General features: G+C 37.3%; 3 long non-coding RNA genes and 1 pseudogene across 11 annotated transcripts, besides 3 other annotated features; 2 read left to right on the forward strand and 2 right to left on the reverse strand.

Annotated features, from left to right (window-relative positions):
- Nucleotides 54,099–54,393: a silencer, noted in NCBI's record as "tiled region #11515; HepG2 Repressive DNase matched - State 13:Ctcf". NCBI's record gives its function as "represses a minimal TATA promoter and a strong SV40 promoter by Sharpr-MPRA in HepG2 cells {active_cell/tissue: HepG2}" and the evidence as "EXISTENCE:reporter gene assay evidence [ECO:0000049][PMID:27701403]".
- LOC105374016 (uncharacterized) lies at nt 85,607–223,159 on the reverse strand. 7 transcript variants are annotated; one of them, XR_001740824.2, is made up of 14 exons: nt 223,114–223,159; nt 218,863–218,891; nt 205,388–205,552; nt 204,067–204,589; nt 192,540–192,702; nt 191,328–191,560; nt 186,419–186,836; nt 185,204–185,376; nt 184,756–184,849; nt 119,601–119,708; nt 96,493–96,579; nt 93,432–93,486; nt 91,517–91,640; nt 85,607–85,762 (listed from the first exon to the last, which is right to left on the reverse strand). It is a non-coding gene; the product is annotated as an uncharacterized LOC105374016 (long non-coding RNA). The 7 variants fall into 7 exon arrangements; XR_924286.4 differs by lacking the exons at nt 85,607–85,762; nt 91,517–91,640; nt 93,432–93,486; nt 96,493–96,579; nt 119,601–119,708 and adding exons at nt 178,453–178,542; nt 180,873–180,997; nt 182,109–183,186; XR_001740822.2 differs by lacking the exons at nt 85,607–85,762; nt 91,517–91,640; nt 93,432–93,486; nt 96,493–96,579; nt 119,601–119,708 and adding exons at nt 179,273–180,997; nt 182,109–182,252; nt 182,741–183,186.
- On the forward strand, nt 178,497–184,764 carry LOC107986106 (uncharacterized). The gene is made up of 3 exons (XR_001740827.2): nt 178,497–178,580; nt 184,174–184,376; nt 184,513–184,764. It is a non-coding gene; the product is annotated as an uncharacterized LOC107986106 (long non-coding RNA).
- Nucleotides 184,892–187,112: an enhancer, noted in NCBI's record as "VISTA enhancer hs1469". NCBI's record gives its function as "enhancer in: somite[3/5]" and the evidence as "EXISTENCE:transgenic organism evidence [ECO:0001131][PMID:17130149]".
- Nucleotides 205,238–205,758: an enhancer, noted in NCBI's record as "OCT4-NANOG hESC enhancer chr3:102406508-102407028 (GRCh37/hg19 assembly coordinates)". NCBI's record gives its function as "activates a minimal SCP1, AML or CMV promoter by ChIP-STARR-seq in naive and primed H9 embryonic stem cells {active_cell/tissue: H9 hESC(naive and primed)}" and the evidence as "EXISTENCE:reporter gene assay evidence [ECO:0000049][PMID:30033119]".
- Nucleotides 223,160–228,418: 5,259 nt separating the features above from the next.
- Nucleotides 228,419–245,194, forward strand: LOC105374017 (uncharacterized). 3 transcript variants are annotated; one of them, XR_924293.3, is made up of 3 exons: nt 228,419–228,452; nt 243,356–243,631; nt 244,968–245,194. It is a non-coding gene; the product is annotated as an uncharacterized LOC105374017 (long non-coding RNA). The 3 variants fall into 3 exon arrangements; XR_924295.2 differs by lacking the exon at nt 228,419–228,452 and adding an exon at nt 229,730–230,192; XR_924294.2 differs by lacking the exon at nt 228,419–228,452 and adding an exon at nt 230,202–230,418.
- RNU6-461P (RNA, U6 small nuclear 461, pseudogene) lies at nt 272,638–272,744 on the reverse strand (annotated as a pseudogene).

Below are 288,358 nucleotides of genomic sequence, written 5' to 3' on the forward strand. Positions count from 1 at the left end.
GAAGTCCATTTTGTCCTCCTCTCTACTCTAATTCTTTTAACTATGTGACCAGAGGAATCACTGTCAGTAAGTTGCATGCTTTCTTTCCATCCATTTAAAAAATAATTACTACATGTGGATATTTTTCAAACAACAGAGTTTTAATGTTATCATATTTTATACTTCCTTATCACACTATATGTTTTCTTTTGCATGCTGATTTTTGAAGTCAACAGCATGTTACTGAAATCTCTTTATTTGGAGACAGATCAGTTTCATGACATCTTTACATTCCTGCCTTAATAACTTCTGGCTTGAATTATGCTCCAATAATTATTACTTTGTCTATCTTATAAGAAAGTCCTTTTCTCTTCCTCTCTCCTCTTTGGCCTTCAAAATTGCCTTGGATCTTTTTGCATCTTACTTTTATTCAAAGCTGATATCATGAGAAAAATTATGTTAAATACTTTGGTTGGATTTCATTGAAGTTGTAGATTAATGGGGAAAAATTGCCACATTTTTGATACCGAGGGATTTTTCCATCATCAATCTTGTTTTATTGATCCATTTATTCAAGTCTTCCTGTAATACCTTCAATTGAGTCTAGTACTTTCTCTATAAAAGTTCATAATATACAACTTTTGTTAAAGTTATGTGCAGGTATCATAGGTTTTGGCAGCTATGGTAAATGAAATCTTTTCTAGAAACTAAACTTTCTAATGACATATTGCTGTTGAATACAAATGTTAGTGATTTTTGTTTTTATATTTTATTTACCACTATTGACAGAGTGTCAGGTTTGTATTATAACCCTTTGGCTGTGGATCCCCTCAGATCAGTTCAGGGCACCCAAAAGTCACAACGAGGCCCTGGAGCCAAACGCTTTCATTCAAAGTACGCTTTATTTTTCTCAGCAACATCCTTGGAATTTTTTTTTTTTTTAACAGATTCTTGCTCTGTCACCCAGGCTGGAATGCAGTGGCATGATCTCAGCTCACTGCAACCTACACCTCCCGGGTTCAAGTGATTCTCATGCCTCAGCCTCCTGAATAGGTAGGATTACAGGCATGTGCCACCATGCCCAGCTAACTTTTTATTTTTAGTAGAGATGGGGTTTCACCACGTTGGTTAGGCTGGTCCCGAACTCCTGACTCAGGCAATCCACCCATCTCGGCCTCCCAAAGTGCTGGGATTACAGGCCTGAGCCACTGCACCCAGCCCGAATTTTTTATTTAATCACATTTTATTATTTTTATCTCTTACATGAAGGTTTCTCCAAAGGGCTTTTTGGAGTGCTACTAAATAGTATTAGTCACTCAGGAAAGTATTTTGTGTCATGGGGAACTTCTGGAAGTGTTATTAGCCCAGGGCTAGTTCTGAAAGTCAAACTCTGCCTGGCAGAAGTAGGTGAATGACAGCGATCAGAGGACATTGATTTTTGCCAGCTCTTACATGAGTCATAAATGTGATGATATTTGTGGATGCATTTGGCAAATACATATATGTTGATTGTTATTATGTTTTTCATCAAACTTACCTTATGTTTTAAAATTTGCTTTCAGAGGTGGGTATTAATATACCATGAGCCAATGAGGATGAGTTACATGCTGCAAATGTTGTCCCTTAGCACCCATCCCAAGCCAAGTGATGTTGACAGGGATGAGGAGTTCCATAGGGAAACAGTCCATGCACTTGGGTCACTTAAGGTACTAAGATTAGCCATCTGTCTCTTCTAATGGGGAAAGCAATGTTGGAATAGAGGGCAAGCACATATGGCCAGGGTCGGACTTCTCAGCCCACATTTGCTGAGGGAACAGATGAAGCAACAAAGTTGGGAAGTAACAGACTGGGCCATTAGGTGCCCAGTAGTGATGCTGGTGAGTGCTTGACTCAGTGTGTAATGTTTTATTTGATGCCTACATAATGGTGACTCTTGTTCCCTCATTTTAATCTCTTCAGGTTGATAGGACATGGGCAAATACTAAAAGGCTGGTTGTCTTTATATACGTTTATCTAGAGGTAGTCACTTACAAATCACCCATTTTTTTCAGTTTGTAAGATAAATTTTACAAGTTGTTAAAACTGACATTGCCTTTCCCACAGATTGTCAAAGAACAGTTATGGTTACATTAAAGTTCCGAATTTCCTGACCTCCTTGAGAGATAAAGGAACTGTAAATAAATTACACCGAATTTCTCTTAAAAGCCTTATCTTAGGGGATTAGTAACAATATCACATTTTTCAGAAGCCTCAGGGCAATAAAATCTCCTTAGTGTAATTGAAATCTAAGTACTTATCTACTAGAGAATTATATATTTCAACAGCTTTTAAAAAATTATGTTCCACTCTTAAAAGAAATCTGAATTTTAAAATTTACATTAAATCTTTTTATTCTAAGGCAAAGACAAAAGGCAAAAACTACATACAGTTTAATTTGATCTCATAATTTTTTTGCAAATTAGATTTTTTAAGAAAAATTATGAATTATAATTGAATCATCTAGCTTTTCCTATTATATAAGTGATATTTTAATCTATATGTAATAGGGGAAAACTAAGAAGAAGGGAATACTTACCATAGGTAGATACTTTTTATATCTAGTACGTATTGTAATAACCTCACAAAGTAGATGATATTTTCCTAATTTACTTAGAAAAATTTGAGTCATATTTTATTTGAATATATTGGAGGTGTAATATGCCTTCCAAGTTTTATTAATTAGTTAGTTAACATTTTGGAGTCATCGTTCTTTTAATGTTTTAATTGTTTCCCTTGACTAAGTTCTCATTCACCACTTGGGACGTGAGAGAAATGGAGGGAATAAAGAACTCTAGTTTACAGAGTTGATCAAAGTTCCTTGTATATTAATAGGTGTGGGTTAGTGTGTGTGAGTGAGAGATAAAAGTTGAAGAGCTGAACATTGATTACAGGGAAATTCGTTAGCATTAATAGAGTTTTATAGATATTGTACCATTAATAGACAGCTGAGTAAACTAATAACAACTTGACTTAGCTGTTTAGTAAAATTTTAATTATTATAGATAACATTAATTTGTGTTAGATTACTTGATTGTTAGTTTCATGTCATTTTAAAGTACGCATTTTTGTATTGGTTAGAATTATAGTCCATTGCAAGTAAAAGAGATGCAAAGTAGCAATAACTTAAATAAAATAGAAGTTCCATGTAAATGTCTCAGGCAGACATGCATTTCTGCCCCATGAAGCCCTCAGTGACAAATGTTCCTTTAGGCTCATTGCTCTACCATCTCCGGCCTGTAGCCCTTGTGTTATGGTTCAAAATGTAGAAAGATCCACAGAGTCAAAGGGTATATACCATTAATAGTTCAAGGAAGGTTCCTGGAAGCTGCCACAGGACATTTTCATATTGCACTTAGTGATATAGTCACCTTACTGGCAAGGATGTTTGGGAAATGCAGTCTTTATTGTGAGTGTCCTTGTGCCCAGCTATCAACAGAGGCTCTGTTTTACACCTATGTTACTCACATAGTGTCATCATTTACTCATGGCTGTAAAATGTTATGCACATTGATTCAGGTACAAGGATGTTTATCGCTGTATGGTTTTTAATAACAAAGTATTAGATAACACATGTTCCCAAATACAGAATTCGTAGATAGATCAGGATTTTTTCTGTGATATAGTAATATGTAGACATTGAAAAATCAGTTATAAAAACTTTTAGCAAATAAGAAAATGTTTATGCTATAGTATGAAAAGAAAAAAGCAGGATAAACAACTTGATATGGGTTTGTTCTCTGTCCTCACATAAATCTCATCTTGAATTGTAATCCCCAGGTATTGAGGGAGGGACCTGGTGGGAGGTGATTGGATCATGGGGACAGTTTCCCCAGGCTGTTGTCATGATAGTGAGTGAGTTCTCATGAGAGCTGATGGCTTCGAAAGTATTTGGCAGTTGCCCCTTCTCTCTCTCTCTCTCTCTCTCTCCAGCCTCCTCGTGAAGAAGGTGTTTGATTCTCCTTCACCTTCCGGCATGATTGTAAGTTTCCTGAGGCCTCCCCAGCCATGCAGTGCTGTGAGTCAATTAAACCTCTTTTTTAAATAAATTACCCTAGCCTGGCTTATTCTGAAAGTGTCCAGTTATATGTGTTCACAAAGATGTGGTTTGAAATTGGAACTTATGTTTGAAAGGGAGGTAGATCATAAAGGTTTGGAAAATTTGCAGCCTGACTGTGGTAGAAAAAAAAACAATTTTTCGGAAAGAAATTCAAACTGACTGCATAAATTTGCATAAATAATCAGGAGTTGAATGTTAATAACCAAGACAATGGGGAAACTGTCTCCAGGGCATATCAGAGAACTTCGAGGCAGCCCCTCCCATCACAGGCCTGGAGGCCTAAGAGGGAAAAATGGCTTCTGGGCACTGACCAGGGCCCAGCTTCTCTGTGCAGTTTTGGGATTTGGTGCCCTGCATCCCAGGTGCTCCAGCGCCAGTCGTGGCTAAAATGGGACAAGGCATATCTTCGGACCTTGCCTCAGAGGGTGAAAGCCTCAAGCCTTTGTGGCTTCCATGTGGTGTCGGGCCTTTGGGAGTGCAGAAGACAAGAGTTGAGTTTTGGGGACCTCTACCTAGATTTCAGAGAATGTATGGAAACACCTGGATGTCCAAGCAGAAGACTGCTGCCATAGTGGAGCTGTGAGAGGAGGGCCACCATCCTCCAGACCTCATAATGGTAGCACTGTGCACCTCAGAATGGTAGCACCGTGCACCTCAGAATGGGAGCATCACCATCCTCCAGATCTCAGAATGGTAGCCACAGACACTCAATGCCAGCCTGTGAAAGCAGTTTTGGGGGCTGTACCCTGCAGAGATACAGGGGAAGAGATGTCCAAGGCCTTGGGAGCCCACCTCTTGCATTGGTGTGACCTGGATGTCAGACATGAAGTAAAAGGAGATTATTTTGGAGCTTTAAGATTTAATGACTGCCCTGCTGGGTTTTGGACTTGCATTGGTCCCGTGGTCCCTCTGTTTTGGCCAATTTCTCCCATTTGGAAGGGGAACACTTATCCAAAGCCTGTTCTCCCATTGTGTCTTGGAAGTAACTAACTTGCTTTTGATTTTACAGGTTCATAGGTGAAAGGATCTTACCTTGTCTCAGATGAGACTTTGGACTTGGATGTTTGGGTTAATACTAGAATAAGTTAAGACTTTGGAGGACTGTTGGGAAGGCATGATTGGTTTTGAAATGTGAGAAGGACATGAGATTTGGGAGGGGCCAGTGGCAGTATGTTATGGCTTGGCTTTGTATCCCCACCCGAATTTCATCTGGAATTGTAATCCCCAGGTATTGAGGGAGGGACCTGGTGGTGATTGGATCATGGGGACAGTTTCCCTATGCTGTTGTCATGATGGTGAGTGAGTTCTCATGAGAGCTGCTGGTTTTTAAAGTGTTTGGCAGTTCCCCTTTCTCTCTCTCTCTCTCTCCTGCCACCTTGTGAAGAAAGTGTTTGCTTCTCCTTCACCTTCCTCCATGATTGTAAGTTTCTTGAGGCATCCCCAGCCTTGTGGAACTGTGAGTCAATTAAACCCCTTTTGTTTCTTAAACAACTATATATATAATATGAGTACACACAGAAAAAAGACAGGAAGGAAGTTGATAAAAATATAGACTATGAACAGTAAGGAAAAAGAATTGGTTTTAATACTAGTCCTCTTATGATACTATCTATAATGCTATCTTTTTATGAGAAAATATTTAGGTAATTTAAATCAGAACAGTTTTAGTTGTCTGATAATTGATAAGCAGAATAAAGTGTTTTATCTATACTGTTGAGATAATTACATCAATTTTCAACTTCATTTAGTTTTGCCTACTGAAAAAAATTATTTTTACCTAATCTAATGAGCACATACAGCAAGAAAATAAATTTCCAAATCTCTTTTGAGATATAGTGAAAACACAATGGCTTTGTTTATTCCTAACCAGTTCTAACATTTTACTCAATGTGAAAATGTTCTGCAACAAGCTTCAGATTATACAATAGCAGCATATTAAGCAGATTTGGGGAGCTGTGGCTCCTACTGACAGCAATGAATGAGCTATCTGACTCATTGTTTTTCATTTGTGCATTTGTTTTTCCCACATCACTAGCATTTGTTATGGTCACACTGCCAAGCTCACACAGAAAATGAGTTTATGCTTTGGGAAATGGTTGAAAAGCAGCATCATCTTCATTATGTCAACAATGAAAATTATGTTTGTCCATGCTTTCTGGAGCTGATGGCTAGAATGTTTGAAAACAACATCCAGGCATTTTCTCACTCATCCAGAAAAAAAATCCATGCCAGTGTTATTGTTTTTTATTTTACAAATAATTTGTTTTCCCCTTGCCCTTTAGAGCTGAGAAAAGCTGCATGTAATGAATGCTATTTGTACATAAAGGCAATTTCCAGAATGAGTACAACACCACTGCCTGACGATTTTTGAGAGAAATGGCATGTGGAAAAGATACAGCAACTCTTCAGATTGTCCCCTTCAGTTGAACACTACCCATTTTTTGGAAGTAAATGACGAACTCTTTTTTATGCATTTCCACCTTACCCCATCTCCCCATGAGAACAGTGATAATTGCTTTGTCGACTCTCAGATGTTTCCTTCATTACCTATTAAATATCTTAGAATGGGTGGCCATGACTCCATTATGAAAATGTCTATAATATAACTGCATTGTAATATAACTGTAATTCCTGCATGTCGGGAGAAAGGCTACAGCAGCTTTCCTTCATTGACTCTATTCATGTCAGGGTTTTTCCTCAAAATGGCAACCAGTAAAAGTAATTTTATACATACCCAGGGGATTTAAAATAGTGCTTTGAAGACTGTGTGGTTTTCTGATGTCAACTCTACAGTTCAAAAGGGATCACATTTTTTTCTCAGCTTAAAATCAACATTGGCCGGGCGCGGTGGCTCACGCCTGTAATCCCAGCACTTTGGGAGGCCGAGGCGGGCGGATCACGAGGTCAGGAGATCGAGACCATCCCGGCTAAAACGGTGAAACCCCGTCTCTACTAAAAATACAAAAAATTAGCTGGGCGTAGTGGCGGGCGCCTGTAGTCCCAGCTACTTGGGAGGCTGAGGCAGGAGAATGGAGTGAACCCGGGAGGTGGAGCTTGCAGTGAGCCGAGATCCCGCCACTGCACTCCAGCCTGGGTGACAGAGCGAGACTCCGTCTCAAAAAAAAAAAAAAAAAAAAAAAAAAACAACATTATTTTTCTTCAGATGGGATTAACGAGTAACAGAGCCAAGGATAGCACATTAATGTGTTTATCCTTTGCTCTTTAATCAAAATCACTTCTCCCAATATGTAAACTCTGGGCTAACTCTAGATGGAAGGCAGGAAGCACAGGATAATGCGCTGTTTTAAATGTAAATGGAAGATAAGATGTTGAGACTAAATTTTAAAAGCCACACCAAGCTATATTCATTCTACCCTCACATTTAAATAATTCTCACATTAAATAATTGTTCCAAAGGAACTGTCAGAATGAAACAGTCAGTCATAGCTTTTCCTAGCTGAATGTTGACAACTCTAAACATCCAAGACTTGCTGTGAAGCTATGAAAACTATTTTTTAAAAATTTGCAAAACATGAGCAAAGTCTTATTTCTTTTTGATTATTGGCAGAAAAATCAACAAATTCTACAATATTGATTAGGTGAAGCTTTCTATATTATGTTTATTTTGCAGGGTTACCTCAAATAATCTAAAAATTATAGGACCTATGCACACACTGCATTTGTATGCATTATTATTTTTAACTTTTAGTTATCATCTATATCCATGCTTTTTAGCTTAGGGAAAATGTGGAACTCACTATGAAATGCATAAGCTCTGCAAATCAGTACTTCGTCTCCTAGAGGCCTTGTTATACTTGAAGTCAAGGAATTCAGCACTTCGCTCAAAGAACATATTGCTCATTCCTAAAAGCTAATATTGTGTCATGGTGAATATGGGTCTAGGGTAAAGAGGAATAAATTGGAAACTTGTAATAACTCTAGAACCATAGTCTTCAGAGCATTGTCCCCTGACCAGTACAAGAAGTATTACTTGGGAACTTGCTGGAAATGCACTTCCTCAGGACCAAGTTCAGACCTTCTCAATCAGAAACAGGGGGTAGAACCCCATATTTTCTGTTTAACAAGCCCTCCACTTGATCCTAAAGTTTGAGAACCACTGTTCTAGAATAAAGTTGAAGTCAATTCCAGAAAGCTAAAAAGAGATCATCATAGATATGTGGCAGCATTTGTATATCCTCAAATACAAAGAAGTATACACACCATGCAATGTCTACAACTGTGTTTTTTCCTCATAGCTCCTTGTTCATTCTTGGGAGGCATTAATATATATGTTCCATTAAAAGGGGTGAACTTTTCAAACTGAGAAAGACTGTTCTTTGGTGAAAAATACACTTACCTGAATTCCTCTGCATATTACTTCCACAGATTATTATATATAATGAAAAAAACATGATCTGGTGTGGAATTGGACCTGATATGAACCACAATTCTGTCATTTGTTAGTTGAATGACCTTGAGGAAGTCATTTAGCCTCTAAGCTTCAGCTTCCTTATCTATGAAGTAAGATTCTCATAACAATTTTTAGGGTTAACTTGAGAACTAGGGATAATCTATGTAAAGCAGCTAGCTGAAGGCCAGGCACATGGTAGATATTAGACCTCCCGACTTGCCGGGCTTCCCCTTGCTATTCCAACGGCTGCTCTTTGCCATCGCTGTGACTTCTGACTTTTAAATTTGATTCTACCTGGAGTAGTGGGAGCTAAGAGCATGGGCTGTGGTGTCAGCCTATCTGAGTGTATTCCAGCTCTAAAACACAACCTGTGGTTTCCTCATGTGTATAATGTAAAAAATACTACTACCCACTTTCATAAGTTCTTCTAAGGAATAAATTAGCATAAGATGCTTATCAAATGACTGACATATAGTAAGCATGTAATTAATGTTAACTGTGACTATCATCTTCATTCATCAAGTTGGTATGACTTCACATCTCTACCTTACTCTGCTTGTACCTTAAAACATAATACTTTAGTGGAAAAAAGACATCCATTACTTCATTCATTTAGCAAATAAATATTTTCAAGAATCTACCACGTGAGAGTGTGTCTGAAATTGGTGGGTTCTTGGTCTCACTGACTTCAAAAATGAAGCCGCAGACCCTCGTGGTGAGTGTTACAGTTCTTAAAGATCGTGTGTCCAGAGTTTGTTCTTTCTGAGGTTGGGACGTATTCGGAGTTTCTTCCTTCTGGTGGGTTCATGGTCTTGCTGGCTTCAGGAGTGAAGCTGCAGACCTTCGAGGTGAGTGTTACAGCTCATAAAAGCAGGTGATGCAGACCCAAAGAGTGAGCAACAGCAATATTTACTGCAAAGAGTGAAAGAACAAAGCTTCCACAACAGGGAAGGGGACCCCAGAGAGTTGCCACTGCTGGCTCCGGCAGCCTGCTTTTATTCCCTTATCTGACCCCACCCACATCCTGCTGATTGGTCCATTTTACAGAGAGCTGATTGGCCCATTTTACAGAGAGCCGATTGGTCCATTTTTGACAGAGTGCTGATTGGCGCGTTTACAATCCCTGAGCTAGACACAGAGTCCTGATTGGTGTATTTACAATCCTCTAGCTAGAAGTAAAAGTTCTCCAAGTCCCCACTAGATTAACTAGACACAGAGCACTGACTGGTGTGTTTACAAACCTTGAGCTAGACACCAGGTGCTGATTGGTGCGTTTACAAACCTTGAGCTAGAAACAGGGTGCTGATTGGTGTATTTACAATCCTTTAGCTAGACATAAAGGTTCTCCAAGTCCCCACCAGATTAGCTAGATACAGGGTGCTTATTGGTGCATCCACAAACCCCGAGCTAGACAGAGTGCTGATTGGTGCATATACAATCTTCTGGCTAGACATAAATGTTCTCCAAGTCCCCACCCAACTCAGGAGCCCAGCTGGCTTCACCTAGTGGATCCTGAGCCAGGGCCATGGGCGGAGCTGCCTGCCAGTTCCACGCTGGGTGCCTGCACTCCTCAGCCTTTGGGCGGTCGATGGGACTGGGTGCCATGGAGCAGGGGGCGGCATCTGTTGGGGAGGCTTGGGCAGCGCGGGAGCCCACCTCTGGGGGCTCAGGCATGGTGGGCTGCAAGAGGACTTGAGCACAGACAGACCCTTTACCTAGTACTATTGAAGCACAGATTTGCATTTATTACTTTGTACTTCTTCAAGTTAGTTTCCTAATCTGTAAAATGGGGATAATAATAATTATCTTGGTATCTATGTTAGATCATTGTGAATAAAATGAGGTAATGAATGTGACTCCAAAAACTGAAATAAAAAGCTCCAAGGCCATGTGCAGATAATTGAACCATCAACACCTCCCCAGATTATACAACATGAAGGCAGAGAAAGATAGCTAAAGCGGCTCATTTCAAATCAGATTCCTCAGTTTGCTATTTGCATTTTCTATTTTATTTTGTTGTTTTATTTCAGATTCATGGTATACATGTGAAGATTTGTTACATGGCTATATTTCCTAATGCTGGAGTTTGGGCTTCTAGTGAACCCATTACCAAAATAATAAACACTGTACCCAACAGGCAATTTTTCAACCCTCATTCCCATTCTAGCTTCCCTCCTTTTGAAGTCCTCAGTGTCTATAATTTCCATCTTTATGTCCATATGTACCCATTGTTTAACTCTCACTTATAAGTGAGAACATGCTGTATTTGAGTATCTGTTTTTGACTTACTTCTTTAGGGTAATTTCTTCCAGTTCCAACTATTTTGATGCACATGACACAGTTTTATTCTTTTTTACAGCTGCATAGTGTTCCATGGTGTATATGCACCACATTTTCTTTCTCCAGTGGACACATTGTTGACACCATGACTTTGCTATTGTAAATAGTGCTCCAATAAACATACTTATGAACAGCAAAATAAACAATCAATAACGTAAGCAGACAACTTATTTGCATTTTTTGGCAGCCTTGGTGGTCTTGGTAGAATGAGATGAGGGGGAAAAGCAAATGATTTACTGCTGTAAATATGTTCTATATTACTAAGTTTATTTTTTGGAACGAGCATTTATATGCCACCAAGATTTCCATGATCTGAATGTTTGTGTCTCCCTCCCTCAAGTTTATATGTTGAAACCTAATCTCCAAAGTGATAGTATTAAGAGGTAGGGCTTTTAGGAGGTGATGGGGTCATTAGGGCAAAGCCCTCATGAATGGGATTAGCGTCTTTATAAAAGAGGCTTAAGGGAGCTTTTTGCCCCTTCCACCAAGTGAAGAGACAGCCAGAAGGCATGGTCTATAAGGAAATGGGACCTCACCAGACACTGAATCTGCAGGTGCCTTGTTCTTGGACTTTCTAGCCTGCAGAACTGTGAAAATAAATTTCTGTTGTTTATAAGCCACCCAGTTTATGACATTTTTATTATAGACGTCTGAATGGACTAAAATAAAATAACATTCTTGTTCTGAAAATGAGAACTCAATTTTTGAGCATCAAGTGAGGGTCACTGGATGACATCTGAGCTTCTGTCTACTGGGGGAAGTGCTGATCAATGCCTACTCCAGGCCACTAACTGCAGATTACTGAAGATCCAATTTTGGAGCCAATGAAGACAAACCTGACTGTGTGTTAGAGACCCTTCTTCCATCAGGGTTGATGATAGGGTCTTAAGTTTGTCTTGTTGCCTCTAAGATCCATTGTCATTAGATCTCTGGACATCTGTATATCTATCAAGTAGCACCCTTTTCTGTTATTGTCACCTCTCAAGACTAGACTTAGCTCTAATATTTGACTTATTCACTTTTCAGATAAACTCCATAGCCCTTTTCCCTGCCTCTGTCAGTTGCTCCCCAACTGTATTTCCTGCTATATAGGGAGTCATGAGCTGCAGTGCTTCCTGACCAAAAGTATCACTAATGTTGCAGGATTTCTTTTTTGTGTCTCTTCCAGCACTTCCCCCTTTTGGAATTTTACACTAGCCCAAATCATGTCTAAATCTGTCTGAGGTCTGATTTTGAATTTTAGGTTGTTGGCCAATGCCAGAGGGTCCAGTGCCTGTGTCTTCTTATCCATGATTATTCTCAGCTTACTTCTCTTATGATATAGTCTGCTGAGCAGTCTCACCATCTCTTGCAGTCTGGATTGTGTGGGTTAAGACAGGGAACCTTTCAAAGAAAAGAAGTCATTTCAATCTTCCTTAGACAGCAACTTAAGATACCCTAGCCGTTCAAATCATAACATTTCTAAGAAGGCAAGCAAAAATATTGTTAATTAAATATTCAATCTGTATTATAGCTAGCATATTAATTTTAAGTAGTTTTAATTTATAGTATAGTATAATTTTATTTATGTGAAGCATGTATTCTTTATAGCATAGAGTGCCCTCTTGTATAATCAATGTGTATGGGATATTTATACTCATTTTATTGGGCTGTGAGCACAATTTTACTATTAAACGTATGGAAGAATTTTATGGTTTTTTTATGACATCGTTGGCCTAAGCTAGGCTTACTTTTATGCCAAATCTCCTGTCAAGAACAGAACTCTCAATTTTAACATTGTTTCTATGGGAAAATACATAAATATATTGTGTCTTTCATGAACATCTGCTTGTCTATAATTTCAATGAAGCTAATGGATGGAGAACCAGGTTTTCTTCTTGCTGTTAGAACTTTATTTCCTCCCTATGTTTCCCTTTTGAAATAATGATTTCACTTAAAATTACGTGGTTACTTTATATAGTGGTGGAGTCTTTTACTATGAGTTAAGCACACATTTCCTTGAGATACAAAATTCTCAGTAAACTAAACTAAAGTTCTTAAAATGTGCCTGTATGCGCCTGTAGTCCCAGCTACTCGGGAGGCTGAGGTGAGAGAATGGCGTGAACCCCGGAGGCAGAGCTTGCAGTGAGCCGAGATTGCGCCGCTGCACTCCAGCCTGGGCGACAGAGCGAGACTCCGTCGCAACCTACTCATCTGACAAAGGGCTAATATCCAGAATCTACAATGAACTCAAACAAATTTACAAGAAAAAAACAAACAACCCCATCAAAAAGTGGGCGAAGGACATGAACAGACACTTCTCAAAAGAAGACATTTATGCAGCCAAAAAACACATGAAAAAATGCTCATCATCACTGGCCATCAGAGAAATGCAAATCAAAACCACTATGAGATATCATCTCACACCAGTTAGAATGGCAATCATTAAAAAGTCAGGAAACAACAGGTGCTGGAGAGGATGTGGAGAAATAGGAACACTTTTACACTGTTGGTGGGACTGTAAACTAGTTCAACCATTGTGGAAGTCAGTGTGGCGATTCCTCAGGGTTCTAGAACTAGAAATACCATTTGACCCAGCCATCCCATTACTGGGTATATACCCAAAGGATTATAAATCATGCTGCTATAAAGACACATGCACATGTATGTTTATTGTGGCACTATCCACAATAACAAAGACTTGGAACCAACCCAAATGTCCAACAATGATAGACTGGATTAAGAAAAAGTGGCACCTATACACCATGGAATACTATGCAGCCATAAAAAAGGATGAGTTCATGTCCTTTGTAGGGACATGGATGAAACTGGAAATCATCATTCTCAGTAAACTATCACAAGAACAAAAAACCAAACACTGCATATTCTCACTCATAGGTGGGAATTGAACAATGAGATCACATGGACACAGGAAGGGGAATATCACACTCTGGGGACTGTGGTGGGGTGGGGGGAGGGGGGAGGGATAGCATTGGGAGATATACCTAATGCTAGATGACGAGTTAGTGGGTGCAGCGCACCAGCATGGCACATGTATACATATGTAACTAACCTGCACAATGTGCACATGTACCCTAAAACTTAAAGTATAATAAAAAAAAAATGTGCCTGTATGTGTGTTTGGGGGATGTATGAGAGAATTGTTTGTATAAATGTATTACAACCCCCCTCCCCAAATCCTTAATTAGAAAACAATTTTAATGAAGAATAAAGGTATTGAAACATAAAATAAAATTGACTTTACCTACATCTGTCTTTTATTGTTAGCACTTTAGCTAGCCATTCTTCTATCAGTGTATTTCAATTCCTAGCCCTATTCAGAGATGTAGGTTTTATGTGGCCAATAAGACCTGAAATCATTCTCCGTGGTCCTCTGATATAAGACGGAGTCTGAGAGATGTAGATGCAGTGGATCATATCCTCAAAAACACTGGATATCTGGTGTTTGGTGTGGTATTAAGAGTAGTTGTACCCAGGGCCTTATATAATGTGCAAAATAGTAAGAATTAGTGGTATACTAGAAAAGTGAGAGCTAAATAATGAGAACACATGAACACATAGAGGGGAGCAACACATCGTGGGGCCTATTGGACTGTGGAGGGTGGGAGGGTGGGAGGAGGGAGAGGATCAGGAAAAATAGCAAATGGGTACGAGGATTAATACCTGAGTAATGAAATAATCTGTACTACAAGACTCCATGACACAAGTTTACCTATGAAACAAACCTGCACATGTAACCCTAAAGTTAAAATAATTAAAAAAAAAAGTGTTGAGCAAAAACTTGGAAGAACTATTCATTTTGGCAAATCATAATCTCTCTAAACTTCCATTAGTCTTTATTGTTGTGTTTTATCAATTCCTGTAAGACGTAAAATTAGCTTTACCTTGACTTCATGTGTCAAACCACTTTAATATATTAACATTTTAATAAAAATAGTAAAGTTACATGTGGAAACATACTCATTGCAACTTTAAGTTTTCCACACTTGGGGAGAGAAAAACTGTTAGGCCTAACCGTGCAGCCTTGAGTTAAACCAGCAATAAATGTAATTTGATAATATAAAATTCTCATCTTCAGATTTATAAAGTATACGTGCTAAAATAATAAGATTTCATAACCAACAAATACTTAATCATCTTTCGTTTGTTATTGAAAGCTTTTAATTTACTGCCAATTGTTCTTTGTCATGATATATTGTAAAATAAAAATGCTCACAACTCTCTTTTTATACTAATGAAAAGTCATATAAATGTAAAAACTATTTCGTTTCATCCATGCAATGTTAATTTCCATCCAGAGTAAGCAAAATATTTCATATGCAAGCAGTGAATCTCGTATAGTCCCATTTTAAGGTTGTCAAATATTCTGATTTCAATCCTATTTGACCAATTTAAATTGCAATTTAAATGGTTAGATTCTACCATTAGATTTTAATTACCTTCAATTCTATCAGAGCAGGGTTCCACAGCTCTTTGTAGCAAATTCATTTCCTGCTTAACCAAAGAGACAATGCTCTTTAAATAGATTTTTCCCCTGCCAGTGCTTTCTCTGGAAAGAAATAGTTTTAATACAGCCTGTCGTTGTATTTTCTCCCGTACTTCAGGACAAATTTATGAATAAAATAAAGTAATGCACCATATAAGGGAAAGACAAGATAAGAAACATAATAATGGTTACTTTGTGAATAAATACTTATTATTTTAAAAAATATTTGTGACTAAATGGCCCTATCATTTGAACTAAGAACCCTACATTCTCATAATAGTGTGACTTTGCACCTTTAAACATTTCTTTCCACAGATCATTTCCAATACAACATCTCTGGAGAGTGAGTGTATAATTGTATAATTAAATGAAGTGCATAGAGGAAAAGAAATCTGTACTAGTTGTACTGTGATTTCAAGCACAGCATAGAAAGAAATCATAGAGAAACCATCAGATAGTGCACATTTACACTTACATGAAAATACATTGTAGAAGATGTAGCAATTGAGAGCCTCATCTGTATTCTTGATTTTAGCTATTACCACGCATTTCTGGACAACTCATTAATTGCTTCATGCCACCAAGGGCCCACTTAGCGCATTGAAGCAGTAACCTATTAAGTGATCCCAGGGGCCTGAAAGATTTAAGTTGGGCTCCAAAAGAAAACTACAATAGTTGATACAGGATTGCTAAAAGTGAGACATGTTGGAAATACATTTTGTGACTGCATAACAATAACTTTGAGAATGCAAATATTGTCATGTGTATGGGTGGTAAGAGGAAAATGAATTTTGTCACTTAAGCCTTGAGGATTTTTGATATAACAGTTTCTGAGAGTGAAGGTGACTCTATCATGATGCTGCAGCACCTTGGCAGAAAAGCTTCCCATTATTTGCACACCATCATGTTTAAAATCTAGTGTGGTAAGAGATTGCCAATTTCTTTAAGTGGGATCTGTTGCCATTATAATCAAATATGACAGGCTTCTGGATAATAATTTAAAATAAAGTACTGTCTATCTTGAATCAAATAATGAATAACTTAAAAAGTCAAATTAAAATTTTTTTGTAAGACCTATATTTCTTGCACAAAATCAGGAAGATATAAACAAAGAGATTGTTTCTATACCCATCACTAACCAGTATTACAGAAGGCACTAAATGTTAAAGTGGTTGAAAGTTTCAAATTCAAACAAATCTTGATTCTGTCACTTACCAGTAATATGATTTTGAACAGATTTCCTCATATTTTTTTAATGCCCAGTTTCCTCATCTCTAAGATGGGAGTGACTACATGCAGTTGTGAGAATTAAAGGCGATCATCTCAGAACGGGGCCTAACACTCAGAATGTCCTCAATATATTGTTGGTGGTGACGATGATAAGTAGCTCTCAGCTAAGACTGAAATCTTTTGATTGCTCTTGTATTGTCCACGTTTAAACAGCAGACAGATACTTCAATTCAGCCTCTACAATATCTCTCACATCTGTGCTTTCTTTTCAGTCCCACCCTTCTCCCCTAAATCAGGTACTATTCAAATGAGAAAACTTTGAATTTTGCTTTGTGTGAGCACTTTGTAAATTACAACACACCATAGAATTTTAAACATTTTATTGAAACTTACCAGAACGATAGTAACTAATTAACTGGTATTCTACCTACCAGTCATTACACATCCTAATCCATTCTTAATGGTGCTGGCAGAGGTACCCTTTAAAGCCTATATTTTCAGATTACAACTTTACTCAAAACACTTCTATGGCCACCGGGATCAGCACAGTGGATAATGTTCTATTGAACGTGGCCATTGTTTTTTGTTATTACCTCATCTTCTAATATTTTCCTCAAATCTCTCCAGCATCTTATTCTCCAGCGTGCAAAAAGATGCCATTCCTTGAATTTGTTCTAATTTTTCTTGACTTATATAACTAGTCAACTCTTTAGTTAATTGGACAAATATTAATTGAGGAGTTTTTCATATGTCCCCTCTCTCTACCAAAAGGTTTCTCTATTCCACTATTTCTATCCCCCAAATTCCACCTTTATTTCTATTTATTTATGTTTGAGACAGGGTCTTACTCTGTCACCTAGGCTGGAGTCCAGTGGCATGATCATGTCTCACTACAGCCTCGACTTCCTGGGCTACAGTTATTCTCCCACCTCAGCCTCCTGACTGGCAGGGACTACAGGTATGTGCCACCATGCTCAGCTTGTTTTATATATTATATTTGTAGAGATAAGGTTTTTCCATGTTGCCCAGGCTGGTCTCCAACTCCTGGGCTCAATTGATCCACCTGCCTCAGCCTCCCAAAATGCTAGAATCACAAATTCCACCTTTAAATTTTCTTTAATTTCGCTTTCTCAGATCTCTTTGGTGGGAATCAATCTCTCCCTCGCCTGTTTTCCATTTTTTAGAATATATTCACATTCATCCTTCTACCTTAGTTTTTCATTCACAACATAATCTGAGAGGCCTGGGCAAGAATCAGGTTGCCGTGTTCTCTACAATGCTGAGTAGAGCATCTTTCGCAAGATAGGTGCTAATTCATGAGAGGAAATATTGTCTTTTTCTCTATAGATGTATTTACTAATACTAAGCTGCAGTTAAAAAAATACAGGAATAAAAAATAGAGCAACAGCTGGATTTAAAAAAAAAATCCCCAAACCCATAGGGGATAGAGATTGGCTTTGATGCCTCCTTCTCTTTTTTTAAATGTATTTCTCTTAAGCTGTATATTCCTTTGATATTTATTTTAACCAGAATTCAGTAGGATAGAAGTGTTAGGTGAAGGTCATGGATAAAAGATGGAGGGAGAAACAAAGTTTCTCCCCAGGCCAAAAGCGTCACTGTGGACCAACATCTGAAATGTTTCACAAAGTCCCATAACAAATCCCCATTGTCATTCAGCAACTGCAACAAAGTGCATACATAACTCACTGACTTTTTTTTTCCCTCTTTTTGTCATTTGATGGCAACCTGTACTAACCTGACCTGGCCAGTTTAATATTCAGAGTAAGGAGAAAAGTCATCACAGAACAAAATAAAACTTTATCAATGAACATTCTTCTCATTTTCTGCATCCTAACTTTACCCCAATATTTTATGGTTCTCTCTAGACCTAACCTGCTTTTCCAGGTGAGATGTTGAAAATAGAAGGTCAGAGTTGTAAAATATTTTCTTGGCTTCCAACGCCAGAAATATGCAGGTTTATGAATGTCTACTATGTCTATCAAACAGGTAACATTTTGAGGACTACTTCAGGCTTTTCAAATGTTTTTTCATCCTTCATGTAAGTCACAGGACACTGCTGTGAACTGTGTCGATGATATAGTTGGGTGGGTCATTTAGGGGCCACAGTGTTGATGGCTGTGGACAAGAAACTGTTATAAACTTGCCATACCTTTGATAGAGTAATAATTTGGATAAATAGCACTGTCCTTTTAAAGATGTTTAAATCCAGCTAGAGGCACCTGTTTTTCTAAATGAATGAAATTGGTCAGCAGCTAAAGTTGAATCTCAACTGGACCTATGAACAATGAAAATTAGTCAGTTTTTACTGTGAGGAATGCATGATCTTAGTATCTCCTGTTTTGGATCCCAATTTAAACATAAGAATAGATGGACTGAAAAAAAGAAAGTATGTTCACTCTCAAATTCACAATTATGCTGAGGAAAACAAGTAAGTTTGTAAATGTTCTATTGCCTGACTGACAAACTAAATCAAAGTGGAGAAAGCACCGCCCTTTTTTCCATGGATCAAAATATTATTCTGGTCTCCTTGTTTCCTGAAATGGCCCTACAATTATGGCTTCATTCTCATGACATCATATGAGGCTTACTTTGCATCAGACCGGGAAGAGATTTGTATTAAGTGCTATTTCTGTGATTGACTCTTCTCCTTTAATTTAAAGGTGCATTAAACACGATTTACAAGGATATTCAAATCACGTAGGTTTTCCTTTAAAGTTTTCCACTTGATAGAACAGAGGATATCATAGCTACATTGCTGTTTCTACTGAATCCACTATTTCAGACAGATATTGCCTGAAAACCTGCTGCTAGCTATAAAATGAATAAAATATCAATGCTGAGCTACAACCTGCACACCAGATGTAACCATGCTTCTTTGGAAACTATGCCCACCAACAGGAGCTATGTGAGAAATTGGCCCTGAGCTCTTTCAGCCTCATAGACAGGACTCTAATTAGCACACTGATAAATACTTCAATGACTAACAGACAGAATAAGCATTCTGCAGTCTAATTTATACCATTCTCTGGTAGGGAATGATAAACTACACTGCTGATACCAGGGATTCATGAAAGTAATAATAACATTAACCAAATTCTATATACAAAATAATCTTATTACACCTCAACCTTGACTATCCCTGCAAATCATGAACAGAGATAATATGGACACATGCAGCTTGTAGATACTCACCTCATGTAAACTTTTAGGTTCAGATTCCTTGACTATTTATCCCTTTACTAAAACCTGAAATATAAAACAAAATAGGTTAACGTGTCTAGGCTTTACTGTAATTCCCTTCTGCCTACCCTTACTGAAACGCTTTTGCATATTCAGGAATAAGCCCATTTTGAACCAGAAAAAACAGGTTAATTTTACTGATACTTCCTTATATTAGGCTCTTTCAGTTGACAAAGAACAAAAAGGTAAACAAGTTTTTTTTTTTTTCTTCAGATAATGTTAGTTTTGATCAGGATTCACACAGAAGAACCAGGAAACATTGAAAAAGGCCTCAGCATGCACATAATCAGATCTCATGGAGAACTGGAACTCAATAAGAATTCAAGCTACTCTAGATGCCCAACAACAATTCTGGCAGTAAATTATTCCCCCAACTCAGTTTCAATCTCTCTCTATAATTCTTCTTCTACTTCTCTTTCTACTATTGACTGAGACTTGAGCTAACCGGCTTCTGTTTTAGCAGTTATTCCTGTATTATGGCTCTTGTTTACTGAAAACCTTTCATGACTTTTCTTCTGTGCGGCCATGTCGTCTGAGTCTCTCTATTCTTTGTATCCAAGTTCTTCAAGAAAAACCGTCTAGTCGGGCAAATAATTATAGTACAGCATAGAGTACCTACAATGAATGGATGTCTAAGTTTAGGACATACCTCAAAGGCTGTGTAGGTCATTGTAGAGTTGAGTGCCTTTGGTGTTGGTATAATGTGGTCTAAAGCTTAGTCACATAGGCATTAGAATCTAGCATCTTTGGTTATGTAAAAGTCACTTATTTCTTTTATGAGCATTGAATTGTGAGTAGACAATTCAAGCAAGTTAATGAGTGATATGAACGAAAGAAATGACTAAGAGAAGGAGGAAGAAGAAGAGCAGGAACAAGTGGCTTGGGAAAAGTTTATTAAAGTAATACTTGGCATGCTTTTTATGTTTTATTTGAAACTGACAATAATATAACTTTCTAGGAAGAATTATTTTTTAGCTCTTGAAGAAACCAAGGTATTAAAATTGTCAATCACATTGCCAACCAAAAATATAGCATATAATAATCAAAATTAGAAATGTGATAATAGGTAGGGGCAGGCGCAGTGGCTCCCGTCTGTAATCCTAGCACTTTGGGAGGCCGAGGCAGGCAGATCACCTGAGGTCAGGAGTTTGAGACCAGCCTGGCCAACATGAGAAACCCTGTGTCTACTAAAAACACAAAAATTAGCTGGGCATGGTGGCACGTGTCTTTAATCCCAGCTACCAGGGAGGCTGAGGCAGGAGAATTGCTGGAAATTGGGAGGCAGAGGCTGCAGTGAGCCGAGATGGCACCACTGCGTTCCAGCCTGGGCAATAGGCGAGACTCCATCTCAAAAAAAAAAAAAAAAGAAATGTAATAACAAATATCAGCTCATTTGCTTGCCCTTCCACTCCAGAGGAAGTCAGGTATAACTACCCTGGGATCTCATAATTGAATCATCATAAGAGTATATAAGATCTTTTTTCTCAAACCTCTTATTTTGCATTTGAAGATTAAGGCTAAGTAAATGGTCCAAGATCTCACAGCTAATTAGTGCTTAGGTGCTGCACCACATTATAAGGGACAAGTTTAATGGTCTTGGAAAACATTTCCCCACCACTAGATTCTATGTTTTGTCTAGGACACTGTGAGCAGCATTTCTGTGTGCATCTAGGGGAATCCTACCACTTTCAAGTGATTACTTCATTACTTAAAACCCTCAATCAACAGATCAAAGAAAGATTACAGAAGTCATTCAATTTCCTGACAAATGGCTGAGATAGCTATTTTCCTTTGGGTTTGAATGCTCAGATTCATTTATTCCTCCATGCTGTTTTTGTGATACTAAAGGAACTTTAAATTATGCCCTTTTATATTTTTTTCAGAGGATTTTGTATCAGTGTTAAACACAGCACCAGCATCAATACCACTCATAATTATTCTTTTTTTTCTTCTGTCAGTATACTTCAAACACCATATGTGAGGCTTTGCAAAGACACGGGCAGGGCCTTCGTCCAGGAATCAGCAGCACTGACTGAAGATGTCACATCTTCTGATTGCCCATTATTACAGAAATTGTAATTCATGTCCTCCCAATTACAATCTTGTAATTTTACCTTCCACAGAGATTATATCCAATATATCACAATAAGCCTGTCATTTAGAGCACAAGAAATTAAATCAGGCTGAGAAATCCTGGAGTGTAAATTATGTCCATTTAGGTATTTTACAGGTGCCCTGCTGAAGAGATAGATGTCTTAACTCTCTCCAGTTCATCCTTTTTTCATTCCTATGGCAGTGATTCCAGGCCCTTGAGAAAACAAAGCCAGTCATTCTACCTGATTTTTGGGCACAATCCTAGAGTAAAAATAATATTATTTTCCATATCATTTCCTGACACCTCAAGCTGGGCAGAAGAGTAGGGCTTCGAGAGTTGAAAAGAAGCAGTATTAGAACCTCATTGCCAGGGAAAAAAAAACAATCTAAACCTGTTAGAAAATAAAACAACAACAACGACAAAAAACCGTTTCACCCACCAACTGACCACTCCTGCAAGCAGCAGAGTTTAAAGTGCTTCAGAGAGCCATGCTAAGTTTGCAACAGTAAATTACTGGATTCAACTAAATTGTTGGTGTTCAGAGTCTCAGAGTAATCCCCTAGTCTCAGTCTTGCTTCACTTACTTTCATATTTTCGGTAAGTTATGGCCAACAATCACCTAATATGTTTTGACTGTCAAACTTTTATGCAATTGGTAATGATCCTTCCAAAATGGTTTCTGTGACCAGTGAAGCTTTCTCCCATAAACCATAGACTCAGAAAGGAAACTGGAGATGACCAAGGCATTTCGTGTTTGCATTTGTATTCATTTGTGTACAGACCCACAATTCCTAATGGTGCATCCTTTCATTCTCTAAATGTCACTCTTAAATGCTATAGTAATGCATTTGATTCTGAATAATACCAAGGCATTAAAAATAAAACTCTTTTCCTTGTCATAGCATGGAATATAATTATATCAACTGTAGTCAGTTAAGAATAAAGACATGGAGTTAGAAGGTCTAAAACCTAGGGACTAAGCCCATCTCTATCTCTATTCTACCCTTGTGGTAAGAAGACTGTAATATTGATATGGTTTCTCCATGCCCCCACCAAAATCTCATCTTGAATTGTAGTTCCCATAATCCTTATGTGTCATGGGAGGGACCCAGTCAGAGGTAATTGAATCATGGGAGCAGTTACCTCCATGCTGCTGTTTTTGTAATAGTGAGTGAGTTCTCATGAGATCTGATGGTTGACACATTTGCAGTCTGACAATGTAGTAGAAAAGAAATTTTTCAGGGGAGAAATTCAAGCTGGTTGCAGAAATTTGCATAAGTAACAAGGAGCCAAATGCTAATTGCCAAAACAATGGGGAAAATGTCTCCAGGGCGTGTCACAGACCTTTGAGGCAACCCCTCCCATGACAGGCCCAGAGGCCTAGGAGGGAAAAATGATTTCCTGGGCTGGGTCCAGGGTCCCCCTACTGTGTGCAGCCTCGGCCCCTGCATCTAGCTGCTCCAGCAGTGGCTACAAGGGGCCAAGGTACAGTTCAGACCATTGCTTCAGACAGTGCATGCCCCAAGCCTTGGAAGTTTCCATGTGGTTTTGGTCCTGTGGGTACATAGAAGAAAAGAATTGAGGTTTGGAGACCTCCACATAGATTTCAGAGGATGTAGGGAAATGCATGGATGTCCAGGTGGAGATGTGCTACTGGGTGGAGCCCTCATGGAGAACCTATGCTAGGGCAGTGCAGAAGGGAAATGTGTGGTTGGAGCCCCCACACAGAGTCCCCACTGGAACACTGCCTAGTGGAGCTGTGAGAAGAGGGCCACCATCCTCCAGACCCCAGAATGGTAGATCCACCAACAGCTTGCACCATGCACCTGGAAAATCCTCAGACAATGGCAACCCATGAAAGCAGCTGGGAGAGACACTGTACCCTACAAAGCCACAGGGGTGGAGCTGCCTGAGGCCATGGGAGCCCACCTCTTTCATCAGCGTGATGTGAATGTGAGACATAGAGTCAAAGGAGATCATTTTGGAATTTTAAGGTTTAATGACTTCCCTATTTGATTTCAGACTTTCATGGGGCCTATAACCCCTTTGTTTTGGCCAATTTCTCCTGTTTGGAACAGGTGCATTTATGAATGCTTTTACCCCCGTGGTATCTAGGAAATAACTAACTTGCTTTTGATTTTACATGCTCATAGACAGAAGGGACTTGCTTTGTCTGAAATGAGATCTTGGACTTGGACTTAGGGTTAATGCTAGAATGAGCTAAGACTTTGGAAGACTGTTGGGAAGACATGATTGTATTTTGAAATGTGAGAAGAACATGAGATTTGGAAAGGGCCAGGGGTGGAATGATATGATTTGTCTGTATTCCCACTCAAATCTCATCTTGAACTGTAGTCATGGGAGGGACCCAGTGAGAGGCAATTGAATCATGGGGGTAATTACCCTCATGCTGCTGTTTTCATGATAGTGAGTGAGTTCTCATGAGTCCTGATAGTTTTGTAATGAGCTTCTCCCCCTTTGCTCAGCACTTCTCTCTCCTGTCTCCATGTGAAGAAGGATGTGTTTGCTTCACATGATTGTAACTTTCCTGAGGCCTCCTCAGCTGTGCAGATTGTGAGCCAATTTAAACCTCTCTCCTTTATAAATTACAATTTATAGATTATTTCCCTATAGCAGTATGAGAATGGACTAATACAAATATTTAATAGGGGTAGCACTACTCATCAGTGAGTAGTCCAGTAAGGCAATGTTTTTCAGGGAAGCAATAATGGTCAGTGGAAACCAGTGATGGGGAATCTGAAAAGCAAGAAGGCAGGGATTCAGCCTTGATCACTTGGATCATCAGGCAAGAAGGTATTTCTCACAAGCCAAGGTTCATGGACAAAATTTTCCTCAGGAAGATGTGGACTTGGTGGCAGGATTGTTTGAAGTGAATTTGTGCCAAAGAATGGACTGTGATAGTAATTGTAATAATAATAATGCCAGCATCATTGAAAGCTGGCAGATTTAAAATTTCTACTAGATGCCAAGTGCTTTGCTAAACATTCTTTCATGAACTAGTTAATTTTCCCACCAATTCTGTGGCTATTGTTATTGATATTCCAAAAATAAGGAGATTAAGGTCTAGAGAAGAGACTTGATCAAATTCACACTACTCGTTTGCACTTTTTCCCACTGTTTCAAGTATCTTCTATTGGCTTTGTGGATACACTCTGCATCCTTCTCCACCTTACTCTTGCTGACAGGAGGAGATTAGAGGGGAGTTAGGAGAAGGAAGGAGGGGAATGAGATCAAAGTATATATTCAGCCACATCACTCCCTAAAGGTTCATTTCAGGCTGCCCAAGTCTCTTCTCTCGGAGTGTCTAATACTTCAGCACATGATGGGGATACAGTCTCCAGCTCATGTAAAATGCCTAGTTGTCATACTGTAGTAAGAGTAGAGATATAGCTAACTATAAGGAGGCTTGAGGAAGATATCCAGAATGCAGGGCAAAACCTTCTTGAATCTCGTTTGCCTATGATTACAGACCTGGTTGAGCTGAATCTGCATTGCAGATGAAGTCAACAGGCTTCATCTGTGAAGCCAGCAGAGCCTCGTGGACCCAGGTAAGACTCAATAGTCATTATTCCTCTTATTTTTTTGGCATTGTGAGAGTTTAATTCTTTTAGTAGGGAAAAAAAACAAATTTTCCTCTTCTTAATCATTCTTGTATCTAATTGTTGCGATATCATCATAATACAATGTGGTTTCTCCTAGGAACTTTGAAATGAGGAAAATCTATTTGTTCTGTTCGCTATGAGAGTCACATTTTTACATCAATAGAGCTACACAAAGGAGTCTAGCTTCCAGTCCTACAAGACTTGATATAATCCAATGAAATATATTAACAAAGACTATTTTTAAAATGAATGAATCTATCAAAAAAAAGTACTAAGAACCTCCAGAAAAAATAAAAAGGATTAGGGAGGTAAACAGGAAAGACCCATGCTGGCACAGTCTGGTGAGTGGAGAAGACCTTTGGCCAATGACTTTGACTATATCTGCTCTTTTATCAAAATTATCCTTTATAGGAGATGGTGGTTTTATTTGAATGTCCAATTTTCAATTGTATTTTCATCCAACAACATTTTATTATAATTGGATTTCCCATATATTTTGTTTTCAGGGATATAATGCATTGGATAGAAATGAGGAAATTGAATCAAATAGATTTTATACTAAAATTAATCAGTTGTCACTCATATTAGTCATCAGTTTTGCGTGTAGTTAATGTGAATCTGTGTCTGAGAGACGGATCACTTTATTTGTGCTGACAAATAAGGCTTCACATTCTTCAAGGGTAAGGGCCAGATTTTCTGTCTTAGAAAAATTATTAAGTTAATGTCATCCTGAAAAACATCTTGGGAGGAGAATATGCTGGCATGCCACAGAGGATGAAGAGGGAATACCTCCCCTCTACAATACTCTGGATTTTGGCATTTTATTTATTTTTTAAAAAATATTAAATATTTCAAATGTGTCAGGCACTTTGCTTTGTACCAGTGACATTAGTAACATAATGTTGATTAAGACACAGTCCTGGCCACCAAGGAGCTTAGAGTCTAGTGAGGTAACAAGCAAGAAAAGCTTCTTTTGTCCTAATTTCGACTCAACTGTGATTGCAAACACAAATTTAGATGCATGAGATGCTCTGAGACCTGTGTGGATAAGTTGCTTAGAGAAACACCTCTTGGTTCATAAAAAATGCTTGTTTGACAAGCTTCTTTTGTAACTAGTATCTAGTTTTGCAGAATATAAGATCCATCTCTACCTGCTTCCTTAGACTTGAATTTCCAGAACTTGCCAGGTTTCCTGGACACCTAACCTGGGACTGGGAATTAGTTCCCACCTCGTTCTTTCCACAGCTGAGCATTATCCTTGCCTTCTCCTATACTCAGGCCATAGCAGATCCACAGATATTCTCTTTTCCTTGAGAATAGGCCAGAATAATATTTTAACTTTCATCTTATTATTATTGTTATGTGAAAATAAAAAAAATTGTTTTTCTTAATGATTCCATTCATTAATCCATCCTTTTCATTAATCCATTCATTCATTCCATTAATTAATCCAATCTATGCTCTTTGATACCTGGTATGAGCAAGATTCATCAGTCCTTTCCCTTTACTGCTTTATTCTAGAAAAAAGAGATAAGCCACATATTATAATTGTATGCAAGGTATTTGTACAAAGTTCCGTGTGAGAATGTTGGGGCATTAAGGTGTTTGTGGAATAGGTAGCATTGAGACAGATCCTGAAGGGCAAAACATGCTTTAAAGGCAGAGACAGAAATAACTCAGTAAAAGGCAACTGTAGTTATAAGGAAGAGGAAAGAATGTTATTCTTGAAGCTCCTATTTCAGCTCTTCCAATTATCATCTATCTATATAACCTTAGAAAGGTCAATTTATGTCTTTAAAGTTGGCATTTTTCATCATGAGTAAAATGTGATTAAAAATTCACATCATCGTAAGAATTACATGTAACAACATATGTTAAAGTTTCACGGAAACTTTTGGTGCTGTGAGATTAAATTGTATACCATCGTTCATCATAAAATGAATGGAATGCTCAAGGGAGTAGTGGGATGTATCCTAGGAACTGCAGGTGTTTGGGCCATGAATTCTGTTTAGATATTTATACCCTTTCTCATTTGAGTGACCTTAGAAAAGTGACTTATCTATTTTTTTAATTTTCTGTAATTATTCAGCTGAAAAATGGGAATACTCTTTTTTCACTTCCTAGTATTATAGAGACACTGTAATTACTAAAATTAGATTATATTATAAAATGCAATGAGCTTTTGGAAGAGAAGAGGTCATGTAAATAAGCTCAACTAAGTACATGTTTCAGCAAAGAAATACCACTGTAAAAAGAAAAAAGGTTCATTTTAATGTGCTACTTTTTCTTCTACTTGGAAAATAGGAAATGCCTGACAAAGTTCTGGAAACGGCGGCAGGCTAAGAAAATGCATTAAAAATTTGATATCTAGTAGGTGACTGTCACTCTTTAAAAATTAATTGTCAGCTTGGTTTTTAAAAATTGCTGCATTCCAATACTTGATTCTGCTTAATTACCACCACAGCCATTTGGGGGTCTGGGCATAAATTTTATTTTAACAAAAAGCATCAGCCTTATTTGGGAATGACTTTTATTTCAAAACTGAATTCCTAATGCAAATGTCTGAAAGAAGCCTCTATAAAACCCAACGGCATGCACAGGAGTTATGTCTTCATAACGTAAACACAGCCTAAAATTGCAGTAAATATATAAACATAAGAATTTTAGAACAGTCATTTGTAAATGATCACATAATTTCTAATGCTTCATCCTTTTGTTTTCTAAAAGCTGAATTTAAATTCTGCTTAATCTGTTTTGGTGACGGTTGGGGGTGTTGTGTGACACCTACAGAAGAAGTATTTTCTTCAGTATTGCCATTATGAGTAACATCTTGGTATATAAAAAATGCCATGAGCAATGCTAATTTCAAAGGCTTCTGAGCCAACATCAACATTGCTGACACCATGGCATTATGTATACCAAACCTAATCACTCTAGTAATATGATGCCTCAGTAAATCTGTGAACATTAACATACAGTCCCATCAGCTTAGCACTGCCTCATGCTACAGTATATTCACACAGAAACACGCTGGTTCCGGAGCAGAACAGCTCATGCATAAATATGTACAATGTAGCTGTCTATTAGTCATAAACACTGCTAATATGATACTTTTTTCAATCTTACCTATCCCGAAGATTTTGTAAATGCCATTTCAAAAACAAAAGCATCCATTTTGAAAAAGATGATTTGCTTTCTTCACGACATGAGACATACACCCTGACTTTAGAAAATATTAGCAATTCAATTTTAAATGTATAAACAAATTAACAAAGTGGTAATTATTTCCTTTCTAGCATGATTACTTGCATGGAGGAGGAAATCCCTGTAAAACTCAAAGTTTCTTTGGAAACATGTATAAAATAAGATTTATTCATGAGTATTCAGAAACATGAAAACATTGGCACCAGGAGTCTTCCAACCGGTTTGGTAACAATAAAAGGCATGCAATATACACACCTAGAATTCTTGAAAATCTAAAATAATTCATCCTTGCTTTGTTCAAGTTGTCAATGGATGAGAAGACAGATATATACTAGCATAGAAATAGATAATCATAATAAAACAAAAAATGAATAAGCAACAATTGTGATGCTCACAAAGAATTTAACAGTGTTCTGATCTTTGGATCACAAGGCAACGCAAATAAAAATCAACTGAATACATGTTTTCCTCAAGGAGTCAACATTTCTTGTAGAATCTAACGGGATAGAGCCCACTAAATGTATTTTTTGGGACCAAGTCATCTTTGAAGGGATTTTCTGCTATGTTCTGAAGCTGATGTATTCCTGCTTTGACAAAGCTCTTTCTCATTCTGGACCTTTCAGTAGGGAAACTCTCCCCATTCTCAAATTCTAATTCCGCATTGCAACACAGGATGAGTTAAGAAATTTTTCCAACGCCAGACACAAGAAGTAGCAGCACTGAAGCAATTCTCCTGGCATAAAAGGCAAAGTGAATCTTTGATGCTTTTGGTAAAGTCCCTAGGTGATGGTATTTATAAAACATTTGAAGCATAAGAATTTCATGAATTTCTAGGGCACTTAATTGTGCTATAAACGGTGAAACTAGCATCAAATTATATTTAGGTTGCTGATTAGGCAACTTTGGTAATTAATTTCTGGAAAGAAAACACTTTACAATAAAGCAATCTATAACTAAGTAATGTTATATTTAGGCTAGTAATAGGAAACTTTCTTTTTCTTTCTTTCTTTTTTTTTTTTTTTTTTTTTTGAGACGGAGTCTGGCTCTGTTGCCGAGGCTGGAGTGCAATAATGGCACGATCTCGGCTCACTGCAAGCTCCGCCTCCTGGGTTGACGCCATTCTCCTGCCTCAGCCTCCCGAGTAGCTGGGACTACAGGAGCCCGCCACCAAGCCCGACTGATTTTTATATGTTTTTAGTAGAGACAGGGTTTCACCGTGTTAGCCAGGATGGTCTCGGTCTCCTGACCTGGTGATCCACCCGCCTCGGACTCCCAAAGTGCTGGGATTACAGGCTTGAGCCACCGCGCCTGGCCGTAATAGGGAACTTTCAAATGGGGAAGAAAGTGGGGAGGATTTTCTTATGTACCCAGGAAGTCCAATGCAGTCACAAACTGTGGCACAGTTCCAGTTTTACCAGCCAGAAGAACCCAGGAACAGATTAGAGAAGAAAGGAAGACATTTATAAAGATAGGCAACTGAAAGGATTGGCTCAAAGAACGCTTTAGCATGTTGATGTGGCAGTTTTTACAGTCATGGCAAATGATTAATTTCAGGTTCTGATAGTTTGTCATTTTAAAAACAAGCTCAGGGGCAGAATTTTCTTCAGAAAGACATGTATAATTTTCACTGACATTCTCTTGCAATAGGTTCCCTCTAGTTAGGAAATTTCTATGGAGTATAATCTAATTGTAGCGAGATAAAACTACCTTGTGATGTATCCATTAATATGCCAATGCATATTTGTGTTATTTGAAACTTAGAATTCAGTGACTCCTCAAGTTGAGTCCTTTTCTCTGAGGTCTTTACTGCCCTTCTTAGTGGTTGCATTAATGATGACTCATCCCCTTTAAGTGATTATGAGAATGGCAGAGAAAGCTAAGAGGCAAAATGTAAAGCTCTCTTGATTTCAACAGTATGCAAATAATTTCATATATAATGGACTCCCTATGTATTGTCCTTTGTTCCCTGTACTCCATGATTTGCTGCCCCATTTATTTTTTTTAAAGTAAAATAAAGTGAATAGTGAAAACTAAATGCAAGTAGGTCCTTACAAAATTAAGTTGCACAACGAAGAGAATAAAAATAAAAAAATTCCAGGCTTATGTTTACGTATTTGGTGAAATAATGTAACTAGAGCAGGGAATTCCTGCCCAATCAAGAAGATTTACGATTGTTTCATGAAACAGCTTTATAGATGGTTAGCATAGTTCAGACTAAAGCATTCACCTTTATCTTGCATGGACAATAAGTGCTAAATGATACAAGGTCCAAATTTGCTTTTTCACAATCCAAATTCACTGAAATATTTGATTACCAAAGCTCCACTTAATTGTGTGTTGGCGGGAAACAGAAGAGGAAGATGAAGCTTTTCAGAACAAAAATCCATCTGCCACCAATAATAGCCTTTGTGTTTAAAAAGCAGTCAGTGACAACATGACTTTTTCTCTATATACTAGGTTTGTATTTTTGCTTGTTGGGAAGAATGGCATTTAAAAAATTAACATATTATCAGAACATGATGCAACGAAATTAAATTATATGGACTTCATTAGGAGATAAGAGAAAAATATAATATGTTCAATGTAGGACCTCCCAACCTTGATCACATCCTATGTTTCAAATATAAATTAAAAGATTTTGGTGATATTTAGCTTTGTAGTAATAATGACTGGAAATGTTAACATCAATAACTTATTGCTGTATAAACCACATTTGAAAAAATATCTCTTTGAGACAATATTACTTTGGCTGTTAATTCAAATGAGCAGGAACAAATGAGGCATTTATGCAATAATTTTTTTCTTAAATCAAGCTAAATTTCATTAAGAAATGATTCCTCCAAAATGAGCTTTCTACAATTAAAAATAACTTAGACTAGAGATAATTTATTTGACAAAAATATATTCTATTTTCACTTATACATTATATGAAACAAAAATAAATTTGCTGTTAACGCTCCTTCACTCATAACAGAAGCAAATTACATCTAATTAATGGAAATATTTTTTTCTTCCAAGAAGTTTCAACCATCAAACAAGGGGGTAGAAAAGTGAAACCTAAATCTGTTTGATTAAAAGAAAAAAAAAGAATTTCCTCCCCATCTTATGATGCTCATCCCATATACATTTTTTTCCACTATAACTGCAATTTGGCTCTCAGTTGTTTTCAAGTCAATTAGAGAAACTTGACTACGTTACTTTAAATCAAATACAAGGACTGAGTGATTCAGTGGATTAAATCAAGGACAGGAAACTGGGTAATTGCAGTACTAATCTCAGCTTTGCCTAATTATCCATGACCTCTTGGCAGTGATATTGTCCCTTGTGGGTTTGTGAGGGGTGTTCCTCTACCTCCTATCTGTAGCTGTTGCTGCTTAGAAAACAATGAATATCCTTTTCCCAATTGGAATATCTGAATTTTATTAAATTATGTTGGCACCTTTGTTGTAATCACTTGATTTATATGTGTCAGCCTATTTTTAAACTCTGTATTCTTTTCCATTGGTCTGTATTCCTGCCTTTATGCTAATACCACAGTCTTCGTTATCATGTCTTTAAAATCCAATAAATCATCCAATTTTGTTCTTTCTCAAAATTATTTTGCCTATTCTAGGTTTTTATATTTCTAGATGAATTTTAGAATCAACTTGTCAATATCTGAAAAATAAAAAGCCTGTTGGGATTATGTTTGTGATTGTGTTGAATGTATAGATCAGTTTGGCGAGAATGGCCATCCTAATAATATTGAGCTGATTAATCCATGAACAAGTTGTATTTTATTTTATTTAGATCTTTACTTTCACCCTGCAATGTTGTGAAGTTTTTACAGTAGGGTTTACAAATATCTTTTATCAAATTGACCCCTAAATATTTTGTATTTTGGATGATGTTGTTTTTAAATTTCAAATTTCAGATATTTATTGCTGGTCTGTAGAATATAGTTGATTGTTTTATATTGGACTTTCATATTGTAAACTCTAAATTTATTTATTAACGTAGTACTTTTTCTGAGACGTTCAAAAAGGATTTTCCTCGTAGATAATCATACTGTCTGTGAATAGAAACTTTATTACTTCTTGGTTTTCAACATGCATACTTTATTTTTTCTTGCCTTGTTACATAGATAAGGCCTCCAATACAATGAAATGATGCTTTTGCCTTTGTTCCTAATCTGAAGAGAAAGGAGTTATTCTTCCACTATTAAGTTTTATGTTACTTGATGACCTTTTAGAAAATGTTCTTTATTAGATGAGAAAGTTTGTTTCTACTTTTTTTTTAATCAGCGGGTTTGGATTTAGTCTGATATGGTTGGGCTCTGTGGCCCCACCCAAATCTCACCTTAAATTGTGATTTTCATAATCCCCACGTGTCAAGGGTTGGACCAGGTGGAGGTAATTCAATCATGGGGGCAGTTCCCCCATGCTGTTCTCATGATGTGAGTGAGTTCTCACAAGATCTGATAAGGGCCTCTTTCCCCTTGGCTGGGCACTTCTCCCTATTGCCTTGGGAAGAAGATGCCTTGCTTCCCCTTTGCTTTCTGCCATGATTGTTAGTTTCGTGAGGCCTCCCCAGCCATGCTGAACCGTGAGTCAATTAAACCTCTTTACTTTATAAATTACCCAGTATCAGGCAGTACTTTAGAGCAGTGTGAAAATGGACTAATACAATTCAAATGCTTTTTCCGGATCTTTTGAAATTATCATATGATATATCCTCATTCTGTAAGTATGACAAATTATATTAATTAATTTTTAAGATGTAAAAACGAACTTTGCATTCTTTGTCATGGTGTATTATCCTTTATATTTATATTGCTGAAATTGATTTTCTACTACTTTTGAGAATTTTTGTGTCTTCGTTATGACACAAAAGTTTTCTTTTCTTATAATATCTCTTAAAGTTTTGGCATAAAGGTAATGCTGACTTCATAAAATGATGTGGGATTTTTCTCTGCCTGTCTTTTAAACAAAAATTTGGGTAAAATCAGTATTATTTTTTCCTTAAATTTCCTATTTAATCTAAGTTATCAAATGTACTATCATAAAATTGTTCATATTATCTTGTTATCCATTTAATATCTATAAGAGTGAAAGATATCTGTTTTTATTCTTGATGATTGATCATTTGTGGCTTTCTCCCTTAACACTGTGAGTTTATCAGTTTACTATTATTTGCCAAGAACAAACTTTTCACTTTTAAAATTTTCTATTATGTTTGCTTTTTGTTTATTTGAGTTCTATTCTTATCTTTGTTTCTTTCCTCTCATTTATGGATTTCATTTTTTTCTAGCATCTTAATATGAAATATTAGATCACTTTAAATCATTTTATCTAATAGAGGTATTTAAAACTATAATTTTTCTTCTAAATGCTGATATAGGTGCTATTTTTCATCATCCTTCAGTTTGAAGTTTTCTTTAATTTCCTTTGTAATTTCTGCTTTGGTTTATGGGTTATGTGAAGTGTATAATTTAAGTTCCAAGTAATTTGGAATCGTTTTCTATATATCTTATTGTTTTGATTAAGTATTTTATTTTAATGGTCAGGGAACATATTTGATGACTGAAGTCTCTTGAAATATATTCAGAAATATTTTACTGTCCAGCATATGAGTCTTCTTGGTGAGTGTGAGTAATTGCAGCTCTCCAAAATTCATATGCTGAAATGCTAACTCTTAGTGTGATGGTATTTGGAGGTGGGACCTTTGGGAGGTGATAATTAGGTCATGAGGACGGAGCCTCCACTAATGGAATTAGTGCCTTAAAAATAGTTCCCAGAGAGCGGGACGCGGTGGCTCACGCCTGTAATCCCAGCACTTTGGAAGGCAAAGGCGGGCGGATCACGAGGTCAGGAAATCGAGACCATCCTGGCTAACACGATGAAACCCCGTCTCTACTAAAAAAAATAGAAAAAATTTGCAGGGCGTGGTGGTGGGCGCCTGTAGTCCCAGCTACTCTGGAGACTGAGGCAGGAGAATGGCATGAACCCCGGAGGCGGAGCTTGCAGTGAGCCGAGATCGCGCCACTGTACTCCAGCCTGGGGGACAGATCGAGACTCCGTCTCAAAAAAAAAAAAAAAAGTTCCCAGAGAGCTCACTTGTCCCTTCTGCCATGTGAGGGGACAAAGAGAAGATGGTGCTCTATGAACTAACAAGTGGGCTGTTGCCAGACACAGAATTTGCTGGCACTTTGATCTTAGACTTCACAGCTTCCATTACTGCACGAAGTGAATTTCTGTTGCTCATAAGCCACAAAGTCTATGGTAATCTGCTATGGCAGTCCAAACAGACTAAGACAGTTGTATATTAAGGAATTTATGACAAAAAAGTAGTATTTTATATTTGCCTCTTTATCTACCATTTATAGTGCTATTCCTTTCTTCTTATTGATTTGCGTTTTTTCCTATCATTGTTTTCCTTCATTCTGGAGAATATACTTTTATATATATATTTTATATATATTATAATGTGAAATATATAAATATATTTTACGTGTATATTTTTATATAAAATATATTTTCCATAATATATTAATATTTTATTTTATATAATATAAAATATATTTTACATATAAATGTGAAATATATGGATATAAGTATATTTTATGTTTATATATTTATATTTATATTTATGTCACATATATATACTTTTTTTGTTTTTGTTTTTGAGACGGAGTTTTGCTCTTGTTACCCAGGCTGGAGTGCAATTGCACAATCTTGGCTCACTGCAACCTCTGCCTCCTGGATTCAAGCGATTCTCCTGCCTCAGCCTACTTACTGAGTACCTGGGATTACAGCCATGCGCTACCACGCCTGGCTAATTTTTTGTATTTAGTAGAGACGGCTTTCACCATGTTAGTCAGGCTGGTCTGGAACTCCTGACCTCAGGTGATCCACCTGCCTCGGCCTCCCAAAGTGCTGGGATTACAGGCATGAGCCACTACGCCCAGCCCTTTTATATTTCTTATTGTAAAGTCCTACTGATAATAGATTTAATTTATATTGAAATGTATTTATTCCATTATTGTTTCTGAAGGATATTTTCACTGGACACAGAATTTTGAATTGATAGTGTCTTTTTTCCTCTGAGTGTTTAAAAAATATCCTTCCATTATCTTCTGATTTTCATATTTCTTTTGAAAAATTATCTAAAATTTGTATCATTGTCAGCTGTCAAGTACATTGGTTTCTCTCTGCATGCATATAAAGTCTCTTTTCTCTGTTTTCAAGAGTTTGTATTAGCTTTTTAGTAGCTTATGATGTATGTGGGTACTTTCTTTGTATTTATTCTATTTTGCATTTGCTGAACTTATAGGTCTATAAGTCAATGTTTGTTTGTTTTTTCCATCAAAATTGGGAATAATTTGGCCATTATTTCCTCAGACACTTTTTCCTACATTCACAATCTACTGCTGAGATTCAAATTAAATATCTGCTAGACCATATGTATATATTATTCAAAGGTAAATATTGCTCTGTTCCGTTTTCTTCAATCTTTTTCTTACTGTTTTTGAGATTGGATAATTTCTATAGACCTATTATCAAATTTTCTAAGTTCCTCTTCAAGATCTCTCATCTGCTGATATTCAGGAATTTTTTAAAAGAGTTTCATTTACTTTTCAGTTTTAGAATTTCAATTTGTTCCTTTAATTTTTTGGTTTTAAATTTCCATTTTGTTGCAAAGGATCCCTTTCAGTATACTAATTAATGTTATATATTTCTGTAATTCTTTGAACATCTTGTCCTTGAATTCTTAGAAAGTATTTATAATAGCTCCTTTAGCATCTTTGTTAAAGTTGACATTATGCCTATTACAGGGCTGATTTCTATTAACTGCTTTATTGCATTAGTATCACATTTTCCTATTTCTTTGAATATCTCACAAATTATTACTGTGTACTACACATTTTGGATAATGGATTGTAAAGAATATAAATTATTCTGTCTTACTCTAAGTGTCCTGGTGTTCATTCTAGCAAAAAAGGTAATTATTTGTTAAATGGCTTGAATTTGTGTAAACATGGTTTTCACTTGGTTAGTGTAGATCTCACAACAGTGTAACATGTTTCCCAGGTCACTCCAACTTGCCAGAATTCAAATTCTTCCAAATTATGTATCTCCTGAAACTTTCGACATGGCTTAGATTTTGGTTTTATTGGGCAGGTATAGAGTAGTCTGTCTTAAACCTCACAGTGTCTCAGCTGAATTTCCAGGGTGCTTGAAGTGTTTGAGAGACTTTCTTGGCCAAACTCCGTCTTCTAGCAATATTCAGTCTCTTATTTCAAGCTCTGAAGCATGCAGCTAGCTGTTGTCTGTTAAGTTTGATGAGATCTCAGCTTGCACATGTGCAACTCATCCCTTAATGAAAGACTTGCCTGGAACCTCCGAACAGACTTTTGCCCATCCTCTGCTTCTTCCTCCTGATGCTCTGAAGATCCTACTAAGCTGAAGAGGTAAAAATCAGGGTGTTGGGTAGCTGAAGCAGTTGTCATATTCTCTCTGGACTCCAGCTCACTGTGCCATGGTCACGAAATTGTTAGTAGGCAGAAAACTGGGGTTATCATAGGACTTATCTCATGGGCTTTCCCTTTCCTCAAGGTTTGCAGTATTGCACTTCATGTTATCCAATCTAAAAACAGTGGCCTCATACATTTTGTCCAACTTTATAATTATTCATGTTAGAGGAATTGACTGGTATTAGTTATATCATCATATTTGGAAGCAAAATTCTTCTGCTTAATTATTAAAAAGAATGTAGTATTCAAGCCCAAATCTCTAAGGATATATTTAAAAATCTTGTTTTCCTTGTTCTATTAACTGTGGTTATCTCAGTTATAAGTTATTCTCTTCGTTAAATTTGTTTTCTTCTTTCATGGCATTGCTGTTTCTCAAATTGTGATTCTTGATTGGATGTGCATATCAATCAAAATCATAACAAGAAACCTATAGCATGGTCAAAATCAGAGGAAAGTTAATTTACAAAGATGTGGGAGTAGGGAAATGTCAGGATTATTTTGTTTAGTCTAAACAGAACAAGTCAGTCTCTATAATGATACCTGTAAGACATTAAACATGGGAATTGTTGCCTACATTTTCTGCCAGGCATAGCAAAGAAGAATTGGATCAGTATTTATAGACAAGAAGAGAAAGAAAGGGACAGACAGGCAGATAGACATGGAGAGAGACAGAGACGAAGAAAAAGATGAAAAAGATAGATACAGAGACAGAAAGATAGAAAAAAAACTCCTTGTTGTGTTTAACAATCTGGCTTTAATTGTTCTAGCATCCATGTATTTCTTGCTATTTGTTCGTTGAGTGCCATTGCTGGTGATAACCAACAAATTCTCCTCTTTTTCCTTCAGTTAGTTTAATCTGGTTTCTATCACTTGACAGAAAAAGAATCCTAATGAATACTGCCAAAAAATGATGAGGAAAATGAAAGCTGATTCAAGATAATTTGTTTAATGTAAATAGAGCAACCTACATTTTGCTGGTTAGATAAATTTTTTTAAAGGACTTACACCCCTGGTTCTTACCATTTTACTTAATGGTAAGAAGATAAGAATGTCTTTTACATTTTTAAATGTTTTCCTATACCCACCAAAAAGGAAATGATATCTGAGTGTTTGTATGATATAAGTCCCACCTTTCCGATTTTGTTTCCTTTGTATTTTTTAGATTTTAATCAACTAAATTGGAATGAAAGGTATTATTAGATATGCTAGTTTACCAACTAAACTTTCACTGGATATTTTACATCATGTGTACTATGGTCCAAGGCGTCGGTTGATTAAAGTCTTCAAATGCTTCACATGCTTTAGATACTTATTTTTAAAATGACTTCACTAATAATCTTAGGCAAAATGTCAATGTCTCAGTTATTTTAAAAAATATCATTTTATTACTACTTATGGAATAAAGGAGTTGAGGTGGTTAATGATTACCAAATCCATCACTACTAATGGAACAAAGGACTTGCTATTTTCTTTTCAGGAGTTGAAGGTGATTAATTATTACATTACTTATCTTCACACAAAATAATTGAAACTTGGGAGTAGAAGCTGCCACATCAGCCATTGAACAGCTTCCACTGAGTTTTAAAATTATGTTTGTTAACATAAGAAAGGCATAGCCTATTCACGTTTAACACTAACTAACTAATTAGTTATGGTCAAATAAAAACATACACAAGTTAAAGCCATAAATGTAATGCTCTGTTCTTTTTAAATTTTTATTTATATTGTTTATATTAACAGGATATGGCAATGAGATGAAAGGATGCATTCAACAAGACAGAGCCAAATTTTATAGCTTGGCTAGGGGAAGGAAAACACTAGAGTTTTTAAAATAAGACTTACAATGAATGTTTACGGAACTGGATTCAGGCAAGGCTGTTAAGTAACTGTACGCCTTTAACTCACCAAAGGCAAATAAATAATTTTATCCATCCTGGTGAAAAACTAGCTGATCCGAAAATATTTTCAAATCATTTATTACTCAGGAATTTAATCAGAAAATTAGTATATATTGGGGTTTCTGGTGGCTAATTGGTGTCTCAGATAGTTTGGGGGGGTAAGCAGGGAACTCGAGACTGTACGTTAGCAGGGAAACAAGTATGGTTTCAAAATGTTAAGGTTTGGGGATTATGTGAGATGTGCAACTGATACACCCATGTTTCCCAGCAGTATGTCCTCCTTCTCTAAAGCATTTTTATTTCTTCCTATTTTGTCACACATTATTGGCCACTGAGAACAAAAGCATCTCTCTGAAAGACATGTATTTAGGAAAAGTCTGCATAAAACAAGTTCATCCAAGCATATTTTGCTATTTGCTCCAAGACAATTTTTTCCACTTTGTTTTGATTATCTGGCTTCACTTGCTGTCAGCTTCAGTGCTAGATTTTTGGTTGCCTTGTACAAACCTTGTGTGTGTGTGTGAGTGTGTTTGTGTGTGTGTATGATGGGGTATGTAGAGGGTCGTGTCCAGATGAGAAAAGAATGATTACAGGATAATAAACTACATTTTATTGAGGAAGTATAAAGTGCCAAATCCTAGGGTAGTTTCACAGTTACTAACGCCTTCTCTCATCAAGTGATGACTAACCAAAGCCAGAAAATTTTCCACCTGAGCACAAGCTACCTCAAACTCAAGTAACCCTATGTCTTTCTACCATTCACCACAGTCATTTGTTACTGGACCCCATCAGTCCTTACCTTAGTGTGGTGGACAAAGGCTGCAAATCTGCCTTGCATAGTTGCCTTTCTTTTGGCGGACAACCTTTGAGAATAGGCTTCAGTTTAAACCTGGAAACTTCACAGTATGAATCAGTTATGAACAGGATCTTCATCTCCAGTCTTTCTGTGTTGTTAGAATTTGGCTACCTTAATTTTCTGATATAAGTCTCAGAGGCTTACCATGGGGTTTAGCAAGAACTTTGATAACTAGTGCTTTTTAAGGGCATTGGAACTACAACTTTTTTTCTTTTTTTTTGTTCTTATAAATGACCACTGGATGGGCTTCCACCCCTATTAGGAGTTAGAAGTAACAAATGAACCAGTCATTAAATGGTTCAATGAGCCATTTGGCTCTGAGCTCAAATGGCTTGACTATGATTTTTGCAGAAAAGAGTGAGTGAAAACCAGGTTCAGAACAATAGTTGAAACTTCAGAGGATAATGTCATGGCAAGGCTGGAAGGGAGCCTGAAATAGAGGAAAAGTCTCCGAGAGTTTAAACCACATTAGTTCCGAATCATATTATTGGTGCTATTCAGAAAAAGGCCTCTCTCGTCTTCATACTTTTCTATCACAAATTCATTATGGGACAGTCTTGCTTGTAAGACATAATTATGCCTTTTTCTTCTTTTGTTTTCCTTCCTTTCTGCATTCTAATGATCAAGGCATGGCCACTCTTCTTTGACTATGTTTATGTTATTTGTATGAGAGTTACCTTCGGGCATCCGGCCACACTTCAATTCTCTGTATAGCACAAGGCCACATAGAGGCATTTTCCCTGGGCACTGTTATCCTCTCCTCAAGGGGGTCTTGATTGCACCTCAGTTGACCAGCTTGTCTCTCCCAGAAGCATGTGTTATTTAGAATCATTCAATAGCATTTTTGATATTCTCCTGTGAGCCTGGCTCTATGCTATGACATGGGGTTATCTCAGTGGAGAATAAGCCAGGGCTTTTCACCCCTTTTCTTACCACTTAGACATAGCTGGTCTGCTCCCTCACCAAGTAAAACCAATCTGCCTAAGGTATGCAAAAAGGACTTTTTTTTTTTTTTGAGACGGAGTCTCGCTCTGTCGCCCAGGCTGGAGTGCAGTGGCGCGATCTCGGCTCACTGCAAGCTCCGCCTCCCGGGTTCACGCCATACTCCTGCCTCAGCCTCCAGAGTAGCTGGGACTACAGGCGCCCGCCACCACGCCCGACTAATTTTTTCTATTTTTTTGGTAGAGACGGGGTTTCACCGTGTTAGTCAGGATGGTCTCGATCTCCTGACCTCGTGATCCGCCCGCCTCGGCCTCCCAAAGTCCTGGGATTACAGGCATGAGCCACCGAGCCCGGCCAAAAAGGACTATTCTTTTCTTAATTCTGTCTGTACGCTTCTACAAGTTCTCATTTCCCTGACTTTCTAAAGCCCTGGTTCTTTACTTGGCTTTCAATATCTGTGACTGGCACCCTACTTTGCCAAAATTTGCCAACATCCTCTTTTTCTCTATCAACCTTGCTCTGCACGCTACCTTGATTGTGGTATTACTGGCAGTTTCTGGTTAAAATTATCCTCAAGAGTCTTCTCTGTAGGGGAGAGAAAATGAAGAGTGACTATGTGTAGCTCAGGAGAAAGAAGGAACCAATATTTGCAATCATTTTGTGTCAAACACAGTAATAGTTACCTCCACTCATTTCATTTCAGTTTGTAGCAGAAGTATACAAAATATACACTGTCAAGTGAAAGATGCTTTAATAAAAAGCATAAAGAGGTAACATAACAGAGAGTGGTTTACACTGTCTGGACAACAAGGTAGGATAGCTAGATATTCTGTATCCATGTGGTGAGTGTTAACCTTGTGACACATGAACATGTAGGTATAGGGTGCCCACTTGTCTTCTAATACCTCCAGTCCACCCTACACATGGAAGCCAGAGAGTATCAACCCTCAGTGACTTCCCACTAGACTTAGTCTCTCACATTTTTCTAATGGTGGACAGGGATATAGATTTGGCGTATCCTTCCAAAATTATTTCTGGCCACCTTTCATCCACTTACTTTACTCCAACCATATTGGCCTTCTGGATTCTCAAAACTACCAGGTGTTTTTCAGCCTGCAAGTCTTTACATATGCCTCTGTTCAGGGTGTCCTCCCCTCACCCTTCCTCAAAGAATAGATGCACTTGTGAAATAGTGCTTATGCATCAGACTCATGATCAGATTAGAGGCATTTTAAACAAGTTCTGTTCATCAAGTATAAGAAAATCTTACCTAACAACCTGGCTTAGTAAGCAGTTTCATTTCCTAGATGCTTATTTGTGAAATTGAGACCTTCTGTGTTTCTCAGAAACATTGGCAAGTGAAAAGGTTGAGTTTGCCTAGGGAGTAGGTTTGCTTATTGTTGTGGTATCCATGTTGGTCTTTAGCTCATCTTTGACTTATTGCACATGAAAAGGTTTCCTTGCTTACATTATAAACATTGGCTATGTAACTGGTTATGGACTTTGAGTTTCTGATCTCTGGCTACTATTGCCATATTTTGTGTAATTGCTAGCTGTTATCAAATAAACAAACAATAAGTTAATCACATTTACTGTTAATATAGGGCTACCACCTGTCTGCTTCCCCCTGGAGAATCTGAATTTTAGAGATCATTTTACTGCTGGAAAATTTTAAGCTCTCCAGGAGGACTTGCTTTAATTATAGCTGTTTCTCATTTTGTGTACTTTTTTCTCCATTCCAGTTTGAATAAGGGAGTGGCTATTATTTGCTAAATGCACATCTTGGGATGGAGGTTGGAAAAGTAAGAAGATAATTAACATAGCAAAAAGCAGTCTTCTCTGTCTCCCACCCTCTCCCCCATGATTTTGGTAGAATGGGAAGCTATCCATCAGACAAATCTGATGGGACAAAGTGAGTGGACACTTGATGACTCCTGTGGGAATTTGGGATTTGTCGAGACTGCTCTTCATGGCTTAAGGATGGGTGAAAGCATGTGGGCTGAACTGGATGATCAAACAGAAATGGAAAATCCTGTGGGGCAGGCTAGGTGGAGATCTTAAGCTGAGCCACAGTCAAAGCATCATAGAATCTCCAGCCTTTCAGTACAAACTCTCACCCCTCCATCCCTCTCATTAGTCCTAAAAAATATTAAAAGCAACCATAAACTCATAAAGGAATAAGAAGACTTTTAAGAATGTAGGGCTTTGTATGTGTGTGTATATTGGAAGAGAGGGTGTTATTCTTTTGCAAGACATCATAAAACAAAACTCTGTTATTGAAATAGCATACAATGACAAATTCTAATAAAATCAGGAAAGGTTATTATCTCATAATCAGGAAGTGAATATTTAGGTTCATTATGCAGCATTTTGAGAAAGGTTGCATTGTATTTGAAAGAGTCTGAGAACATCAGTCTTCACTGGGTGATACTTGAAAAGGAAAGTGGACTATTGGGAAATGCAAATGTTGTGGCATCTATTATGAAACAGACCAAGAAACCCACTGAAGGAGCACAAAAAAATCACTCTCATTAGGCCCAAAGTGAGCTTTAGTAGGAAGTAAATTACCAAAAGTGTTGTTGTCCAGTAAGACTATATCTGAGGAAAATAAAGTTATCTTACCCAAATTCATTTCTCATAATGTCCACCTCTGCCTTCATAATTCTTATTTTCTGATAAATCTCTTCTATATGGGTGCATCCAGTATTAAAAGAAAACCATTCAGAATCGACTTGCACAAATGTGCAGTTACTTAATAGAGACCAGCAGTACTGACCCATCGGATAGCTTGGAAGCATACAAATATAACGAGTAAGTAGGAGAGCTACTGTGTTTTGAATGGGTGCATTTGCTAGAAATCAACAGTCTGCATTTTCTATTTCCAGCTGAAACTATGGATGGCAAATCAAGATCGAGGCAGAAAATAGCTGAGAAAGGAATTACTATGAATATTTGATAAATAAAAATCAGATGAGCCCTTTGTTTTTTGGATGACTGCATCACAATAAAATGAACTATTGCCTATGTCATTGTTTACTATCCTGTGTGATACTAAAAATTACCAGGAAAGCGTGTTAAAAATACATACTCTTGGAATGAAACCAACTTTTGGATCAAATTTTCCATGAAAAATATTGAGTGTATAATCTTCATAGGAGCCACCATGTTGACTACATGAGAGATGAACATGTAGCTTAAAGAAAAAACATGGATGATTTGTATGGTTACAAAACAGGGTAGGAGGAACACTTCAATGTATATTTAGCAGAAAATGCCTATTATCATAAATTGAGTTTGAATTTTACCTCAACCATTTGCTACCTGGATTGACTTCTACTACTTACTTTACTCTTCACTAAAACACATTCATTTTTTATATAATTTTCCAAATAATGTTAATATTCACCAAATGTTATGTAGCTTCACACACATGTTAAATCTCATGCTCCTCTATCTGAATTCAACTTTTTTAAAAAGAGTTTTCTTGGTTACTCCAGCTTTGTACTATGAAATCACGGTTTTCAGAATCATACAAATATAAGATTATATGGGAATCTTAGAAATTATGAAGGCTAGTAGTTCTGAAATGTGGCTTGTTAAAAATCACAAATGCCAAACTTACTGTATTATACTCTGGGGATGAATCGATGCCATGTGTTTTTTTTTTTTTTTTTACAACTTCTCAAGGTGATTTTGATGCAAACAATGAAAATCATTGTTTATTCTACAGAAAGATACCTTTGTTCTAGAGAAATTCAGCAACTTAGCCAAGTTCACAGAGATGATTCGGACAAATGAGAACTAAAATAGAGAACTTCAGACTCTCATATCAATGAGCTTTCTTTCTGAAACATCAAGAAAGATAAGTTAAAATACAATTTTTCTTCATTGTGAATGTACTAAATGCCATTGAATTTAATACTTTAAAGTGGTGAGTTTACATTAGGCAAATTTTACCCAATTAAAAACTAATTTAAAAACATATAAAAACACCACTTTTATTTTACTATTATGTAGGCAAGTTAATTTTCTAAATAACACGTAGAATGGCAACCACATGTTATATCTGGCTAGTGCAACAGCCAACAGAGAAATCATTGATATAGATCATTCAAGCTACTAAATCAGCTCTCTGGTCTGTAAAATTAGGGAATGAGAATAATAATGCTTTGTTGTTGAATAAATGTGAATCTATGAAAGAGGATATATGTAGTCTGCCTGGTACACTGTGGTTGGTCACTGCTAGTTTGACTTGAGGATGAATACAGCTTATCATATGCTTTTTTCTCCTCTCACCTTGCTCACCACAGTGTCTTCCAGTAGTAGGTGGCAAGTAACTTATTTATCAACTTGTCTATTGACTAATAAGACCACGTAGATATCACCCTCTTATCAGGTGAAAAGAAATTTCCTTGAAATCTCACTTTATGAGATAGCTAAGTAAATTCCACTCACTCCATATGTGAATGTTCTGCTTTCCTGAATCTGATTAGGTTACAAGTTGTAAGGGCAGGACTCATTTTTTGGGTAATTATAGCTTTAAACGCACTCAGATGGCTATTACACACTAGCCATATCCAATAGATATAATAAATAATTAATTGAACAAATAAATAAATAAATAAATAAATAAATAAAAATTACAGCCCATAAAAGCTCCTCATTAACTTTCCCAGTACTAACCTACCTCTTGCAATTAATTTTACATTTTCTTGTTTCTCCTTTATTAAGTAAGCTGAAATGAAATAGAAATGATATAATTGTTTTTCTTTCTCATTTGGAGAAATACTCATGCAGTCTCAGTCCTCAGAGCATACAGAAAATGAGACTAGATGAGCTCCATTTGATACAGAAATAACAGAATTCTGAACAATAATGGAATCACATTTATTCCAGTGAATATATGTATACCCATTCCAATGCAGAAAATATTATAATTCTCATAAATTTAAAAAAATAAAAGATATTTATTTTGTCATTACAGAAGTATTCCAGAGGAAAAATTAGGATTTACTCCTCTTTTGTAATCACTATTATGTGAGGCTTCCTCAACAGTAAGCCCACCTCCTTTTAGTGAGGAAAAGTGCATATGAGCATCCCTGCTGTAGGTTCTTATCTTGAAGATAACTTTTCTCTTCCATACCCAAATTGCTAGTGTTATACAGTCCGAGGATGAGGTATGGGAACCCAAACATGAAGTTGTCAGTGTGTCTTACAGGAAAAGTACTAAGTGAATGATTCTGTCTATTCTGTGGAGGCCAAGTGATGTAATCTTTAGAAAAAATAGACATGATGTGATATTATTTGGGGGATTTTGTAAACCTTAAGGATATATGGTAGCGATAGTGGACAATGTTTCTCAGAGACATCTTTCCTCAGTACTAGTTTTGAGAGCTCTCCTACAGAAAGATGTGGGTCCACAGGCCAAGGATACACTCTACCCCAGTCCTAACTCTATTGTCAGATCATGAATTATCCATGCAGGAATATGTCTTTCAAGTACATTGTTTTGGATTCCTGAGAGCTTTAAATACAATTCAATCATTATTATTTTTCTAATCCAAAAATCAGTAGAGTGAATAATGGCCCACAAAATTCATCTAAAGGGATCTTGACTTGATTAAAATGACTCACTCAGGTTCATATAAATGTCTTGCACATAATTTCATTTTGAATTGGCAATGTGGCAATGTAGCACAAAGAGAACTGGACTAGAGGTTAGGAGAGCTGATTAAGGCTGGAATCTTCTTCAGTGAGGTGTGTGAACATAGCAAAATTAATACTTTCTGAACCCCAGCTTTCCTTATATTTATAGTGAAAGAATTATAAAAGACAAGGTCCATTATACCTCCAAGGTTCAGTCTAGCTCTTAAATTTATACTTTATATGACATTTCTGGGCTCTCTCAGAAAAGAGATTTTGTCTCACTATCCTTGGGATGAAAATAGGATACTTTCTTTTCTTTCATCTCTCCATTTGTCAGAGACAAAAAAAATCATCTCTCTCTTCTTAATGTTCTGTCTTAGTCTAGGCCACACTGTGGACAGAACAACATTGTCAGTTAGGGAACCGTGATTGGCTACACTCACCCTCTCTCTAAGCTGGTTTGCTAAAGGGAAGGCTTTGTCTCAAAATGGATGGCTATCAGTATGGTAGGTTTATCCAAAAAAAAAAAAAAAACCTCAGCAAGTTTATGTAAACACTGTGGTACTCAATGAAGGAAGTGCTGAGAGGGTAACAACATCTGACGAATGGGTAAATTTTCTGGAATCTCGCAAGGCTTTGAACATAGCTCTCCCTGGTGGAGACTGCCTGAGCCGACCTGATGTTGTTTTTCCTCATGGTTGGCAGTTATAGAGTGCAGTGGAACAATCAGTTCCTTGGTTATCCTCCAAGGTGAGCAAGGTCAGTTTTAAACAGCTTTGCTGTCAGGGAGCCTCATATTTTACTCTAGTCTCCTAACCTCACAAATCTTGAGGCTGGCACTGAAGTCAATGAGCCCTCTGCAGCCTGATTCCCCACAGCGACTTCTCTCTTCTTACAAACAATGCCTCATCTTGGTTCTGCACACCTGCACAGGTTTTTAGGGAGCAGGACTGCAATTAGTCAATGCAGCCATAATTCAACCGTTATAAAGTATTTGCTTTCACCAGGGTCCTTTTTGTACAGTCTCATATTAAGCATCCACCACAGGAAAATTGCCCTTGAATGTTTGGTCCTTCATCAGCATTAAACTACAGAGCTGACTTTGAATTTTGTCAAACGATTGTCATAGGACAGGGTGAGATTACATAGTCTTTTGCTTATTAGCATTTCATTTAGAACATTACCATATCAAATTGGCTTAATTCTCTTCAGGGTATAAATATTTAAATTTTACAAATTCCAATTATGTTCCTTGCCCCCATTTTGTTCTTCCCACAAGAAAAAAATAAATAAATAAACATGATTCAGAGTGTCTGTTAATCTCACTTAAGGCAAGGAGGAGCCTGAAGATGAACCGTTCATGAAATGACAGATGTCCTAAGAAAGAAAACATCTCCAAAATAAGACCATTTTACTCCCATTTCTTTCAGTGACATGGATGTTTCCAACTAAAATTATATTCAGCATTTTATTTCAATTAAGTAAGCTAGTGATATTGTTTGCAAATAGGTCCTGGTTAATATGGAGTTAAGTTCCTTGAAAATACAGCAGAACCCTTTTTGGGTGTGCCCTGATGATCCTCATCTGCTCCCTACGTGTCACTGACTTCTTTAGATTGTTATCAGGAAATTAGACACTCCATTGAAACAATCCTGGGAAAATAATTCAAGAATCTGGTTTTCATTTTCACTTCTGCTCCTAGAACATTGGACCAGCAGTGCTGGTCCTGTGAAGGACTTGTGTTTGTATGGATGGGACATTGCATAGACCAGCTTAGCAAGACTAATTGATGGTTCAAGTTCTCTGAAGTATAGTTAGTGGCCAGAGGTTGGACTAGAAGGAAGAGAATAAGCAATTTGTTTGTCCAGGTTTTGATTTGCCTGACCAGGTGTGTCCATTTTCTCATGGTTAATGCCTGCGTCAACAGCACTGAGAAGCAACTAAACATTAAAGATTTATGAAGAAAACATTTCATAACCTATGAAGAATTTTACAAACTCTTGGATAGATGAGTCATTGTGGCATTCCACATCTAATGCTATGAGTTGCTTTCCCTGTTCCCTCGTTTCCTTGTTGCATGTAGCCATATAATAAATAGAACTGAGCTGCGTGGTGACCCATGGGATAATTATAAATATAGTAATGATTGTCTTTGGTTTATCTGACAGACAAAATATGGAGAAATGTGATTATTGTACTGTGTTAAAATTGTTCTGTGCTAAGGGGCTGAAGGAGAAGTACAAACACCTTTGAGTACGGCCTTACCCGAAAGGCGTGATCATTCATCATTCTTTTTTTTCTTTTTTTTTTTTTTGAGATGGAGTCTCACTCTGTCACCCAGGCTGGAGTGCAATGGTGCAATCTTGGCTTACTGCGACCTCTGCCTCCCGGGTTCACACGATTCTCCTGCCTCAGCCTCCCGAATAGCTGGGACTACAGTGCACATCCCCACACCCGGCTAATTTTTTGTATTTTTAGTAGAGACAGGGTTTCACCGTGTTGGCCAGACTGGTCTCAAACTCCTGATCTCGTGATCTGCCTGCCTTGGCCTCCCAAAGTGTTGGGATTACAGGCGTGAGCCATCACGCCTGGCCAAGGTGGGATTATTCTTATTGTGAATCTACTGGAGAATCTACATTTGTTACAAAAAAGACAAAAATTCAGAGGGTCCACCCAAGGTGGGCTTAGAATTTGAATCTGTCTGCCTTTGTCTTGATTAAAAATGTATCATGATATTCAGGATAGAAAATTTATACTTTAGGTGGAGGCCTTGTCTCTCTCCAAACTTTTCTATAATGACTCTGAAGTATTTCTCAAAATGCAGTTCTTATGTCAATCATCTATGATGACTAGTTCCCAGTAGCCTTCTGGATAAAAATCTAAAGTATTAATCATGGCACCTCAGACCACAGACTAGCTCTTTAATGTCATCTCTTCTCTCTGGCCCTCTCATGCATTATTTTCTAGTTACATTGAACTGTCTATTATATCTTGGCTACTACATTTCTCATCTCCTTGTATTTGGATTTGTGATTCCTACACTCTGTAAACCTATTTTACAAATTAGGTTGGATAACTCTTATTCATTTTCTAGAATGCAATTACTCCTTCAAGGAAACTCGCTTAATTTTACACCAATGTCCCAACCCCAACTGAGATTTTCGTTCCTCCTGGATATTCTTTGTTCATTAAACTATCACCCACTACACTGTAAGTTCCTTTTTCCTAGAAATGTTGTCTTTTACTTACCAATCTATAATGCTTAGCTGTGTCTGATATACAGTAAGCTTCAGTCAGTGTTTGTTGAATGAATAAGTGGGGTAAGTCAAGAGTGAGGGACCTAGGAAAGGTGCCTTTGAAGTTGGCCAGTCCTTTGGAACTGGAGTAGATATCATTGGATATCTTAGTCATTGAATAATAGATCATTTTTGTCTTTTGCTATATTTGCTGCTTTTTCTTTACCTTGGTATTTAATAAGGTCTCTTTTAAAGTTCTAGCCTCCCTAAACTGTGCTAAGAGAAACATGGAAGAGATTTTGTTTGTTCTTTATGTAGAGCAAAGAAAGGGCACACCATCCCTCCTGAGGCTAGCGAGATGGTGGCAGCAATATCTGAAATGTGAGAATCTCAAGAGGAAAGCAAGGACTTCCAAGGAGAGTGGAAGAACTACTGGGCCAATTGTTTTTCCAGAAATAAGAAAAGCCTGGAGGGTTGAGGTTTTGTTTTAATAAAGAAAATCCCATTTTCTTCCAGTGCCTTTCCACTGTCTCCTTTTAGCCATATTCTCCTCACTTTGCCAGGCTGTCCAGGTCCTTTATGTTGTCCTCTGGACATAGAGTTGCTACAACCTTTTCTGGATTCTTATACCTGCTATGGCTGGGGGCCTTTCCCAGACAGCAGTCACCTAAACAGGACATTTACCCTTATAGGTGCTGAGTGTTTATGGCTGAATGGACCTTGCTTCATAGGAGTAGGTTTCACTCCAAAACTTGTGGCTTAATATAGCAATCATTTTGTTATCTCCCATGTTTCCATGGGTTTACTGTGTTCAGCTGGGTATTATTCTGTTGCTCTTGCTTGCGGTTTCTCATGTGGTTGCAGTCAGACGATGACTATTTCCTCATCTGCAGGCTGCTGTTATAATCTGGAGGCCTGTGTGAGATATTGGGAGGGCTGAACCTCCCTCCTTCTCCATGTAGTCTCAGGATTTCTCTATAATGACATCTTAATGACGTCTCTTTGTGATAGCCAGACCAGAGAAGAATACTTTTTTTCTTTTTTCTTTTTTTTCTTTCTGGGATGGCGTCTTGCTGTGTTGCCCACACTGGAGTGCAATGACATGATCTCGGCTCACTGCAACCTCCACCTCCAGGGCTCAAGTGATTCTCCTGCCTCAGCCTCCTGAGTAGCTGGAATTACAGGCATGCGCCACCATGCCTGGCTAATTTTTGTATTTTTAGTAGAGACAGGGTTTCACTATGTTGGCCAGGCTGGTCTCGAACTCCTGACCTCAGGTGATCCTCCCACCTCGGCCTCCCTAATTGTTGGGATTACAGGCGTGAGCCACTGCACCCAGCAGGAAGAAGACTTCTTATGTGGCCAGTTAGAGTTCCCAAAACCAAGCAAAGGGAGGCAGAGGCTGCCACCCCTCTTAAAATCTAGGTCCAGAAGTGTCACCATGTCACTCCTAACATGTACTATTGTTCATGGAAGTCACAGGGAAGCACAGATTTATTGTGGGAGGGGACTACACAAGATTATGAATGCCAGAAGGCATGGTTCATTGGGGACATCTTTTAAAACTCGCTAACTCGTTATCATAGGACACTTACATTTTAATAAACAATAAATAGGTTTTTTTCTTAAGTAATTTTAAGCACCAGGACTGTGTGTTCCTTCCTTTCTGCAAAACTTTCTTCCTTTTAGCTTTCTACTCAAATTCTCTATCACTTTCACTCACCACTCTCTCCATCACTTCCACTTCCTTGTCTCCACTTGTCTCTATCACTTTCCTTCGTTCTGGTTCCTTTGCTTTTCTCCCCCAAAACTGGCAAGACTCAACATCCAGGTCTTGTCACTCTCTCTTACTAAGCTTCCATTGTGTTTTCCCCATAGAGTTAAACTCATTACAGTTCGTTTATGAGTTCTCCTTGACCTTCTTCACTGAGTCCACCTCCCACCACTCTTTCTGTGTGTCCTAAGCTCTAGTCATTTTTGATCATTAATACTTTCTTGAGTAAGATGTGTTCCTTCATATCTTTATGCTGTTCCAGATACTATTTCTTCTGACAAGAAGGAAGAAACATGTTTCTAAACCACTTAGTGTTCTCTAGTCTGCTCTTGGAACAAGTTAGGAGAATGTTCCTCTCCTTCAGCTTTCTCTGCATGATTGATTTCTCTTTCTTCTTCCTTTTCTTAGCACTTTTGATATAGAATTGATTTTATTGCATTGTAAACACTTCAGAGTGTCTCTCTTTCCAGAGATGTCGTATTCATCTCTGTGTCTTCTCACTCTAGTGTTTCACAGTGTCTAAAATATAGATGTTACAATCATACTGAATTGGCTGGCTGAATTATTTTATTCTTATTTTCCTTCCTCAACAATTACCTCTATGTTGGTGCCCATATTTTTCTATAACCCTTTAGCTATGAAATCACATTTCATACTGCCTATTGGAATTTATACTTAGTCTCCTATGGTCACCTCAAAAATAGCATTTCTAGAGCCACATTTACTGTCTTTCCCTCCCAAATTTCATAGTCTCTTTCAGTGAAACCACCATTATCCCAGTTAACAAGAGTAACTTTTGTCCCCTTCATTCATCCAAATCAGTCAGTCTTAGATTTTAGGCATTATTTTCTTTTGACATTGCTCTCATATTTACTTTTGTGAATATATCCTTACTGCTGTCCTTTTAGCCCAGACCTTCTCATGCATGAATGATCACCTTGCTGTTTTGTCTTGTTTTCCTCTCTAATCCCTTCCTCTCTCATGGCTAGGCTGATATTTCTTCTTCTTCTTCTTCTTTTTTTTTTTTTGAGATGGAGTCTCACTCTGTCGCCCAGGCTGGAGTGCAGTGGCAGGATCTTGGCTCACTGCAACCTCCGCCCCACAGGTTCAAGCGATTCCCCTGCCTCAGCCTCCCAAGTAGCTGGAATTATAGGCACCTGCCACCATGCCCAACTAATTTTTTTGTATTTTTAGTAGAGACAGGGTTTTGCCATGTTGGCCAGGTTGGTCTCCAACTCCTGACCTCAGGTGATCCCCCTGCCTTGGCCTCCAAAAGTGCTGGGGTTACAGGTGTGAGCCACCGGGCCCAGCATAGGCTGATTTTTCTAAAACAACTCTTTCACAGTGTTGCTCTGGTGCTCCTCGAAATGGTGTTTGCTGTCAAATTAAATCTACTCTTCTGCTTGCTTCTCATGGCCTTCCACAATCCAAACCCCACTCCGCCAATCTTTCTCTGTTTCCCCCTTTTAAGTAGCATCCACCCACATTACCTTTCCTCATTGATTCTGGCTTAAATGAACACTTGTTCAATCCCAGTTGCAAGGTCAATCTGTCTGGAAGGTTCTCCTCTTGCACCTTTCCCCTTCTCACATGTCAATATCCTTCCCATCCTTCCAGGATGTGTTCAAGTTTGAATCATCTATTATTTTTCTTTCAACTTCCTCCTGCCTTCCCTACTCTCTCTGAGCTCTGAGTGCAGAAATATTATGTCAGAACTACTGTGTTTACTGTGCTTTACCAACATATGTGCTTCTTGAGGTGAGAGATTATGGTTTATCTTCCTCAGTAATTCTCACAGTGTCATAATGTCCAGCACAATGCTGTGTAGTAGATGACCATGTAACATTAGTGGGTAATTACATGAACTTGTAGTGGTAGCATTTTCTGGGTCATCATCTATAGGCCAGTGGGATGATATTTTCTCAAGATAATTTTAAAAGGCAAGAAAAAAGAAGGCTTCTTATTTCTAATTTCCAGATAAGATATCCCCTACCTTGTCCCTGGATGATAGAACTGGATATTGTAAAATAATAGTAATTAGTATTTGAATGCCATTTAACTCTTTATAAAGCACCTTAACTGATATTTGCTTATTCATAATTCTGTAAGTTCTTCCAAAATTACTATACACTTTGAGGCTGGTGGTGTGATGTGTGAAGATGAGATAGAGGAAGTAAGCGTGGAGGATTTGGATTTGCAAAAACATTTGATAATGTATTGCTTTTCATTGGTCTCAAGGAGGTCTATTTCTAGGAGTATTGAGAAAGATATATATGTGTATATGTTTACCCATTTACCAGAAAATGGGTTTACTTCTCTAACGTTTTAGCAATAAAAAGAATTCCAGATATGCAGCAAATAAATCTGACTGTTAGTCAGCCCTCAGGAGCTGCTGATAGCAAAAGACTGAAGATCCTATATTTCTATATTCAGATCATACTACTGAGGGATTTCAAGCTTCTCTTTCTCAAGCCAGCTTTTATGGTTTAATAGTTTTTCTGTTATGAAAATAAAGCAGATGACACAAAATTTCAGAGAAAGACAGCAAAAGTAAGAGCCAAAGAAAAGAAGGAGTGGAAGTGAAAAACGCTTCAGTGAAAAAACTGGAGAGCTGACACTTTGGCACCGAAATGTTAATGCTTATTTTTAAGATTATATCGCCACCTAGTAAATAAGCTCAGAAATACAACCACAGAAAATGACAGCTTGTCTGGTGCTGAGCTCTAATCCTCTGGTTAGCAATTCCTGGGAGCACCTTTCCTTCTAAACATCTGCACACACAAATGTGCTACCTGCGCACGCTTTTAGAGTTCTCGTTGTTCAGGCTCAGCCCACGTTCTCCTGTTCATTTAGAGCAATGTGATGGAAAAGTCAACAGCACACATTTTAGAAATGAAAACAAGCCAAGGATTTCTATCAAGGAACCTGTTATCTACTCTTGAAAAATGATTAGTTAAAACCATACATATTATCATTTGCCAGTTCTGAATAATTCTGGGATTTTCATTAATGAAAATATTTTGCATTTTCTACTTTCATTTCTGTATAGAACCGAAGTGGTCTGTTCATGGTCTTTCTTGGTTAGGAAGCATTGGAACTAGGGAATTAAAAACACTAAAGACTGCTTAAAATTTTTCTTGTCTTTAGTTTTTCTGTTATTGTGAACAATCTTTTATTTCTTCTGCAGTGTTTGTTTGTACTGAATGCTTTATGCTTGATCACCCACCCTGATTCTGTTTTTGTACAAAAAGCTTGTTAGCTTGATAAAGCACTGCATAGGGTTTTAGTTGGTTGCTCAATAGATGATTATCTGGGTGGCATCCTGGCTATAGCCCTTGCTAGTTCCAATTTTGTAATCTGTGAGCTAGGGATAACAATAGTGCATACATCACTGGGCATTTGGGAGAAATAAATTAAGCAGCAAGTACTCAAAAATGTTAACTATTATTATTAATAATAAAAATAGATCGATTAGAAATGGTAGAAACAAAGGATAGAGACTGATTTCATCTTGCTCAATAGATCAAAATGGCACAGGAGATAAAAAGGTTTTAACCAAACACATAGATACAGATAAAGAAGGCATATATTCTGAGACTAGAAAACCATTCATTCTTAAAAATTCAGGTGATTAAATTTTAAAAAATTATTAAATTTTAATCATATTTAAAAATGATTGAATTCAAGTACTTAGAAACCTTGAAAATATACCTCCATTATTTTTTTCTATGCTATCTTTTTTTGAACGAAATCTATCCTCACTTCAGCCTTCCAAATAATAACTCCATTTTATTTTGAGGGCTGTTTAGAATAAACATGATTAAAGAAATTAGCCAAGAGTTTAGGGTATGAAGTGGGAGAGGGGAGATTTTTGTTACGAGAGCCTTTTTCATGGGGGTTATCAGGCATAAAATTATCAATTTTGTTTAACCCAGACGTGGCAGATTCTGCTATTTATCCCAGAATAACCATTGTTTTTCTTTTTCTTTCAATAGAACTTTGTGCTGGTACATGATTATACAGCCAAATATGCCCTAGCTTCTTAAGTGTGGCATCAACTGTGTGATATGTGCTAACTTTGGTGCCATGCCTTCATGAAGAACATGCATTTTCTTCTCCCCTTGTCTTTTTCTACCTTTCTGCTGGCTGGAATGTGGATATGATGATGGGAATGGAACAGCCACTGAACCAAGAGAAGGAAGCTAAGTTTTAAAGAGAAATAGAGCAACAAGATAAAGGAAGCCTGGCTTCCCATCACTTCTGATGTGCCGTAACAGCCCTGGAATGCCTATGCAGACCTTACATGAGAAATAAGCCAATGCCTGTCTGACTTAAGCTTAAATATTTTTTTTTAGTTTCTTTATTACAGTAGCCTAAACTGTACTACAACTAATTCTAATGGTCTACAAAGAGTCACAAGCCCTAGAAATATGAATATAAAATTATAGATGTTAAGTTTGACGTCTGCACGCTGCAAGGCACTGCTTCCTAAAGAGTGGTCTTTCATTTGATATTGGACTTTTATCAAAGAAAAAAGACTTTTAATGTACACCAAAAAAGGTCCTCTTAATAGGTGGTAGGAGGATTCTATTGTGTGGGGCTATCAAAGCGGTATCCCGCTTTCTTAAAAAAAAATGGAGAGGCTACGAAGAAATTAACTCAGGATAGAAGGTGGCTTGTCTGGTTACCTGGCATCCAAGCTTCTTGTAGAACAAAAAAACAAGTGCAGATGAAAATGACAGGGAAAGAGGAGGGCTCTGGATCTGAGCACAGTGTGTTGGAGGAAGAATGGAAAAGGCCATAGGTTGTTGAACAGATCAAAGCAGCCTTTGGAGAGAAGATAAAAACATTAATTGGTATTTATTAAGATATTTGCTACCTACATTACAATGTCCTGTTTTCTATCTCCTCTAATAATAGCTAATGATTATTGAACACTTTCTATATGCCAGACTCTGTTCTAGGGTTTTACATCTGTAATAATGTAATCATCACAGAAACTCTCTGAGGCAGTGCTATTATTTTTATTTATGTTTTCCAGATAAATAAAATGAAGCATCGAGGGGCGAAATTACTTGGTAAAAGTCATCCTTGCTAGTAAATTTGGCATTTGAACTCAAGCATTTTGCCCTAACCAATATGCTCTACTATCTTTATATAATGTTTACTAAATTCTCCATTGCTGGCCATTATCTTCAGACAAGCGGATTTGGGTTACACAGGAGCTTCAGAAAGAAGACATAACTGAAGACACTGTTATATTTAGTAAATCAATATACATTATCATACTAAAGGCTTCCCAGTAAATAAATCTGCTTAACTCTGTTTAATTCAGAATTTCCCAAATGTACTTGATCACAGAACTAATGTATTGAGCACTGGCTATTGCCACTCCAAGAAGCTAGTGTTTCACTGAACATACTTCTCAAATTCTTGGGGAGAAAAATATATTGACCTGGGTGTCAGGGGGCCCACATTTTGGTTCTGATTTGGTACTTTTTGTTTACATAGCTTTGGACAAGTCAGTATAGATTTCTGGGATTTCACTTCTTTTTATTCTTTTGTTTTCTTTTCTTTCTTTCATTTTATTTTATTTTATTTTTTGAGACAAGGTCTTACTTTCTTGCTCAGGCTGGAGTGCAGTAGTGCAGTCATAGCTCACTGCAGCCTCACTGTCCTGGGATTAAGCAATTTTCTCAATTTATCCTCCTGAGTAGCTGGGATTATGGGCATGGATCACCACGCCTGGCTAATTTTTATTATTTTATTTTGTAGAGCTGGGATGTTGCTATGTTGCCCAGGCTGGTCTTCAACTCCTGGCCTTAAGTGATCCTCCTGCCTCAGCCTCCCAAAGTGCTAGGATTAGAGGTGTGAGCCATGTCTGGCTAGATATTTGATCTAGTAAAACAGTGTCCAAGTTGATGCGGTGACCAGTGACATGTGAGCTTTAAGGACTAGGCTTGTATTTGGAAAAAGTGAAAGCAGAGATACAGCTATAAAAAGTCTAGACAATTAAATCCAGTTCTAAGCAAAAAGAGAAGAAATAGAACCAGGAAAATTCTGTATTGAGAGATTTTCCTTAAGCATTTGAGTACTGGCATCAAAGAATATGTATGATAGATGATCCACAAGTATTTGTTTGGGCTCTGAATTTAGCCTTCATAAACATGGGGACATCACTGATTTCCATGCTACCTCAGATCCCTACTAGTATCTTTCTCCAATTTGTGACCCACAATATCCAACCAGTTATTTTCCATCTATCTTGTTCATGTAGTACCTTGACCAAATTGTAAAGGAATAACTCAAGCAGATTAGACAGTTAGTCTTTGGCCAGGTGAATAAGACAGAAGAAGATATTTCAGGCAGAGAAAGTAGCATATGCAAAGGCTCAAGTGTAAGAAAGAGTAAGACAGGTTCAGTAATCTTGGGACAGTGCAGACTGGTGGAATGTGTGTTCATGGGATTTTTGTAGGTGTGGAGTTTGACGAAGAAGGATTCCAGAGAGAAGTGACTGGAAATATAAGCTGGGTTTGGGTGGTGGAGTATGTTCCATGTGCTATATTCAGGATGCCTCTCCCTGCATAGACTCAAGTTTTAGATATATCTTAATAGGAGTTTCCAGAAGTTAAGCATAAAAGGAAATCCCTTTATTCTGATGAGATTCCATGACTCTTTATGTGTCTTGGGAAAATTAGGATATAAGCTAGAGTATAAGTAATAACCCAATTCTGTTCTAATAGAATAATTCAATTATCCTGGTACTGTCATTGGATGTATCATGAATTTGCAGGTGTATGTTTATTTTCATAGAAATAATTTCCCATCTTTCTATAAAGTGATAATTTCTACAATAACATCCTGATGATATTGGCTGCCTTATAATTAAGTCTACTCTACATGACGAGGTTCTTCTGGAACTTTTGAATCTGGACGACACCAGAATAAAAGAGAAATATAGGCTTTAAATATAATTGTTGTAATTTCTGAAGACCACTGGTTAAGGCAAATCTAGTTAATGCATAGGAAATCTTGATTTATACGACATTCTCTACCTGGTCTCAGCCTGTCTATTCAGCCTCATTTATCCCTATCCATTTCCTTCTTACCTCACAATCTCACACACCTGCTCTCTGCCCACTTTGTGTCCTTCACTATTTCCCAAAAATTCCTGCCCATTTATGCTAAGCTTTGAACATGCTATTTTCTCTATCTGCTGAAGGTAAAGACTTACCTTTGGCAGCTATAATAATATTTTGCTACAATCTAAGTAATTCTTGACATCAATTGCTTACTGTCAAGAGGGTCAGTTATTATTAATCTTGCAGTTTGGTGGGAGAAAAGAAATTGAAGAGGGATGAAGAAAGGGGACTTATCCCTCAACTTCTTTTTTCAGAGATAGCCTCTGTATTCCAAATTTATGACTAGTAATTTAGAGGAGAAATATTCCTCAGTAAAATGCACCTGGAAGAAAAAAGAGTAGGGGTAAGAGGAGAGAGGGATGAAGGAAGGAAACAAGGAGGAGGAAACTACTCTGGGTACTTTGCTTTCTGAGCCAGTAAACATAATCTCATTTAATCCTTGCTACAATCCTGTGATCTTAGAGTACTAATTCCATTTTACTTTTAAGGGAAGAATATCCAAAAAGTAGATAATATTTCCAAGGTTATGTAGCCAACTAGATAATGGAGTTAGAATTTAAATCCAAGCTTTTAAGACTCAGAAGTCTACCACTCTTACCAAAGGCTCTACTTAGTGTCTTATTACAGTAATGTAAAAAAATAAATGGGATCAAGATATTATTGGGATGGTAATTGTAGTCTCCTGATTTACAGCCCATTGTTCTAGCCCCATCCCATCTGAACTATTGTCTTTTGGATAGGAAGGTTCATGTCTTATCTGTAACCATCAACACTGGCCATCTATACCGGGTGTGGCAGCTCACAGCTGTAATCCCAGCACTTTGGGAGGCCAAGCTAGGTGGACCGCCTGAGCTCAGGAGTTTGAGACCAGCCTGGACAACATGGGGAAACCCTCTCTTTACCAAAAATACAAAAAATTAGCTGGGCGTGGTGGCACGTCTGTGATCCTAGCTACATAGGAGGCTGACGTGGGAGGATTGCTTGAACCTGGGAGGTGGAGGTTGCAGTAAGCCAAGATAGTACCATTGCACTCCATCCTGGGCGACAGAGGAAGACCTCATCTCAAAACAAACACACACACACAAAGAAAACCCCATAAAAAACAAAAAAGAAACAAACAAAAACCCAAAACAAAATACAGCCATCTACTTAAGGCCATCTACTTAGTTATTTGGCATATGGCATTCCTTATATATATATTTTTGAAAATGATTTAAAGTCCTACATAATTTTTGACTACTTGGTACAGAGTATCCATCATAGATAATTCTTGACCTTAAAATTATTGTAAATTCAATGCCTTGCTGTTTATAATGCATTAAACTAAACTAAACTAAACAGAATGGGCTAAACTAAACAAAATCCCTGTTAGGCTGGGAATTTAATAAGTCACATTTTAAAAGTCCCTGAAGCTCTGAATTATTTGGTTATAATATTTAGAATCACTGTGAAACTGTGTTACAAAGTAAGGATAATGGAGAGAGATAAAGGAAAAGGAGGAGGCTTCTATAATGTTTAAGGTGGTTGCAAGAATAGTGACGTCTAAGAATAAGCTTGGATGTCCTACAGCATCAGACAATGGTAGTGCAAAAAGGAATCCTGTAATAACAACAGTTTAAAGGGAAAAATCGCTTCACTTTACCCCATCCTGGTCTATATAAGATGTTTGATCTTTCCAGTTGACTGAAGTAAGCTCTTAATAGAATCCTTGATAACAAAAAGGAATGAAGTAAGGGTAAGATAAATGCTTTTAAAACCACCAAAATTCAAGTGGGCAAGTGATATAAGGGTTAATTCTTTGCTGTTAAATTTTCTAATGAACTTGGCAACAGGCTGTTAAAAGTTTATTAGCTTGATGCTGGTTAATCATCCTGTTTCGTTTTGGACCACAGTAAAGGAACACAAACCAAATTAACCAGCACATGAGCCCTTTATAAGAACCTCTTTAAAATAATTTACTTAGCTTATTTACTCCCACTTTTTGAGTTCTCTGAACTATAGAATTCTCCAAATGAATCAGTACCCCAATTTGTTTGCCAGAATATAAAGATGAAAAGAAAAATGAGCTCTCTTACAATACCCTCTGGGACTAATTACCCTGATCTGACTAGACTGGTTGTTAGATCTGAATTATAGTCATGAATAAGTTAGATCTTAATTAAAGTCATGTATGGGGTCCAAGAGGCAATGTCATACAGGCAAAAAAGCTGTTTTGTAATAAGTGGAAATTAGTATTATAGTGCTTTGTGAGACATTGAGCTTCTGGTTAGAAACCTATCTTCTGAGATGTAGAAGAAATTTCAGGTTTAAAAAACCCATCTTCTCTCTTTATATATGGTCTTTTCTAAATTTTGAAACCAAATTAATTTTGGCATTTCCACTAATGTGAATGAAATGATGTTTTCAAAATTAGCTTATCTTTATTTTCTTTTACCTGCAAATGTATGGCAGCTTTTATTTAATGTTTTAAACTTTCTTAATAGTTACCAACATCTTGTATGAGTAGGAAACAATGAAGCAAGAAAGATTTTTAATCGGATTGGATAATGTAAGAGAATTTTCTGGTGGTAGAAGGGCTTGAATATTAAAAGATAGCTCTGGAGTAGATAACAAAATTTTCTTCTCTGGAGGTTTTTAAATTTAAAGAAGTTTCATTCAGAAAACAGGTGGATGAACTTCATCTATGTTTCTTGACCTATTCTTTTTGACTGAAGAATAAGAATGTTCTAAGTGTGTCACAAGCCACCTGAAGGAAGTGAGGTATTGAACATGTATACGCAAATCCAAACATCAGTGGCAACTATGCTGTTAGGACTAATCGAAGAATCCCAAAGCCGGTAGGGAACTCAAGCTGAGCTTTGGTTTCAACATGAGTTAACAGCCTTGGAGAAATGGTGAGGAGGGGCTCTAGGCCACTGTGTAAGAGTAGCCAGATGCCAAGCCACACACGAGAGAAGATTCGAGAGAGAAATTAATCTTCCTGAGAGTTTTCATTTATGTTAGGATTTCTAATCATTTCCTCAGCGGAGAGAAAGAGGCGTGCATCCTCGCATTTGAATAGGACGTATGAGTTTACAAAATCCTCTCACGTTTACAGTGAGTTACTAAATGAACAGAAGCAATCATTCTCATTTCATAATTGGTGAAATGGAGACAAAGAAATTTAGTGATTTGCTCACAGCCAAACAGCTGGAAAACGGTTGGGATAGACCTCAAAGGCAAGTCTTCTGACTCTACGGTTGGTATTTTTCAGATACGCTGTATCCTTCCACTTCTTTAAAGTGTTCAAAGTCCTCCTTTGCTGGGAAGTGAGATGGGAAAGGAAGCTCAATGATTATCTGTTTTAAGGAAATTATTTTGAGACAGAGTCTCGCTTTGTGGCCCAGACTGGAGTGCAGCGTGCGATCCCGGCTTACTGCAACCTCCTGGAGTCAAGCAAATCTCCTGCCTCAGCCTCTGAAGTAGCTGGGATTACAAGCACGCACCACCATGCCCAGCTAATTTTTTTGTACTTTAGGTGGAGATGGGGTTTAACCATATTGCCCAGGCTGGTCTGGAAATCCTGACCTCAAGTGATCCGCCCACTTCAGCCTCCCAAAGTGCTAGCAGTACAGGTGTGAGCCACCGTGCCCTGTCTGACTTAATGTGAATTCTTAGTTTCCAGAGTAGGGCTCTTGGCTATTGGTTTGCAGAACTATGGCCTCGATTTTGACTATCAGATCTGCAAAGTGCAGCGTATAACCCCATACTGATAAGTAGTTTGAATGCACTTGTGTAGAATGAGTCACAGGCTCTTAAATTCTCTTTCATAACATTGGCTCATAGATTCATACATTGTTAGGGTAAGAATGGAGCTTTATATTATTTAATACAGTGATTTGATTTACACGTGAGGAAATTGTGTCCTAAAGGTGTTGAGCCTGTGCTTATTAGATATATATTATAAATGACGAAATCTCCGGGAAAATGTTTTTAATGTAAAGAAAATTCCAAAATAGAATAGGAGCCACAAAAACCCTGACCAATTTTCTTTAGTAAGAGTTAGAAGAAAGTTTCTTTGTTAACCAACTTTTTACATTAAGTTTACATAAAAGGATGTTAGTATTACCGTGACACATTCATAAAGTGTTGTTATACAATGTCTTAAGAGGTGATGGGCACTGATGATCTAGTATCTAAGAATATTTAATGCACAAAAATGCCACAATGGTGTGGTTAACAGATTTTTTGATTCATAGCATTTTCTTCAGAATTTTGTAGTCTTAAAGAGTACAGTAATTTGAGATGAGTCTGCATTCACATATGGATGTATGCAAAAAGAGGAGCAGTGAATTTTTATTTGTTTGAGATGGAGTCTGTCTGTCTCACAGGCTAGAATGCAGTGGTGCAATCTTGGCTCACTGCAACCTCTGCCTCCCAGGGTCAAGCGATTTTGCTGCCTCAGCCTCCCAAATTGCTGGGATAACGTGCACACCACTATGCACAGCAAATTTTTGTATTTTTAATAGAGACAGGGTTTCACTAGGTTGGACCAGGGTGGTCTCGAACTCCTGACCTCAGGTGATCTGCCTGCCTCGGCCTCCCAAAGTGCTAGGATTACATGTGTGAGCCACTGTGCCTGGCCACAAAGCAGTGAATTTTAAAAGGTATGTCATGTTTTCTACTGTGCTGTTTTGAATCATACATATCTTTGAGTTTGGCCTATAGCATACTTGTTTCTAATCCCAATCCATTCTGAAACAAAATTATCTACTAATAGTATGATATTCATTAATGCCCTGAATGACTTACATATGCAGTAAAATTACACCTTTCTCAGCAGTTAGAATATAAATCAAGGACATAAAGTGAAAATCATATACAATCAACGTTGTCCTTGAAATGTCCAATCAAGTATATCACTAAAACAACCTGAATAGGTTTTTTACAGCTAATTTTCCTTGTTGTTTCTTGGAATGAGCACCAGATTAAGCATCTGGCTTATTTTTAGGAGTCATATGATACAAACAAACAAACAAAGTATAGCAACTTTAAACACTGGAATTAGAATAAGCATGGAGCACGTGCACAATGTCGATGTACAGAACTGAGACTAATTGAGGGAAGAGTGAGTTCTTCCTCTCATGTAATTATCACTCTGGGCTATTGACTTACTTACTTAGATAGTGACAGGATTCACCTGCTTTATTTAAATAGTTTGTTCTTTTTCCCTCTTTTGTTTCAAAGTTCTTAGAAGTGAATCAGCCAAGTTAAATGTGTAAATATCACCAGTCTGCTGTGCGTGTTTGTTTTTCGGCCCCCGAAACAATTCTTTCTCTCAACAAGTACTAAGTATAATTTAAGGATTCCTCCCATCAACTATACACACTTATACCAGAATTTTCAGCTTAACACTGAGCTATATCCATTGCTGAGATGCAGGCAGGTCTGGGCAGAGGCCCACTTGCAAAGTGGGTGAAAGGGATCCTAGGACAGAAGTCTGCACAGAAAGAAGTCAGTTTTACTAAGCTATACAATATTCCTTTTGTTTTGTACTCAAACCCCCAAAAACTATGAAAACAAAGATTTTTCCGTTATCTTCTGCAAACACATTTGGTGGGAAAGACTTAAGTGAACTGAAGTGAGCATGCATACCTCCTCAGAGTCTCTATTTGACCCTCTGGAATATTCACAGGTTTCACTGCAGATTGTTGGAGTGTTTGATTATAGTAGCTAGCCTACAACCTGCTGGGGCCTTTATGCAATACATGGTTTTCAGACTGTGCTACATTTTTAAAATTGAAACAATTCTGAATTCTAAAACACATCTGACATTCAGCAAAGGGATTATGGATTTGAGGTATTTGGCCATGCACAGTTTGCACTGTTTTCTACTAACATGATTTACTGTAGGCCCTAGGTTTGTAGTTTTGAGCCTGCTTATTGTCTTATCTCTGACATGACCTCTTCATTTATGCTAAAGTTTATAGTTATTGAAAAGGCTAAATGAGAGTGTTTACACTTCTGATTTCTCCTCTGTACATAAAATCTCTAAATAGAAAGTTTTTTGATTAAATGATATTTTTGATTGCTGTCTTTGGCCTTCCTTGGTACCTTAAGTTTGAAAAAGCAGTAAAAACAAATCAACTGTTTAGAAAAGGCAAAATAATAATAATAATAATAATAAGTGATTGGGGTATGTCTGGAGAACTCATGGGCACTGGAGATGTGTATCTGCCATAGAGTGGCATGAAGCTAACAGCCTCTTTGTCACTGAGATAGCCGTCATTGCTGTAACTCACTGAGAAGCAGAGAGAAACACCCTCTGCTGTCCAGTATTTCAAAGCCCTTTATTGCTTTATTTGTTTAGAAGTGCATCAGGTAAATGGAGTGCTTATAATTGTAGGTGTAGTACCAGCTATTAAAGCAAATATATTCACAGCCCCTGTAATTATGCTTCAGTAAAAGTTGTTCTGGATGGCTCAACAGGACTTCTCCTTGGGTAATATGTTTAGTTTTGTATTTTCTCCAATGATGCAGAATGACTTATAGTCAAACATTTTCTCCTGATGATGCCTTTATTTCTGGCATGACCTTCTTCTCTTTGAAGTCCAAAAAGAAACATATATATATATATAACATACATAGAGTGACAGATAAATGTAATGTGCTTCAGGAACTTACTGATTTATTGACAAATAGTCACTTTAAAAAAATCTATAATACAAAGGCTAATGAAAGAAGGAAGACACTGTAAGGATGATGTTAAATATATGTTTAGGCATGATGTCTGAATTCCTACCCGGATGCCTTTTAGCATTGGATATTCTTGCACAGATTTTGCTACCTAAGATTTTATGTAGAACAACATGGTGATAGATGCTGTTTAGCAGAAATATTCTATTACAGCTTTCTCTTTGGAGACAACCTGAGTCTTCTCTTGGGAGTGTTTTAACGCTTCCTTATTTAGGTCACCTTTGGGCAAAGTGAGTTTCAAGCAAATTGAAAGGTTTCTAAATTCTTTCAGATCACCTGAATCTGAAAGATTAGTGTCCTGGTATGTTAATTTGCCAAATGAAACCCCAGGGAAGGAAAATAATTAAGTCTATAAATAAACAAAATAAGTAAGTGCTTACTTATAAATGAGAATATCCTATATTTGTGTAAGATCTTTGCTTGCTTTATGGAATAGGATATAAAATATTTGATGAAACTAAGTTTCCATTATAATTCTACAACTTTTTTCCCAAAATGCATTTCCATATTTTTCTCCACAACAGCCTCATAGGTTATAAGGTCATTAGGAGAAATATTTTATCTTCCTCTTGGAACTTCTTATAATGATTAATATAGATCTTTGAATAAATGGTGGATATCTGCATTATTTTGGAACAGTATATGCTTCATCTTATTAACCCCAGAGATTCTGGAGTCAAGTGAGAAACAGAAATATGACCAATATGCCTCAATGAATTGTTTGGCCATTTAAAGCAGTAGAAATTTGTGTTTTTCACCATTCCCAAACCCTTCTCCAATGGGAAATTGTTTCTTCTTTTTATCACGTGGTATGACATGTCTACTCATTAGGTTACCACCAGTTTTTGGCATTAGGATTATGCCTTATACTTCTCCAAATATCAAAATATGGAAAGAGAGCTATTGAACTCCTTGGTCTAACCATGTTTGAATCCCACTCTTGGGCTTCTGGGTTATATGACTCAATAAATTCCCTTTTACTTAAGCTGGTTTCAGCTAAGTTTAATTTGCATGTAACTTAAAGTATCCTGACTAATAAATTTTGCATATTTGGAAATGCAAAATGGCTCCATAAAAATAGATTTTTTTTTCCTAGAAATCTTGTCTGCTTTTTCAGAAGCTTACATTAGGTAAAAAATGATACTTAGTATGTAGATTCATAGATTACTCAGTATAATTGAGAAATGTGAAGTGAAATGTTTTAGTTATATTCAGCAATTGCATAGCTAATAAAACAGCAATAGAAAATTTGCATATTCTCTTATAGTGATAGAAGGATTCAATGTAAAGTACACTTTAAGGAACAACATCTATGTACAAAGATGGCATATTTTCTCACTGAATCAAATATTACCAATAAGGGCTTAGCAAAACATTGCCTTTTATTCTCACTTGGAAAATACATTTTATTTTTCTTGCCCATTTAATTTTATGTCCACACAAAATTCACCTTGATTCTTCCTTTTGCTTCCATCTGTTGCAAAGAAAAATCTTTCTACAGATGCTACGCCTACTTCAGATTTCGGAGTAAAATTAAAAAAAAAAAAAAGGTCTCTGTTTTAGTTTCCAAAAGATGATTTTGATTTGCCTTCTGTTTCTAGATATACCCTGCAAGGAAAAAGCCAGACTGCTACAGGTGGTTTGTTTTTTTTTTCCATGTCTTGAACACAAACCATTCTCTTCTTCTCTTTCTCTCTCCCTCTCTCAACCCACAGTCATTCATTTCCTTCTTTGAACTGGATATGTGCTTACCTCCTTTCCAATTTCTATTATTTTGAGACACATTTTATGTTAGCAGGCATACACAATTTTAAAATCAGACACACACTGATTTCTCATATCTGGCAAGTCAGGTAAAAATTTGGAAACCAAATGTTTATAAATTGCAAAGTTACTTTTAAGACTCTAATTATTATCAATCACCATATTGCCATAACTATTTTGTATGTTCCCCCAAATAGCATTGCTTTTGATGAATGCAGTGTGATTCAGAGTACTCCCAATACACAGTCATTTGACCGTTTTTTTTAACACTGGCAAGCATGTAGCAGATTTTAAGATATATTAAAAGATGTTTGTCATATCTAGTATCTAATAGATGTAATCAAACAAAGGCTTTTTTTTAAGCCCATTCAGAAGATTCATTTTATAGGCACAAGATTATGGTAATTTATAATTCATGTTATTCTCTGGATGGTGTGGTTTTGGTTCAGGCAAAGATTTGCATGTCCCTGTCCCTGCTCAGTGTTCATCTACTAGCTAGCATCCTACCTAAGATTAAATTTATACATTTGGTTTTGGTTCAAGGTTTCTTGTTCCCGCTGGCAAACACAGACGCTCCTTAACTCCTCTCCACCTGAATGTGCACAGAATATAATTATGACAGGAGCTAACATTATCTAAAATGCATTTCCGTTTATGCTTGTAGACCAAGGTCAGAACAATTAATCTGAAAGATGGTAGCACCGCAGATTATGCCAAACAACATTTTCCCAAGGAATGTGATACTATATATCACAAATAGGTAAAATATTCATGCAAATTCTCTTCTGGCCTCTCTGTCAACACAGGTTTACTGTCACTAAATATGAAGTTTACAAAATAGACTGCAGGGAATGCAGATGTTTCTAGTGGTGAGTATTTCATGCATATGTTGTAAAAATATTGTGAGGGTTAATTTTATATGTCAACTTGACTGGGCCATGGAGTGCCTGTATGTGGGGAAGTCCCATGTCTGTTGTAAACATCCTGAATAGCAGGTATGGTGATGTTAAATAATATCGTGTTTACTGTTCCCCCCCCGCACTGTTGCCCAGGCAACTTGTGATATTCAGACAGCACTGCTGGACCATTAAGTTTCTTTAGGTAAAGTCTGGCCCTGTGGGTTGGTGAAGACACAGAGGCTCAGGACACCAGGGTCCTGACACTAAATCACTTTCAAAGGAAATCTTGTGACTCTGATGTTAGAAAGGTAACTTGTTTGTTCTTAAGAAAACAAAAATAATGTACAACTTGTTTATTTTAAAACATTAAACTAACATTTTTTGCAACAAATCAATAATTAAAGAAAGAACTCTATTAAAACTACTTTCCTTTAGCTTCAAGCTTTCTGAGAACCAGGTAGAACCAATAAAAAAAAATCATGGCAAATACTTGGTAAATGTTGATGAGCTAGCACGTTTCAAGCATGCTATTGCTAAAACGTCATTCCTGCTGTCAAAAGATGAAATTACAATAAATTTAGTTATAGATCTAATTGGCTTTTATTTGTGATTCATGACTCAGAGTAGCCTCCATTCTGCAAAACAGAATGAGGACTTCCAACGGGCAATGGCAGACTAGTGGGTTTTGTAAGGAAGGAACAAGAAAAGAGAACAATAGAAAAAAAGCTGATTGGTTAACATCAGGTTACTTAGTTTACCTTTTTTTGTAAGGGTTAAAACAGAGGGAGCTTTCTTACCACACATTTCAAGTAGACCTAAATGTCCTGTTTTCAGAAAAAATTGGTCTGTTGGGAGATCTATGTGCTTCCTTAGTTTTATTATCTGGCGTGTAGCATGAGTGACTTCATTTTAGTTTGACCTAGTTTACTGGGGCTGAGTGCATAAAGGCCAGACCAAAACAATAGTCTTCCATAATTTTGTTGAACACTGCTATGTTTGGAGCTGGAGCTGGCTTGGGAATCTCTGCCAACCCCCAATTATCTCTCCCTTACCAGGAAAAACACCCATTGCTTGCATTACTGTGTATATGGGAGGTATACTCATTTGCGTCAGAGTCCTCCATAACCCTCTGTTGGCTATAACTTAGGGTTAAAACCAACTGACAATTAAGCTATCAGGGTAATAATCATTTGGCAGAACTGGAATCTAACACTGTAAACTGTCTTTGTCTTTGACAAAGTTGCATAAACAATAGTGGTAGAAAAGGCCAGTGTTGTTAGACCATGGGCCTTTCATTATTCCTGTCTTCTATCACTCCTACTGTCATTAATTAGGGGCACAGGAGTCAGGGCTGTAGACAGCAAACCTCTGGTGACCTGGTGACTCTACTTTTGACAGCAAGCAGCAACTATGTTCTTTGAACTAATCAGCTCAATATAAATTTTCCTGTTGTACAGACATGATCTAAAAGACATAAATATTCTGGAATTTAAAGATATTTTGTATCAGTGTAAAAACCATGTTTTTAAAAGTTAATTTTAAAAGCTATGGTCTATGTAGGCTGGATTCTGAGATTCAAGTTTTATTTTCAGCTTAAGTCTATTTAAAAAGCAGGTGTATCATCAGAAAAAAAAATACTTATATCAAAGGGCAGAGGAATTTGATCCTGTGAGTGATCGTTGCTATGGGACCATTTTATGCAAATTAATCTGTAAACATTTAGCAGTTAGACAACTGATGGGAGGGGGAAGAGTGAAGAAAATTAGTCAGGTGGATAGCAAGAAAATTACTCCATCTGATTAGAAAAGGATAATAATGGTGTTTTCACGCAGACCAGCAGCATCGTGGTGTTTCTTCATTTCATTTATCTTTCATTTCTGCTTGCTTTGAGGTGAGGGTGGGGAGTCTGAGGACTGTGGGATGGCTACATAGTGTGGTAAAGCTGATCAGAAAGAGTAAGGCAATGGAATACATTTCAGATTAAGACATGGCTATTCAGGTCTCTCATTAAAGAGATGATCAAAAGCTGGAAATATAATTGTATGACTTTTCGCCCAAAGCCCACTGGAGTTTTCATAGCCACCAACAAATCATGGTTGAGTTATAAAGAGATATTCCACCAACACCTGAGAGAAACCAAGAGCTACTTCCTGACATATTTAAGAAATTTTTCTTTCAAATTTTAGGTCATAAATATGTACCTTTTAAAAAGAATAGTGTTAAAGACTAGTAATTAGCTATATTTAGTGTCTTTCTTATTTATGTAATTAGAGTTTAAAAGTTTACTTCAGTTGAAACTGAAACAGTAACTACAGTTTGCTTAATTGTAACTGAGTTTGGAACACGAAACCCTAATTAAACAAACTGTGGCTAAAGTGTACATTTATTCTAACAAATCAAAAATTAAAAAATAATGGTGAGTGTGATAGCACTGTTCTGTAGCTTGACATTGATGATGGGCACATATATCTACACTTGTGGTAAAATCGCATTAAACTGAACACATACACACACGTACTTATAACTTGTGAAATTAGAATAAAGTCAGTGAATTGTATCAATGTCAATTTCCTGATTAACTGTGCTATATATATGCAAAATGTTCCTCTGGAAGAAATAGGGCAAAGTGCTCACCAGTGAGCTCTCTGCATCATTTCTTACAACTGCATGAGAAGCCACAATTATCTCAAAATTAAAAGTTACAATACATGGTGAATATCATGAAATACATTGCTCTTTATATTTTTACTTTCTTACAAATTGATATTTAAGCATTGTAAAAGCTGATACTTTTGAAACTACTCTGAAAAATTATGTAAGAATTCAGAATCAGCAATTTTTTTTTATAAAGCAGAAAGTAATAGGCTTTTACTTACATGCTGTCTATCCATGGTCCTTATTTTAGTCCATCTTCTGCTGGTATAACAAAATACCATAGACGAGGTAATTCATAAAGAATAGAAGTTTATTTGGCTTATTGATCTGAAGGCTGGGAAGTCCAAGATCAATGGGCTGCATCTGGTGAGGGCCTTCTTGCTGTATCATACTGTGATGAAAGGCATCAAATGGTGCAAGTGGGAAACAGAAGGAGGAAATCAGGCTGAACTTATGCCCTTATCAGGAGCCCACTTCCACAATCACTAACCCATTCTTAAGATAATAACATTAATCCATTAATGAGGGCAGGATCTTCATGCTTAATCATGTCTTAAATGTCCCACTTTTTAATACTGACACAATGGCAATTAAAGTTCAAAATGAGTTTTGGAGGGGACATCCATACTATAACAGCTCTAAGAGAAAAATCTTCAATTATTATGCTTATACACTGTCATGATAAAATTGCCAGCATCTAACTAGTATAAATTGTTTAAAATTAATTCAACAGGACAGAGAAGCAGAACACAATGTGGTTTATACAAATATCTACTATAACAGTTACTAATAGTGTATCATTTTCAAGACTTTTGCTGAATGAGTGGATTATAGTTGCTCTTGCTTAGGGAAGTGGAGGGGTAACTATGGAGATGATATTAATTTGACTCACTGTTGTAACAATGTTACTGTACAGTATATATATCTCATACAATCATGTTTTATTCATTAAGTATACACAATAAAATTTGTTTTAAAAATTATATTGTACAATGATAGATATATACAATTTTGATATGTCAATAAATAAATTTTAAAAAGACCTATAAACACATGAGGAAAACCTCATCCTTTGATCATGCATGTAGAAAAGTCAGTTTGAGCAAAAACATTAAAAATTTTAGAGCACATTGAAACATATTTTCCCAAATAATTATCAAACATATAGATAAATTTTAAAAACCACAAACTAGAATTTATTTACTTATATTTCTTTTACTATGTCAAATGACTGTTGATTATGTGGAATGTTAAATATTGGGACAACTAAGCACCTTTAATTCTTAATTCTTAAAGATCCTTACAAAATATGAATCTATCATTTTTGAACATGCATTCAACTATTTTGAATGGCTCCAGTTTAGTGCTGTGCCAGGTGACAAAGATATAATAGTAAACATAAAAATCGGAATTGACCTTAATGGAGTCTTCTATCCAGCTGAGAACTTTTTGAAACAATAATGCTATAATAAAATTTATTGCTAACTAGTAGTGACAGATCTGGTGCTAATTACTCTATATGTATGTTTTCCACTAATGCTCACTATAAACTTTCAAGAAAACCCTGGGAGGCAGGTGTATTTGATAAAGGAAGATTTCATATGTGATAGAATTAGTTAGAACTTGGAAGAACCCAAGATTATAATAGATACCATTGATAAATTATAAAGAGGAAAATTAATTTAAACTTAAAGCAAAAAAAAATTATTTGAACTGTAAAAGAGAAGCATTGCATAGGCTCAATATTCTGACCTATACAGAAGGAAATATAATGCTAGTGTACTGCTTTATGTTTCAGGGAAAAAAGTCATTATAGTCATATTAATGAAAACAGTTTACTGGTACTCACCTTTTAAGTAGACTAACGTAAATTATATTTTTTAAAATTAAAAAGATTATGGGCTGGGCGCAGTGGCTCACACCTGTAATCCCAGCACTTTGCAGGGCAGAGGCAGGCAGATCACGAGGTAAGGAGATCCAGACCATCCTGGCTAACATGGTGAAACCCTGTCTCTAATAATTTAAAAAAAAATTAGCTGGGTGTAGTGTTGCACACCTGTAATCCCACCTACTCAGGAGGCTGAGGCAGGAGAATCGCTTGAACCCAGGAGGCAGAGATTGCAGTGAGCTGAGATCGCACCACTGCACTCCAGCCTGGTGACAGAGCGAGACTCCGTCTAAAAAAAAATGATTATGAGAGAAAATATAAAGAACAGCACAGAGTTACACTTGCTAGAGGCTGTGAGGTAACAGGGAGTTAGGAAAGATACAGAGAAGGAACATCAAGATGGAACTCTGATGGTTGATGGAAAAAGGAATGGAATTTAAGGATATTTGAGATTGAAGAGACCACTTCCACCAAGGTAGATCATATACTTTATGTAAGGATGGATTCTAAAAGAAAATAAGATTTTGAAGCAGATAGTTCATGTTGGATATATTGAGCAAAATCAGATTTCTAGTCCAAAAATTAAGATTTGGATATGTGTAAATATATAGAATAAAATAAGTAGCTTCATGACTATCAAACCTTAGAGGTATACCAAGATTGTGATTTTTACCCATGTAATTCTCCACATTTTCAGGCAAGGAATCTTGCCTGAGTCTTCCAATTTGCGTGCAGCCAAACTGTATTCCTGATTTTTGTTCTTAGAAGTCGTGATAATGATTGTCAGTCAACACCCAGCCCTTCTCAATCCAGTCCATCATCCTGACCTAGTGCCATAGAAATCTAATCCTTGAAAACCTCAATCCTGACTCCTGTTAAGAACACCTACTTCTTTCACTGTGCATAGTCTACATGGTCCTCACTAAGAGATTACAGTTTGTAAGCATTTTACTTGCTAAAAACCACTACAACAACAAAGTACTGTGGTAGCAATGCAATACCTGGAAAGCAAATGATCCCTAATTTAAACCTAGTGAAGTCTTGAGAAATTCTTAAAAATAATTGTTGATCTGAGGTAATTTGTTTTACAGGAGTAGACTTCCAACGTAAAGCACATTATTTCTGCATCTGTTACAGACATCATATTTGTTTAAAAGCATTTAGGCAGTAACAGTTTTGCTAAATAAGGCGAGTACCTAAGAAGCAAAGCTTCAGAGACGGTAATGACAATGATTTTGTTTTAAAAGCTGTCTCAGAGAGGGAGTCGTATCTCCAGTCTGCTTTCCTGTGAGGTTTAAAGGAAAGAGCATGGGCTTAGATGTTAGTGGCAAAACTGGAACAGGCACCCAGGGAAATAACTCAGGTTGTTTCAGTTTACTCATCTGCAGAATGAAGATCTACTATCATCATTCACTGAATGGTCAACAACATGTTTGAACACCCAGTAATAACAGATAGCATGTACTGGACACTTACTGTCTGTCAGGTTCTGTACTAAGTCATGAATCTCATTTGATTCTTCCAATTATTAGAATCCCCATTTTAAATAGGAGGACATTGAGCATTGAGGGTCACAGAGGTCCTAGTTCATATTAAGGCTAAGTAGTGGAAAAGAGATTGAAACATATGTATTTTCAATTCCAAAGCCCTTATGCTTAAAACGCTACCCAAGGTGGCCACTTTATGTGAACTTAAAGGTTCCCACAGGCCAGAAGTGGTGACTCATGACTGTAATCCCAGCACTTTGGGAGGCCGAGGCAGGAGGATCGCTTGGGCCCAGGAGTTTAAGACCAGCCTGGGCAACATAGGGAGACCTTGTCTCTACAAAAAAAAAAAAAAGAAAAAATTTTAAAAGAAATTAGCTGGGCATGTGGTGCACACCTGTAGGTCCAGCTACTTAGGAGGCTGAGGTGGGAGGATTGTTTGACACTGGGAGGTCAAGGCTGCAGTGAGCTGTGATCATACCACCTCATTCTAGCACTCCAGCCTCGGTGATAAAGACCCTCATTCCCACAGCTCAAATATTCTGATAGTAGCTTTCAATCCCTGTTCCCTGAACCTTGGGGGTGGGGGCTCACAGCTACTATAAGACATGCCAGTCCACATATGTACAAGGTGAAATTTGTATACTGGGTAACATTATACACAACGCAGAGCCAATCAAGGAAATCATAAAATCATAAAAGAGATTGTGAACATGGTAAAAATGTAGAGGGCGGAGGTTAGGGTTTTAAGACATGAATCTTGGAAAAATTTAAGAAATAATAGACACTGCACCACAGGAATTAATAGAAGACAACTTGATGGAGGTGAGTGCTTCTGATTCAGTGCTGCACGATGAGGAAGATGTAAAAGTGCCAGAAAACAAATTGAAATTATACAATCTGGCAGAAGGATTCCGATTATTTAAGACTGCTTTTGATGTCTTTTATGACATGGTCTCGTCTATATTAAAGGCACTGAAATTAAACAAACAGTGAAAGAAGGATTGGTACTGTACGGAAACATTTTTAGATAAATGAAAAAGCAAAAGAGCCAGATAAAAATTATATCATACTTCAGTAAAGTCATGCCACGTGTGCCTGCCTCTCCTGCCTCCCCTTTCACCTCCTCTACCTCTTCCATTTCTGCCACCCTGAGACAGTAAGAACAATCCCTCGTCTTTTCCCTCTTGCTCAGCCTACTGAACATGAAGATGATGAGGATGAACACCTTTATGATCATCCACTTCCACTTAATGAATAGTAAACATACTTTATCTTCCTTATGATTTTCTTAATAACATTTTCTTTTTTCTAGCTTACTTTATTGTAAAAATATAGTAGATAATACATATATGAAATATGTGCTAATGGACCATTTATGTTATTGGTGAGACTTCCAGTCAACAGTAGCCTATTTATTAGCAGGTAGGTTTTGGGGGAGTCAAAAGTTATATACAAATTTTTGACTGCACAAGGTTTAGCAGTCAAACCTCACATTGTTTAAGGGTCAACTGTATGTAGATGTCATGTTTTCTTTATTTATTCATCCATTGATAGACATTTAGGCTGTTCCATATCTTGGCTATTGTGAATAATGCTGCAGTGAACATGGAAGTGCAAATATCTTGTCAAGAATCACATTTCATTTTCTTTGGATGTATATTCAGAAGTGAGATTACTGGATCATATGATAATTTGATCATATAGTTTATTAGTTTAAAAATAGTTTTAATTTTTTGAGAAATCTCCATATTGTTTTCCATAATGGCTGCACCAATTTACATTTCCACCAACAGTGTACAAGAGTTTTCTTTTCTCCACATCCTCATCAGCACTTTACATCTTTTGACTTTTTGATAATAGCTATTATAAGGTGTGGCTGTGTATAACTTCAGGTGTGAAGTGATATCTCACTGTGACTTTGATTTATATTTCCCTGATGATTAACAATGTGGAGAACCTTTTCATATACCTTCTGGCTATTTTCATGTCCTCTTTGGAGAAATGTCCATTCACCTGCTCTGCTCATTCTTTAAATCAGGTTTTTTTGTGTGTTATGAGATTGTACAAGTTCCTTATATATTTTGGATATTATCCCCTTATTAGATGTATAGTTTGCAAACATTTTGTCCCATTCCATAGATTGTGCAATCTATGGAATATTTCCCTTGCTGTGCAGAAACATTTAAATTTGATGAAATACACTTGTCTGTTTTTTGCATTTGTTGCCTATGCTTTTGGTGTTATATCCAAAATATTATTTCAAGACCAATGTTGAGAAACTCTTTTCCTGTTTTCTGGTAGGATTTTAAAGTTTCATTTACTATGCTGAAGGCTTTAATCCATCTTAAGTTGATATTTGTATATGATGTGAGATAAGAATACAATTTCACTCTTCTGCATATGGATATCCAGTTTTTTGAACATTTGTTATTAAACAAACTATCTTTTTCCCTTTGTGTGTTCTTGGCATCTGTGTCAAAGATCAGATGTCTGGAAATGTGTAGATTTATTTCTGGGCTCTCTATTCTATTTCATTGGTCTATATGTCTGTTGGTGTTTTTGTTTTGTTTTGTTTTGTTTTTGTATCACCTGAAGCTTTTATTGTCTTACCACAATTATGGGTTTGACAAACAAAACATTGGTTATAAACTATTTTAGAAATTTTATAACAGTCATGCCACCAATCTTTTTTCATAAGTTGAAGCATTTTATCTCCTCCATAATGAATCATGGAGTGCAGAGCTTTTAATGTTGGAAGATTTAAGACTCTGGAAGAACGAGGCAGCCATCCAGGTTCTTCCTGTGTCCAGGCTTAACACTGGATTTACTTTCTCTTAAATACCAACTTTGTTTCTCCAATTCAGGTGCTTGTAGCACTGTTTATTGAATAGATTTTATCAAATGTAATTTGACTTGGATCGATATTATAGAATTCATTCAAATTGTACATCTTAATAATTTCATTACTGGCTTAATTAGCAAGAAATCCTGCCCAGGTCATTTTCTTGGTATTATTTCTTATTCTGTGTGACATTAGGTTAGCCGTTTTATGAATCAGTCAATTTCTTCATTAGAGTCCTGGAATTTTTTACCCAATCCAATTGTATGATTTTAAAGTTATCAGAAACCTGTACCTCTCAGAGTTCTTTCCATGAATCTCCTTGAAGAGGAACACTTTAGGCTTATAGTTGCTCAGGAAATACCAGAGTAAGCAATTGACTATCTGTGAATGAAAAGACTTAAAATGGCAACGACTTTAAAGATCTGGTAAGGGTTCATTACAATAATGACACAATTGGCAAGGAAACTCAGTTAATTCTGTTGTATTCAACATTTTAAGACAATAACTAGAATTATGACTGATAGCTTTATAGCAGGACTATTAGATTTCTATGAATTTTACACAATTTCTGAAATACATATTAATAACACATTCATACAAATATAATTCAAAAAATTTAGTGTTATTTATTATTTGATAATGCTTTCTATATAATTTAACATATCAGATCAGCCCAATTAGTTTAATATGTCTCTTTCTATAAGGAGAGATGTCCTTTTGAGATATTCTGAAGGCCCATATGGAAAACTTCAAAGTTAATTCATGTCAAGAAAAGACTTAATTTAGAATTTTATTTTGGAAAGTTTATCAAAAATATGTGTATTGGTTTTTATGACAGTATCATACTGTTTTTATAACTGTAGTTTTGTAATGTATTTTGAAATCAAGAAATGTGATGCTTCCAGCTTTGCTATTCTTGCTTAAGATTGCTTTGGCCATTTGGGGTCTTTGTGGTTCCACATGAATTTTAGGATTATGTTTTCTATTTCTGTAGAGAATGACATTGAGATTTTGATAGAGATTGCATCAAATTTGTAGATCAATTTGGGTAGTATAAACATTTTAACAATATTCTTTCAATCCATGAGCACAGAATGTCTCTTCATTTATCCATCTTCTGTAATTTCCTTCATTAATGTTTTGTGATTTTTAGTGTATAAAACTTCCACTTCTTTGGTTCAATTATTCATAAGTATTTTATTCTTTTGTTACTATCGTAAATGGTATTGCTTTCTTAATTTCCTTTTTTGGATAGTTTATTGTTAATGTATCATGAAATGTTTCCATAGATTGATGTATTCTACAATACCACTGAATTAATTTGTTAGTTTTAATAATTTTTGTTGTTGCTTTTAAGCTTTTAAAGATTTCTACAAATATGATTACATCATGTGCAGGCAGAGACAATTTTACTTCTTTCTTTCCAATTTGAATGACATTTATTTCTTTTTCTTGATTCATTGTTCTACCTAGAACTTCCAATGCTATGTTGAATAGAAATGGTGAGAGTGGGCAACATCATCTTGTACTAGATCTCAGAGGAAAAACGTTTACCTCACTGATTATGATGTTAGCTGTGAGCTTTTCATAAGTGGTCTTTATTGTGTTGCAGTAAGTTTGTTCTTTATCTATTTTGTTGAAGGATTTTTTTTTTAAACCATGAGCCTATGTGGAATTTTGTCAAATACTTTTTCTGAATATATTGGGATTATCATGTTGTCTGTTAATGTAGTGAGTCACATTGATTGATTATGTTGAAATATCTATGCATCCTAGAGATAAATTCTACTTGATCATGGTGTATAATCCTTTCATGTGCTGCTGAATTTTGTTTGCTAGTATATTATGATGGATTTTGGCATCTATCTTCATTAGGAATATTGGTCTGTAGTTTCCTTGTGGTGACATGTTTTAGCTTTGGTATCAGGGTGTTGCTGGCCTCATAAAATGAGTTTGGAAGCATTTCCCCCTCTTTTTTTTGAAGTATTCAAGAAGCATTAGTATTCTCTGAATGTTTGGTAGAATTCACCTATGAAACCATTTGGTCCTGGACTTCTCTGCATTGGTAGGTTTTTGATTACTGATTCAATCTTTTTATTTGTTACTGGTTTGTTCAGATTTTCTATTTCTTTTAGATTCAGTCTCAGTAGGTTGTACATTTGTAGGAATTTATGCCTTTCTTCTAAGTTATCCAATTTGTTGGCAATAATTTTTAAAAAAATCCCTTGTGATCATTTTTATTTCTGTGGCATCCATTGTAATGTCTTTTCTTTTATTCTTATTTTATTTATTTGAGATTCCTCTTTTCTTTCTTATTCTAGCTAAGCATTTGTTCACTCTTTACTTTTCTAAACACCAACTTGTAGTATTGTGATTTCTCCCATTATTTTTCTATTCTCTCTTTGATTTATTTCTGCTTTATTCTTTATTATTTCTTTCCTTCCACTAACTTTGGGCTTACTTTGTTCTTTTTGTAGTTCCTTGAGATGTAAAGTTAGGTTGTTTATTTGAGAACTGTCTTTCTTAATGTAAGCATTTATCATAATAAACTATCCTGTGAGTACAGCTTTTGCTGCATCCCATAAGTTTTGGTGTGTTGTGTTTTTATTTTTGTTTGTCTTCAGATATATTTAAAATTCAATTTTGATTTTCTATTTGACCCAAAGATTACTCGAGAGTATATTGTTTAGTTTCCATGTTTTTGTAAGTGTTCTTATTCTCTCATTGTTAATGATTTCTAGTTTCATTCCACTCTGATCAGAAAAGATACTCAGTATTCTTTCAATATTAAATTTGTTAAGACTTGTTTTGTAATCTAATGTGACCTAGCTTAGAGAATGTTTCACGTGCACCTAAGAAGAATGTATATTTTTCTGCTGCTGGGTTGAAAGTTTGGTGTATGTCTGTTGGGTCCGTTTGGCCTATAGTGTTGTTCAAGTCTTCCTTTTCCTTATCAATTTTCTGTGTAGGTATTTTCTTGAAAGTGGATACTGAAGTATCCTACTCACACTATGCTGGTTAATTTCTTCCTACTGATCTGTCAATACTTTCTTTATATGTTTAGGTGTTCTGATGTTGGGTACATATATATTTATGCTTGTTATATCTTTCTATTGAATTCACACTTTTATCATTATATAATGACTTTCTTTGACTCTAAGAGGCAATTTTTGACTTATATAATCTATTTCATCTTATATATATATATATAACATGCAAATGGTAAACAGAAAAAAGCAGGTGTGTGTGTGTGTGTGTGTGTGTATATATATATATATAGATATGATAATTTGCATGAATTATCTTTCCATCCCTTCACTTTTAGACTTTGTATAGCTTTTTAAGTCTAAAGCAAATTTCTCATAGACAGCATATAGTTAGATCTTATTTTTTAAAAATCTAAACAGCCACTCTATGTCTCCTCATTGGAGAGTTTAATCTATTTACATTTAAAGTTATTATTAATAGGGAAGGATTTACTGTTGTAATTTTGTTAACTTTTTTGTGTCTGTCATGTAGTTCTTTATTTTTTTCTTTCTTGCTGTCTTCCTTTGTAGTTTTGTGTGTGTTTATGTGTGTGTGTATGTGTGCTGATATTCTTGGATTAATTTCTCTTTTTCTTTTGTGTAACTTCCATATATATATATTTTGTTAATGGTTTCTATGGGGCTTATATAAAATATCTTATTGCTATAAATTTATTTTAAGCTGCTAACACTTTCACTTTCATAAAAAGCTCTACATTGTTACCTCTTGTTTCTTCAACATTCTATGTTATTGATGTCACAATTTATATCTATTTGTATTGCATGCCTATTAACATAATTTTAGTTAGTTTTGCTAATACTTTTTTAACTTATATACTATAATTAAAAGTGATTTACCTGCTACCATTACAGTAACCCAGTATTCTATATTTTTATATATATTTACTTATTTACTTTTAGAAATGGCTTTTATATATTTTTATGCTATCTTATTGCTGTTTGGTGTCCTGTTATTTCAACTTGAAGAACTCTCTTTAGCATTTCTTGAAAGGCAAATAGAGTAGTGATTAACTCTCTCAGACTTTGTTTATCTAAGAAAGTCTTTCTTTCCTTCATTTTAGAAAGAATCTTGCCTGGTATAGTATTCTTGATGGGCTGGTTTAAAATTATATTTTTATGTTCATCACTTTGAATATATCATCCCACCCTCTAGCCTGAAAAATTTCAGCTGAAAAATCTGCTAATAGTATTATGAAGGTTCACTTATATGTGGTAAGTTGCTTTTCTCTTGCTGCTCAAAATTCTCTCTTTAACTTTTGTCAGTTTAATTATAATGTGTCTTGCTATGGATCTCTTATCTTATTTCATGCCCTTTTGGCTTCCTGGATCTGGATGGCTATTTACTTCTAAAGATTTGGAGAATTTTCCACCATTATTCACTTGAATAAGCTTTCTGCCATTTTTTTCTCTCTTTTCTCCTTTTAGAACTTGCATAATGTGTTTATTTGCTTGATTGTGTCCCATAAGTCTCTTAAGCTATATTCACTGTTTTTCATTTCTTTTCTTGTTTTCTTTTTACTTCTCCAGATGATTTTCAATGAGCTGTATTCAAGTGATTTCTTCTCAAATGACTTACCTGGCTGATCTACCTGTTGTTGAACCCCTCTATTGAATTTTTCATTTCAATTATTATATTCTTCATCTCTATTATTTCTTTTTAATCCTTTAAACTATTTTCTGTCTGTTTGTTGAAATTCTAACTTTTCTCATATATTACTGTCCTGAACTTGGAAGTATTTTATGGCTTTTATTTTGAATTCTCAGTGAATTCTAAGCCACGTATCTTCATTTTCATCAGAGTAGCTTTTTGATTTATCATGTTCTTTTATTTGAAATATATTTCCCTTTTCAGTTTTTTTTTAATTCTCTGTGTTGATGTGCGTACATAAGAAGAAACAGCTATCTTTTCAAGTCTTCACAGACTGGTCTCATATGAAATAAGACACTAACCAATCAGCATAGCCAGAGATTTTCAATGCCTCTGAAATGTCCATGCTCATTCAAACCTCTATCTCAAACCCAGGAGCCTGGAATGTGCCAAATCCCACCAGTGTCCCAAGACAGGAAGTCAGAAGCCAGTCCATCTAGTAGCAAGTAAAAAAATTGGGGCATTAGATGGCTGGTCCAATCCCTTCTCTCCTCAGAGAGAAGCTGAAAGCTGGAGTTTATCACCCACTTACTCCCCTTTGAGCTGGGGAGAAGAGCTATAGCAATGCCTGTACTCTCGTTCATTCTGCACACTCTTTCAAACTGTGTTTTTGCTCTCTGCAGCTCCCAGGGGCCTAGCAGATGCCAGATCCCAGTGGCTCTCAGGGATAGTCAAGTTAGAAGCCAGTCCCTTGGGTAGCAGGCAGAAAAGTTGGGCAGCTGGATATGTTGTGCAACTCCCAGGGAGAAGCTGAAAGAAGCCAGATAATTGGGGCACTAGATGTGCAGTACAACTCCTTCCAGAACTAATTTCCTCTTCTTTTTTTTTTTTTTTTTTTTTTTTTTTTTTTTTTTTTTTGAGACGGAGTCTCGCTCTGTCGCCCAGGCCGGACTGCGGACTGCAGTGGCGCAATCTCGGCTCACTGCAAGCTCCGCTTCCCGGGTTCACGCCATTCTCCTGCCTCAGCCTCCCGAGTAGCTGGGACTACAGGCGCCCGCCACCGCGCCCGGCTAATTTTTTGTATTTTTAGTAGAGACGGGGTTTCACCTTGTTAGCCAGGATGGTCTCGATCTCCTGACCTCATGATCCACCCGCCTCGGCCTCCCAAAGTGCTGGGATTACAGGCGTGAGCCACCGCGCCCGGCCATTTCCTCTTCTTATAAAGATGCCAGTGATATTGAATTAGAGCCCTCTCTAACAATCTTATTTTAACTCAGTTACCTCTTTAAACACCGTATCTCCAAATACAATCACATTGTGAGATACTAGGGGTTAGGATTTCAACACATAAATTTGGCAGTGGGAGGGAGGGAGTCCAGCCCATATCACTGCTCCCTTCTCTCGCAGAAAATTACATGTGCATATGTGGGGTTTCTCAAAACCTTCAAGTCTCTGATTTTCCCTGCTACTTCCTGGCTTTTCTTCTGTAGGCTTTTGTTGGCTCTACTTCCTCTTCTTGTCCTCTGCTTTTCTCTATCTACTCATACTTTTTATAGACAGTTTCATCCAATCTCCCCTCAGGGATTCTAATGGCCATCTCAAATTCAACATGGCCAAAACAGAAATTTTGATAACTTTCACCCTCAAATCAATACCTTCTGTCTCTTCTAATTACTACCATTGCTAAGAATCAAAACTTTGGAGTCATTTAAACTTTTTGTATCCTCACACCATGCATTGAATGCAGAAAAAAATCCCATTGGCTCCATCATGAAATATAAATTCTAATTTCCAAATTACATTCTCACCACTTCAACGGCTATATCATCCTAGTTCAAGCCTACATTATCTCAAATTATAGCCATTTCTTCCTAAGTAGTTTCCATGCTTTTAAAAAATTCTTTAATTCTCTACATTTCCCTAGATTGATCTTTTAAAATTATAATCCTGAATTGTGGCTATGTGATGTATACATGTGTAAAACATGTGGTCTGTACATTTGAGATTCTCTTGGTTTGCTTTATGTACATTTTTAATTCAATTCCAGTGGATGCAGAGAAAACAAACATGGTTCAGTTAATTTCTTATCCCTTCTCAAATATCTTCAGTGGCTAAACAGTATGTTCTTAGTTCTCTGCAAGTTCCATATTCTGGATACCCTGGAGCCCCTCACTTCACTTGTCACTGTCAGTCACTTATTCCACACTTTACACTATTTTCACTGCTCTTCTTACTATTTTTTTTTGTGTGCACCAAGTTATTGTTTATCTTAGGGTTTTATACCTGTGCCTCAAACACCTTTTTTAAAAAAAATCCCTTCTGTCCTTTTCAAATATCACTCCATTAGAGAAGACCCTACCTGATTGCTCTATAGCAAATAACATAGCTCCTCTTTCATTATTCTTTATCTTCTCTCACTGCATTTTTTTCCTGCACAGAAATGATATTTTCAGGATATTATATATTTATGTATTATTTTGAATTTTGTCTGTTTTCTCCATTAGTGTATTCCCAAACCTACAATAATGCTTAGTACATTGCTAGTACTCAGTAAGTATTCTGAATGACATAACAAAATATGCCTATAAAATCAAAACAACTTAAAACATCATTTTGAAACCTGGGACCCTGGTGGTGTAGGCACCCAAAGGAATCTCCTGGCCATTGGAACAGAACAGAGGCCTCAGAAATAACACCACACACCTACAAACATCTGATCTTTGACAAACCTGACAAAAACAGGAAATGGGGAAAGGATTCCCTATTTAACAAATGGTGTTGGGAAAACTGGCTAGCCATAGGCAGAAAACTGAAACTGGACCCCTTCCTTACACCTTATACACAAATTAACTCAAGATGGATTACAGCCTTAAATGTTAGACCTAAAACCATAAAAACTCTAGAAGAAAACTTAGAAATACCATTCAGGACATAGGCATGGACAAAGTCTTCATGACTAAAACACCAAAAGCAATGGCAACAAAAGCCAAAATAGACAAATGGGATCTAATTAAACTAAAGAGCTTCTGCGCAGCAAAAGAAACTACCATCAGAGTGAACAAGCAACCTACAGGATGGGAGAAAATTTTTGCAATCTACTCATCTGACAAAGGGCTAATATCCAGTCTACAAGGAACTTAAACAAATTTCCTAAAAAAAACAAACAACCCCATCAAAAAGTGGGTGAAGGATATGAACAGACACTTCTCAAAAGAAGTCATTTAAGTGGCCAACAAACATATGTAAAAAAGCTCATCATCACTGGTCATGAGAGAAATGCAAATCAAAACCACAATGAGATACCATCTGAAGCCAGTTAGAATGGCGATCATTAAAAAGTCAGGAAACAACAGATGCTGGAAAGGATGTGGAGAAATAGGAATATTTTACACTACTGGTGGGAGTGTAAATTAGTTCAACCATTGTGGAAGACAGTGTGGCAATTCCTCAAGGATCTAGAACTACAAATACCATTTGATCCAGCAATCCCATTACTGGGTGTATACCTAAAAGATTATAAACCGTTCTACTATAAAGACACATGTACACGTATGTTTATTGCGGCACTATTCACAATAGCAAGGACCTGGAACCAACCCAAATGCCCATCAATGATAGCCTGGATAGAGAAAATGTGGCACATATACACCATGGAATACTATGAAGTCATAAAAAAGAATTAATCCGTGTCCTTTGCAGGGACATGGATGAAGCTGGAAACCATCATTCTCAGCAAACTAACACAGGAACCGAAAAACAAACACCATGTTATCACTCATAAGTGAGAGTTGACATGAGAACACAGGGACATAGGGAGGGGAACATCATGCACCAGGGCGTGTTGCAGGGTGGAAGACAAGGGGATGGATAGCATTAGGAGAAATACCTAATGTAGATGATGGATTGATAGGTTGATGGGTGCAGCAAACCACCATGGCACATGTATACCTATGTAACAAACCTGCACGTTCTGCATAGGTATCCCAGAACTTGAAGTACAATAATTAAAAAAAAACATTTTGACCACAATTTTGAGACTATTTTGAAGAAAACTTAGTTTAAAGTACTCTCTTCTGCTCCAATTCTCCATTTTGCTTTGTATGCAGAGCTTCAGCTTAAATGGAATCTGTTGGAGGTAATTCCATGAAGAAAAAAAAAGAAGAAAAGAAAGAAAAAAATTCATTTTTAATTCTACATAATTTTGATAGTTAAACTTTACTAAAATTTGATCAAAAATTACTTTTGCTGTCATACACAATCAGAGAGACAAACTTCTCTGTTTGTGTATGGCACATGTATGCTTTTCCTCTAAATATTTGCAGCTAAATAGAGTCCTGCCATTTAAAAGATATTTTCAAATGGAAAGAATTATGCAAGTACAACTATCCCCACACTATGTAAACAAGATGTACCCCAAAACATATAATGAGTTTTGGCCATTTTAATCTGCTTTTAGTATATTAGGGGAAGACTATTTCTAAAAAGTAACACTCTGAAATATTTTGCAAAACAAAGCAACGATTTATAATACTTATATTCTGCCTCTAAGTTTCAGTAATTTAAAAATCTTGGAGAAATCTTAATTTATTAGACTCTTTTTTATATGTAAAAAAATAATTATTCTAAGAATAATTATAATAACAATGAAATGATCACAGGGTAATTATAAAATGAAATAAAATAATTATGAGCAAACATAAAGTACAATAGTTTTTAAATACTAGAAATTATTCTTCAAGCAAAAACAAGAAATATTTGAGCGCTCGTGGTTTGACGCACAGTGACAGAACAATGGAAAAGTGTATTTCATCTCTAAAATAAGAAAACCATGTTTGAAATAAAAGATACAGAAACTTTTTCAATTAATCAGTGCCTGATAAATATAACTGGTTAATCTTGACAATAAAAGTCAAGCTTATCATCACTTTTATTTTTTTCTAAGTTTTAATTTTGGTTCAATTGATTGTCCATAAACTTAGCATCATTTTCTCAAGTTTTCCTTCTAAAATTGAGTATAAATTTACTCTTAAAAATGAATTGCTTACCTTTCCAATTTTTAAGAAATATCCTTCAAAGTGTTAATTAGGACTTGTAGACACACTAGACAACAAGATCACAAGTAGAAATACCTTATTTTTCTATGTGTCCCACCTTTCCTTGTCCTCACCAACCTATGACTACAAATAACGTTATACTTCTTTATTCAGTCAAATAATAATGGCGTAAGACCCAAGCCATGTACTTCCTTTCTAGAAATTACTCCTGCATAAAAGGTTTTCCACATGTTTCTGAGAGTTTTCTTCCAGACAGTTCTGCACCACATGACTCCAAAGCAAGAGCCTCAAATTTTTTTACTTGGGCAGTTTTCTTACCACTAGTCAGCCACCCCTGTTGCCGAAGATACTTGTGAAGCAGGAGCTTTGCTGGGCAAAGCTGTTTGCGCTAATGCTTCTACTACTTCCACCATACCTATCTCAGGTGTGGTTGCGCTCATGAACCTGTTCCAAGGTCAGTTTGTCTACTCTTAACTGCTGCACAGATGTTGGCTGCTTCTGGAAGCCAGGCCCTGCACTGCTCTGCCATGACTGCTAATGGCAACCTCACTCTATCCTGCTATTGGCAAACAGCAGAAACCCACTGCCCCTACTCTCTTCCATACTGGCCCTACATGACTGGAGAATGCCATTCCACTCCAGGAATCACTGTAGGCCTTTCCAGACTTGAAGTTTATTCTCCTCTAGCTCCAGGCCCTGGGAGAAAGACCGTCCTCCATCTCAGTTCAGGTTTGTGGCTGACAATCTACCCCAGGATTAACCACTACTTGGGATGATTGACAGTGGGAATACCCTTTCACTTCAGGGAATAATTCTGTCTTAACCCTCCAAGTTATAGACTTGAACTACGCCTCTGATAAGGCCATTAAAAATTAACCCAAGATGGGCAAATTTCCTGAAATCCAACTATTCAGTCTTTCTTATGATTACTTTGTTACTTATATTAAAACCAGACTGCTACTTGATACCTTGAAAGCTTTTAAAGTTTGAACTGAATGACCATCCAGGCTGAATACAGTTAATAAATCTTAACAATGAAGCTCATTTTGTTAAAGGCTACCAGTAACTACGTAAGTAACACTTTATAGTATACTTAACATTCTTTGTAATTTAACTACAGGCAATAACTCACATATCTGCTAATTTCTAGCTTTTTACTGATCTTCAGAACATACTGGTTATAATTTGATGACCATATCAGACATGCCTTCAGTGCAAATTATAATTTGATTTCTCTAAATAAAATATACATTATAATTATAAAATATATATTGGAACTACATGTTTAGAAATACTGAGTCTTGCTTGATACAAGGGCATGTACCTAATGTATACCCATTGTCTTATGGGGGATGGTGCTCTCTCCTGCAAGCAAATCTGTATCCAAGTGCTCTTTGTTCTTATCACTCCACTATTAAGTAATTGCCTAAGACTTGAGAAGTATCTAAATAAGAACATTACATAATAAGATCTACTGGACTTAACTCCGTTCCCAGATGTTCAAACTCATATTGACTTTTACTTTCTTACTCAGAACATCTATTATATGTGACCATTCATGTACAAATGAGGCTAAGTAATTATGCAGGGTATTAGCATATTGGTGCACAGTGATGTGAAGTGAATTCCAGATAACCCTCTGAGCTTTTATATGAAAATGGGAAGAAACTGATATCCATTTAAATACCACAAGAGATGTTCTTTTATTCTACTGAGAGGCATTTCTTCGAGTGAACTTTAGGATCATCATGTTCAGGCACAAATACAATGAAAGTTGCAAATCTCCATACTTTACAATGTCGTTTTGTATCTAAGAGTCTGTCTAGTTCATAGTAAAAACATAATTAAAATTTATATTTGGACTTAGGCAAAATGTCCTGGTATATAGTTCCAGCTCTATGCATTTATTTGCAAAAGACTTTGAGTCTTTTCATAAATAACTTGTACACACTTCAGGATCAGAGTACATTTAAATATCTGCTGACCTTTGGAGAGGGCCCAAATAAATCTAAACTACAGAGAGTGCTGTGAGATCTTTGAGAGAATGTGAAGGGATAAATAGTCTCATCAGTCCAACTGGATTTGGTAACATAGCCTGATTTGTAGGGGTCAGTGACTCTGAGGACAGTGACAGGCTGCATTTGAACTCACTTTTCCCAAGGCCTCTATGCAGTTCCTGTGTGCCCTGTAGAAGAGTGCTGAATATGAAACACCAGGATTTCCAGTGCGGCAAAATTAGGATTTATTGCCCAAAATAGGACATTTTTGAGAGGCAGTGAGGATTCCACAAAAAGCACCAAAGATTTACAGGTGGACTTTGATGGTAAAGAGTTCTGGGAGCCATAGGCAAGAGTTGACTCAGAGGCAGAGACCCAAAGGCAAGTCATGAAGGCAAAGATTTCTGAGTTGCATTCCACCATCTGCTGTGTAGAAGAAGCAGCTTGCAGCTCATGAAGTAGTCTGTGCAGAGAGTGGTGGTCAGTGACAGAGGCATGGAGCAGCAGCCTGAGGGAGTCCATGTAGTGATCCTCGGTGGGTGTGGCCATGATCCCCAATGACCATAGGAACCATCGAAGACTTAAAGCAGAGGAGAGCCACAGCATGGGTGGTGATGTGAGTAAAAGGGATAAAAGACTGACCAAATGTCCTGGTTTGCATGAGATGGTCCTGGCATAATTATCAATGGTACTTCTGTACTTCTGTACATTAGGTGCTATTAGTGACTCACTCAGATTATTTTATAGCCTGGTGTACCCATATCTCAATTGGTGTGTAGACTGCTGATGACTTACAGCTGACATCACATCAGCCCCTTTCTGTACAACACACACATACATGCAAGCGGAATTATCTCAGCTTTCAGAAAGAGGCCCTTCAGGAGTGAGTCACAGTCAATGGTATAGTTTTACCTGAAGAACACTCCCTTGATGAATTATGTCCACATGAATCCTTATTTTAGGTGGGCTCCACTTCCTGGGAAGTTGCTCTAAGGCAGCCTTTTTCACTCTCAATAGTGTCCTGATTTGGATAATAAATTTGCCCTAAGTGTCAAAGTCTAGCACAGGCAACATCAGCAGAGGCAAGCAGAGTGAAGGTGAGTCCTGGTTGAGAGAATCAGTGAGATTGCAAGACAGCAGCAGGCAGGTGGAAAGAAATGAAAAGAGATTGTGGGCAGACCATATATGACAGCCCCACGCTAGAGATTTCACAGCTATACTATACAGAAGAGAGATGAGGTGCTGTGCTAGTGTGTGAGAACTGTTGATCCAACAGGCTTCGGTTCTAACTGTTAAAGTGAACTTGATTTGTGTGATCCTAGAAAATATTCTGTTTGTACTGCTTTTAATGTAACCTAGATGTTGGCTGAAATTACTCTATCCTTGTTAGTAAGAAAATAATAGCACAGTTTTACTGACTCCCTTTGGCAATATGAAGGCCACTGGTGAGATTACCTGAGAGCTGATGCAGTGGAGTCTTGTGGGGGAGTCATACTTGATTGGAAGACCAAGAGGGGAGGGAGGGAGCGGTGATATAAGAGACTACTTTGAAGAGTTTGTTACGAAGATAATCAGTAAACAGAGCTGTAGACGGAAGGTGACCAATGTCTAAAGATGATCTTTTTAAAATATGGAAAATACTGGGGTATATTTCTATGCCAATAATAAAATTAGCTAATGCTTATATAGCTTAGCACATACTAGAATGTGTTCTAAGTGTTTTACAAGTACCAATTTATTTAATTCATAATATTCATAAGAACCTCTTATTTTACAGATAAAATTGACTCACAAAAAGTGTTAGTAATGGACTCAATGGAGCTACTAAAGGGCGAGGCCAGGATTTCAAACCCAGTTATTTCCCATGCTCTTTAGAATACAGGAATACTGGCTCACATAAACATAGAAATGGTCCTCTCCGGAGAGAGAAGTTGATTGAGACAAAAAAGAGAATACTGCAGGAGCCAAAGTACTACAGGTGTGAAAGAGGATTGGGATTAGTATGCAAGTGAAGAGATTCAAAATTTAGAAACCAGGACAATTCATTTGCTGGACTATAGATGAAGGGAGGTTGTTAGGCCTCTGTGGTGACTATACTCTGATTTTGTTTTTATTTCCTCAACGTAATAAGAGGTAGGAGTGAAGTGAAGAAGGGCAGTATTGAACATTTTAGAAGAGAGAAGAGGTGTGAAATATATGCAAAATAATTACCTCTGTGCTTCCATTTGCAAACACAGACTTTGAAGAAGATATCAACCAAACTTGGTCCATCCTAAATTTAAGAACTTGGCTCCTGATTATCATAGATCTTGGGAGACTTCATCCACCTATGCTACAAGTACTTTCTTAGTGATCCAGGAATTATCTTCTTCATGAGGCTTGAACTCCTTTACGTGGCTGACTTTCATGAAAATGGAGGATCTCTCTTTTCTAAGAACCCTATTAAGGACAGATGGGAATTCAAACAAGGTTTTAAAGTGGCCAAGGGGTAAATCGAAGTGTTTCAAGTGCCTCGTTAAAACCAAATACCACAATTGAAAAAGAATGAACCTTTAAAACCAATTGTCTGAGGCCTCACCCCAGGAAGTTTTATTTCCCTACAGATTAAGTATGTCTTTTCATTTCCTTGGAAAGAGATCTGCTTGTAAAAGTGTTTTATGTACAGTTTAAGTGCCATGCTTGTGCTGTCCCAGGAAAATGTGCATTGTCATGCAAGTGTACCCTGTATCTTCCCTTCTTGCTCCCTGTCAAGGCATGTCTCTATTACCTTGTTCATTTGTGCCTGACACATTCAAATATGAGTTTGAAATAAGTTATAAATTTGCTTACATTTGGAAAATAATGCAATCATTCCTTCTTCTTCTCATATTTTCAGTTGTAGCTAACCATCCTTGATCTAGGCTCTTCTATGCATTAGTCTGAATGCCAGGACATTCTTGATGCAATTTCTAAACTAGAAAAACGCAACCATTTTGAGAAGAAAACAAAAGGTGCCAAAGGTTTTACCTTACAGGTTTAAATAACCAACTGTATTTAACCAGTGTCAAGTTTTCTCAAAGGTATCCTAATATCCATTTGGCTCTTTCGCATCTACTGGGAATATTCAGTGAAACTAATTAATCAATGCATGCTTGTGAACCTGGTCATAAAAATAATATATCTGCACTCTCCTAACCTCTTTCTTTGTATCTACCACCAGAGTTACACCTCTTCTATGGTTGTCAGTGGCCATTAAAACCTTAACTTCTTTCTGTCTTGTCTCTTGTTTATATCCTGTCAGTAGCATTCCCCTATCTCGTATTTCGATCTTTCACCTAGCACCTGTACTTTTCAGATCAGCTTTAAGTTTTTATATCTTTATGCTGACTTACTGGAACACATAGATGATACTGGAACAATGCATTTAAAGAAAATTTTATCGTCCAACTATTAAAAATGATGATGAAGCTTTTTATCTCTTGTGGAAAAATGCCTACAATATAATGTTAAATGACAAAAACGGATTATTAAAGAGTACATAGAAATGTAATCTCATGCCTGAAATCCCAGCATTTTGGGAGGCCGAGGTGGGTAGATCACTTGAGCCCAGGAGTTCAAGACCAGCATGGGTAACATGACAAAACCCCGTCTCTACAAAACATACCAAAAAAAGAAAAGAAAAATAGCGGGGCGTGTTGGCATGCACCTGTAGTCCCAACTACTCAGGAAGCTGAGGCGGGAGGATTGCTTGAGCCTGGGATATTGAGGCTGCAGTGAGCTGTGATTGCATCACTGCAGTCCAGCCTGGGAGGCAGAGTGAGACCCTGTTTCAAAACAAAAAAGAAAAGAAAAGAAAGAAAAGAAGTATGATCCCCTTTTTTGTATCAATTTTTTTTTGTTTGTATAGAAAGTAGTTTGGCATCACATGTTATCACTCATAAGTGGGAGTTGAACAATGAGAACACATGGACACAGGGACGGGAACATCACACAACAGGGTCTGTCGGGGGGTAGAGGGGCAGGGGGAGGAAGAGCATTAGGACAAATATCTAATGCATGCTGGGCTTAAAAGCTAGATGATACGTGCAGGAAACCACCATGGCACATGTATACATATGTAACAAACCTGCACATTCTGCACAGGTATCCCAGAACTTAAAGTAAAATAATTTTAAAAAGAAAAAAAAGTAGTTTTGAAGAATTGGTACCCAAATGTGAACTGGTTATCTTTGGTTGCATGGTGATAATACAAATCTCTTAATTTTATTCATCAACAAAGGTATTTTGCTAGTTTAATATAAAGCATGGGCTAGGCGCAGTGAGCTCACGCCTGTAATCCCAACACTTTGGGAGGCCGAGGTGGTCAGATTACTTGAGGTCAAGAGTTTGAGACCAGCCTGGCCAACATGGCGAAACCCCATGTCTACAAGAAATATAAAAATTAGCCAGGCGTGGTGGTGCACACCTGTAATCCCAGCTACCCAAGAGGCTGAGGCAGAAGAATCACTTGAACCTGGGAGGCAAAGGCTGTAGTGAGCCAACATCATGCCACTGCACTCCAGCCTGAGTGACAGAGTAAGACCTCATCTCAAAAAAAAAAAAAAAAATTGGGGGAAAGCAAAGAATAGTTTTTCTTTCCATATGGCCTTTCATGTCTTAGAATTTTAAGTCACCCAGAAATTGGTGTGTGGGGTATTTTTCAGCTCTAATTATTCTATTTATTTGGTTTAGCATGATTTTATGCATAGTCACCAGAGCTACTTACTATCTTTGTAAACTTGTGCAGCTTACCCAACTTGTTTGTGCTTCAGTTTCTTTACCTATAAAATTGGATAACAATAGTACTTAGGTCATAGGGTTGATTTGAGAATTTAACAAATGTAAAAGGCTTAGAATAATGACCTAAACACAGTAATTATTTTCTTTTCATAATGTATTTAATCCTAATAACATGCTAGCCAATATGGTAGGACCTGAAACTAAAACCAAGAAGAGTGTAGAATCAATACCTTTTCAGAGTTTTGAGAAAAAAGACAGATAATTAAATATATGATTATAATGAATATGCTAATTGCCATAGTTAGGATATATAGGAGGTTATTGGAATGTTTAAGAGGGGCATGTAGTCCAGCATAAAGACACCAAGGAAGGTTCCCTCAATGAAGTGATGTCATGATAAAGGGAGAATAATTCTGGGGGAGGAGAGGTTCTAATTACATGGGCCAGAACATCAAACTAGAAGGTAGCAATATGATTTTTTTTTATCTGCAATATAACATGCTGTGAACATCTAATTCTTCTTTAAACATCCTAATTCTTTCATTGACTTCTGGTATTCTATGTGATGGAGACATTAATTGCTTCCTGTCTTCTAGCAGCTATGAAGAAATTATAATAATTTTTGATAAAGAACACTGAAAACTCATTTATGAAATCTCCTTTGGGAATGGAATGATTAATCCTTAAATAAATAACTTTATAAGGCAGAAGGAAAAAGGCAAATTTTATGAAGGAAGTGAATCTGTAAATCTTAGACTCTGGCTTTTATTGGCTACTTATTAGATTTTTATAGAAAAGGAGAATATTTATAATTTCAGATTAAAACTTTTAAATGAAGAGGTGATAGAGAAGGCACAGCTAATTTCTGTATGCACTGAGATAGCATTTAATGGTTTAATTAAGATATAGATTAAGTGATAGATATGAAACCTTACTATTCTAGGGTCTGACCAGGAATTTAAGAAGACTGTGTTTGTTTTGATTTTGAGCCGAAGACACAAACAAAGGAAACCCTAGCTGATAAAGTGTAGTGTTGCCAGATTGGTAAATTGCATGCAATATGTATGATGATCCTTTTTGTAACATCAGATTTTTTTGTGGTTCATATATACTTTTTGTGTCCTTTTTAGTTTCAGATATAGTAAAATAAAGCACACTTTAGGGACTTTCCTTTGACTGGGAATTAAGTACAGATGATTTTAGTCATAAGGATATGCTAAATTAGGTAGACTCAGACCTTCATTTTATCAATTTGTTTTTAATATGGTAAAATATACATAACATTAAATTTACCATCTTAACCATTTTGAATATACAATTCAGTGACATTAAGTATATTCCTAATGTGGTACAGCCATCATTGCCATTTATCTCCAGAACTCTTTTTCATGTTGCAAAACTGAAACTCTATATCCATTACACAATAACTGTCCATTTCCTCTCCCCACCAGCCTCTTGACTTTTAAATAGAGTGTGTTCTAAATGTTTTTTTTTTAATCTGAACTGTAATTTGTTTATAGGAGCAACACAGTCAGTGATGGTTGAATTTCCAAACTGCTCCACAAAATCCTATTTATAAACTAGCTAATAAAACTTATTAAATTGACAAAAACACACAAATTAATGGACAAGATTAGAAGCCATAATAGGTAGTAGGTTGAAACCTGGTATAAATGAAAGATATCTGTTTAAAAAAACCCACTTTATTGGGTACAAGATGATCCTTAATAAATATGGAGATGGACAGTTTCTGCTTGGCATCCGCCATACCTTTTGTTGGTTTATCTCTTACATCATGGTGCTTTTCTTTCCAACTTCTAAACACTTACTTCCCTCATACTATCCTAAGCCTACATGCCATGCCCCACACAGTCCTGTATCATTCCTTGAAAGTCCCATACTTTAAAACCACTTCCTTCTCTTTGCACATTTTGATTGGAGAGCTTCAAACATGAAGGTGAGATATTTTATATTAACATAGACTAGAAAGATATCTGAAAACATCATTTTGCAAGTTATTTTTCATATTCTTAGAACCCATGAGAATTCACAGATAGTATTACATTGCCAGGTAAAAGAAAAAGAAATGATTCCATCACACCATGCAAAATACCAAATAAAGAGCATTAAGAAGTACTAGAGATGACATTCCATACAGCTTGAACTGTTTATCAGAACTTTTTCAGATGCCAACTTTGTGGCTTACAGAGAAGCTGCTCTGTTATTAAACTTAAAAAAAAAGTTAAATTACATTTGCTACAGTTGAATCATAGATACTGAATTTTATAAATTCCCTCGAGTAAGAATCTCAATTTACTTTCTTTCTCCATCTATTACTGTTTCCATGTTTTATACTACTTGAGGAACTTAGACCTGAGGTTGGAGACGGTGAAAATTTAAACTGCAAATTTTGGAGGAGTGAGAGTGGCTGCAAACTACTAAGCCAGAAGTCATTTCTCTGGGCTTCCATAGGTAGTTTGTATGTAGAGAATCAAATGGTTCTCATTTTTCTGGTTTCCTTTAGCTTCTCATGTATACTGTCAGGAAAAAAAGACAAATTGTTTTGTAGGCCAATAGTTCCCCAAATGAAGCTTTGTCTTCTATCTTTTGTGATACCCTATTTATCACTATTTCATGCAAGAGGGTTTCAAGCTGCCTAGTATGTGGCCTTATGTAACTGTGCTTAGACAGTGTCTAACCCATGAAGTTTGGTGTGCTAGAAAACTGACAACTATTTACTTTTGTGATGTGAACTCTTGCTTTTCAGTAAAGTTTGAATCATGATAGTTTGCCCTGTGATCTCTGAGAGCACATACACTTCCTTGGAAAATGCAAGATACAGAAGGATTCCCCTTAATATTTATGATTGATTATTTGTATAATTCCCTTGGTGTTTTCTCACAGTATACTTGGTGATATTGATTGGGATAAACTCATAAGAAAAGAAAATATTTTCTCATTCAATTATTCTATTCCATCCCATTCGATTTAGTTTAATTCAATTTGCCTGTGTTGAGTTCTTCTGTAGCAGGAGAACCATTGCTTACCTCTAACCAGTACTTGCTTGAAGGTCATCTCTCATCTGAATGTTACCATTTCTTGCTGGCTAGGGCATTTCAGCAAAGGTCTTTGTTCTAGAAAGAAAAATCATGGAAGTGTTTTTATAGCATACTTTGTCTGGTAATTAAAATAACCAAAAGTGTTCTGGTCACAAAACTGTTTCATTTATTAGAGTATACTATTTTAATAATATTTCAATTCTCAAAGTTTGTTCCTACACCAACTACTGTGCTACAGTACACAATTTATTCTAGTACTTGAGCATAGTATCCATTAAGAGTTAGATGTTTGAAAGGCATACTTTTCAGTAACACTAACCCTTTTCTTCTTATTCTTCTATTTTAATCATTGCTGCACTTGGTTTATAACTGTGACATCTTCACGTCAGTAATTCTTACAGGTATAATGCCAAGTAAAGTTACCCTTTTCAGCTGAAAACATTGCCATAGGGTAAATCTAAATTGGGGTTAAAAAAACAACATAAAAGTAAATCATAACAGACATTTATAGGAAGGAAATAATATTTTTATTGAATGGCCTAAAGCAGCAGTAATGTTCAGATATGGGAAAATGCTATCCTAAGGAAAATAGACAAATAATGGAAGACTCAGTTTGAAGGACCAAATACTTGTTAATTCATAAATTTTCTCAACATCATGAAAATAGTTTTCCATTTATTTTTATATGATACATAATAATTTTGCATATCTATGGGATACAGAGTGATATTTCAATATATGTATACAATGTGGAATGATCAAATCAGTGTAATTAGCATATCCATCACCTGGAACATTTATCATTTCTTTGTGAACATTCAAAATCCTCTTTTAGCATTTTGAATATATACACTAAATTATTGTTAACCATATTTACCCTACAGTGCTAAGAACACTAAAACTTATTCTTCCCTTTTTTATCTATAAAATGAGCTGTAACTTTGTATGTGATAACCAGCCGCTCCCTATCTTTCCCTTCCCTCTACCCTTCCTAGCCACCTTCTAATAACCACAGTTCTATTCTACTTCTATAAGCTCAGTTTATAAAGAGATTTTTATTGAGATAGGCGATAGGCTATTATTTCTTTTTCTTTCTTTCTTTTTTTTTTTTTTTTTGAGGGGGAGTCTCACTCTGTCGCCCAGGCTGGAGTGCAGTGGGGTGAACTTGGCTCACTGCAGCTTCTGCCTCCGGGGTTCAAGCAATTCTCCTGCCTCAGCCTCCCAAGGCACCCATCACCACGCCTGGCTAATTTTTGTATTTTTAGTAGGGATAGCATTTCACCATGTTGACCAGGCTGGTATTGAACTCCTGACCTCAGGTGATCTACCCACCTCAGCCTCCCAAAGGGCTGAGATTACAGGTATGAGCCACTGTGCCCAGCTGATAGGCTATGATTTCTTTATAAACTAAGCCTGATCTATGCAAACAAAAGAAAATAGAGAACTCAGTAATTATGTAATGAAACTGATCAACATAAGCAATTGCTCTAGATTAGATTAGGCTTTATTATTTTTACTCTCCATCTTTTAAAATTAGAATTATCTGTCATTTACTTCAATTAATGATCAGTGTAGATGAAGTTTTTCATCTTAGCCTATGACTATTTCTACCCAGGCCTATTAATAGAAGCTGATCCTTTCTGACCATTCAATTATGCTATCATAATAACAGCACCCTTAATAGTTTTCTCTAGGGAAGATGGGTTTACTTGAGGACCAGAAACTATTAAATAAAATATTCTGTTGCTACTATGCCCTATTTCAGTTATTAGAACTATTAATTTCAGAGTTATGTGACACAGTTAAAATGAACCATTTTGTGAATGGTCTAAAATATTTGGACACAGCCTACAAAATTCTTGGCCAAAAGTGTTTTACATTTAAGCCTGAGTTTGTCTCTACATATTGATTAAAGTTACCTGAAAATTCACCAGTTATTAACTTTATAAGCTTTGGTTCATGAGCTGCAATGATTGGGAGGGTTTGTGAGCTCAGCTTATCAGCAGAAATAACTCAATAACTAGTCACAGGCAATCATGGACACATTCAGTCAGTCTCCAGAGGTCAGCTCACAGGGCCAACTATGTATTTGCCAAAGGGTACCTAAAAGTTTCTTCCCTTTTTTTCTACTCCCTCTTCTCTCTTTAGGGTATTATCTCTGTTTAGCCTTAGCCATTGTGCCCTAGGCCAAGTTCCATTTATTCTTTGATACCAAGCTTCTAAAACCCTGTTTGGTTCAAAATTTCTAAATTGTAGTTGTCTACAAGACAAATAAACCCCTCTCTTTCAATAACAGTTTTTTTGTCTTTTAAAGTACAGCTTTATGCATTATTATGCCAATGTATCCATTCCTCACTAGGGATAGAAATGGGCAGGGTGAAGTAAGTGAAGAGGCCACAGATTTTTTCACTACCACGTGCAGACAAAAAAATCAGCACATCTCCCATGGCTGGTGTAGAGATGACCTAAGAAAGCAACTTGCCATTTTTACGCTCTTCTACTAATTAATCAAGTCAGAAGAGAGAGAGCACTGTGCAATATTCTAAACGATAATATAAATTGAATTATAGTTTTCCTAAGTTACTCTTTACCTATAAGGTATATTTTTAAAGATTGTACTATTAATAGACAACATTTCCCTGTAATTTGGATGTGTACTCATTTTATCACATCAAAACTGAATTTTTAGTTGTGCATGGTGGCTCACACCTATACTCCTAGTTCTTTGGTAGGCTAAAGTGGGATGATCACGTGAGGCCAAGAGTTTGAGATCAGCCTGGGCAACATACCAGGACCCTGTCTTTACAAAAAAACAAAACAAACAAACAAACAAACAAAAACACACAGTGGTCCGTGCCTGTAGTCCTAGCTACTTGGGAAGCTGATGTGGGAGAATCCCTTGAGCCCAGGACTTGTAAGGTGCAGTGAGCTATGATTGTGCTATTGCACTCCAGCCTGGGATACAGAGTTTGGTCCCACCTCTAATATATGTGTGTGTGTGTATATATATATATATATTTATATACACATATCATGTATATATTATACCCTGAATATTCTATATCCAACAATAACTTTTTATTGTTAGTAGTGCCCTACTCTTCTATACTTTAGATATGAAAGAAATACTCTTTTCACTTCTGCTTTTTCAATTTAAATGTGTATAGGAAAGAATATCCTCTTATAAATGCCTCTCCAACAGAATTTTCTACTTGCAAATGGAATTTTTAAAATTTGCTAATGTGATATATGGATAGAGCACTAGGTCTTGACAAATATGGCTCCTTTCCTACTGTTTTGAGACTACTTCAGTAAACTTTGCTGATGGAGGTCGAAAAGTAGTACCGAGAGAAATGATTTTAAAACATTCAGAAGAATACTGAAAGGTTTGACGTTGAGTTTGGGAGGACAGATAATTAGTTGGACTGTAGGTTTCAGTCACTCTTGAAATAATGGTGAAAGATCGCATTATCTTCAAAAGCATTTCACTGACTTTCAAAGTGAAAAATGCCTAAGACAGGAGAAATAAACTATATGCATTGCAACTTTATCCAGTGGAAAAATTTGAGGTATGCTGCAACAAGGCAACTCAGTCCTGATGTGGCAGTTCTAAGATCTTGGTTATTAGCAAATTGTTTATTGATTGAAAATCTGTATTTATCATTAGAGAATCACTGGCTTTTGGAAAATATCCTTGAGGCATTTCATAAAGTGCAGAGAAACAATCCCTAATACCACATGGGAGGCATCAGGGGTTAGAAAGGACCAAGGCATTAAAATGTTTAATATGCATTCCGAAAACTGGGAATAAGATATCTTGCAATTCATCTGAAATTTCCTTGAAAATATTGTGTCTCTTGCTATATTCAGCATTGAAAAATTGTTTAAATATGGTATGGAGAAAGAAAAGCATATGAATGTATAGCTTCCAGATTCCTTGTGACTACACAGCTATTGTCAGTTAAAATAATCAGGAAAACAGTTACTTTACCATTTTTTGAGTTTTTATAAAACTCACCATACTATGGATTTTATGTCTCCTCATTTTATCCTGGAAATAACACTTTTATTCTGAAAGGTACTATTATTATGTCTCTATAACTGACTACAAAACTCAAGTAATTAACTTAAGTAAATTAAGTTACTTAAATAATTAGAATAAGATCACACAGCCAAGAAAGGATAGCCTGGTCCTTTTTCATCCTTAATGTCACCCATGAATTACAACTCTCTATGGTGGTGAACTACAAGATAAACTGGAAAAAAAAATGCACTATTTCTTCTAGAAATATTCTAGATAAAATTGCAAAACTCATAGAGTTGTCTGTGCAGAAGAAAAAAAAATAAAAGCAGGCTTCAGACATATACTAGGCCAACAGGAGTGCAGATCAAACATGTAGGATTTTTATTTTTGTGCATTTATATTTCTGGACTAGAACATCACTTGATCTGTATCTATTGAACATCTATTATATGCCAGATATTCTGCTAAATCCTGGCAATATAAAGATTCCTAACCTCAACGAATTTACTTTGTAAAAAAGGAAATAGAAATAAATATACAAACAAAAAATATAAATTGAGATAAGGACTGTGAAGAAAACAAATGTGTTTTTAATAGAGAATAACACGTAGGAAGAACTAATTTAGATAGTATGACTAATGAAATCCTCTTGTAAGAACTTATTTAGGTGGCCCTAAACAAGAAGAAGAAACCATTCTCATGAAGAAAGCAGTCTAAAAAACTCTTGCAGTAGGGTGCTTGAGGTACTGGAAGAATCTAAAGACCACTGGGGCTGGAATGTGGTGAACAGACAAACTGACTTTAATGATGGTGAGTTGAGGATGTAATTAAGCTTTTCTACTTATACTAGAAGATGTTAAGAGATAAGGCTTAATGCATTGTTAAAGAAGGTGTAATTTCATAAGCCCACATTTCTATGTGGATGAAGATGATCTCTTCAGGCCGGGAATCAGAGCTTAGAAAGGAAGAAAATTATAGCTTCTTTCTCTCTACTCTTGAAAAGTGAAGCTTATTTATCTTTATTAGAGGTAATTGCTTATCGATTGGTAGGTTCCTGCTATGGCTCCATCAAGGTCACAGCTCAGAGACCTGTCTAAGGTACATGAATAGATAATTTGTACTTGGAAAAAGGAGTTCCATTGGCCAGGAGATACATTAATTCTAGAATTTCTGAGAACTTGGAATTCTTTGATTTTTTTCCCCAACCCCAGAATTTAGCTTTAAATTAGCTCTCTTATTCTGTCTCCAATATACACACTTAGAACATTTGTTTCTGGTTTCAAATATATGTATTCAACTAAATGTAAGCTCTAGTACAAATATTTAATTAACCACTGAACCTTATAATTTAAAAAAAAAACTCGCACCAAAAATTAGCTTTCTTAGTTAACACTTCTAAAAATTGTCCCTGACTTGGGATTTTAAAATCCTAAGAGGTATTTGTATCATCCTTTCTTAGTGCCACTGACCAGAGAACATTCACAACTCTTAGAGTCTTCCCAGGTTCTTTGGGGGAAGTTATACGTGTTCTGTAAAAACACTGTACACCATAGGAGAGTTTAAGTAATATTTCTAAACTCAAATAAATATCGTACTATCTGGATGGGTTAGGAGAAAGCTTTTATGTTTGTTTATTTGTTGTTTTTCTTCAAAAGAAGACTAACATTATCAATGCTGTGCTTTTTGGCAGACTGCATTGGTTCTAGGTAGAGGTGGTTTGTGGGGATAAGGAGGAATTAGTTACTAATTTTCTTCCATTCTTTAACAGAACACAAGTATGATATGTGGTTAGTTGGTACAAAAACTGAGGGTGCAAAGGGCCTGGGAAGTCGTGGCCATTGGAAACAGAAATATAAAGTCTATGATATCCTGGAGTAGTAGTCAAGAGAACTAGTTTCTGGTCCTGACTGTGCCATTAACTTGCTCTGCTATACGGAACAAATCACTTAACCTTAACTTTAACCTTAGCATTGGCCTCAGGTTCCTCATCAGATTCTCTTTAGAGCAGCTGCATTACTTCATTCAATAAAGATGGATGGAGTGCCCACAATGTGTTCAGTACTCTGATAAGTTCTAGACAGCCAACACAAAACTAAAAGTGCTTTGGGCAATTACCTCTCAAATATCCAGTTTTTACATATGGAAAACAAGTTGTTAAAAATAACTCCCATTTTACAGGATTTTGAGAGTAACCTATATGCCTGAGATAATCTGTAAACAGTGCATGACATGTAGAATGTGCTTAAGATAGGGTAGTTATTATTATTACTGTTATTAGTGGAGATTGTAGTCTGTGAACTCACAGAGCCTCTGAGGGGACAATTGAAATATTATGATAAGGGCCGTGGGAGGGCAAAAGGGCTTTGGATCTGAAGGCAGCTCATATAATTCCCAGTCTGGCAGTTGCCTGGAAGCAACCTGTGACTTTTAACTCTGAACTTCATGGTCTCACTTTTTTCTTTCTCTTAGGAGTCATGCATAGGGCCGATTCAACAACTCTAAAGAGTTGGTGAAATTTAATCTCCAAACTCATTGTCCATCTTATACTTTCTAAATTTTCCCATTATAATAACCATTGATTGATGTCAAAAAAATTTGCAGACTTCTCTTGGTATTAGTTTTACTTTAGTATTTATTAATTGACTGTGAAAATACATAATGACAGACATTACTACATAGGCATATATTTGCAATCAATTAATGTATTTAAACCCAAGTTTTATCTACATACTTTGAAAAATAGTGTTTTATCAGTTGAGTTTCTTAGAGAAAATGAACCAGTATTTATACCATGTATGGCTTACAGGATTGTGGGGGCTGGAAAGTACAAAATTTGTAGAGCGGGTTGGCAGACTGAAAACTCTTGAGCAGGAGTTGATGTCACAGTTGTGAGACAGAATTTTTTCTTCCTCAGTTAACTGCAATTTTAATCTTAGGGCTTTTCATCTGATTTTATGAAGGCCCACCCACGCTATGGAAGATTATCTGCTTTAGTTAGCTAAAGTCAACTGATTGGAGATGTTAACCATATCTACAAAATACCTTCATAACAACACCTAGATTTCTGTTTGATTAAATTAGGGTGTACTATAGCCTAGCTAAGTCAACACACAAAAGTAACCATCAAAAGTACACATTTCTAAAAAATATCTTATCTTATTCATTCTACAAAGATCATTTGTCATACACACAAGCTGAAAGAACTCTCTGCTCTTCCAAAAGGTATGGAGTATAGTTTTAGATTCCATGGACTTAGATCAAAATGATGATATGTGGTTAGGAAATATTATTAAATCAATGATTCTTTAGGACTTACAACTCTTCTATAATAGGGACACAAGCATATTAGTCAAACAGCAAAACACGCTGTCCTTGCCCTAAATATCATATAGGCTATTAGAGACATCTGCTATATAAACACATGAGCATAGCATTTGATGAGTACTATAATAGAGGATAATAGAGTTATGGAATAATCAATTTTGTTTATGCCGGGGGTCTTGGAAAGTGCAGAAAAGGAGGTGTTTAAATACAGTCATTCAAGATGAGTAGGAGGAAGGTATTCCAAACTGGGAACAACACGCAGTCAAGTGTTCAATTGCTTTTTCCGGGGAGAACTCTGATTTTGCTTATATCAAAGTTACCGTGTATGCCTGGCTCACGTTTTGACACTGCTCAGCAGAACAAGCAGGCTTCTGAGAACTCTGCACTTGTGATTTGTGATTGCTGGTTTGTTGTTGAGCATTCTCCTAAAAACTCAGCTAGCAAGATATGACTGCTGTAACTAGCCAACAAAGGCAGCACAGAGAGGGTTATGAATTATTAGCAAAGCATATTGATTTTTTGAAATGCTGGCTGAGGTTTAAAAGGAAACAGAAAAGTCAAATCTTTGATTGGGAAAGTCTGGCCCTAATATGGGTAGAGGAACATCTTTATAAAAATTTCTAGGTAAGATATATATGATTATAAAAATAAGTTCTTTCATTCTGAAGTCAATTTCTCATCTCCTCTTTCTCTCTCCCTTTCAACTCCTTTGGACAAAGATTTTAGAAAACAGTGTGAATTTTGTAGGCTTTGGGCCAAACAAATTGAAAGCAGCTAAGACATTTTGCTTAACAAAAATGTATGTAATCTGAGAAGTTTCATATGATGTTTTACCATTGTTGAAGTTGCACGGTTTTGCCACTATGTCACTACAAAGTTTGGGAGTGAGGAATCTCTTTTTCCCCCCTAAATCTAGCCTAGCCTTGATACTGACTGAATATTTTGTATTCCATGTTAGTCATTTAAAAAAGGCATCCAAACAAAAGGAAGAAAAATGATTATAGGGATTGAAAAGTCATTGAGGAAAAGTGAAATTCTGATGAGAAAAGCTCTAAGGAGCAACTTGGTTACTATCTTTGAGAAGTTTTAGGACGTTTAGTTGGGGGATGTTTACTAGTTATACTTAATATTCAGAAGTAAATGGTCAAGAGAAAATATTAAATCAATGGCAAGAAAGGGCTCTGATGGACATGGGAGGTACCTCTTGATCATATGGGTGATAAAACATCGAAATTGGCTGCTGAAGAAAACAATGTTAAACATTTAATGTGTTTGGTAACTATTTGTCTTAGTTGAATGAGAAATTTCTCTGCCTAAAGATGGAAGGCTAGAACACATATGCTTTCAAGCTCTCCTGCAACTCACCAGATTGTGTGAGTTGAGCCTTTTATATACAAAAGCAGGTATTTATTGAAAATCTACTGTATTAGTTTTCTTTGCTGCTATAACAAATAACAAACTTAGTCACAAAATAACTCAAATTTATTGTCTTAGAATTCTGTAGGTCAGAAATCCAGGACAGATTTTACCTCTTGACAAGCTGTGTTTCTTTCTGGAGGCTCTAGGAAATTACTTATTTATTTTGTCATTTGGGGTTTTTGGCACAATTCAGTTCCTTGTGGCTGTCAATTGAGGGCTATTTCCACCTTGCAGAAGCCACTCTCATTCCCTGGTTCATGACCCACTTCCTCCACCTTCAAAACCATGAGTGGAGGGTTGAGTCCTTCCCACATCGCATGCCTCTGATGCTCTTTTGCCTCCCTGTTCTACTTTTAAGACCTCATTTGAATAGATTAGGCCCATCCAGATAATGCAGGATAATTTCTCCATTTTAAAGTAATTAAGGTATTAAGTGTAAGGTAATTAAGAAATTAAGGGATTAGGAATCTCAATTCTATCTGCAACCTTAATTCATTTTTTTCATGTAATAGGATCATGTAGCAGTTTCATGTAATGGTTTTTTTCATATTCACAGGGTCTGAGGATTAGGACATGGATATCTTTAGGGGGACATTCTGTTGATTGCAACTTCTCTGGTACTAGTACTGATTTTTATATTGCAGAAAAATCAACTTTTAAGAAGCAATCCCACAATACTATGAGTTTATAGTGGATTAATTCATGCATTCAATAAATTTTATTGAGTACCAACCATCCCAGACACTATTCTAGGGAATGCTGTCCTTGCCCTAAATATCATATAGGCTATTAGAGACATCTGCTATATGAACACATGAGCATAGCATTTGATGAGTACTATAATAGAGGATAATAGAGTTATGGAATAATCAATTTTGTTTATGTCTGGGGTCTTGGAAAGTGCAGAAAAGGAGGTGTTTAAATACAGTCATTTAAGATGAGTAGGAGGAAGGTATTCCAAACTGGGAACAACACGCACAAAAGCATGGGGAAATGTAGTGCATGAAACAGCATATAAAACAACCAGGGGAAATTATTATAGTACTAAATTTATGATAATAACTATAGTTTGGAGAAGGTATATGTGATGCCTGGTGAAATTGAAAATATATAAAGAGATAGATGTATACATTGAATTTGTTGCCAAAAGATAGCTGAGTAGAAATCAGTAAAGGTGAATAGAGATCTATGTGTAGACAGCTGTATAACTGAAGTTATAAAAGCGGTATATGTCCTATTACATTTGTGTAGTACTCTGAGTAGAGGAGAGTTTCTATAATAAAAAGTATAGGTAATAATTTGGGATGAAAGGAATGAGTCTACATTATGAAAATCATAATAGTTAAGAATAGGAATTTATGTAAAACATAACACTTGGGGAGATCCTGAATTTTCTAAGTACAGGATGACATAATTACAAGCTGTTTGAATGTTTATCATAAATATCACTACATCAAAGGACAAGAGTTTCTCTCCCTCTTTCTTTTCCATTGGCCACTGCCAACCCTGTCACTACAACAGTTATACCTTAAAGATATTCTTTGGAGAAGTTAAGGTTAATTTGAGGATATGGGGGAGATCAGGAAGTGATGAGAGGAGTCATCTAAGGTGTGAGGTGAAGTTGAGGTGGAGAGGAAGAACAATAGAGAATTTTGATGGGTGTCTTGCTTACATAGGCCATCTCATTTAATCCTCCAAAGAAGCCTGAAAGGAAGGCTGTTCTATTGTGTTGCCATGAAGTTGGTGAGAAATTTAGTCCTAGGTGGTTTAGTAAGTAGAACTGAAAATCAAATTTAGGGTCTGTCTGCCTCCCAAGGAATGTAAAATCTCAAGGAATATAAAAAAAGAGATGTGCCTTCAACAGTCTTGTCTTTCAATGATAAGGGATTTTAGTGAATCAGATACAAATTGAGGAAAGAATTGTCTTTAATTTGAAATTCCAGAGTATTTGGAAACATTTATCACTTATAGGGCAATATGCAAAGATTTTTGATGTTCTTGTCTTTCTGTGTTGTTTCTTCTTATCCTACAAGTTTCATTTTTTGAGAAGATTTTCAATGTTACTAGCTAAGTTGGAAGGCTTTGTAACTGTTACTATCTTTCTCATTACATTTATAAGACTGTGACATAATTGTTCTTGCCTTTTTCTGTCAGTGTCTTTAGAATAAAGAATGTCTTTTTAATTTCTGCATCCCTGCTGCCTGATTTTACTGTCTGTACATAGTAGGTAATCAATATTTGTTCAACAATTCAATGGATGATAAAAAACTAAATGCATCAATAAAAAGTATAAATGACTTTGTGATGTGGTTTGGATTTGTGTCCACACCCAAATCTCATGTTGAATTGTAATCCCCAATGTGGAGGAGGGGCCTGGTAGGAGGTTATTTGATCATGGGGGTAGATTTCCCCTTTGCTGTTCTTGTGATAGTGAGTTCTCACAACATCTGGTTGTTTGAATGTGTGTAGTACCTCCCCCTTTTCCTTCTTCCTCCTGCTTTAGCCATGAAAGACATGCCTGCATCCCCTTCACCTTTCACCATGATTGTGTGAGGGCTTCCCAGGCATGCCTGCTGTATAGCCAGTAGAATCATGAGCCAATTAAACCTCTTTTCTTTATATATTACCTAGTCTCAGGTAGTTCTTTATAGCAATGCAAGAATGAACTAATACAGAAAGTTGGTACCAGGATTGGGGTATTGTTATAAAGATACCTGAAAATGTGGAACCAACTTTGGAACTGGGTAATGGGCAGAGGTTGGAAGAGTGTGATGGTATCAGAAGAAGACAGAAAGATGAAGGAAAGTTTGAAACTTCCTAGAGAATTGTTGAATTGTTGTGACCAAAATGCTGATAGTAATATGGACAATGAAGTGCAGACTGAGAATGTCTCAGATAGAGATGAGGAACTTATTGGGAACTGGAGCAGAGGTCACTTTTGTTATGTGTTAGCAAAGAATTTGGAGGCATAACAAAGAATGTTATGCCATTGCCCTAGAGATCTTTGGAACTCTGAACTTGAGAGAGATGATTTAAAGTATCTGGTAGAAGAAATTTCTAAGCAGTAAAGTGTTCAAGATATGGCCTGGTTGCTTCTAACAGCATATTCCTTTGAGTGAGCAAAGAAATAATCTGCAACTGGAACTTATATTTAAAAGGGAAGCTGAGCATAAAGGTTTAGAAAATTTGTAGCCTGGCCACGTGGTAGAAAAGAAAAACCCATTTTCAGGGGAGAAATTCAAGGCCACTGCAGAAATGTGCAAAAGTAAAGAGGAGCCAAGTGCTAATAGCCAAGACAATGTGGAAAATACCTCAAAGACATTTCAGAGACTTTTGTGGCAGCCTCTCCCATTGCAGGCCTGGAGATCTAGGAGGGAATAATGGTTTTCTGGGCCATACCCAGGACTTTGCTGCCTTGCACAAAGGCGGGACACTGCTCCCAGCATCCCAGCCACTCCATCTCCAGCCATGGCTAAAAAAGCCCCAGATACATCTCAGCTTATAGCTTCAGAGAATGCAAGCTATAAGTCTTGCTGGCTTCCACATGGTGTTAAGCCTGTGATGCACAGAGGGCAAGAGTTGAGGCTTGGGAGCCTTCACCTAGATTTCAGAGGATGTATGGAAACACTTGGATGTCCAGGCAGAAGTCTGTTGCAAGGGCAGAAACCTTATGAAAAACCTCTACTAGGGCAATGTGAGAAGAAATGTGGGATTAGATCTCCCACAAAGAGTCCCCACTGGGGCACTGCCAAGTGGATCTGTGAGAAGAGGCCACTGTCCTCCAGATCCCAGAATAGTAGATCCACTGACAGCTTGCATCATGCACCTGGAAAAGCTTCAGGCACTGAATGCCAGCCAGTGAAAGCAGCTGAGGGGATTGTACCCGGCAGAGTCACAGGGGCAGAGCTGCCCAAGGCCTTAGGAGCCCACCCCTTGCATCAGTGTGGCCTGGACATGAGTCATGGAGTCAAAGGAGATTATTTTAAGCTTTAAGACGTAATGACTGCCTTGAAGGGTTTCAGACTTGCATAGGGCCTATACTCCCTTTTTTGGCTGATTTCTACCTTTTAAAATGAGTTTATTTACCCACTGCCTGTACCCCCAGTGTATCTTGGAAGTAACTAACTTGTTTTTGATTTTACAGACTTATAGACAGAAGGGAATTGCCTTGTTTTATACGTGACTTTGGACTGTGGACTTTTGAGTTAATGCTGAAATGAGTTAAGACTTGGGGGACTGTTGAAAAGGGACGACTGTATTTTGCAATGTGAGAAGGAAGTGAGATTTGGGAGGGACCAGGGGCAGAATGATATGGTTTGGATTTGTGTTTCTGCCCAAATCTCATGTCCACTTGTAATCCCCAATGTTGGAGGAGGGGTGTGATGGGAGGAGATTGGATCATGGGGGTGGATTTCCTTCTTACTGTTCTCATGATAGTGAGTCCTCATGAGATCTGGTTGTTTAAAATTGTGTAGCACCTCCTCTTTGCCTTTCCCTCCTGCTTCAGCCATGTAGACATGCCTGCTTCCCCTTCGCCTTCTGCCATGAATGTAAGTTTCCTGAGGCCACCCTAGCTATGCTTCCTGTGCAGCCTGTGGAACTGTGAGCCAATTAAACCTCTTTCCTTATAAATTATTCAGCTTCAGATTGGTTTTTATGGCAATGTGAGAGCAGACTAATACATTTTGGGTTTAATTTAATGATGATTTATCAACTACTAATTATTTTCTGGATGATGACCTCCATAGTGTTTTCTGTCCTCTAGGAGCTGATAATCTAATGATCCACAGATACAGATAAATCTAAATGAAAGACAAGCTGTGACAAATCTCTTAAGTATTTAAACAAAGGACTATGGGGGTGAAAATGGGGAGGTGATAGTATCGACAGAGATTCAATACCTATAAGGTTGACTGGTTGTCCAGAACTGATCATTTAAGAGAGGCATCTGCTACAAATATTTCTTCAAAAGTTTATAAAATATCTTAAGGTCAATATTTTAATAATCCTAAAATAGTGGCCCCTATACATTACATATATTACAACATGACTATGTACCCCATAAATATGTACAATTATGTGTCAATTTTAAACATTTTTTAAATGAAAAATAACTAAATAAATTTTTGAAAAGAGAAAAATAGTCAATATTTTGTCAATAGTCAAATGAAATATTGATAACCTCCAACATAATAAAAAGCAATCACCTCCACTCCATCACCTAATTGTCTTCTTCCCTACTGCAGCTGTTTTGCTTTCAACTAGTTCTTCACACTTATGCAGTACTGATTTTCTGAAAGCAAATCTCTTACTATTATCCTTCTCAAACCCTACAGACCAAGCCTAGATGTTGTAGCCTGCTATTGAGGCCACCATGATGTGACCTACCTTTTGAGTTTTGTTTCCTTTCTGCTCCCCACTTACCTAGGCGGTGCACCTCTGTTCTCTGTGTAGTGCCTCCTTTATTGCCTGTGTTTCTTTGCTCATGTTGTTCTCTCTGCCTGGAATGTGGTTGCCCATTTTCTCTTGTCCAAATTCGACCATCCTCAGGCCCCAACTGGAAGGAATATCTGTCCCTTTCACTTATTTTACTTTCTTTTTTTTTTTTTTTACGGAGTCTCGCTCTGTCACCCAGGCCGGAGTGCAGTGGCGTGATCTCAGCTCACTGCAAGCTCCACCTCCTGGGTTCACGCCATTCTCCTGCCTCAGCCTCCCAAGTAGCTGGGACTACAGGCACCTGCCACCACTCCCGGCTAATTTTTTGTATTTTCAGTGGAGACGGGGTTTCACCATGTTAGCCAGGATGGTCTTGATGTCCTGACCTTGTGATCCGCCCACCTCAGCCTCCCAAAGAGCTGGGATTACAGGTGTGAGCCACTGCGCCCGGCCCACTTATTTTACTTTCTATTCATTTACCTCCATGCTTCATCTTCCTTACTACATTGAAAATCCTTGAAGGCAATAATATACATCTGATTTATTTTTGGGCATTCATTCAGTGCTCAAAAAAGCATCTTTTAAGTAGAAATGTTAGATAGATATTTATTTGATAAATAATTTTGAATATATAATGAATGAATGTAATCTCTTTCACCTAATCAGTTTTCAAATATTTCAATAATAATAATGTAAGTGAATAAAACGCTGTACACTTATAAATCAAATGCTCATTTGTGGCATGCAGTTAACCTAGACTTGCATTCCTTCCAAGACAAATGCTATTATAATGTTAGCTTTGGATGAAAATCAAGGTTCAAACTGAAAAAGGCACTATGCTAAGTACTGAAGATGGGTTTGTAGATATAGCTTATGTAAATAAGACATGCACATGAAAAATTACCTAATAATAAGGAGAACATATGCTAAGCCATACTGACCCAGTATACTCAATGAGTATTTCTGGAAGTGAGTGTTCGGGGAATTACCATGAAGTGGTTACAGCTTACAGACACAGACTTTTGCTTGAGACAAACCTGGTTTGAACACTGACTCTGTGCAGCCATGTGAACTTGGACAAACTTGTTGATTTCTCTGTGACTTAATTTCCTGATCTGGGAATTAAAATAGTACTTCATGGAGTGATTGTGATTAAATAAGATTTTATATATTTATATATAAAATAAAAAGTATATAAAATCTTATTTAATATTATTTAAGTTAATATATAATATATAATTTTTATATATTATGTACTATATATTTTATATATACTGTAATATATTACATATTAAATTAATATATATTAAATAAGATTTTATATATTTATTATACAAATATTTTAATATTTTAAAATATTTATATATTATGTTAAATATTAATAGCACTATTTTATATCTATTATATATAAAGTATATATTTTATACATATTAAAATATATATTTATACACATACATGCATACACACACACACATACACACACACACATTTGTAATCCATTTGTCAATCAATCATCTCTCCACTCACCTACTTACCTATAAAGCACAGTGTTTGGCACATAATAAAGTGCTATAATATAAAAATTTTACCACTACTTCTTTGTATGAAGTTTAGGGTAGGCTTCCTGGAAAATACGTGACTTAGGTTGAACTATGAAGGATAAGGGATGGGCAATGCATGGAAAAGAGTCTTAGAAAGAATGAATTTAAAAAGTAAAAATTCAGCAAGTAACTGTCTTCTTTTTTTCTGATACATCTCCAAAAAGTAAAGTGCTTTTAGTTCAGGAAGGCTAAGAAAATGTAAGAGAATGCCTGAAATTATTCTTCTAATATGACTGGTAATGTAAATGTGGCTTTAGCTGCTGCACAGAACTTTTAACAAGAGCAATAGCCATCAGAAAATGGATATCAATAGAATTAGTATATCTTGTTTTAGAAAAAATCCATAATGTATAAAGAGCACTCAGATCTTGTAGATTGACCTGATCTGAAATAAAGTGCCGAGGTTGAGTCACAGTGTCACAGGCCAGGTGACTTAGCTAACCCATTACTTCTGTCTCTTCACTCAAGACTTCAGTGAGTCCTAAGTCTCATTTCAGGACAGGAGCCCGTGGGGGTACAAGAACTTTGCCCTTGTACCCTTGAACTCTCTGGGCAAATGAATACTCCCATGTATTAGTCCATTTTCATGCTGCTGATAAAGACACAGCAGAGACTGGGCAATTTACAAAAGAAAGAAGTTTAATGGACTCACAGTTCCACATGGCTGGGGAGGCCTCACAATCATGGTGAAAGGTGAAAGGCACGTCTTACATGGCTGCAGAATTGAGAAGAGAACTTGTGTAGGGAAACTCCCCTTTATAAAACCATCAGATCTCATGAGACTTAATCAGTATCACAAGAATAGCATGGGAAAGAGCCACCCCTATGATTCAATCATCTCCCACTGGGTCCCTCCCACAACTCGTGGGAATTGTGAGAGTTACGATTCAAGATGAGATTTGGGTGGGGTCACAGCCAAACCATATCATCCCTTTTGCTTTGAGAGGTGGTTCTGACAATGGAGGAGTATCCTGCTACCATATTTTTTAGGAGGCAAATGCAAATGGTAGCATTCCATTCTTGGAATGCAAAGTGAGGCTTCTACAGCCTAGAGCTATGGAGTTTGAGATGTAGTGAGCTATAAGATAACAAACACAGACTCTGGACCAATCATAGGTGACTCAAATGCCTCATTACCCAAATGTCAGTAATTGAGGCAGAGGTCACGGGCTGGAGTTCTTTAAGGGCACCATCTCTGCATCAGACTGGCTGGATTTACATTTCTATATAGCATGACCAATCATTCAGATGTATTCATGATGGAGAGATTTTCTGAAACACAGACCTTCAAAGATAAAATTGGGACAGTAGTAGGCAAACTGGTATATTTGATAACCCTAACCCACTAGTTGTGTGACCTTGGGCAAGTTACCCAATTTTTTATGCCTTAGTTTCCCCTTTTATAAAATGGGAATAATAATATTACCCACTTCTTATCTTTGTTGCATAATGTTTTTAACAGAGCCCATTATACAGTAAAGTGCTAGTAGTTACCTTCGAGGTGTATGTATTAGTTTCCTATGACTGCTATAAAAGACTACTACAAACATGGCGGCTTAAAACAATAGAAATGTGTTTTCTCAAAGCTCTGGAGGCCAAAAGTCCTAAATCAGTTTCACTGGGCCAAAAATCAGGGTGTTGCCAAGGGTGCACTCCTTTGAGAGCTGTAAGGGAGAATATGTTCCTTGCCTCTTCCAGCTTCTGGTGGCTGATGACTTTCCTTGGCTTGTGCCACATCACTTCTATGTCTGCCTCTACTTCACATCTCCTTCTCTTTTTCTGTATATGGGGTAATCTCCCTCTACCTCTTTTTTATAAGGACACTTGTGATTGCTTTTAGGACACAGCTGTATAATTCAAGATAATCTCCCCATCTTGGGATTCTTAGCTTAATTACATTTGCAAAGAAGCCTTTCCCTGATAAGATAAAATTTACAGGCTCCTTGGATTAGAACTTGACAGATTTGTGAGTCGTTATGCAGCCTACAATGGTATATTACTACCCTTCCTTAACTTTCTGATCTTTATCCTTTTTATTTATAAAATAGGCACAAATATGTGCCTAGTGGTATTGTTGTGATAATCAAATGAAATAAGAGCTAGTAGTAGGAGCACATAGTAGATTGAGCTTTCTTATTGCTTTCTCTTTCTCTAATACAGCAATATAGATGCTTACATACCCTGTGCTGAGGAGTGAAACTGGGAAGCTATGCATTAGTAACTTCAAGTTAAGATTTCTCTATGATAGTGTTTGTTTATACTATTTGCTGAGACCATGATGATATTGGCAATGGTTTCCAAAACAATTTTTTTTAATAACCTTTGGTCACTTCACCCAATGCTAAAGAATTATTCATCACTCCACTCCATATATCTACATATTTCTTCCTTTTGAATTTCTTTCATTTTCTTAAAAGTCTATTTAGAGAAGGTGGAAAACCAAATTATTTGCTTCCCATTGAGTACTCAGTGACCTTGATCCCAAGAAGTGTCACAAAGGAGTGATGAGTAGAGTAGAGTAGCTGTGAAACCAGACAAAGTATACAGTGTCTACTGGGTGATTTAATTTTTTAATTACTGTTTTTTTGTTGGGGGGACAGAGTATTGCTCTGTTGCCCAGGCTGGAGTGCAGTGGCACAACCTGGGCTCACTGCAGCCTCCACCTCCCAAGTTCAAGCTATTTTCATGCCTCAGCCTCCCGAGTAGCTGGGATTACGAGCATGTACCACCACACCTGGCTAATTTTTTGTATTTTTAGTAGAGACATGGTTTGACCATGTTTGCCAGGCTGGTCTCGAAATCCTGATCCACCTGCCTTGGCCTCCCAAAGTCCTGGGATTACAGGTGTGAGCCACTGTGCCTGGCCTGGGTGATTTAATTTTCTAAGAGCCCTCCTTTGCTGCTTTGGGAAACTATAAGGGATAATTTTTTGTTGTCTCCCTAGCATCATGTTTCTCTCTATCCTCACTAGTGGTAGCATATTGGTTTCCTAGAGCTGTCATAAAAAAGCACCATGAACTGAATGGCTTAAAACAATAGGAATTTATTTCTCACATTTATGGAGACTAGACATCTGTAAATAAGGTGTCAGCAGGGCCATGCTTCCCCTGCAACCTGTAGGAGAGAATCCTTGCTTGCCTCTTCCTAGCTTCTGGTATTTGCCCACAATCCTTGGCATTTGCTAGATCCTTGTAGATTCTTCAGTTCATATTTCTGCTTCTATCCTCACATGACCATCTTCTCTATGTGTCTGTGTTTATGTCCAAATTACCCTGTACTTATCAGGACAGAAGTCCCATAGGTCCACCCTAATGACCTTATCTAGTTTGATGACATATTCAAAGAACCTATTTCCAAATAAGGTCACATTCACAGGTTTTGGGGCTTAGAGCATCAACATGTCTTTTTTGGGAGACACAATTCAACCCATAACAAGTGGCTTGATTTTCTTCTGAGAAACCATCATACTTCCAGTCTCAGGTGTGAGTTTTGAATAGGATTGAGTTGACCCCATTCTCAATTCCAAGGAAGGACTATGACTTATTTAATCAGAGAATTCTGTCCTTATTTGCATATATTTCAGTCAAAACATTAAGACACTAGGAGAAATTTGTAAGTGTTCTTGGGGGAAAAGATTCTTTTCTTTCTTTCTTTCTTTCTTTCTTTCTTTCTTTCTTTCTTTCTTTCTTTCTTTCCTTCCTTCCTTCTCTTTCTTTCTTTCTTTTTCTCTCTCTCTTTCTTCCTTCCTTCCTTCCTTCCTTCCTTCCTTCCTTCCTTCCTTCCTTCCTTCCTTCCCTCCTTCCCTCCTTCCTTCCTTCTCTCTTTCTCTCTTCCTCTCTTTCTTCATTTATTTGTTTGGAGACCAACTATGGTAGAAGATTTTAAAATTGGGGTTGCTAAAGCCATCTGACTACCATTACAGGCAGTAGAATACGAATAAAGTCAACATACAGAAGAAAGAATACCACAATATACAGAAAACCACACCCTGATGACATTGTGCCCTGTTAGCACCTGAAACCATCTCAATTACTAGACTTTTTTGTTACCTGAGAATAAAAGAAAAAAAGACTTTTTTTCATTTAAGCCAGAATTTCTGTTTTTCCAACAGAACTATCCTAACTTTATTATGATGGAGTTGCAGAGATGGTCTTCACAATAATATACCTAAGGAACTATTATTATCTCAATTTTATAAATGAGGAAGCTGAGGCACAAAAAAGTTAATAAGTAGCAGAATGAGTATTCAGACTTCACAGCTTGACTCAAGGGCCCATTCTTTACCTACTATGCAATACTACCTTCTTCTTTGCCATCAGGGCTTGTGCAGAAGCAGCTTTGAGAAAGTTGTGTTAGTCCATTCTCATACTGTTATGAAGAACTACCTGAGACTGGGCAATTTATAAAGAAAAGAGGTTTAATTGACTCACCATTCCACAGGCTGTACAGGAAGCATGGCTGAGAGACCTCAGGAAACTTACAATCATGACAGAAGGCAAAGTGGAAGCAAGCATGTCTTATCATGGTGGAGCAAAAGAGGGAGAAATAGTGAAGGGGGAAGTGCCACACATTTTTATACAACCAGATCTCGTGAGAACTCACTCACTATTATGAGAACAGCAAGGGGGAAATCCACCCCCATGATCTAATCACCTCCCACCAGGTGTCTCCCCTGCCATGTGGAGATTACAATTCGACATGAGATTTGGGTGGGGAGATAGAGCCAAACCATACCAAAGTCTGGATATTTTATATGCATACCACAGGAGAGTCAATAACACTACTCAGGATCCCAACCACTCCTACCCCTCTTCCCTCACCCTTATTCATTTTCTGTTGCTGTTGTTGACCTAGAGAAAAAAAAACTGAGGTAAACTTAATAAAAATAGAGAGTTTATTTGGGCCAAGTTTGAGAACTGCAACCTGGGGGCATAGAGCATATATTCAAGTTGTCCTTACTGGAGGTTTTTTTTTTTTTTTTTTTTGACGGAGTCTCACTCTGTCACCCAGGCTGGAGTGCAGTGGCCTGAACTCGGCTCACTGCAAGCTCTGTCTCCCGGGTTCATGCCATTTTCCTGGCTCAGCCTCCTGAGTAGCTGGGACTACAGGTGCCCACCACCACGCCCGGCTAATTTTTTGTATTTTTTAGTAGAGATGGGGTTTCACTGTGTTAGCTAGGATGGTCTCGATTTCCTGACCTCGTGATCTGCCCACGTCAGCCTCCCAAAGTATTGGGATTACAGGCATGAGCCACCGCACTTGGCAGTTACTGGTAGGTTTTTAAAGGAAAAGAAGAGGCAGTTTCTAAGTTGTTTACCAAGGATTTATATTAAAATAATGTAAGCTATTAAATGGCTATATATTGTTATTTGCACTACAAATTCCAGGACTATGAAAATAATGGGTGAGGCAGCTAGTAAGGAACAAAATGACTTTTTAAAAATTGTCCCTGGGGATGGGTGGGGGTATCAGCTAGACTCCAGGGTAAGATTGTCTTCCCTCTCTGTCCCCTTCTCATCTCCCTTTCCTGCTGAGAGCTACTTTCATCAGCAATAAAATCCCCTGCATTTACCATCTCCAATTTGTTTATGTGACCTCATTCCTCCTGAATGCCAGACAAGAACTCAGGAGCAGGTGCAAAAAGCTGTTGCACTGATCCTCCACTGAGCTGTTAACACTTAAGTCATCCATAGATGGCAAAGCTAAAACAGCGCTGCCTGTAACACTCTTTCTGGGGCTTCAGGGATCAAGGGCACCTCCCTAGATGCTGCTGTGGTGGTGCAGGGAGTTTTGCTCTTGTTGGCACCCAAAACCAGCAGCCCTGGCTCCTGCACCTGCTCATCTGTGCTCCTCCTCCTGCAAAGGGTGGAATATAGTGGGACCGAGCAAGTGGTATCCATCTCTGCTGCAGTGAAGCAGCTGGCTAGTTCTAGCACCCATGCATTCCAGTTCCTACCCACGAAGAGGTCAGTGAAAATTTTCCTGCTTCAATCATTGCCATATAATAAAACTAATCAAGGGAGAGACTACCTCATCATGTTTACAGGTCTTGCTCACACTCAAGGGAAAAGAATTACACATGGTGTGTATACAATTGGTGGGAATTGGGGAACCACCTTAAAATTCAGGCCTCCAATCTCTCACTTCCACCCATAGTGGAAGTGGGCTTACATGGGGGAAGTAAACCATGGGAAGCACTGTGTGTGCTTTTTCCCACCTTATACTTGGCAATAGCTTCCCAGAAATAACAGAATGCAAATCTGCCATTCTGCATTGACATGTGGGGGAAAAAAACCCATGGAAACCCACATAGAGCATTATGAGATTAAAATACCTGGGAGATTATTCAGTATTTCTAAATTGAAAGAGACTGGAAGATCACTCCTGCCTAAAAGCATCACCTCCATGGATGTGGTTAAATTGGGCAGAAGCTACCTTGAATAATGGCTATTAAAGTTAGTTGCAGTTCATTAGGACCATTTTTTGAGTAACTCTATTAATGTTTTGCATGTCCCTTGCTCACGGGTTAGTCCCACTAAATCCAGTCTGCTGTGGTAGCAAATCTTTTGGTAAAAACCTATTTGAACTATGAGTACTTAGACTCACCCTAAGTTTATTAGCCTGAATTTAAAGAGGATTCTTAATTCTAAATCTGTTTAAAATGGGTGTTAGTTGGAAAAGGTTTGTTTTTCATTAAAAGAGCATTTTCATGAAAGACTAACCTTAAATTACCTTTTTTATTTAGCTAGAGTTGGCCTAGAAAAATAGGAGGCAAATAAGCACATTGTGTTATTAAGCAATTTTTATCTTTTGTTTATACTAAGCAGGCACAGCAAGGCTATCATTATTGCAAAGAAAATCACATTTTTCTCTTGCTAACTTTCAAGCATTGAAAGAGAAACTAATGTAAGCTTTTTAACTATGATATTTAAATGTGTATTTCTGAAGAAAATTGATTGGTCATTTAAGGCTTTTTTTTTTTTCCATTTTTAACTATGGTCATATTTTTTCTTTGTTTTGATTTTATTTCTACTATTCTATGTGGGAAGAAACCACTAACAGTTGGAGAGGTTTGATCTTACAAAGAAACTATAAAATTAGTATTGATTATTTTTAGTGGACTTAATCCATTTAAATGTAATTTTAGATACCCAGTTATCTTATATGCATATTATGCTGACATTATTTCTTGATGCTGTCATTGCCATAGATTTAAAGGCTCTCTGCCTACTTCCCTCATTCTGCCTTCTTCATCTCCTGTTCTACCCCTACCAAGGCTCTGGTTCACTCACCAATTCCAGTGGAGTGCAGTAGTTTGTGTTGATGATCCAGTTGTTTCTAGCTTCTCTGAGCCTCCCTGGCTTTTATCAGCATGCAAGTGATTCTTGCCCTAGGAATCACTGAGAGAAGAGAGAGTGTGATGATGGAAATAGTATTTTGATTTTTTGCCCTATCCACCTTTTCAGCACACTTGTAGATGAGTCTCTAAAACCCAAGCCTTTCTGTAGCAGATGCCCAGAATTCTGTTCACTTCTTGTGAACCTATTTTTACTCCACTCATCCCTATCAATATCACTCCTTCTGAATTTCAAAGTTTAAACTTGTTTCTAACCATTTTTGACTCGGTGATTGCTTTTGATTAGCTCTCTTTAAAGAGTGACTTGTTTCACTCAGGCCCATATCAAGCTGGCTGCCTCAGTAGAAACGCATATTCTAATTTGCTTTTATGGAACCAACTCCCTGCAACAGGCAAGGTCAGTCCTAATCTCTGAAAGAAGGAATAACAGAGACTGGAAAACAGGAGAGGTGGTTTGGGGGAATACCACTTCCAAATTAGTTGACGCAACTCAAATGTTAACCTGTCAAGGCCCTGATGGAACACAACATGGTGTGTTAGAAGCTAAAGTCATTCTTTGGGCATGCCTAAAAAAAGAGCTATAACACCCTAAGAGAGAAAGTATCTTTTCTCTTCTCAGTGAGAACTGCACTGGTGCTTGCAGAATTTTTATGATGAGAGACTGTAAGAAAATTTGATTCTAATAGTCATGGTGTGTTTGCTGAGTTTTGAGCTTTAGCTATATTCCTCTACTAGCTTAGGTCTAGGCTGACCCCAGTCACTGTATGACTTAGGTTAGTTTCCCTGGAAACAGTTTCAGAGACTGGGACTTGCAATCAGGAGATTTACTGAGGGCTTTTCTTAGGTGATACATTTGCAAGATTGGGCAGAGGGAGAAGCTGACCCATAGTGAAGAAACTAATGATGCATCAGCTAATCTTACGGTGAGCTCTGGAGTTGATGTGGCCCTTCAGAGTTGTGCCAAATTGAGGCAAGGGGCAAGGACCTTGTACCTCCAATTAATCCAGTAATTTACTTATTTGGGTAGGAGTATCCATTACAGTACTTTGTCACATAACGAAACAGTGCACAGATAACTGGAATAGCAATAGTTGACTTATAATCAAGCAACAACTCGACATGTAAAAAGTATGTATCATTAACTATCATTAAGTGCATATGCCATTAAGATTTATTGCCAGTGTCTTAGAAGAAGACCGAATTCACTCCTAATGGTTTCAATAAAAAGATTTCTATTAAAGTTCCATTTCAAAGGTATGGACAAGTCAGAGGAATAAATAGGGATGATGAGGACCCAGAAACTCACAAAAGTAAGATTCAGTTAACTTCTCTGAGTTAGAAAGAATAAGGAATGTAAAGACAATTGTTGAAGCCCAATGAGAGCTGGTCTACCATCAGCAGGAGCAGCAGTCCTGGAGATGTACAGCTACTAACAGAGAGGTGATGCCTAGGCCCTTGATCACTTGCTGGTCCCTTCTCACAGGCCTACTTAACTGGAAGCCGACTAACAAATAAGTCTGAGAGATGCAATGCATAGGGTCAGTCTCTTGGGGCAAAGAGTAGGAAAAGAATAGAAAACAATGGATAAGAACTGGCAAATGGAGAATAATCAGCATAGTTCCCAAACAAAACATAGGTTTCTCTTTTATCCATAAAAAGCAAGCCATTTCCTATAACATATTTTGACAAATAATCCTGAAGTGAAATGCTTAATAAAGAGATTCCACCAGCTGAGATTCCTAGGTCTCAAGAGAGAAAAACACCATGTACTCATTTTATTTTTGTTCCTTTTCTTGAATAAGCCCTTGGTAATTAAATGTGGAAAGAAAAAAATATTTCTAATTGCTAATCATATGTTGTAAGCACCAGTTCATTTTACTTGTTGGGCAGTCGCCATATAAAGAATGCTGTGTTTGAGAACACGGCAGTTAGAGATACTAGAGGAGCCACCAGGAGAATAACTAAAAAATAAAAACTATTATTGAATGTTCAATGTGGTGTGTGTGGCTTTTGCAGTACAACACCCATTAAATGATAGTCATGTGGTTAAACCTTATACATATTTTTTCTAAATTTACCCCCTAAGGGGCAAATTACCAGCACAGTTCTGAATAACATTATTGTGGCTATTAGTCTTTGTGTGCATAATTCCCCATCCGCGATGTTTACAATTTTCTCCTTAGTGTTTCTTTGAAAAGTGGCACAATTACAATATTTTCATTATGCTATGGCTTACATAGATAATTAAACAAATAAATATGATCTTACACAATTTATTTTAAATGTTCCTAATCTTTACAAAACTCCCTCATCCTTGGAAGAATGAAGCCATCCAGGATAATTGCAATTTTTACTTTCTGTAAAAAAGGCATCACCTAGAAGATTAACAGAGCTCATCAACTTAAGACATAGCTGCTTATTCTCTTCCAGGGGCATTATCAGAAATTAAACTATTGCAAAGTAATAATAACTTCACAGCTTTGTCATAGGAGTGGTAAGAACAATATATTTTCACATTGGAGAAATTAAAAATGTATTTCTCACAACTTAGTGACTTTATCATTGAGGTAATAATTCAGTTAATTTTAAGTGTTTAGTACATTACTAGGATGAGCTAAAATCTCAACACTTTAGGTGTTTTAACATACACTATTTTTTGAGGTGCTACATCTAGTAAAAGCTGGAACTTAGCTAATATAAGCAAACTTCCAAAAACATCTTGATTTTATTTTCACAGTAATAGAATTTTAGAGCAATCTTGAAGAATATCTTTATTTTACCAATAAAGAAATTGAATCTCAGAAATATTAAAGGGCTTTCCAAGGTCTCACAGCTGGTTTATAGGCAGAGGCAGAATTATAACAGGCAGTCTTCTAACTACCACCACTGTATCATTTCTGCTATTCAGCTTGCTTCTTCCAAAGGTCTTTATACTTTCTCTTTCATTAGTCATTTTTGAGCCTCTACTCTATGCCAAGTACTACTTGAGGTGTTGGGGACAGACAGGTGAGTAAGACATGGTCCCAACCCATACAGAAGCTCACAATTTAGTGAGGGAGTTACGTAGATGGATGCTTGCTGTTTATTAATCATTGTAATTCATGTTTTGAGAACACAGAGGAGGGAATGTTTAGCTCTTTCTCTACCTTTGGATTGATTTCTTGTCCTCAACAAATACAGTCACTGGGACTTCAAATACCAACTCCCTGACCTTAGCAGGTGTGGTTACTGGTTTCTTACACACCATTTCTGCTGGACTTCTGTGTTTGCCTGCCATCTCACCCATCCTGTTTTCCACCCTACTGACTCATGCAGCAGTTGCTGCTTAAGTGCTGCTCTGCTTGATTTGAAAGTTCTAAATCTTCTGCATCTCCAGAAGTGGAAGCTGCTCTCCTGAAGAAGTGAGAATACTCTACTCACAGAAGTTACTGCTTCTTCATTATGCTTCCTAAAGGATTGCTTTGTTCTTTGTGTTTCCCCCTTTCCCCTAACCTCTAGCCCTACCCAACTCCAACCTGCAGAGTGGACTTTCAACAATACCACCTGAGTGTTACACCTTACTGACTCAATGTGCATGACCAATGACATGCATAAGCGTGGTATAGTCTCATGAGTGTACCAAAGATTATGTACCCCAAACACACAAGATATAACTTTTCTTTACATTTTCATATGAAAACCCATCAGAGGAAAAGAGAATGAAAGTGTTATAAAAGAAATAAATGCCTCATGCCTATTTGAATAAGGTTATGTTATGCAGTCAATGATGAACAAAACCACTGTGCTGAAGTCTGCTTTCTCAATAACAATATCTGGGATCCAGGATCAAGGTCAAGGAACCTGAATGCTCTCCTCCTCAGTAAGATTTTCTTCCTCTCAGGGATATCCCACCTGCCTCCCATCCAATAGTAGCTTCCAGAGTAACTTCATTTCTTTCTGTCCTTCATACACTCGTTGTCCTAGAGCTGATATTTGGAGGCTGAATCATCTTCCCCACTTCTCCAGGAAACCCCTCATACCCCTATCCACTAGGGATCACAAGGTGGGGACGTAGAGTAAACTAGTCACAGCATATTGGCCACAAAAAAATAACTTTTTTCTGCAGCATATGGCTAGAGCATTAGAGTAGATCCTACCTTTTCTTCTACCACAACAGGCAGCTTTTGTCTTTGAACAAGTATCCTTTTAACTGTCTTCCCCACAAGGTGGGTATGTAGTCCAAATAAAACTTGAATTGCCCACTGTTAACCAGCTGGGTACTTGCTGATTAACTTCAAATGTGATTGACATTTGTCCTAGAAATTAGTACTGATGCCTCTGGAAAACTTTAAATTTGGCTTCTTTCATTTAACCATGGTTATGTGTGCCTTTCTGTAGTGATATCTACTGATGGCCATTGAAAAAGCTATCATGTGAATTTCTGTCTTATTCATTAGATGTATATGAAAAAGATGTATGCATTTTTGGCACAAAGGTAGAATTTTTAAATTTAAGCATCGTATATAATTATAAAATGTTGTGAAAGATACATTTTAGAAAACATTATAAATAATGTTAGTACTAATACTAATTTTGAGCCTAAGGGAGATGTTATGCATTTGAAATGGCAGGCACTGGGGCTTACCTGAGGAAGTTCCTGTCTCTTACTACTTAGCTATGTGTGTTAGAAACTCCAAGAGCTGGCATGCCAGTTCAGTGATGGGCAGGCTAGTTTTCTTCTCACTGAGGACTGGAAGTAAATAGATGATCCATGGCTTCTCATATCACAAAGCCCTTTTCCAAAGAGGATGAGTGGTTTAGAAGACCTATCTGTGCCCTGATGTCATTAATGCCACCTATAACCTCCACAAGCATGCTGCTATTTAAACAGGACTATTTGCTTGCTCAAGGGAGAAAGCAGAGGTTTTTCTGGACATGTGTAAACTTTCTATGAAGATAATATGATTTACATGTGCATACAAATGGATAAAACAGCCTGTTGTTTAGCCATACTTCAACTGTTTTCTCATTTTCCCTTAAATAACATTCTGTAATCATTTTTCTTCACTTCTGTGGCCTGGCACCTTTGGTTTACTTTAACTATCTCTACTTTTTGACCGAAGTCCCCTTTGATGGTTAAATGCAAAATCAATGTTTGATGATAGATACTTTGTGTTCATTTAATATGTGAATTATATTCCTCTTTGCCTTCTTACTAGATGAGCTATTTGCCATCCGGAGCTTCTTCATTTCCTGTTTCATCCACCAATATTCTCATTTTTTTCTTTATTGGTTTCTTACCTTCCTGACAGTAGAAAAATTTTGTGAAGTTGCATTTAGCATTGCTTTGTATTTTTAATGTCTCTCTCAGCCATTAGCTTGCATTTTGGTTGTTTTTCTAAAATATATATCTTCATTTAAAAGTTTTGTAAAATTTAAGAGAGTTTCAAACTCATTCCCTTTTTGATTTCATGGTTCCCCTTTATTTTCCTTCCATAAGCAGTTTTACTATATAGATTAGAAATTTCAAATGCATCGCAATTACATAATTACTTCTTTTGGAATCTGAATTTTCTCCATTTTAAATTTTTGTCTGAAGGCAGGGTAGGAAAAGATATATGCTTGACTTTCAAAAATAGCGAATTCACAAGTTATATTTAAGCAGCATTATGCAGAGGTGAGAAGACTGGATGTCCAGAGACCTGGTCTCAAGTCATGGTTTTGCTGCTATGAAATTTTGTGTCTTTGGGAAAATTATTTACACTGTTTGAGTCTGTCTCTTTTTCTTAGTGAATGAGATTTGGTTCTTTTCAGCTTTATGATTCTAAATGGAAAAAGCCTTTTGATTTTGCTATATTCTATTAATTGAGAACAAGACAGATGAGAGAGTAAAGGAAGAATTTTGTTGGATACAAATTAAATTGCATCATTTAAATGCTTTGAATGAGATGCCGTGTCACTGAGGGCTGTATTTGGAATGAAGAGATACAATAAGCTTCCGTGAGTTCTAGTTCTTTTCTCTTTTGCTTTATTCTCTACAATTCAAATGTGAATGAAAATCCATATTATTAGAGAAGATCAGTAAAAAAAATTAGCACAAACCATTTGCCGTGTATTGGGAATCAGGAGTAACTAAATAATGGTGTATTTCTCCCATTAAAATTGTCTCCATAACCTTTGCCAGAAATAGCATTTGAGACTAGAAGAGAATTAATGTTCAGTAATTGTTGAATCCTTATTTAAATGTGACTTTCAAATATCTTTCCCAAGAGGAGCACTTAAAAAGATCAATCAAAGCAATAGTGCTAATAATCTGCCATGGGACCTGGGCAGCAGGTTAAGAGACTCACCTCCTATTAATTAGGTGAAGGATTCACAAAATGTGAGGAGTGTACCTGAGCCCAGTATTCATATTCAGAAGCGTGATCTATCCACGAGTGAAATGATATTGGAATTATCAAACATTTAGCCAAATGGAGGAGAAAAAAAAATTACCGTGGCCATAGATTTGAAGTTAATGTAATTGTTTTCTCTTTAATTGGTTAAAAAAAAGTTATATACAACAAAATCATTTTGTCATTCACTAAAAAGCAGAGTGTCTCTGTGTGTGTATGAGTATGTGTATGTCTTTGAAAAGGTAATCCAGGTGTGTTAGGGAACAGTTTCTGGGAGAATACTCAGTCTTAGCAGCAGTTCCTTTTCTAGCTTCGTGCCACCACTTCACTTTTGTCTACAGCACCCATGAATCATCAATCAAATCTTCCATCAGTACCTTGTCTGAGTAGTCCTCCAAGCACTTCAGGGAGTTGCTTAGGGGTATTTAAGACTATAGCGTTGATGTTTGATTCAGTCACTTGGGACATGAGTTTGAAGGAACAGAATGAGAGGTTTAGCAAGGAAAACAGTGGAAAATAGCAGGACTTTTTTTCTCTGGCACTAAGGAAGTCAGGCCATATCTTTTCAGAATCAAAATATTTCCAGAGGCATGATAATCTTTAGCAGTGAGGTGGAACAGCATGATGTAATCACTATACACACACACGTAGAATCCTTTTGTTTTGACTAATCCATTATTGACAGAGGCATAAAAGAATAAATTCTGACTTTGCAGAAACTTTTATTTATCAGCTCTGGAAAATACATAGGATAGAGTCAAAGGCTAAATTTAACAACATTATTTTGAAAATTATTTATAAATATGTCATCTAAAAACTTTTGTCATTAAAGAGACAATGTGCAGCAAAGTCTGAATGAATAAAATAACCTCAATTGCATCTCTTCTCCACCCTAAGAATTGTGTTCCTTTGCGGGGAGCCTCCACTTTCCTTCTCTAAATTCCCCAGGTACTGTTTCATCTCCAGTTCCCTTAGACTTTTGAAGAACACAAAAGGCCTTTATTTTAGCAGGAAGGAGTGAAGAAATCTGTTAAGGTGAATCAGGTCTTTTTGTTTTGTTTTGTTTTGTTTTGTTTTGTTTGAGACTGAGTCTCGCTCTGTCACCAGCCTGGAGTGCAATGGCATGATCTCGGCTCACCGCAACCTCAGCCTCCCAGGTTCAAGCGATTCTCCTGCCTCAGCCTCCCAAGTAGCTGGAATTAGAGGCATGCACCACCATGCCTGACTAATTTTGTATTTTTAGTAGAGATGGGGTTTCAGGTCTTTTTAATGTTGTGAAGAGATCAGATCAGTGTGAAACTAGAAGATAAGAATAATGCAAGTGACACCTGCAACCACAACAAATGACCTCAATTGTCTAACAAGGCAGTGTGGCCATGATGATGGAGGTGCTTCTGATTAAGAAGTCAGCGGGTCTGCAGAAGTGGTTTCCTATGTCAATTTAAACTAGCTCTTGTTCATGCAAAATCAATTCACACTTCTCCTGAAGAACCAGCTTTTGTGGTAGGCTGTGATCTTAATTAGGAATCACAAAGCCCCTTCTGTTCTTTGTCAAATATGCTTAAAATAGGATTGCCTGAGCTTCAGGGATTTTAGAGTTATTACGATGGCTGGGGTCCACCTTATTTCTTTTATTTTCCTACAGTCAGATTTTTGCCTGCTAATATTTTTAGACTGACAAAGAATCCTTGACTAAACTGGAGTCAGTCTTCTCCAAGTTCTCTTTCTGATTAGGCTCTATACTTGGTCTTTGTCTTTGGTGTGTTTAGTCCAGTTTTTGCATGAATCCTGTTGAATCAGTTCAATGAAAAAATCTCCCAGCCTCAATATCTGATCAAATTTCTTATCCCTCACTCTCAATATCACCCTGGCCTACCTTGAGCTGGAATCTCCCTAGCCTTATATTACCTCATACTAATTTTTCACCAACTGATCCCCACCTGTCCTTGTTGTATTTAAAGTTGAGCTTGATCTCTCTCCTATTAACAAAGGCACCACTGCAGTCGTCCTCTTCTTGGATAAAGTTTTCTTTACCATCTTTAACAAGTGTCTGAAGGATTTTTCTTTAATGAAACCAAGGCAGAAATAAAGTTGAGTATGTACAAGAGGTTCATACCCTTGCCTTTACAAGATAAGGAGTCTTACCCTTGACCTCATGAAACACTGAAATTCTTTTATGTGTCAGGCCAACACTAGAGACTAGGAATCTAAGATGAGCAGTTCTTATATCCATAAAATATGCCTATACATAAAAGATGACAATGTTGAATTTTACCTGAGCCATGTACTTCTGGAAAACAGTGAAGGTTAAAGAAATCAGAAATCCCCTGCAGAGGGGAAAGATTTTCTTTCTCCACCTATCACAAGGTTCACGGCTGAAATCTCTATTAACTAAAGACAGATTAACAAGAGAAACACATACACATTTATTTAATATAAGTTTTACATGACACAAGAGCCTTCAGAAATGAAGACTCCATGAAATGGGAATCTGTGTATTTTTATGCTAAGTTTGATAATGGGTGGTCAGTCATGCAGAACTGTAATTGAACAGAGAGGGTATGATCTAATGGTAATAAACTGGGGGGTATCTTAGTCAATTTTCTGCTGCTAAAGCAGAATACCACAGACTAATTTATTTAAAAAAAATAAGTTTTATTTGGCTTATAGTTCTGGAGGATGGGAAGTCAAAGAGCATGCTACCAACATCTGGTGAGGGCTTTTTATATCATGGTAGAAGCAAATAAGCATGTGAGACAAAGAAAAGAAATATAAACAAATTCATCCTTTTTACTAGGCATTAACTCAAATGATAACTAATTCACTCCTGAGATAACAGCATTAATCTGTTCATAGGGGCAGATCCCTCATGACCTAATCAACTTAAAAATCTCACTTCCCAATACTGTTACAGTGGAAATTAACTTTCAACATGAGTTTTGGAGAGGACATTCAAACCGCAGCATTCTGTGCCTCATTCTTCAAAATGTTCTTCTCACATACAAAATAAATTAATTCCATGACAATAATCCCAAAAGTGTTAAGTCATTGTAACATCAGCTCAAAAGTACAAAGTCCAGAGTCTCATTTAAAATAGATATGGGTGAGACTCAAGGCACAATTTATCCCAACGCAAATTCCCTCCAGCTATGAGCTTGTGATGTCAAAACAAGTTATATATTTCCAAAATACAATGATGAGACAGGCATAGGGTAAACATCCCCATTCGGGTATTTGATATAGCAACAATCCCACTCTAAGTACCAATGTGATGTCTTACTCCATTTTCTGCAGGTATAACACAATACCACAGATTGGATAACTTATATAGACAAGAAGCTTATTTGGCTCATGTTTCTGGAGGCTGGGAAGTACAAGAACATTGTGCCAGCATTTGGCAAGGGCAAAGTACTGTGTTATAACATGGTGGAAGGGCAAGTGAGCATGTGAGATAGAAGGAATTGAGCTAGACTCATTCTTTTATCAGGAGCCTACTCATGTAATAGCTAACCCCCTCAAGCAATAACTAACCTGCTCCCCTGATAATGACACTAATCCAATCATGAGGGTGACCTCATCACCCCTTAAAGGCCCCACCTTCCAAAGCCATTACATTGGCAACTAAATTTCAACATGAGTTTTGGAGGAGACATTCAAATTGTATTGGGGGGTACTTAGCAAGGCCTATTTGCTCAATTTCTTCTTGGCATCTCTGTGTCTTCTGAGATTAGAATGTTCCTGTTCTCAAGGAATAGGGAGGGTACCTCTGGAATGAAGTCTTTATGGCTTGATTTAGAGGAAAACTGGAGAATTCTTTTATAGCCTGAATCAAGGGAGAAGGGCAGAAGAAGGTCAGGGGGACCTTCTTGATTCTGCTGTTTTCTGAAATGCCAAGGAGTCATGTTTTATGGTAGTGTGTCCTTAACCCCATCAACCTCCACCTTTTTGTGTTCCAGAGAATAGTTTACTGGAAATAACTACCCTTCCCCATAGGACTTAGATAAGGCTCACTGATGGCTTATTTGCCTATCACAAGGCCAGACATAGGCCCTCCAAATTTTCATTTTTTTCTCCTAAATGATTAGCTGAATTTGTTGTCCCCACTGATTACTGGAAACAAAGTTCTTATTAAACAAATTTTGGTTAAGATTCTCTCCTTCCACCAGACTCCTAAACTTGGCCCACCCTTAGCCTGAACCAGCATACAGCTGCTTATGAAAAATAGGAAAATTGGCTGGCTTCAGAGTAAAATATGTCTTGATCTACTATCAAATCCCACCATCCTTTCATCCTACTTCTGTAACACCTGTTTCTAACCACGTTTGTTAACTCTTCTCTGTAGAAGAAAACCCCTTTTTGCCTAACCCTTTGGAGCAACCAGATCTATGTCAAGGTATTCTTACCATTGCAATAGTTCTCTTTTCTTCTATTCCATTAGCCTCTTCCCTGCTTGGAGTAATCCTTTTGATAAAGTCTTCCTTTTTAAGTCTGGATTTGTTTTATTTGACAAAGGCTGACAAGTTTTACCCCCAAATAATTGTATTTATTTTTATTTGTGGATTGTTAGGGGAACTAGTTTTCTCTATGCTCCCCATGCAATTCAAATATCTATTTTTAGGCCAGGCATGGTGGCTCACACATGTTATCTCAGCACTTTGGGAGGCTGAGGTGGGAGGATTGCTTGAGCCCAGGAGTTCAAGACCAGCCTAGGTAACATAGCTAGGTAACATATACCCCATCTCTACAAATTTTTTATTTAAAAAGTTAACCAGTTGTGGTGGTGCATGCCTGTAGTCCCTGCTACTCGGGCTGCTGAGGCAGGAGGATCATTTAAGCCCAGGAGGTTGAGGCTGCAGTGGGCCATGATCATGCCACTGCACGCCAGTCTGGGTGACAGAGTGAGACTGTCCCTAAATAAATAAATAAACAAACACCTATTGTGTATATCAACTAACTCTATGTTGATGCTGGGAGAAGAGCCTACTGTGTAATTCTCTCAGGGGTTATCTGTTTTCTGTAATAGGAACTATCTCTGAAGTAACTGGACAGAAGAGACTCTTCTTTTTTTTTGAAAGCTTTGTGCTGTTTATTTGGCTATGGTAGATTTAAGTAAAGAACTTTGCTAGCCGTCATCAGCCTTAGGTGATCTTGGCACAGCTGTCATTCTTTTTTTTTTTATTTATTTTTTATTATACTTTACGTTCTAGGGTACATGTGCACAACCTGCAGGTTTGTTACATATGCATACATGTGCCCCAACAGAAGAGACTCTTCTGAAAGACTCTTCAAAGCTTTGTAAAATCAGAGAAAAATGGATAGACTGCTTGAAAAATTCCTAAATCTTTTAAACGTTTAGAATTTACCAAGAATTGTGAGAGAATTTCATGATGACATTGCTGGATATTGGATACCATCTACTTGAAAAGGAAGAAGAAAACAGCATTACTTATTCAGGTCTTTCAGAACGAGGGATTCTTATAAGACAAACTGACACAAAAGTGCTTACTGAGACAGATGCCAACTTCTGGTAAGTTTTACAGTAGTAAGGTTTCATTTGCAACTCTTTTCATTAAACAGCAAGGGCCTTTGAGTCATTGCTTGGGGTAATTCTAAGATAAAAGACTTAAGAGAACATGATATGTAAATGTAAAGTGGGTTGGCTCATTGATTCCAACAGTATGTAAACCAAGTACGCTTTATGTTGTTTAGTATAATTACTGCCTAGAAAAACCAGAACTCCCACCAAGCTACAGTCCTTGAGTTTTTAGTCAACATGTTAAATTCTAGCACTTGCCTGTTTTTGCTATTGGCTTCCCTATTGAGTGCACGGAGAAACATAGGTTGAATACCAGCTATGCCTGGGGCAAGATGTTGATTACCTCACAGTCAGAAGCAAAATAAACTATCTGCAGATATATCAGAGAACAAAAAGATTGACTTTGAAACAATGAGGAAAATTGCAATTAGGCAATTTCTATCTCCCTTTTCAAAGACAGACTTTGCCCTGCATTATTCATTTTGTATCTTTGTCTATTGACTTGAGCTTATTATAATGCTTTCTATATTTTGATACTATGGTTATATAAGGGTGAGCTTATTATTACTTTTGTCTCTTAATTGAATGTCAATCATTTTCCATTAAAAAAATGGCATACTTTGTGACTTCACTGATCTTTTCCTCTTCCGCTCTAATATTTTAGTACATACATTTCCTTTTATTTTACTATTTATAAAGTCATTATAAATCAAAGCAATTGCAGCAAAACAGGAAATGGTTGACGTTTTCTATCCCAAAGACTCATTCATAATTTCTCAATTACATGCAGTTTAAATACATAGCATCCAATCTGCAGTCTTTGAAATGGTGCCAGATTCCATCTGCTTTCCTGCATATTGCTATAGTTATTTCTGAGCTAGACTAAGAGAGGAATACAGAGAAAGCTAACTTGAACACAAACCTCTCTCAACAGAACCTTACTGTTAGTCTTGCAATTTTCTGTTCAATAACCTTCTCTTACATAAATGCACAGTTCTATTGATTTCTATATCCGGCTGCTTAATAACCTCCACTAGAAACCTATTAGCATTTTTTTTTCATTCATGCCAGGGGGATCTGATACCTCTTCCTACATCATCTCAAATTCATAAAACGTCAATTCTGACAGATTGCGAACAAAATTGCCATATGTAAATGTGGACATAAATCTTGATCCTTCTGATGTAATTTTTAGGTAACAACTCAAAATTCTACCCAAAAGTTTAAATAATTTATGCTACTCTTTGAGAGAGTAAATCTAAAATTTTTCAAAACATAGTGTCATTGGTAAAACATTTCTATTTTAATATTTCAGCTTTTCTTCAAGATTCCCTGTTTTCTTTCCTGCTGATATCATTGATTTTCCAGGATACTTATGGTGTAATACATAATGTATATCTGAAATTTTAAAAATAAGTATGACTTTAGGCATAGTAGCACATGCCTGTAATATGAGCTACTTGGGAGATTGAGGTAAAAAGATCACTTGACCCCAGGGGTCCAAGAACAGCCTGGCCACTATAGCGAAATCCCACCTAAAATATATATAGCCACATTGATCAGACTTGGAGTTGACAGAATTTAACATTCCTTCAGAAAATTATATGTATCCTAATGCTAAAGTCTGCCATCCTACAGACATTTCAGACAAATGAAACAAATGGAAAAATGTCTTATTCTTTATGTATTCAGGCTAAAGTCATGATAAAGTTATTGTATAAACATAATCTCCAACACATTCTCTGTTGGACTCCGTTTTAGTCTGCTTAGACAACCATGACAAAATATCTTAGATTGGGTAACCTATAAACAACAGGTATTTATTGTTCACAGTTTTGGAGGCTGGGAAGTGCAAGATCAAGACGTCAGCATATTCAGTGTCTGATGTCTGATAAGGTCCTGCTCTCTTACATGACAGAAGAAGAGAATGCTGTGTTCTCAAATGGTGGAAAGGGCAAGGCAGCTCCCTTCAACATCTTTTATAAAGGCACTAATCCCACTTACTCATTTCCTAGAGGCCTAACTGTTAGGGACAAACTGCCCTAAAAAGCTTCTTGGTACTGCCAACACTCCACCCAAACCTCTCCGTGCTGCCCACCTTTCTCTTAAACCTTTTTACTTTTCTAAGCCCTTATCTAGGTGCCCCGGTGAAGCCAGCAGACTTTACCTGTCAGGCTTTGGTGCTATAAAGCAAACTCCAATTACAAACTATGCAGACCACACAGGGGTACGTCGTGGGAAGCATTAACAAACTTTACCTACACCCTCCGGCACCATAAACGTCACAAGGTGATATGTGGCAGAATTAACCAACAAATGAGCCCAGGGTCTCTCTCCCCCATATAAACCTCTCATTTTGTAAGCTCAGGGCTGCTTCCTGTGTCTGTAATGGAGCAGCCGGCAGGTTAAATAGAGGCTTGCCTGAACTTCGGTCTCTCTCTCGTTTTTTCTCTCAGCTAACCTTACACTAACATCTTAATACTATTGCATTGATGGGTTAGTCGGGGGAGTTAGGTTTCAAAACAAATTTTGGGAGGTTACTAACATTCGGACCATAGCAGACTCACAACAAAGCTCTGCTATTCCTTAAAAAAGACATGTGGTTGCTGGCAAAAGTATCTGGATATTTTCTCCTTAGTTTTAAAACTTTTGTTTATTTCGTATCTGTTTTATTAAGATGTTAAAAGAAATATTAAATATTGGCGGCACATATTCCTTGTATGATTACTTCCACTTTTTAGGTGACTCTAAACTCTTGGCCCCTTAAATTGGATTTCTGCTATCATTCTCCTTATGTAAATATTTTTAGGTCTTCCACAAGTCTTTTGGACTTGCCAAAACATTTTATGTCTCTTGTTTCTCTAGAAGTATCAATCTCCCCCTGGAGGTCCCTCTACTGCAATGCTTTCTGTGGCAGCACAGAAACTCTGTTCATTCTTGCTAGCAACAATTTTTAAGTATGGCATGAAATCTTTTGGAATATTCTATACTGGTTTTACCAGTATAGAAGTTGCAGTCATAATTTTCTATTCCTGAGCTAGTTCAGCATAGGTTTCAACCCAGTATAGACCTCAGGCCAGAAACTTAGGTTTGCAAGAAATATTGCATTCTTTCATTTTTTTTATGACTACACATGACTTTGATTCTAAGCCCTTATCCTGTAGGCTGGTAAGATATTCAAACTTTGTTATGCTTTGGGCTTCCCTCCATCCCCAGAGCTGACAGGGTTTTATTTAGTGCCACTGATTCTTAATGGGGAAGGAGTAGGTATCCTCTGGTAATGGTCACAGGGATGAACGCCAATACATCCCTTTTGCTCATCTCCATAGCTCACTTAGAGCCAGCTCCTCTTAGGACACAGAGATATTTCATGAAGCTGGGTTCTCCAATGTCCATGTTCTCTCTTCTTAAAACTGTCACACAGATTTTTATCTTGCTACCTTTCTGGAGTGCTGCCAGGCAGCCGGGCCAGCTCCCTACTGATCTAGGATCCACAATCTTATCCCTTGCTACCCTGGAACCCTAGTCTCCACATTGCATATAAAATTTTTGGAAGTCTTAAGTGCGAAATTTATGTTGGCTACTTCTGCTTTCTACACTGCCAGAACCTCCCTTGCTGGCACAGAGATAAAATAGAGAGGGGAATAAATCTGTAACTCAAAATGCATCCAAACTCACATAAAATAATATCTTTTGGTTATCTTTCTATAGTGAAAACTGTGCTCGTAACTGAGATCTTCCTACAGCACTGAAATTCTTATTCCGGCTACTGGGAGTACAAATAGTTCTCAGCTGTCTAATATTTCTAGGAATTTGTCTTAGATTGTAATCACCCGAAAGTTTCTTCTTTCCCTCTGCACAGACAAAAACAATCCACTGAGACCACAGCATTGCAGTAGAGAAAGAGTTTAATTAATGTGAGGTCAGTCCACATGGGAGAAGACTTCCTCAAGACAAATCAGTTTTCCCAAAGGCTCAGAGGCTAGGTTTTATATGGACAATTTGGTGGGCAGGGGGCTAGGAAATGGGTGCTGCTGATTTGGTTGAGGATGAAATCATAGGGGTGTAGAAAACTGTCCTCTTGCACTGAGTTCACCTATGTGTGGGGCCACAGGATGAGTTGAGTCATGAGTCACGAGTCTAGCTGGGGTCAGTCTGAAAAATCTCTTAAAAAAAACCAATCTCAGGTTCTACAATAGTGATGTTATCTATAGGAGCAATTGAGGTCACAAATCTTGTAACCTCTGGCCACATGACTCCTGAGCAGTAAGGCATTATAGAACCCGCACCTACATTTTAGCAGAGTTCAGGCCCCTGTCATAGTTCTATTCTTGTGGCTTTTCATTAATCTTACAAAGACAGTTTTCAGTCCCTGAGCGAGGAGGGAGATCAGTTTTAGGGAGAAACTACTATCATCTCTGCTTTCAAGTTAAACTATAAACTAAATTCCTTCCAGAGTTAGCTTGACCTATGCCCAGGAATGACCATGGACAGCTTGAAGGTCAGATGCAAGATGGAGTCAACTGTGCCAGATTTATCTTATGGTCATAATGTTGCAAAAGTGGTTTCAAGCTGAATAGGCCCACCTTGCTGGAGGTCATACTCCTTCTCAGGGGCAATCTGAAGCTATTCAGGGATCAAACCCAGCCCCTTTGCTTCAACTCAGGACATATTTCAAGGGCTTTAGAAGCTTTAGAGCTCTTATGGGGTTAGCTGATCTCTTTCTGTGATTGAATAAGGGCCCAACATCTCCCTCTGCCAAGTCCGGCTTTCTTATGTTTCACGTAGATATTGACCTTGAAAACATTCCTCATTAAACATCCTGCAGGCTAATCTCCTCTTAGTCTTCTTTAGGGAAACTGACCTGCATCAAGTTGGTTCCTTGTTGAGCTGGTCTTTCTATTCCTTTCATTTAAAGGTGTGGGATATAAAACCATACCACACCTAATATAACGATCTCAGATAATTCAAAGACTTATTACTCACTTGGCCATTTGTGTTGGGGATCAGAAAGTGATACTACTAAATATGATGCTTTGGCAAGCCGGTTGCTTTAAATTAAAGAAAACTGAAAGCCCTCAGAAATAAGCCTCACAAGCAAGGTCTCTCTCTGATCTTTCTTCTGTCTCTCTGATTCTCTTTCTTTCTGAAGCACAAGAAGGGAGACAGTCTCTCTGGGATTTCCTTATCTGACTAAGAAAGCTTCTTTCCAAAAGAAATGCAATTGTTTTAGTATCCTCTTCCCTGGGAATCTCATTCAATAACCAGGAAATATTAACTACCAGAGTAGAGAAGAGGCTGAGAGTCTTCCCCATATCCAGGCAGACTTTTTATCTATTTTTCTGTGGCAGCTCAAAGAGAATACCTGGAAAGCTTTATCTGCGTAATAAGACCATCTTTGTTCACCATGATGTCCTGCCATCTCTCCCAGAACTCAGAGGAAGTTTGTTGCAGGCCATTGGTTTCTGGGCTCATTTATTTCCCTTGAAAATCATGTACTCCTATACTTCCCATCTCAGCTTCCTCTATGAAAAAAATATATAAGCATCTAGACCTCACTGGGTTATTGGGTAATCATTCTGCTGTGACTTCCCCATGTTTATGCATGTTAAGTAATTTTTTAACATTTTATTTATGTTTTTTGAGACAGAGTCCCACTCTGTTTCCCAGGCTGAAGTGCAGTGGCATGATCATGGCTCACTGCAGCCTTCATGCCTGGGTTCAAGCAATCCTCCTGGCCTTGGCCTCCCAAAGTGCTGGGATTACAGCATGAACCACCATACCCGGCATTTAAAAAATTTTATATGCCTTTTCCTCCTATTAATCTGCATTTTGTCAGTTCATTTTCAGTGAACCTTCAGAAGGCAAAGGGGAAGTTTCCTTTCTCGAGCCTATATAGGCAAAACAAAATATGAAGCTGCTTAATGGTTTAGCCAAATGTCATTTTGCAGAAGCGACTTATTGTGCCCAACTTTAATTCTCTGCACAACTTTTCATTTTCTTTCCCATTCCACACTTCTCGTAATCTTGACATTTGGGCCCTTTGGCATATATGTCTGATACCTTTAATCCTGAATCCATTTAGAATTCTTTCTAATTATTTCTAAAACCAGAATAAAACCAGAACTTATTTTTTTTTTTGCCTCTACTCCATGTATTTTGACTTATTCTCAAGTCATCACCCCTTATATGCCTATTCAACTGATGTCTTTTGGGTTCTCCTCATGGAAACTCTCTGTCCCTGAGTGGTCTTTTCCTGATTCTGGGTTCATCTATGTAACACGTTACCAGGAATCTATGTGTCTGTCTCACAACATGGAGCAGATGGAGAGAAGGAACTCGGCTTTGTGGGAGTGGGCATGGCTTTTGAAACTTGTGATAGAAGTACACACAGGAAGGCAATGTGCATCAACAGGATGCTGGTCTCCTCGGAAAGGGTTTGCCCAGACAAAACATGGAACAAAACAGAAACCAGGTCAGAAAATTTAGATGGAAAAAAAAAATGGGACTAAGTGCTACAGATTCTCAAAGCCTGTGGTCATTGCTGAAACACCACAATACTATATCTGGTGGCCAGGCACAGTGGCTCACGCCTGTAATCCCAGCACTTTGGGAAGCCAAGACAGGTGGATCACTTGAGCTCAGGAGTTTGAGACCATCCTGGCCAACATGGTGAAACCCTGTCTCTAACAAAAATACAAAAATTAGCCAGACATGATGGTGTGCACCTATGGTCCCAGCCACTTGGGAGGCTGAGGTGGGAAGATCACTGGAGCCTGGGAAGTCAAGGCTGCAGTGAGTTGTGATTGAGCCACTGCACTCCAGCTTGGGTGACAGAGACCCAGTCTCAAAAGACAAACAAACAAACAAAACAAAACAAAAAACAGGAAAATAAAACTATACCTGTTATCTAATTAGAAGCCTCAGAGTCAACCTCAAAGTCCTCTTGAGAATAGGGAAGTCCTGGTGTGGAAGCATTATTCTTATTTAAAGCCTTGCTGATTGGGTGGTGTATTAGTTCATTCTTAAACTGCTATAAAGAAATACCTGAAACAGTAATTTATAAAGAAAAGAGGTTTAATTGGCTCATGGTTATGCAGGCTGTACAGGAAGAATGGCTGGGGAGGTCTCAGGAAACTTACAATCATGGCGAAAGGCAAAGCAGGCACATCTTACATAAGTAGAGCAGGAGAAAGAGATAGAAGTGGGAGGTGCTACACGCTTTTAAGCAACAAGATCTCATGAGAACTCGCTCATCACTATCATGAGATTAGCAAGGGGGAAATCCGCCCCCATGATATAATCACCTCCCACCAGGTCCCTCCTCCAACATTGGGGATTACAATTTGACTTAAGAGGTCAGGGACACAAATCCAAACCATATCACGTGGTTTGAGAGGTGTCTATCAATTTGACCTGGGAATTAGGACATAAACAATTTTCAGGAGGAAGATTATAGATCACACTCACATAATTACCTAGTGGTAGAAAAATGACTCCAAACCATTTTGTTAATTAAAAAAAGGGGGGTTTATATAAAGTGTGCTACCAAACTCTTTGAAGCAATCCTTTCTTCTAATTCCCTTCTCATGTCAAAGAATGTGTTGCAGTTGATTACTTTATGGTGATTTCCATATTGGTAAGCAATTTGTCTAGAACAAAGCATAAGAATACAAAATCAGAGACTTACTATAAATTCTTCTAAAATTCAAATTCTTCAGCTCAACTTACTTCTCTTCCTCCCCTTCAGGCACAGAACTGTTCTATTAGCACATTTAAATTTCTCTTTTCTTTTAGATCTGTGTGCCAATTTCTTAAACAGATATTGTAATGCCTTCTTCCAACTAATTCATGGAGCTATACTTCCAATCAATTTCATCCGTTTAAAACAGTTAGCAATTGTGTGCAAAAGGTGAAATTTCTCCTTCTAGATCTGAGTTTTTCCATTCTGGGAAAAGTATTTGAATGTGGCACAGCAGGCTGCGATATGTTTTAATCCAGGGATCACAACATTCTTTGCTGATTATTAACTTATAATAGACAAAAAAAAAGTAGAAAGAGAATCAGGAGAGAGAAAAGTAGGGGGAATTGGCAAAGACAAAGAGATTGACAGTACCTGAGGGAAATAAAATTTAGGAGAGTTGTTCTGCTTAAAATATTTCTAAGAAATAATAACACATCAAAAACTTATCCACCATGATCAAGTGGGCTTCATCCCTGGGATGCAAGTCTGGTTCAATATATGCAAATCAGTAAATGTAATCCAGCATATAAACAGAACCAAAGACAAAAACCACGTGATTATCACAATAGATGCAGAAAAGGCCTTTGACAAAATTCAACAACCCTTCATGCTAAAAACTCTCAATAAATTAGGTATTGATGGGACGTATCTCAAAATAATAAGAGCTATCTATGACAAACCCACAGCCAATATCATACTGAATGGGCAAAAACTGGAAGCATTCCCTTTGAAAACTGGCACAAGACAGGATGCCCTCTCTCACCACTCCTATTCAACATAGTGTTGGAAGTTTTGGCCAGGGCAATTAGGCAGGAGAAAGAAATAAAGGGTATTAAATTAGGAAAAGAGGAAGTCAAATTGTCCCTGTTTGCAGATGACATGATTGTATATCTAGAAAACCCCATTGTCTCAGCCCAAAATCTCCTTAAGCTGATAAGCAACTTCAGCAAAGTCTCAGGATACAATATCAATCAATGTACAAAAATCACAAGCATTCTTATACACCAATAACAGACAAACAGAGAGCCAAATCATGAGTGAACTCCCATTCACAATTACTTCAAAGAGAATAAAATACCTTGGAATCCGACTTACAAGGGACATGAAGGACCTCTTCAAGGAGAACTACAAACCACTGCTCAATGAAATAAAAGAGGATACAAAGAAATGGAAGAACATTCCATGCTCATGGGTAGGAAGAATCAATATCGTGAAAATGGCCATACTGCCCAAGGTAATTTATAGATTAAATGCCATCCCCATCAAGCTGCCAATGACTTTCTTAACAGAATTGGAAAAAACTACTTTAAAGTTCATATGGAACCAAAAAAGAGCCCGCATCGCCAAGTCAATCCTAAGACAAAAGAACAAAGCTGGAAGCATCACGCTACCTGACTTCAAACTATACTACAAGGCTACAGTAACCAAAACAGCATGGTACTGGTACCAAAACAGAGATATAGATCAATGGAACAGAACAGAGCCCTCAGAAATAACACCGCATATCTACAACTATCTGATCATTGGCAAACCAGAGAAAAACAAGAAATGGGGAAAGGATTCCCTATTTAACAAATGGTGCTGGGAAAACTGGCTAGCCATATGTAGAAAGCTGAAATTGGATCCCTTTCTTACACCTTATACAGAAATTAATTCAAGATGGATTAAAGACTTAAGTGTTAGACCTAAAACCATAAAAACCCTAGAAGAAAACCTAGGCATTACCATTCAGGACATAGGCATGGGCAAGGACTTCATGTCTAAAACACCAAAAGCAATGGCAACAAAAGCCATAATTGACAAATGGGATCTAATTAAACTCAAGAGCTTCTGCACAGCAAAAGAAACTACCATCAGAGTGAACAGGCAACCTACAAAATGGGAGAAAATTTTTGCAACCTACTCATCTGACAAAGGGCTAATATCCAGAATCTACAATGAACACAAACAAATTTACAAGAAAAAAACAAACAACCCCATCAAAAACTGGTCAAAGGACATGAACAGACACTTCTCAAAAGAAGACATTTATGCAGCCAAAAAACACATGAAAAAATGCTCACCATCACTGGCCATCAGAGAAATGTAAATCAAAACCACAATGAGATACCATCTCACACCAGTTAGAATGACAATCATTAAAAAGTCAGGAAATAACAGGTGCTGGAGAGGATGTGGAGAAATAGGAACACTTTTACACTGTTGGTGGGACTGTAAACTAGTTCAACCACTGTGGAAGTCAGTGTGGTGATTCCTCAGGGATCTAGAACTAGAAATACCATTTGACCCAGCCATCCCATTACTGGGTATATACCCAAAGGACTATAAATTATGCTGCTATAAAGACACATGCACACGTTATGTTTATCATGGCACTATTCACAATAGCAAAGACTTGGAACCAACCCAAATGTCCAACAATGATAGACTGGATTAAGAAAATGTGGCACATATACACCATGGAATACTATGCAGCCATAAAAAATGATGAGTTCATGTCCTTTGTAGGGACATGGATGAAATTGGAAATCATCATTCTCAGTAAACTATCACAAGAACAAAAAACCAAACACCGCATATTCTCACTCATAGGTGGGAACTGAACAGTGAGAACACATGGACACAGGAAGGGGAACATCACACTCTGGGGACTGTTGTGGGGTGGGGGGAGGGGGGAGGGATAGCTTTAGGAGATATACCTAATACTAAATGACAAGTTAATGGGTGCAGCACACCAGCATGGCACAGGTATACATATGTAACTAACCTGCACATTGTGCACATGTACCCTAAAACTTAAAGTATAATAATAATAAAATAAAAAAAAGAAAAAAAAATAAATAAATAAAAAAGAAAAGAAAAACAGATTCCAAAGAGTGGATCTTGGTTAGTTAAATTTCAATGTCTTTTGGGAGGAGAAACATATAGGCATTGGGGCTTCATCATGTCACCTAAATCAAAATCAAATTTGTATGTATATGTGACTGACTCTGACAGGACGTTAGAACTATTGTAGCCTTAAAATTTGTCTTAATGTCTGATTCAATGCCTATTATTCTTTAATATTTGTAAGGTGCTTAATTCGAGACTTAAAATGGCACGCAGTGTGAACACAATAAATTATAGCTATTATTTTTTTCTAGGCTTACTTTATAGCTTCATCTTTCTATTTTCTTATATGAATTGTCAAATAATTTGATAAGATTTTTAAAAGTATTGTTAATTACTGCAAGCAATTAACTTGAATTGATGTCTTCCAATCAACGTGGTAAAGAAGAGAAAGGAGAGGAATAACTATGAAAGAACTGGATTGGAAACGAGCAATGTAGAAAATAAAAACAAATCATTTACTACACTTAGAAAACATTGTTTTTGAGGAAATTAATAGTATAAAACTTGCCAATACCAGAGAGTCTCAAGAAGGAACATAAAGATTCTGCATGACAAGTTTTGGAGTACTATCTATCTTATTTGTTCCTTAAACCCTTTAGTTCCATTCATAAGGTGCTTATGGCTGCGTGTGTGGCAGGCACGTGGGGTGCTATAGAGATACAGGGGAAAGAGTTTGAGTAGTGCAATATACTGTTCATTTTTCTTTTCAGAATGCCCTTGACAAATTAACATTCTCAGATCAGTTGACTTGTTTGAATGCACCACATTGGCATTCTAATTCAAATGGGAGAGAGGTGATTGACTGAATAACTCAAGATTGAAGGAGGCATTGGAGAAACCTTTTACTGTTGACCATGGATACTAGGTCCCCTTGCTTTTTTTTTTTTTCTTTTAGTTTTGATCCAGCACAATCCATTAGACTGCCACAATTCACACCTGCTTTTTATTTATTTAGTGAGCTCTATTGACTCCTTGGACTTGTAGGCAACTCATCTTGACTTGAGAGGCTGCCTTGCTAAGGGCAGAAATGTTAATATAGATTTTGGCCCCTCAAGCAAGAAAGCACTTAAAAATGTCGCAGCCACTAAATGATTCAATTAGTCTAACCTTCCCACCTGCCCTTTTTTTTTTTAAAAAAAAGACTCCTTTGCCACAGCGATAGTGCAAGACCAGCCCCTTTGTCCACACTCTGCATGAAGTGGAGTTTTTCCAAGTTGAAAGTATTTGTACGTCAGATCTGTGGGTACGAAAATGAAGAAAAGAATTACTGATGATCTGAGGCCAATGCTTCATGAAATGATTTGAACTGTTGTGCCATCTGACCCTGCACTACTAGATTATAAAATGTTCACAAAAAAAGGAAAAAAAATCTAGTATCTTGTGTCAGTGCTTTGACAGCTTTTATGATAAGAATTGGGTTTACTAACAAATTGTGGATTCCAAGCCCTTTTCACTGCACAGTAATTTCCAGGCAGTTTAAAACCACTTCTGGCCTGCCCTCTCTATTTGAATCTACTGCTGAGTCTAAAAGCCTGTCTTGATTCCCCTGTGTTTATTACAGATTCTTTTCCATTTGAAGAATCAATACTAAATGCAGACACAGACAGACGGCATTTTACACTTGGTATTTGGAACAATGGGAGGGTGTCATTTATCAGTACTTTTTCAGGCACCAGAAAATTATAAGGCAAAATAAATTTGTAGGTTAAACAACTTTTCATTTACAAGAGATTATGGCACATCAGTTTCTAACTAGAGGTATATAGGTAGACACAGAAAACCTTGATAAAAATGTAAAAACTCTTTGAAATGAACTAGCATTGTTAGTATTATAAAACTGAGGAAAATACTTTCTCTGCTTGCTTCAGTACCTTTCAAGAAGCATAGAAGCAAGAGATGCTCAAAAATTAACATTGTAGGATGACATTTCCAAAATTTTTTATTGAAAAAAATAATGGGTGTTGTGACTTAGCTTCTTTTAAAGTTTTACATTTGGTGCACATTTGAAAAATTTACTAGTTTATAGTCAATGTGAGACACTGGTAAGCTTATAAAATGTTTCCACTTTTATACCCTCAATTCTAACAATATTTATCTATGCTTTCCATAATCTGTCACTCTGCAAGGCACTGGGAACACAAATGGTCTCATTAAAACACTCCTTTCAAAATGTTGTTTACTCTGAACAGACATTGGAAGAGGTTTCCAGTTAAACAGTTTGACTGAATAAAGAATAAAGGGAAAGAGTAACAAAACACTGAACTTGGAAATGCAATATTGTATTTTTAATTTGGTATTTAATGTATCTATCAGATGCCAATGAAGTCTGCTTTCCATATGTCTAAATCATGTCAACACACCAAGTATAACCTAATTCATGTAATTTTAGACATATAATTTTAAAAGTATAATTGAGAATTTAAACTAAAAAAAAATCATTTAGTTCTTACTCTTTTACCCATTAGGAATAAAAATTTAAGACCAAAAGAATCTGAAATTTTACGTTTTATATCACTGCACACCTGAGTATTATTTCAGATTCCTCAGCCAAAATGTTCCCCAAATAGTCACAGATCATATTTATGAAAAGAGAAAGGAAAACTAGCATTTTGCAATCTCATACTATAGACTAGGCCATATGCTAAGAGATTTTAATATTATATTATTTAAATCTTACAACCATGACATGCATAAGGTGTTTCACTCCTCATTTCTCAACATGAGGATACTAAAGGTCAGATTAATTAAGTAATGTGCTTCTGCACCTACACTTAGTAGGAGATGGAGCTGAAAAACAAACGTAGAACTCTGATACTAATTACAGTCATTCAGAGCTTAATGATGGGGATACCTTCTCAGAAATGTGGTGTTAGGCAATTTTGTCATGCAAACATCAGAGGATGTACTTACACAAACCTGAATGGTAGAGCCTGCTGCACATCTAGGCTGTATGGCATAGCCTATTGCTCCTGGGCTACAAACCTATAGAGCATGTTATTGTACTGAATATTGCAGGCAATTGTAACACGATTGTAAATATTTGTGCATTTAAACATATTTAAGTATGGAAAAGGTAAAGTAAAAAAAAATCATGTTATAATTTTATGGGACCACCATTGTATACGCAGTCCATCAATGACTAAAACACCATGATATGGTGCGCGAATGTACTAACAGTGGGCTCTCTGTATCAGTGGGTTCCAGATTTGTGAATTCAACAACCGTGGATTAAAAAAAAAAAAAAATTAAAAAGGACAATTGCGTCTGAACCAAACAGATTTTTTTCTTCACAGACTTCTTGACATTATTCTCCAAACAATATAGTATAACAACTATTTACATAGCCTTTACAATGTACAGTTGACCGTTGAACAATATGGGTTTGAACTGTGGTTTCACCTGTATGAAGATTTTCTTCTGCTTCTGCCACCCCTGAGAGAGCAAGACCAACTTCTCCTTTTCCTCTTCCTGCTCAGCATACTCAACGTAAAGATGATAAAGACCTTTATGATGAGCCACTTCCACCTAATGCATCATAAATATATTTTATCTTTCTTAATGATTTTCTTAATAACATTTTCTTTCTCTAGGTTATTTTATTATGAGAATACAGTATATAATACATATAACATACCAAATATGTGTTAATTGACTATGTTATTGGTAAGGCTTCTGGTCGACAGTAGGCTATTACATAGTTAAGTTTTGGGGGAGTCAAAAGTTACACATGAATATTTGACTGTGTGGGGGTCTGTGCCCCAATACCCACATTGTTCAAGGGTCAACTGCACTAAGTATTATAATTAATCAAGAGATGATTTCAAGTATATAGCAAGATGTGTGTAGGTTGTAGACAAATACTATGCCATTTTATACCAGGGACTTGAGCATCCTTGGGCTTTGGTATCTGTGGGGGATCCTGGAACCAATACCCTAGGTACCAAGAAACAACTGTACTTGGGTCCAAAAATACACTTTTGAGAAAAAACTTGTAATATGTCCATTTTGGGATGGCCAATCAGGAGGTGAAGGCATCATTGGTTCAAAAAGTGCACTTTTAGGCCGGGCACGGTGGGTTATGCCTGAAATCCCAGCATTTTGGGAGGCCCAGGTGGGCGGACAACTTAAGGTCAGGAGTTTGAGACCAGCCTAGCCAACATGGTGAAACCTCGTCTCTACTAAAAATACAAAAATTGTGGGGCATGGTGGTGCATTCCTGTAATCCCAGCTACTTGGGAGGCTGAGGCAGGAGAATCACTTGAATCCAGGAGGTGGAGGTTGCAGTAAGCCAAGATTGTACCACTGCACTCCAGCCTAGGCAACAGAATGAGACTCCATCTCAAAAAAAAAAAAAAAAAAAGTACACCTTTAATTATATTACAAGTATTTCACGAATACAACTTAAAATAGGACTCATCTAAAAATAAAACTACATTTGCGAAGATTATGAAAACAGGACAATTCTAACATGGCTGACTCCATTTTGCTTCTAGCCTCACAGGCTGGCTGTCCTCACTCATTCCTGGGCATAGGCCAAGCTAACAATGGGAGGAATTTAGTTTATGGTTTAACTTTGAAGCAAGGATGATAATAATCTCTCCCTAAAACTGATCCCCTCCTTGCTTGGGGTCTGAAATCACCTTTGTAAAACTAATGAAAGGCCACAGGGTTAGGATTATGTGAAGGGCCTGAATTCTGTTGATACTCAGCCATTGTTCCCTAGCTTGTTTTCCTAAAATTTCTTATTGCTCAGGAGTCATGAAGCTAGAGGTCACAAGATTTGGGACTTCTCTGATTACTCCTATAGATAACGTCACTATTATAGAACCTAAGATTGGTCTTTGAGATGTTTTTAAGACTTTAACATTCTGGCAACCAATTGACTCCACCCAGACCAGTGATTCATGACTCAAGGGGGCTCCTGATCTACACCCAGAGACTGACTCAGTGCAGGAGGACGATTTTCTACACCCTTATGATTTCATCCTCAACTGATCAGCAGCACTTCTTCCCTAGCCCCCTGCTCACCAAACTATTCTTGAAAAACCCTAACCTCTGAACCTTCAGAGAGACTGATTTGAGTAATAAATTCTGCTTTCACTTGGCTAGCCCTGTGTTAAACTCTTTCTTTTCTGCAAAAACAAAAACAAAAACCCTTGCTGTTCTTAGTGCATTGGCTTTTTCTGGGCAGTGGGCAAGATGAACCCATCAGGTGATTACAATAGGTGCCTTAATATTGCTTGTGGATCACATTGATCAATCAATTCTGTCAATTCAGTCATTCCATCTGTCTCTTTTACTTTTGACATTTCAGGGCTTTTTAGGTAACTTTGACAAAACTTCACAAAGATCTAACTTTTTAAATTTATGTGTTTCTCAAATTTCCCTTATAGGTGAAAAAAAAATCTCATTCAAGAAAAATCAGATAAAATTATAGCAGAAGATTCTACTTTGTACCAAGTGCTTCTCATTTTGCTTAGACAATCAGTTCTTGCTGGCTTACACTAAATTGCTGACTTATACTAAACTATATAAGTTTACACTAAGTTATTCAAATGTCTACAAAACTCAGGGACACATTTTACTTATGTTTACTGGTTTATTATAAAGGCTGTTATAAAGGATACAGATGAACAGCCAGATGAAGAGCTACATAGGGCAGGATCTGAAAGAGTTCTGAGTGCAGGAGCTCCTGTCCTTGTGATGTTGGGGTGCACCACCCTCCCAGCCTGTGGAAGACAAACCCAGAAGCTCATCAAAACTCATTGTTCAAGAATTTTTTTGTAGAGCTTTAATCTCCAGCCCTAGCCCCGCCACCCCTTCTTGGAGGTGCCTGGATGGAGCTAAAACTTTCAACCACTTAATTATTTGGTCATTCTGGTGACCAACCTAATCCTGAGACTATCTAGGGGCCCAGTCCAAGTCACCTCATTAGCATAAAGGTAGGTGTGATAAAATGGATGTATATAGGACGAAATATATTTTTATTACTTAGGAAATTCCAGTGGTTTTAGGAGCTCTGTTCAAAACCTAAGTAATGTAACAAAACATACTCCTTTCACCCTTATCCCTTATCACTCAGGAAATTCCAAAGTTTTTAGGAACTCTGTACCAGGAACGTGGGATGACGGCCAAGTATATATTTCTTAATATATACCCAGTAAACCGATTACTCTCTCACAAAACAGGAATAATCTTTCTCAACTTATAATCGACAAAATAAGGTGGAAACAATTTCATTTTAACCGTATACCAGACATTAAACATTCTAAATGTTGGTAGAAGTAATAATAAATAATAATAATAATAATAATTACAACTAAGCCAACCACTACCTCTACTACTACCTGTCTGAACACTTAGCATACCAGACCGGTTCAAAATACTCTACCTGCTTTATCTCATTTTGTCCTTATAGTATTTTTAAGTGGAAAGTACTGTTAGGAACCTTGTTTTATAGGGGATGAATGAGTTCAAGCCTCACAGGGTTTAAAAAACTTGTCTTAAGTAAAAGAGGAAGTAATTTCCTATCTGTATATAAAAGAACCTTCCTCAAGAAAATTAACTGCAGAAGTCTTGCTAACAATAATTTCAGCTTCTATATGGATCTTTTTGTGCTGGAATACCCCTTTTACTGTAGACTCTCTGTGACATATTTAAATGTCAGAGATAATTCCTACTGCCAGGCCTCTCTTGATCGTATTAATTTCACACAAAATTTTATCAAAACATATACACATTTCATGTATCCTTGAGGAAGGACCCTAACACTGTAATTCTGTGGCAGTTAAACTAAAATATTATTTTTATTTAAAAAGAAGCAGCATAATATAGCCACATTATCATCTTGGAAAGTTAAAAAAATGAGATTGTTATCTATAATTTATATATTTCTACCCTGTGTTTCTTTCAGGTTTGGTTTATCATAATAAATCCACAATTTTGCATTTGTCTCTTACACTTAATATTTTATACAAAAATTCATTACTGAGTCTTCTGTGGTTTACCTCCTAAATATCTTCTGCATCTGAACATTTTTCTCTGTCTCTTCTACTACCATCCTAATACAAGCTACTATTTGCTCTTTCCTGGACTTCTGACACTATCTTTCTTCCTAACAGTTCTACCTTTCAGTTCATCTTCTTTCTACAGTTAGAATGTGCTTTTTAAAAATACAAATCTAATATCATAATTCTTAAAATCTTCCAGAAGTTTTCTATTTACTTAGAGATAAAGGCAAATCTTTTACAGAGCTTTACTTTGGATTTCAGTTCTGGAGGCCAGAAGTCCAAAATCACAGTGTCCGCAGGGCTATCCTCCCTCTGCAGGCTGAGGGAGAATTCTTCCTTGACTCTTCCAGCTCCTGGTGGCACTTGACACTCTTTGGCTTATGGCAGCATAACTCCAATTTCTGCCTCTATTTCACATGGCCTTCTTTGTGTCCTTTCCTTTTTATTTCCCCCAGAGACAAGGTCTCACTTTGTTGCCAAGGCTCGAATACAGTGGTGCAATCATAGCTGACTGCAGCCTTGAGCTCCTGGGCTCAAGCAATCCTTCTCCTTCAGCCTCCCAAGTAGCTAGGACTACAGGCATGAGCAAACACTCTCAGATAATTTTTAAAGTTTTTTTTTGTAGGAATAGGGTCTCGGTATGTTGGCAAGACTGGTCTCGAGATCCTCGTCTGAAGCTATCCTCTCACCTCGGCTGCTCAAAGTCCTGGGATTACAGGCATGAACCATGGTGCCCCTTTCCTCCCCTTATAAGGACCATCTGAATCCAGGATGACTAATTTCAACTGATTTTTATCTAATTACATCTGCAAAAATCCTATTTCCAAATGTTATCCTATCCTGAGGTTGCAGGCGAACATAAATTTTTGGGAGACATTCTTCAACTCACTTTGAATATATCACCACCTTATCATATATCAAATTTGAAATGTATTTGTGTTTAATTATAAACTTTCTATATACTTTTCACTAGTCAGCCTGTTTTAATTTAAAAAGCTTTATATTACAATAATGCATAAGGCTTACCTGAAAAATATTTGAATATTCAACAGGACTATCCTCCATACATTACTCTTTTTTTCTGGGGCTTTTGTATTAGTCAGCGTTCTTTAGAAGGATGGAACTAATCAACTCTTTTTTTTAAATTTTATTATTATCATACTTTAAGTTTTAGGGTACATGTGCACAACATGCAGGTTTGTTACATATGTATACATGTGCCATGTTGGTGTGCTGCACCCATTAACTAATTCTTAACTCACATGATCACAAGGTCCCACAATAGGACATCTGCAAGCTGAGGAGCAAGGAGAGCCAGTCTGAGTCCCCAGACTGAAGAACGAGGAGTCCGATGTTCAAGGGAGAAAGCATCCAGCACGAGAGAAAGATGTAGGTTGTGGGGCTAGGCCAGTCTCATCTTTTCACATTTTTCTGTCTGCTTTATATTCTAGCTGTGCTGGCACCTGATTAGATGGTGCCCACCCAGATTAAGGGTGGGTCTGCCATTTCCAGCCCGCTGACTCAAATGTTAATCTCCTCTGGCATCAACCTCAGAGACACACCCAGGATCAATACTTTGCATCCTTCAATCCAATCAAGTTGACATTCAGTATTAACCTTCGCAGCTTTCTTGCTATCTTTACTTTTTTTTTCAGATTAACTTCATAATCAACTTCTCTATCTTCAGAAAAGAATTCTGTTGATATTTTTGTGAAAATAATTTTAAAGACAATCAGACATCCTTATGCTTTTGCTATAAATTTATCCGTTTATCAATGTTTCCAATGTATTAACATATTTTATGCAAGACAATCCTTTGCTTATAAATTTTTCTGTTTCAATTGCTGTTTCTTCCTTGCAATTTTGTTTTTTGTATATTTGTACTTTCTTCCCAATGTACTCCAATCTTTATTTTTATTATATTGGCTGTTTGGTTTGTCTTTTTCAAAAAAATCAGCTTTTTATTTATTTATTATTTTTTAACTTATTATTTTATAATTATTATTTTGTCCTTTTATGAACTTCATATCTAAATTTTGAAATTCAATGTTTAATTTTGTTATTGTGTTGATATTATTTTATCATTTTATTGACAGTACATAATTTTACTATGATAAGTGGCAAAAGATAATTTGAAGAAAAAGGTAAAGTCGTAACTCTTATAGAGATAGAATAATACACATGTGTAAAATATTTTACTTTTATTAATCAATGAGGGGACCACAGCTGTTATAAACGGTTAAATGGAAAAATCAAAATTTCAGAAATTTGTATGGAGTAAAGGAATATTGAGATAAATTACAAACGAGGAGACAATTTTTCTTCACAGTGTGGAGAAATATCAATCAAAATTTTAACTTGCAAGATAGAGTTTGTTTACCTATCAATTACCTGCAATTTTTTTTAATTCAAATTTTATTTTAGATACAGGGGGTGCATGTGCAGGTATGTCATATGGGCATATTGCACTGAGGTAGTGAGCATAGTTCCCAATAGGTAGTTTACCAATCCATGTCGCCCTCCTTCCCTAAGCCCTCTAGCAGCCCATAGTGTCCGTTGTTCCCATGTTTATGTCCATGTGTGCTCAGTCTTTACTTCCCACGTATAAGTGAGAACATGCAGTATTTGATTTTCTTTTCTCTTGTTAATCTGCTTAGTGTTATGGCCGCCAGCTCCATTCATGTTACTGCAAAGGACATTATTTCATTTCCTTTTTATGGCTGCATAGTATTCTATGGTGTATATAGATCACATTTTCTTTATCCAGTTCACTATTGATGGGTACCTAAGTTGATTCCATGACTTTGCTATCGTGAAGAGCATGGCAGTGACATACTAGTACATGTATATTTTTGGTATAATGATCTGTTTTCCTTTAAATTACCTACAGTTTAGAAAAAGGTGAAAAATACCTCAAAAACAATTAACAGCACTAGAATCAGACAGACCCAGTTGGTATACTATGAGAAATGCTTAGATTTTCATTGAAGTACAAAATTTGTTTCTACATCAGGATATTAGTACATTTTACACTTGTATGTTTGACTTTCTTCATTTTTACTGATGTGATTATTAATACATAATTCTACTGACATAAGCAAATCAATAGCTTTAGAAATTATATATGGTTAACTTATGTTTATTGTACTTTATTGATATAAATGTATCAAGGTATAAATTTTCCTCTGAGTACTGCTTTATCTGTATTCCACAGATTCTAATATGTCATGTTTTTATTATTATGATTTTGTAGAAATTTGGCAATTTTGTATTGTGCTTAATAGAGTATTTAAAAATATATATAGGTAGAAGTCTTTTGTTTGATTTAGTTATAATTTCCAATTTTATTACATTGTGGTCAGATAATCCTATTTGCATGGATTCTATTTTCTTGAAAAAGTTACTGTCTCCTTTTAAGCTAATACTGGGTATTTTTACATAATAATTACATGTTCTTTGGGGAAAAAGTGATTTTTTAAATAATCAAGAATCACAGTTAAATGTATTTATGCAGCTTACTATTATGTATACTTCTTAGGTTTTCTGTATCATTTATGATATCCCAGTATTATTTTTTCTTTAATATTAGTGACATTAAATGTACCTAAACATATTGTACTTGTTTGTTAGCTTTAAGTAATCAACTTTCACTCTCCAATAATACCTATAAATCAATCTGCAAGGTTTATCTACTGCAAACTTTTTTCTCTCTTCTCCTCCCATTTTTATTACTTATATTTTTCTGCGTTGTGAGAGCATTTATTTCCTAATATTATTTTTTCATACTTATACACAACTTCTAATACTTGTGTCAGAGTTAAAAACATTTAATGCTCAAACACAAATCTTCAGTTGATTTTCTGAAATTATTCTGGGGTTGCCTGCAGCCTATTTTCTATTAAATTTCTCTGGTAAGATTCCTGGAATCAACAGTCTTGAGATATTGCTTGCAAGTTAATAAATGTCTATGGTCTTTATACCTGAAGGACAGGTTGACTGGATATAAAATATTTGACTTACATTTACTTCAGTAAAAATATTTTTGTTGAAAACTCTAATACAAATCCAACATTTTTCCTTATAAGTAACTTAATTTTTTTTTCCTGTGTGTTTAAAGAATGTCTTCCTTTATTTTAAAGACTAACAATTTTACTTAGTTTGGTCTCAGAGTTGCTCATTTGGGCTCTATTTTTGCAGGCGTATGTATGCCCTTTCTGTATGTAGTCTTCTCTTATTTCAGAAATTATTGCTCTGGCAACTCTTCAAATACGAACACACACTTGCATTATTATCTGACAACATAAAATACGTAGAAAAACCACAAATGGCATACCATTAAAAATCAGCCTATTACATATACCTTTCACAAAACTAGTTAAATCAGTGTTAAGATGAGGCTGGGAATCATATCATGTATCAAAGTGAACAGATACTGGAGTTAAACTGACTGCATTTAAATACTAATCCTGCTGATTTATTAGCTGTGCAGTCTTTGGCAAGTGTCTTAACCTCTCTCTGCGTCAATTGTATCATCTATAGAATGACCATAATAATGTATATCCCTTAATTTTTTTGTGAAATTAAATGAGACAATTCACATACAGTGCTTAAACACTGATAAGCATGATATCAAAATACAATAAGGGCCACAGATATTCATTTCCAGTCCGATTTTAATGAACTCTGTAGTTTATAGTCATCATATAATTTCAATCTTCCATTCTTTTTTAATCACAAAATCTTTTTGTATAAGAGGTATAGTGTAAGATACATGAAAGCACATAGGTCAAATAGAGGAAATGTTATCTTATCCTTGATTAACTGGGCTTAAATTCGTCTATTGATAACTTGTAAGATAGGAACCATATTTACATGGAGCTTTCTAATGCCCCATCTTTCCCAAGAGCCTCGCTTATTCTCTTGACCCGGGTATCTTGATTTTAACATTAAGAAACCAGGTTGAGCATTATCTTCTCCAGTGGACAATAACCTCTAAGTGTGTATTAGGAGCTCCCAGAATACCCTTTACTAACTTTAATTCTCATTGTATTCTATGATGACTTTGTGATAACATGGCTGTTTCTCCCAGAAATGAGTTAGGGGCAAAGAATGTGTTTTTAAACTTGTTTCCATAATACCTGTTTTGTGATTGAACAATATATTTTTGTCTGACTTACATTTTATGAAGAATGATTGTAAGGGTAAAATGGAAAAATATCAGTAAAGTTTTACTGAAAATGCATTAAGTGTAAAACATTTAACTGTTATAAATAATGGAACTCAACTTGAGAGATTTGAATGGAAGGAATTGTGCCATTCACAATCTAAACAGATTCACCACCGAAAGTAGAGAAATCAAGGGCATCCATTTCATTTTAATACTCCTTTTCAAATCAAACAAAATTGCTAGTACACCAAATAGATTTAAAAGATCTGAGTTACATTTTTAAGAGGCAAGCACATCTCTAAGTGTTGGTTTATCATGGTTTCATTTGCTTGAGAAGCCAACAATTGGCTGTTCATTTTACCTTCCTCTGTGATATGTATAAATATCCCAGAAAGCCCACAGCTTACTTTGAGCTCTCTCAGTGCCATCCAATTATAAATGCAATTGTAAATATCTCTGCTCTGTTAACAAAAATGCAGCATTACTTCTCCTATTAATGTAGAGTATAAACTTTCTATTAGTAATCTTATGCTTAAGATAAAAAGGAAAATATATGAAAGCATTGTGGATAAAGTTGAAAAGCTGTACAGATGGAAGGTATTAATGCCAAAATTGTGAAACTTATCCCTAGCATCTTCCACATTCCATTAGGATATTTTGCCCGTCTCGAACACATCTATTATCATTGTTATACTGATATTCTCTTAGACTGGAGAGATGAGTGTGGTATCTTAGAGAACAATTGGAAGATTGTAATAGTAGCAATTGCATTAGCTCCCACAATGGCTTTCTATTCCTTAATTAATAAAGTCAAGATTGCCTGTTTAAGAATTCAAGGATTATTTACACACTTTGAATATACATCTTATTTCTCTAATATAATATCTCTGCAAGATTCTGCTCTCAAATCTCAATCTCTAGTAAATGTTTATCCTTTCTTTAATACACAGCTCCATGATTCTTCTTCTCTTCTGGATTATGATTTTTCTATTTGAAAATTATTTCTATATTATTTCTTGTGTGAAAATTGCTTTTCACCATTTATTTATTAAACCTACATTTATGTAGGTTCCTGTATGTAATGCACAGTATTTAGTGCTGGGGATTCAATGGGCAAGTATAAATAATACATAGTCCCTGATTATCAAAGTGTTCTAGGGAAGCAATGAGCAGTCAATGGAAGCTAGGTTTTCTTCCATTTTTGGTATTGTACCAGACGTGCAAAGAATTTTACTCTTCACCGTCTCCCTGCCTCCACGCTACCTTCTTAAAAAACCTACATTTGCCCTCTTCTCAGAAAGCCTATACTCAGAGCAACAGCTATATAGTCAGTGGATCAGGTGACCCCAAAATGTAACCATTGGACCACAGGTATTCTCATGAGCCAAGCTAAGACAATACACTTCTCTTACCAGGACTTTTAAATTTGAACTTATAATTGATTGAGTTTTTGTTAGGACTTCAATTACCAGATGATAAAAAGCAGGAAACAGGAAACTTATATAGTCAGTCTCTGCTGTGTTAATGAAGAATCAGAGAAATAGCCACTATTGAAAGAGAGAGAAGGATAACTAGATTTACAGAGAGAAATAGAGAGGTGAAGAAACGAATTTGGTTCTCAACTGATTCTACTCTTTGAGAGGTTTGGCTATGTCTCTGGTATTCTTCTGATGCATTTTACAGTTTGTTTAAGTTAAATGAGTTTGTGTGCCTTACTATCAAATGGTAACTTGACAGACATTTATCAGTCAGTGGGAAGTAATAGACCCCTGGGAAAAATTGTAGAATATTAAGGATAGTGAAAATGTCATCATTTGAAGCAGAGGGATAGTCTTACTTGTCGACGATGAAACAATAAACTGGCCCTTGTATTTTCTTGGCACACACTAACACTGATTCTTTAAGAAAAGAGTTTTAAAGGAAAGATTTATGAACCCAAAGAAGAATATAACATTTCAAATATGAAAATGTCCTGTGAAAATCCCTATCTGTGTCTGAGATGTCTTAAATTCTGAAATTGCTGAAATTCAGATTAAGAAATTAGGTAAACGTTGTGTTTAATTGCAGCTGCTGAATTCTCTGACCCTTTGCACATCTGTGGCCAAGCTACATAGGTTAGCAAAGAGTAGGATTCTGACTTTTGGAATGGTATGAGGGAGAAGCTGGATGTGATGGAGGACCCCAATTTTACCAGGTTATTACATTCTATGTTCTTCTTGTGTATATTTCATGCTCAACAGAGTTGATAACATTTCCCAATGTAAATCACCTTCAGTGATTAGAATTCAGTATGAACCTTGAGGGTCTGGCATTCCCTGCATATCATGAGAACAAATTCTAGAGCAGTTCATTGTTTTTTGGCCTCTGTTCATTGTATCATTCATTCATTTATTAATTAATATCTTCATTGATCTGTCTTCTTTTGAGAATTTAATGGATTCTTAGCATTCTTTTGGGCATAGAGGATATAATAGTGAACAAAATAAGTTTCTCTTCACAGAGATTTTATTCTAACAGAATATTTCAGAAACATATATTCTTTGAAGGAAATAAAGTAATAGAAAGAAGTGATTGTGAAGGTGGAAGGATAGTACGAGTTATCTATAATGGTCAAGGAGGCTCTCCCTTGTAATGGGATAACTGAGCTGAGGCCCATATAATAAGAAAGGACCAACTGTGCACAAATTTGGGAAAAGGAGAAGAAACAGCAAATGTGAAGACCCTGAGACAGGAAATGTTTGGTGTGTTCAAGGGGCAGGAAAAAAATCCAGAAAGCTAGAGTCCAGCAAAAGATGATGAGCATTGTGAATAATGAGCTCAGGGACATTACAAAATTCAGATCATATATAGCCTTATAAACCATATTAAGGCATTTGGATTTTATGTCAGTTGTGATTGCAAATTGTAAACAGAGGAGTAATCTGAACTCATTTGAGCTTAATATTAAAAAGACACTTTATATGCCTTGAGGAAGAATAAATGAAGTGGGCCAAGGAAGGAACTAGGTTTTATGATGTTCTAGGACACATGAGAGTGGCTTGGGCTACAATGTGAATGCTGAAAAGTGACCAGGAGAACAGACTGGAGGTGCAGGGGAAGGACAGGGAAGTGACTGATGGCATTTAGGTTTGTGGCCTGAGCATCTGTGTAGACAATGGTGTCATAGATTGAGATTAGAAATTACAGGTTGAGTATCCCCTATTTGAAATACTTGGGACCAGAAGTGGTTTGGATTTTGAATTTATTTGGATTTTGGAACATTTACATTATACTTACAGTTATGCATTTCTAATTTTAAAATCCAAAATCCAAAATGAGCATTTATTTTCTTTGAGCATTATATCCACACTGACAAAGTTTTGGCTTTGGAATGTTTTGGATTTAAGATTTTCAGATTAGGATTGGGAGTACTCAACCTGCATGAAGGAAAGGCAGATCTGAAGGATGGGTATAGTTGTTCAGGACTTGGAATGCCTATTGGCAAGAGTAAATGTGGAAGAGGCAACTGGATTTATGGGTTTGGGGCTCATGGATGGACACATTTTGGGTACAGAAATAGATTTGGAGTCAGCAGCAAATAGATAATATTAAAAGCCAAAGGAAGAACTGGATGAAAACATTTAAGTGAGTGAAAATAAATGAGGGTGTCTAGGATTGTGCTTTCAGTAACTGAAGTGTTTATAGTCAGGAACAAAGGGAGAAGTCACAAAAAGACACTGTACAGTCAGAGAAGACCAGGAAAAAATTTATTTCAAGGAGTGAGTGGTCAATCTTGTCAAGTATTGCCAAGAGGCTGAGTAAGAAGAGAAGATAAAACTGATGATGTAACTAGACAATATCGATGCCATAGTGACCTGAATAAAGAAATTGAAGCCCAACTTGAGGGATCTTTAGGAGAGAAATATAGGTAGTAATTACAGACAAATAAATATTTTGAAGAATTTTTTTTACTGAAGAGTTGAAGAGAAATGCAGAGAAAAATCCAAGAAAGTTCTTATTTTAAAGGTACAATAAAGAAAAGTAAATTTGCATTCTGATGGGAATGATTCTTTTGACTATTGTAGAAATATATTCCTGTAAATATATTCCCATTATCATGGGAATGATTCAGGAGTGAGACAGAAACTGATGTTGCTGGAAGCGGGTAAATAATGGCAGAACAGAAGACCCTGAGTAGGAAAGAAAGGATAGGATCTGGAGCAGCACTGTTAAAAAAAAAGTATAATGTGAGCCACATAAGTAATTTAAAATTTTCTAGTAGCCACATTAAAAGCATAAAAAGAAACAGGTAAAATTAATTTTAAAATTTTAAATTTAACCTTAGATATCCAAAATATTCTCATTTCAACATGTATTATTATAAAATTATTGAGTTTTTTTACTGTTTGTATATTAAGTCTTTGAAATTTGGCATAAATTTTATGCTTACAGCAATATCAATTTGGATTAGTCATGTATAAAGTGCTCAACAGAGTGTAAATGGAGGGTTTGGCATGAGATAAAACGTATAGAAATTTCATTCATTGTAACACGAGGTAAGACAGAAATATATGTAAATGAACAGTGCTGTTTGGTGGTGGGAATAAGAGATGGCTGTCATCTGACTTTATGTTTTAAGTGATGTCTGAAGAAGTGTTAGACATTTTAATAGAAGACAAGAAATAGGTGTTGCAAAAATGGCTATTTTGTTTTCATTTTTTAATTTTTTAAAAATATTTTGTCAAGGACCCAATATGGAAAGAGGTAAAATGGCCATTTTGGAGAGTGGAAGGATGAATCTTTAGGGTTCATTACCTTCGAACATTGAAAATGGGTGTCCTAGTTCAAGTTTTTTCTCAGCCAAAGAAGCCTAGAAGGAATGAACAAATTTGACTACTTCATGGTGGTAACGTATCACAGAGCAGTAGAACCTATAAGATTTCTACCTGGAGACATCAGAAGAGAATTTACTGTCACAGAAAGAAATAAAAATCCAGGTACAGTTGACCCTTGAGTAACATGTGTGGATCCACTTATACACGGAATTTTTTCTACAAAACTTGGATGGAAACTGTGACATTCACTGGATGCAAAACCCATGTATACAGAGGGCCAACTTTTTATATACAGAGGGTCTGCAGGGACAACTGTAGGACTTGCGTATTCCTAGGTTTTGGTATATTGAGCTGGTTCTGGAACCAACCCCCTTGTATGCTGATGGACGACTGCCTAATGAACAGGGGCCAGTGCTTGAAATTGCCATCATACCCTCTCTATTTATCCCATATGTCCACTATGAGGCATAATAGAACCAGTTGGAAGAGTCTGCCAACCTTCCACTATGTGAACAGAAAAGTAGACGACACTTTAGAAAGAGTGAATGAAGCATACATAGAAAGAAGCAGAGATGAGAGACCAACAAACCTAGACAGGTTGAGAGTATAACTTTGGTTCCAGTTATTGGTTCTAATCCCTTTTCAGGTCTATTGCTTTTCTTGGTTTTGTGTTCTAAGACATAGCCCTTATCCTGCTACTATATAAATTACTCCCCTTTTTATTATACTTGTTTAGTGTTTTCTGTGACTTGCAGCTCTGCCTCCTTCATTGGTAGAGATAATAAGGTCCTGAATTTAATGTGGAGTTAGTGGGCTAGGTGTAAAGAATTACATCACAAGGGGCTGACTGAGGAGAAAGACCTGACAGTGGTCATGGAACAAAACACATTCATCATGACTATCTTTTTGTCTTATTTTAAAACCTACATACTTATTTACCCAACTTAGACATAATACTATTTTAGTACAAAGAGAATGTATCAAAGGCAAAATAAGAAAATAAAAATCACCAAAACTCCAATAAACAGTATTGACTACTCTTTTCTCTTTGGTGTATCATTTACTGAATTGGATACAAATATATCTTCTGTCCATAAATAGATTCTTTGTCCAAAAAATCAAAGAAGAGACTCTTTTGATTATTGTAGAAATATATTCTTGTAAAGAACTTTCCTCATTCTCCTTGCCTCCTTTACTCCATTCTACTTTTCTTTATTTCATCTCCCAAGGAAAGAGTTATTCAGCCTTTGTTCCCTGAACTTTCTTCGTTTTATTTTTTCAAAATACCATAGAGATGCTGACATGCTCTTGAAATATCAGTAAGAAATTCCATTTGGGCTCTTGCAATTGCTGGCCTGTATGGAGATAGGGCTGCTGCTGTCCGAGAGATTTCTAAACTAATCATACTTTTAATTTCTTCAAAATTGAGCAATGGTTTCTTGGGAACTCCTCTAATGCCTCAACTTAGAGATGGCCTCTGGAACTTGAGGCCAGCTCAACAAATCTGTCACTGTAATAACAACATCCTAAACAGAATCTTGGAAATGAAGGAAGCAAGCTTTGCAGCATTTACTTAGGGTTTCTGCAAAGGCTCTTCTTCTGGGTGAAATAATTACTCTGAGGCATTACCTACTAGCAAAACAGCATCCCAAGAAGCTGGAGTTAAATGCCAGAGACTTCTGAAAACAAAAGTAAGACAAGCCTCAATTTCAAAGTTCTTATTTTTGGCAGCTTCTGTAGTTACCTGATGGGAGAAGAAATTTTCCCCAGACTTAGCGCTGTGATGAGCATGGACTGTGAGATCAAGTCAATTTTCTGCTGCTACAGTGGGCTAAAATAACGCTACCTATTCACCAGCCTAGAGAGAAATTCGATTTTGTTTTTATTAAGCTGAAACTTCTCTTGATACTCACAGTGAGTCCATAGGGGAGCAGAAACACAACCTGTACCTGCTTCTTCAATTTAGGAAATCTTGCTGAATATGTAACAGGGCAATCGCGATGGGTTTTTACAGAAGCCACATACATACATATAAAGTCAGACATATTTTTCTCATATACCTCTTTCATCAGCCAGTTTTCTTACTCTCAATCTTGTCTGTACATCTGTCAAAACAGCACAATTTACACCAAATCATCTACATTTGTTTTCCATTTAGTAAAAATCCATCTACCTGCAGATGGTAGTTTATGGTGTGTATGTGGGATTCCTCTCACTCTGAGTGCATGTCTTACGTCTTCAAAAGATAATATATTAGCTGGAATTTATCGGGCATCTATGTATTTATTATATTGTCATAGAATGTTTCATGAGGTTAGGGACCATTTCTGCTTGTTCAACCCTGAACCATCAATACATGTTTTCACAAGTATTGACAGTTTGCCCATAGAAGGTGCTCCAAAAGTATGCATTAAATCAACAGACTACATGCACTCATGTGTTAAAACACTCTTGCTAAATAGGTATTATTGTCTTAATTTTGTAAGAGGGGAAAACAAGTCTCAGAAAAGTTAAGTAATCACTCAAAAGTCATACAATGAATAAGAAAAGAACTGGACTTCAAATTTAGTTTTATTCACCTCCTCCTTCCATCCCATCCTACCATACTTCTTCAAATACAGCTTTGATGTGGAAAACACCTATTTTTCTGACAGATTTCCATTGTTAATTGCATGTTTTATAGTTTTAAAGGGAGCCGAACACAAGCTATCTTTGCCATGCAAAAATCAGAGAGAATGAGATACTTGCTGATTTTTCTGACTTTATAAACAGACATGCACAGGCAGTTTTATGTTAATGTGTTAACTCAGTTGTTTTGGTTCAAGTTTGCTTTGGAAACTGAGTCAACTACTCCCTTTTACCCATGCTTCTCCAATAAGCCTCTCTTATTGCTTTACCCACCACATCTTACTATAAAGACCCACAAGGTGGCTATAAGAGTGGGAGATCTCAGTAAGTTTCCATAATTGTAACAGGGTTTGGCTTGCAGTGTCTTATGGAAGATAAGCTGAAAAACTCTTATCTTTTAATTAGCAAAAGCTAGTCTGATTATGGTTCCTTGTTCATTTTAAATTGATAAAAACTTTGCTATAAAAAAGTAGCAATAAAATACATGAAGACATCTAGCTATCAAAGACCACACCTCCATATAGTTATTATATCCCATATTTCTCTCTTGAATTCCTACATTCTTACATTTTAAATTCTGTTTCCCTTCAGGACATTTGGATCTCCCAGTATCACTTAAGTGTATCCTTCCTTTTTCTATTCCATCTCATTTCTGTGTTAGTTTTTGATTTGTGTATTTTTGCTAACCTATCTCCCTTCCCCTTTCTGGAATTCTTGTTTAAAAGGCACATTTAGTTCTCATTTCTTCTATATATATTTAATTTGCTGCTTGGAGAATATCTTTGGCAGGAAGAAACAGTTGTTGGCCATTTCTCCATTAACACTAAAAAATAACACCAATCTTGCCAGCAAAACACACACATGCACACACACACACACACACATATGCACAAACACACAGAGGTTTCATATGTAAAAGAGATATGCAGACATGTAGTATGGCTTATTTCTTAGGTATCTTGCTTTTTTTCTTTTTACATTTCCATTTTTGGCTACTACCAGCAAAAATGATTTTAAAAAATCATTATGTCATTTCTTTGCCTCCTGCTCTTCCTTTTTCTCTCAATTTTTTCATCTCTCTCGTTTTTCCTTATTTCTTCTCCCATTACACCTTAGACTGTCCAAAGTGGACAAATCATGTTAAAAGCATTAGGAGCTTTTAACTTGCATTCTATTTTTCCAGGAGCTAAGAAGAGAACTGCTTCCTGTTTGGGTATTTTCATTAAGGTGAACATGTCAAACTGAGAGAGAAATATTAATGGCAATAGTCTAATTTCTGTATGCCTGATGACAGGTTCTGATTTTATCCCATGTCTCCAGATAGCACCTTTTTTTTTTTTTTTGGCAAAGAGGATATGAGAGTGCTGAGATTATAAGGGCTAGAAAAATTAAATAACTTATTTGCTCATTTTATGAGTAGCATGAATATCAGTGCTTCTCACATTTGGCACCATGAATATTTTTGAATAACAATCCAAATACATTCAGCTGTTGGGTATTAGCTATGCCTGCTCAGGAATATTGCCAGCTGCAGGTTGGAGCAAAAACACTGAACTTGGAGTGCATCATATTATCCTGATGGAAAATCCACTCAACAGCAATTGACATAGTTGTTAGCAGAGATCCAAAGCCCTATTGAGAAGAGATTTAGGACATCTGGGGCTTCCTAGGTCTTTTCTTCAATTTGCCCTGTGTTTCAGTACACAAGAGTGTTTACATCGTGACTTCATATAAACCTTTCTCTCTGTACGTCTCATTTGGCACTTATTATATATTGCTTTATATTCTTTATACACCTATGCATTATGGGACATAAGTGCCCTATCTTTGAAATAACATAATGCAATTATTAAATTATCTCTATCTAGTGTCTTATACATCATATATTCTCAATGATAATGTTTAACGGTGAAGGCCATTCAATTTTGTCTCATTTTTCATTTGAGCTTCAGCTGTGTTTTCCCTTCTTACCCTTGCTTACAAATCTTTCTCTAATTTTGTCATAACTTTTTTCTTTGTTTAAATTTTTGGAAAATGTGAGTTTTAAGTCTGATTTTAAGGAGCTCAAGGGAAACTGATTACAATCTGGTGGCAACTGCTAATTGTGATTTGCAATGCAGTTTCGGGAATGATTTGGGTGGAAATGATGAAGAGCATGAAGCTGCGGGTCGAAGCAGTATGAGAAATAAAGTTAGATGGCTAAGGAGAGACAATTGACAATGGTATTGTTATCATCCTAATTTTATGAGGCAGGAAGCTAGAGACTATTCTTGCCTTTTCATAAATTTATTCCCATCTCTTTCAATGACCTGTCAATTTTACTTCTAAATATCTCTTGAATGTGTTCAGTTACCTTTATTTCTGCTACGCCTACTCCTGTCAAGAAATCCACATTATCTTTGTGGTCTCCTATAATGCCATACTAATTGCACCTCATTCATTTATTCTTTTAAATTTATTGTTCTTATTAAATTTGTTTTTAAATTTATTATTCTTATTAAATTTATTTTTAAATTTATTATTAAATTTATTATTCTTTTAAATTTCATTTAATTTCATTTAATAATTATTAAGCATCTGCCTAGGAAAACAATAATAAACAACAAAGACATTTTTCTGCCTTAACGAAGTATCTAGTATAGTTGGAGGAACAGTTTTTGATACAACTGAGCAAAATGTGATGAGTACCATGACATAGTAAACACTAGAGCTGGCCCCTTCCTGCAATGAGTTCTCACATCAAGGATGATTTCCTAAAAATACCAATATACATACCATTCCTGTGCTTACAAATGTTTCAGTGGCTCAGCATTGCCTTTCAGATGAATGCAGAACTTCTTAACATTGCCTTGAGACCCTCCATGTTCTGGCCTCTACTGACCTCTCTCTCTCTCTCTCTCTCTCGGAGAGATTATGCAATTCATTTTTAATTTTTTTATTAATGTATATTTACTACATATTATAAAATTAATGTAATATATTAAATACATTAATTTATGTTATATATATATTTTATTTTATTTTATTTTATTATTATACTTTAAGTTTTAGGGTACATGTGCACAATGTGCAGATTTTTTACATATGTATACATGTGCCATGTTGGTGTGCTGCACCCATTAACTTGTCATTTAGCATTAGGTATATCTCCTAATGCTATCCCTCCCCCCTCCCCCCACCCCACAACAGTCCCCAGAGTGTGATGTTCCCCTTCCTGTGTCCATGTGTTCTCACTGTTCAATTCCCAACTATGAGTGAGAACATGCGGTGTTTGGTTTTTTGTCCTTGTGATAGTTTGCTGAGAATGATGGTTTCCAGTTTCATCCATGTCCCTACAAAGGACACGAACTGTTCATTTTTTATGGCTGCATAGTATTCCATGGTGTATATGTGCCACATTTTCTTAATCCAGTCTATCATTGTTGGACATTTGGGTTGGTTCCAAGTCTTTGCTATTGTGAATAGTGCCGCAATAAACATACGTGTGCATGTGTCTTTATAGCAGCATGATTTATAATCCTTTGGGTATATACCCAGTAATGGGATGGCTGGGTCAAATGGTATTTCTAGTTCTAGATCCCTGAAGAATCGCCACACTGACTTCCACAATGGTTGAACTAGTTTACAGTCCCACCAACAGTGTAAAAGTGTTCCTAATTCTCCACATCCTCTCCAGCACCTGTTGTTTCCTGCCTTTTTAATGAATTTTTATTGTTTTTTAAATTGATGCATATGCTTACCTCTCTTGCCTGTCCTTATCTCTGCACACTTTTCTTTTAGGTTCTCTCTCTTATTGAGCAATTTCTCACATCAAGGTCTTTTCAAGTGCTCTCCTCTCTTTCTGCAAGTCTCCCCTATACCCCTCTTCACTGCAGCCTTTCTTAAGTCTCAGTTTAGATTTTCTTTTCCCTGGAAAATATTCCCTGAACTCCCTTCTAGGATTGGAGACTCTGTAGTCTGCTGCAGTAGCAACCCATATTACCCTATAATAGTACTTGCATTTCATAGTAAAAGCTTGTTTAATGTTCAGTCTATCCTGCTAGACCCTAAGTTCCGTGTCTGTTCAATTTAGTTGTATCCTGACAAGGATTCTTTGCTTGGTCAAACTTTAGTCAGGCACCTGAATCTTCTCCTAAGCCCACCTGTGCATTTCCTTAAAAAATCTAGTTTTAGCAAATAACTTTGCTTAGTTTAGTTAGAATCCTTTATCCCCGATTATCTGATCACACTCAATGTCTAATCAAATTCTTTATCCTCCCCCATCACCCAATGGATCATCCTGGTCTGTCTTCAGCAAGAATCCTGTTAGGTTGGTTTAGCCAGAATCTCCCTTGCCTCTCATGTTTCCTCTTAGTAATTTCACATCCACTAACCCCCACCCTGCTACTTGGCTACAAATTCCAACTTGACTGTGCTATATTTGAAGTTGAGTCTGGTCTCTCTCTCTCTCAGTGCAAAATTCCATTGCTGTGGTTCCTATACCTATTGTGAGGTTCCTGTATAAAGTCTGCCTTAACAATCCTGAGGGACTTGGAAAGTGCCCACACCAAGTGCAAAACAAATAAATAAATCCATCTGATTTAGCCTCATTGTTATTTGTCCATTTTTCCTCCTACAGGTCTCTCAAATTAGTCCCTTCCTTTCATCCTTTTCTCCCTCTTTGGATCAGGCTTCAATTATTACAAGTCTCCAAGCCACTCGTTTTATCTTTAATATGGCTTCACTTAACCATTGTACATGTTTTGGCCAGAGTAATCTCACCAAGAGGCAAATATGATCATACTGTTCCATTGCTTTAAGGAAGCATTTGAGTCTTCCTATTGCCAAGAGCATAAATCACCAAATTACTGAATACCATTATTGGCCCTCTAATTTTTCCCCTGTAGTTCTCTGATCTTGATCTTTTATGCTATTTCATGCCACTTTGCTTTTGGGCATTCTGTTCCCTCTAACTAGAATGCTTTTTTTAAAAATCAATCTTTACTCAAATGTCTGGTTGGGAATTTTCTATTCATCTCAAAGAACTTTCCCAACTATATCCTCTTCTCCTGAGAAGTTCCTTCCGTGCTAAGGAAAGTTGGTTGTTCCTTCCTTTGTGCTACTAGTGTACATTGCACATATCTCTATTAAGATAATTTCTGGCTGTCATTTGAAACATTCATATAGCTTTTTGATTCTTCTACTGGGCTACCATTTTATTCTTGGCACCTAGTATTTCTACTAAATGAAAAAAAAAAATTGGAATACAAAGCAAATTGCTGTAACTGCTATCATACAGTTAGAGATAAAGTATATTATATATGCATTATCTACCACACTGTATTAGGGTTGTCTAGAGGGACAGATCTAATAGGGTAGATGCATATATAAAGGGGAGTTTGTTAAGGAGTATTGACTCACGCAATCACAAGGTGAGGTCTCACAATAGGCCGTCTGCAAGCTGAGGAGCAAGGAATCCAGTCCAAGTCCCAGTGCTGAAGAACGGAGACCAATGTTCGAGGGCAGGAAGCATCCAGCACAGGAGAAAGATGTAGGCCAGGAGACTAAACCAGTCTAATCTTTCTACTTTCTTCTGCCTGCTTTTGTTCTGGCCATGCTGGCAGCTGATTAGATGGTACCCACCCAGATTGAGGGTGGGTCTGCCTTTCCCAGTCCGCTGAGTCAAATGTTAATCTCCTTTGGCAACACCCTCACAGACACACCCAGGAACAATACTTTGCATCTTTCAATCCAATCAAGTTGACACTCAATATTAACCATCACACACACCTTTGGCAAAAGACAATTCTTGCAGTTAAAGTTACTAGAACAGAAGGGTCCCAGAGGCTCAGATGTTGTCAGTCTGTTACCTATGACTAAATAATGTTGTTCATGCAATTTTCCCACCTCCCACCTTTGTGATAGAGATTTGTTGGTAAGCTCACAACTCTGGTAAAGCCTTCCTTGCCCACCTTTACAAATATACTTCTGGCAGTTCAGTGGGCCTGGGAACACCTTCTATAGCTTCTCCTTCTCTAGAAGTTGTAATAATAACAGTTGTTATTATAGGAACTCACCTAGATACTCATGGTAACTATATGTAATTCCTGATATTAAGATCAAGCAAAATAAGCAAACAAGAAAGTGTGCTAACAGCATGTACCTCCTCTGAAATCAGTGTCAGGATGGGCATAGGTTTTAATTTCCTTAATCGTATGATGAATATACTATCTGCTGATACTCATGCACATCCCTGCCAGGAGGAAGGCCCAAACAAAAGATGGTTTGTCACCGTTATCCTCAGCAATATTTACACAGGATTAATCACATTTGAATGGGAATCTTATTATTTGATTTCTAATTTACATGGACTTTATAATTCTGAAGGACTAGAGGAATATTCATAGTAAATGAGGCATTAAAATACCTACAAAGAGGCAGGAAATACACAGACCAAGGTGGATTGCTAGTGTAGTCTCTGAGAAACTTTAATGGATGTAACTTTCTTTTCATTCCTAGAAAAGGGGCAGTCTAAGTAATTTATGAAGCAATAGCCAGAAATTACCTATGCAAAAGCTTCCACTATCATAGGCTCTACTGCAAGAAAATGGACCACAACATGAAATATGTTTCTCAAATTGAAGTCAAGGTCAAAATATATTTTTGAGATACATACGGCTTACAAAGAGCTTATAGAGGAAGATTCAATTGCAAAGAAATACACTTTGTAGAAAAGAGCATTCTGATAGGGTTAGAGTTAGAATAATTCTGCCAAACATGGCAGTCGCCAAGCAGATTTTGTAATGGTTAGCTTGAGTCTTTACCTTCCTATCACCTTTAAAAGTTTAAAAGATGTGATTTAGTCCAAAAACTATCATTGTTGTAGATCAGCAATCACTGATGCTTCTCGTCTTAGGAAAATATTTTCATTTGAAAAACACTTTTTTAAGATTTCTAATGAAAAGAAACATATATATCTTGTATTTTTATATATATCATGTATTTTTAAATCTCATTTTTAGTTTTTAGATAAGCATATAGTTTTTAGATAAGCATATAGATATGCAGAGAATATTTATTTATTATTTTATTTATTTATTTTATTATACTTTAAGTTCTAGGGTACATGTGCACAACGTGCAGGTTTGTTACATAGGTATACATGTGCCATGTTGGTGTGCTGCACCCATCAACTCGTCATTTGCATTAAGTATTTCTCCTAATGCTCCCCCTGACCCCCATGACAGGCCTCGGTGTGTGATGTTCCCCACCCTGTGTCTGAGTGTTCTCATTGTTCAGTTCCCACCTATGAGTGAGAACATGTGGTGTTTAGTTTTCTGTCCTTGCGATAGTTTGCTCAGAATGTCTGACAAAGGGCTAATATCCAGAATCTACAAAGAACTTAAACAAATTTATGAGAATTTTAAAGTTGGTTAGTTATAGGGCTGCAACTCAAAACATATATATGTATGTGTGTATATATATATGTATGTGTGTACATATATATATATATACATACACACTTTTTTTTATCATATTCTCTGAATGGAGCTATTTTTTTCTATTCCTTAGATGTTTTCACATTAAAAAGACAAACCATTAATTAAGATTAAAATATTTTAAATAATTTGGATAGATACTGAAGTATCCTTCATGTTGTCTGGCAAATTATTTATTTATAAATAGAGAAATCTGAAGTTTTTATCCACTAATTTTGGATGAAGAAAATTGAAATATTTAAAAATTCTTGATGTGAAGTCTGGAACTCGATCATTTTATTATATTCCCTAACACAAATTGTAGTTTTAAGATTTTCGGTTATTATTATACTTTAAAAATAAAAAATGTAATTTTTTAATTGTAGAATTTAGAATATCAATAAATTCTTACCTCATGATTCCTCTTTTTTTCCTAATTGGAACTTTTTCACTGTATTCTACTTTTCATAAAATGTCTTTCATCCAAGGATTTCTGAATGCTTTATAAGCATTGGTCTTAATATAGTTTGGTTACAAAAATCTGGAAAGTATGCTGAAATTTAGGGGTTTATTATGCTTCCTTCTCCCAGTGCCTTCCTCAATGAATATGGGCATCTCTGTGTACTCTATGTTCTTGTAATATTGCATTTAGAGAACACCGTTTTGGGGAACCTTACATGCAGTTTCTTAGGAGGACACAAAGTTTCATTAGAGACCTTGCCCCAAGGAGCTAACAACCTTTAAAGAAGATAAGCCATAAATTAAAAAACAAACAAAACAGTATCATAACAACAAACCTATGGTATCAGACAGTATGTGTCAAGTATATGGGTATAAATATACGTGCTATTATTGGGGTTCAGAGAGGACTTCATGAAATAGATGGCTTTTGTTTTGGGCTTAGAAGGATAACTGTGTGGGGAACACAGGGCAGCATTATAGGACAAAGTATCCTATGTCAAAAGTATAAAGATTAGAAAGTGTATGAAATGGGTAGTAGTTCCTGTTCGGGAAAAGGAAAGTGAGGTGAAGCACTTTTTTAACCCCAGACATAAAATATACTAATAGTTGTTTGTGTGCTTTCCTTTCTGAAATGGAAGCCCACAAATTACATGTTTTCTAAGGTAGTCCAAGCTTTTCTTCTCTCTGTGTAGTTTGAAAACCCTATAATTAAAGGGGATTCACAGTCATATCAGGAAAGAATAAAGCCTCCCGCAAAATTGGAATTTTCTTTTCTCTTTTTGTTTTTGGAGATGGGGTCTTGCTCTGTCTACTCAGCTGGAGTACAGTGGTATAATCGTAGCTCACTGCAGCCTCAAACTCCTTGGCTCAAGCAATCCTTCTGTCTCAGCCTCTCGAGTAGCTGGGACTACAGGAGCATGCCACCATGGCTGGCTAATTTTTTTTTTATTTGGAATTCTCTTCTGGGGGAATTTGCTAATAAAAGGAATAGACAGCTACAAATTACTACAAAGCAGTGTGGCTAAAAGTGCATTCCGGGCCACTTCAAACTGTTGGGAACCGGTCCACAGAAGATAGGCATAGAATATGAGAGTAAGAATTTAAAAACTTTTATGGCAATATAAAATTGTCACACCTCTGCTATGATTTGAATGATGATGTTCCCTCCAAAATTCATTTTGAAACTTAATTCCCCATGCAACAGTATTAAGAGGTATGGTCTTTGGGAAGTGATTAAGTCACAAGGGCAGAGCCCACATTAATGGGATTAGCACATTTATAAGCAGGCTTGAGGTTGAAGGGGGGCACTCTCTTGCCCTTCTGTTCTTTCTTCCATGTGTGAACACAGTGTTTGTCCCCTCCAGAGGATGCAACAACAAGGCACCATTTTGGAAGTGAAGACCTGGCTTCTACCAGATACCAATCCTACTAGTGCCTTGGTCTTGAACTTCCCAGCCTCCAGAACCATGAGGAATAAGTGTCCCTTGATTATAAATTACCTAGTCTTAGATATTTTGTTGTAGTAGCGCAAATAAATCAAGACAACAAAACAAGTCCATGATTGGTGGACTTGTTTTGTTGAACAGGGCATACAATAGTTTAATGTGTTGACCTCTTGTGCTGTGTCATGGATAACACAAGCTGTATTTTGATCATGCCCAGGGAACTATACACCAGTCTGTGATGGGTTAGAAATGTTAAAAAAAAAAAAAAAAAAAAGGTTTGTCCTCACAGAGTGCTAGAGAAGCCACAATTTATTTTCTTTAGCAAATGTTACTACATGCTATTTTCTGGTTATAAAGTTGTGTGTTTCATTCACATTGGTTACTGAGATAATAACTTTCAGCTTTTCTCCTAAATTCAGCTACTGTTCTCCCAACTGCAGAAACTAAGAATGAGGTGCTGTTGTCCTGATAAATAAGTCAGCAATACACTAATAACAATGCTATAAGAAGCACTTACTATGTGCCAGGCACTGTTCAAAGAATTTTACAGATATCTACTTATTGCATGTCAGGGTCCAGTCAGGAAAATAGTAATCACATTCTGCATTTGAGTAGGGGCTATTTTATATAGAAAATCCATTACACAGTAGAGATAATAACTACAAAAAGCAGCTACAGGAATCCCTCCCCTCACATTCAGGAGAACAATGGACATTGGGGTTACTAGAATCTGGTAGATCACAGGAGGGTGCTCAGCCTTTTGATGAGAGGAATCTCTTGGCTGCAACCACATCTTATGAATTTCAGAAACAGCCCCATAGAGATCATTCTCTGAGTTAATGGCATGGACAGGTTATTGCTTATATCTCTAAGGGGGCAAGTGTGTTGAAATAAGCTAGAAGCTTGAAGAAATGGCAATGAAGAATGCTGACAAACTAGCCAAAATCAAAAAGAAGTATTTTCTCTCTCCCTCTATCTTCTAACATCCCTCTTGTGTCTCTTATTGGTAGGGCCTAATAAGATGACCACTGACAGAGGAGGATGAGAAGTGTCATTTGTAGCACTCTTCCCCAGAGTACTATAGAGCAGAGGATAGAAGAGAGTATTGGGGCTGAGACACAATAAACAAATAACAAGCACAGTCACATAATCCTATGAGGTGAATTCTATGATTATTTTATTTTCAAATGAATAAACCAAGGGCCAGAGATTTTAGGTGAGCTGTCTAAGGCCAACAGATATTAGTGGAGATGAGCAACAGACATCTGACTCCAGAGTCCATACCACTGCCTTCTGTGCTCTACCGCCTCTTGGTAAAACTGGGTAGTAGGATTATTAAAGAGATTAGAAAACCAGGTTTTTATATAGAATTATCACTGGCTCTTTGTTTTTATGATTCCTGTTGAAGTATTTTTTTTAATCTTCAAGTTAATATAATTTTAACTTAATTATTCTAGAGCATTTAGAGGACTTTGCCATTGTTCTATCTATAAAGACGAGAAGAAAATAGGAAGAAAGCTTTATATTTCTGGTGTCATACGTATTTACTAGATATTAATATATTTAACCATTATATATGTATGGGGCTGGAGTGGCATTGTGTGATGGGGTATGGTATTAACAAGGTTTAGTCTTTCATTTACTTTATTGATCTATTCATTAATTCCACGTTGTAAAGGGTGTTAAAATCACAATGAACAAGAAAGACGTAGTCTCAGCTTTCACAGAACTCACATTTTATTTGCTCAATAAAGTAGACTGGTGAATTAGTAAAAGCCAGTATGGTGACTTCCCATGTATTAGTGATCTTATTATTATATTTCTAAATGAGTAATTGAACCAAACACAAAGGTTGTTTGAAGTTTTAGTGTTCGTTTTTTTCTGGCTTTGCAACCCAATCAAGAGCAGAAAAGTGTGGTAATAAACTGGAAATGACCATTTCTTCAGGACTTTAGAAGGTTAAGAACACAGAGGTAGAGAAGGGGCTACAGATGGTCTCATGGAAAAGGGCTCTAAAAGTAGTTAGAAAAAATTAACTAGAAATACATTGGAAATAAAGTTAAAGGTTGTTGAGTAATTGTTTTCTTTACCAATTACATTCTTAGCAATGTAAGTTCAAGACAAGAGTAAATAGTTGGGGAGTCTATAGTTGAGCCATCATTACCTTTAGAGATTTTTAACTGGAGTATAGAAACATTGGGGTGTGGCTTTAATTTATGGCAATCAAACATATTTAATCACCAAGGCAGAAAATCAATTAGGCTAGATTAGGCTTGGTTCTTACCCACAGTGCACTTTTTACATATTTGAGATATTGGTATTTCTGAGATAATGTTTTTATGGAGACATGAGAGAATTTTTGACCTGAGAAATATATTGCAAAGTCTAATATAATATCTGTATCTTTTTTTTATAATTCTTATAATGTCACAACTTAACTTTAAACATTTGTGTAGAATAGTGAGGCAGAAGCTTGGACTAGAGACAAAGCCATATTAGAATACACATTATCAAAAGATAAACTGTATAGTCTGAGCCAAATTGTTTGGGGCCATCTTGTCCAGCACCCCCACACAAAATAAGAAAGTAAAAGGAAAGAGTTAAACCCAGGAGTCTGCAAAACAAAGGCACTGGAGTAGATTGGAGATGCTTCCAGAGTTGCTCATTATATATGGGGTTTGAGCAGACATGAAGACCAGTGGAGTCTACTACTAGGGAAAAGCACCATTCTGGCTTTCATATAACAGTGAAACACTCTAATATGCAAAATTCTCTTTTTAATATCCTTTTGTATCTTTGGGACTTATCTTGATTTTTCCCATTGTCTAGTTCACATTTCTCCTGCCTCAACTTCTCAACTTTAAGCAATGATTGCTGACTTTGTACTCTGTTTCCTGGCTTCCGATTTCACATTTTTCTTTTGTTATAGTGCCTCCAAGCATTAATCCTTTGGTAAGGAGTTTTTGGCTCAGTTCTAGGGCTTTCCATGCATATACAGTGCCCTTATAGGCAGCCTTATAGTTACTTTGAGCACTTATTGAGATAGTTACCAAGGTCACCTGGCCTGAACTCACACATATGAAAAAGTGCCTGGTGTTGCTAGGTGGTAGAATAAGACTTACCCATAATTGACATATATCATTTTTAAGATTGCAAACTTTCTTTAACATTTTAAACTAGTTTTGATTTAAAAAATTCAAAAGCGTTTCACAAACTTTCTTGCTTCTAAAAAGCAGAGTATGATAAGCAACACTTAAGCATTTCTTGATGACTCATTTTAATTTTCAAAATTAACTACTATACCACAATATAAAACAGAGTATAGTCACTGCACTAAATGGTCCCAGACAGCTATATAGTTTGCATCCTTATGTCATAATTATTTTCTGCTTCCTTTCCAGTTGTTAAGCTATCAAATCAGCTATTCTCCAGGATCTCCCTGACTTCTTTTATAATATGTTGCTTGGAATTAGAAAACCAGATAGCCAAATTGATTAAAATGATGTCTAATCAAAGTGGGGAGCATCTCTGATTCATGACTGGTGAAATTTTCCATTAGGAAAGTGCAAGGTACTGAATTCCTTGACATTTGCATTTATTGGAACTATTTGGAGGTTTTTTGAAATTTACTTTGGTTCTCAGTTGGATCCTGGAAACTTTATGTCCTCATACTCTCAGAGAGTGGTGTAACTTACTAATGTCTTTGGGTTATAAGTCAGCAAGGAGTCAGCATAATGTAAGGTGGCCAGGTAGACAGGGTTTGACTCTTGCTTTTGTCACTTGCTAGCTTGAACAAGTCACACAGCACGTTTGAGCCTCATTTCAGTCATCTATAAACCTGTCATAAATGTTGGTCAGTATTAAAGGTCTTGTGTGGTATAAATCTAATACTCTAAGTCCATCACATCTCTTGAAGAAAAAGACTTCATATAACACAATGGGTAAAATAGATTGGTTTACAGAGTTTATCTTTGCAAAACAAAACCATATTGTTTACCATATGCAAAAGTCACTTTTTTTCAGCTTTGCCTGTCTTTATTGCTAGAATTCTTGTAATAAAAATCTCTGCCTTCTCCTTAGATTATTATTCTAGGGATGATCTGATGACCAGGGGTCCAGACACCATGCTCCAACTTCTACAGTCTCCTCCCACTGCCCTTTATCCAAAATTATTGCCCTTTTCAGAAGAAAGTTTTACAGTGACTGAGTCTGTCAAGGGCCAATGAGAATAATTTAACTAAATTATGAATTTATAGGCCAGAATTAAGAATGTAAGCCTGAGGGGTACTGGTTTAAAAGGCAGCATTAGCTTTCCAGTTTTTGATGGAACGATAATTTTGGTACTATTTTGGAACTTTTCTGGCTACTAAAATAGCCAAAGCCTGTGACTCCAGTCCCTAGAGATTGTGCCTGTATTAGACCATTTTTACACTGTATTAGACCATTTTCACACTGCTATAAAGATACTACCCAAGACTGGGTAATTTATAAACAGAGGAGGTTTAATTAACTCACAGTTTGGCATGGCTGGGGAGGCCTAATGAAACTTACAATCATGGCAGAAGGGGAAGCAGGCACCTCTCACAAGGTGGCAGGAGAGAGAAAAGAAAAGAGTGAAGTGGGAAGAGCTCCTCAAGAAACCAACAGATCTCATGAGAACTCATTCACTATCATGAGAATAGCATAGAGGAAACTGCTCCCATGATCCAATCACCTCCCTTCTGGTTCCTCCCTGGACTCATGGGGATTATGGGAATTAACAGTTCAAGATGAGATTTGAGTGGGGACACAGAGCCAAACCATATCAGTGCCTTTTGGGGAATTCTTTTGGAAATTGGGGAGCATGAAAACCAATGTATAACTGTTGTCTAAAATCAAGGAGAGTGGAAAGCTGTGTGAATGACACACATTTCCGGAGTTTGGTAGGACAAAAACACATGAGCTTCCCTGTAAAAATAATAGAGACTGCAGAAGAGAATTAGATTCTATATAAAAAGATCCTGCCTTCAAAGGCTTCTTCCTAGGATGTGAGGACCCCAGAGTAAATCTCTGGGCAGAAGTTGAGGGAGAACTCTAATTTCTAGGATAGAGGTGTTCAGCCATGGATGCAAGAGACTAAAGGGGGAAATTGACATGGTTTAACTCTGTGTCTCCACCCGTATCTCATCTGGTAGCTCCAATAATTCCCACGTGTTGTGGAAGGGACCCAGTGAGAGATAATTGAATCATGGAGGTGGGTCTTTCCCATGCTGTACTCGTGATAGGGAATGGGTCTCACGAGATCTGATGGTTTTAAAAACGGGGTTTCTCTGCACAGGTTTTCTCTTTGCCTGCTGCCATCCACGTAAGATGTGACTTGCTCCTCCTTGCCTTCTGCCATGATTGTGAGGCCTCCCCAGCCATGTGGAACCATAAGTCCAATAAACCTGTTTCTTTTGTAAATTGCCCAGTCTTGGGTATGTCTTTATCAGCAACATGAAAATGGACTAGTACAGAAGTATTTCTTGAGAATCCACAGAAGCCTTTCCTGAGAGAGCACTGCGTAACAGAGACCATTAAACAAGCAATGAAGAATAATAAATAGCTAGGCAAGTAATGTTTTGCCTTTTCCTCTAGTTTTACTTCTCCTTGTACCCAGAAGAGCATGAAGCAAAAGAGCCAGTGGATAAGGAATTGAAGTAAGGAATACTGAAAGAACTGAGGCTATCCCCCTTTCCTTTCCTTTTTTTTCTTTTTCTTTTCTTTTTTTTTTTTTTTTGAGACAGAGATTGCTCTGTCACCAAGGCTGGAGTGCAGTGGCACCAGAGCTGGAGTGCAGCGGCATGATCACGTCTCACTGCAGCCTCAACCTCCCAGACTGAAGCAATCCTCTCACTTCAGCCTCTCCAGTAGATGGGACTACAGGTGTATGCCACCATGCTTGTCTAATGTTTTAAATATTTTATAGAGACAGAGTCCCATTATGTTGCCCAGGATCATCGTGGACTCCTGGGCTCAAGTGATCTTCCTGCTTTGGCCTTCCAAACTGCTGGAATTACAGGCAAGAACAACCACTGCAGGCCCATCCCCTTTTCCTATTACTTGTCTGAGATGTCTTGGTCCAGGCTCAATATGAGAGAGGCAGAACTTTAAACTGTATAGAGGACAGAATTTCATTTTATTTATATTTTAGATTGAACTGGACTACTTAAATCTGATACAGATAGTATCCTAATACCAGGAAACTTATGTCATCTGCTCAAGATAGCCTCAACAGATGGAAAAGGAAGACTCAACATAATTTGTTAAAGGCAACAGTGGATAAAAGAAAAACTTCTTCCCGAACAGTCTTTAAATTCAATTCATTTAAAGGACTGTCAAAATAAACATATCTCATAAAAATCTGATCTACATATTTATTTAAAGGCATCCTTCACTCATTTATTCATTTATTCAGAGTATCGCTATATCTTCTGGCATTGTCCAACAGATTTTATAACAATTTTAAGTAAATTCTAAATTAGATGTTATAATATAATAAAAGAAATGCATCAATGTTTGCATTTTGAGCTTCCTTATAAATGGAGATCCCACACAGCAATGATAGGAACCAGGTTTAGGGGAGAGAAATGAGAGAGGACAAATAGGGCATAGTAATTACAGTGATCTAACTTCACTATTCTTTGCAATGAAAAGCAGCAGGATGAACTTTCATTCTTGAAAACGTTGACTGGTGGTACGGGTTATTGCGAGCACATTCCCTGTATACACTGTGAAGACTGCCTAACCACAGTAGGAGCCAATACATGTTTATGCCACTATCTTGTATTACATGTGATGTCTTGGTAATATACAACCCATTCAGGACTCTTTCCTAGAAGCTTTTTATTGAGTATCACAAAATCCACACTGTGTATACAATTTAGAGTCTATCAAAGCAGATGAGAACATATTATGCTTACTGTCTTGGGGAACAATTTCAATCAGCCTCCCCACTCCAATCCCTTATTAGTGGCTGCCTATAGCATTGTGCTGAGGCTGATTCCATAATCACATCAGAGTGTGGCAGGAACACCATAGCAATTAGCAACATGTTCCAGGAACAAGGAGAAGAGAGAGGTGGCAAGTTGGCCATATATTTGACAGCGTCTAAATTGAAGCTTACTTTTTTCCCCTGCAGCAACTGATCATTGAGGTAAAAGCAGGCTATTGATTTATGTTGAAGTGGAGAGTAAACTATGGTTTGATGACAGGTAGCGTCCAGTCATTTTGCAACACCCAAAGTAGCATGTTACTTCTGATCTTCTTAGTTGTTTGTCTAACTATTAATCCAACATCAGCAGCATGTTTTCAGAGATGGACAGGACTCCTAGAATGGGGGAATGAGCAACTGAAGACTTATGCGTTGTAAGTACATGAGTCCATAAGGTGTACAGACAAATGCCCAAGAAGCCACCACCAGCTCCACTTTTCTTGAAGTGGAGGGTGGGAATGTATATATTGTTGATTCTCATTATTCACAGCAGCTATATTCTATAATATCACTGCAAACACTGAATTGGTGAATACTGAACACTTGCTCCTAGGGCAAATACAGGGTTAGGTTCCTGTGAGCCTCTAGTCACACATTTTTCTTGACCAATCAATAACATTGATTTAGGTTGACTTATGTTTAAAAATTTCTTACTTAATATACACTGTTGATTCATTAACATTGAACTCACAACCAACAGCCACTAATTTATGCTAGAACAAACTTATCTAACACATATTTTCTGCATAAGGCACATCACAGTCTTCTTGTATTTAGGAATGCTACACAGCTCTTCAGCCTGATTCTTAGCGGCATTTTAAACAGTGAAATCATTAACAAAAGGCACTAAAAAGCCAAAACCATGCCATTGAATAGACCACAAAAAATACAGTTGTTTACAGTATGAAACAAGAACTTGTTTACAGAGCTGAAACAAGAAAACAGAGAATGTGTGTATCAGGTGACTCAAATTTTTCACTATTTCGAGCATGATCACGAATGACAGTGAAGGTATCATGAGTATTGTTTTGGGGGTTACAAATAAATTTTAGTAAACAGGCAAATTCACAAATATGAAATCTGTGAATAATGAAAATTAACTATGTGTTTGTGTGTGTATGACTTTTTAACTAGAAATAAAGATGCAGCCTTTAACATGAAGAGCTCCCATTTAATTGAAAATTTATGACTAGTACAAATAAAATATTCAAGGAAAATGCAAACTTGATATACAAGAAGACTAAACTCAACGGTTGAAATGCTAATATGAAATTCAAGGAGGAGTCTACGGAATACTCCAAGCAGAGATATTTTTAAAGAAGTAGGAATTGTTCTGAGCATTTGAGTGTGGGATAAAATTTGTTTAAGAGGAATGTAGCAGATAATGGACCTCAGGTGATGGTTCAGAGCGAACAAAGGTTTGGAGGCAAGAATGATGCTCTGAGGGCCCCTATAGCACTCCAGAACCAGTAGCACATGGAAGCAAAGATGGACTAGAGAGAAAGACTGAGCCCAGTGGGACACACAGAGCAGCTGGTCTGAGGATTTCATTCTGTAATCAGAAATACACCCCAGTTTGACCTTCATATTCTGATTTCAGGCTCAGGCTCCGATGGAATAATGGCTGTGCCTTTTATGTATGTGTATATTTAACTAAATTAAGCATGCAGCATTCTGCACAGATGAGCACTTGATATATTTGTTTATTGGTTATTCTTTCACTCCCACCTTGCCCAAGAGAAGTGAATGATTATAGTTTTTTCACCCTTTCTCAGAAACCTCACAGTGTGGGAGCAAAGTATTCCTTTCCCCAGGATAAAAGAGAGAAAGTAAATTGAGCCATAACAAATATTAGCCCACGTATGCTACTAAGTGTTCCCAAAAATTGGAGGTTAAATAAATCCACCATGTGGCTTTCAGAGTTGTGGTATAGTCAGGGGCAACACCCATAAGGACTTTATTTCTGAATGCTTTTTGAGAATATGCCCATGATTAAACTCTGTGCTGTCATTTAAAATGAGGGAATTAAACAACCAGCAATTAATATCACACTGGAGTATTACAGTCATATATGCAAGGATTTAGATACCTTTTATTAAATGTATTATTTTAAAGCATATAAATATTTTTAATTGTTTCCATTTCTACCAAAAGTCTTATTTACAAAGGGATGGATGCTGCTGGGGTAAGATGACAGACTCAGGCAATCTTCCTGGGCAGGGATTGAGAACATTTTTTGTAAAAGTTCAGATAACAAATATTGCAGGCTTTGCCTAAGAATAGGCTCTTTCACAGCTGCTCAACTCTGCCATGTGAAACCAGTCATAGATAATACATAAGTGAATGAGCATCGCTATGTCCCAATAAAATTTTATTCATCGGCATTTATATTTGAATTTTAAATATCTTTCTCATCTTATAAAATAGTGTTGTTCTTTTGATTGATTTTTTTAACCAATTAAAAATGTAACTGCGACTGTTACCTTGTGGGACACAACAGAAGAGATTTGGCCCATAGGCTGTAGTTTTCAGACTCCTGCTCTTAGGTAAAAGAGAGTCAATACTTCTCAGAGACTGAGAAAAAGGCGTTGGGCAGGCTAGGGGTATAATTGTGAATTGTGAATCCAGATTAAGAGGACAAGGTTCTTTGTCCCTGAAAAGCTTACGTATTGCTCCTGATGGTACTTTCTCAGGGACTGGAGTCACAGGCCTTGGCTACTGCAGAGTCTGGAAAGATGCTTCAAAGCAGTACCAAAGCACCCACTTGCAGTATTGCTTCAGGCTCTTCTGGCTAAGAAGAATAGGGAAATCAGGGGAAAGGCAAAATATTACTTTCTTGGCTATTTATTATTCTTCAGTGCTCTTTTAGTGGTCTCTGCTATACAGTGCTCTCTCATGGAAAACTTGTGTGTCTTTAAGAAACACTCCCTACTCTCAGTCTCTTGCACCTATGTTGAAGACCTCTATCCTGGAACTCAGAGTTCTTCCCCAACTCCTGCTCAGAGTCTTATTCTGGGGTCTTCTCATGCCAGGAAGAAGCCCTTAAAGGCAAAACATTTTTGCTATGGAGAGGAGGCAGGGAAATACTAGGTAGAAAAGGGCAGGGTCTCTGGCAAGGGTTCTACCCTAGAGCCTGGACCCATGGCCCTAAATGAGAATTTCACATCCCCATTTTCCCACCTGAATGTTACCTTTTGGCCCATGACACCCCCTATCCTGTGTCCATAAAAACCCCAAACTCCACTGGCAGAGGAACAGAGTGGCTTGGCAGAGAAAGAGAGAAGTGTCTGAATGTCAAGAGAAGAAGAGGCAGCTGGACATCAGAGACTATGGAGAGGAGTTTGGCTGGGGATGGCCAAACTCCAGGGGAAGATTATCTTTCCATTCTATCCCCTTTCCAGCTCTCCATCCCACTGAAAGCTACTTCCACTGCTCAATAAAATCTCCAAATTTACCATCCTTCAAGTCTATGTGACCTGATTCTTCCTGGATGCCAGACAAGAACCCAGGTACCAATAGGGCAGGGTGTAAAAGGCTGTCATCGTGACCCTCCACTGAGCTGGTTTAACACTTAGCCATCTGCAGACGGCAAATGCTAGAAGAGCATTGTTTGTAACACATGCCCTGTGGGGCTCCAGAGGTCACGGGCAACCCCTAGATGCTGCCACGGGTTGGTACAGGGTTTGTTCCTGTCAGTTCCCAAAGGCATTCACCCCGGCTCCTCCACCTGCTCACCGGCATGCTCCCTCTTCTGCAAGGGGTTTGAGTGGGTGGTCAAGCAAATGAGCCACCCCTGCTGCAGGTCCCACAAGGGGGTCAAGGGAACTCTCCTATCTCATTTTCATAATGGCTGTAGCCCATTTCCCTTCTATAGTTTCTATTTGGCTTACAGAAAAACTCACATGTCCTTGTCATCCCAAACTTTGGAAATTTGTGCCATTGACAGGGTTTTCCTTTCTCCTTGATTTCAGGCAAGAGTCATACACTGATCTTCATGCTCCTCAGATTCCAAGAGGTATACGTCAAATTTCCAAACAATTATCTCACTGCATAAAACATTTGTCCTATAATGGCATCTAATGCATCATCCTCTAATCAAGCTCAAAAATGTTAAGTAAGGAGGTCGATATCTCTTCCCTGTGACGGATCGTCAGTTTCTTTCTCAGAAGGTGGTTTTCTGCCCTCTCTCACTTAGCTTGGAATTTGGGAGAAGATACATTCTCCTCTCTTTCATTATACAAAGGGAAGAGAAATGCCACAGTACTCCTTATTTCTACTAATTTCATTCCATTTGCCTTCCCTCTCTGATTAATCTCTCTTGAATTTCTTACCTTTCCTTACATAGGGCAGTGGTGGACCATAGGCTAAAGGTTGCAGAGCCAATTTTGTCTACCTCTTAGAAAATTCTGTGGGGATGCTGTGTTTGTTGTATCATTCATTGCTCTCAGCTTTGGGGCCTCATCAGGAAAGCAGAAATCTTACATAACATACCCAGTGCACTTGTAAACCACTATTTGGGCTGGTTTTACACTACCTTTTATGGACTCTCAGGAGAAATAAAGATCATAGATATCAGTTAATTCACCCATATGATGGTCAAATTTCCTCTGCAACATCCCTGTGGATAACTTATACATCTTCAAGTCCTCCAATCACGGAAACAACTCATTGTATTTGGGAATAGCATTAGTGAGAAGTCCTTCCACGTGTCAAGTCAAAGTCTGCTTTTCTGTAATTTTCCCTCGACCTTCCTCCTCATTCTCTTCTTTGAAGCTAAACAGGACAAGCTGTTCTCTTCGGAGAAGCTTTTATATGAGAATCTTTAAATATGTGAGGATAACAGAGATTTTTTTTTCTTTTTACTTCCTTGAAGACTCAGGATTCCCATTGACTGCAATTGTTTCATAATGAGATTGTTTCAAATCCTGTCATTAAAGGGGTCTCATTTGGACACAATTCATTTTCCAGGTGGGGTTTGACCTAAACCAAATTGAACAGAAGAATCATCATCCTTCTTTTGGGAAACCGTGCTTCTAAAATCCACTCCTCCCACCTCTGAGCCTCTTTTTCCTGAAGGAATCCTATTCACTCTTTAGAATTTAGGCCATCTTTTTCAATACCTCTCCTCTTCCCCTTCCTCTTTTCTGAAATGTCACTGTATATATGCATCTTTATTTTGGTATGTGTCCTATTGAATGGTAAATTAATTACTTAATTTTATATCTGTTTTTCCCAGAAAATGCTAAGCTCTTGAAACAAGGACAATGTGTTATGCATCACTAGATTCCCCTTATGTCTTTATGCCTGGCACAAGCTGGAGACTTCATGAATGATGTTGAATAAACAAATAAGTGAATGCAGCCTAAGACTCCCTTCAGCCTTCCTAGTAGTGGTATCATACAGTTGCACCATGTTGAACACTTTGCCAATTTACATTTCTGAGAGCTTTTCACTTTTGCTCAGCTCACCTGGGTTTTCTCCATTATACTTATACCTATTATATGTATTTTAACTACACATATGTGTTGAAAAGTTAACATCTGAAAAGTGTATCTTAATGAAAAGTAATTCCAAATTATTTTAATCTATTTACAAATTCAGAGTAGACCTTATATTAACTCACAGTATAAGTATTTGAAAACAATTAACATTTCATTTATTTTAGCCAGTCTTTTTACCCCTTCAAATTACCCTCCTCTAGGGAGATTTTATCAGCTGTAAGATGGATCAGGGACCCTTCTTAGGGGCCTGCTAGGTCCCCACAAGCATGGAAATAAAGAAAAAAATCTTGAGTCCCTTCAAGGTAAATTCTAGGCACCTAGCTAGCCTTGAAAAGTAAGTGAGCAAACACATAAGCAAGAGGATATTAACAATAGTCTCCTAAGCAAGCCAACGTCAAAAGGTGTTTTGGTTCCTCTGGAAACAAAAAGTTAAAATCTTAACATATGTTCTTGGGTTGTTTTTCAGAAATCCCCACCAAATGGAAAATGCCAACTGCTATCACATAGACCTCGGAGAAGGAAGACCTGGGGACTGAACTCTGGTCTCTGTTCTTCATTCTGCATTTCTTCCTGAGGGGCCTGGAGAGAATCACACCCTTGGGCCAAACCAATGTCTAACCTCCATGTATTGATTTATGATTTTTCCTACAACTTCTGCTCTCCTGGAATGTATCCTTACCTTGAAAAACCCTTGCTTATAAGCCATCTGGGAGTTTGGGTCTTAAGCATTAGCTGCCCGTCCTCCTTGCTTGGTTGGCACCATGCAATAAATGCCGTTTTCTTTAACTGCAAATCTTGATGTCAGTGTCTGGCTTTCCTGCACTGGGCAAGAAGACCCCAGTTTGGTTTGGTGGCAGCTGTTTATATAAAACTTCCTGAAATCCCCCCATTGTGAACCTGGGAGTCAACAAAAACAACAAAGTGAAGCAGGGTTTGTTTGTTTGTTTGTTCGTTGCTTTTGTTTTATTTTGAGAATAGAGAGGACTGTGGGGGAAGAAAGATATACTTGTTCCTATTCCCACGCCATGCATTTTGGATGATGTGATACCTTTGTTGGTTCATGTCTGCAGCTCCTCAGATAGGTTCCTTTACTGTGTTCCTGTGCCTCCTCCTCCCTCAAGACCAGATCAACTTGTTCATTTCTGAAAGCAATCATTTGGTACAAAGTGTTACAAAACAATGTATGAGCAACTCAAGTATTTCTCAGCCATAGAATACTGGACAGATACAGTGGAAACTCACTTCCCCATCTGTGATTTTTTATTCCTTTCAAATGTCCTTTATTTCCCTTTGACTTTTCATCTGGAGTGTAAAACAGGCAAATGAAAGTAATCCTGATTAATGTCATTCATAATTTCTATTGCGCATCTACTAGGTGCATGGAATTTATTAAGGCAGGTCATATTTTAAAGGGTATAGTGTGGGAACTGTTGTCAAAGTATAACATATAAATCGATTTTGACCATTTATCATAAAATTATTATCTTTACACTAACCATATCATTATTTATTGTATGCTCAAATGTGCTTTGTTTCTCTTCTGGTTCCATTTTTTTTCCGCTTGTGGAGAAATGCTTCTAGTTATATAATGGAGTTCCATGGAAAAGTCAGGTAAGGTTACGCATAAACTTATTGGACGTGGCTATTTACAATTTGTCATTGTAGGTGCCTGAACACACAAGGAAGGAGAAATGAAAATAAGGAATCAGGAAAGATTAGTGACATGCCTTGGAATGAATCTGGAACAGCTTTGCCTGTGGTCTGAACTATATGTTTCACATTTTTAAAGCATTTATCTAAGGGTCCTTGCTATAACCAAAGGCGATTTTTCAGACCCCATGATTATATTCACTAGCAACAGAAGTGTGTTTTAGTAATAGTCGGATGTCTATTTATACATCATCAACATTTTAGGTAGTTTTCCTGTATTTCTTAGTCCCCCAAAACTCCTGAAATTCAAATTCTGCCTCCTCTCTAACATTTAGCACATTGTTGGTGCTCAATAAATGTTTAACAGTTGGGATACTTATGTTTAACAGCTGCAACATTGACTCCAAGGACAGCTGCATTTTAATGGTGTGTGAAGTGATTTATATGTAAGCTTCTAAAACTCATAACTAAAGCACTTAGCACTTTAGGCTCCTCTGGGACAAAAGGTGATAGATTAAGGTAAAATGGTATTATTATTTAATTCCGAAAGAGGTAAATTACACTGGCAAAATGCTATTTGATGTTACTGGCAAACCGCTGTGGTCTGATGCTTTGTTGCCATCAGGAAACGTGGTCCAGTGGTGGTAGCTGTGGTGAAGGAGGCAGGAGTCCCGGGTGCTATTTCTGGTTAATTCACTGACTTCCTGGGTGACCTTGGGCAACTCACTTAACCTCCCCATGCCTCAGTCTCCCTCCCTAGGAGTAGAACTGAGCAGTCCTTTCTAAGATTCTGCTTTAAAAGGACATTTTAAGAGTAAAACCTTGAAATGCTTCATTTGGCAATAACATTTTTTGCAGTAATGAGTGATTTGTTTTTCTCCCAGCTGCATTGTTGGCTGTTAGAAAAGCAGTGTATATTAATATGTCCTTAGCCTGAACACACGACGTGAGTTCCCAGAGTGGCCATGGGCACAGGAGTCTGTATTTCAGAACAGACCTATATCACTGCCAAAGGTACTTTGATTCTATACCATGCACACTTCTTATGACTTTGTCCTTACCATGTTTAAAGAGATTCTGAGACAAAGAAATAAACACTTCCCTGAATCCTTGGGTGGTGAAAGCTGTCTGGATTTTGAATCGACTCTTGCAGTTTGAGAAGAACCTGTTCATGCGTTTGGGAAAAATAGTGAAAAAATCCCAAACTTAAATCTTCTGCTCATTGCTCAGTTGAAGAAGAGAGTAGAGGACAACAGAGGGGTCCCTCTTCCTGTCTATGCCAGCCTTGTGAGCCTGCTGAATGGGGATGTCGTGCGGTTGGAACAGATGGCATTTCAGATCCTGTAGTGGCTATATCTTGAATTCTGACCATGGTACTTTACTCTAAATTCCTTGAATGGCTACTTAGGCTGCTGTATTTCTGACAATGCGTAGGCAGATACATAACGATTTATCCACACCACTGGGTACATACAGGTTCTTCAGAAAATTGATAGGCGTGAGGCGTGAGGGGTAAAGAGGAAAAAAAGAGCATAAGGGAAGAACATTATATAAAACAGATTATATTTTGTTTCCTTGATTAATAGACTAAATGTTCCAATGAATTTTTTTCTTGAAGAGTTCTTATCACTTATCAGACTGGATTGGGCTTTTTGGTGGATATGGAGAGTGTCACTGACTTATCCTCATTTTAATCATTTTTAAAAAGACAATAATTAGCACATCATTGTATAGTTCAATGGCTCTTGTACAGGGAAATTGGAGTGACCTTGAAAGGAAAAAAAGATTATATAGGCAGCATAAATTCACTCAGCTACTTTTTTGAGTTTATAGCTACTGGATTGCCATCATATTTTTTTCTTTACTGATGGTGGTTATAAACTGTACTATGATTTATTGTTATTTTGTAATTTTTTTTAAAAAAACCTCACTTCAGTTTTGTGCTTTGCATATTTTTACAATGGGTGCTAACATTTGTAAGATTCTCACATATGTGGATTGAAAGGCAATCAGATAATTGGTTAGTCATTTATTTTCAGCTTTAATCAAGAAATTAATGATTCTTAGTTTGCAATAAAGGAGAAACATTAACCATAAAAACTAATTTTAGTATTAAAATTCCTTCAGAATAAATGTTTGATATTGTGAGTCTAAAACTCTGATTACAGCACGAAAGTGTATAAAACTCTATTTCCCACCATTATAATCATTGTTTTCATAAAGGGCTTTTTGTTAATTTGAGGTTTCTTAGGAATGTAGCTCACAGATTTTTGCAGAAGAGGCAATATACACTAAATACCAACATATCCCCATGTGAAAAAACGTGTCCTTAGTATAGAGAGTAAAACACTTAAAGATTTTATGACAAGTTAAATAAAAAGTTGGATAAAGAGAGAGTTGTTAACGATTGTTAAGAAATTTCTTTGTTGATTTGACTATGTTGATTATGTAGATATTTTGAGGAAGACGTTAATAATCAGTTAATGATGGTGAAGATCAGTGTTAACCTAAGAAAGAGGTATTGAAGAGAAAAAAACCCCACAAAAAACCACAAAAAGCCCCAACAATAAAACAACACACACACATAAACATATATTGAATTTTGTAAAATTAAGGTATTAAGCCAGATTTATCAAATACAGTCCATGTCAAATCTTTGTGAATCATCAAAATCAGACAAGCTGAATTACCTGATTTACTTGATTTCTCAGAGTGAAAACAATAACAATTACTGACTGCTTGGTATAAACAACAACCCTATGGAGTATATTTTATTAACTCCCAAAAAGTTTAAGTAATGCGTTCAAGATCGCATAGCTAGTAAGTGGTAGAACTGGGAATACAGCACAACCTGACTCTTCAGTCCACATTTTGAACCGCCATATTGTACTCTCTCTCCAACAGTTTTATGAATGCTAAAGAAATCGTAGCACTGGGGAAGCAAGGTACTAGCTCAACTTAAAGATGCTACAATATTGTCTGTATTAGGAAAATTATCTTCAGGAGATGTTGACTCACCTATCTTCCCTTACCCATGATCTACACAGATTAAAATGCACCCACAGTCATATACGTTATCAACATGTAAGGTAGTTTTACAGTGTAATAGTACTATCTCAGAATTGCAAGGACCACAAATAATTTTTAAAAGTTCATGTCAGGAACTCTGAGAGTTTGAGATCTTACCCTGCTTATAAGCTGAAGAGTGAGCTTGCTATAGATTCATGAATACCATAAGAATAAATGAGACTCCTGAGTCAGATACTTGGTTATTTATGGCACAACAGGCAGCATAAGATTTATGTTTGCATTGGTTCCCCTCTCCCCATAGATCTCATGGGGAATCACCAGGAGACAGTCCCAGGTGGATGCTGTGTTTGCAATGTGTTTGTGTCACAGCTGAGAAATCCTAATCTGTAAAAGGGTTACAAGCAAACCTGACCAACCTTTGCCCAGAGGGAGCTCTCGCTGTGTTTTCTTATTTGTATTATGTTGGTCGGCAAACAAATCTGCCCTTTGCCCAGGAGGGTGACACTCTTTCTATCATTTATTGAAAAAATGTCTTGAAAATACATTTTTTGAAAAGACAGTCTGGAATAAGAGCTGTCATCAACTCTGCTCACAAAACATGAATACACACATAAGAGAGACATAAAAAGCTGTTTCCCAACAACGTATTATTTCCTATAATCCATGCTCTCTCATTTGACCCTTATACAAATTCTGTGAGATTAATAGGGTAGGTCTTATAGATTTTCCATTTTGCAGATTTCGCTACCTATAAAATGGTTCTGTTGGCTAAATAAGACTAATATAGCTTCCATAGCCTGAAAATAGTTTAGCTGATGAAATATATAGGTATATAAGAAAAATCCCAAATATACAAATTGAGGTTTAAAGGGATTTAATTCTTATAGCATAAAGGATTAATACAAAAAGAATTTTTCTCCAGTAGTATTTTATATTCTCTATTTTTAGTAGCGACTTGATCAGCAATAAAGAAGTTAAGTATAAGCTTATGTACTAGCAATCACTAGCAATTGATGGAGGAATAGAAATAAGAACAATACACCTCCTAAATTATATTATAATTCAATAGAAAAAGATGATCTGAATTGATGCACTATTTAGGAATATACCTATTACGTTAAGTAGTGTATATCTGTATCAGAATACCATTAAGTGCATAATGTATTATATTCTCAGTTTCTAAGGTGCGTAACATCTAGGTGTGCTCTGTTTGGGGCCGAGGCATCCTTTAATAATTGGCAGAAGTTACATCCCAATGAGGATGGTTTACTCCAGGAATTTCAAAGCAATTTGCTTACTATCAGTCAGCTCTTTTATTTTGACAAGGCAGGTTAGATTTTAGCTTACTTTGAAAAATACAATTAAGTCACAGAAAGTTGGTTGTCTAGTGTTAACAAGCAAAGAAGGGGTATTACTATTGTGTGGTTATGTGGAATTGTGAGGATTGAGGGAAGGATGGCTCACGTTTCTATTGCAGGTCTTACATGATCATTTACTTAGAAGTACTCTTTGGGTTTATGGCTATTTCAACACCAAATGAGATTATCATTTTCCCTTTTAGGGAGCTCTTCCATTATAATTAATGACTCACACAAGTCATGAAAAATGGCCATGATTGTACCACATCTAAGACATGTTTGCAGTAAATTCTGGAAGATTTAGCCTCATCCATCAATTGAATAGGTTGTCCTAAATACACATGATCATTCAAGCCACAGCACCTTTGTGGCAGTTAATAAGCTATCCTTGTTCAGTGGGTGTTTAAATCTTGTCCTTCAGCCAAGTGAAATAAAAGGAATGTTCTCATTAAAAGTCAAAATCTAAAAAGCAAAATTCAATCTGTCAAATTGTCAAGTGTATTAAAGGTGAAAAATAAAGCTGCTAAGACGCTTGGGTCTTTTTTTAGACTCTTGTTTCCCTGGCGAGAAGAGAGAGTCTTTCTGAGACAGGAGTCCTTTTTATACACATTTCATAATAGTTTGTGCCCCTAAACGTAAGCTCTGAGCCAATAACATTCAGGTCCTGTTAACACATTTATACAGGTTTCTAATCAATAAGTGGTTATTAATTTGAAGTACATTTTAGTGACTAGATCTTCAAACCTATCTGCCTCCCACAAGCTTCCAACTCGGATATATATGTCATAGAACAAACGGGAATTCAGTATGAAAGATTAAAATGGACTTAATTCAATGTCTAAGATATTACCTTTATTATGAATTATCCCTTTTAAGATGTTTATTCATACCAACATCTGTAATAATAGTCGTGAGCAGAAATGATGCAAGCAATATATTTTTCTCATGGACAGCCATATTTCAGGTCAGTCCTAAAATAAACTTACTATCAAAATTTTTAGCTAAATATTATCTTTACTGGGGGATGAGGTAGGGTTATCATATAAAATACAAATGGCCACAAATTTGAATTTCAGATACATAATAAATGTTTTTTAGTGTAGATATGCTCTAAATATGGTATGGGACATACTTATACTAAAATATCTATTAGTTGTTTATCTGAAATTCAAATTTAACTGGAGGAATACTTATTTTATCATGATTATTTCTGTCCTAATCGGCAACCTAGGCGTGAGGGGAAACCGTCGTTTGAAGAAGGTGTCTGCTGAAGTCTCAAATAGAAAAGCAGAGGGACACACTTGTTAAGGCAGCTCTGGTAAGGTTTCCTCTATCTTTCCCCAGTTTACCAAACGAAGTGGAAGTCATTGACTAGGGCCAAAAAAAAAAAAAAAATCTCCTCACCACTGTCCCAGCTCATTTATGAAGACATTTTCTTTTCGCCTGGAACTGAAAAAATAAATCAAAGCCCCTTGGAGCCTGATTTATTAGTTTTCACCGAGTGTCATGCAGCCACTAGATGGCAGTAGCAGCCCATCATACCCCGCCCCCTCCCTGGCGTCCTGGAGCCAATTTTCTGTACCTTGTCCTCTTTCTCTTCGCAGGTTTCAGCTTGTCACTTTTCTTCTCCCTCTTTGTTTTCTATTTTTACTTTTATTCGAATGCCAGAAAAACCAGCTGGTTGAAGAAGTCGTGCGGTGCTCCACACGTTTGTCACAGAGGGTGCTGTGACTGAAAAGCCTAACTGATTTTCTAGGCTGCCGGAGCTGGATATCAGGCACCAGGGCACAAGGACACTTGCACTGGAAGCTGTGGCTGGGTAGATAAGGACAAAGAGTGTGATCATGCTTTGCTAAGTCCAGGACACAAGTCTGATTCTCCTGCATGTGAGAATCTCTCTCAGCTGCAGCTAGGTGCTAATCCGTGAACAAGCAGCTCATGGGGGACTTCCCAAAGGTTGTGGAGTTGGAATTTTGGTGTTCCTTTTCAAGACATGAATTTTGTTTTCAGGAAAAAAAAAAAACAAGAAAACGAAAAACCACATTGAGTTACAAAGCTATTCACATGGAGGTATCAGGAATTGATCTTCAGTTTCTAAAGTCCTCCTTAGAGATTTTTAAAGTTGGTAAGTGAGAGAAGAACTTTACATTTTGTAAAAATCTATTTTATTAAAAAGAGGATCTCTTAAATTCTTACTCCGAAAAAGTAGAGGAATGGAGAATACTGTGAAGCAAACGGGTTAAATGAATTCAAATCTTGCTCTCACCAAGGGCATGGCATCCATACGGCGAAGGCAGTCCTACCCTTCCCTCGCTGTTCCCTTTCCCTTCTGCCCGCCCCAGCCACTGCAGTTGTGCAGAAGACCTTGCTATCGATATTGACTGGTACCCTTGTTCCAGAATTCACACTTTAGCTTTTTTTCCAGGAATATAACCTCTTGTATTTAAACATTTCAAAGCAGATTATAAGCTAGGTTTGGATTCTGTTTGCACCTCTTCATTGTTCTTCATTGTCAACCTAAAACTGCATTATTATATATTTTTTAGTTGGGTATTTCCCTCATCTTTCTTCTCTCATTTAGCAGAAAAAAATCAAGTTTAATACTTCTCTAATATGTTAGATATAGATTTCCTGATTTATTTTTTGAGCTTGGGAACAGTAACTTCTGCCAAGGGATTCTTCTCGAAGCAGAATGGGCTTTTTATCTCTGCCACCACTGACAACCAGTTAGTTGCTTAGCAATGATTGGGATTGAATAAGAGGGGGCACTGTGGTGCATACTCTTGGAACTCACTGTGGTGGCCTCAGCCTCCTATTCACTGTAGATTTGTCTTCAACTCTTTCTGGAAAAGGGTTGGGTGGGGGATGGTTCAAGGAAGTCTTATTATGATAAGAATCGTCAATCCACTGGGTGGCTCCTGGATCTAGGAACATGTCAGCTCCCTGGTTCTTCTTGCCTTGGAACATTTTTAAAAAGGAATTTCATATGTTAAATTCTACTTTGTAATTTTCTGTAAATTATTTACTTTATCCTGCACTGGTAATTCATAAGCAAATAGTTTTCCTTGAAGGAGACAAATAAACACAAATTACATTTCAATAATATTTTCCATTGATTAATGTATAATTTGGAATGATTCATTCATGCATTTGTAATTCATTTGTTCATTCATTTATACATATTTTATTTATTTCACAAATATTTGTCTTCTATATTCTAGGCACTGTGCTAAAGGCTGGGGAAACAAAACAAAAGCAAAACAGAAAAATGGATATTGCCCCAAGCTTCATATGATTTATAGTACATTTGATGATTTGTCTTAATGAAAGCTATATATGAACTTAGGGATTTTAAAATTAGGGGCAGTGTAATGTTGTTTTCCTGTCCCTCTGGAATGGGGAAACTAACATTTAATGAAGGTCTCCTATTAATTCATACACGATCTCATTTCTCACTTTTCACTCACGTATGTCATGAATGCATAGATAGACACATGTTTTCCACTTGCAAACAACTATTTATAAACTTTACTTGGTAGAAGAAAATGTCAACCTATCTCCTAATCATACACTTTCTCCATACACTTATTCAACATCAGTTACTGGAAGATTATTCAGTGCCAGATGTGTTGTAGATATGGTGGGCAGAATGGCAGATGGACAATGTCCCCACTCTCTTGGAGATTATATTTATGAGTTTATAACAATTACAGATTAGAACTATGGATTTTACTACTTTAGCATTAATCGCTAGGGAAAAAGACATATCCTTTCTTCTGTGAACAAAGAATTCTTATATCTATATTCTATAAGTTAATGAGAGCTACTCCACAGAGCCAAGAGAATCAGTGTGGAGAGTAATTGGAGACAGCAAGCTCTGCCTACATACGAGTTTCCAAGGGAAGTACAGACTCAGGGTCTTACATCCAAGACAAAATCTTCCCCACTCCTGTACCTCATTTTATACTAAGCATAATATCAAAACAGAAAACAGAATTTACATAAATAAATAGATATTTGTCTACTCCCTTCTCCAAGTGTTGAAAAATATTTGGTATAATGTTTTGAGTGAAGAATAATAATCATTTTGACATTCTATGTATTTAGTGGACTATCAGATAATCTATATTCTCATTTGCTTCTATTGAGACTCTTTTTTATCTATTATCAATCTGTCTATGTGTCTGTTATCTCTCTGTCTATCTATCTATCTATCTAATCTATCTATCTATGTATCTATCTATCATCTATCTATCTAAATTTGGAAGGTGATTACCTAAGACTATTAAAAATCTTCTGGGATCCAGAGACACAATCAAGCATCAAATACTGTACATTGCTTAGCTACACAGGGTGACAAGAAGTTCCCACAAGGAGGCTGGCATAAGCCTTCCTTTCAAAATTCAACTAAAATGCTGATGGGCAATTTTCTTTATAGGCAAAGCATGATGGGGCTGCAGTTTTTATGCACTTCTGAAACCACAGGGGTTTCAATTGTCTCTCAGGCCAAATTCTTCAGAAAACTTTGCTCCTATTTCATCCCCAGACTTGAGTTTGCCAACTCAATACAGCTAAATATAAATGTAAATGTAGATGGAACTTTTACTTCTTAACATAAAATGCTTTTTATTTGATTTTCTCTTGATTGCTGCCAACATGAGTTGATAGATACATTGCATTTTTGGTTTCTGGAATTTGTTGCAAATGTTGGAGCAAGGGGTTGATTGATTGGAATAAACATGTAGCAATGGCAACAGCTGTTAAAAAAATAGCTGAACAGGGAATGAAATAATTTAAAATAAACAGTAGTTACATTTATGACATACATACTGCCTGGATATTTTTAATTTTCCTTGCCCTCACTGAAAATGAAACACTTGTGCAGATAGCAGGAAAATAACTACATTTCAAATTCAAATAGTCATCCCTCAAAAATATGAACCTTCTCTTAGGCCTTTTTCAAAAGTTTATTTCAGTGTCTTTCTTTTTTTCATTAGGCTTAATTTTCTAATAATTGTTTCTCTATTTATTTGGTTTTTTAAAATACAGCTAGTCTTTTGCAAATTTTTTAATTTATTTTCTGTGTGCCTCTCCTTAATATTAACTTTTAAAAAGTAGATAATATCAACAAAAAGTTACTTTGTTATTAATATCTACCCCTGTTTTCATCATATAATCATGTAATGGTGGATATCTGAAATGGCATTTTGGTTTTTCAAAAATTCTGAAACTTTTAAAGGTGGATTTTTTAGTGATCTCCCTATAATATGGAAATACTTTTCCCAAGGACAATTGGGTTTAAACAGTCTGATATGTCACAGAAATTTGCTTTTTGAGGTTGGCAAAAGAAGAATTTCTTTAATATCTTTTTTTTTTTGTTTTGTTTTTTAATGAGTGTTTTCTGGTCACGAAAGAAGAGATTGTAAGAACCAAGGTGGATTTTGGAGACCACATTGTCCAAACTTCCATTATTTTGATCCTGGTCTTGTGGACTGGAGAGGTTGAGGGACTTTCTCCACCTCTCAGAACTCGTGAGGAAAAAAGCCAGGTCTAAAATTCAAAGTCTAAGCTTCAGTGACCAGTGACTTTTTAATATTTTTTTAAAGTGGCTTCTCACTGTATGATAGCAACCCAAAAGATATGATTTCTGCTCCCTAAGATTTTACTCACACATTCATGGCCTTGAGCACTCAGAAAAAAATAAGAGCAGGTTTTAGAGTTTTAGATCTTAATTATCCCATTCACTTCTCCTCTTCCCAGGAGACAAGTTGGATTGTCATTTCTCTATTACTGACAAGGAAAGTGAGTTACAAACAAAAGAGTTAAGAAGTACAATACAACACTTAACTTCTGATTAAGGAAAAGCTTTGTCTGAAAAGGTCCTTTGTAAATCTGTTGTTTGCATCTCAGAATTTATTTCTCCATAGAAAAGTGAAGTTATATGTAACGGTTGAGTTCCTAGGGAAAAGCATTCAAAAATTTTTATTTTATATAGCTTATATCAGAATGTAGCTCTTAATGAAGACTAATGTGGAATACATACACATCATCTTTTTTTTTTTTTTTTTTTGAGACAGAGTCTCACTCTGTCGCCCAGGCTGGAGTGCAGTGGCGCCAACACTCCTAAGGGACACTGGGTTCTGAGTTCCATCATGAGGTGAAACTGGGTGCACAGAATATTGTTTATAGGTCTGTAGGGGAGGAAAACAGTTTTTTCCTTAATGACCATGAGCTCTTAGGTGTAACAGACCCCTGTAGCAAAAGACAGATTAATAAAAAAAAAATACAAAATAGTTTATTAATGTGGGCAGCACGTGTGACACAGAAGAAGCTTTGATGAAAAGTAACTCAAAATGGTGGCTTAGAACTCAACATATGTAGCTTCTTAAATAGACAGCAATAGATTTGAAAAGAAATGACAGGACAAAAGAAAACAGTTTTGAGCTTCCAAGGGTACAAAATGGTTAAACAGCAAATATAGTGGAAGAAACCAGTGGAGTAAGATTTGTTTGCAGGTTCCTCTGGTACTGTCTCTGGGATAATAAGAGACAGTATTGTCTCTGGCAAAAAAGAATTTCTATCTGGTCTTCAGGCAGAAAGTGAGGAGAATGGGAGGTTAGGGGGAGATTTTCCTTTGCCATTTCCTAACTGCCTTCAGTTCAAAAATAATTTTTATGTCCAAGAGGCATATTTTGGGGTTGTTGGAGCTCAGAACCTTATACCCTAAATGTGGAACTTTGACATACGAAACTGAGAAACCTTTCAATTCTCTCCGACATTCTCCCGCTTCCTGTCTCTTGGTCCTCTCTTTTCCAAAGCACAGGATGAAGTTGTTCGGTGAAATTCCCTTATCTGCGGGAAGTGAAATTCCCTTATCTGCGGGAAGTCTGGACTCATCAAAAAATGAAACCATTACCTCTGGTCCCTTCCCTGAGTTTTCATAAACTGAACTCATATCGCAGGAAGAAGAAAGACTGAAGTTTGTCAACACACCTGGACAGACTTTTGTTATAATTCATTGCCTGCCCTGCAGGCCCAACAGGGTTTGTCCCAGGCCATTGTATGTTCTTCAAGCCCACTGAATTCCCCTAAAAATTATTTACCATCCCCCTAAAATGACCCACATTTTTCCATCTCCCTTTCCTCTAAGACTTAGGGCATATGTTATATAGACACTGGAATATAAGTCAATCACTTTGGGATTCTCCCCTGTGCATGTTGATAAATTTGTTTGCCATTTTTACTATGAATCTGCCTTTTGTCTGTTTATTTTTTTTTAGCAAACCTTCTGAGAGCAAAGGGGAAGTTTTCTCTTGGCCCCTAAGGGGGTGACATACTCTGGTTTCCTTCAGGGATAAAATGCTATACAATGTAGTCTCTAATATGTTCTTTGGGACATAATTGTGCATATTTATTCTTTACTCCCATCCTATTCCTTATTACATTTTTTTCCCCTAAGATTTTTCATGTACTGAGGCTTCGTCCTGCCTCCAACAGAGAGTCAAAGAGGGTGAGGTGAAGGGAAAGCATGGGATTTTAGATTGGGATCAGTGGAAAGAGGGATTATGTCACCTATATTTTAGAGGCTCAGGAAGGGATTTGCCTAAATTTGGAAAGGCTTGAAGCTTATACATTTTGGAGGGTTCTCTTTTTAAAAGAAATGTAAACAATTTTTTAAAACTTTTTAAAATAAATACAAAAAAGTTTGTATGCATACAAAAGTAGATTAAAAAGTATATATTTATTTAAAATGAGAAAAAACAAATTATAGATTTTTAGAAGCTGTGAAATACCACAAACATCACAAATCCCGCCCCCCTAAAAAAGAACCCTCAAAAATCGAATTTTTATAAATGAGTATATTGGCATAACTCTAGACTGGTACTTCAATGTGCTGAGAAGTCTTATAAGCTGCCTCAGAATCAAGGTTCCTTCAATCTTTTTATCCACCCTCCACATTTCCCCTTGCCAAATGTGGGGAGGAGCTCTCTTTGGAATTTCCTTATCTGACGAAGAAAAACTTCTTTCCAACAGAAATGCAATTGTCTTGAAGGTCCTCTCTAGCGATCTCACTGAATAACTAGGAAAAAAAGTCAACCACTGGAGAAAAGAAGAGCCTGGGAGTCATCAGTACACCCAGACAAACTTTTTCTCTATTCTCCTTCTGCAGCTCCAAGAGACTACCTGGGGCACTTTATCTGCATAAGACAACCTTTGCTCCTGTGCAGTTCTGTTCCTCACCTTTCCATAATGTCTGCTTTTGCCTTTGTGCATCTATCCCCTATGAAGAGACTACTTAACCATCAACCATCCGGCTCCTCTTTGAGTTCATTTTTGTGTGCCTCCTGTGCACACGTGCATATTAATACATTTTGTATACTTTCTCTCCTATTAATCTGCCTTTTGTCAGTTGATTTTCAGCTAATGTTTAAAAGACAAAGGGGAGGTTTTTCCCTTGGACCCTACAGCATTTTATATGACAATGGTTTTACAATATTGCTTTTAAAAAAATCAAGACTAAAAAGATAATTTAATATTTCCTCTATCATTATTGATAAAAACTTGTTAAATTAATATTTGGGGCACACTAACATGCAATTTCACATACAGATGTGCTGTAGTTTATAGTGCTGTTATGGGTTTGTGACTTCAAACACAAGGATTCTATACAATTCATTTTATGTGGCTCCCATTAAAATGTTTTGCCCATTTGTACTTGTATATAATGCATTATTAAATATATTCATAACATAATAGAACTTTCACTTTGACTAGAGGTTAATGAGAACTGAGTTTTTTGCTTATAACTTGACATTTCTGATGATTGAAAAAATTTTCCACGCACTAGCTGCTGACACAGTACCTTTCAAATACTTTTTCTCTCATACTCATCATTTATTTTTGGTACATAGCACAGGGGAAAACATTCATGTAGCAGTATGTGCTAGGGAATCAATACAAGAGGTAATAAGAGTGTTCCTGGAAGCCATTCCCACACTGGGGTAGCTAGCAACAACTTATCATGAAGGGAAATGACTATGAAACCACATAAATAAATTCCTCTGAATTTACACTAAATATAAACTCAACCAGATTTCTCTTTTGCTGGATCCCCAAATGGGTGTAGCTGCTGCAAACCATTTCAATGGGATATATGATAGGGGCAATTCAGAGTGGAAAGAATAAATGCTTTAACAGACTATGGTTTAAATACCTTAGTTTTGCAAAGTTTACAACAACATCTGATCATGTGATCACATTGTTGGCAGCCTGTGCAAGTGATAAATCTTGAGATTGAAGTTTTAGTAGCTTTATGGTAAATCTGCCTAAAAATGGCAAATTGACATTTTTAATGAATGAAATTTATATGTAGTTTATTGTAGATTTAACATAGACTAGATTTAAGGTAAGCTGATAAAATACATTGAGTGAAGTGTTAATATAAATTTCCAACTTTTGTCTAGAAATTAAGATACTCTTAACACAAGATGTTTATGAAAATTCAGGAAAAACTACATTTTTATTTTGATACTTTATGTATTTTTCTCCTTTCTCTCTCCATTTTTCTAAAATAAACCCTAAAAATATTTTACCCCAAAATATACTTCTTTGTCATATGTTGATATGGCTAATCAGAGGGTCTGGAGACAGAAATAACCCTGAAAATTGCCTTTTGTGGAGTAGACTTGCATTTTTAGAAAAAAATATGCATCAATAAAATAAACAGCCTGGCTTTCTCAGAAGCTACTCTCCCTATCCTGATGTAAGAAAGATTAACTGAGAATCTGACACCTTTGCAAAATCTGGTGGAGAAACATTTACCATAGGCTACCAGATATTCCTTTAGGGGGATGATACCTGTGAGGTTTCATCTGCGTCACAAGACCACATTTGCCCCATGCTTTTCCTCTTCTCTCCCTTTTATATCCTATCTTAGCACTGTAACCCGTCATGCCATGCTCCAAACCCCTATTCCTTCTGTTCCCTGAAGATGGTATAAAAGCATCAACTATCTGGCCATTTCTTTGAGTTTTTAATATTTACATGACTCCTGTGCCTGAATGCACATTAATAAAATTAGCGTATTTTTTTTTGTCCTGCTAGTATCATTTTTTTTTTTTTGCCCTATCTAGTATCAGTTTATTTTATAGACTCAAATTACTCAATCTTAAGGGGAAGAATTTAAACTTCTCTACCCTTCCTTCTTTCCTTTGAAACCACCCTTGCAAAATTATAACGGAGAAAATTGTTACAGTGAAGGAGATCTGAACTAAGCAACTCCATTTTGCTTATAACCTCCTACCTGTCCTTGTCGATTCTTGGACATAGGCCAAACTGACTTTGGGAGGAACTTAGTTTATGATTTATATTTGAAACAAAGACAGTAACAGCCTTTTCCCAAAACAAAAACCCCTCCTTGCCTGGGGACTAGACTGCCTTTGTAGGACTAACAAATTAGCCACAAAGTTAGAAATTATGGTTTGGGAGTCAAGTGGGTGGAGGCTACAAGATTCTGACCCTCCCCAAATTGTTGCTGGGGATAACATCACCATTGTAAAACCTAAGATTAGTACTTGAGATATTTTGCAGACCTTGCATTTGATGGATCAACAGGCACCACCCAAATGGATAAACTGTCTCATCTGATCTTGTGGCCCCACCTAGGAACTAACTCAGTGCAAGAGAACAGCTTCAACTCTCTGATCTCCAACCCAACCAAGAAGCACTCCCAACTTACTGACCCCTACCCACTAAATTGTCCTGAAAAACTCAGATCCCTGAATTCTCAGGAAGATGGATTTGAGGAATAATAAAACTCTGGCCTCCTGCATACCTGGCTCTGCATGAATAACCCTTTCTTTATTGCAATTCCCCTGTCTTGATAAATCAGCTCTGTCTAGGCAGTGGGAAAGGTGAAACTGTTGGGCAGTTACACTTTCCTTTCTCTCTTTTTTTTCTTTTTTCTTTTCTTCTTCTTCTTCATTTTTTTTTTTATTTAAGGACTACAGAAATTTAGAATTAATCATGATCTTTAGTTTATTCTGCAACCTTATCTTTCTTATATGCATTCTCTTATTTTAATATTGTTATTTTATTGATTTTTAAATAATATACTAATATCATGAATGTTCAACTATCTAAAACAAAACCAATAACTCATATAAAACCTGTCCTCATCCACGATCCCAACCCTCAACTTCCTCACATAGATCACCACTACCCTAAATCCCTACATTTAATGTTCATCATCCACTCGAACATGTTTGTATTCATAAAGGATATAGTGTTAGTTTTACTCATTTTTGAACTTCATAAGAAATGTCTCACTCTATTGTAGTTTTTTGGAACTTTATTCAACTTTTTACTAAAATTTTTCCGTATTATCCCATGTTACAGCATTTAATTGTGTTAAATTGCTGCAATATAATTATTAATCTTCCTGTTGATGGGAGTTTGTATTGTTTCCAGTTTTTAGTAATTATAATCAGTAATACAGTGAATATTTTTGTCATTATCTCATGATACTCATATGTAAGAATTATTCTTGGGTATTTTCTCAGAAGTGACATTATGGAGCCATGGTTTGTCACTATTTAACTTGTAAAGATAATCTCAACTTATTTTCCAAAGAACTATCACATAGCAGCATTGTATAAAAAGATTATCTTAGTCTCTTTCTCCTTTAACACAAAATATTGTCAAACTTCTTAACTTTAGCCAATTGAACAGGGTTAAAATGGTATCTCATTGAAGTCTTAATGTACACTTTCTTAATTTCAAATGAGATTATTTCCTCATATATTTATTGGCCAAAAGGGTTTCATCTGTTTTGCCCAATGTTTTTATTGAGTTGTGTTCTTCTTATTTAAAGGGATTTGTAGTTCTTTTTATGTTCTTGAAGTTAATCCTTTGTCAATTGTATGTGTTATAAACATCTTTAAGTGTGTCTTGTTTTTTTTTTCTTTTAAATTATGTCTTTTAGTTAAGAGAATTTATTTAAAACACATACAATTTTCAACTTTTTTTTCTGGCTAGTAACTTTTGTTCCTTGTAAAGTTTTGTTATCATGGAAGGAAACAAATATGCCACCCCATCATGCTACTTTGATATATTGACTATTTTGAGCTGAAGGCATTTGGAAAACAGCAAATGCAGGGAGAGGATTTCTCTGAACTCCCCTTATCTACCCAAAGATTGGTCACTCCAAATGAACTTAATTGTCATAAATCCCCTCCCCAGGAGTTTCATCAACCAGGGAAGACTGACTGTTATCACAGGAGAAGAGACTCCAAGTTGACACAACACCCAGACAAACTATCTTCTCTCCCATCTATTCTTCTGTGAGCCCATCCATCTTCCCTGAAAATCACATACCCTCTCCAAAGCGGCCTACATCCCTGTTTCCTTCCCCTATTAAGATAATGATGGGGCTGAGGATAAACTGCCCCAAAATATGCCAACTTGGTATGTGAGAAAGCAGCAGAAGCAGAAAGGCCATTCTCACTTTCCCCTTGCCCTTCTCCCCTGAAGCAGGTCATACATAGACGCTCATTAGAGGAGTACCCTCCCTACATCCACAGAGAAGGAGCTGAAGACACGGACATCAAGAAAAAGCTAAACAAGTAGGCCTCACTCAGTTTTCCCTGGTTGATTGCCATTAGATCATACTCTTGTTCTCCAATCATATATCTCAACAACTGTCCATCTTCATCAAATCTAAGCCTAAAAGCATACGGGTTTACCTGTTATTTCGGATCTTCATTTCAAAGGCTCCCAGGACACTTAAAAGTTATAATAAATTTGTATGCTTTTCCCTTGTTACTATGTCATTTGTTACAGGGGCCTCAGCTGTGAACCTAAGATGGAAAGAATAGACATTTCTTTCCCCTCAATGGCACTTAAGCCTGAATTCTAAGCCACCTCTTGCAGAGTTAATCTTTCCCTGAGTTTTCTCCCATGTATATATGATATATACATGTTAATAAACATTTGTTTGTTTTTCTCCTGTTAATCTGTCTCTTCTTATAGGGGGCCCCAGCTGAGCACTTAGAAGTGTTAAGAAAAACTTATTTTTCCCCTTATACCCTGAAGTAAAAAAAAAATTTATTTAAGCTCTTTTTGAAATTTTGCTTTTTACATTTTAAAGCCTCAACCTACCTGGTATTAATTATTATTATTATTATTATGTTTTTGAGGCAGGATCTCACTCTGTCACAGAGGCTTGAATGCATTGGCATGATCATTGCTCACTGCATCCTCAACCTCCTAGCTCAAATGGTCCTCCCACCTCAGCCTTCTGAGTTACTGGGACTACAGGCATGAACCACCATGCCTGGCTAAGTTTTTCACTTTTTGTAGAGATAATGTCTCACTATGTTGCCCAGGCTAGTCTTGAACTCCTGGGCTCAAGAAATCCTCCAACCACTGCCTCCCAAAGTGCTGGGATTATAGGCTTCAACTATTGTGTCTGGTCCCGGGCATTAATTTTTATTACTGATGTGACACAGATTTTTATTTCACCATTATGAAATATAATGCATTTCAAAGTTCTACTTATCAAATTATTTCCTCCTTCTGCCTTTTGAGAAATAAAGTAAAATCCTAAGTACCCCCATGGACTAAATGAACCCCCTCTTGGCCACGGGGACCCCAGAGAAGTCTTAAAAACTGAGGTCCTCATCATGATGGAATGGGAGGTCAGTCATGCCATGTTATATACACCGATTCTTGTTAGCTGCCAGTCAATTTTCTTTCCTAACGGTTGAACAGAAACCAGCCCTTCGGAGAGACTTGTTCCACCACTGATTTCAATGGACCACCTGACACTGCCAGACTCCCCTCCTTTTTGCATTTCCAAGGTAACTGACCAGCATTCCTTTCTGATAAGAGACCACAGACCAGCAACTGGTTCTGGCTGGTTTATAGAGGCTGTGCACAGGATGCCTCTGTGTCCTCTGTTTCACCTTTTGACATATAGAGCCTAATTTTAATACATTTAAGTCTTAACTCTCCATTCCAAAGTAAACATAGGATGTATGCAACATGAATATCTACTTACTGTGCATGCAGACATCCCCCTGTCATAGATATTTATAGCTCCTCCTATAATCTGTGAAATATATATATATATATATACTTAGCCAATCTATTTGCCATAAGTTTCTGTCTCATCCTTCCCTCCCTCAAAGTGCCTGCTTCCAGTATCTGCTGGAGGCTACAGTTCCCAGGCCGTGGAATGGTCAGTCTGCAGGCTGCAATTCTTTATGAAAAGTAAAGCTGTCCTTTTCAAATTTGTAAACACTGTAATTGTTAGTTAATACCTTTCTAGTGACTTTTATGACTTCATATATGAAACTTCCATAAATGTGAGATTGGTTGTGTTTTGTTCAACCAAAGATTGATGGACTTCACCCCCAGAATTTCTGATTCAGTAGACTTGGAGTCAGTCTCAAGGATTTGCACTTCTTTCAAGTTCCGCGGTGAGGTTGACAGTGCTGTTCTGGATAGCCTACATTGAGAACAACTATCTTATGCTAACTGTCCTTGTATGGCTCTTTCCTTGACTTTGTCTTTATTCCTTTTCTTTCTGACCATTGCTTCAGTGTCTTTGTTTTTCACAAAGACGAGATGTGTTAAATTCTGCTCTTCTTTAAGAAGATGGAGAGGCAGCTGAAAATTATCTTCCCTAGGGAGATAATTTAAATAACACTTAAAATAACAAGCAATCTATTGGCCTTGCTGTGTAATAGGTGGAGTACTCCTTTCTGGCTGCAACAGATTGGGTTTTTACTCTTTAACCATTTCACAGACACTGTTGTATAAGGTGTAGTGCAGACATGAGTCCTATAGGGGAGGATAAAGAAAGGCAAGAAACAAATCACAGCTTGTATTCACGGAGGGGAAAATAAATACTTATTCTGAAATAACTATTCATAGGTTGCTATTCTTTTTTAAAGGAGTTACTTAATCTGTTTAAGAGTAATTTGAAGACTTAAGGTATATTCCCAGGATTTTGGTACTAGCAGCTTCCTGACCTTATTAGCTATGCCTATAATTTATTCGCCTTGGTTTCAGCAGATGCTTGCTCTAACTGAACATGATGACTAAGAAAATCTTCTTCAAACTCTGTCTGTTAGCTTTTCAATCATATTTACCATAGAATAAAGGAAAAAGAATTTTAATTCCCCAGGTAAAATTTCAGATTCATGGGTACTAAGTTAGATCTACGCCTTGAACCTTTGTTTTCTTATGCATTGTAGACAACTTATTTTTCTTGTTATCGTTCTATTTCAATGGTACATACCAAAGACAATCATGTCAACAAAAACAGGTCCATTATTCATTTGTACAGCAAAAATGAATTTATTGTCACCTGTACCAGGTCCTCTGTTAGGCAACGGCAAGAAAATAATCAGCAAGATTGATATATTCTCCCCCGATCTCATAGTCTTGCAGAAAAGATAGATAAGTAAATGAGCACTACCAATTAAACATGGTCTGATAAGTAACATGATAAGCATGCTCTGGCTGGGGTTGATGGGTCATATGGGGTCTGGCAGTGAAAGGATCCAACAATGCTTTGGCATAATGAGGAATGGGCACTACACACAAATCAAGGGAACGAGAACCATCTCTACTCACCTCAGGTTTAAGAGTTGGTACTCCTCATGCTACCCTTCTTCTGCTCTAATCTGCCAAACTTTTATGATCAATAAATATTCATGAGTATGCATTTTGTTTGGAAACCAGTTTCAAAAGGGCAAGCCATAGAGACTCACTTCTCCCAGGAATGCTAACTAGCATTCCCTAAAGAAAGAAAGGGAAACAGGTTCTCAGTTTAGATACCAGGAACCACTAATGATTCCTGGTAATCACCAGTAATCAGCAGTAAACAATAATAGAAATGGAAATTCGGAAAGACTTAATGACCTTCTAAAGTGGGGCATTTGACAAAGCTTGTCCGAGAGCAAGTATGTGTGAGGGCTGCTGGGCTCCCTTATCCTTTTCTTTTCTTTTTTCTTTCTTTTCTTTTCTTTTTTTTTCTTTTTTCTTTTTTTTCAATAATCCATTTTGTCTACAGCCTGAAATTCACAGCAGTGATCAACTGTTGTAAACCAGAATAATAGCATCTTTGGCAGTAATGCTTGCAAAAATAATAGGGGGAATAGCAGGAGGCCTGCGAGAGCACCCTAGGGGGCCGAAATGCAAAGCTTTCTGCAGTTGTAAGGTAATGGGATGAAATTCCTCTTGGCCACCTGTGGTGCAAAATGAAGCCCCCTAAGGGATAAAATCCCACAACAACCTGGCCTGCCTTTACCAGCCTTTACATTCTTCCTCCCCACTTGGCTTTTAGGCTTTATTTATCATTTTTCCCTTAATAAAATTCAAGTAACTTAAACAGCCCTCCAATAATTATTGTGCTTCTATTTTTAAATGAACATCTGCAATCACAGGAAGTATTCATAAAACATCAGTCTTTTTTTGATATAACATCTTCTACTCTGGTGCTGTCACCTTCCTTCAAGTCCCTTGCCAAAGGGGTGCCTGAATGACTGACACTGATAAAGCGAAAGAATGTTTTAAAAAGGGAGGAAAGAAGAAGATATGTAAATCTCTAACATCACTACACTGTACTATGCTTGCAGACTTCAAAAATCAGAGGGTTGAAGGTACATGCTATGTGAGAAGAAAGAAAGGTGAATTACCTTTTCTGAGAATTGAAGGGATCTGATCATGAACTGAAATTTTCTGAGTTAATCAGAAGCCAATTTTAATTCAAGGTAGGGATGATGGTGAGGGAGTGGTTAGAGCTATATTTTTGTATTTGTACATTTTCAGTGCTCTAAAAATGTTTAATGTTGCTATTTATAAATTATTCTGAATTAGAATAGAATTTCAGAGATAAATACAAACTATTGTATGGCCCTCGAGGTATCATTTTTAACAAATCACTAGAAAGTTCTAGAAATACCTCTCATATGTGCACACATCTTTTATTTATTTACTTATTATTATTATTATTATTTGAGACAGAGTCTTGCTTTGTTGCCAGGCTGGAGTGCAGTGATGCAATCTCGGCTCACTGCAACCTCCGCCTCCTGGGTTCACACCATTCTCCTGCCTCAGCCTCCCGAGTAGCTGGAACTACAGGCACGCACCACCATGCCCAGCCAATTTTTTTGTATTTTTAGTGGAGATGCAGTTTCACTGTGTTAGCCAGGATGGTCTCGATCTCCTGACCTCATGATCCACCTACCTCGGCCTCCCAAAGTGCTGGGATTACAGGCGTGAGCCTGCATCTTTAGATATTAAAAGTTGAATATGCCTTTACACTTGTGCCTGATCTCCCCACAATGTGAACTTGTGGAAAAAATCCAAGAAAAGATAAATCTTTAGTTTCCTAAAGTTTATTTCATTTTATATTATGTAACTACCCCCACTTATCTGTCTTTACACCATCTAAAAATCAAATATATAAATGTATTTCATAAATGTTCTGAGCTAGGTTTAGTTGCACATGCATTTCATAAATTTATACTGGAGGAGTTCCTTTGTACTGAAGCTGAAGAAATTGAACAAGGGAATTGATATGAACTTTCAAGAGTAGAGTAAATTAATGCTTTGGTTCTCTGCCCCTGAGGAGCTACATTTGAAATTGGCTAGTGGTCAGAAGTGCAGGAACTTTTACCAGGGTTAGTTTGGGATATACCAGTTGGTTTAAGCACTAGGCAATTAACATGCTTTTCTCAACAGAGTTCCAGAATATCAATGGAAAAGCAAAGGTGTATAGGGTGAAGGGAAAACTTTTCCTTTGCACTCTGACGGTTATTTGGGGGAATCATTTTCTGAACCCCAATAGGTGCTAAAGTAGGTCCTGGTGAACGAGCTCTATCAGCAAAGAGAGAGAAACACACAGGGTGGATTTTTATACTATGCATGTATTTTGTATTTATAGAACATTTTTCCTTTCAACATCTCAAAATAATTCCAAGCATAGTAATCAGTTGGAAGGAGGCTACTGCTGTGCTAAAGACATTAGGATACTAACTCACTAGATTTATTACTAACTCAAGGTCACTCACTATATTGATGTGAAGGTCCAGGGCGTGGAAGTCTCTCTCCGTATATATACAATTAGCTATATCTATCTCTCTATATATATCTATACAGACCTATAGGTAGACAGCTATCTAGCTATCTAGATGATAGAGAAAATGTATATATATATATATATATATATATATATATATATATATATATATACAGACTCTACAGACCAAATTGACTAAAATACTGCCATTCCATTCTCCCTGCACCCAGAACCTAGAATTTTCTCAATGAGAGAACCAAGAAGACACTGGAGTAAGAACTCAGAATCTCTTCTGGATATGCAAAGAGATGCTGAGAGCTATAGGTGAAAGGCAATGTCTGGGGTTCTTTTTTTTTTTTTAAATCATTTTTAAACCATGTAATCTATCCATGTATTCTGTTGGGATCAAAGTATTTAATATGGAGAACACAATGTTCTCTGATGATACTCTTTGATTCTAACTTGATTATCAAAAGTCTTGGAGCTGGAGGACTCTTTCTACCTATCTAGGTCTGCTAAAGAGGTTAGCTCAATATTTAGTTTATAAAGATTGAAGTTTTATTCCTGTGCACAGTGCTAAGCACATAATAGTGATGCAATGTAAATTTGACAAAATTAAATAAATTATTTATGCAAATGTATCTTTATAGTATCTCATATCTACCAACCTCCACTATGTAACAATGCTTTATAACACATAAATATAAGGCAACAACAACAATAACCTACCAAACACCTTTGATTCTATTTTATTGCTTCTTCCTTGGTTCTTGAACCTATGGAATAATTCTGAGCTGCATCAGTCTAAGTGTTCTTCTTCTGATGAATGTATGCTTTTGAAGGGGTGTTGATCTACTAAGACAAGAAAGCTGGAAGCAATATGTCTTGCTTTCGTGATGTCTAGAATAACTTGCAAATCATAATGACATAGGCTGTCTTCTTATTTTTTTAGCTCTGATACTTGCAAAGGTGCCCAGAGGCTAATAAATGATGGGCAAATCTCATAAATATAATAAATACATAATAACTAACTAAATAAATAATAGATATATAGCTTTACTATTGACTTTCATGAGAGATGTGTGTATAGGAAGTAGAGATACAGGTTGACAGTTTTTAAAGTGCTTTATAAAAGGGTCTATTTAAATATAATATATTGCTATTATTCTAAAGGCAAATACACTATAAGTAAAGGGCCTGTCAGCATTTCTTTTGGAAGTTTACATTCTAAGAGTGTGTAACTCAATCCTAAATTGTGCTGTCAGCTGAAATATGCCATATAAACTTCCAGTGTCATTGCCATTTTTTTAAACATTTGGAATCGCAAAACCCCACATTTTTTTCACATGTGGACATTAATCTAAAGTAGAAGTCAGTAATTGCCAATGCTATCAAATTTTATTCCATCTCAATAAGACAATCTTTTTTAAGAAACCAAGGCTGCCAACACTAAGGAGCATACATAATTAGATTTTTGTGATTCTGCTTTATATCAGTGTTTTGGTGAAATACAATGTGTAGGTGGATGCTGTAATACTGGCTTCCAAGTCATTTGGAGGAAAATAATTATGCCTGGGGCACTGGAAAAATTTCAATTTTGAACTAGATATGTGAAAGTATTAACAATCACGCCTACTGAGATGAACTGTCTACCGGTGACATTTAAAACTAGCCTATTCATTTCTATTCTTTATGGGCTAGATGTCTATTTCAGGAATTTATGGCAAACATCTGATCCAAAAGTAGTTATGTTCTTGACAACAAAAAGTGATAAAGAAGCTGTAGAGAGCAATGAAAATTGATGGGGATAGACAGTGATAAACAGCAAAAGAGACCCATTAAAGGCCAAACGACTGGTGAAGCTGAAGAGAAGGGTCTGAGAGCTAAATTGGAGTGCAGGTTGGTCATTTCACAGGTGCAATCAGCCAGCTCTTACCATTTCTGGTTTGTTTTGGATTGAAATCTGAAGGTAACGTATTAGAGTTTGGGTCTGATGTGATTCTGTGGTTGTGAGAGGAAAAGAAGGATCATGACCTGTGTTTTCAGGGAACTTAATATAATAAAATCAGCAACTTTCAAGTTAAGGTCACAGAGCATTTCTTACCAGGATTGAGCAAAATGAAACTGAATGAGAGTGTCACAGGTAAGTTTCCTAGTGGAGTATGGGATTCTTAATGACTTCTGACTTTTAAAAGAATTTTGTAATTTTCTATTCAGATATTAGGGACTCATATTTAGTCAGCGTTTTTTTTTTTTTCAGCATAAGACTGAAAATACAACACGTTGGTGTTTTAGAAGTGAATTTAAGAATGTGTTTCCCTTTCAGCAAACAAAAATATGACAAAATCATATTGGTTTTCTAGTCTTGAGTTCAGCTAAATCTGGGTTCTTGTCCCATGACCAGGAAAATTTAGGCACATAGTCACATTGAAGGGTGAGGAGGACAGAATTTATTAGACGAAAGGAAAGCTCTCAGCAAAGAGAGGGATTCTCCAAGCAGGCTTCCCCATCACAGATAAATACTAGGCCATGACACATGAGCTAAAGATGCCAGGCTCCTCCCCTGCAAAAGGCATGAATTCCTGGTGGCTTCACACCATTTCGCCAGTGGATGTGGGCCTCCAGTTCATTGAGGGCATGTCCAGGCAAGACCCTGTGCAGGCTCCCAAATCTGCACAAAAATATCTGGTGTAAACACTTGTTGGGGGGGGTTGGAGATTCTCCAGGAACCCTTCCTTATCTTCCTAGGCATTTGTTTGCCTCCTGCCTCTATCAGTCTCATCACCAAAATGCAAATAAAAACTGAGTGGAGAAACTTTTTGTTCTCTTCTCAAAAGTAGGTAGAGGGAGTGCCTACTATCATACTGGGCATTTTGTGTATTAGTTCATTTAATTGTTCATATAGCATCTATCTGAAGAAGGAGTTATTTCCCCTTTTATATAGATTAGAAAGGTTAAATGCAAAAAGGTCAAAATTGCCTGCCAGGTTCACATGAGTAGTAAATTATCAGAAGTGGGCGTCAAGAGGAAAATTCCATCTTTGCCCTCTGAAGATTTGCTAAAGAATCAAATCACAAAAGGCAAATTCATTAAAAAAATTCATACATGTTTATTAATGTGTACATAGAAAGAATCATAGAGTGATTTCCTATCCCCTCAGTGGAGTTCAGAACCTTATGTACAATTTTAAGTTTACAGAAAGAATAAAGGCTTGGATCCTGGCAAAACAGGTTATGGTGACAGAATGGGCTACTGGAGGGAGGAGAAGAAGAATTCTGTTGAGAATTCTGTTAAATGATTTCTAGGGAGAATAAATGGAACTGGGAACAGAGATTAACTTGTAAATAGTTCCCTTTGGAATTTGAATGACCCTGAAAGACAGACATTATTTTATAAAAGGGTCTGTTCAGATTACATTTTTGTCTTTGGTGGGTCCAGACTTTAGGCAGATAAAGGGCTTAAGAGAATGACTTTATCCTGTAGTTTAGGGAAGACAGAGGATTGAGTGATGGTGGGAGAGAGGGAGGTTAGTGAGACCTTAGAGGCTTCTTCAGTTCTGCATGTCAAAGTTTCACATTTTGGGTTACCCATTTGTGATCCCTAACATTCCTCTGTCTGAACTTTTCTAGAAGTTTCACACACTAAACTGAGTTGGTAGCTGTGAAGAGAAAAGTTGAGTTAACAGTTGAGTGCAATGTATCCCCTTAAAGCATCTTTCATTTCAAGGAATAGGCCGGTCCCATTAAAGAGACATGTTTCATTTCAGGAGATGTTATGGTATTCTGAATCTTATGAGGTGGGAGAGTACTTTTGGTTAAAAAAATCAAAAGCTGGAAATATTGTGACAAATTAGTCACAATATTAGAAATTATAGTTTAGGAGTCATGCAGCTGGAGGCTACAAGATTCTGATTCTCCCCAAATTGTTCCTGGGGATAACATCATTATTGTAAAACCTAAGATCAGTGCTTGAGATATTTTGCAGATCCTACACTTGATGGATCAACTGGCACCATTCAGATGCATAAACTGGTTCATCTGATCTTGTGGCCCCCACCTAGGAACTAACAGCACAAGAGAACAGCTTCAACTCTCTGATCTCCAACCTAACCAAGCAGCACTCCCAACTTACTGGTCCCTACTTACCAAAATATCCTTAAAAACTCAGATCCCTGAATTCTCGGGGATATTGATTTGAGTAATAATAAAGCTCTGGTCTCCCGCACGCCTGGCTCTGTGTGAATAACTCTTTCTCTATTGCAACTCCCCTGTCTTGATAAATCGGCTCTGTCTAGGCTGTGGGCAAGGTGACCCTGTTGGACAGTTACAATTTCCTGGCTGGGAGTCAAACCCTGGCTGCAACAGTGAAAGCACAGTTTTAACTATCAGACTATAAGTTGCAGAACTGTAGTCCTCAGACTACAGCCTTTATTGTTAATCCTGCAGAGAATCTAAAGAAAGGCAGTTTGAGTATAGAAAAGATTTTAAATTTGTTTTAGGTCAAATTTTTGCCTTTTAATTTAGTCAAGAGAACTTTAAAGGCTAGTCATGACACTATTATGTGTCTTTGTTTTTAAATTTTGATTTTTTCCATAAATTCAAATAAGGCAATTGTTTAGAATAAGGTACTCTAAAATTACAATTAAAAAAATTTAGAGGTCTTTTTAATTTAAAGGATCTATCTTTGCCCATTGATTAGAATTTTCCATTATAATATTGTAATTTTCAATTACTATAGTGACTCAATCCAATAGCCTCTTCATACAAAGCCCAGGTACTCACACAAAATTCACCTCCAGGAATAAGCTAAGATAGCAAAAGAATCTTGTTGTTACAGATGGTTAAAGGTGGTGTTTGCCTTTGGTTACTCATGAATTTGTAGGGACCCTCAGACCCATTAATTTGTGACACCTATTAATTAATAGGCCCTTCTGGGATGGGACTTTCCCAGCACCAACCAAGCAACAGGGGTTGAAATGACAGAAGCCCCTTATGGATGGGACTTATTAAGAGAAACTTTCCTGAGAGCTTGACACAATCACAACAAAAATTATTGGGTTACCAGCCATTTTCAAACTGGCCACCTGAATGACCCCAAAATCACTCCCTTTGGATTGAGGAGTCTCAAGAGTGAATGCTCTCACTTGGTGACAATTCTCAAAGACATAAAACAAGATGAGAGAGAACTTTATCTGGTACCCTTCTTCATGATAGAACCACAAAGAAAGACAATGACGAAGGAAAAGATCATTTATAGGAGTAAAGGGATCAGCAATATGAATATGCATACCAAATAGTACCAAAAAGTGCACCAGAGTTGCTACCCCCAAGACTAGTAACACAAATTCTTTTCTCTCATTAATCAAAATTTTGGAGGGGAAAAAGAAGTCAACAGTGATTTTTGCCATCTGCTTGACTGGATTCCATCTAGAAAGAGAGGCTAGGAACCTGTCTGATAAGAGTTTCTTAACCTTCTGCCAGCTTGTCAGGTCCTGGGTTCCCTTAACTTTGGCTTCCAAAAGAGTAGAGCCTTGGTATCCCGCTCTTAGGGTCAAAACTGTAGGGGCCAAGGGAAAAACTTCCCCTCCTCTCTCTGAAGGTTCACGGAAAAATCGACTCAGAAAAGGCAGATTAATTGAAGAAAAAGCAAACAAATGTATTAACATGAGTGCATGAGGACAACCACCGAGCAATTACCCACCACTTCCAGTGGAGCTCAGAACCTTATATAACCTCATGAGCTTACAGGAAGAATAGGGGCTTGGATCCTGGCAAACAAGTTATGGTGGAAGAACAGGCTATGGTAAGAAGAGAAGAGGAATCTTGTTGAGGGGCAATAAATAATGGCTAAGGAGAACGAATGGAACTGGGAACAAAGATTAACTTATAAACAGTTATCTTTGGAATTTGAATGAGCCTGAGAGACAGGCATTATGTTAAAAGAGTCTTTTCAGGTGTGGTTACATTCTTCTCTTTGGGGGGTCCATACTTTAGGCAGATGAACTTTAGAGAACAACTTCATCCTGTGGTTTGGGGGAGACAGACAATTAAGAGTTGGTGGGAGATGGGGTGGGTGGTCAGATAGACTTTGAAGCTTCTTCAGTTCAGCGTGTCAAAGTACCATCACTTGGGGTATCAGTTTCTAAGCCCCACCACAGAGATAAGTCTTTCTGGCATCAAGTCCATTCTCTTGCTGTGAAAACATATCATCTTCCATAGAAAGTGTCAATCTGATATGTTATTTTTAGGATTAGTAATTTTCTCAAAAAATTAAAATACTCTGATGATTCATATTTCAGCTGTTATCCATTAGTGTATACTAATCAATGCATAACACTTAAGGTTTTACAAACTGGCTTTGTAAATTCCAAAGCTGAGACATGATCATGACACTCTTGTTGATTGACAAATAAGATTGTTAAATGCATCAGGGCAAAAACGTTGTCTTCTACTTTTTTCTAGTAACACTTCTATCCTCAACTCTCAGCACACTGCTGGGCTTGAAGTAGGTTCTCAAAGAAAGTTTCTGATATATCTAAATGTCATCTAATAGCATTTGAACATCCATAAAGATAAGGACATTTATGTAGCTTCTTTTATATCTACAATGAAATATGAGCTCTCTTTATTTTATTTTACTGTAGGATGCTGGGTATGCCTGTGTTTTTCTTTGGGACTGTGATCACCCAATGGGTTCGTCCTGCTTGCTGCACAGACAAAACCAATTCACTGAGACCTTGGTATTGCAGTAAAGAAAGAGTTAACTAATGTGAGGCTGTCCATGTGGGAGAAAAGAGTTATCACTCAAATCAATCTCTGCAAAGGCTTAGAGTTTAGGGCTTTTCAAGGATAATTTGGTGGTGAGGGGACTAGGGAATGGGTGCTATTGATTGTTTGGGGATGCAATCATAAGGGTGTGTAAAATGGTCCTTGTGGGCAAGGCATGGTGGCTTATGCTTGTAATCCTAGCAATTTGGGAGGCCGAGGTGGGTGGACTACCTGAGGTTAAGAGTTTGAGACCAGCCTGGCCAATACGGCAAAACCCTGTCTCTACAAAAAATCCAAAAATTAGCCGGCCATGGTGGCATGTGCCTGTAGTTCCAGCTACTCAGGAGGCTGAGGCAGGAAAATCACTTGAACCTGGGAGGCAGAGGTTGCAGCGAGCTGAGATCATGCCACTGCATCCCAGCTTGGGCAACAAAGCAAGACTCCATCGCAAAAAAAAAAAAAAAAAAAAAAAAAAAAAAAAAGGGCACAGTGGCTCACACCTGTAATCTCAGCACTTTGGGAGGCCAAGGCGGGTGGATCACGAGGTCAGGAGTTCCAGTCCAGCCTGGCCAATATGATGAAACCCCATCTCTCCTAAAAACACAAAAATTAGCCAGACGTGGTAGTGCATGCCTGTAGTCCCAGCTACTTGGGAGGCTGAGGCAGGAGAATCGCTTGAACCTGGAAAGCAGAGGTTACAGTGTGCCGAGATTGTGCTACTGCACTACAGCCTGGGCAACAGAGCAAGACTCCTTCTAAAAAAACAAATAAATAAATAAATACAAGGTCTTTATTCACCTCTAGGCTGGGAACCAGAGAATGGTTAAGTCATGAATCACAAGTCTGGATGGGGTCAGTCGGAAAAAACATTTTAAAAGACTAATCCCAGGTTCTACAATAGTGATGGTATCTATAGAAACAACTAGAGAAGTCCTCAGCCACATGAATCCTAAGCAATAAGAATTTATAAAAACTACACCTACATTTTAGTATATTTCAGACCCCTTCTATAATCCTACTCTTGCAGCCTTTCATTAATTTTACAAAGGCAGTTTTTGGTCCCTGAGTAAGCAGGGGGTTAATTTTAGTGGGGGACTATTATCATCCTTGCTTTCAAGTTAAACTATAATCTAAATTCCTCCCGTGGTTAACCTGGCCTATGCCCAGGAATGAGTGAGGACAGTCAGCCTGTGAGGCTAGAAGCAAGATGAGTCTGCCATGTTAAATTTCTCTCATTGTCATGATCTTTACAAAGGCGGTTTCAGGACTTGTGTTTGAGTTAACTTGCCTCTCCCAGGAAAATGCTTGGATTATCTGTTGGCTTCTCTTACACACAAGCTTCTGGATGAGCTCAAAGGAGGAGCTACAGGTAGAAAACTCCTTTGCCCAGCCAAAGGGTTAAGAGCAGAGAAGAGAATATCAACAGAAAGAGCACATTTTGCTTCAGGGTCAAAGTGGCTTTATGGCAGAGGCAGAGCGACAGGCGGTTCTAGGATATGAAGCACCTGCATGGACCCTCTACAGACCCTCTGTTCAGTGAGGAGTCATAGAAATAGGAATGGACCTCAGGATTGTACGAGAAGAAGATGGGAGCCAAACATAGCAATTTAGGTATGGAATCAGGGATCAAATGGTTTATAGTTTTTCCAACTAGTCCCTGACTCCCCACTAACCGCTTTTCTGAACAAGCCTTCCCTGGCATTTCACCTCTTAAAGGTATCTACAGAAGTCACTTATTTCCTTCTCAGACCCAGTCAGAGGAGTTGGGAATTTGTCGTTGATTCCATTGCTCTGTGTTAATTATGAAGACGTACTAGAGATACAAATGTTTACCCAACCAATGGAAAAATATCTCTCAGACTCAATGTGTGCTAAAAAAAAATAGTTTTCCTAACTACTAAATTTATATTACTAAAGAAAGATAATTATATCAATATTCAGTAGTTAAAGTCTCATTTTACAGACTTGTGTCAGCTTTTCTTTTCCTCTAACATCAAATGGTACAACAATTTGAAGAAATATTCTGTACAATTTAAAAATTCAATCCAAAAATGGGATAGCTTGAATTGGCACAATATCTCTTTTAGCCATCTATTCTAAAGTCATTTTTAGAAAGTTCTCAGTGTTTTCCATTTTATGTATTTTCATTCGTGATTGCTCTTGAGTATGGAAAAATAAAATCCCTCCTGTGTGGAAGCCTGATTGCCCATATGTGACTGTCTAAGAGTCAGTCTTAGACATGACTAAATGTGACTGTCTAAGAGTGACCAGAACTAGTTTTGGTAAAAGGGACACTCAGGTCATTGTGGTTCAGACCTGAGACTCTGACTCCAGGCTGGAAATGTAAATGGAACAGTGTCTTGGAGAAAAATGGGCAAAATGTGGAATGAATGGTTCTTTGCTTCCCTATTTTATTTTTTCGTGTCATCATACTGACAGAAGCAACTAAGGAAAGTAAAAGCAATGGTATGAAGTTTTATTTTATAATATATTAAAGAAGATGAGTGCCTTTGGACTGAAAATGAATATAATATATACAAAGTTTGCCTGGAAGCAATTTTTTTTTCCTCATAGACAGTTATAATAAGTTTGTTCTGGAGGCTTATGGGTTTTATAATGGAAATGCTGAACCAAACTTAACAGAGGCATCATGTGAGAGCGTGGATATAATAACAGCTCTGAAACCTCCAGAACAAGAGGACGATGAGATCCTCTGTGAGTAGGAGGAAAAGACTGAGATGTACATAAAAAACGCATGCCAAAAAAAGAACAAATATGTGTTTTCAGTATTGCAGCCCAACATTTTGAATTATTTGGGGAATGATTTGGGTGGCTGTCTTCACAATGGAGTTAATTGGTTTCTTATTTTAGCCACTGCATTGGTTCAACTTCACCCTGTTCCATTCTAAAAATGCATCAGCATATCAGTCAGCTGCAGGGCACTTGACTCAGTGTGCGTGCCTGCTATGAGATTAGGGTAAGTGTATTGGAACTTTAGAACTCAGATTCTGAAAGTTCACAATGATAGGTGATCTCAACAAGCAAAGCAAACCAGATCAAGTTCCAATGAGGGTGAATCTCTACCACCCCTCACAACATTATTTGTATTTTAAATCAATCTATTTGGCCTTGGGTCTCTTTGAGTATGTTACACTTTGAGTGTTTATCCACAACTATCTTATAAAGTTTTGTTGTTGAATTTCCTATGTATTAGACCATCAAATAAAATGGTGATACTTTAGTTGTGAAGACAATTAAAAACAGAATATAATAAAACCAAAGAGTATCAGAACCATCTTTCTTCCTATTAACTTGCACAACTGCACGTGTGTCAGCAATCACAGATTAAGGAAGCAATTAGTCTGAACAGGAAAAACGTGAAGCTGATACTTAATATACTAACAGACTGTGAGCTTGAGAGCCTCTATTTTTGGTATGGTTGCAAGCATCATTGCAAAGATCAGTTCTATCATATCTCATCATGCTAATTGAATTTAAAAAGCCAATACTGGTAAATTGCACCCCTATGTCACAAATTTGCATTCTAGAGATTTATGGACCCTAGAGTTAACTGACATAATGATTTATATCACCTGTGATTAAAAATTGAATGGCTTTGTCTTGATGTTGTTTCTAAGGAATTAGACTCCTAAAACAAGAAATTGTCAAGGAGTAGCATTTAGTGCTTTTCTTCACAGACCACTTCTACAGTGCTTAGGGACATGTTTATGAACAAGCGATGCCAAGGGGAAAGGTAAAAGTGGAATGTCAATTGTATGTACTGAAATAAAGTTCATAGAGCTGTTGAATGTAAGCAAATAGGGGAGGAAAATTAAGGCAATTTTCTTTCCAAGAGCAACTGTTTTTTCCTCTGCTTCAATCTTCCATTCTCTTTTGGTCCACTGACTCCTCACTTCCCACCCCCATCACACACATGTGCACACACATATAGACCCACACACACATACACACTTGTATTTAATGAAAATCTTTAGAAATGGATAGAAATTACGTTCTTCAGATACTTTCTCAGTTCCCATGCTCAGTAGCAATCAGTGCTTCCAAAATATCTTAAATTTCTAAAGTAGACTCTGAGCAGATAAAAAAACATCAGAATAAACAGGTATTTGTGAAATTACTGATAAAATGCAAGGATTTAAATCTTCTTTATAAGTTATAATAAACAAATGCAATAGTACTTCTAAAAAATTCTGTTTACTTACTGGTCATTTCACCCAAGGTAGGAACCATTGACTTACTTTTATAAAATAATCACTTTTTCATTCACCTGGAGTGGTAAAAAATGGTTTTTAATTAATCAGCACAATTGTCAATCTTTCAGAAAGAAAATAAACCTGGATTTTATTTCACATTAAAAACTAAACTATAGGCCGGGCACAGTGGCTCACGCCTGTAATCCCAGCACTTTGGGAGGCCGAGGCCGGCGGATCACCTGAGGTTAGGAGTTCAAGACCAGCCTGACCAACATGGAGAAACCCTGTCTCTACTAAAAAAAAAAAAAAAAAAAAAAAAATTAGCCAGGTGTGGTGGCACATGCCTGTAATCCCAGCTACTCGGGAGGCTGAGGCAGGATAATCGCTTAAACCTGGGAGGCGGAGGTTGCAGTGAGCCGAGATCGTGCCATTGCACTCTAGCCTGGGTAACAAGAGTGAAACTCTGTCTCAAAGAAAAAAAAAAAATCAACCCCCCCCACCAACAAAAAAACTAAACTATAGATGCACTAAATATTTAAATTTAAAAAACTATATAAATTATACATACTACAAATACACATATATAAAAATCTATGTATAATCCAGCAGTTCGGATGGATTGTGTAATAAAGACAAAATTCCCTGCTATAAAAACAAAAATCCCAACTAAAACAAATAAAAAAACTACATTTGACTATATAAATGTTTACAAAAAATATTTCTATGGTAAAATATAATACACACAAAGTTGATAGCAAATGATTGAGAGAAATATTCACAATGCTTATGAGAGATCAACAATTATAGAATAAAATGAGCTACTAGTTATGAATTGATATGAAAATGACAAAAAGAAACAATAGAAAAATGAACAAAGTGCATGAATAGGTAGTTCACAAAAGAATAAATTCAGCGAGCCAATAAGCATACTGACAGCAGCTCAGTCTCACTGGTAATCGGGAAATGCTTGCTTTAAAAAATGACACACACCTTACACTTAGAAATAAAAATTATAAGAAGGAATAACACTTCTTGTAGGGGTCATAGAATAAAAGATAGGCTCACATTTTGTTCATAGAAATGATATTTTTTAAAGCTTTCTTAGAAAGAAATCTGGCAACAGCTATTAAAATTTAAAATGTACACACTCTTCAACTCAGCATAGCCTCAGCTGGGAATCTATTCTATGGAAAAAGAAAACACTAGCTCATATGAAAACTGAAAACAAAGTGGATGTCCATCAAAAGGAGAATGTTTGAATAAATTAGTGTTAATCCATAACATGCAATAATTTAGCTAGGGAAAATGTAAAATTTTCTCTGGGGCAGTTGACTTAGGAGACATTTTCAAGATGTAGTATTAAATGATATAAACAGAAGACTGATAAGCACATAGACTCCAATCATTCTAAGTAAGACAAACAATAACAACCTCTTCTGCATGATTTGAGAATAAAAAGGAAGAAAAAAATAGAAAAAAGGGAAAATTTAAAAAATAAAAATAAGAAACTTTTTATTGTTATGTATTCATAATTATAAGTTATGAAAGGACACCCACCAGATTGTCAATACTGGTTGTACAGGTAAAGGGGGAAGAGAAGACAAGCAAAAGTGTACAAGAAAATGGAAAGAAGTCAATAATAAAAACAGTGTTTGCTATCATCTCGATTATGCAAATATTTACCAACATTTTGCTTGTGGAAATTTCAAAGCGGTGACATTTCAGGGGATTTATTTTTAGTTTTATTTTTTGAGACAGAGTCTCCCTCTGTCACCCAGGCTGGAGCAGTGGCATAATCTCGGATCACGGCAACCTCTGCCACTTGGGCTCAAGAGATTCTCATGCCTCAGCCTCCCAAATAGCTGGAATTACAGGTGCCTGTCAAACACCCAGCTAATTCTTGTATTTTTAGTAGAGAAGGGGTTTCACCATGTTGCCCAGCTGGCCTCAAACTCCTGGCCTCCAGTGATCTGCCTGCCTCAGCCTCCCAAAGTGCTGGTATTGCTGGCATGAGACACCATGCCTGGCCAATTTTCAGGAGATTTATATCCTATAGTTATAGCTGAGAACCTAACTTTGGGAATAAGATGGGTCAAGTAACTATAAATAGTTCCGAGCTACCTAAAAGAAGATTTGAATACTGTGGGAATTTTGTTTTTCCCTACAAATAAGATTACTGAGGCATTCCCTCTCTTTCCCATTTAGAGAACAGGTTTTCCCCAACTCTTCAATTAAGTGTCTATGCTTCAATCCTCCACAGTATAAGGGAATTGGGAACTCATAAAAAATCTTAAATGAGAATCCTGCTAGGGCAGTCTCTGCAGGAAAGGCTGTGCTGTGTTGGAAACGGCTCCTGGAGTTTGGTGGAGAAAGGATGCCTACATGTTTCTGGTGGGTAAGACGTAGATTCCACTTAAGGGATCCAGACTGGGGTCATCTGGAAGAGTGCTTTGTGCAAGAGTTCCACCCAGATGATTAACTGAGCCCAAAGGAGGGTGCTGCAGATGATAATTGCATTCCCCTAAAATTCATACATTGAAATCCTAACCTCTAGTGTGATGATATTAGGAAGTGAGGCTTTGTGAGGTGATTAGGTCATGAAGGTGGAGCCCTCATGAATGTAATTAGTATCCTTATAAAAGAGACCTGAGAGAGCTCCCTCATTCTTTGTATTATGTGAGGATACCAGGAGAGGGCACCATCTATGAATTAATGATCCAGCCCTCACGAGACACTGAATCTTCTGGCACCTTGATTTTGCACTTCCCAGCCTAGAGAACTGTTGACAAATATATGTTTGTTGTGAAAGTCACCCAGTCTATAGTATGTTTGTTATAGAAGCCTCAATGGACTAAGACAGAGGGTGTCTGAATGGCACATGCTAGTGAAGGCTAGTCTCAGGGGGCATATTTCTAATTGATGACCAGAGGAGGCATTGCCCACATCATGAAGTAGTTTCAGCATCAAGTGTCTTTCTACAACCATCAAAAGTGTTGCTTGAGAGAAAGAAGTCAGATTGAACATCTGTCACAGCAAGAGAGTAATCATGTCAAATTGCAACTATGCTAGTCATGTGAGACTTTTTTCTCTTACCTTCCTCTCTTCCCAACAACTCCTCCTCACTACTGTTCCACCACACTCACCTGCAACTCTGTACAGAAACAATGTAAGAAAAATGGACAAAACCCACTCCCTCTCCCACAGCAGACTTCCAAGCCTGAGCCTGGAAGAGAGAAGCCTTAAATTGAATGAGATGCTGAAATGCTGTTAGTAGACTGCACTACAAAGTTCTTCTCTGAATATGGAAATCATTTATTAATTCATGCAAATGTCCAAGAAAATTATAGGCCCCACTTGAAATCTCATTCAGAGATAGGGGAAAACAAGTCAAACAGGGAGATTTAAAGAAGTGCTAACAGGCCGATGTGGTGGCTCACATCTGTAATCCCAGCACTTTGGGAGGCCAAGGTGGGTGGATAACTTGATGTCAGGAGTTAGAGACCAGCCTGGCCAACATGGTGAAACCTTGTCTCTACTAAAAAAATAGCCAGAAGTATGGTGAGTTCCTGTAAGCCCAGCTACTTAGGAGGCTGAAGCAGGAGAATTGCTTGAACCCAGGGGGCTGAGGTTGCAGTGAGCCGAGATCATGCCACTGCACTCCAGCCTGCATGACAGAGCAAGACTCTGTCTCAAAAAAAAAAAAAAAAAAAAAAAAAAATTGCTAACAATGCTGTTTGTACTTCACTGAGTCTGGCTCTTTGAATGAATTAACTGAGTTCATTCAATGAGTTAAGTACAGGTCTGCTTTTATGGGTGGTTAAAGAGTATTTAAATGATTATGCATTTTTTATAATCAGATAAAGAAATCTAAACTGTTTCCTTTGTGAAAAGAGAATTACATTCAGCACTTCAAAATACAAAAAAAAAAAAAAAAAAACAAATTGTAACATTGGAGTAGCTCTGACTGAGGGCCCCATCCACAGGGCCTCTTCCTCAGCACCGATCCTCACTCCATTCCCACTTAGTATCGTCTTCACCCCCTCTCCCCATCTTTAAACAGTTAGGCTCCTTCACAGAACCTGAGGGATTTGTGGTGCACAGTGTGAGCATCACTGATTTAGAGCATGCATAGCAGGTGGTTTCTAAGAGATAATAATAATAATAAAAAGGTTTTTAGAGTACCTACCATGTGTCTGTCACTTCACATGTTATCTCTTTAATCTTCATAATAACCCTTTGATAAATTCCAATACTACTCTTAGAAGCTGAAACTTATAGTAATTAACTCAAGGTTACCTGGTAAAAGAATTGAGGAGTGAGTCTAGGTTTGTCTGATTTTTGATGCTTCTGATTTTTACATGATGATACTATACCACACAGTGTGGATAGGTAAAATTGAGTTACTGAAGTCTACTGAAAATAGATTTCCAGAAATCCACTGCCCTTTGTCAATGAGGGAGAACATGAAGAGTCCTGAAAGAAGACAGAGTCACATAAGCATCTTCCTCTGCACTATTAAATAGCTCTCTTTCATCTAAGAGCTCACCCAATACTAAGACTCACCTTTTTTTCTTTTTTCTTTTGGAGGGGGGACAGAGTCTCGCTCTGTCATCTAGGCTGGAGTACAGTGGCCTGATATCAGCTCACTGCAACCTCTGCCTCCCGGGTTCAAGTTATTCTCCTGCCTCAGCCTCCCAACTAGCTGGGATTACAAGGGTGCACCACCACGCCAGGCTAATTTTTTGTATTTTTAGTAGAGATAGAGTTTCACCATGTTAGCCAGGATGGTCTTAATCTCCTGACCTTGTGATCCACCTGCCTCGGCCTCCCAAAGTGCTGGTATTACAGGCGTGAGCCACCGCACCCGGCCTAAGACTCACCTTTTTAGTAATCTAAGAGGAACTGAATGATCTGATGAGGTCTGGGAGATATAAAGAATTTGGTCCATTGCCTTGTTATATGTCTGGGAATTATTCCTTATATAAGGATAAAATTGGTATTCTTTTACCCAATGCTGTTAAGATAATGAATAAGGCCGGGCGCGGTGGCTCACACCTGTAATCCCAGCACTTTGGGAGGCCGAGGCAGGCGGATCACGAGGGCAGGAGATCGAGACCATCCTGTCTAATGCGGTGAAACCCCGTCTCTACTAAAAATACAAAAAAATTAGGCTGGCCTCGTGGCGGGTGCCTGTAGTCCCAGCTACTCAGGAGGTTGAGGCAGGAGAATGTCCTGAACCCAAGAGGCGGAGCTTGCAGTGAGCCGAGATTGCACTACTGCACTCCAGCCTGGGGACACAGAACTCTCAAAATGGAAGGTAGTTATGAATCATTCCTTCACTCAGTCAGTCATCAAATATTTGCTGAGTCCCCACTATGTTCCAGGTACTAGTGCAGAAGAGACAATATAATGAAAAGCAAAATCAACAAAAGTTATGACCTCCCAGATCTTACAATGTACAGGTAGAATATCCCTTATCCAAAAGGCTTTGGACCGGGTGTGTTTCACATTTCTGATTTTTTCTGATTTTGGAATATTTGCATTCACATAAGGAGATATCTTGGGGATGGGACCCAAGTCTAAACACAACACTCATTTATGCTTCATATATTCCTTATACACATAGACTGAAGGTAATTTTATACAATTTAAGAAATAATTTGTGTAAAATACAAAGTTTGCATAGATTGAACCATCAGAAAGCAAAAGAATGGCTATCTCAAGCACCGTGTAAATACTTCCTACTTTTTTTTTTTTTTTTCTTGAGACCGAGTCTCCAACTCAGCCTCTTGAGTACTACAGGTGCCCATAACCATGCCCAGTTTACCATCCTCTTTCTTTCCACTGCTAGCCATGGGAATATTTACAGGAATTTTTTTGGTGACATTTTCCAGCAATATCTTTATACCATAGAACAGAGAATGAGAGAAAAAAAAAAGCATACGGAGTAATGCATGTAGGCCTTGGCCCCATGTAGAGCAACATGTAGAGCAACCTGCTGTTGGTGCATCTGGCCTGCACACATGCCATTTTATTACCCTTTGTGGGCATGCTTGTGTGGGGAAATATGGGCTTGTGTGGAAAAGATATATCACAGATGAAGAGGGCTGGGAGGGTCTTTTTTTCCTTGGATATGTTAAATAAACTGTGTGTATTGCATCCATGTTTTGACTGCCACCTCTCACATGAGGTCAGGTGTGGAATTTTCCACTTGTGACGTCAGGTCAGCACTCAAAAAGTTTTGGATTTTGGAGCATTTTGGATTTGAAGATTTTTGAAATTAGGAATGCCCAAGCTTTGAGCAGGTATTGTAGAAATGACATTAATAAACAAATAAGAATATATTTATAATATCATGTCAGATAATACATATTTTGAAGAAATATAAAGTAGGCTGTGTGTACAGCACAATGGGAGCTGTTACTTTAAAAACTTCTAAGATGACATTCAAAACCTGAATAAATCTTGTAGCTCTATGTGGAAAAGTGTGTTTCAAGCAGAAGGATGAGCAGGTACAAAAACCTTGGGAAGAGATATGCTTGTTATTCTACAGGAGAAACAAGGAGGCCAGAGATGAACTACTTTAAGGGTGTCAGAATAAAGTTAAAGATGCAGACTAGATAGATTTTGTATTATTATGTGACAATATTTTGTTTCATCTTAACACTCTCTCGTATATCTTTTAAACACACTGAGGATAGGAGAATAACTTCTCATGGTAACCCTAAACAAGATGAAAGAAAACTAAAAAGGTATGGGCTGAACCCCATTATCACCACTCGGTCTGAAGGGCCAGGGCAATGAGTACCTTACTGGAACCCCAAAAAGAGCTGGAGCTGGAGCTATAGCTATGGGGACCAGTCAGAAGCTGCAGCTTGTCATTGGGCATCGGAGACACTGCCAACCCTCAACCCCAGTGATGGAGCTGGGAAAATAACCCAGATCTCTCTCTTCACTCTCCCTTCAGTCTCCTGTTCTCTTCATTGGCCAAACCCAATTAGGGGTCAGAGTGGCCCAAGGGACCCAGATGAAACAATATATAGGGATCCACTTCCTGGTGCCCAAAGCAGGGCGGAAAATGATAGAAAGAAAATCTGGTAGGTCAAAGAATATCTGGGTCAGAGAGAATACCTAGTACATTTACATTTTATAAATGAATTTATTAACTAATATTTTTGTATGCCTACCTAACCCCGTGTTAAGTGCAATGGGGTATTTCAAATGTAAAAAGCAATATTGGTCCTCAATGAACCTAGTTTTTGGAAAGAGTTAGATATGATACCAATGTAGAGTTAAAAAGTTAAAGTTCAAACCTTGGAGTTATGGTGTAAATTTGGGTAACTAAATTAAAACATTTCGGAATTGACTTTCTCATCTATGAAAGAACAGAAATGGTACTTTCCTCATTGGACTATGTTGAAGATTAAATGAGTGGATTCACGTAAACCATTTAGGACAGCTCTTGGCACACTCTAAGCACTTAATAAGTTGGCTATTAGAATTATTGGCCAAGCCTGATATAAAAGCCAAAGCCCTACAACTGTTCCCTCCCTAGTGGAGGGAGGATAACTCTGGAGGGGACTAAATGAGACATTTCTAAGGTCTATACTAGGTATTAGGATTTCATGACAGTTCCTCAAGGTCACAGTACAGGTATAGGCACTGTCAGAAATGCTGCCTATTTCCTACATGAATTTAACCAACCAAGCAGACTTCCTCCCTCCTTCGAGTCTATAAACTCTATAAAGCAACCCTACTCAGTATGGACATAAATGAAATATTGCATCAACTATTTAAATGTTCTAAAAAGCATATATTAAGGAAGATGGTATTGATGATCTAAAATACTTACTGGCACTTGAATCCAATGTAGTAAAGGCATTTTATAAATCAGCCGACAGCCCTTGGGTACTGAATCTAAATTTTGAGTTTGTGAGCCATATATCACAGATGTCTTTTTGCAGGCTATGCTTTCCCCCTTGGAAAGCTATTTATTATTTTTATCAATATTAATGTAATTGCCATTTTTTTTTTAGATGAAGTATGTGCGTCTATCCGTATCTGACTTGGACAAGTTTTTCTCAGATCAATGAGAAGCATACTGCTGGCTTTTCCTTTCTCTGTAAAATGTTGGAATGTTTATCGCTAAGTTTTTTTTTTTTTAAACCAAGTGTCACTAAGTAGTTGTAATTTTAATTTATTTTATACTTTGGCTAATGGACATTTCTAATCAATAAAATACTAGGAATTTTCCCTTTGCAAGACAGAAATCAGCTATTAACTAAAATGGCAAAGTAAATTACCCCCTATCCCCTTACAGCACATGAGACTTTTGGAGAACTTATTTTTCTCCTGTGGTTGTGCCATGCACAGGTGCGGTAAGAAAGAACAGGTAGCACCTCTTTCTCATGTCATCATTTCTTTATTAAGTAACAGTGATATTTTATTAAAATATTAAGGGTTGAAAGGAAGCTCAGAAAATGCTGAGAGAAAATCTTGCCTTTTGTAAATAAGAATATGTGGAAATTCAACTTGGTAACCTTAGTTTGACTAGCTTTTAAAATTTTCTCTGTTGCTAAGGGAACTTAATGATAGATATAAAAATGTCCTTAAAGCAAGTTCTTCGAACAAGCTTTTGCACAACCGTCATCACAGCATTTATAAGCGGCAACCCCATCAATATGGAAGAGAGAAAAGCTAGAAGTGAAAATTGCATCATCCCTCCTATATCAGACAAGTTAATTAGTTGGTCCATAATCACAGACTCTGCTCCAAATGAAAAGCACAGCTTTGTTCCTTTTGAACAGAAAGGCACAGAAGGTACAATACCCACATAATTCATTAACAGTAATACTGTTTTGAAGGAAGAACTGCTGAATTTAGATTATTCTGAACTCCAACTCGTAATAGCCAAAGTTGTGATAAGAATTTTGCAGTTTCCCAAAACAAATTTAAAATGTGAGAAATTCCTTTTGTGCCTATCAGAAGCAACCTTAAGAGTCTGGCAGATTGTATAAGATGCTTTTTATTTTATTTATTTATTTTTTATTTTAAAGATATTAGGATACTATTTGGGGTACAGTATAAGCTATGGAGCCTTGTTATTGAAGAACCAGTTAAGCATGTCAGATCCAAAGTAGCTCCTAAAACAACTTGAAAAATGGGAAATTTGGGATCTAAGTTCCGGATTGTAATGTTTTAACCATCTATTTAGAATAATTTAAAGAATGTATCTGTATATTAGTGTCTACGGTTCTAGAAGTTTCAATGATTAGAGAAAAAGGGCTTGAAGGTCATGAAGCCTGTTACAGGTGGAAAGGAAATGCTGACTGATTAGAGAGTCAGGAAGCTGGAAGGCTAAAACAAGAGAGTGAACTAGAATAGGCTGCTAGTTCACCGCTAACTCTCTGCCCCCTCAAATCTACCTGGAGAAACTGCAGAAGCAGAGAGAAGCCTGAGTCTGGAAGAGGCATAGGGGGCTGCCTGGTCAAACCACAGCTCTCGGAAGACAGTGGGGACAGAGGCTTTCAGTTATCTTGCCTCTGACTCGTTGGTCCATCACTTCGGGACTGTTCTTACCTCACAATTGTCACAGAATTCTGTAGCAATAGCCTGGACCTCGAAATGCCAGGAAGGTAATATTTGGGTCTGCAAAGTCTCTGCTAGTGTGGGACACTAATAAAACAGATGCCAGCTATCAGGGATCTTATAAATTCTCTTCAAATGCTAGAGCTAATAGATTTTGTTTTAAAAAGACTGCACCATCTTGAAAAATATGATTCAGGAGATTTGTTGGTGGAGTGGCACAGACGTAATGGGGACAGGTTTTGGTACTTCAAGGCTCCCCATTTAGTCTCATCCTCTTTGTGATTAAACTCAAAAGCGGAAATACAGTGTAGGCTCTTCCCTAATTTATATTATCAGGTAGTGTCATGAGCTCATGGGGGATAAAACTTCTAGATACTAGGGACAATAATCTTTAAAAGGAAGGTGGCAAGCTAAAAATAATATCATATGAAAGAGAATTATTGGAAAAGATGGACTAAGAATATAAAATAAGTTTAACCGAAATACTCTAAGGAAAAAGAAAGTTGGTAATGGCTGAGTGCAGTGGCTCACACCTGTAATCCCAGCACTTTCGGAGGCCAAGGTGGATGGATCACCTGAGGTCTGGAGTTTGAGACCAGCCTGGCCAACATGGTAGAACCCTGTCTCAACTAAAAATACAAAAAGTAGCCGGGCATAGTCGTGTGAGCCTGTAATCCCAGCTACTTGGGAGGCTGAGGCAGTAGAATCACTTGAACCCAGGAGGCTGAGGTTGCAGTGAGCTGAGATCACACCACTGTACTCCAGCCTTGGCAGCACAGTGAGACTCCATCTCAAAAAAAAAGAAAAGTTAAAATGTGGAAGAAGTCATAAGAATGAATCAAGTGGAGATAGTAAGTATGAGAACTATAATAGTTAAAAAAAAAAAAAAGATCTGAAGACCCAAAAGATTCAGCTGAAGAAAGAATTAGTTTGTCAGAAGATTATATTGAACACTTTCAGAAGATAACAGAAAAACATAAAATTAGAGAAAACATTACAATAAACTAAAAGACTTGGAAAATAGAAATAAAAAATGCGAACATCCAGTTACTTGGATTCTCAGAAAAAAGATTGTGGTGGTGGTGGTGGGCAGAAGGGGCAAAGAAAAGACATATTAAAAAAAATAAAGATTATTAATATCCCAGAAATAAAGAAAAATACCAGATCTCTTATTTGAAATGACACATAAGATAAACTTTTGGGACTAAAGTTTACTCATCACTAAAATCGGGATAATAAAATGTCTATCTTAAAATATTATTGAGAGGATAAAATAAGTTAATATATGTAAAACCCCTAGAATAGTGCCTTGCACATAATCACTTGTTAATTATTAGCTATTATTATTACTTAGACATATTACAATTAAATTCTAGAACAATGAAGAGAAATGGAAATGCTTCCAGAGAATGAGCATACCTACCAAGGAAAAATATTTAGATTGATCCCAGGCTTCTTAACATTGTAATTACATTTGAAAACTAAGGACGTTAGATTCAATCAACCTTCAGAATATTGACCATATAAAGAATCACTTTGAGAAACTCTTGAAGAATGTATTGAAATAAGAAGATGCATAAATATATAAGGAATATATGATGTTGGGCCCCACATTTTGAGGATATTATAATAATTTTTCAAAGCATGGATGAAGCAAAATATGTAAATTCTAAATAGCATCAACACTGTTTTGAAGCTGGGAGACAACAAAAGATGAAAATGGTGTGAACTTGCAAAGTACAAATATTGCTATATTTAAGAAACCAATGAAAAATACGGGGAAACCAGTAAGTATAGATATTAAGTTAGAAGCAAGAATAAAAATAGACAGTGAGAATTTTCATGTACTTCTTGTATTCTAGTGCTTCATTAGTCAAATTATATAGGCACATATACTGTGGGATGCATTCTAGTGCTTAATTAGTCAAATTATATAGGCACATATACTATGGCCCTGCAACTTCATTCCTGGGTCTGCATCTCAAAGAAATTACTACAAAGGTCCATATAGGGGTAAGTATGAGAGTGTTTGTTGAAACAGTAGTTGGGGTGTCCTGGAGGCGTAAAACACTGGGTGAATGGATGAGTTAAGTTAGCAAAGTGGCAGCAAAATTACTCCAGCAGCAGCCCACAAACTGCATATGACAGGGACAGTGATATCACTGAACAGTCATTGCGACTCATGTAATACGGGGAAGGGGCTCGTTGCAGGTGTTGATGAAAGTTGAACCTCTAGAAGTACTGGTGGAGATGGAGAGAGGAAGTCATTACGGGCCATGAATGGCACATTGACAAGGCTGGGAGGAGCCCTGTGGTTGGAGTGGGGTAATGCTTTTTTGTGGGCTCTGAATATCACATCGTTCTCAGTCTTGCATTGGCAATTGTGGATCTATAAAAGTACAAAGAAGGGAAAGTGAGAAAGAAAATCTGGTTTTATCACTACATGAATTAAGGCAATAGGTTTAATGTAAACTATTGGAAAGGCTCTTAAATATGAAGCAATGTTGAAATTCAAAGGGATCCAGGGTGAATCATTAGCTCTGGTTGAAAATCCTCCATCACTTTTTGTACATTTTCAAACTATGTTACATATATTAAAATAAGAATTGCAAAATCTTGCAAATTGTAGAATCAATCATTTTTTAAATTCATGTAAAGGCTTAGCTATCATAGACCCATAGGATGGTAGTTAAGTGCTTAGCTCTAGGACAGACTATGTATGTTTAAAGCCCAGCTTTATCATGCATAAGTTTAATGAAATAATATATGCAAAATATCTGTACACAGTAACTGTTAAATGTTTTCCTTATTCTACTTAATTAATCTGGTTGAAGAAGTAAATCTTCATTAATGTGATTTATAAATCACATTTATGGACTGGATACGAATTGGGCAAAGCTGAAGTGTTGAATTCATCTGATCCTCATTGCTCAGCTGGGCTCAATTTAAGACCCAGATGCATTAGCCTCTTGAGGAGAGTTAGGTTGGCTAAACAGAATTTTGGATTCTGTGTTTAATCAATTTACATAGAACAGAGTTGATCTAGTATTCCATAGCGGGCTCTGAGGTTCTTGATTAATAAAAAGTGATGCAAGTTACAAATTTATTTTTGATGTGACATAAATTTGCACCATTATTCTTATGTATTAACTTATAATGTTGTAGTATATAATTATAAAAATGATTATTGTCATTTGTATCATTAAATATGTATTTTTAGGCAAAATAAAATGCTTGTTTTACTGTATAATTTTTAATCATTTCAAGTTTCATGCTTAACTATATGCTTTTTGACATTTGGACTCTGAATATCATAGTTTATGATATATGTAGTGAGGTTTATTAGATATTTACTTTTTTCTCTAGCTTGTGAGAATATAATTAATATAGGCAATTTAGCATGTTAAACAGCTTACAGATTTAGAATGAAGAAAATGCTAGAAATAACAAATATATTTGTCAAAACATACGTAAACATGAATTAAGAAAATTTATAATGATTTAGGTACTCATGCTCATTTTTAGATAACTTCAATAGTAAATGAGAGACCAAACTGCTTTAAGAATGGATGTGTCTTATATACAAACATATAGAGGGTAGGGAGTCTACTTACTTCTTTTTTCACTTACATTTTTTTTTCTGTGTGTGAAAGATAAATTTAGGAAGAGAAAGACAAAGAAGACTTGAGTTACTTTTGATTTAGTTGAACACTTATCAATTATTTAAATATTTAAAAAAATGTAAATATGACTCATTTCTCAAAGATAGGAAAGAAGACTAGGAACACCAACCAGAGCTTCAGCTCTGTCATAATTATGAGATTAAATTAAAATTCAATTTCCTCTGGGAAGTTTTCCCTGATCCTCAGCTGGAAGTAATTTCTTCCTCTTCTGACTTTCCAGAACCTCTCCTAAAGCACTTAAGGCCTTGTATTGTAGTGATTTACGAATGCTCTCCAGGGTCTTATGATATTGCAAAATTATAAAGTAATTGAGTAGAGGATTTATATCTGATCCCGCTTCAGTCTGGAAGCAGTGGTTTAAAATAGAAGAGTATGGAGTTTAGAATCAGTGAGAACCCGGTTTCAAGCCAAGCTCTGCCACTTCCTAACCATTTGAACTGCAGCAAGTCATTAATTTTCTTTGCGCTTTGACTTCCTTATATATAAAAGAATGATAATCATACTTAGTTCATAGCATCTGGGAAAGATTTTATGAAATAATTCATTAACTGCTCCCATCCCCTCACATATATTCATTAAACCTCAGCTCTTTTCTTTCATATTGCTGATAAACATTCCTTTCCACCATGTAAAAGGTGTTCCTATGAACACACAATGAGTCACTCATTTTGCAACTGCAACTATCACTTTTGAAAAGGCAGTATCACTATGATGTTTGGTATGGCTTGTGGGCTGCACTTTATTCCCATCCCCCACTGCTGTTTTTTTAATTTATTCGATGGGACCAGTATTTCCCTTTCTCCTAGATGAAATTTAAGGAAAACATGTTTCTTGTCATTTTAACACAATGGTTTAACACAACCTTGCTCAGCAGTTCATAGGTCTCATTTCATGTAAGAATTAAAAGTTCGAAGATTATTTAAGTTGCAGCTACTTCCCTTTTCTCAGCTCAGTATTGTTGCAGTTTTGTCATTGCCTAATGGGTTGATGGAGAAGCAGATTGGCCTCTTCTGTCTTCCACTGACTTATGCTTCTAACCCTAGAGACAGAAAAATGAACAGGTGACTAATACTATCATGAATTGGTGCCTGACTCACAGACTATTGTTGTTTTGCTTTACTTATTTTAAGATGCAATTTTATCTCTTAGAATAGTTTTAATTGATTCTTCAGGAACCATTCCCACCCAGGCCCATTGTTGGGAATTTTATATCTGCAGTCTCTTTGATGTGAATGAAGTACTTTCTCTGGCTGAATATGAGGTTCTCATTGGCTTCAAATTGTTGATGAATATTTCATTTATATTTTTAAATAATATTTATTGAGCACCCATTATGTGTCAGAAACTCTTCTAAGTGGATTAGCGAAAAAAGATTTCCAATTTGGAAATATATATTTTAAAGGAGGAGACAAAACAATAAATAATAGACATAATTAATAAGTAGCTAACATAATATGTTAGAAAGTGACATATACTCTGGGAATAAGAATTAATAAAGCAGATTAAAGAGGATTGGGAATGCTTTTGTGGGACTAAGTCAAAATTTTAAGTGGGGTGATCACTGTAGTTCTTATTGAGAAGGTAGGTTGCAGCTTCTCCCATTCCTACATGCTCACCCTTTGCAATGTGGGTTTGCTGCTCAAAGGGTGGAAACTCACTTTCCATCCCTTGAATATGGGCTTGGACATGTGATCGCTTAGGGTAATATACATTAAAAATCAAAACAACCATCCTGGCTAACATGGTGAAACCCTGTGTCTACTAAAAATACAAAAACTTAGCCGGCCGTGGTGGCAGGCGCCTGTAGTCCCAGCTACTCGGGAGGCTGAGGCAGGAGAATTATGTTAACCCGGGAGGCGGAGCTTGCAGTGAGCCGAGATTGCGCCACTGCACTCCAGCCTGGGCGACAGAGTGAGACTCCGTCTCAAAAAACAAACAAACAAACAAACACAAAAAATATTAAAACAAAGCAAAGGCATAAAAATTGCTTGTGTTTTGGGGTTTCATCCTCTCTTGCTGCTGGGGAATTCTCTGCCACCAAGTAAAGAAATCTCATTTTGCATTCTGGAAGATGACAGCCCAGCTGGAGGTAAAACTTTCAGCTTTCCAAACCCTTTCAGCTCAGGTTCTAGCTGAGGCTAAAGACTTCCAACCAAGAGTAATTGTAGACCACCGAGCTTCAGTTGAGCAGGCATGGACAAGAAGACAAGTAGCCAACCCACATAATCATGATGAAAAACAAACTGTCATTGCTTTAAACCACCAAAATTTGTGGTTATCCATAGCTAACTGATACACTGACATTTTTTAAAGGCTTGGAGGAAGTCACAGTGTGTGCCCTGTGGATGGCTGAAATAGTAAATATCCTGTGAAAATCCCCTAAAGCACAAGGGAGACTATAGGGTTGAGGAAGGGAGAGGGGTAGGATGACAAGGAGAAAAGGGAGGGATGTGGAAGGGAAAACCCAGATTATGTATACTATTGTAAATACTTTGGCTTTTACTTTGGGTGAAATGGGAATTTCACCCTTGAATTCCAGTTACTTCTCCAGGCAGACCCACGTAAATTTCCTTCTCTGGTGTGGCTCATTCTTTGCCTGGATAAACCCTGAAAGCGCAGACTAATTTCAGTTGCAGCAGCTAGCTCTTCTTTGCTCCTTACTCAGCTAGTTAGCTAGCCAAGTGCATCTCACTCCTCAGATCTGGAAAGTATGAGCTCGTCACTGGTCTTCAATGTCTTCCAAAGTGCAGGCAGAGTATAATAAGCTTGACTGTCCATACCCCTGAAAGCTCTCTCTAGAATTTAGGTAAAGGGATGAAATGCACTCTATCATCTTTACCCTTAGAAGAGAATGAGATTCATAATACCCCAACAACTCTTTTGAAAAGTTCTCCTGAAATTTCTAGTTAGTTTCCTTTTCTCTCCAATCTCCATTTAGGCTAAGGCAATGGTCATCTAAGATCACAAAACTGTTTCCACAATTTGCTTTTGTAAGTTCTAAATGTTTGTATTGCACCTTAGTTTATTGTGGGACATCTGTTATTTTATCAGTTGTCTTATCAGTTGCACCTGCAATTACAGCTAACTTATGTGCCTTTCAACATACTGCTAGAACAGCGGTCTGAGATAGAGGTAGAATTTTCCATGACTAAAGTAGAAGAGGGCCTATTTTTAAAACTCTGTCTTCAAAATTATTTAATTAACATACTAATTCTTACAATTTGGCTCTGTTTTTCTTACAGAATACATTATAATCATTCTTTTTTATTGATACATCGTATTTTATACATTGATAGGGTACATGTGAGTGTTACATGCAGAATGTGTAATGATTAAGTCAGGGCATTTAGTATATCCATCACCTCCAGCATTTATCATTTTTATGTGTTGAGAACATTTTTGAGTCCTCTTTTCTAGCTACTTTGTAATATACAACACATTGCTCCTAACTATACTCACTGTACTCTGCTATTGTACATTAGAATTTATAGCCTATCAAACTGTATGTTTGTACCCATTAACCAACTTCATTTCATTCATTACTACCACCCACACACACTTCTAGGCCTCTGTATCCATCATTCCACTCTTTACCTCCATAAGATCAAATTTTTAAGCTTCTATATATAGATGAGAACATACAATATTTATCTTTTTATTCTTGGTTTATTTCATTTAACATAATGACCTCCAGTTCCATCTATGCTGCTGCAAATGACAAGGTTTCATTCTTTTCTTTGGCTGAATAGTATTACATTGTGTATATATACCATATTTTTAAAAAAGTACATTCATCCTTTTGTGGACACTTAGATTGATTTTACATCTTTGTCATTGTGAACAGTGCTGCAATAAATATGCAAGTGCAAGTGTTCCTCTGATACACAGACTTCTTTTCCTTTGGATAAATAGTAGTGAAATTGATGGATTATGTGACAGTTATATTTTTAGTTTTTTGAGAAATCTTCATAATGTTTTTTATAGTAGCTGTACCAGTTTACATTCCCAATAGCGTTTGAATTCCCTTTTCTTTCATCCTCACCGACATCTGTTATATTTTGTATTTTTAATAATAACTATTTTAATTGGGGTAAAATAATATCTCATCATGGTTTTGATTTGCATTTCCCTGATGATTAGTAATGTTGAGCATCTATATATTTTTTGGCCATTCGTATGTCTTCTTTTGAGAAATGTCTATTCATGTCTTTTGACCCTTTTTAATTGGATTATGTGTTTCTTTCTTTGGTTTTTTTAACTGTTGAGTTGTTTAAGTTCCTTGCATATTCTTGATATTAGTCGCTTGTCAGATTAATCATTTGTGAATATTTTCTCCCATTTAAGAGGTTGTATCTTCACTCATTTGTTTCCTTTGCTGTGTAGAAGCATTTTAGTTTAACATAGTCTCATTGGTCTATTTTTGGTTTTGCTGTCTATGCTTTTGAGGTTAATTCTTATGTATTGAATAGTTAGTGGTAATTTCACTTAGCCATTCATTTATTAAATTTTTACTAAATTCTTACCATGTACCAAACCTGAATTAAGTACTGGGGATACAGAAAGAACAAAAACATAATTCCTAATCTCAAGGAGCTCATGGTTGATTGCTCAACAATTTAAAAAGTAATTTTAAAGAGGTATGCAAAAAATGGTTGGTAAATGTACTCCTTCAAGTGCTTTCAGATGGAAATAAAAGAAAAACACATTTCAAACTGGAGTAAGCAATAAAAAATATATATTGCCATTTATAGTAGGAGGTTCAGAAATTGAGCAGCTTCAGGGTTGACTTAATCAATGGCCTTAGCTCTATTTCTACAGTCTCTTTTCTCCTCTGTGATTTAGCTCTATCTTTAAATTGGTAACGAAATGGTTACATTAGCTCTAGAATTTACTTTTATGCCTAACAATGTCCAGAGGAAGAAAAGATATGTTGGTTCCAGAAGCACTCATAGGAGAAACCCCAAAAAATTTATTCTAACATCTGGTTGGCTTTGAGTCACAAGACTTTACAGAACTGCGATTGACTCTAGAAAAATCAAGTACATCTCTTGAGCTGGAGGTGGGTTAGTTTTCCCTGTGTATCTAGATTTTTGGACAGAGTTGGTTACTTTAATAATTTCCAGATTCTATTAGAAAGAATTAATGTTTGGCTGGTAAGAATGCCTGCTGCTGTAGGTCCAAACAGAGTCACAGGAGAGAAGAATTATACTGAACCTAAGTCTTGTGAAAGGGATCAGGAAATGAATTTATATGGAAGTAATACTTTAGATGTAGCTTGGAATTCTGAGTACGAGTTAGCTAAGAAGGCTTAGTAGGAAAGGGTGATGAACCCTATAAGGGAAGAGGACAGCTTGGACAAAGAACAGTAGTCTGTGGATCTTGGGGCTTTGTGGGAAATGCAAGTAAGTAAGATTGTCTGGAGCAGAACTGTGCCCAGATATTTACAACATGACATGAAGGAGCTTATTGGCTGGGTCACTCATGTAAAGAGGTTGAGAAATACCCAGAAACAGGAATACTGAATTTCAGCTACTATAGCATCTTCTATGAGATCTCCTGAGGAAATAAACACCCAGGAAAGATCCAGGAAGAGGCAGTTATGTTTATTAGTTTATTAATGATAGCTGATATTGTATTGCCATGCAGAATTTGAAGAATTTCCTCTGAACTATTTCTTTAATACAAAATAAAATTCAGAAGAACTTAAGAATTCTGAAGCCAGAGAAAAAGAACTGGAATCCCAATCCTGACACTTGTTAGTTGCTTGACTTTGATCAGCACATGTAACCTCTGTGCTCCTCAGTTTCTTTTTCTGTGAAATGGGCATAATAGAGCATCCACCTCAAAGATTTTAGCAGACTAAGTGAGTTACCACATATTAAAACACTCAGAAGAGTACCTGGTAAAGTTTGCAAGCATCATATGAGCATTATGTAAATATTGGCAAGTGGTGTTATTGCTTCTTCAGCTTTTGGTGGAGCCAAACCTTAGGACACTAGAGGTAGGCAAAGCAGCTTTCCAGTGTCTTTTTCTTTTGATCTACAATTTTGAATGCAAGAAAAAACAGAATGAAAAAAGAAAATAATAATTTTTTATAAGACTTAGAGCAGACTGCCAGATACTCTTTTATTTCAAACTGGCAGTAGTTTAATTTTGTAAGGTACAGATTTGTGGGTATGCATAGATGTGGGTCTGGTTGGGTAGAAGTGAGTAGCAAGTTGCCTCCTCTGACAGAAGGAAAGACTAGGGGCTTTCTCACTGCACCAGCTGTGAATGTGGGTAGGATTCTATAAAAGAACACATTGAAGAGTGACAGAGGGAGAATAGGCTTCCAAAGACAGGAAGACAATTTAATGTTATATCCTCTTTGATGATGTTACTAAGAAAGATGGAGGTGAAGAGAAGCTTCCAGTCTCCTTCCTATTCCCCACTGCCATACCCCACATTTATTTCCATAGTCTAAGTATACTATTTCAGACCTGCTAGGACCTTGCTGCTTGACCTGCATGTACATACTTCTATTCACCTTTATTATAGGTAGGATGCAAGGATTCATGGGATTGTATGTCTGTTCTTGTTTTGTTTAACCATATGGAAAGATTTTCTTCCTTGTAACCCTATTATTATTATTTTTTAAGTTGAATAGGTAACTATTGTTCTGACAGCTAATTTCCCATCTGTTTCTGCCTCCTAGATTCAGAGAATGAGATGTGCACTTAATTTACTATAATGGGTTGAGTTGCGTCCCCTAAAAAGATACATTCAAGTCATAACTCCTGGTATTTGCGGATGTGTGTTTATTTGGAAATGGGTTATTTACAGATGTAATCAAATTAAAATGAGGTTATAATGGATTAGGGTGGGCTCTAAATCCAATGATTAGTGTCCTTCTAAGGATAGGGAGACTTGGAAATACACAGAGGTAGAAATGCCATGCCAGGTTGGAGGCAGAGCCTGGGGTGATGTAACAGTAAGCCAAGGGATGCTGAAGATTACTGGCAGCTACCAGGTGCTGGGGAAAGGCATTGGAGGGGTCTATCCTAAAGACTCCAGAGGAAGTAAGGCCTTACTGACATCTTGATTTCAGACATCTAGCCCCAGAATTGTGACAGAATACATTTCTGTTGTTTTAAGCCACCCATTTTGTGACTGTTGGCTATGGCAGCTCTAGAAAATTAATACATCTACATTGAAACATGAAGAATCTAGAATGTAGGCTAAAGCACATATTGAAACCTTTGAGTATAAAAGCCAGATTTTTATATCATTCTTCTATGGCTGTTATAAAAGCTGATATCAATATTCTCATCAGGAATAAAAAAATAGATCCAAGCAAGAAATTCAGAATTTCAAATAAAGAAATGAAGCATTTTGGTGATGGAGAACAGTTTTCCTGTTAGATCTTACAGCTAAAATATATCTTGCCTTCTGCCAATATAGATATTATCATCTCATCATTTTAAATTTCTTAAATTTAAAAACACTTCTATTAATGCTCCTTTTACTATGTCAGATTTGTTTTGTTGGATGAAAATCATAATGATAGCCAGATCTTCTTAGGATGCCTTTATCAACTTTGGTTTTGTTTTGTTTTGAGCAGACTTAATGAGGCAAATAAAGATTTATCAGTTCCCCAGACACCTTTTTACTCTTTAGCACGGAATTGGAGTGTAACGGTTGCTGATGAAGAATGACAGAGCATTTTGGTTAGTGCACATAAAACTGTTGTTTGTACAGATTATAACAAATATATTTTAAACTTAATTTCAAGTTTCCTTTTTCCGCTCCCTATGAACCTTTTATTTCAGAATGCTTCTCACAGCCAAAATGCTTTACCAAATGGAATGGACACACCATTGCTTCTGAGACGAAATTAGCCTCCAAGATGGGCTGCCTGGTGCTCACACTGTCAGCACCACCATGGTCTGCAGGCCAGTTGCCAGTTTTTAACAGTGTCCAGGGAGATATCAGCTTCCTAACTGATTTCCTCCCTCTTCCCAACCTAATTATTCGGAGACCTTCAAGCTTTCCAGAAATATCTGCAATTAGTCAGATGGTATCTAGGGCTTTGTTTAAAATTACAATAGAAAATTTATCAAGACCATTTGGTTTAATCTCCCTCATCATCTTCCCAGTGGATTTTTTTTCCCTTCTCTCTGGAGAGTTAGAAATGAGGCATCACAATTATTACATAATTACAGACAGTAATAGCAATAATAATGCTTGAAATTATTATTACACTATTAAAAGGAATGATATGTGTAAAGATAATTTCTTGTCAGATTTATAAAACTTTTCTTCCAGAAGCTCAAACAATGAACAATTTGTTAGCTTTAAAAGCTCCCTTTGCTGATGGTGGTTAGAGCCCTGGTTTTGTAAACCAGGAGTCATGAACTCAGACTTCACTAGAATCTCAACCTACTTCTAGCGTTTAAACATAATAGCTGGTATGAAATCATTGTTCTATATATATTGTTGCATGACATAATAGATAAATTGATAGGGAAAGTTTTTGAGGTAAATGGAGATTATATTTTCATATTATTAATCTTCTTTTCTAACTACTTTTACATAGCTTATATCTATATAGCAAACTCTTGGTTGGCCAAAGTTAAATAAAACACTTTAGAATATGAGTTTGATTTCTAGTTCTACTGTTTTGTAACTCCATGTATTTGAGCAAGTCACAAGTTCTGAGTCTCATATTCATCAATAAATTGGAGTATACAAGAACATACATATCATTAAACATTTTCTTTAGTGCAACATTAAATATAAACTTGAAAGCTTCTTAGTCTTCTAACCCCAATCTTATTTCCATTCTCACCTCTTCAGAATCAGCCATTTAATGAATTTAATATGAATTCTTGCAGTTATATCTATGAATGTACATGTCAACAAAATATTTTATGCACCTAAAATTTTTTAAAACTTACACAAGTTGTTACACAGATGTTATCAAAGTGCATATGTTATACTGAAACTTGCTGATATGATTTGGTTATGTCCCCACTCAAATCTCAACTTGAATTGCATCTCCCAGAATTCCCACATGTTGTGGGAAGGACCCAGTGAGAAGTAATTGAATTAGGGGGGCTGGTCTTTCCTGTGCTTTTCTCATGATAGTGAATAAGTCTCACGAGATCTGATGGGCTTATCTGGGGCTTCTGCTTTTGATTCTTCCTCATTTTTCTCTTGCTGCTGCCATGTAAAAAGTGCCTTTTGCCTCGGGCCATGATTCTGAAGCCTCCCCAGATGTGTGGAACTATAAGTCCAATTAAACCTCTTTTTCTTCCCAGTCTCGGATATGTCTTTATCAGCAGCATGAAAATGGACTACAGTAAATTGGTACCAGTAGAGTGGGGCACTGGTGAAAAGATACCAGAAAATGTGGAAGCGACTCAGAGGTTGGAACAGTTTGGAGGGCTCAGAATAAGACAGGAAAATGTGGGAAAGTTTGGAACTTCCCAGAAACTTGTTGAATGGCTTTGCCCAAAATGCTTATAGCGATATGGACAATAAAGACAAGGCTGAGGTGGTCTCAGATGGAGATGAGGAACTTGTTGGGAAGTGCAGCAAAAGTGACTCTTATTAGGTGTTAGCAAAGAGACTGGTGGCATTTTGCCTGCACGCTAGAGATTTGTGGAACTTTGAACCTGAGAGAGATGATTTAGGGTATCTGGTGGAAGAAATTTCTAAGCAGCAAAGCATTCAAGAGGTAACTTGGGTACTGTTAAAGACATTCAGTTTTATAAGGGAAGCAGAGAATAAAAGTTTGGAAAATTTGCAGCCTGACAATGTGATAGAAAAGAAAAACCCATTTTCTGAGGAGAAATTAAAGCTGGCTGCGGAAATTTGCATAAGTATCAAGGAGACCAATGTTAACCGCCAAGACCACGGGGAAAATGTCTCCAGGTCATGTCAGAGATCTTCATGGCAGCCCCTCCCTCACAGGCCCAGAGTCCCAAGAGGGAAAAGTGATTTCGTGGGCTGGGCCCAGCATCCCTGTGCTGTGTGCAGCCTAGGGACTTAGTGCCCTGTGTCCCAGCCCCTCTAGCTGTGGCTGAAATGAGCCAATGTACAGCTCGGGCTGTGGCTTCAGAGGGTGGGAGCCCCAAGCCTTGGCAGCTTTCACGTGCTGTTGAGACTTCGGGTGCACAGAAGTCAAGAATTGAGGTTTGCGAACCTCCACCTAGATTTCAGAAGATGTACGGAAACACCTGGATGCCCAGGCAAAGGTTTGCTGGAAGGGCGGGGCCGTCATGGAAAACCTCTACTAGGGCAGTGCAGAAGTGAAATGTGGAGTCAGAGCTCTCACACAGAGTCCTCACTGGGACACTACCTAGTGGAGCTGTGAAAAGAGGGCTATCATCCTCCAGATCCCAGAACGGTAGATCCACCTACAGTTTGTTCTATGCACTAGGAAAAGCCGCAGACACTCAACGCCAGCCTATGAAAGCAGCCAGGAGGGGGGCTATACCCTGTAAAGTCACAGGGGTGGAGCTGCCCGTGGGAACCCACCTCTTGTATCAGCATAACCTGGATGTGAGACCTGGAGTCAAAAGAGATCATTCTGGAGCTTTAAAATTTGACTGCCTTGCTGGGTTTTGGACTTACATGGACTCTGTAACCCCTTTGTTTTGGCCAATTTCTCCCATTTGGAATGGCTGTATTTACCCAATATCTATACGCTCATTGTAGCTAGGAAGTTACTAGCTTGCTTTTGATTTTACAGGTTTATATGCAGAAGAGACTTGCCTTATCTCAGATGAGACTATGGACTGTAGACTTTGGGTTAATACTGAAATGAGTTAAGATTTGGGGAGACTGTTGGGAAGGCATGATTGGTTTTGAAATGTGAAAACGAGATTTGGGAGGGACCAGGGACGGAATGATATGGTTTGGCTGTGTTCGCACCCAAATCTCAACTTGAATTGTAACTCTCAGAATTCCCACATGTTGTGGGAGGGACCCAGTGGGAGGTAATTGAATTATGGGGGTCAGTCTTTCCCATCCTAGTCTCATGATAGTGAATAAGTCTCATGAGATCTGATGGGTTTATCAGGGGTTTCCACTTTTGCTTCTTCCTTATTTTTCTCTTGCTGCCACCATGTAAGAAGTGCCTTGTGCCTCCTGCCATGATTCTGAGGCCTCCTCAGCCATGTGGTACTGTAAGTCCAATTAAACTTCTTTTCCTTCCCAGTCTTGGGTACATCTTTATCAGCAGCACGAAAATGGACTAATACACTTGCCTTTTCTCTCTTCAGCGTTTTCAAGATCTATTGTTGATAATATATAATATCTTACAAGTTATTTAATTCTCTAATGTATGGGAAGCAGCGTAGCATCGTCCTTGCTGTTGCTATGGTATTTATTGCTGTTGAGCCTTCAGGAAACCTCTCTGCATCTCGGTTTCCTCATCTATAAAATGGAGATGATAACTGTACTTACATCATGGAGCTGCTATGAGGATCAAAGAAGTTATCAACACTTCAGAATATGGCCAGCACATAGGAACAATATATCTATTTGCTAAATCGAAGGTAACAACTGTTGACTATTTTGTTTTTAATTTTTTACTATTACTAACAATTTTTTCAAAAATGTTTCATACACATAGCTTTGTTCCTTTGTGGGAGTGTTGCTCAATAGTATATTATACGTGGAAATGTTGGCTCATAGGGTTTATGCCTTTTCAATTTTAGATAATCATAAATTGTTCTCCATAATAAGTGTGTTAATTTATGTTCCTACCAATGTTTAAGAATTTCTGTTTTCTCCACACCCTTGCCTTATTAAATATTTATCAATTTTTTGGCCAATCTGATTCATATAAAATGGATCTCATGTGTTATTTTGTTCCCTTGATTACAAGTGAGAAAAACATTTTTTTTCAAATATCCTTTGGACATTATGATTTCTTCTTTTGAAAATTGTAAGCACTGCTTTGCTTGACTGGGACTAAATTATAAAGGTCTGGAGGGGCATGGTCTAAGGAAAATAGTTGAACAAATGATAACTATGCTTATGTTTACTGTTATTTCTTTCTCCTGACTCCACTATTGTCTTCATCTCTCCACTCGTCTTCATCCATCCTTTTCCTTCTCTGATAGTTACACATTTTTTCATTTGTGAAGAATTATGTCAGAAATTGAAAGACAGAAGACAATTTAAAAGCATGTCCTTGTCTTAATTGCAAGATGTCACATATTAGTTAAATGGCATAAGGAAGTGAAAAAAAAAACTATCTTTTAATGACAAATATTGTAGATAACATGAATTGTCATGTCTTCTTTTTTGGTACTTATCTAACCCGACTGCTTATCTAGTTCAACAACTTTTCTGTACAAGGGTGCAGAGAACTTATGTAGAAGTGCTAGATATTAAACATTTACTTTGTTAATCCATGTAATTTTGTGCTACTATCACCTACTAAATTAGAAGACAGCTGAGGGTCCAGTTACTGGCTGAGACACTCTAGTAAAGTAATTAATTGTGCTTTGGAACTGGAGCCTCTGGGTAAAATTTCATCTTCACCACCTTCTTATGTAACTCATAAGATTATTTTTAGGACTAAATGGCATTTTTTTTATATATATATATATATATATATATATATATATAAAGCTATTAATATTATACCTGGCACATAATAAATATTCATTAACTATTAGCTATTATTATTTCTTTCCTTTAATACTATTAGAGCTATAGGGTTATATAGTTCTATATATTTAGAGAGTTTAATTAAATTAGGCTTCATCGTATAATGATATAGGAAGAAGTTATTATCCTAACAGATAATATTTGGGAAGATATTTAATAAGCTTTCTCTGTGGTATAAATGAGTATTCTATTTTCTGGCCTTCTACATTTCAGGATAAAAAGAAACCTACTTTGTATGGAAAAGGAGAAAGAAAAGAGTAAGATTGAACTATGCTTTGCTGCATGGTGGGTTTGATGAAAGTGGAGTCACGCTGATTGGTGCTCAAGATAAATGTCTTAGGGGAAGACTCATACCCAGTGGAATTTTTTTTAGTGAAATATCGTGGCTCATGGACTGTGAGATTTGTCATTTGTTTTCAATAAAATGATAAAAATCATAATTTATTTTGTGAAAAAGAATTTCTAATGGAAGCAGGGAAAAGCATAAAGCAAAACATATGCTGTTTGGATTATATATACATTTTTTGGAAACCTGTGAGTTAGTAAAAGAGTTTTACAATTCCAGTTTGAATAGAATTGGTGGGAACAGCTAGAGTTAGTGACGTTTTCAGTGGAACACTATGTTCTTTAGTGAGTACTGAAATGTGTTAAAAAGGTTAATTCTATTTTTTGAACTGGGAACAATTTCCTGCAAAAATACGAATACACAATAAATATGTTACATAAAACCATGATTGTCAGGAGTAATATTTTAAAAATATGGTCAACTCATATTATTTTTAATTTTCTCATTAGATTTTTACTCTTACTTTACATATTCCTTTGCCTGACAAGCTCACTTGTATACTTGGTTGTAGAAACACAGAGTGCTAATTTCTACCACAGAACTTCTTATACTATTCCATAACTGTCTACTTATTCTGTTTCTCAACTAAGACTGACTTCTTGGAGAAATCTGTTGTTGGAGGATATATTTTTATTATTTTGTATTATCAATGCAGTAAAGTATCTTTTACAAAGTAAATATTTTTTAAATGTTAGTAAAATGACTTTTTAGAGTTGAAATCTTGATTCTGCTTGTGGAATATCAGTGTTCCAGAACAAAGACAACTGAAGCTGTTAAACCTTTAATCAAGAGACTCAGGGAGGCCATTCCTATGATTACGGTGGCATATTGATTTATTCATTGATAGGCTCTTTCAGCAGGAACTCCCTGGAAGATCTGTTAGGCTGAAATACATTGTCTTGATTTACAATGCTTGTTTTGGTTCTAGAACCATGCAAACTACAAAGCAAACAGCTCTAGAGAAAAACTTAGAATTCACAAGGTATACGGAAAGAGTCCTATAAATTTAACAAAAGATACTCAATAAACACTATCCAAAATATCCATTCACCTAAACTCTAAAACTTGCATTTTTTTATTATCTTTCTTTATTTGATGTTAATGAAAGAAAAATAAACACCTGAAAAGGTTTCACCCTGACACAGGGACTGGAGTCTATGTCTATAAGAACACGCAGTGAATTTCTTTTATTTGGTTCCAGCGTGAAGACTTGCATTTTACATTTTATATAAGTAATTATTAAATTATATTTTAAGTTTTAATATATTTTGGACGATCACAACTTCTTTTCTTCCTAGAATGCCAAGATATGAGCTTGTAGATGTGGGTTACATTATACTGGGTGGAAAGCGTTGTTATATGAAACCACTCAGACATGAAAACAGACTGCCTTCTATTAATAACAGATGCTCAAACATTTGATTCACCTTTCACTTCCATATAGTTGCACCTTCTATTTTCCCCTTCAGGATTGGACCTCACTATTATGGACTAAATGTTTGTGTTCCCCCTAAAATTCACATGTTGAGACTATAACCTCCAATGTGATGGTATTAAGAGATGGGGTATATGGGAGGTAATTAGCTTGACAGGAGGCCACAAAAGTACCATCCTCATGATGGGATTTGTGCCCTAGAAAAAGAAACCAGATAATTTGCTCCTTACCCTAGTCAAGTGAGGATACAGCCAGAAGGCAGCCCTCTGCAAACCAGGTGAAGAGCTCTCACCACAAACCCACCAGGCTGGCACCCTGATCTTGCACTTCCCAGTTTTCAGAATTGTGGAAAACAAATGTCTGATTTTAAATCACCCATTCTATGGTATTTTGTTACGGCATCTCAGACTGACTAAAAAACTTTCCCATCTTTTACTATCAAGCCAGTCTTGAATGTTTAGTTCAAACATCACCACTCCCCACCCCTGCATTGTGTGTATGAGGGTGTATTAAAAAAATAGGCAGACTATTTTTAAACACAAGTTATGCAACATGTTTTCACTATAAAAGTTGTGAGAAATATGAAAGTAAAATATGAAAACAACTTCCTTGCCCTAACAAATTTCTCATGTCAAGAGTAAGCACTGGTCACCAGTAATCCTGGCACTTTGGGAGGCCAAGGTAGGAGGATCACTTGAGCCCTGGAGTCTGAAACCAGCCTGGGCAACATAGTGAGACTCTGTTTCTACAAAAATTTTTCTTAAAAAATTAGCTGGACACAGTGACACACAGCTGTAATCTCAGCTACTTAGGAGGCTGAGGTGGGGGGATCACTTGAGCCTGGGAGGCTGAGGCTACTGTAAGTTGAGATCAGACCACTGCACTCCAGCCTGGGCAACAGAACAAGATTCTGTCTCAGAAAAAAAAAAAAAAAGAGAGAATAAAAGTAAAAGAAAGAAAAAGAAAAAAGAAAGAAAAGCAAACAAACAAAGAAAGAATAAACATTGGCCAGGTGTGGTGGTTCACACCAGTAATCCCAGCATTTTGGGAGACCAAAGTGGGAGGATTGCTTGAGTCCAGGGGTTTGAGACCAGCCTGGTAACACAGAGAGACCCTGTCTCTAACAAAAACTAAAAAAAAAAAGAAAAAAAAAGGAAAAAATTAGCCAGGCATGGTATCTTACCACTGGGCTCCCAGCTACTCAGGAGGCTGAGGTGGGAGGATCACTTGAGCCCAGGAGTTCAAGCCTGCAGTGAGCTTTGATCATGCCATGCACTGTAGCCTAGGTGATAGAACAAGACTTTGTCTCAAAAAACAACAAAAAAGGAGTAAGTGCTACTATTTTAACATTATGAAGTATTTCTTTCTAGTCCTTTTTCTATGAAAATGCCATTTCCAGTCCTTCCACTAATTGTTATTTCCTCCTGCTGTATCAACATAGCACTTTGTTACATTCTGTCTCATATTCATATATGGCTTTACAGTAAACTAGTAAAGCTTAAACTTCAGGGCTTTTCAGGATGAACCATCAGAAAAAAAAACATAAAAATCAAACAAGACAAAACTTCACGGCTCCTTGCTTGCACAGGCTCCTCCCAAAATTCTGCAAGATGTCTTGCCAAAGTATTCATATAATCGTTGTTTTATATACTTGCAATTTGGGTTTTCTTTTTTTAAGCGCTTTGCAAATTGTCTAAGTTTCAAGACCTCACAAAACCTGAAAATACCCCTCCTGCAACAAAATGTATAAATCATCAACTTGCACATAGTGGGTGTGTGTCTGTTTTGCTTTGCTATAAAGGAGTCCCTGAGACTGGGTAATTTATAAAGAAAAGAGGATTATTTAGTTCATGGTGCTTCAGGCTGTACAGAAAGCATGGCACTGGCATCTGCTTGGCTTCTGGATAAGGCTTTTGTGCTGTGTCCAAACATGGCAGAGAAGATTAAGGGAAAAACATGTGTGAGGAGAGAGCAAATCTGAAGGGCATCCTGGCTTTATAACAACCCACTCACTCAGTAACTAATTTATTGCCAGGGGAACTAATCCAGTGTCAAGACAGTGAGAGCTCACTACCTCAAGAAAGGAACCAAGCCATTCATGAGGGCTCTGCCCCTAAGACCCAAACACCTCCCACTAGGCCCCACCTCCAATACCACCACATTGGGGATCAAATTTTAACACAAGATTTGATGGAGACAACCAAATCATATCAAAACCATCACAGTGTGTGACAAATTTAGGACTAAGTGAGCTTCAGTAGTGCCCAGGATTGTTTACAAGAAACAAGCAGAGTTTTAATCACAGGCAGGAAATGTAAGTATATCACATAAATGTTTTATTTTCCCTTTTGTGTAATGTGGTCTTATTGATGCATAATCTTAATATGTTATTCTAGTTTTCACCTGCACATTAATCAACACATTCTACCTAATACATTTTACATTTGCTACATTGATTAAGGAACAAAGAATTTCTGACCTGTAGTACAGTTGGCCTTCAGTATCCACAGGCTCCCCATCTTTGGATTCGACCAACTGAGGATCAAAAATATTTTTTAAAAACCCAATAAAAAATAATACAAATAATACAAATAAAAAATTTGTATACAGTATAAATTTGTATACTGTATAACATTATACCAACTATTTACATAGCATTTATATTATATATTTAAGGTACACTACAAGATGTATGTAGGTTGTATGCAAATATTACACTATTTTATATAGGGGACTTAAATTTTGGCATTCACAAATTTGGGTATCTATGGGGGTCCTGAAACCAATCCCTCGCTGACAGTGAGGGAGAACTGTATTACCTTCTACATGTTACATTTAAAGAAGGCAGATTAGATTTCCAGCTCCTCAGACTATGTGACTTCTTCATCTAAATAAGTGCCATTCAATAGACCTTTATGCAATGATGGGAATTTCCTAGATAGTCTATGCTGCCTCAGATCATAGCCACTAGCCACATATAGTGACTGAGCTCTTCAAATGTAGCTAGTGTGGCTGTGAAACTAAATTTTAAATTCTATTTAAATGTAATTGTCAGAGGCGTTTGAACCAGAGTGCCTCCATCTTGAATAGGGGCTGGGTAAAATAAGGCTGAGACCGGCTGGGCTGCAAGCCCATTAAGTTAGGCATTCTTAGTCACAGGATGAGATAGGAGATAGACACAAGAATAACGTCATAAAGACCTTGTTGATAAAACAGTATGCAGTAAAGAAGCTGGCTAAATCCCACCAAAACCAAGATGGCGAGGAGAGTGAACTCTGGTCTTCCTCACAGCTCCTTATATGCTAATTATAAGGTATTAGCATACTAAGAGACACACGCATGAACACCGTGACAGTTTACAAATGCCATGGCAATGTCTGGTAGTTACCCTATATGGTCTAAAAAGGGGAAGAACCCTCAGCTCCTGGAATTGCCCACCCCTCTACCAGAAAACCCATGAATAATCTACCTCTTCGTTACCGGGGGGTCCTTGCTTCCAGAGCTCCTAAGATGGTGATGGGCGCTTCCAAAATGGCAGCGGGCCGCTTCAAAGATGGTGGCAAGCCTCGTGTTCTCTGACATGAGGTTCTTGGCCTCACGGATGCCAAGGAATGGAATCTTGGGCCATGTGGTGAGTGTTACAGCTCTATTAGAAGCCGTGGGTCACAGAAGAGAACTGTGGAACCCAGTGACTACTGTTCGGCTCGATTAGGACAAACCCAGGCACTCAGCCATGCAGGAACAATGGCAAGCCTTTAGCCCCATCGGGAGTGGCAATGGGCGCCTCGCTGGATCAGGAGCACAGCGGACACCCTGCTGGATCCGGAGGGATGGAAGTCAGTGGCGGGTCTGTGACAGCGGCAAACAACAGTGGTGGATGGCGAGCGAAAGCTCAGCTCCAGCCATAACAAACACAGACCAGAAGAGTGCAGTTGCAAGATTTAATAGAATGAAGTAGAGTGAAAACAGAGCTCCCATACAAAGGGAGGGGACCCAAAGGGGTTGCTGTTGCTGGCTCAAATGCCTGGGTTTATATCCCCATCCTTGCCCCTCCTGCTGTGCTCTCAGGCAATAGATGATTGGCTATTTCTTTACCTCCTGTTTTTGCCTAATTAGCATTTTAGTGAGCTCTCTGATTGGTCAGGTGTGAGCTAAGTTGCAAGCCTCGTGTTTAAAGGTGGATGTGGTCACCTTCCCAGCTAGGCTTAGGGATTCTTAGTCGGCCCAGGAAATCCAGCTAGTCCTGTCTCTCACCTTGTTTAGCATATGCTCAAGAAATAACCATAAAAGTGGGCAACCAGCAGCCCTCAGGGCTGCTCTGCCTATGTAGTGGCTATTCTTTATCTCTTTACTTTCTTAATGAACTTGCTTTCACTTTACTCTATGGACTCACTCAGAATTATTTCTTGCATGAGATCCAAGAACTGCCTTCCTTGGGGTCTGGATTGGAACCACCTTTCTGGTAACGTAATTACTTTAAATTTAAATTATCTAGATACAAGCCACATGGGGCTAGTGGCTACCATATTGAACAGTACAGCTCTAGAAGACTGTGAACAAGGTGATCCACTGGGGAGGGCTTAATTAAGGAAATCAGTACATTAGTGATAATAAATGATGAAGGATAAAGTTTGAATAATATTGTACCCCACTCTTCTAGCAAAACATTGTGTACCATGTTTAGTCTGAGAACAGACTTGAGAATGGAAATCAACATACAGCAATGTAATGAATTGAAAAGGCAATTTCAAAGAAAAGATAAATGTTTAGCTTTAAAAACATCTATGTTAAAATGAAGAAAGAAGAAAAAAATTATTTAAAAGGTAGGGGAGCCAAGAATCCACAGTAAAACATCCCTTTTCGGTCATTTAGCTGGAAAGCAGAAACAGAACAAAAAAAGAAGAATTAAGAAAGCCTATGGGTATGCCAGGAGTCTCATTGTTTCACTGTGTGCAAGTATTTATGTGGGAAGGAATAGTGACTACAAAAACACTGACTTGAAAAGGTATGAGCCAGCAGGGACCCTGGGCCAAAACATTAGTACGACTGTAATCCCAGAAATCTCTGGAATTTGCAAATTCATTATTTACTTTGCTAACATGACAAGAGAGGCATTCCAAATGATTTGCTTACTGTGGTCAGCATTATGAAGTTATTGTTCTATGTTTTGTGTTATTTTTTTAAGAAATACTAACAAAAACATCCAAGACCTCTCTATATTGTAATTGTGCATGGCAAGTTATGAATGTAAATTCCTTAGCAGGAAGATAACAATATACCCCCTAAGATGCAAATTAAATTATACATTCCTGAAATCCTTGTTTTGCTTTATTTTAGAAAGTGTCTGCATCTGTCATTGCTATTTAGCACATATTTAATCATGATATTTCAGTGGTGATTGTGAAATCACCGTTGCAAAATTATAACTGAGACGGTGAGAGAGATCTGACCTAACCAACTCCCTCTTGCTTCTGACCTCCAAGCTGTTCTTGTTTATTCCTGGGTGTAGGTGAAACTAATTTTGGGAGAAACTTACTTTATAGTTTGAAACAAAGATATAACAACCCTTTCCCAAAACGAACCCCTTCTTGCCTGGGGATTAGACTGCCTTTGTAGGACTAACAGATTAGCCACCAGATGAGAAATTATGGTTTAAGAGTCATGCAGCTGAAGGCTGCAAGATTCTAAATGTCCCAAATTGCTCCCAGGGATAACATCACTATTGTAAAACCTAATATCAGTGCTTGAGATATTTTGCAGACCCTGCACCTGATGGATCAGCTGGCACCACCCAGACTGATAAACTGACTCATCTGGTCTTGTGGCCCCACCTAGGAACTGACTTAGCGCTAGAGGACACTTTCAACTACCTATAAGTTCATTTTCAACCTTACCAATTAAACTCCCACATCACTGGTGCCCTAACTACCAAATTATCCTTAAAAACTCTGATCCCTGGGTTCTCAGAGATCGATTTGAGTAATAATAATACTCTGGTCTCCCACACAGACAGCTCTGCATAAATAACTCTTTCCCTATTGGAATTCCCATCTTGATAAATCTGGCTCTGTCTAGGCAGCAAGCAAGGTGAAGCTGTTGGGCAGTTACAGTGGTGGGCTTTTTGTTTAGAAGTTGACTTTCTTTCACATGCAATTCTTACAACTTATTTTTTATTGTGTAGAGATTATTTGGTGACTTTAGATATTTAAATGCTGGTCTTTTTAAAAAAGATGAACCTGTCAATATGCATTTCTGTCTCCAAAGGAGAAAAATGTAGCTTGTGCCAAGTCATACTTTATTACATATTGGTGATGTCTTATTGTTGTTTGAATCATTAATTATAAGAAATTCTCATTTATAAAGGTGTGCTTGGCATATCCTAAAAACACAAAAAATTGGTCTGCATTAGTGTGAAAATAATTCCACATGTACCTTGCTTCCTAAAGTATAAATAACATGGGGATAGCCATGATGTAGGATCAGAATTCCTTCTTAACTTAGCTTATGGAATAAAATAAGTGACACGTGATCAATATTAGGTGCCATGGAGAAGGAACACCAGGGTTTTCCAAGCTGAGAGCAAGTTATCTGATGGTAGATTCCATTTAAACTTTACTTGTGTTCTAAAACCAATCTTTCCTTTAAAAATTTTTTAAACCAAAGTAACACATGAATATTAAAGATAACTATCATACTGTATTAGAATATAAATTGCTGATATTTTGGTAAATTTATATAAGGAACATGGCTGTGCTACAGCCAAGCAGGCATTGGGCAGCAGGCATAGGCCAGGGTAAACAGCCTTGTTTATTCAGTGGGATTGGGGCACAGCTGCACAGTCCCATGTCTTATATAATCATAGCCGTGTAGACACAACATAGAGAAGCTCCCCACCCAGCTCCCAGCCACTATTGTTTGTGTAGTGTATTAATGTAACACTGACCCTGTGAGGGGTTGCTAAATAAAGCCATGTCTCATTTACCTACTGTCTCTTGAGTGTTCTTCCAGCTCCTTGCCTCATGTCTCATGTCCACCCACTCCCCTCAGCCCTCAACTTGGGCTGGAACCTAACCCTGAACCTGACAGTTGGCGTAGTTGGCATGATGAGGTGAGTGGGTTGTCAGCCTTTGGGGTTCTCAGGTTGGCTACGTGGCCGCAGATGGGCTGTGGTACCTAGTGTCAGAGGTGCTGCTTGAATGGGCCCCAGTGGAAATGTGGGAGGCAGTGGATGGGTCTCCTGTGAGTGTGAGAAGGCACTGAAGCAGCTGGAAGCTCACAGCACCAAGAAAGACCTCACCTTCGCCAGCAGAATCGGATGGGCGTTTCTGACTGTGCTACGTGAAGTACATGCTCAGTCCCTGCTGGACGCGGTGCAGGTTTGGGAGCTTCAGGTGCAAGTTGGGTGCCTGGGGGCCCAAATGCACAGCTTGGAGCAAAACCTGGAGGGTGAAGGACCTCCAGTCACAAGCAGGGCACTTACAGGCTCAGATAAACATCCTGGAGCAGGAGTTGGCAACAGCTGTTGGTGCAACCCTGAGCCCGTCCTCCAGGCTGGACACTCCTGCGTGGCCTGATCCTGAGGAGGAGGAGGCTCTTTTGCTATGGGCTCGTCCTGTGATCCATCAGAAGATAGAACATGAGCAGCCGATGGGACCCCATGGGACAGCCCAGGGACCACCCACAGTGGTGGACCACACCTCTTATTGTGCTTATACCCTCACTGAGTTGCAGGATATGGGTAAACAGTGCTGGCAGCACCCAGGGGAGGCCCTCCTAGCCTGGATACTCTATCTTTGGGATGAGGGGACTGACAGCATTTCTTACTCTGCCTCCGTGATGGAGAAGCTGGCTTCTATCACATCTCACCCCTCCCTTCATCAGCAGCTGCAGCTGTGCCAATGGTTGGCACAAGGGCAAGGTGACCACATGTTAACCAAGTGGCTGATGACAGCCATATTAACTGTTTGGAATGATGTTGGAGAGATACCAGAAATTGTGAGTAAATGGCAATCATCTACTGACTTGGTGCAGGTACTCTGGGAGATGGGTATGCAGCAGGCTATGTTTGATCTGAATACTCAGGGGCCAGATAATGAATGTTTTACCTCTCACATGAGGGATCTTGCACTGGGCCCAGTGCCCCCAAGTGCTTTTGGCTCTGTGGCTGCTGTTCTCACCCTATATGTGGGGTGCCATATATATGAAGTGACTACTGCTATGGCAGCCCTCAAGGAGACAGAAGGCCATCAGCAGGACTGGGGAATCCGTGCCATAAAGAAAAGAAGGTGCCCCTTCTGCTGGTAACCACCCCACGAGATAAAAAGGAGCCCCAGTGGGTGACCCGCATGCAGATGTGGATTGATTTAATTGCAGCTGGGATTGCTCAGGAGAAAACTGACAGGCAACCCAGTGGAATGCTGCTGGCTCTGTGGAGGCAACTGTCCCTGGAGCAGCAATTCCAGAGAATGTTCAAGAGGGGGCAAAATACTGCGGCTCAACCCAGCCCTGCCCAGATGTTGCAGCTCAAGGACTATTTGCAAATGGGCAAAGAGACCTTCCTGTTTGATTAGGGAACTGGCTGAGGTGCCTGGCTCAGGTTGGGGGCTGGGGGGTGGATGACTGGAGGCCTTATGTGGAACTGGCAACTGGTCCCCCACCAATGTACAGCAGGTCCTAGCACTGGTAGATACTGGTTGACTCTGCAGAGGCAATTGTCCCTGGAGCAGCAGTTCCAGAGAACGCAGCAATTCCATTTGTCCTTGGAACAGAAGTTCCAAGACGGGGCAAAATAGCAGTTTTGCTTATAGCAACATGGAAAAATTTCTGGGCAAAGCTGCATTCATTGATGGTTTTGGGGGCCAGTTGGTGAAAGTGAAACCTGTGTCTCTGCATCTTGGTATTGGCCGCTTGGCTCCCCACCTGTATACGGTGTATGTTTCTCCTGAACCTGAATATATTCTGGGGGTGGACATTTTGTATGGTCTGGACTTGCACACCATGGCTGGAGAATTCAGACTCCGGGTTCATGTAGTAAAGCTGGTACTGCGTGGACATACACATCACCAGCCCCAAGTTCTGTCACAACCCTGACCGGTTACTTCCAGTCATCAATACCATTTGCCAGTGGGGCATACAGAGATAACTGAGACTATTCAGAAGTGAGAAGAGGTGCAAATAGTGCATGGCACCCATAGCCCCTCCAGTTCCCCCATAGGGCCAGTCAGAAAGCCTGACGGAACTTGGCGAATGACAGTGGATTATCGGGAACTGAATAAAGTGACACCCCTCTGCATGTGGCTGTACCCTCCATCACGGATTTATGGACTGTTTGACAGTGGAATTGGGACAGTACCACTTCGTAGTGGACTTAGCTAATGCATTTTTCTCCATAAACATTGCTCCAGAGAGTGATGAACAGTTCGCCTTCACATGGGAAGGACGACAATGGACTTTCACAGTGTTGCTGCAGGGCTATATGCATAGCCCCACCATTTGTCATGGTCTTGTTGCCATGGAATTAGGTGCCTGGGAATGTCCAAAAGGGGTCCACCTGTTTCATTACGTTGATTTTATGTTAACCTCTGATTCTCTTACAGGTTTAGAAGTGACAATGCCCCTCTTGCCTGGGATTGGGATAAGAAGGCTGAAAGAGCCTTTCTGGTAGCCAAGCAGGCTATGCAGTGGACACAAGCCCTATGGATAGTTGACCAGGGGTGCTCATTTAAACTGGACGTGCATGTGACCACACATAGTTTTAGTTAGGGCCTATAGCATTGCACAGAACACTTGAGTATGCCAGCAGGCTTTTGGTCCTACTGGGAGCTGAGCTCCAGTATTCACTGATAGGGAGGCAATTAGCTGCTGTATTTGCTGCTCTTCAGGCCTGTGAGAGTATGACAGGACAGGCTACAGTCATAGTGCGGACAACTTACCCAATAGCAGGATGGGTGCATTCATGGGTAACAACCCCCCTGACTGGGACAGCACAGACATCCACGTTAGTGAAGTGGGGTGCCTACTTAGAACAATGGAGTATGCTGAGTACAAGCCCCTTAGCAGCAGAATTACAAGAAGTTTTAGGGCCTGTAGTTCTAATGCAAGATAAGGCCATGGGGCCTGAAGCCATCACCATTTAAAGAAGGGTACCTTCCAATTCCTGATAGGGCATGGTATACAGATGGGTCCAACCAGGGTGTTACTGTTGCCTGGACTGTTGTAGCAGTCCAGCCTAGCACTTACTGGGTGCAGACAAAGCAGCCAATGGGCTAAACTTAGAGCGGTGTGGATGGTGATTACTAAGGAGGACTCACCTATGGTAATTTACACCTATAGCTGGGCAGCCTATCGAGGTTTAACTTTGTGGCTGACTACTTGGAAATTACAGGATTGGCATGTAGGCCAAACCATGTGGCATGACCTCTGGGAAATAGTTCACCAGAAAGATGTAACAGTCTATCATGTGTCAGGTCATGTGCCTTTGGCCACCCCCGGTAATGATGAGGCAGATAGCTTAGCCAAGTTCTGATATCGGCACCTACAAAAGATGTAGCTTTGTGGCTACACAGGAAACTGAGACATGCAGGGAGTAAGCTGATGCAACAGGCAGGTCAATAGGCCCTGGGGTCTGTCTTTGCCTTCACAGGACATTTTGGAGGCCTGCCGGAAGTGCCCAGCATGTGCTCAGGCATACCCCAGACAGAGACAACTGCCCAGTGTAACACAGCACAGCAAATGATGGTTACCATTTGCTGTGTTACCAGATGGCAAATAGATTACATTGAGCCGCTGCCAAAATCGCAGGGCTACACATATGCACTGACGGCTGCAGACACAGCCACTGGCTTGTTGTTCACCTACCTTTGCAGGGTGGTCAACCAGCAACACAGCGTTCGAGCCCTACAACACTTACTTGCCTTATGTGGCCATCCCTTGGCTGTTGAAAGTGATGGGGGAACACATTTCATTGGACAGCAGGTACAACAGTGGGCACAGCAGATGGACATATGATGGGGATTTCATGTTCTTTATAACCCACAAGCCGCTGGCATGATCGAGCGATATAACGGATTCTTGAAGAATGGGTCACAGTTGCTTTTTACTCCCCCATCTTGGCAGGGATGGAGTTCTGGGTTGGATCTGGTGCTTCAAATTTTGAATGAGTAGCCATGGAAAGGTGGCCCAGCCCTGGTGGAGGCTTTGTTACACTAGGCCTCCACCCTCATCCAGCTGCAGATACACACCAAGGATGAGCTCCTCCAATCATGTATGGGGACAAACAGTAATCTATTGTTGCCTGCCCCAAAGCCTCTGAAGGCACAGGAACAGAAAACCTGGTGTTGGCCATGGACCCTCCAAACCCCTCATTGCCGATGGTTGGCTATTTTAGCCTCCTGAGGGGAGGGCCTGCTGTATGACTTACATGTTACTCCTTGGGTATTTAATGCGTGGCCTCCATGATTGACCTTTCATAGAGGAATGGCCAAGGAAGGAACCCTCCTCTGGGGGACATATGTACTGTCTGTGTGGCCTATTATTACAAGCTCTCCTGTGACTTTGTAATGGATACAAGACTCAAAAGAACCATAGGGAGCTGAGAATGTGTGGTATCATCGCCCAGGGAAAAAGCCGTTGGCAGCTGCATTGTTATCCAGGGATGAAAAGTTAGCCTGTATTTTGCCTGAGGGACGTGATTTGCCCTTGTTAGTACCTGTGCCTGCTTTGTCATTCCAGCTGCAGGTTGGCATGCTCCAACAGCATCATGGACGGGGCCTACACCTACGCCGAGGTGACCAATGTCTCCAACTGTTGGATCTGCACAACTCTTCCAGCAGCAGCTGGGGACAGCTTGTTCTGGCACGTGCATCCAGCTTCTATGCAGAAGTGGACATGGCTAGAGACTTGGGGTCCTGCAGACAACAGGTAGGATGCAACACGGTGAGCTTTGAACAGGGGTTGTCGCAGAACCCATGGCAAGCCTGCCCCCTGGCTGACTTGTAGTGTCCATGATGGATGAGCTTGGCTAATGGGAGAACATGTAGTGCCCCCATTGCAGGTACCATAATGTATAGAGCAGCACTGTGGTAAAGTCACTGTAAGATGGTTGCCTGCTGAGGTTTGTGCAAACAAAACACATGTCACCACAACAAGGGTGTGGTGGAACAAGCAGACTTGCCAAGGCTGGGGCCCCACGGATTTTGTGCCCCTTGGGAGTTTATGGGTCTGTGGGGACACAGAATGGCCATCTCTGCCAGCCAATTGGACTGGACGTTGTACCTGGAGGTGGCCCTATGTGGCTGCCACTGTGCTTCCCACATTTCCTGGCCACCCGCATAACTGGGAGCCACTGTGTTCCTGTTTTTTGCGGTGCAGCTTGCCCCCTGGTGGTTTTATCCCTTAGCTATAACTATCCCTGGAGCAGGTGTCATCACTGTGGAAAAGCAGGTTGTAGCCTTTGCAGAGCACGCAGCTTGGGCCCTGAATTACACCTGAGTTGCTCTCCTTTTGTTCACTGATGAAGCTGACCAGATCAGGAAGGTGGCGCTGCAAAACTGATGGCCTTAGACAGTCATAGCTGCCCAAGGTGGTAACTGTGCCCTTGTAGGGACACAGTGCTGTACGTTTATTACCCCTGACAACCACGGGAATATAATGACAGCTTTACAAGGGGGTGTCACAGGAGATTAAGGTGATTGAACACCTTACTGATGACCCCCCGCAGAGATGGTGGGCATCTCTGGGCTCTGGCCTATGTTGGGCTCTTATAATCTTAGGTAGCATAGCAGGGGTATTAGTGGTGGGTTGTTGTTCTCTGTATTGTTGCTATGGCCTATGGGTCCAGGGTGCTGCTGTATGTGCATGGGTCCCCACCAAGAGGATCCGCTCGGCCTGGGGGCAGGGTGTAAGGAACATGGCTGTGCTGAAGCCAAGTAGGCACTGGGCAGCAGGCATGGGCCAGGGTAAACAGCCTTGATGATTCAGCGGGATTGGGATGCAAGGCGCACAGTCCTGTGTCTTATGTAATCATAGCCACGTAGACACAACATAGAGAAGCTCCCCACCTGGCTCTCAGTCGCTATTTTTTGTGTAGGTTATAAATGTAACACTGACCCTGTGAGGGGCTGCTGAATAAAGCCATGTCTCATTTAAAGAACACTGTCTCTCAAGTGTTCTTCCAGCTCCCTGCCCCACGTCCACCCATTCCCCTCAGCCCTCAGCTTGGCCTGGAACCTAACCCTGAACCTGACAATTTATTTTAAGAACTTTTTGTAACTTTAGGCTTATTTAAATAGCAATCATACAGTTTCAATATTGTTGTTTCACTTGGCATTAGGGCATTAGCATGCTTCCAATTGCTTTATAATCTTTAGAAACATTGTTTTTATTGACTATATGCTTATCAACAAAATCCAGTAAGACTATTTGATTAATGCAAAGATTCAAGGAATTGTTATCTAGTTTGTGGATTATTCAGAACTCTTAACATTTGAAATTTGCCTGCTTTTTACAACCTTCAGTAGTATAGTTAAGACAAAGATTAATTTAAATCAGTAAGAGTTCCTTCTTATATATAATCTAGCTGATTCAGCTATTTTATTTTATTTATTTATTTATTTATTTACAGACATACAGAGTCTCACTCTGTCACCCAGGATGGAGAGCAGTGGTGTGATCTTGGCTCCTCTGCCTCCCGGGTTCAAGCAATTCTCCTGCCTCGGCCTCCCGAGTAGCTGACATTACAGGTGCACACCACCACACCTGCTAATTTTTGTATTTTTAGTAGAGATGGGGTTTTTCCATATTGGCTGGGCTGGTCTCCAACACCTGACCTCAGGTAATCTGCCGGCCTCAGCCTCCCAAAGTGCTCCCAAAGGATTACAGGCGTGAGCCACCATGCCTGGCCAGCTTGCTTGCTTGCTTGCTTCCTGCCTGCCTGCCTGCCTGCTTGCCTGCCTGCCTGCCTGCCTTCCTTCTTTCCTTTCTCTCTCTCTCCTTCCTTCCTACCTTCCTTCCTTCCTTTCTTCCTTCTCTCTCTCTTTTTTTTTTTTTTAGAAAAGCACAACTAACTTAGGAAACCATGCTTAAATTCTCAGACTCTTGCTCATTGTAGAGTCTTCCCAGTTTACAGCTATAGCCAGAAGTCTTGAAGTAAATGGGAACCACCTGAGAAAATCAGCTGCCAGCAAGCCAAAGGTATTAAGCCATGGAGACAGAGGATGGAGAGCATATCTCACCCTCCTGAAGAGTGAAGCAGTGCTTGGAAAGAAAAACAGGCCGGGCGTGGTGGCTCATGCCTATAATCCCAGCACTTTGGGAGGCCGAGGTGGGCAGATCACGAGGTCAGGAGATCGAGACCATCCTGGCTAACACAGAGAAACCCCGTCTCTACTAAAACTACAAAAAATTAGCCAGGCATGGTGGCGGACGTCTGTAATCCCAGCTACTCGGGAGGCTGAGGCGGAAGAATGGCGTGAACCCAGGAGGCGGAGGTTGCAGTGAGCCGAGATCGCGCCATTGCACTCCAGCCTGGGTGACAGAGCGAGACTCCATCTCAAATAAATAAATAAATAAATAAACAAATAAATAATAATAAATAATAATAATAAGAAGAAAAACAAGAAGCTGCTAGTCTCGATGTTTCTCAGAGTATGTTGGCTTTTGTTGAGGCAACAGCCAAAGGTGGCCACACGTGTCCTGAATAATCTAAATGGGGTGAGCCTCAGTAGGCAAGGGAAAAATGAGGAACCTATGAAAGATCAGAGAAACCAAGGATGGAAGTAATTTCTACACAGAAGGGGAAGTCAACAGAATAAAAAATTCTGAAGATGTCAAAGGAAGAAGCTTCCATCAGATTGGTAAGAAAACTGTCCTTAAAGGCTTATAAGAGAATGATTTTTATTGAGTGTGAAAATAAAAAGTTCACATTAAGAAGGGAGAAAATAAATTAAAAATTAATAGAAGTAGTAGATATAGCCTACAAATTTGATACTCTGAAATACAAAATGAATCAGAGAAATAAAATAGTAGCCTTAAAATAATAAAATAGTAATCTCAGATAAAGACTGTATGTTTTCTATTGCTGTCATAACAAATTACCACAAACTTGGTGACTTAAAATAGGTCTGTAGGTCAGAAGTCTAACACGGATTCCAGTGGGCTAAAATTAAAGTGTAGGCAAGGCTGTATTCCTTTCTATAGGCTCTGGGAAGGATCAATTTCCTTGCCTTTTCCAGTTCTAGAGGCCATTGGCATTTCCTCACTTGTGGCCCCCTTCCTTTATCTTCAGAGCTAGCAAAGGCAAGTCAAGTCTCTTTAACGTGGTATTGCTCTGACCTTGCTTGTGTTGTCACATCTTTTTCTCTGGGCCTCCTCTTCCATCTCCTTCTGTCACTTTTAAGGACCCCTGTGATTATGTTGGGCACACCTGGACTGCCTGTTTGATCCAGGATAAACTTCTCATCTCAAGGTTCTTAATTTAATCCCATCTATAAAGTCCCTTCTGCTGTGCAAGGTAACACTAACAGGTTGTGGGATTAAGATGTGGACATCTTACGGAAGCCATTATTCTGTCTGCAACAAAACCTACAGCAGTGTGTAAACTGAGGCAGAAGAATGTGGCAAAGACAAACAGACTGAATTGCTGAAAAGGGGAAATTTAAGTATAGTAACAAGTTGCTTCAGCAGTCAAGAAGGATAAATTAACTTGAATCAGAAGCAGTAGGTCATCTTTTCTGTCAATGGAAAGAAGGAAGGCAGAACATAGACACTGAATTATTAAAATGGGAAGTAAAGGTACAAGTTGAAGCTCAGAATGTCCCATCACTGAAGGAGCCAGTGTAGGGTGAAGAGGTGTGGCGTGGGAGGCTCCAGGTGGCAGGTAGTCTTCAACAGCATTTGGGGGCTTGGAGAATTTTAAAAAGGATGCATAAGGGGATGACTAATAACACTCAGAATCCTGATAATAATAGCATAAATGTGTAGTGGGTCAAATCTTCATGGTTCAAAATACTCCTTCAACAATGCTCAGCTCAAGGAGAAAATAGGAAAAGAGCACTCAGGAGAGATGGAGGGATGATAATCGATTTGAAGTGCTTTGATGAATGGCCTAAGTACCTTATAATATGCTGATAATCAGAGTACTGAAGTTTTACATACTGTTCTTTGTCAGGTCCTCACACATTAGGAGTTAAGAAAATTTAGCAGTTCAATTAGAGGATTGCAGCTCTATTTTATAATTATAGTTTGTATATACAGATCTATTAGCTCCAGAGTTTTACAAATATATATCTGAATTTCTAAAAGGGCTCAATAATTTGAGAATATAAGAGTATTGACTCTGAATTCTCTCTTTGAATGAAGACATTCCTGTATTGGAATTCAGGCTATCACTAATTAGCTAGTCATGTAACTTAAAAAAATTGCAGCCTTAGTTTCCTTATGCGTAAAACAGAGTTTATGATTAACTTACTGGGTATTTAGAATTAAAAGGCATATAATATTACTGCTAGTATTTGCCATATAGGAGATATTTAATCAGCTATTTTGTATTATTTTTATAGCAATATAAATGGGAAAAGTCTCAAAATCTTTAATATATTTTAGATAAATCTACTTGACCAAAATGTTGTTAACAAGTTCCAAGAACTGCTTTTTATTTTCATTTTTACATTTAACAAATGATACATTTGAGATATTTCCTTTGGGTTTCACAGTAAATTGGCAAAGTAATGATTTTACATTTGGTTCTTTTCTTAATGTCTAATGGTGGTAAAATAACTTCTAGATTATTTCAAATGCACTGAAAACATAAATAGCAATAGTTTGCCAGCTGCAAAATTGATGCTGAAGGTACTTAAATGGCACATAAAATGTTGAATGTCCATAATCACAAGCAGATTCAGTGCTGCCACTTGGCTGAAAACATGAGTTAATGTTTCAAAGTAAGTAGAACTGGAGTAGCATTTCTACTTTCAAGTAGTTTGTTGGATTGCAGTGTGGGAGCATTGAATAAGCATATATGTCATATGACTTAAATCAGGTAGAGGCCCTTCTTGCATCTTCCCTATAACTCCAAACTACAAGAATTTTACGGATCATAGACCTATAAGGTGCTCCACCAGCCTCTAGATGGCACTTTTACATTCTTGATCATGGTATTAATGGCTTGTTTTTTCCATGAATATACTTGTGGGTGACACAAAAACATGTATACCATTTTCTCAAGTGTATCGACAATTGATAGGCGAAATACACGTATCTCAAATATATGCCAGATCCTGGAATTTCATTTAAAGTGAGTTTTTTCTCCCAAGGACAAAAATTTAGAATGAGAAAATTATTAAGTGTTAACGCTTGCCATTCCACTTTCCATGTAAAGTTTTGATTCTCAGTCAACGAGAAACAAATGAAACAACAAACAAAAAACGATTCTATTTTCTTTGGTTAGAAATACTTCTATCAGCATCTGCCTGTTTATACATCCTCAGTGGCACAGCAGAGTGCCACACTTGTCACCAAGCCTGCTGCATCAGGACTTGCAGTTTTCCTTTCATTTAGTTAATTAAATATTTGGAGTACACATGAGATATTCCTATCAATTTTATTATTGGTATCCATACTGTGAACTTCATCTCTGCCTTTTCTCTGTTTCAGCTTTCAAATGCAACCAAGAATTAGGATCATAATAGCATCTCATAATCCTAAAAGGCTGCTGTTCAGTGAAAAATAATGGGTAGAAATCCTTTATACAGACCAACTGGTCATTAGCTTTTGGTCCCTTCCACCATTCCCTTTTATTTTTCTCCCTCAAGTACAGGTATGACAAAGTGGAGGAAATTGGTTAGTATTGAAGCTGTATAGAAGGTGTTTGGGTCTGGGTGTGGTGGCTCATGCCTGTGGGGAGGCTGAGGCAGAAGGCTCCCATGAGCCCAAACATCCAAGACCAGCCTGGCAAACATAGTGAGACCCTGTTTCTACAAAAAGTTTAAAAATTTAGTTGGGTGCTGTGATGTATGCCTATGGTCCCTACTACTTGGGAAGCTGGGGTAGGAGCATTGCTTGAGCTGAAGTGGGCGAGGCTGCAGTGAGCCATGATTGCATTATTGTACTCCAGCCTGAGAGGTAGAGTGAGATCCTGTCTCAGAAAAAAAGAAAGAGCGAGAGAGAGGAAGAAAGAAAGAAGGAAAGAAAGAAAGAAATAAAGAAGGAAGGAAGGAAAGAAAGAAAGAAAGAGAAAGAAAGAAAGAAAGGAAGGAAGGAAGGAAGGAAGGAAAGAAAATAAGGAGGTGTCTGGGCCACTTTGCTTGCCTAACAAACTGCCTTCTCTTACGAAAACCTCTTTACTTGCTCTCCCATGTTTTCTCTGGGTCCTATCATATCTCACTGCCCCTGGGACAGGGCAAGACATTCAGTCTCTTTTCTCTATCATCTTTAGCTTCTGTTCTTGTATTAGCTGTTGGTCTATAACTTTCTCCAATCTTTCCTTATCCTAAACAACAACAAAAACAAGCTCTTCCTAAACCCCATCTTTTTTTTTCATAATGTTTTTTATTCTCCTTTCTAACAAAACTATTGTTCTTGAAAAATAAAATACTCTTGCTGTCTCAAATCTTTCACTTTCCATTAATTTTCAGCTTGTGAGGAGGATAGGTATTAGAAAAACAAAAACCTTATTTCAAAGTACACACTTCTTTTACCATAATCTACTTTGACATTTCCTTTGGGAAAGAGGTACTTTAATTTTGAAAAATACCTCTGACCTGATTATCGTATGAGAATCACTATCTTTGTCAGTGCCTCCCAGCTAACATAATTCTCTGAGTTCTTTCACTAAACGGCTTCCAATTGGCAAACTCTAATGCTACTTTTCAGGCTTATCTTAGCTGAGTTCCCTGAAGCCTTTGAATTTGTTGACCATGTTTTCTCTCTCTCTCTCTCTTTTTTTTTTTTTTGACAGAGTCTCACTCTGTCCCCCAGGCTGGAGTGCAGTGGCAGGATCTTGGCTCACTGCAACTTCCGCCTCCCAGATTCAACCGATTCTCCTGCCTCAGCTTCCGAAGTAGCTGGGACTACAGGTGCGTGCCACTACACCCGGCTGATTTTTGTATTTTTAGTGGAGACGGGGTTTCACCATGTTGGCCAGTCTGGGATCATGATTTCTTTGCAATATTTTTTCTCTATTCCTTTTACTGCTGTTCTTCCAGCCACTCTTTGTCTTTGTGCTGTTTTTGAAAGGTCTTGTGTAGACCTAAATTTTCAGTGCATTTATGTACTGATGAGTCTCAAATACATCTCTCCAGGCCACATCTATTTCCTGGGTCCTTGACAACTATCTGTTTCTATTTTCTGAAATTTGTGACTTGGAAATGCATCCAAGTCCTGCTCAAATTTTAAATTCTTTGGCTTAAATATTTAAATTATTTACTTGCCTGTCCTTTCTACTGACCTATTAACTCTATTGAAGCAGAAACTAGGTTATATTTTTTTCTAATATGTCTAGTACCTTACACTGTGCTGAGTGAAGGATCAGATATTAGAAACTAATATATTTCATAGTCCTTTTGTCTGCGAATCCCTTTGTCAGTGTATGTAAGCTTTTTATGGAATGATCAAGTTAACACAAAAGTTTTTAATAGAATTCTTAATTAACAGGGAAGTAACATAAGAATGTTTTATGTGGTAAATGAGGAAGGAACAGTTCATTCTCTGGACATATTCATGAGTTAAAACTGTTAAAAATATTTTCCTGCTCTCCCAAAATATGAGAAATTACTTACTCTAGGATAACAAGAAATAGTATTAGCTTCTCCAGTTAAGTATATATAAGCTTCTTAAGGAGGAAGGAAAGCTGAATAGAAACAATCACATTCTGACACAGGGGTCAACAAGCTTCAGCTGTACTGGCAAGACAAATGTGGCCTGAGTCTTGTTTTCATATGGCTAGCAAGCTAAGTGTGGATTTTACATTTTTAAAGAGTTGTTGAGAAAAGAAAGAGGAGGAGGAAAAGAAGGAAGATGAAGAAGATGAGCAGCATCACTGATAGAATCCACAGGTGTTCTATACAGTTAAATGTGTGCTCTCTGGTTCTTTACTGGAAAAGTTTGTCAACCTTGGGTATAACAATTTTTTTTCCTTAACAGTCAGATGCTAAGGGAAAGAACAGATTCTTTGGGTTGGCTAAGATTAGCCATTCAAATTAGAGTTGCAATAAATTTATTTCCTTTGTAGCCCAAACCAAAATGATGAACTGAAGATGAATACATATCTGTACATTAGTTCCATAAAGTAATTAAATTTGTAACCTTTCCTATTAGATATCTGGTATAACCAAGATACCTTCGTCTTTCTTCTACCAAACAAAAGTCACATAGACATTACTTAATAGATATTGGGTATTGGGGAAATATTCAAGGCTCTCTGTTTTTTAATAGTGTCTGCAGGTATGCAATTTGTTTGATTAATTGAAAACATCAGGTAGTACCTGGTCAAGCAAATAGAAAATTTACTATAAAATCTATTTCAAATTTTTACCAGCCAGTCAGTGATTCAATTTATTATTTTGACATTCACAGAATATGTTTGCTATAAATAAAAAGATTAATTATTTTAACAAACTAGAGATTAGGATTGAGTCAAGATTCTTCTGATGTCCTAAGGAATGTAGAAGCACACATAATTCACCTGATACTATGTTGTAGCACTAAGTGCAGACTTCATCCACAGCTAGAGGACCTGGGAGAGGATGTGGGGCAGAGTTACTTTTAACAGCCTCCTCTGTTGCCTAAAGTCATTTGACACTCAGGGAATTACTCAGTTATCCCCATGACTGCATTTTTTTTGCTGTGCCCAGATTTATATTTTCCCTCTGTGTACTTAGGCTAATTGATGAAATACCAGTTGAAGTCCATGGCAGGAGAGGAAGCCAAGGAGGCATGTTATAACAGACTCAGTATCTTTGGCTTCTTCCCTTCCTTTTCTAGGCTTCTCCAGTCCAATTTGTCCCTATCATTATCAGGGCTATATGGTCTCAGGAGTAACATTCTAGACTGAAGAGTTGCATTTGATGACAATGTACAGGGTTTTCAGAAAGAGGTGAAATATACACCATTCTTTATTTTCCCTTTCTGCTTGGGAACCATTCTATAGCTGACATCCAGGCTTTGTGATTTGCTTGGGTTCAAATTTACACATGAAAATATACAATGACTGACAAATTGCACGAACCTAAATGTAAACAAGGCACCAAAAACTAGCATTCACTTTTAGAATTACGACAAGGACACCAAAAATTGAAGTTTAAAAATGAATTAAAGATAGATGTAGAATTCAGGCTGGGAATAGTCAGTGCAGGTGTGTTAAATCCACATAAGTGTAAATGCAGCTCACTGGATTTAAATAATGATGAATTGAACCTGTTTGCTGAAAACTTGTTAAATAGGAAGTACACAGAAAGATTCATTGTGGATTATGAAAAAGAAACTGAGAAATATCATTTGAGGGCATGATTATTTTATCGAGTGAGAGAAGAACGTAGATTTTGAGTTTAAATATGATGTGTCAGCTTTATCAAATTTTAGAAGAAAAGGAAATATCACCAACTTCTAGATTACAGCAGAAATTTGTGGAATAGATTTATTTACCTAGATCAGAAATAAGCACTTAATCATGTTAAAGGATTATAAAGGATATTTAAAATAATACAACATCCCATTACAAACTGCATTGCAACTAAATACCTGAGAACTCTTTGGAAAAGATAATTTACACTTAGTCAATCATATACAAAATAAAAGTTAAAATTTCTTTTCTTGTTGAAATCAAATGTAGTCTGAGTGACTATAGGTTTGATCTTTCTGCCTGGTAAAAATCTTTAGCACTCTGAGTGTGAAATAAAGTTATATATAAAGCTTTAGCAAACAAGATTTCTTTCCAAGGTTTATGAGAAGGTTACACAAACCCTAAAAGGGCTTTGAAAATCACTGACTCAAATAGAAAATTCATGAAAGCTGAGACCAGACCAAATTAAATAGGCCCAACTCAATTCAGCATTACAAAAGATTTTCCAAAATACTCCTCAAATGAAATACACAGGCAGCAACTTTGTTTGTATACAAAATCACTCGGGTGCCTTTGGAAATCAGTTGCTGTGAAGTGCAAAGCAAAATCTCCCAATTCATACATATATTATTTAAAAAATATGGATAGGATGGCCAAGCGGGGCAAAGAGTAATAAAAAAAAAAAACTACAGTTACAAAAAAATGAATGAGGCTCCTCAATTATTTTAATCATTGGAGATTAATTTATATGTCTCTAAATATTGATAGTCATAGAAAATCTCATTAATTTCCCTTATTGAAAATATGTATACCTTATATAATACATTCCCTATCAGAATAATTGAAATTTGTGATCTTTTCTACACTGGAGATGTTTTTGGAAAAAAAAAAATCTGAGACTTGGCAGAGGTGGGGAATAATGGTGGTGATGGGTGAAAATATAGGAAGGTCACTAAAGGAAATATTTATGATGAGGATCTCATTACATAATCACCAAATCAGAGAAAATCAGTGCTGAAAATGTTCCAAGAAACGTTAGCTAGCCTAGATTCTCTGTCTTTCAACAAACTTAGTTGAGAAAACCACCCTGTATTTCTTTTAAAGGCTAGCAGATAAAAAGATTTTCCAAGTTTACAATTCAGGGCTTAACAGACTCCTTTGTCAGCAGCTCCTTCCAGGTATCTAACTTAAATCCCATAAGCTTTAATGTAAGCCCATTTGTTCCAGTTTGAACATAGAGAAAATAACTTTTTATAATGACTTTTAATAAAAAAAAGTAGTACAATTTCGAGGAAGAACAAATGACAAGTAATATTCACAAACTGGAACTATCCCTCTCTTATCTTAATCTATAGAAGTTTTTCGCTGTTCAATCTTTAACCCTTTTTGTAAAAGTACCACTAAATTATGGACCTCCACCATATTTTTTAAAAGGACAGAATTTTAAAGGCTGCAGTGAAGATTTTTGAGGATGGTAGCATCATGGAAAATAGAACAAATATACATGTTTCAGCATAGTATGGCTATCAAGATGATCTTCTTAAATGAATTATAAATGAGACCATTTGAGAGTCACTGTGCTGGACTGTTAGCTATTACCATCTTCCTTCCTTTCTTCCTTTCTCCATCTTTTTCCTGCTGAGACACTATCATTTGTTTCAGTTCCCAACTGTTTTCTGAACTAAGTCTTTAAGAAAGAGAGAGAGAGAGAAAAAAGGAATACAGTAGCATATTTATCATGCTATTTATGATTGCATGCATGGGAGATATAATTTTAATTCTGCTTGCATTACTTGAATTTTATGAGATGAGAACTTAGATTCAACCCTAAAGGCTGCAGTACTTTGCAGAAATTTAGCATTTATTGTTTATTCTATTTATTTAGTTAGTTATTTGTGTGAAGTTTCAAACAGCTTAATTTTATCTTTTGCATTTGAAAACTCAAGGTCATTAAAATATCAGGGATGGAATTTTAAACAGGAACTAAGAGATTTACAAATCTTCTTATCTTCTGAGACTGATTAGGTTGATTTCTTGTGATGTAAACAGCTATGCTACAACTTTCTTGTAGTAGGTTAGAATTTGAGCTATTTTCTCATGAAATTATATTTTAGAGAAGGTTGGACATAAAATTCCCCTAAGAGGATTATAATATTTATCTACTCATTTGATTATTTTAATTCTTTTAGGATTCTTATATTGGCTTTTAAAAGAAAAAACAGTAATGTAAACTTCAGAGCAGTTTGAGAAAATAAGTCTTCTACTGTGTTTTAAGTTTAACATGGTTTTCACACTTAGAAAAATAATATTCTATTTTATTTTCAGAATTATATTCTGTTAGTTTTCAATTTTGAAAAGAACTATAAATAAATTAAAAATAAAGATAACTTGGTGTCTATTTTGAAGGAACATGAGCTGAAGGGGATTTTAACATGTTTTCTTGTATTTGAGAGCATGCTAGATCAGTACTGATAAGCTGCTGATATTGAATTCTTGATAAGGAAGGGCAAATACTTATTGACTGCTCTGAAGTTATAGAAGGCAGTATCTTTAAAGACTTCTTGATATAAGGATGGGAAACACGGATATTTGTCTCAACAGAAATTTATGCTACTAGGAAACTTAAAGAAAACCTTTTTTATTATAGAAGAAAATCATGTTCATTATTGGATAACCATAAACTATTTGTGGAGCCATCACTTGCCCCCAGTCCTTAGGCCTGATGGCTGAGATTTACTCAAACATGCCATGTGCTTTATTCCCCTTTCATTGTCCCTCACCACAAGTTGAGTCCTTCCCAACCTACCCAATTTAAGTCTTTTTAAGTCCACTGAGTTCGTATACAATTGTGGACATAGTTTGAATATTTTCCCAAAGAGGCTACTCCACTTTCTTATAAATCAAGGGTGTAGCTAAGTACTTTTATGGGGAGGAGGTGGATTTATCTAATTCCACTGTCTCAAAGTCCTATCTAGTCGTTGTATCAAACTGTGCACCAATATCCAGTTCTGTTCTACTTCACACATGTGGGAAGATGATAATCACAGGTGACTTGACGTGGCTAATAAAATATAAATGGAAAATGTGATGTATCACTTCTAGGGTGGAAACATTTTAGAAGTGGCAAGTAGAAGTCCAAGCTTCTTCCCTCCTGGATTGACCTAGCTGTGGAACGAGATGGTTTTAAAACAACCAAGAAACATTAATAGGAGGATGTACAGATATTCTGTGGCTAAATGCCTGGCACCATTTTTATTCTAGTCTTCATCCAACCTGCTAATTACCAGGATTGTCCAATTTTTTTCCTAGTAGGGTAAGAGCATCCATTTGAGGTTTGGACTTATAAGTACTGATTTTAGAATTTTTACTTTTCCTCATTTATGGTTTTAGCTTCTTACCTCTGTATTATCCTTAGCATTAAGTATTTTCAGCAGGTGAATTCACCATAAACCTTAGGGGGACTGCTTTGAGCCCTTTGGCTTACATGGCAGGAAATATTTGATTCAGTTTCCTGACAAACTGGATGATATTTCTCATATAATGAGCATTCACACTGCCAATGAACATGCCATATGTTTAGACACATGGTTTTACTTTTATGATCTTTAAAACTTAATTTATTTTATGTAGCCCATGGCTGAGATAATCATTTATAGGTTTCTAAGTACCAGGATTGGTGTCAGGTTTGAAAGTGCTCTGATTTGGGCAGGAATGGAAGTATTGCTTCACTGTAAGGCATACATTCAGAGAAGTATATATATTATTATCAATAGGAAACTTCTCAGCAAGTTTTTTTTTTTATTGGTACTGGCGGTGGTATAAAATACTCTATAGGATAGATGTAAGGGAAATGTTACCCACATATTGATTTAGAAAGGCAGACTTATAGATTATATTATAGACAGCCATCCTATGCATTATTACTCCATGCCACTTTTAAAAGGCATATTGTATTGAGTTTTAAAAAGATTATTTTACTCTTATTTTAAGCTTTCTCATTTCTATATCAGAGTACTACCAGGGCAAATAAATAAATGATAGAAGCTAGGAAAAATAATGATTAGAATTAGAAGTAGTATTCACCTCTATTGGTCACTCCTTTTTTTTTTTTTTTTTTTTTTTTGAGACAGGGTCTTCCCCTGTTGCCCAGACTGCAGTGCAGTGGCATGATCTTGGCTCACTTCAACCTTCACCTCCTGGGCTCAAGCAACGCTCCCGCCTCAGCCTCCTGAGTAGCTGGGACTAGAGGTATGTGCCACCACACCCAGCTAATTTTTGTATTTTGTAGAGATGGGGTGTCACCATGTTGCCCAGGCTGGACTATTTTTTTAAACAAAGAAGTAAAACATTAACTTTTCATGTTTATAATGTTTTAAATTATAACATATTAAATATATATTAGTTTTACTAATTTTTTATTTAATATACATTCATAATCAACAGTAAGATAATTTTTAATACTTTGACAAAAAATTTTAAAGGTCATGGAGTTGTCATAATTTTTCCAATTAATTATCATTTTTCTTTTTACATTTTTTAAAATAAGAAATTTTATATGTAATGCTTTGTGAATTTGCCTGTCATCCTTGCACAGGGACCATGCTAATCTTCTCAGTATCCTTCCAATTTTAGTATATCTGCTGCCAAATGAAGCAAGTAGTGTTTTCTTTTTTTGGAAAGCAGCTTTATTGAGGTATCATTCTAAGTACCAGGATTGGTGTCAGGTTTGAAAGTGCTCCGCTTTGGGCAGGAATGGAAGTATTGCTTCACTGTAAGGTATACATTCAGAGAAGCATGTATATTTATTATTGATAGGAAACTTCTCGGCAAGTTCATTTTTTATTGATACTGGCGGTGGTATAAAATATTCTATAGGATAGATATAAGGGAAATGATTGATATACAACGGACTGCACATGTCTAACATGTACAATTCTGAGTTTCAACATAGGCAAGCACCTGTGATACCATCATTCCAATCAAGGTAATAGGCATATTCAACATCTCCCAAAGTTTCTCTAAGACCCTTTGTTTGTATGTTTGGCTTTTCTTTGATAAGAACACTTAACTTGAGATCTACTGTCTTGACAAAATTTGTGGTGCAAAATTCTGTATTGTTAACTATAGACATTATGTTGTATAGCAGATCTTTAGAAGATATTTATCTAGCACAAGTGAAACTTTATACCCATCAAACAACTTCCCATTTCCTTTGCATCTCAGGCCCTGGAAACCACTATCATGCTCTATGCTGTATTGACTATTATAGATTCTTTATGGAAGTGGAATAATGTAGTGTCTGTCCTTTGGTGACTGGCTTATTTCACTTGGCATAATGTCCTGCAGGTTTCTGACTGCTTTGTTGGTTTGAGGATCATGTAAAACTCTATTTGGGTGACATGACAATGAAGTTTCTTTTCTTCAAATGTCATATGCACTGAAACAATTCTTAATTCCAAAAGTTCAGGACAAGCATAAATCCCATTATCGTAGTTTTTGGTCCTAAAGGATAGATATATAAAGACTCTACTATTGTTAGCCAATGTGTTGGAGATGAAACACTGAACAATACATAGGCTTTCCTTCAAGACTTTAATGGATATTTAATTTGACAAGGACCACCAGATGGCCAAAATATTTTAGTGAGGTTAGCGAAGCATCGTGCAAAAAATAAAATTAAAACGTGGCCTTATAACATTTAATACTTATTGCATGTATCAGAGTGCTTCAAAAATTTAGCTAGAACAAATTATTTTTGGATAATATGATTGGAGATTTTAAACCTGGCATTAAAACTAGAAGTTGAGAGTGTGGAATTTTACATTTTTAATTATACCATGAAGACTTTTACTCTTTATAGTTTTACAAAATAAGATAAAGGGGTATAAATTTTCATAAATTCAATAGAAATTTCCAATGGATCCCATTAACATCCTCATTCTGATCTTAAAATATTTGGCTGACTAAAGCATCCAAGCAAAACTCATTCTATCCCTATATGACTGAAAAATAATTTTGCAGATCATTATTAATTGTTTTATATTTATTAACTCAACAGGAATGATCTGATTGACCATTCAAGAGTACAGTTATTTCAAAAAGTCTGTCCTTCAAAGGGCAGCCTTCTGCTCCAAATGAAGTACAGAGCAATTGATCGGATATCCCCAACAGATGATTCTGCTTGTTTAATACTAGTCTAATCTTAAATATTCACGTTAATATTTATCCAAGGAGTAGGCAGGCTTTACTGACAACTTTTACTCTCATTGCATTCCTTATCACCTCATGGGAACATCTGCCAGAAAATGAAATCTTCTTTTGTTTGTTTTAAACTTTTACCTCTGCAGCCAACACTTAGTTGTAGGTTGGCTGCGGTTATACTTGTGGACTTAATTGCTTCTCATGGTAAGTTGTACTTTAGGGGTGATGCAATAGTTACAGATCATAGGAACCAGTCCTCTGATATCCTATAAAATAGTTAAGTTTTCAAAGGGGTAAAAAATATGTTCTGTTCTCCCTTCTTAAAATTGTGTTTCTTTGTGATCTGACACCACTTTTTGATTAGTAGACACATAAATGTCTATTATAACTTTATCAGATTGAATTTTATTTGTTCAGAAATAATCTACCCTGCTTCTTTTTTTTTTTCAGGAAAAACACACAAATGATTTTAAAACAGAGCCAATTACCTTTGATAGACTTTCCCCTGCTTTTAACAGGTTTGTAAAAGACAAAGCTGTAAAATAAATTGCCTCATTTGGTTACTTTGGTTTTCTTTCATAAGCAGTTTATCTAAAGTGATTTTGCTCAAAAGCAGGCATTCTATGGATATACTACTGAGAGTTTATTTTGCCTGAGGCAGTTCTCTGTTTATAATTACCTCATTTTTTTAGAAAGCTTACTTTATGTTTATGGAGTAGAATCTTGGACACTTGACCTCCAATTTGCCTATGAATTGGGCTGTATTTAATTTACATTTCTGTAGGGGACCCTTGTCATTATTACAACAGAATAAGGATGGGATGGCCTTATATTTATGTAGCTATCTCTATTAGACAACCTAGTTTCTACCAAATAATTTTACTTCACAGTTTTGTTTGGTTAAAAAAAATTATGCTCATATGGCCATACAGAATACTTCCCCACTAGGTTTCTTTGCCAAGAGTAAAATGGAATTCTGACACTCATTTTTCAAAATATAATTTGAAGGAAGGAATATTCAAGGAGGATTGCTTAAGGTCAAGCACTCCCTCTCCTTTTTACAGAAAATATAAATTATGTTCCTAGAAGAAGCCAAAGCAGCAGAAATCAGGTCATCTAGATCATTAGCACCCTTTGCAAAATTGCTTCTTCTGAATTGCTTTTCTGAATTGGGTTCTGGTATGATGCCATCATCCTATATTGAGGATTGAAGTTGTCATTATATTTACTATTTGGCTATTGTGGAGAATACTGTTTATTTCATCATACAATGGTCATACAATATCAGGAGACTTAAAAGAAATTGTCATCTGATCTGACCACCAAGATCAATTGTTCATATTCTGAGCAATTGCTTTATTATATCTATTTAAAATTGTGAATTGCGTAACCTGAGAAAGGATTGATTGTTTTTCTCCCCAAATATTTGTAACGTACTATGAGCAAAGTTCAATCAGGAGCTCTGGGTTTTTTCAGTGGGAATAACCTTGTTAATAGTAGCTACTTCTTATTAATTCCTTCCTATGTGGCAGCAATGTTCTAAGCAAGTGCTATGGTCTGAAAGTCTCCCCAAATTCATATGTTGAAACTTAATCACCAATGTGATTATCCCCCTCACTGGATGTGACAGGGGTGTGGCTCATCTGTTCACTTGCTGCTGCTGCTCAAACCCCTTATGGGTGGGGGAACATGAAGATGAACAGGTGCAGGAGCTGGGGCGAGCACCCCTGGGCTCCGTCCCCACAGCAACATCCAGTGGTAGGAGTCTGAGACTCCCAGATCCCAAGTAGGCATGTGTTACAGTGTGCTCTTTTAGCCTTGATGTGCATGGATGGCTTAAGTCTTAACCACCTCAGTGGACCCTCTGCCTTTCTGCAAGGGCAGGGGCCAATGTGACAGCTGTCTGTATCCCGAGCTCTTGTCCAGCATCCTGGAAAAATCAGGTCACACACGAACTTGAAGGATGGTGAATGCAGGGGTTTTATTGGGTGGTGAGTTAGCTCTCAGTGAGATGAATGGGGAGCTGGAAAGGGGATGGAGTGGTAAGATGATCTTCCCCTGGAGTTTGGCCATCCAGCGGCCGATTTGCCAATGGTCCCCAGCAGAACTGCTCCTGAGATTTCTACTTTTCTCTCCTTTTCTGCCACTCTTATGCTCTTCTATTCACCTGGAGCTGGGGATTTGGGGTTTATATGGGTACAGGATAGGTGGGCGTGGTGGGCCAAAAAGCAACTTTCTGGGTGTGAAAACAGGAATGCCTGTTCCCATTTAGGGCTGTGGGTATCCATGCTTGAGGGTGGGGCCTTTGCTGTGGAACTGCTCTCTTCTACCCAGTATTTACCTGTCTCCTGTCCATATCAATAGTACTAAGAAGTGGGGTCTTTAGGATGTGATTAAGTCATGAGAAAGGAGCCCTCCTGAATAGGATTAGTGACCTTATAAAAGACTTTGAAGGGGATGAGTTCACCCCTTTCTTCCCTTCTCCCATGTGAGGGCATATTATTGGTTCTCTCTGGAGGATGCAGCAGCAATGCACCTTCTTGGAAGGGCCACCTTGAGCTTCCACTCCCTGCATCTCTCTGCAGTGCTCCTTGGTCACCTCAGCTGTGGCTCAGCTGGGCTCAGATATGGCTCAGGCCTCCACTCCAGAGAGGATTCCGGGAAACCTTGGTATGTCCTGCTAACTCTGCAGGGATACAGAGTGTACAAGCTGTGGAAGCATGGCTATATCCACCCAGATTCCAAATGATATCCTGGATAGCCTCCAGGTCCAGGCATAGAGCTGCCATAGGACAGGCCACCTCAGAGAGCCCCTACTAGGACAGTACTTAGTGAAGCCATGGGGACAGGGCAACTTCCAAGACCCTAGACCTGTAGAGCCACCAGTGTGTAGTGTAACACCAGCCCAGGACAGCCACAGACACTCGAATGCAACTCCTGAAGAGTGGCTGTGTGAGCTGTACCCACAGTAAAGCTGTGAAAGTGGGGCCTCCCAAAGCGATAGGGGCCCAACCCTTAACCCAGTGTGTATGAAAAGCCAGATATGGAAGATTATTCTCATGCTTAAAGATTCGATGTTGTTTGACCTGTGTTTTGGACTTACTTGGGACCTGTTACCTCTTTTCTCTTGTCTATTTCTGCCTTCCTGTAATGAGAAGTCTATCCTATGCCTATCCCACAATTGTATTTTCAAATTACATAACTTGTTTGATTACATAAGCTCACAGCAGGAGAACTCATCTCAGGATGAAGTATACCTTAACTCTCACCCATATTTGATTTAGATAAGACTCAGAACTGTAGATTTTGAGTTGATGCTGGAACAAGTTAAGACTTGGGGGGCTGTTGGGATGGCTTGAATGTATTTTGAATGTGAGAAGAACATGCGTTTTGAAGTCCAGGGATGAAATGCTTTTGTTTGACTGTCTTCCAAAATTCATGGCTTGAAACTTAATTGCCAATGTGATAGTATTAAGAGGTGGGGCCTTTAGGAGTTGATGAGGTCATGAGGGCTGTACCCTCATGGATGGGATTAGTCACTTGTAAAAGGTCTGGAGAGAATGAGATAGGTCCCTTTTGGCCCTGTTGTCCTTTCTGCTATGTGAAGACATAGCTTACTCTCCTCTGGAGTATACAGCTACAATATGCCACCTTGGAAGTACAGAACAGCCCTTACCAGGCATTGAACATGCCATACCTTGACCTTGGACTTCCCAGCCTCCAGAACTATGAGAATAAATTTATATTGTTGATAAATTACTAAATATGTAGTATTTTCTTATAAAAGCCTAAACTGACTAAATCAGCTGGTTAATGTATTAACTCTTTACTGTTATTAGCTCCATTTTACAGATAAGAAAGCTGAGATACTGGGACACTCTAAGAAATTTAAAAAACTTGTTCAAAGACAGACAGTAAGTCTAAGAGTTATTCAAGCTCACACAATCTAGTTTGATCAGAACATAATATTGCTCCCCAATTAAAAGAAGTTTATTTGGCATCCTATTTCATCTCCTCGTTTCATCTTATCTCCTCTCACCTATGAAATTTGGAACTATGCACAGAGGCTTTATAAATCAGTTATTAAATGCTATTTTCCAGTTTGGATCACATAGTAGGTAATCAGTAAATATCAATGTACTTACCTAGAGACCATTAAGGCTCAGTGGAGAAGGTATATATATGGATCCTACATCTAAGAGCGTGGTGGCTCATGCCTGTAATCCCTGCACTTTGGGAGGCCGAGGTGGGCAGATCACTTGAAGTCAGGAGTTTGAGACCAGCCTGGCCAACATGGTGAAACCCTGTCTCTACTAAAAATACAAAAATTAGCTTGGCGTGGTGGCAGGCATCTGTAATTCTAGCTACTTGGGAGGCTGAGGCAGGAGAATCGTTTGAACCCAGGAAGCGGAGGTTGTAGTGAGCCGAGATTGCGCTATTGCGCTCCAGCCTGGGCGACAGAGGAGACTCCCTCTCAAAAATAAAAAAAAAGAGTGTATTAAGTGATAATTATGTTATTATAAACAAATGGACATCAAAAACCAAGTATAATATAATCATAGGTTAAATAGAGGCAGAGGATAGGTTGGATTCTATTGACTGATTTAGGAAAAAGAAAATAAATAGAAAACAACAGCTATCACAACCAATTCTTCAAAGGGGTGTCCCTTGATTGACATGTTATTTGTGAAAGGATTTCTTCTATATTTAAGAAAGAGAAAATGAATAGTAGTTTACTCATAATAAGTGCTTGAAGTGTTTTAGTTAACTAAAGAGGACAAGAAGTACAGAAATTGATTTTTCTTGTAAAAGATATATCCTTGCTACAGTAAAGTTTATTTTGACCTTTCAGATAGTTTAGTCTTGAATATGTTCATTATATTTCTCAGAAAATTTTACCATGTATACCATAGGACTTTGGTTGTTTGGCAATTCTACACATTGTACAGCTCTCTCACCCATCATAAATATTGTGATGAATTTAATTTTTCAGGAACAAATGCAAAATTATAGTTTCATTTTCCCCACTCTCAGAGTTTAAATATGTTGAGTTTGAGGTTAACATAATGGCAGAAATTTGATATATGAATGTCTACAAATTTTAAGCTTGTATTCCTATGAAAAACGAATGATCACTAGCAGCAAAAGTCTAGCAGCTGATAGTGCTCAACCAAAATGTATCAGAAGTTGAGTACTCCCACATAAGGGCTTTTTAGAGGAAGTGTTTTACTAATTTAAATATGTTCAAAGCTGAGAGATGGCTGAGCTCTTATGCAATTCAGATTTTTATTCAGTGTGTTTCTGTGAGAAGTCTTTCCCAGACAATATGGAACAATCAGAGTGGGAAGGAGTTTTGCTCCCTAGAATCATTTCCAAAAGGTAATTTCAGAAGGACATATGAAACCATTATTCTCACACAGAGTTCAAACTTACGAATCTCAGAACTTAGAAAATCAATGATAGGCTTTCTTTTATTTCTATGCACTTATTAAGTAAAAAAAAAATTTCTGATAATATATTAATATATCAATTTTATTTAATAAGTATTTTCTAAATGCTCTATCTGTGCCAGGTACTGTTCCAGGATCTTGAGATACATTAGTGAGCCGAAGAGATAAAGATCCTGCCCTCTTGATGCTTATGTACCACATAAACTAAGTTAATTAACAACTTGTGGTAATGTGACTATGAACTAGACTCAAGAGTATCATGAAAAATGTGTTGTTTATGCAAAATAATTACATAAAGAAAATTCACAGAATGATTTCTATTTTTGTAATAATAAAATATTGTGAGCTATTTATGTTTTCATTTGCTATTAATAGTGGTGTATAATAATTTAATTTCTTAATGTAGCTCTTGAATTTTGTTTCTACACTTAAACTTCAAGCTTATGGAACTATTAGCACTTCTTTTTATGTCATGTTCTCTCTGAGTGTTTCCTTTTGTCCTTTTCCTGATACTCAATTATTATACACATCTCTCTCACTTCTAATCTTGCCTCTTATTTACTTGGTTAATAGTTATCATTTTTCAATACTCATCTCAGTCACTAGTTCCTCCAGAAAACCTTCCCAGTCCTCAGTATACTTCATCACATGATAGCTACTCGTAATTCTACTAATAGTGTGAGAAACCATATTTAGCTTTGTATTATCAGTGTTAAACACAACACCTGGCACATGGTTATACTCAGTAGATATGTGTTGAAGATTGACTTTGATTGACTAATAGAATGATTGACATCTGGTATTCTGCTCCCAGCACAATTTGAATTGTGCTCATCTTTTTAGCCTTATTTCTTCAGTATGTCCATATATAACAAATTGATCCATTCCAACCAAACTCGTGTGCTTACAATTCATTGAACTTGGCTTTTGTATCTTTGTCCATGCCATTTCTAAAGTATATCCAACAGGATTCTACCCACGTGGCAAATGTCAAATTTAACATTCCGCTTATTCCATGAAATCATCTCTGATTCTGTGAATTTATGCAATACTTAGTATACATGGTATTACATGTAGACAATTAAAACAAATGCCAAATAAAATGAAAATAAAATTTCTTGGCTATTTACCTAGATCCTTATGGGAAGGCCATTAAGGCTGTGAAAAAAAGCCTTTATTTGCAAACATTTTGGTAGTTAGTATTGTTTATCTAAAATTATAAACACTAACAAAATATTTTGAAAAGACTTTGCTAGTTTGGGGGCTTTAAGCAATAGTTATTACAGAAACTAGCAAAGGAAAATGCAAGATAATGCTCATTTTTTTTTAATCTCACTCATAGTTTACTGTGAAAGGCTTAAATTATGCCTAAGATATAATTGGTGAAATACTATGTTTTAGAGTAAGTTGGCTATGGATTCATTTGTATAATATTAGTAAGACTGCCTCATAATATAAATTAACCATATAGAAACCCTCATTATTCAACAGTTTTAGGAATGAGTCAGAGTTGACAATGGATTTTTAATCCAGTTGAGGGATTTTTAATCCCTAGTTGAGGCATGATATATATAAGTTTAATAATTTTTCAGTATGGCTTTAAGTATTTAAATATTGTTTTATGACTAACACCAATGATTTGAATTGGACTAATTTTGGTACTTGAAAGCAAACAGTACCTGGTATTAGCCCTATTTGAATATTGGGAATGATCAATTTGTCTCCAAACTGAATATTGTATACCATCACTGCTGTAGTAATACAGGTGACCATTCCATATATTTTTAAGGTAGGCAAGTGCCATAATGTATCTAGGGACCTCAGGGACAATAGTCAGTATCTCCTCTATCTCTTTTCTCTTTCTTTCCTTAGTGGCTTCAACACCTCTTGACACTAAGCTACAGAAAACAGAAGTGTGTCAGCTGGCGGTTCCTGAGCTCAAACCTCATGGCTTTATGATTAAGTGATCTTCCCAAAGATTTTTTTTGAAAACACAAAACTCACACAAACAAAACAAGCGCAACAAATATTGAAACAAAATAAACCTTGGAAAATGGCTCTGATTGGATCAGTTTAAGGAAGTGTTCACCTATTTGACTAATGCTGTAGGCTTGGGGATAGTGTAATTATGATTAGGTCAGCATGGGATATGTAGGAACATCATGGCTGCATCATAGAAAAACATAATAATTGGAAGCCACCACTGGAACCACATAATTGTATTATAACAGAAAAAGCCATTTATCAGAGGGAAGTGTTTATTTCCTCCAAAAACGAGTGGAATACTGGGAAGGACAAATAATTTATGTGCTATTTTAAGTGAAGCAGCTCTGGCCCTTTAATTCTGCATGACGAGTTTCCATAAGGCAGTGTTTGATTAAGGGGAGGAAAGTAGTGGATAGATAACCTAGGAGGAGGAGTTGGCAAGAGCTGGAGGTCAGGTACCAGCAAAATGGATCAGAATCAGTTCTGTATCAGCAGCAGGTTTGGAAAATTGAGTTGGAAATCTAGTTATATGTACTGACAAGTTAAAGGTATTCATATTGATCTTGTAGGTTACAAATTGTTGCTAGTGGAGTGTAGCTCATGATCTCCCAGTTTTATCCCTGACATGTCTGATATCTGGGAGACTGACATCTGGACCCCACCAACTTGTGGGTAGATGATGATAAACATTTTTCCTGATTTGGATCAGCTTTGGTGAATTCCCTCAGTAATTCTATTTATGGGAGGCTGAGTAATGTATACATTCTTAACTTTCTGAGGTTTAAGTTAGCCACCTGAATGTAAGAGAGATCAGATTAAACAATGAAGAAATCAGTGGCTATTAAAATAACAGTTATCCTTTGCTGCTTGCATGTGGCAAAGATTTGGGAGACAGAGTTGCCTTTAACATGAAGAAAGGAAAGAAAATGTCAATGGCTAGAGGAAGGATAAGGAATAAAGACTACAAGATAATAGTCATTCATATAAAGCATATTTTAAGGAAAAAACTTTTTTGTGATCAGAAGAGTGGAAATATCAGAAGAAAAGCATTACAATGATATTTAAAATTATTTGGCTAAGTGCGGTGTCTTATGCCTTTAATCCTAGCACTTTGGGAGGCCGAGGTGGGTGGATTGCTTGAGCTGAGGAGTTTGAGATTAGCCTGGGCAACATGGCAAAACCCTGCCTCTACAAAAAGTATGAAAATTAGCCAGTTGTGGTAGCACACGCCTATGGTCCCAGCTCCTCAGGAGGCTGAAGTGGGAGAATTGCTTGAGCCCATGTTGTTGAGGCGACAGTATGCAGAGATTATGCCTTTGCACTCCAGCCTGGGCAACAGAATGAGACCCTGTCTCAAAAATAATAATAGTTATTATTATTATTCACTTTGTTTCCCTGTCTTGACCCTGGAGTTTGATATTCATGGTTTCCAGATTATTGGGGAGGTGTCTCAGTGAAAAGTAGGAAAACTAGTCAGGTAACTTTGGGACCATGTGTTTGTAGAGTTGATTCAAAATTATTTTTAGTATTTTCTAACAAGCCAATGAAGAAGGATTTTCAAAATTGAAAAATATTAGCTGTTTTCCAGCTTTCACCTAAGGCTGATATATTCCTCCTGTATATACTTATAGAGTTAATGAAATACATATTTGCAAGACACCACATTAATAAGAAAGAGTGATTCGGAAAAGTGTCACCTGTATTTTGTTAATTTGCTGCAGGCTCACTCTCCCTATGGCTGGCACATATTTCTAATCTTTGTATTTGGCAGGATAGAAGTATTTGTGATGGGGAAACCAGCAGCAGTTCTTTCTCTTCATAAGGGAAGGGATATTGAAAATCTGAGTAATTACAGCCCTATTTCAATTTTACTCACAGAAGTTAAATTATTTAAATGTCTCTTCTGCAGTCAAAATGAATGTTTTTTAGTTTACAGATATTTTGTTACTATTAGAGCAATTTTCTTTCCATTATCTTAGCTTCGCAATTCTGTGTTATTGAAAATGAGAAATAACTCTCACAAACTGAGTCTAAATTAGGGTGCCGGGGTGAAATTATATTTGTTGATTTCCCCAGTTTCTTTGAGTAGGGAGACTATATTATATTTACATAGCTAATTTACATTCTCTTATACAGGTATACCTCAGAGATATTGTGGGGTTGGTACCATACCACCACAGTAAAGTGAGTCACATAAATTTTTTTTGTTTCCTGGTGCATGTAAAAGTTGTGTTTACACTATACTGTAGTCTAGTAAGTGGGCAATAGCATTATGTCTAAAAATACCAATATACCATCCTTAATTTAAAATATTGCTAAAAAATGCTAACTATCATCTTAACCTTCAGCGAGTCATAATATTTTAGCTGGTAGAGGGTCTTGCCTCAATGTCTGTGGCTGCTGACTGATTGGCGTGGTGGTTGCTGATGGTTAGAATGGAGGTGGCAATTTCTTAAAATAAGATGACATTGAAGTTTGTGTTATCAACTGACTCCTCCTTTCCTGAAAGAATTATCTGTAGCATGTGATGCTATTTGATAGCATGTTACCCACAGTAGAACTTCTTTCAAAATTGGAGTCAGTCATCTGTAACCCTGCTGCTGCTTTATCAACTAAGTTTATGCAATATTCTAAATCTTTTCTTGTCATCTTATGAACGTTTATAGCATCTTCACCAGGAGTAAGATTCTATCTCCAGAAACCACCGTCTTTGCTCATTAAGAAGCTACTCCTTATCCATTGAAGTTTTGCCATGAGAATGCAACAATTCAGTCACATTTTCAGGCCCCACTTCTAATTCCATTTTCTTATAATCTCTACCACATCTACAGTTACTTTCTCCGCTGAAGTCTCGGACCCCTCAAAATCACTCAGGAGGGTTGGAATCAATTTCTTCCAAACTCCTGTTAATGTGGATATTTTGACTTCCTCCCCTGAATCACACATGTTCTTAATGGCATCTAGAGTGGTGAATTCTTTCTAGAAGGTTTTCAATGGACTTTGCCCACATCTATTAGAGGAATCACCATCTATGACAGGTATACACTTATAAAAATGTATTTCTTAAATAATAAAACTTGAAAGTCAAAATTACTTCTTGACCCGTGGGCTGCAGAATGGATGCTGTGTTAGTAGGCATAAAAGAATGTTAATTTCCTGGCACATCTTCATCAGAGCTCTTGGGTAACCAAATGCATTGTCATGAGCAGTAATATTTTGAAAGGAATCTTTTTTGCTGAGCACCAGGTCTCAAGAGTGGAGTTAAAATATTCAGTAAAGCATGTGTAAACAGACGTGTTGTCATCCAGGCTTTGTTGCTTTATTTCTAGAGCAAAGGAAGAGTAGATTTCTTATAATTCTTGAGGACTCTTAAGATTTTTCGAATGGCAAATGTGCATTGACTTCAACCTAAAATCACCAGGTGTCATTCCCCAACAAGAAAGCCAGGCTGTCCTTTGAAGCTTTTAAGCCAGGCGTTGACTTCTTTACTCCAGCTCTGAAAGTCCTAAATGGCATCTTCTTTCAATAGAACGTTGTTTTGTTTTGCTTACATTGAAAATCTGCTGTGTAGTAGCCAATTTCAGCATTTAATCTTAGGTTTCCTGGGAAACTCGCTTCAACTTCTACATCGGCACTTGTGCTTCATCTTGTATTTTTAGATTATAGAGATGGTTTCTTTCCTTAAGCCTCATGAACCAATCCCTGCCAATTTCCAACTTCAAATTTTTGTTCTGTAGCTTATTATTATTATTATTATTGTTATTATTTACCTCTCCTAGCCTTCATAGAATTGAAGGGATTTAGGATCTTGCTCTGGATTAGGCTTTGGCTTAAGGGAATGTTGTGGCTGCTTTGATCTGCTATTCAGATACTAAAACTTTATTTACATCAGTATTAAGGCTATTTTGCTTTCTTATTTGTCTGTTTACTGGAGTAGCAGTTTTAATTTCCTTTAAGATCTTTTTCTTTGCTTTCACAACTTGGCTATTTGGTGTAAGAGGCATAGCTTTTGGTCTCTCTTGACTTTTGGCATGCCTTCCTTACTAAGCCTGATCATTTCTAGCTTTTGATTTAAAGTGAGACACTTGTGACTCTTCCTTTCACTTGAACCCTTAGATGCCATTGTAGTGCTATTAAATAATGGCCTACTTTCTCTTTTTTTGTTTTTTGTTTTTAAATAATAATTCTTTTTCATCTCATCTTCTTACATAAAATTAGAATGCATTTAGAAATAACTTAAAACAAAATAATTATATACCCTTAAGGCTATGTAATGTTTAATACATTGTAAACCTGCATTCCTATGAGAATCTTCTCCTTCCTTGAATTCTTTATATTATTTCTTCTTTCTCAGTCTTTTTTATTCCATCATTTTTATTTTAAATTCTGGGGTACGTGTGCAGGATGTGCAGGTTTGTTACATAGGTAAAAGTGTGCTATGTTGGTTTGCTGCAATAGATCAACCCATCACCTAGGTGTTAAGCCCAACATCCATTAGCTATTCTTCCTGATGTTCTCCCTCACCCTCTCCCCTTGATAGGCCCTAGTGTGTGTAGTTTCCCATCATGTGTCCACATATTCTCATCATTCAGCTCCCACTTATAAGTGAGAATATGCAGTGTTTGGTGTTCTCTTCCTGCATTAGTTTGCTGAGGATAATGGCTTCCAGCTCCATCCTTGTCCCTGCAAAAGACATTATTCCATTTATTTTTATGGCTGCATAGTATTCCATGGTGTATAGTGCCATATTTTCTTTATCCAGTCTATCATTGAGGGGCATTTGGTTTGATTCCATGTCTTTACTGTTGTGAATACTGCTGCAGTGAAATCCATGTGCATGTACCTTTATAATAGAATGATTTGTATTCCTTTGGGTATATACCCTGTAGTAGGGTGGCTGGGTCAGATGGTATTTCTGCTTCCAACTCTTTGAGGAATCACCACACTGTCTTCCACAATGGTTGAACTAATTTACATTCCCACCAATACTGTAAAATCATTCCTTTTTTCTGCAACTTTGCCAGCATCTGTTTTTTCTTGACTTTTTAGTAATTGCCATTCTGACTGGTGTGAGATGGTATCTCATTGTCACTTTGATTTGCATTTCTCTAATGATCAGTGACATTGAGCTTTTTTCATGTTTGTTGGCTGCATCAATGTCTTCTTTTGAGAAGTGTCTTTTCATACCCTTTGCCCACTTTTTAATGTTTTTTTTTTCTTGTAAATTTGTTTAAGTTGCTTGTAGACTCTGGATATTAGACCTTTGTCAGATGGTTAGATTGCAAAAATTCTCTCCCATTCAGTAGGTTGTTTGTTCACTCTGATAGTTTCTTTTGCTGTGCAGAAGCTCTTTAGTTTAATTAGATATCATTGGTCAAGTTTGCTTTTGTTCCAATTGCTTCTGGCATTTTTGTCATGAAATCTTTGCCCATGCCTGTGTCCTAAATGGTATTGTAATGGTCTAACTTCAATATTGTTGTGTTTTAGGAAATATGGAGGCCCTAGAAGAAGAAAAGAAATAGGGAAAAGACCAGTCAGTGGATCAGTGAGAATGCACACAGCACTTATTAAGTTTGCTATCTTAGATGGGTGAGGTTTGTAGTGCCCCAAAACAATTACAATAGTATTAATAACATCAAAGATCACTGATCATATATCACGATAACAGATCTAATAACAAAAACATTTGAAATATTGCAAGAATTACCAAAATGTGACACAGAAACATGAGTGAGCACATGCTGTTGAAAAATGACGTTAATAGGCTTGCTTGATGCAAAGTTGGTACAAACCTTTGAAACCTTTAATTTGTAAAAAAAAAAAAAAAAATGCAGTATCTGGAAGTATGTAATAAAATGAAGCACAATACAATGAGGTACATCTATATTCATTTTAACCTTAAGTAAGAAACATTATATTTGAAGTCAAAAATAAAACCTGTTGAGTGCATTATAGCTTCTGTATCAAAAGATTTAATGCTACCTCGTTTTATGTTAGGATTTAGCATTTGACAATTTTACTGATTTTGTCATGAGCTTATTTTCCTGGGGCTGCTGATATTGGAAAGAAACAATGAAGAAATGTTCCCCCCAGTTTATCTATATAACATACCTGCATATGTACCCCTCAACCTAAAGTAAAAATTAAAAAAGATTAAAACTGTTCCAATTTTTAATCCCATTATATTTGGTGAACTCAATTATTAAATGATAATAATATTCAAATTTTTCAAATTGTTTTTTAATATTTTGGAAAATGAGATTTTAATAACTTTAACTTATGTAGAAGGTATTAGGATAAAATTTTTCTAGGCTGTGGTTAGGTCCACAGGTTTTCAGTTCTCATTCATTGGTCATAATAAGGTATCCCATCTGTCTGCGTGATTCAGAGAAGGCAGCCATCTTACAACACTTACTATCTTTACAGTACATTAGAATAACATGACAAGGCAACCAGAAATTTTAGTTTATGTGCCCATTGTATAATTTAACTATTTTGTAAATTTAAGCTCAAAAAATAAGCTATACAAAGTGATTTTAAATTTTTCACTACTTGGCATTTTATATTATTAATACTATTTGATAAGTTATTTACACATCTATATAGTGACTAACAAATTAATTACAGTATTAT

The sequence above is a fragment of the Homo sapiens genome, chromosome 3 (genome assembly GCF_000001405.40).
Source record: "Homo sapiens chromosome 3, GRCh38.p14 Primary Assembly".
NCBI lineage: Eukaryota > Metazoa > Chordata > Mammalia > Primates > Hominidae > Homo > Homo sapiens.